A 288,358-nucleotide genomic window follows, 5' to 3' on the forward strand; every position below is an offset into this window, starting at 1 on the left:
TGGAAAAAGCCTCTGCACTACCAAACAGAACCAAAATCATGTTGTCAATGAGAGTTCAAATGGATTAGAGGTGAGAAAACTACTTGCTTGACAGCTCAACTGTTGAAAGACCAACAAGTTAATCAGAGCTTGTCTTTGTTAATAATATAAATAAATACCAGTTTAAGAAACAGCTTTATCCAAATTGGTACACTTTAAAAGTTCAGGATTTCCTTCTATGCTGCAATAGCAAGACACACGTACCTACACACATATAAAACTTGTTATCCAGCACACACCCAATTTGGAAATTCTTTTTCCAATCAGTTTCTGAATCCTGCTGACAAGATGATCTATAAGGAACCATTGCACCAGGAAGATGTAACACTTTACAATCAACATTCGGTCAAGGTTTGTACAGGGTCGTGCAGTTCCCCGCAGTAAGATAAGCTACATGTGAGAATTTGTGTTCATGCTTTCTCAAAAGAGATTTCAGACACTGTTTAATAGGCTATTAAAATAATATGGCACTTTCAATAAATACTTTAAAGCTTTTTAAAGAAATCAGGATAAAAAAGCAACTGCTGTAATGAGCCTGTTTTAGCTATAATACGTGACGCTGAAGGAAAAAATCCAGAAGAGCAAACAGATATTAACAGTTAAAAGACAGTACAGCTTTTTTTCTTTCTGCAGCAATAGGAACTGGCCCCCATTCCCTGGGGAAAGGGAGCCAGCCCACCTCAAAACAAGTATTCACTCATTAACTGCTCTACGCTCCACCCCAACCCTTACATCACTTCACTTCTAAGACATAATCACATTTTCATATAAATCTCAGTGCAGAAATGTATTAAACATGAAAAATACCGATCCTGCAAACATTTACAACCACACTTAACATTAAGTGAGTGCCTAATGTCATGACACCAGAAGAGCTACCTACACCCTCAATGCTAAGCATAGGTTTGTTGCAGCATCAGGCCCAAAGGTGCCAGTGGCCACCAGGGACATTGGCTGGGTCTAAATGGGATCGTTCTGTCTGGTTTTGTCAAGGTTTTCTTAACAGAAGCACATCGAGAAACAGAAACTTTCAAACCTACACACGGAAACACAGTTACATGTGTGTACATACTAATATGCAATATACATTCAGTAACTTGAAAGAATAGGTTAAGACTTTATTCAGATAGACAAATTAAGGCAATTCTCTTAATGTCTCTTCAAGATAAAGGACCATGTCCTCATTTGTGACCTCTAGGTTTTAAAGCTATACTTTTCAAGAAATATATTTCAATTTTTTTTTTAATATTTTCTCCAATTAGCAGTTTCTTTTGCTTAATAAATTATATCTGTGCAAGGGTGCACACTGATAATTTGGCAGTGGAGAGAAGTCCAATTCATTTATATATAATACAGACTTTTTACATTTCCATTACAGGGTGATTAGTTTAGGACTGCATTTTGGCTTAACACAAAGAAAAATTTAGATCTGGCCATCCAATGGACATAACTTTGTCAGTCTAGCAAGACACAAAATTCATGTTATATTCAAAGTAAAAAAAAAGAAAAAACATTAAAAAAGAAAAGAAAAAGAAAAGAAAAAGGAAAGAAAAAGGAAAGAAAAAGGAAAGAAAAAGGAAAGAAAAAGGAAAGAAAAAGGAAAGAAAAAGGAAAGATAAAAAGATGTACTGTCCTTTCACTAAAACAGACCAAAAAAAAAAAAAACCAACATAGAATGGAAACAGCCTTCACAAATAAGAGTGAATAATGCCCAGGTACCTTATATAGGCAGTTATTCCACAACTGTATACAGTTATTTACAATGGTGCTTTATTAAACAAAACAACAAAAAAATGGTAGCACTTCCTAAAAGATTTTGGAACTTTTTTTCTTTTTTTAATTTTTTTAAAACTCCCTTGTCATAAAAGCCAACTTACATTAAAATATACTTACTACAAGACAACACAACTAACAAAATATATAATAAAACTCATACAAGTAGAAAATTCTGAGGTATTTCTGGTTTGAGGTGGTCTGTGGTCATGAAGTTTTTAATTTTTTTTTCAGTTTAAACCTCGGAAGCCACGTAACGTGTGTGTGTATGTTTTGTGTTTGGTTTTTTTTTTTTAAGTTTTTTCTTTTTTTAAACATTGCATGTTTTGCAAATTAAAAAAATATTTCAATGTTGAATCAGCAGCATTAGGAACATTCACTGACTAGAGCGAGTTTATGGCATAATAAGAGTAACGGTATTTTTGAATATGCACCACTTTAAGACAAAAGAGTTTCATCACAGAGTAAGGAGAAAGCAGCGTCAAAGAAACCAGTGGGAGAGGTGCTGTGGGAATCACTGCTGCTGAGCTGCCTCAGCTCCCTGCAGCCAGGCAGCTCTCAGATGCTACAGGAGCCAGCTGCCACCATTCACTCCCCCAGTCCCAAATTAATAAAGAAAAAGAATTTATATAACCAGCTTTCACCCTTTTCCTCTTTCCACCATCTGCGCCATTAGCTTGGGCTGAAAGATAATCAACCCAAGGCCAAATTCTCTCAGCTGACTCACGCTTAAAATGAGATGCAAAAATTTTCTCATCTTCCAGTATTTTACCAAAGTGCTTCTGAAATCACACTTCCCCACCTGTCCTGATTACATTGAAAGCATCCTTCCTACTACTACCTGGAACTGAAAAATAAAAGTTATAGTCCTGTTTTGTTCTTTTACCACCCAACCCCAGACTCTGGAGGAAGAAACAAGTGCCTGTCTTCCAACCACTGCCTCTTTAACTCCGCTTTCTCCATACGCTGCAGCCGTAAATACTCTGCCCAGAAATGTCCTTCCCCTCCTCTAATGGTTACCTGAGAAGTAGCTCCATAGCAAATGATGTTTCCCCAAATGCTGCCAAGTCCAACGTCACTCTCCCCACCCCTATTCTACGCTCCCCCCTTCAATTATACCATCAAGAATTAACATTCTCTGCCCAGTTACTTTTTTTTTTTCCCATGTTACAATGACACCCGTTAGATCCGTAAAAGACACATCTGCTGTTTTTTTCTGAAGCTCACTTCCAAAAAAAAAAAAATTAAAAAAAAATAAAAAAGGAACTGAACCCAAAACCAACATGGGGAAAAAATGCTTTTGAGGAAGGTGTATTCTTTACATAACAGTCTTAAGTTTCCTCCGCAGTTTGCAGCATTGCGTTTTCGAAGTTGGTAGGTGGTTTTCCTTTATGTCACAGATGCTCCGCTCAGAAGACAAACTGATAAAGAGAAACCCAGAAAACTGAATAAAATAAAAACAACTGAAGTGAGTTTGTTGAGGTTCTGAGGTACCTGCACCTTTTCTGCATTCATTAGTCGGCACCTGAATGCTTGCTGAAATGTCCATTTTTTTTAATACAGTAGAGCAATGTGCTGGTAAAATTGATCCAATCAAAAAAAAATATAATAATAATAATAACAATAATAATAAAAAGTCAAGATAAAATAGCAGCTGCATTCATGGGTTTGTTGAATTTTTGTGATTTTGTTTTTTTTGTACTTTTTTTTTCCTTTAAACTCTTTTCCTTGTCGGTTTTTTTTTTTTTGTTTGTTTGTTTGTTTTTAAATCCGCTGAGTCTGGAAAGACAAAAGTGAACCAGGACCCAGCACTCAGATACTAGACTCTTTGGGTGGCAAGTCCACGTTGGTGACGGACGTCACGATGGAGACGAGGCAGTCCGAGGTAGTGCCGTTGACGGATTTGCGGATCTGCGCGATGCGCTCCTCGACGCAGCCGGCCGAGAGCCGCGCCTCCGCGTCGTGGTCCCAGCACTCTTCGATGGTCACGCAGAGCTGCGCCAGGCCCTGCGGACACAACGGCCAGAAAACACCTTCAGTCACCTGCCCTACCACGAGAACCACGCAGAATTCATAAAGTGTCACCTGCCCTACCGTGAGCATCATGCAGAATCCATAAACAACGTCACCTGCCCTACCGTGAGCATCACGCAGAATTCATAAGCAACGTCACCTGCCCTACCACGAGCATCCTGCAGAATTCATAAACAGTGTCACCTGTCCTACCACGAGAACCACGCAGAATTCATAAACAGTGTCACCTGCTCTACCGTGAGCGTCATGCAGAATTCATAAATAACGTCACCTGCCCTACCATGAGCATCACACAGAATTCATAAGCAATGTCACCTGCCCTACCATGAGCATCATGGAGAATTCATGAGCAAGGTCACCTGCCCTATTGTAAGGATCATGTAGAATTCATGAGCAATGTCACTGTCCTATCGTGATGATCCTCCAGAATTCATAAGCAATGTCACCTGCCCTATCATGAGCATCATGCAGAATTTATAAGCAATGTCACTGTCCTATCATGATGATCTGCAGAATCCATAAGCAACATCACCTGCCCTATCGTGAGCATCCTGCAGAATTCATGAGCAATGTCACCTGTCCTATTGTGAGCATCACACAGAATTCATAAGCAATGTCACCTGCCCTATCATGAGGATCACACAGAATTCATAAGCAATGTCACCTGTCCTATCGTGATGATCTGCAGAATTCATGAGCAATGTCACCTGCCCTACCATGAGCATCATGCAGAATTCATAAGCAATGTCACTTGCCCTATCATGAGGGTCATGAGCAATGTCACCTGCCCTATCATGAGGGTCATGAGCAATGTCACCTGCCCTATTGTGAGCATCATGCAGAATTCATGAGCAATGTCACCTGCCCTATCATGAGGATCACACAGAATTCATAAGCAATGTCACCTGCCCTATCATGAGGATCACACAGAATTCATAAGCAATGTCACCTGTCCTATCGTGATGATTGCAGAATTCATGAGCAATGTCACCTGCCCTACCATGAGCATCATGCAGAATTCATAAGCAATGTCACCTGCCCTATCATGAGGATCTAAGCAATGTCACCTGTCCTATCATGAGGATCACACAGAATTCATAAGCAATGTCACCTGTCCTATCATGAGGATCACACAGAATGCATAAGCAATGTCACCTGCCCTATCATGAGCATCACACAAAATTCCTAAGCAGATAGTTGGAACAGATTGACAGTGGCAATGTTACATGCAGAAAGCTCTTTCCACAAGAATTGACATCAAACTGTACTTAAGTCAACTTTACAGTACAAAACTTGTCAAACTTAAGGACGAATGTGAAAATATTAACAGGTGAAAGATCAGGCTTTCAACTCTACCATGAGGATCATGCAGGATTCATAAGCAGATAGTTTGAACAGATTGACAATGGCATTGTGCAGACTTATGGCATAGAATTGAGGCCAAAAATGTTACTTATATATAATTATATAGCTCCTAGCTAGCTTGAGCCCTTTTCCTACCCTGATATGCAGAAAGACAAAACACATTCCAAAGGCTCCTGTCCTACCTTGCGTTTTCTTGAGAACCAAGGACAAGCTACCCTCCCAAGACACTTTTTCATAAACGAAGTACAGCTGTTACCAATGGGAGGCTCCAGAAAAGGTTGGACCAAGAGGAGGAACTACCTCATCACCTGTGTTTCTAATTGGAGATTCTTGTAAATTATGCTAATCAGCTAAACTTATAAAGATATATTTGCCCTGTGTGGGGTGGGCATTTTTCCACATCTGCCCCTGGAGGCCTCCAATCAAAGAACAGTTTTTATATTACTTCCTATGCTAATATTGTCTCAAAAGCATGTTGTTTTATTTCTATATCTTTAAGGCATCATGGGCACCACCTTGTCAGTGGGTGGAGAGATCCACTCAACACAGCCAATGCTCTAAAAAACCCCTACAATTATTTTTTCCACTGTATGCCAATTACCATGAGATAAGCTTCAAAAATTACTTTAAATATGTGTTTTCATGGTTCTTTTTAAGCATCTGCTTTCTAAGGCTTGGTCGCATTCCGGCCCAAAAGTGCTTTTTTTAATATCAAAATAAATCCCAAGATTCAGCAGGTGAAGCTTTAAAAGACAACAAATATTAAGATTCCCATGATGAAACTGTGAGAGTGGCAGCACTGTATCAGTTCCTATGAAACCATTTGCTTTGTTTGCAATCACTTCCTCAATATCCCCAAAAAAACTGAATTCAATGGCGTTTGAAGAACACAGCTCTTATTTGAACCCTCATTTGAAGTGGAACACTTTTTTTTACAATCTGCAGCTCTCCCTAACTTCTGGGAAATGAGTTAGTACACCTGAGTCTAGCAAAATCTGTAGCAGTTTGGGAAAAACAGAGGCATTTGACTTCTTACTGAAGCCCAGTGAGATGTCATCATCTCTTATCTTCCTGATCTAAGGAAAATCAGCTCTTTTATTAAAAACGTGAGCCTGAAATGAACTACCTCTGGGAAACCCACACTGCATTTTGCTTCATTGTCTGCTTGCTTTCACATCTAATTAATTTTTCCTCCATAAACTGCTCCAAGTCTTGCATGGTATCTAGCTTGTGAGGAGTCTGTCTCCAATGGTATGGATGGTTTTCTTTTTCCTAATGAAAGGACTTTATTTTCCATTCTTTCACCATACTAAAGGAGCCCTGCTAAAGCACCACACACTCCACATTCAGCACTAGCTGATTATTCAGCTTGTTTAGTCTCTAAAAACAAGAGATAAAAAGAAAAGGGAGCACAAAGATGTTGAGCAAGCCCTCATTCCCCAGAGCTGACTCTGGCTAACACTGGGAATGCATAACCAATCCCTCATTCTCATCACACAGGAAAATATTTTCCACTGTTAAACCAGGAGGGACGTACGGGATGTTTTAGCCAGTGATCCTTGAACACGGGGCGCATCTTCTTGTGAACCACCACTTCTTGCAGGTCCTCCAGGGATGGGTGCTGACCTATTTCTTCTTCAAAAGGCAGCATGTATTCATCCACTGGACCTGCAGGGCACACAGAGAATCAGGTTAGGGCAGGAATGGCCTCAGCAGAGCCACGGTGTCCCCATGCATGAGTGAGCTGCAGCTCTGGAGCAACCTCAACCTACAGCAACAAAGGCTGACGTTCACATGTCACTGCAGACAAATGTGATTTACATTCCTCCTGCACAATGGTTTCTGCTGTCCCTGCTGCTTGTCTGCCCGTGCATTTTCCACCTCGCTGAGTTACAAATCCAAACCCTCAGCCAGGCCTCCAGATCTCACCCTTTCCTTGAGGAAGTTTGCCAGGTAATCCATGATTTATTTAATATAAAGAGCAGATCAGCTCATCCTCCCTACATTTTAACACAACAATTCAACACACAATAACCTAGAGAAAGATTTCAGCATGAGCATAATTTCATTTTAGCACTGACTAACAAGGTCAAGTATATACAACACATAATTTCTTGCTTTGTGATCTGGTTTGTTCATAGGTTTGACTCAGCCCTGAACCACTGGAGCCAGATGCACTTGTCCCAAGTACTGGCTCCTAAGTGGAAAATGATTTCTGAGTGCTTTACTTATACCAGTTATGGCTGTGAACTGCCCAGGGCCACGGGAATGAGACAACTGTTATGAGTATCAGTGCAGATGCTGGATGATAGCAGCAACTTGTGCTTATTGAAACATCATTTGGCTTTTGGCAATGTGTAGATGCTCTCTCACAAAGAGCAGCCCAGCTTAACTGATGGGCTTCTCAGGGTGCTCCATGGCACCACTTACGGTTTCTCAGTACCAAAAAATTACTTCTTTTCAGCGCAGAGATACCTCAAAAGGGTCATTCCAGATTAAAATAAAAGAGCTGACCACTTCATCTGCTCATGAATTGTGACACCAACAGCACAATGTTTACTGTAAAGAATGAAATCACTGAAGTGGCTTATCATTATTCTTGTTCACTCAGTGGCAGTCACTATACCAAACTGAAAGACTTGCTCCAATCAGGTTCACTTATGACTTTCCTTTTCCTCCAAGAGGAACCCAGGCTGTGGAGAGCTGCAAGCTAAATGTGCTGTTTACACAGCATCACTTCTGAGCTGAAGTGCAGATGAGGCTCAGTGTAATTTCCCATCATCCCAAAGGAAGCTTTCCCTCTGACTCAGTGGTGCTGTGTGCGGCACCTGAGCTATCTCAGCTGCCTGGGCTGGCAGGAGATCATAAACATGACAGGAAAAACAAAAGTGGATATTTGGGGCACCTCAACAGAGAAGGGCAATTCCTATTTGAATGATTTGTGTACCATTGTTTTACCCTACTGTGCTCCCAGCTCTCTGCTCCTCCAGAATTTTACCTCATTAGACTGAACATTTCTGTTACCACACACTTATGGGAGACATTTTAATTATAATCACACTCCTCAGTCCCACTGTAATGCTAACAAAAACATTTCAAGTCTAGGCAAGATGCTGTTGTTTAATGAACTTGATTTTCAGTTCAGAGCACCCATATTTATACAAGAAGAAAAAAGTTGGAGGAAGCAGCCTTGGAGCTATTACAATGATGTGACTGCTTCCCTGCCCTGGACATGGCAAGGGTCACTAAAGGACAGATGTGCTGATTGGACAGAAAAGATGGCCCACTTCACAGCATCATTTTAGGAGGACAAAAAAGGAGAAAAGAGACACCATGAAGTTCAAACTTTTAGATCCTTTGGAAGAAAGTGAGACCCTCCAAAGCTGTAAATGAAACAACAAACCTAGCCCACTGCTGAGAGAGGGCTTGACCAGCAGAAGATCAATAACTAATGACTTATGACAGCAGGGAAATGGTCTTGTTGACCCAGGAAGCTCCTTCCAGCACTGTGTTCCTGCTATAAGGTGCTTTCCATTCAGGCTACCCCACTGCCCTGCATAAGGCAGGTGACAGCCAAGCTGGCTGTGTGGCTCTTCTCAGGGGCCCAAGGCATGCCCTGGTCACAGGCAGAAATGGGGAGTGCCACTGAGAGCAGCACAGGGCAGGCTCAGGAGGAAAGGATACCCATCCTGTAGGGATCACCTTCTCCCTCTGAATTCTCAGCAATTTGCAAGGTAACCAACATAGTAAAAAGTACTTTGAGGTTGGAGCACTTACAAAGGTTATAATATACAGAGAGCAACACTTTATGTTAAAAAACAAAGGAAAAACAGGTTGGCTGCTTTTAATAAAAATATACCATTGATCCTTTTTTTTTTTTCTTTAAACAGAGATAGATAAATTCTCTGGCCAACTAAACCACATTGAAACAGAACCCTCCCTAGGGAATAAGTCTTTATTCTTACCATCAACTGCTCTACACCTGGAGACTAGCTCCCACAACACCAGTCCCATTGCATACATGTCTATCCTCAGGAAGGCGTCTCGTTGGAAGTTGATTGCTCCCTCCAACACTTCAGGAGCCATGTACCTCCTTGTTCCCACCTGGAGAGAAAAACCACAGCTCAAGCCACGTTGCATTTGGGCCCCTCAGCCTCCCCTGGGTGGAGGTGAGTGACAGCTGGTTTCATTAGCCTGGAGGCCACTGCTGCTAAAGGAGCACCTTGCTCAAAAAACAAGCACAGGGGAGCTGTTTCTTCTGACACTGATTCTCATTAAGATCACTCCAGTCCAGATAAGCAACATAAAGGAGGGAGCCAAAGTGCAAGGCTACATGTGTGATACTCATTCAGTGCACACTGTTGCTCTGGCAGAACACCCTGCATGAAATTATGTCATTGGAGACACACAGAAGACCCTGAGGTCAAGTCTGGCTTGAAAAGTTCAGTCCTCTTTCATCCAAAATAAAAACTCTCAACAAAAAAACTCCAAATCCAAACAAACAACTCCTCAAATAAAAACAGAATCAAAAAAACAGAAAAGGGAAAAAATTATATATCCTGAAATGGTAGAAAAAGGTGTTGTTTTTACAGCCCTAGATAAAACAAGTCTCCTGCATTCACAGAATAATAAAACATGAACTCTGGCTTGCCATGGTTTGGAAAAGATCTGCTCTTGTTTTGAGGGAATAGGCCCGTAGTGCCTCCATTGTTATGGTTAGTATAGCTTATAAGGTAGGAGAGTAAACAGGACAGCAAAGAAAAAAGCAGCTTTCTTGAGAATTTAAACACTTTTAATAATTTTCTTTAAGGAAATTCTCATCTCTTTTTGCTGAGGCAGTGGGGGTAGAGTGAAACCATGGAATGATATGCAAAATTCTGGAAAAGTTAAAAAAAGGTGACAAAAATGAGCAAAGCTGAGTAAGGGTAACCCAGAAGAGTGTTCATTCCTTCTGAGATAAAGGTAAAAAAGGGAAACTACACTGGAGATGGGAATTCAGAAAGCACTGGAGGCACAAGGAGAGGATGATGGACTTGCTGTCCTGGCATGGGAGCAGAATAAGGGACTGCTTGCTGCAACAAAAAGGCAGAAAATTATGAACCCATAAAATTGTAGTATATTGTTTACACAGTGCACAGCCAGCTGTGCCAAAGGTCACCCAAGCAGCCAGGCAGGCTGAATTCTTAAAATTAAATCAATAATTTTTGGATTATTAATACTAGTATTGTGGTATCAGTGTTAATATTTAGGAGCTTTAATATTTATGTTATGGCCTAGAGAAGTGCTGGGTGCAGCAGACTCAAACTAAACACTTCTAACATTCAGCTGGGCTGTCTTGCCTTGCTTTGGTCAAGAAAGGCTGGGCCAGATGATCCTTGAGTCCCTCCCAACATGGTATTCTGTGATTCTATGGATATTTATACCAAAACAATAGAGACAATGTGTCTGAAGGAGGAAGCCACCTGACCCCAGAGCTGGAGGGACCTCACCTACACAGCAATCAGAAAGTTTGAGCACCTTCCCCACTCAACTCAGGTTACAGCAGCTCCCAGAATTTATGTCATGGAAAAAATACATATCTCAAAGAGAATTAAATGCATCTACACAAACCAGCCCTCACTCCAGAGAAACTATGGCAAGGCCAACTTTTTTAAAAGTTAAAGGTAATGATTACCTGTCCATGAGTGTCCCCTGGAGGTTTTCCAGGTTCAAACCGTACAGCCAGTCCAAAATCAGCTAGCACAGCTGTCAGGTCATTCTTCAGCAAGACATTTTTACTCTTGAAGTCCCTATGGACAAGGCAAGAAGTAAGGGAAGGGTTTATCATGGCATGTGTGTAAATCACACTGCAGCACACACATTGTCTATAGGCTCAGCAGCTCCCAGTAAATCAACTCCTTTCTTCCCCAGAGTCTCAGCATGGCCAGTGCTGCAAACTTGGCTGCTCCTCACTGCCCTTGTCCCCAGAACATGACCAAGCAGCCCTGAGCTGACCAGCACAGTCAGCCAAACTCCACAGTGAATTAATCCCAAAATAAAATCTGGTCTGAAGGGGCTCTTTTAATTACAGCAAGCTGTATAGAAGGGACCATTTCTTTCTCCAAGCACCAGCTCTGGACCCCCAGCTTCTGGGCCCTTCCCATTCCCAAGAACAAAACCAAGGCAGGTTAAGGGAGTTCATTACTCTTTATCCTGGTAAGGATGTTTGCTCCTATCTACAAAATCAGATCTTTCTGGAAATCAGCAGATGCTGGTGAGACTCTCCCCACTCTGACTACATGCTTCAACAGACTTTTGCCACAGTCATCCATCAGCCTTCTGCTGTAATTGCTGGATTGATCTTCCCTGGAGAATTCAGAGGGTTGGGAAGCAGGCAGGGAAGGGGGTGAGGCCACACAGACACGCTGTCAGGGTCAGAGCAGGCAGCTGACAGGCAGGTGTAAGAATTTGCAGTAGAGATGGTGGCTCTGTGCTTGAAGGGGACATTTGTGTCCGTGCTGTGCTGCAGCAGGATCATTTCAGGGCAGCTCAGGTAAATCTGCAGGGGCTGGGAAGGATTGGGGGTGGAGGAAGATCACACTGAGACGCCAAACCAGTCGAGCCCTGTTCCCTGGGCTTCCTGCATTTTCATCTGAAAAGGAATGTTTGGCAATCTAATTAAATTACAGACCTTAGACAGCAGATGGCAATTGTCCTGTATGCTCAGCATTATAACTTCCCTATCATCAATTCACTCGGTGACACTGCTGATTGCAGGACATTGCAGGCCTGCACAAAATAATTAATGAGGGCAGATACAATTGTTCTGCACTAGAGAGACCTGTCAAAAATCTTTGTGAAGAGAGAAACTGCTGGACCATAGAGAAGGGGCTGCTCCCTGCAGCCTCACATGCCAGAGCATCAGCTCAAAGCACTGCAAGCAAAAATCACCCAGCCCCTGATTCTGAGCTTAAAATATCAGAAGAGAGGATTTATCCTCTCTAAGCTGAACACAGTGTGATGGGCATTTCTGGCTTGAGGATTAAGATGGGGGAAGTGGGTGTGAAGTTGGAGGGCACTGTGCAGCCAGTGAACCCCAGCAGAAACCAGCTTCCATCAGCTCTAGGGACTGAGTACAGCTTTGCAGAGCCTCTCAAACATTGGAACCCCTCCATTACACAGAAAAACTGCATTTCCCTCTATCTGGCATCCCAGGGACTGCCTGCTTCCATGCCATGGCAGTTTCCCCACAGGCTTAGGAAACAGCCATCATCTAATGACATGGATAAACGCCTTTGCTCGTTCAGCTTTAGGGGATTATGCCCTCAGGATGGTACAGATTGTGCATGAGATTTTTACAAAGCAGTGGCTCGATGAGGACCACACAGAAATTATCAGACAATCTGCCTGAACCATGTGGTTCCAAGGTGAAACGATGTAAACCAGCATTACTGTGTGAGCGTGTGCTGCTACTCCTCATCTGCAGCACCCTTCAGGCATGCAACAGTTAACTCCTACATCTTGATACACCATGCAGGGATTTCCCTTTGCAATTCCATTTTTCCCCCCATTTCCATACATTTCCCCATTTTTCCATGCTTTCCTTCCTTCCTTTCACAAACCACCTTGAACTGGCAAGTCTGAGCTGCAATGCAAATGTACCCAGGCTAGGGAGAGGGACTTAATCCAAGCCATGCCAAGTAGATTTCCCATATGCATTAGACCGTCCTAAAATGGTCACTGCCAAAGAAAAGTGCCGTGAAAGGAAGAATTTTTAATTTTTTTTTCCATATAGCACTTCAAACTAGGGAATACAGAACAAGCAGACTATGAGTAATGGGTGAGTTAATTCGATTGAGACGCTGGAGATTTTATTTGCAGCTTCCACGTGGGGGCACTTTTGCACCAACAAGTGATTCCATAACCTTAATCCTCCTTGTGGTGCCGGGGGCCAGAGAGGAGTTGGCTGAACCCCTGCCCAGCAGTGACTGGGGAGTCCCACCTGGCAACCCCAGCATCTCCATCCATGTGCACCGTGGGAAGCCATTCAAAAACAGCCCCCACGCCCCCCTCCCCAGATTTAAAATGCATTTAGTGTTTTCTTTCAAAAATAAAATTAAAAGGATAATCCGAGGGAAATCCCTTGTGTCCTGAAACCCCTCCTCCACTAGGTATGTGCTAAATTCACACAAATGCTGCATTCTACAGCTTTTATCACCAGCTAAATGGACAGGGACACTAATGAGCACGATCTGTTGCTTTAAAGCCTTTCTATAGCCTTCCTCTGTTCCCCACCCTCAGGAATTTTCATCTATAAACCACTGCCTTTATTCTACAGGGACAAATGTCAGGGACACAGGGGTCAGCTCCAGGAGCAGCACAAAGGCAGCTGCAGGTTCTTTCAAAAGTCCCCAGCTCTCCAAAACTTTCAGGTTTGGGGAGGTGGGGTGTTTTGGGGGACCGGGATACCCCTGCAAAAACAGGGATTATCTTGCCATACATGAAGCCAGGCCTGCTAGATCAGGTACAAATTGCTGCAGCAGGACGTGGGGTTTAAGTCCCTCCTAGATGAAATGCAGTGGGTGGTGGGGGGAGTATGGCCACGGATTACAGCCTGTAAATCCCTTCTGGAAATCTCCCCCATCCTGCCCTGCCACAGCAAAGCACTCAGAAGAGATGCTTTAATCTAGGGCAAGCAGTGTGGGACTCTGGAGAAGGGCTGAAGCATGAGGATGGTTTAACCCAGCTGCTTTCTTGCTGTCCCCTCTGCACTGCCACTCAGGGGGGTTGAAGAGAGTGCCAGGAGGTCCCAGGGCAGGGTGGCACCTGCTGTGGTGTCTCTTATAAGCATCTTGGTACAATTTGGGCCTTATAAAACTACTGGGAAAAGTAACTAGGAGCCATTTTCTGCATTTCCACTGTTTCTCCATTTTTTACCTAATGATCAAAGGCTCTGTGGAAAGACACAGTGGAGTTATCAGTCCAAATCAGGGAAAAATAGGGTCCAGCTCCTGGTACAGCCATTGTGACCGTGTTCACAGGGGTCTCAGGTTGAGGGAAGAGATGAGGATCTGACTCCATGTTTCAGAAGGCTTGATTTATTATTATATATATTACATTAAAACTATACTAAAAGAATAGAAGAAAGGATTTCCTCAGCAGGCTAGCTAAGAATAGAAAAAGAAGGAATGATAACAAAGGCTTGGGTCTCCGGGCTCTCTGTCTGAGCCAGCTGACTGTGATTTGTCATTAATTAGAAACAACCAACATGGGGCAATCACAGATGCACCTGTTGCATTCCACAGCAGCAGATAATCAATGTTTACATTTTGTTCCTGAGGCCTTTCAGCTTCTCAGGAGGAAAATCCTAAGGAAAGGATTTTTCATAAAAGATGTCTGTGACATAGGCATAGAAATACACAGATCATAATGTGATGATATTACCAAGCCAAGTCCTTTCAAAGAGTGGCTCTGCAGCAGCAGAATTCCATTTCCACCACAAGGGAAGAGTTGATGGAAGAGGGAAACCCCTACTCTTTGGACATTCACCATCAACCATTACCAACTGTGCTATTCCACAGACAAGACACTTATTTGCCCCTCAGCATTTTATACATGGTTGAAAAAAATTCTTGTCCTAGCACAGGATTTGATGGGTTGAAAAGCCTTTACTTCCTAAAAGCACAACTTCCTCCTCCATTCAACAGCATCACTTCAAAGACCGTGTCAACAAAAGAGGCCTTACCTGTGTGCTATGGCAGGTTTGTGTCCTTCACCTTTGCACCAGGGGACATCTTCATGAAGGTAGGACAAGCCACGGGCCATTGTTTCTGCAACATGGCAGAGCTCATTCCAGCTGATGATGTTGCCCTTCAGGTAATCTGTCAGAGAACCCTGCAGAACAGGACATTGGCAGTTCTTAATCACAGACCCCTCTATGTGACAGATGTGCCAACTCATCAGTTTAGAGAGTGCTTGAAAAATCTGAGCCTTGATTTAATGGGGGGGGGAATCTCTAATGAAAACAAAAATAAAAAATAAAAATCAGAAATGTCCGTGAGTTTTCAGCCCTTGACAGCACAGACCTCCTGATGTCTACTTACCTGCCAGGGAAAGGGAGGGAGGTAAGGAAGGGAAAAAAAAATCATCTTTAACCAAAGCAATTCATCCAACCTCAGCAAGGGGAAAGCCTTCCATGCAAGATGAGGCATTGTATCAGCTGGCTGTGCAATGATTGACTCAAGAAGACCTTGGATTTACCATGGGGATAACACTGCTGGCTCAACCCCAGATCTGCACGTTTGTTTTAAGTGTTAGTCATGGTTTATAACTAAAGCAATCCATGAAGGGGGAGATGTGCCCCAAGCCTCAAAGCAAACATGGAGCCCATCTGCAAGGGGCAAGCTGGATCTGTGAAATCTCCCATGAAGCTCATCTATGCACATCAAGAGATGGTGACCACTACAGATGTGAGCTGTGGCCTTTTGTGCCTCTCTCCCTTCCTAAATTCCACTTTTATTAATCCTTTATTTGTGTAGGAAAGCTCAGAAAACTAAAGGAAGGGCATTTGAATCACGGGAGCAGGAACACTTTGCTATCACAGAATCATGGCCCACCAGGAACACACTGGGGGAATGACAGAGATTATAATCCTGCTGTACCTCCCTCTCTGCCTTCCCAAAATGTACATGCAATGATACATTACCTTGTCATGGAAAGCTGTGATCAGCCAGAGCTCTGTCTCCAGGTTTGTCCCCCTTTTCTCTGCTGCGATAAATTGCAAAAGGTTTTCATGCTTCATGCCAGGAGTGTTGAAAATCTCCCTCTCACTCTGCCAAGATTGCTTATCCTGAAGCGGGGAGAAAGGCACCATCAAAGATCACGCTTCCCTTTAAAGCAAACAGCTCCTTCAGTGCAGTCAGAGCTGCTCACACTACTCTAAAAATCATGCTCCTGTGTTAGGATGTGATGCATCCCTGCAAAAAAAGGCTGTTTTCCCTAAAGAAGAAAGACAAGTTGCTGTCCTCAGTCTCCCCTCTCCAAAATTATCCTCAGCTGTTCCTAGAGGACATGTGTGGGGAGTGGAGAGGAAGCCAAACTCAACCTTACTGAGAAATAATATTTTTCAAGATTTCCTAAGGATACTTGCAAGAAGAAAGCCTGAGCAAACAGCACCCAGGATCAGCCTTGCAGTGTAATTGCTGCAATTGCAAAATCTAATCTAGGCTCTATTGAATATTTACTAGTAGGTCACAGCTGGCTTGGACAGAAGATGTGCAGATCTCTTTTGACAACAAATATGAGGTGAAAAAGTAACGAAGGAGACAGCAGAGGAGCACAAAGATGTTTTCTGTAATTTTTGTTTCACTTGACATTTGATTGCTTAACTCTTTTCATCTGCAGTTCCTAGAGAACCAAGTCAGGAGCGTTCAAAGGTTTCCTAGAGCAGAAGACAGGAGCTGACAGAAACACTGCAGCACAATCAGCTCTCACAGCACCAGGGCTCTGCCTTTGGAGGCTGTAAATGCTCACTAGGTTTGGATCCAGATTTACAACCCACCCAGGCAGGACACAAAGCCAGGGCTCTGGCCCTTTGTGTGCACTCTGGGCACTGCAGCTGCACCCTTGAACAACACAGGAATTGCAGGGAAGTTAACATAGCCTGTAGATTTCAGAATGTGCTTGTTTTTGCCCTTCTTGCAACAAGCACTACTACAGGAAGCATTTGGCAATGAGATAACACGGGGAGAAGTGTAGGAAGGAAGGGTCCTTGAACTTTTTCCCCCAGCAGAAGAGCCCAAATGCATCTTTGTTATGGTCTCAAAAACCATAATCTCTACAGGCACTTAGAGCATCTCAGCACTGGTGGGGAAGCCCCTGGCAAGTAGGAACCTAATGCAGTGTCCCTGTTACCTGAATGGGGAAGATTTTCACTGCTACATAGTCATTCATCAGCTGAGCCTTCCACACGCAGCCAAAGCGTCCCCTTGCCTTGATCTCCAAGAGCTGCAGGGGCTTTAGGCCAACCAGGGGAGAAGGGGGTGGTGGGCCAGGATCCTGCACAAGAGAAAAAAACATGGTCACCAGCTGAAGCTGGGCTGTAAAATAAAGGGAGGGGAGGAATCGAGATACTGCACATGAGGAAAGAAGTGTGAAGAAATAACATTTATTTAATAGAAATTATTTAGGCACACTGTTTGCAGCAAGAACAGCCTGAAATTCCCTGTCTTGCTTGAGTAGGGTTTTGGTGTAGAACACAAAAAACAATCTACAACTCCAAGTGTCATTTTGTGACACTACAGCCTGACATACTCTGGGGGAAACCTGAATTCTCCTGTGTTTTCAAAGCCAAAGTTATTTTGGGTGTAAAGCACTGATGTCCTCAAAGCTACCTCCTGCCAAAAGTGGGAACCTTTAGATCTTTGTGACCCATCTAAAAGCTCCCAGTGCTCTTCCCTACATTAGCATGTTCCATGCCATCCCAGCCATGAGCAGTGAACAGTTCTGTCAGCATCACACAGATCACATCTGTTTGAACTCTGCATTTGTCCAGGAGAACAGTGTGACCCTGTGGGGTTGGAGCTCTGTCCCACCTGCTTTCAGATGGGAAAGGTTCACAGTATTATAGAATGGATTGGGTTGGAAGGGAGCCTTAAATGTCACCCAGTTCCAACCCTCCTGCTATGGGCAGGGACAGCTTCCACTAGGCCAGGTTGCCCAGAGCCCCATCCAATCCAGCCTTGAGCACTGCCAGGGATGGGGCAGCCACAGCTTCTCTGGACACCCTGTGCCAGGGCCTCACCACCTTCACAGGGAAGAATTTTTTCCTAATACCTAATCTAAACCTGTTCTCTTTCAATCTAAACCCATTCCCACTTGTCCTGTCACCACATGCTCTTTTAAAAAGTCCCCCTTTGGGCTCCCTTCAGGTACTGGATGGCTGCAATTAGACCATCCCAAAGCCTCCTGCACCCATTCTCTCAGGGTTCATAAAAACTGAGCTTCATCAGGGAAAGCACCTTCCCTCCTCTCATAGAGCTGGCAGGAACTTTATCATCTCTTAGATCTCTGAGGCTCTACAAAGTTGGCTGAAATCAAGCAATGGGTTTGAGAGTTTGGGAGGAAGGGCAGCCACCAAGCAGGGCTGTCTAATTCCCTCCCTCAGCTATCTCAGACATGGTGGTAAGCCCACCTAAACTCATCAGTCTGACACTTCCATGGAGGCCAACTGTGCTACCAACTTCAAAAAGCAGAGAAATGTTGGAACCCAGGAAATTCCTCTAGCTGCCCTGGATGGCTCCAGCCCCTGCCTGGAGGGCTCAGAGACCTTGGCACAGAGCCCAGGACCCCTGTGCCTTTGATTTAGCCCTTGGAAAAAACAATTACCAACCTTTATATGAAGAATTACAAGTCAAAAAAGTTTAAGTAGAATGATAGTGAATTTACCACAGGGTGAAAAACAGATTTTTGAGGTTTTTAAAATGGGGGCTCAGGGTCCCAAGATGGAGGAATTTGGGCGTGCCTTGTCCTTTTTCCTTCTTCTTCTTGGCCTCCGTCTTCTGGGTGATGTTGGCATTTTTAGATTGGTTTAGAGTAGTGTTGTCATTACATTGCAAGGGTTCCATATTGCTGGAGTTTTGTACCTCCTTGATGTTTCTTGTAGGCAGCTCCTCCAGGCACTGCCTCTTCCTTATTCTCACAGCAGCCAACTGACTCCAGTTCCCCCTCAGCCAAACCATCCACTCTTTTATAACACTCTTCTTATAGGCTACAGGTGTGGCCTGTTAACATCAGGCCTGCTCCTAATCTTTAATAATAAACCCAGCTGCAACTCTTTGGGGGGTAAGATTACTTTCTATACTACCTTTATTTACTTATATTCTATCCCCCTACAGAGTAGAAACTCACTGTGTAACATAGGTGATAGGTATTGGGAAGTTATTGTAAATAATGTACACATAGTTTTTAGTATAAAAAGATAACACCAGTGTGCCTCAACCTGACCTGCCAGACAGGCCTCGGCTGGTCGGAGAAAGAATTTTATAGATAAGAAACAATAAACAACCTTGAGAACAAGAACTGAAGAGTTCTGACTCCTTAGACTGCCAGGTTGGGAAAAGAGACTTTCTAACGCATCTCGGGGTCACTCTGAGCAGCAGAGACTCCGAGAAGAAGAAAAGTTAGGCCACCTGAAAGGAGTTTTGCAAGGCCCAAACCAAGGGGGGAGACTCCCTGACCTCAATGATGTCCACGTGGCCGTAGGGAGGCTTGCGGTGCCGGTACATCCAGAAGGCCAGCAGGATGGCCATGGACAGCACGGCGATGGGCAGCAGCGAGTACACCAGGATGTTCAGCAGCGACGGCGTCGGAGGCGGCGGCTCGTAGATGACTGTGGGAGAAAAACAGGGTAAGAGAGGGAAAAGGAGCTTCAGGAATGCAGCAGCACTGTCAGCTGCACATCCAGAGGCGACCAAACACAATGTGTCCCTCCAATCCACAGCTGATATCTCACACTCCCATGATGGTAGCCACAAGGTTCAAAATCATCTTTACAGTCTGATTCATACTGATAGACAAACCTTTTTCCTCTGTGTTTATGGTCTTTAGTCATATTTACACTGGGAGTCAGCAAAGTAAGGCTTCCAATGCTGCATGGACCACCTTTGGTGTTGGATGGGATGGCTGGCCAAGCTCTGTCTCCACAGATGAAAAATATCCCCCATGGTAATTGTAAAGGGGTATGACTAGGTGCTGAAAACATAACTAAGGTAAAAATACACCAAGAATCCACATCTTTATACACAAGGTGATAGGGAGTGACATCTGGAGTTTTGTCTTTGTTTTGTTCAAGCCCAAAAATGCCAAATTTGATGCAAAAATCCATTTTTACAGAATGAAGAATTTCAAGTTCTTGGGGTTCAAAGGATGCTTCAGGAAGGAATTTGGTCCAAACACCCCATCCATCAGAGGGATTTATAACGAATGGTGAAAGATGTGGAGGAATGGTTTTCAGTATTGGCCAAGTGTCTACTGGCAAACTGACCAAAGAAGTTGAAAATGTTCAGGACTTGAATTAGTTAAAAAAAAGGTATCTAAGCCTGATGCATTGGCTAAGGTTACCCAAATGTTGGTTTTTGGCTGACCAATGGGCAAAAGCACATTGCTGAGGGCAAACAAAACAAAAAGACATAAACATGCCATCATTCAACTCTGTGTTCACAGTTCTTGTATGCAAAGCAACAGCATTCACAAGGTTCCATGGTTTTCTCTTCCCCATAGAAGTAATGTTACTAATGGAGTTACAATGACCTAAACCACACTTTGCAAGCTGAGCCTCCATCTGACCTTTATTTAAGCTAGGTATTTCTTGTTGGGATACATAAAAGCAGAACATTTCCTCCTCTTAACCCTTCTAAATGTATTAAGACAGCACGAAATCCCTTGCAGCATTGCTTTACCTTTCACAGTGATTGACAAGTTGTCAGTTTTTAGTAAAATGCTGCTGGAGCCACAATCAAATGCACTATTCCCACAGTAGTTCTTGTTCCAAATTACATCAGTGCAGTTGAGACACAAACAATGGGAATACTAAATGGAGCCATGTTGCTATGTTGGAGACAGGGAAGGAAAAAATAGCAAGACTTGCCAAATTAAACAAAAAGCTGTGAGAGAAAGAATATTTGCTACTAGGTTGCTACGGGTACGTTAATAACAGGAGATAATATAACCCATGTAAACAATTAAAAACTTATCAGGACAGCCCAGGAAAATCTGATAAAGGTCTATTGGAACATCTCAGTAAATGTAGATAGCTCAAACCAACCTAAGGAAAAGATTCACCTGTTTTAATAGTTTTTATTGAATGATACTTTAAATATTATACATCTAAAAGAATTGTTGTTTTCCTATTAGCCTCTGAAGAAGGTCCTGCTATTACTTTTCTTCCTTGATGCATATCCACAGACTCTGAAAACTGACACACACCCTTTCCCTTTCAATCCCCAGACCCACAAAACAGAATCAAATGCAAAAATCCCAGATGCTCAAGGTATCTGGAAACTCATGACCTGTGAATTTAATGAGGAAGGTGTTAAACAACTTTTAAGAGTTTGAGGCTCAATCCATGCTTTGTAAATCACTCTGCCCTCTTCCCCTTGTGTTGGATTTTGTTTTGTAACATCCCACAGTGAGCTGTCCACCATAAAGGAAACCTAACCTTACTGATGGTATCCAAAGTGTTGGTACAGTCTTAGCCATAGAGTGAAACAAGCAATTCTTAAAGAACTGTAGCAAAAGGATTTCTGACTTCATAACCAAAACACCCAACAACTCAATGTTGATTATGAAGATGAATCAGGGGAGGTTTAGGACAAATATTAGGAGAAAGTTCTTCACACCCACAGGGTGGTTGGGCACTGGAACAGGGTCCCCATGGAAGTGGTGACAGCACCAAGCTCAGAGCTCAAGGAGCTTTTGGACAACACTCCCAGGCACAGGGTGTGGATCTTGGGGATTTCCTATGCAGGGCCAGGAGTTGGACTCGATGATCCTTGTGAGTTCGTCCAAACTCAGGACATTCAATGTTTCTGTTAAAGTCCTTGGAAAATAGTCAAGAAGAAGAGCCCCCAACTCTCCGTGCTCCCAGTCACTCACCTTCTGGGCCGGTGACTTCAGGCAAGTGGGTAAATTTCTCATTGCAATAATTGCCCTCGCAGCAGCAGAAAAACACCTGAGGGTTTTCTTCTGTGGCTACACACTCCTGCCTGCACCAGGGAGGGACAGACATGGAATGAAGGGGAGAGAAAAACATTGTCAGCCAACTCCTGCCTTTGGGAGCCAACCTGCCCCAGATTGTCCTCTCCACACACCTTTTCCTGCAGCTGCACTGCACAGATCAGCAGTCTCCACTTATGGAGAACAACTTGGCACTCAAACACCCCAGTGGATAGCAAAGACCCTTGAAAAGACTGCAAAGGAAACAAATGCTTCCATATGTACTGAGGGCATTAGATGGTGAGTAATAAATAACAGCCGCTGCTGCTAACAGAATGAGAAGGAGAAAAACGACAGAGAGACGCCTCAGTCCCTGAGCAGTGACTTTCCCACAGCCCATATGAACGCTGCCAGAGCAGAGAAGTATTTGATGATGCAATTAAAGATTGTGCCATAAAGCACACATGATGAGGGCTGAGCTAAGGCCGCTCCCACAGCCTTGAGCATCACCAGCCCTGCACACTCGAAGGGCACCAGAAGCTGCAGCCACAGCCCTGCTGCAGCAGGAGAGAGCTGCAGGTCTGAGGGCATGCAGTGACAGCTCAAAGTAATGGCTTTAAACTGAAAGAGGGTCTCTCTTTCAGTTCAAAGCCATTAGGGTTGGATATTGTACCTAATATCCAACCTCAAATCCTCAGGTTTAGGTTGGATATTAGGTATAAATTCTTTACTGTGAGGGTAGTGAGGCACTGGAACGGGTTGTCCAGAGGAAGCTGTGGATGCCTCATCCCTGGAAGTCTTACAAGGTTAGGCTGGATGGGACTTGGATCATCCTCAGTCCTGTGGAATGTATCCCTTCCCATGGCAGGGGGCTAGAATTAGATGATCTTTACAAGTCCCTTCCAACCCAAACCATTTGAGGCTCCTATGGTTCTCATTTCATTTATATAGTTTTTAAGTTTAATTTTCAAGTGCTGTCTCCTTCATAAAAAGCTTATTTCTGCATAAAAACCTTTAAGAAAATCAGGTTGCAGCTCTCATTTTCTGCCTTTGCCTCTTATCCAGGTACTGCTACAGCCTTCCCAGCACTGAGATTTCCTTCCACATTGTGCAAGGCCTTAGGGGACTTCCATGGATCAAACCAACTCCACTTCCCCACATCCTCCCTCTCCCCACAGATCAATGCCAAAAGAGATGTGCAGTGATTTTTTGCAGTACTTTACCTGTCATTTCTTTCTGTTTCTTCAATGCTGCTTCCCTTCCCTGCCACCTTTTGCTGTGCTGTGCTCTGGTTTTAGTTATTACGCTTGCAGAGCTGCTCTCCACAGAGAACTGTATCAAACTATTTCCTGAAGCCCAGCTAAATTATATGCATAACTTCCTTCCCTCGACCACTTGGAGGAAGTAGCAAAACAATCATAAGCGTTTGACATTATTACTCATTTCTGAACCCATGCCAAGCCTCCCTTTCTGTGTTATCACTGACATACTGCTACGAGAAGAATGGAAAGGGCTCCCTTCAATCCTAGCCCTGGATAGTTTTCAGTGCTTTTCTCCCTTTGTGGGGTTAAAAAATGGCTATAGCCAAACTGTCTCCTCCAAGGTCTCAGCTGGAAAGCACTTGGTTTGTTTTTCAGGCTCTCATTTTTTTCAGCTTCAAAGCAAAAAAGCAGCCATTTGACTTATTCAAATGAACAAAGATGTTTCAACAAGTTAAACAGCGTTTCCAGATGCTTTTTTGTGAAATCAGATAACAAGCCCTTTGGATTTAACAGCATCAGTGTTGGAGCCTTCAATAGAAAACACATCCTTTGCTAAATCTGTTGGTTAAAAAAATCAAGTTAATGAGTGAAAACAGCCTGCTCCACATCTGCAGTTCATTATCCCTGACTCTGAGTGAAGCCATCCAGGTATGTATGACATGTTACACTTAGCAAATATTACAGCTGAGGCAGAGGGAGAGAATGACACATTTTTCTGAGGCAGGGAGGGCACGTTTCAGAGAGGTTCACGTGCTCTGCAGGGGAATGTGAGCATGACCTCTCCAGCAGGGCTGTGTAAATAAAGGAGAGCGCACAAGTCGATTTTTAAACACTATTTTTTTCCTATAACCTTAAATGTACATGTGCCACGTTCTTGTTTCCTCAAGATAAAGAACAGAGTAAGGAGCTGTCACCCTCGACGTCCCAACCCTTGCACTCCAAAATTTTTCCACATTCTGGTGACAAAGGAGGCAGCACTTGGCACATCCCAGCACGTGCTGCTCCAAAAGCAGCTGCAGCAGCCAGAACAGGACCGTGCCCTGCATCCAGGGACACAAAATACAGGTGTATCTGCCAAGGATGCTTCCAGAAACTCGGCATTCAAAGGTGCCAGAGACACAAAGGGCACCAGCACAGCACAACTGATCGAAAAATCATCTTCTTAGCCATTTCTGCCACCTTGGGATGCAAAACTGCCTGCATGGAAGTCTGCCAAGGGCACTCAAGGGAAGACAAAAAATGAAAAGGACTGCATTTAAAGAGGGTTTGTTCCTTTATGTAATTAAAGCTAACCTTTATTCCAAATGTTGCTTTTGATATTTGTACTGTTTTTTAATTCTCAGAAGGGCTTTTAGCTTTGCCCTGGAGCTTGTGGCTTTGAAAAGTCAGGCAATGGAATACTGGATGCTCAATTCCAGGGCTGCAAAAGGCTGGTGAGGAGCCCTGGAAACTTTTTACCATTGTAACAGAGCAACACATTATGACAGAGTTTAAGAAACACTACATCCCTGCAGAGACACTCAGTGACAATACAAGTGTCACTGGATATGAGAGCAGGCACTGAAAGGAGAAATCTGTTTACAGTAAACACTTCTGCTTGCAAGTAGGAAACTCCAGTGACCTTCTATTCTCAGAAGAATCGGCATTAAGATGACTAATGGGCCAAGGAGGATTGATTTATTGGGAAAGAATAAAAATTTAACTATATATAGAGCCTGGCTACTCAATTGGCAAGGGAATAGGTGTGGTAGGAAAGTAACTCTGGAGCTAATAATAGAACAAAGATGAGGAACAACTTACAGCCGAGATAAGCCAAGACAGCAGGCACAAAAGCAGGGGAAGTGTACAGCACCAAAGGGAGAAAACACTGCAGCCATGGCACAAATCTAGCTCCAGCTTAACCCCAGCTTAGCAGCTGATCTTCCTAAAACTTTCAGAATTAGACACTACAAAGATGCACAACTAAGAATTGCACAAAGGTGAGATCGACCCACATCGGTGTTATATCAAGGGAAATCCTTGAATTTTATGTTGCTAATCCTTATTGAAAGGGCTGGGCTTGGCTTGTTGTTTGGTTATTGGTTTGGGTTTTTTTTAACAAAAACCCTGAGCTCAGAGCTACTCAACATTGTCCTTTTCAACCACAAAACTTCATAGGGCTGTTTTCTTTAGCTGTAATTCTTTTCCCCTTTGTAGAAGTGCATCAAGGGAAGTGAGAAAAGACTAGTTAATTTTCCCAGCTATTTAATGAGGCTGGAGCCTTCACACTACAAAACCTCACTCCTTTTCAGCTTGCTACAAGCAGTGACACACAAACTCACATTGCTTTTGCTCCCCACTCTTTCTCCTGGCCCTCCTCTTCACTCAGCCAAAGAACAGTGGAACTTTTTGCAACATCACAAACGTCAGAATATCTCAACCCCTAACCACCCCCAGATATCTGTGCTTTTCTAGACAGCTCCAAATGATTCCAAGTTTTCACTTCTATCACCAAATGCTCCTGGAAGAACATATTGCTCTTCATTTGACGGTACAGGACAGGTTTTTCAAAGAATGCCAGAATTATCAAAGCTTTGCTAGGGGAAAAAAACAAACAAAACAAAACACAACACAAAACCCCTGAAAAAAGTGATTTCTGCAGCTTCTATTTAGAAAGTCAAAGCAGATAAGTGACAATTCCGAGAGCTGCTTTTGCCAATTAACTTGGACTTGCCTTCTTTCCCTCTACGCAAAAAATCACGAGCTTTAACACTTAGAGGGTTGATTAAACCTGCATTTGGATGAACCAGCTGGGCAATTACCTGTCATAGCAGTTGAAGTCATCCAGCCAGCAGCCTTTCTTCACCAGCTCGATGGAGCCCGAGTTGTTTCTCCAGGAGGCGTAGCAGTGCAGCCGCTTGTCCTTCTCCCCCTCGCAGCGCTCCACGCCGCTCTGGTTGGTCTTCTCCAGCTCCCAGTTGGCATTGTAGTAGATGCACTCCCTCGTCTCTGCCTCCCCGTGGCCTGGCCCTGAAAAATCAAGCCCCAGGAACATTCAGGTAAAGTCAGAAATAGGGAATTGTATGGCTCTGTTTTAGGTGATGCATTCCCTTGGAGCTGAGCGGCTCAGCGGTGAGAGCTTCAGCACAGCGTGCAGATTATTCTTCTCCTCCAGGGTGAGGTGGGAGATGGAGAGGTCAGGTTTGCCTAAGGTCATGGCAAAGTCAGGAGCCAAGCTGAGACCTTCCCAGATCTCCTCTGGACAATGCTTCAACCCTAGGACTCTAAAACAGGGGATGCACAAGGCAATGCATGCCCAGGAATGTTTAACCACAGAAACCTTGTTTAGCAAAGACAACCTGCCAGGGTGCTACTTGATGCTTGCTGGGATGTCATGCAGTGGAGTTACTCTCCATCTGCACCACTACTTTGGGAAACACCACCTAAAAATACCCAGTTTCTTCCATGGATGTAACTGAGAACAGGGAATATTCATCCTGCAGAGGTGGGCCAGACCAGTGGCCATTCCTCACTTAGATCCTGGTTCAGGCTGACTTGGGTAAGACCCCATATGATAAATGCCATGGTTTTAACTGCATTTGACACAGCTCATGGTGCCTCTCCACCCAAGCAAGACCTTCAGCAACAGAAAATTCTGTTCCCCAAACAACACTGGCCACCCCAAATGGATGCTTGGCCACCACAAAGGAGTCTCCATAGCCTGTGGGTCTTCCCTCCTTTAGAGCCTTGTACCAAAGGACTGTGGAGCTCCTACTGCCCCCAAGGAAACAATTCCCCCATAGCCACTATGTGGCAGAACTGAAATAGAACTGCAGACTAAAACTGCAGACATCCACTAAAACCAGAGTCAAATAAGGGAACACTGATATTTGCAGGTGACCTGTTCTGTCCTAAACCTTAGAAATCCTCTCTTCATCTGGAAATACTCTGCTTTGTGGCATTTTGAGGATTAGTTTAAAAGAAAATGAGGAATGAAACAAACACATGTCTTGTAAGCATACAAACACAAAAGACATCCTGAGCCCTGTACCATGATGATTCTGTAAATCCTGAAATGCCCTGCAGCCATCTCTCCTTGGGATTACCCAACCTAAGGTAAGGTCAGGCCTGGCCATTATTTTGATGGATTGCAATCATGGAAAATGTAGGTGTCTCAATAAAATGTGTTGACAGCTGGGTAGAAAGCACAAATAGGTCCCACAGGATGGTGAAACAAAAGTGCCGTGCTCCCAAAATAGCCAGACCTCTGTGAAGCCTAGAACTAAATTTCTAGCTAGAAAACCACAGTTCTGAATAAACTAGGGGTGGTGGGTCTAACCTGCTCCCAGTCCCAACACCTGGACTCAGCAATGCGCAATTTTCATGGCACAGAGCAAACTCATCACACTAGGAAGATCTCTTTGCAAGCTGCTGAGGTGTTCTATCCTTCAATAACACTTTTTAGGAAGACTGCTTGATCTGCATCATGGGAGAGACTGCAAGGGAATAAGGGTATGAGAATGTCATAAAGCTGACTCCTGAAACTGGAAATTATATTCAAAGCACACACGAACAAGAGCTCAATTTCAATAGCACCTGCAGGTTTTATCAGCTCTTGCAAAGCTCCATCAGAGTTTTCCTCTGACAAGTTGCTTACAATAATGAAAACAACCTACCAATATCCCTCAACACAGAACAATGTCAATATTGACACTCCTTGTTAAAGCCTTGATATTTGTTCTCTTGATACTTACACCGTGCTTCTTTAGGGCAGATTAAGCATTTTTGCTAAATACTGGTTAAATCAGCAGGAAAGCAAAAGAGCTTTCTCTTGTGTGTGGGGGTGGAGGGCAATATTTTTTTTACTTATAAAGGAAATAATAAATATCTTAACTGCATAGAATCATAGAATGGTTTGGGTTGGAAAGGATTTTTAAAGGTCATCTAGTCTGATATCCCTGCAATGAGCAGGGACATCTTCAACTAGACCAGGTTGCTCAAAGACCCATCCAACCTGACCTTGAATACTTCTAGAGCCACCACCTCTGTGGACAGCCTGGGCTAGAGTTTCACCACCCTCATTATAAGAAATCATATGGCTTCTAGCTGGTACCTAAAACCTAATCCTCACTTATCACCTTCTGCTCCGCTCCTGGAAATACACTTTGTAATATCATTTTTATCATCCCAAACTGAATATCGCTTTTGATCAAGACAGAAATTTCCTCTCCCTCCCCAACTCCGTCTCCCAGCAAGCTGGAAGGTTTAATGAACAATTCCACTGGAAAGCAGCCCCAAAATCTAATCCTAGCTCAGCCACCATCATCTGCAACCTCAGGCAATATTGTGTAGCCTCTGTCTTCCCCACCATAAATGACAGCCAATGCGATGCACAGAGCCGCGGTGAGATTTGATATTTCCACTGTGCTTTGGAAAGGGAATGTGGAAAAGATGTGAAGCAGGAGCTGTATCAGCTCTGGGACCAGCAAACCAAGGCTGCTAAATCCTGTGTTGAGCCCAGGCTCCCTTCCCCCAAGACAGTTGTCTTTTCTGGAACAAGTTTCAGCTGAAGAGTAAGAGCTGCTTGCAAACACGCAAACCCGACTCTGCAAACAGCGGCCGCGCCAGGAAAAAGGCCTTTCCCAGTTTTCCCCCCGCTGTTAAAGTTTAGATGATTTGAATAAAAGCATGCATAAAGTTTGAGATGACTAAATAGATGTATGCTTTCTTTATAACAGCTCCTAAGGATGCTTGCATTAAGGAGACACTTTAAAAACCTGTGTGTTTGTTACCTGCTCTCAGATCTCTTTAAAAGCCATTTGGTAGGATCCTCGCCCCGCTGGGTGCTCACGACTGCAAGAAACCCTTCTGTTTGTACCCAAGATGGTCTCAGCAGGAAGGGGCACGGCTCCAGGTCTGGGTATTAATTTACCTGCTGCTTTAGCTCATCAAGAAACACTCACACCTTGCTCTGTAATGGATCACGCAGAGACCAAAGTTTGCGGCTAACTGCCTGCTCTGCACTCACTGCGGTAAAACCCTCGCTCAACAGAGGGAGGGGGAGTCAAAAGAGGGGCTTGTCCCTTTGAGAGAGAAAGGTGGTGACTAAGACAAGGAAATCTGAGCTTTGCTCATCCATCCCCAGCTGTGTAAATTTTTCTGCCTCCTCTTTCCCCACTGAGCAATGGATAGGCCCAAGGCTACCATAGGTCTGTAAAAAACACTGAGTTGGACATTAGGTAATGGTTTTAAATGAAAAAAATATATAGATTTGATATAAGGATGAAATATTTTTCTCAATGAGGGTGATAAAACACTGGAACAGGTTGCCCAGGGAGGTGGTAGATGATTCATCTCTGGAAACATTCATGGTCAGGTTGGACAGGGCTCTGAGCAACCTGGTGTTGTAGATATCTCAGCTGCAGGGAAGTTGGCCTAGATGCCCTTTAAAGGTCCCTGCCAGCCCAAACTGTTCTGTGATTCTGGCAAGTGACAAAGGCATGGATAACCATGTCCTGCTTCTCATTTCAAGTTGCAAGAAGAATCAGAGGGTTTTCCCCCAAATATATGTGCAGGAAGCACTTGTCTCCCTCCACCGGACACAGCTGATGCATCAGCACAACAAGGATTTGACTGGGCTCCTAGCAGTACAACCTGGTTCAAGAGAACTGTTGTACCAAACCTGAGCATCTGATAGGAGTGACACCACTCATTTTGGCCAAAAGGGCCTTTCCTGAAACAAAAGTCTTTCAGTCATAAACCACAGCTTGAGACAGATTAAAGGGGTTGTGTCCCTACCATCCTGCTCTCCCCCTCCTTACTCTTCATCTCTCTCATAGCAGCCTTGGTACATAGGAAAGCTCTTGAGTGCCTTCATTTGGTGGAACTGCCTGGTAACATCCTCCTCATGTGGGATGGCAAATAAACACCCCAGAGAACTGCTCAACTTTTGGCAAAAAATCAATGGGACTTGGGTGCAACGAGATATAAAACCTTTGCTAAGCAAGTGTTTGAAGATCGCTGTTGGAACCTGGTCTCATTCATTGGGTCCCCATTCCTCTCCTGCCTAAGCCTATTCCACCAGCCACGATGCAAAATTTGGGGGGGAAAAGTTGCAAAGCAGAAGCATGTATGTGGGGCAGGGGCATGGACATGGGGCAGGAGCACAGCGACCCCAGCACTGCATCCCATTCTCAGCCCCAGCTCTCTCCATGGAAAAGAGCCTCGTGCCAGCAGCCAGGCAAAAACAATCAACTTTTTAATATCACCATCCACAAATAGTCATTTAAGCAATCAAGCCTGAAGTTCTGTTTGAAATCAAAGTCTAAGGAAGAATCAGGCTTTGCAGGAGCAGATGGGTTTCTGGCATCCCACTGCATCCACCCAGCGCTTCGGGGATGACGCAGCGCAGCTCGTCCCTGAACAAAAGCTGCACAGAAATACCTTTACACAAAATACCAAGCCCAAATAACTCCCATACATCACACAGGCAGAGGGAGGTACCCACCATCACCCACTTTTGGGGTGGAAATCAACTTTTTGACCTCAGTCCTGAGGAGCTGTCATTATGCTGATTCCCCTGGGTCAGTTTGCTGCTCCAAATGACTGCAGCATCACTGGGTTTCTGCCAAGCAAGACCCCCAGCACCCATCTGAGGCACATAATGATGGGAAGAGCAGTCGAAGCACCACGTGACATGGGAAGACCTCTCGCCTCTACTTGGGAGTTACAAGGCACAGAGGGAGCTCATTAAAAAAAGATCCTCGTGAACTGAAGGACTTCAGCCTGCTGAGACATGGGACCTTGCTGCTGATCTGAGACTAAACCCTGCTCTCCTAATTTGGAGTCGCTGACAGATCACTGAGGCTGTGTCATTATCCAACAGCTTCTAAATTATAGCCAAGATCCAGTGTAGCAACTTCCAGGTCTAGGTGTTAGCAGTTGCCAGGCTCCTAACTCATAATTAGATACATAGGGAATATCTTCCCCAAGGCTGAAGGCTGCTATAAATCTCAGCTCTTTATCTCTGCCTGTCCCCTTTTGAAAACCTAAAATGAAAGTATATAGGAAAAGATGGGATGTGTCAAAATAGTCTGCATAAACACTGAGTGATTTACCAGACAGTCTGTTTGCCTGACTGTCAAAACCACAGGGCTTTCTATATGAAGCAGTGTATGCAAGTGAAGTTATTTGCAAACACTTTGTTATGTCCCTATATAGCTATTTGTGCATGTAATTTTATAATATAAAACGGCAGAGATTGTGCACTGAATTGGGGTAATTGCCCTCTAATTTGGAGGGTAATTGCATGCAGCAATTAAGCAACTGCGGATGCATTCTTGCACGTGTCATTATGGAAGTCGGGCCCTTTGTTTGAGGTTTGGGTTTGCTTTCAAGAGCTCTCCCTCAAACCATGGCAGGGATGAGCAGAGCTGGGGAATCAGGAGCTGCTGGGAGCTCATCTTGCAGGGCAGCATCTGCTGGGATGAGCCACTCACCCCTTCCCTTCAGGGGATGCTGAACCAGCTGCCTCCAAACCCACAGCTGCATTTTGGCACAGCCTTCAGTGGGGGACCACGATCTCGGCATGTGTGGAGCATCTCAGAGGCACTGGTGGGGAGGGAGAGGCAGGGAAAGAGGGCTGCTGCCTCCCTCTGCCAGACACCTGCCCAGAAACCACGTGCAGGGCTGCAAATGAAAGAATTTCAAATAGTTGTTGCTAGAAATTCAAAATCAAGCCAGATTGAAGGAGGCTTGCAACAGGGAATGTTTGGAGAGAGACCACCCAGTTGCATCTCTCCAAAACGAATGTGAGATTTCTAAGCCTTGCTCCAGCACTTATTCCCCAAGCAGGGTGATTTCATTCCTGCTGTACTTACATAATAGGGGCTAAATACATTTTTAGGCAAAGCATCAAACTCGTGATGACATCTGTGGTTAAGCACGTAACTGCACATGAGGATTTGGAGACTTGTTGCTTTTATCCTCCTGTTCTTTCACTAAAGCCTTTAAACAGCAGAGCAGAAACAAGTCCCTGTGACTCTGCAGAGCCTCTTTCTCCAGCCAAAACTTCACCCACCTTTGGGGACCTCAATGGCAGAGATGCCCCATCCAACCAGCTGGAGGCAGGGATGGTTAATTAAAAGGATTTATTCCTGCAAAATGTTTTGGTTCTTAAGCCAGATCAGGTAAATCTGGGCACAGGCAGCACTGAGGAAGCAAAGGTGTAATGCCAAGGGAAGATATTACTTGGAATTTTGTTTTCTGTCAATAGATTTGGCTTATCCCACAGAAAAGAGCTCCAAGTTTTCGAGTCAATCAATGGCTGTTAATCTATTATCTCAGCATATATTGCCATGGAAACCTGCAATGATGCCATTGACAACTACTCTCGAAAGGACAGGAGGCTTTAAGACATTTTCTTTTAAAATTAAAAAAGGAACTTTAATATTAAGAAATACATCCTCCCTGCTCACCAGGGATGACAACTCAGGGCTTCTATATTCACACCATGACTCACACTTCACAGCTTCCACGGACATCTGTGTAGCAACCCCTCCCCAAATATATCTCTTTTTTAACTTGGGTTTTATGTCAGTAAACGATAACAAGAAAATTATTCCATAGAATTAGATCTTCATTAGAATTTTCCCCCCCAAACAGACTGCAAAACCTGTTTTATAAAATGTAAGGAGTGTGTTTTAGGAGTTATTGATACCAGCTCAGGGAAAGGGTGGTTTTATTGGTTTCATTTCAATGGTTTCATTTTTCTGAATAATTTCCCTGGTATTTTAAGTCAAACAGGATGGGAAGGAGAAGGACCTGCAGAAGGACATGGAGCATCCCAGCTCCTCACAAAGCCACAAAACCAGGCAGACCCTGCAGAGGGAGGATGGAGCTGAGTGAAACGACAGCAATACTCAGCCGAGTGAAATATTGAGTGTCCGCACACACATGCATGCACACAGAGCTGATGAGAGCAATCTCCTGGCCCAGAGGGGAGGATCACTCAGGAAAAGGTTCAGTAAATCATTCCTCTGGCCAGGCAGAGCGATCCAAGGAGGTTTGGCCAGGTTGCTGGCTGGCCTGGTGTGCAGCAGGACAGAAACGTTGCCAGCAGTTAATCAATTTTTGGAAGCAGAGCATTTTTGACTTGAACTCAGAGGGTCACTTCTATATTTTATTTAAAGAAGAGATCATTTTAGTTATCCATTAGAAAAATCCTGTTTTGTATCATTTCAGTTAAGGACAAAGCCAAAAATGTAATTACATTTCTCCCTTCACATCACTAACTGTATCTGTCTCCCCCAAAAAGGTTTTAGTTCTTTAATAAAACCATCAGGGAGATCAATCAAAAGCATTTAATGCCGTGGTGCTTTTGCAGTTCATGTTTAAATGCACTTTGGGTCACAAACGAGGCAATTTGGACATCAGAGCTCAAACCAGATTAGTAATAACACACAAAAAAGGCCTAATTCCTAATTTATTTTTCTTTTTTCTTTTTGCACAGATACATACTCCTCCTCAGCTACACCCAAGAGAATGAAATCAAACTCCAGGCAGGCCTGACAAGCACGAAGTGACAGATCCAAAAAGGGCAGTGCTGCTGCCTGTGCATGGCACGGGGTGCAGGAGAAGCTGCAGATCCCATCCAAACCCCCAGAGCTGCTCCCTGTCCATGTGTGACCAGCCCTGAGGATGCCACCCCAGGCAGCATCTCTGGAGTGATGCTCCTCCATCCCCTGTTCACTAGAAGACACCTCCAGGCCTCCTTTGCACAGCCTTGCTCCACTGAGGAATTCCATAAAGGAGAGGTTGTGTTTCCTCCCCCAGACCACGAGTTTCCAAACAGGCATAAAGGTATTAAATTTTTTTTTTTCCTTGAGTTTGAGGTGTGCATTTATAAAAGCATTAAGCAGATAATTTATGTGGCTTGTAACAGCAGTGACTACTCTTTGGCATGAAAAATGGCCCCTTGTGGGCTGAGCACTCTGCACACACAAGCTACCAGCAAAGTGTCTCAGCAGCCAAACTTTGCAGCCTCTGAAACAGAAAATATTAGAGCTTAATTGCAAGATTAAGGTATTTCCAACTGCACTCCTGAAAATCAAATAGAGGGCAAGTCTTGACCAGATTCCACAAATCACTAAGTAAAATATGCAGCAAGTTCTGAAATGACATTTAGAGCACAATCATTTGTTCTCTCCATTCTCCTTGGGAGCCAGCATGGGGTCTGCAAAGAGCATGGGAGGAGAAGTGAAATCACAAACGTTCATAAATATTTTCCCCACACACAGTAAAGTTTTGAAAAGCTTTCAAAGCAAGCCTGGAAAATGAATTTCCTTCCAGGCAGAGGAATGAGGGTATGGGAGCATCTCCTGGTGGAGTGCAGAGGTTTAAGGAACAGCAATAATCATGTGGTGATGCCTTTCCCAGCTTTGTCACGTGCATCTGCTCCATCCCACTGTCCCCACCATCCTGTGACACTGCCACCAGCAGAAATGCTTTGCAGAGCTCCTGATTTTTAAGGTCTTCTCCAGGGAGAGAGTGATGTGTGTCCAACACAGCACAGCACACCTGGCAAGCCACAGAGAGCTTTGGTACCACAACAGCAGCACCTCAATTCATAATCTACACAGGGTCCTCTGAGATTTATCAGCAGGGACATTTCAAATATGCTTTAAAATGTGCTGAGTCTACTAAGATTGGGCCCCAAGTGCTTTTCTATTGATTCTGCTTGACATTTCCAAATACCACAATTCCAAATTTAATTCACTGGTAATTGGAAAAACTGTAATGCATGTAAATGGACAAGAAGATGTGGGAAGTCCAAAAGGTCAAGCATCAGGAAAACGTGTCCCCAAGAACTAAATGATGCTTGTTTGTGTTCCTGTCACCCTCTTCTACTTGAATAATCAAAGCTTGGAGCTGAGCAGTTTTCTCAGCGGGATGGAGGAAGAAAGGCAATAAAAACCACAACCACTCTAAACCATGGAACCGGTTCAAAAATCCCTGTTTAAAACTCCATCACTGACCAGAATCCAAACACACCATAGAGATGACTCACTTCATCAGCAGATTACATGAGCAAGTGGGAAACTCAAAGAAGAACTAATTTGAAAATGCTCTCAGTAGACAGAATAAGATTATCTCTACCTAGAAATCAGGTTTCTAAGATTTCTGCTACATCACAGCTTCTCCTTGCCAGCCAGCTGAAGGGGAGGCAGTGACAGAGACAAAATCTTATAGATGTCCAAGTTCAAACCTCAGATCCAGCTTGATGATGCATGGTTGTTGGCAGGTGCCAACTGGGGCATCATCTTTACTGGCCTGAGAACACCAAACTTCTCCTTCAGAGGAACCAAGGGCTTCAGTGACAGGAAATGGTGCAGGAGCATGCAGGGGATGCTTGCCCAGCTCTCTGCAAAGAGCCCTGAGCTGCAGCAAAGCTTGAGGGTTCACTGTGTTGATGGGAAATCTTTGCCCCTTTTGGGCAAAGACCATTCATATGCTTTACAAAATACACTATGACAGAAATCCCCATCTTTCTTCATGTTCTAGAGAATAAACATGCACATTTTAGCTGCCACTCTGACCTGCATTCCCCCCCCAGCATCTGAGCAATCACTGATGGTCAGACACCTTGGTGTTTTTCATCTCAAAGGGTAAGAGCCGATGGAAGTGCAGAGCACAAAAAAATCACAATTTATAGCAGTCTTACACTGATGAAGGACAAGCATCCATTCCCACAACCCAAACAGAGATTCCTCCAACCAGCCCACAGCAGCACATGTGACAATACTTGATAACTCCTTGGTGCAAGCAACATCTTTTGCATCACACTCTAGACCTTCAGACCATCCAAGGTTTGCAGAAGAAACCACTGATTTTTAAAATGCTCTTTTCCCAGTTTACACTGGTATTTGAAGAGTTAACAAGCCAGCAGAAGCCAGCCCTAAAGGAGAAGGGAGGCAGGAAAAAAGCAAGTTTCTGGCCCTTGCAATCACAAACTAGCCTTAAGCCCTCCAAAAGGAAGTGAAGACATTCCTAAAATTCCTTGAGGATGAGAAGCAAGTTGCCAGCTAAACCAGAAGTCCATTTCTCCACTCTTTATCCTTTTAATGGCAAATCCCACATGAGCAATTTCAAGAGCCTCTTTTACAATGGAATTTTCTCCCAAGTGGCTACAGCACATCTAGGACTTGTCTCATGTTTACAGAAATGCACCTTTCTCCTCTGGGTCTAGTGAAAAAAGCTGCTGTCAAACGACCTGAGGAAGGAATGCAGCACAACCCAATAGCATCATGCAATTTCCAGTGATTGTTTCTCTTACAATAATGAAAGGCACGCTAGAAATGTCTGGATAACTGCAGTGATTCTCCAAAGACAAGTTATAAAAGAGATGCTGAAGAGATTTTATGTAAAGGGGCATGGGGGGAAATAAAGTCACTTATTAGCTTTTATTTTGATTACATGCATTAAGCAGCATCTAGATCCCACTTTGAAACAAAAATGGTTTTGAGCAGATTGTCCCAGGAAGTTGAAATCCTGCCTGTTTCACAGGTGGGAAGCAATAAAATAACTGCGTGCTGTGGGACAGGTCTTTTCCTTCCTGGTTTTCTCACAGCAGAGGAAGACTAAAACACTAAAACACTAAATAACAGCATGCACATGGAGTGAAAGAATGACTCACCCTCCATCCACATCCAAGCTTTCTGCATGACCTGAGCTCAACAGCTCCAGCCCCAAAACTGGGTACATTCCCTTCCAGTTCAACTTTCTATTTGGATGCCATTTAGTTCCCATGGTCACCAGACCCCAATATTACATTAAAGAGCATAAAGTAATATTCTAAGTTTCAGCACAGAACTCTCAATTTCCTGACCCTGGGCAGGTGGGATCTCCACTAACACTATCTCTGATGCTGCTCCCACATATTTAGATGCTGATGTCTGTAAATGAGGACATGAGGGTGCCCTTGTCTGGGCACTTTCAGAAACACCATAAATATTTAGAGGGATTTTTCACTGGAAATACAATAAGAATCCAAGAGAAGACTCCAGGGAGATCTTTCTGCAGCCTTCTAGTGTACAAAGGAGGTTTACAAGAAAAGTGGGAGAAGACTTCTTATCAAGGCCTGCAGTCATAGGACAAGGAGAAATAGTTTTAAAATTAAAGATGTTGAGTATAAATTAGGTAGAAATTCTTTCCTGTGTGGGTGGTAAGGCACTGCAGAGAAATTGTGGATGCCCCATCCCTGAAGGTGTTCAAGACCACTTTGGATGGAGTGTGGAACAACCTGGTCAATGGGGTTGGAATAAAAGGATCTTTAAAGGTCCCTTCCAACCCAAATATTTCAAATTCTCCTCCATAACCTATTACAAGATCATTTTTAGGCTGCAGCCAAACCCTTCCCTTTTGCCTCAAGATGCAATAATCGCTTATTTTGGTCGACATGTTTGAGTTGAGAGATGGGAGAGGTGCCTGCAGGAATGTACACACAGAGGACTGGAAGCTGTAGAGACATGAGCAAACTACAGCCCTGAACACATCTTTTCACTGCCTCCCCTTGCTCAGATTTACCTGGGAACACAGGAATGCAAACTTTTCCCACCTCTCTAATAAAAAAGTATTTTCTGTGACATTACTGAACACCCCTACTAATCAGCAGGAACAGAAATGGAAGACATGCCACCAGTAAATTCCATTTTTCACTAAAGAAAAGAGAAAGTTCCAAGGCAATGTGAGAAGCTTCACAGTGACAGCAGCCAGTTGAGCAATAAAACCACTAATCTCCCCACTAGGTTGGGGCACATGGATCCCAGGGATCTTCAGCCAATTTCCCTGAACTTTGGTAAGGCGTTGCAGCCATCTGGGAAGAGCAAACAAAACTTTTGATAACTTTTTGGAAGGTGCAGGACCATCTGTTTCCACACCAACAATCAGGTGAACACACCTGCCCCAGGCAAGGCAGCAGCACAGATAAAGGAACCCCTCCACCTTTATATCTTTCTTTGGGAACAAAGGAAAGACCAGAGGAAAGTGTCAGCCCAAGCTGCTGGTATGTATTTTCCATGGGCATCATGTCACAGTTCAAGCTTTTCAATATAAATACTTTAGTACAGGATTCACTTTCTTTAATACAATAAGCCCAGGAAAACATAACCTGCTGTTCTGGCTATAGCCTGGGAGCTCTGGTGAGCACTAAGAGATGCACTTTTCTTTGTGCTGGATGAAAACCAGAGGATAAATCTGCTGATCAACCTCCTCCATCTCTATAAGGCTTTGCAAGAGTGAGGCAACTGCTGAAGAGTGAAACAAGTAATGAAGGATGGAACAAGTGATAAACAAGTGACATAGGGTGAACCATTCACAGCTGGTGGGATCAGGCTCAAAGCACACCTGGAGAAGGCAATTCCTCACCCAAAGGGCAGCTGATGTGGGGAACCCCTTCTCAGAAGATTCCCTATATTGTTTTAAGAAGAACCATGTGCCCTTTGTTGTTCTGCTGTTCCTCCCCTGTCGCCTCTCAGCAAAAGGTGGAGTCAGACCACCAGGCTGGCTGGGTTTTTGTTCTGGCCTAGCCTGGCCACTGTCCAGTTCCTACACTAAATATCATCAACCTACAAACATCATTTAAAAATAATTCAAATGCTGAAAGGCCCAAGCAGCTACTGACCAACCAAATGCACTATGTCACTGACTGCAACTTTGCTCCTGATTTCCATCCCCACCCATCCAGCCAGCCTGCATTTCTTTTCATGTTGGGATTTGAGAAACCCAATCCCCCTGAACAACTGCCCTGAGCCCAGAAGTGCCATTTGGAGCTGACAGCTGCTGAGAGAAGAACACAAAGCCCTCTTCCTGCCAGAGTCCTTCCCTGATACCCTTGCAACCATTTCCCAATAGACAGAGATTTTGCACAGGCTTTTTATCTCTTTGCTGGTATTTTCCATCTTAACAAGTTTTTAATGTTTCATGTAGCAAGGATGCCCCTGCCATTTAAAGAGGGAAGCATGCAGTAGTAATTATTCATTAAAAACACATCATAAGTGACCTTTACACTGAAGCAGAGGAAGCCACGTGCCTGCCTGGCTGTATTCTGGCAGGGCCAGGAGTTTCAAAGGGAGCAAATATTTTCATGCAGGATAGCCAGCCTAAGCTATCTTGAAAAGATGCCTCATTCTTGAGAAAACAAAAACTGTTTGAAACATCTCAGACTAAGTATCCTCGAGTCAATATACAGTTTGAAAAATCTAAGTGGAAAGGAGAAGTCACCATAGTGCTTGGTCCAAGCTGGCATCTCAGCATAGTGAAAAATTAACATTTTGTCTTCCTTGCTATACAAAATACAATTACTAGACAGGGCAACTAATGGGGACTAGCTGTCTCACCATGAAATATGAAGAATATTGGTGTTTCTACTGCAAAGTAATTCTACAGATTGAATGAAAATCCAAGGCACACCTACAAGCTTTGCAGCAAGAGCTGGAGCCCTTTGTTTGCAGCAGCTGTTTTAGTGGGATATGCAGGTTAGTTTTGCTCATACAAGCCACATATCCCTAATACAGCAAAAAAATAAACCCAGGTTTTGCAGAAGGAGGTGATGTAACTCTTTTATTCCTGGAAGGGGATGAGTCCCATCTTTGAGCTGTATTTCAGGCATGCATGTAGGAAGCAGAGCATCATACAAGCAAGTGAGAAGCAGAGCCAACACACACACAGAATCCAGGCACCAGAATCATTTGCAAAGCAAAACTAACGTACATCACTTTATGCATGATTACATTTTCAAAAGCAAGAAGTGTTAGGAAATATTTTTGAAGACAGTCAGTAATGTTTGGCAGGAATCGCTGACTCAAGCCCTTGATCCGGCATTTAGCTGATGACTGGAAAACAGCCCTGGCTGTGTTTATTCTTTAGACAAAGTCCAGCTAAAAATGCATCCAGGCTTTAATAATCTGTGTAACAATGACCTCAAAACCCCAAATACAACACTGCATTGCATGCAGGTTTCCCAACAGGATAGAGCATTGTCAGGGCTCACACCCAGCTCTCTGCTTTGGATGCACAGTCTCCCAACACGGCGTTTTCATCTTTAGACCACTCCTGGAAGTAATGCACTATTTCATTTCCATTTGCATTTCAATATGGCCCCAAGGGCTTTACATACATCTGGTCCTCACTGTGTTAAGATTCTTCCCAAACACCATATTGCCTAAAGATGGTGAGACAAAGGATGTGCTGCATTTTGAGCAACCTCACGCGCGGGCTCTCGGCCAGAACAGTGAACAGAGCATCCTGCATCCTACCCTGTTTCATTCTGCAGGTCTCCATGCCAGCTCTGCTTTACAAACAGCAGCAAATGTCACCATCCCAGTTATCTCAGGTGGGGAGAGCCAGAGGAGGAGGCACAGCTCCAAGCTCAAGGTTATACATCGAGTCGGGAACGAGCCACCAGGAATATTTGACTCATCCATGTCAGAAGATCCCAAACTTTCCATGTTACCTAAACAACAAGAGCCTGAGGGAAGGCACTATAACAGGTCTGCTGTGCACAGCTTGGGAACTACAGATCTCACACACAGGCTGGGAGCTTTTTATCCATCATCTTGTTGTAAATGTTTCCCTCTTTTCCCCCACACAGCCCAAGCCAGCAGCAGTTTTGCTCCCATCACGCATGTCACCTTCAGTGGGAGAGGACTTCATATATTTTTAAGACATTCATACTTTTGTACAGCATTATTATTTAGGATCTGTGAGCTCTTCCAGAGGGTGAAATCCTGCTTTTTTTTCCTAGACTGAGGAGTATTTTTATCCATGCTTTCGGTGTCTCCCGCCCCAGCGCTGGCCCTAGTTCCCCTGGCACACCCACCATCCTGGGGCTGAGCACAGGCAGGCATGATAAATGAGACCAAGTGCCTCAGACCAGCCACGAGGCTGATTAACCCTCTCTTCTCCTCAGAGAGCTCAGGTTGGACACACCAATTTTGCTTGTGCCATGCAGGGGACTGGCAGTGGGGAGATTGTCCCTCCTGCCCAGAACAGGGTCAGCATCTGGCTGCTGGTAAGCAGAGAATGCAGACACAGGAGGATCCTCAGACCCATTTTAAAACAGCTCAAAATAGGGTGCTGCCTCTCAGTCGAGCCAGCAGCGCCAGCCTTGCCAAGATGCTGAAGCTCTCACTCCTCACATGGGTGTTCACTCCTCCCCAAGCACCCAGCCCTTCCCAGGCTCCAGCTGCTGAGCATCCTTTGGGCACAGGTGTCTCCAGCAAGGAGCAGAACACTCTCACCTCTCCCTCTGGAAAATAAATATATAATTTTTTTTCGAAGCAAGGACACATATCAAAGAGCACAGGATGCAGCACAGTGACTCATGCAAGCAGCAAAGTAGAAACTTGGCTGCATCCCTGCCCGCACAGGGCATTCTGCATCTCTTCCTATAATTAGTCCTTCAAATGCTAGAGGGGAAAGGAACAAATTCAAAGAGGTTTTACTTCCCAATTATTCACATATTTCCAAATCAAATGGTTGTCTGTCAGAGAGCAACATGCCATTGCCCTAGGATATCAAAATGCAAACTGAAAAGTCTCTCCAGGAACAGGATTTGCTTTCATTACATTTATATCACCTAATTCATTTTAAGATTATATATAATTAGTCTCTCCCTCCCTTCCCCACCCCAATCCAATATACTCTCCCAAGCAATTTCAGAACATGCCACACATGCCAATGGCACTTTTAAGGCAGCAGTCTCTTGCCTTTCAAACAATACATGGAATTTTAATTTCTTTTTTTTAGTATTTTCTTTCTTTGAATTGCCAAATCTTTCAGGTGTGCATCAGTATTTTTATTTTTTTTTCTTTTTGAAGGAAACACCTCTAAGGAACTTTTTATCTTTCCTCCTTTGCCTTCTGACAGAGATTTCAGTCTGCCATCCCTAATGTTTCACAGCCATTTTCCATCACCATCAGACTCTGTGTGCTACCTTCATTTGAATATCTCCATTTTCATTTTAAATCCTCCTGATTCCAGCAGGTAAACCTGCAGTAAGGTTTAACTGAGAGAAAGCCAAAGTGCCTGGATCACTTCCCCACCAACACATTATTACAGCATTGCTCCCAGCAAGGATGCAATTTCCTTGAATCATGGAATGGTTTGGACTGGAAGGGACCTTAAAAATGTTCTCATTCCAATACCCTGAAATGGGCAGAGACATCTTTCACTAGAGAAGATTGTTAGAGCCCAGTTCAGCCTGGCCTTGAGTACTTCCAGGGGTGTGAAATAGAAAAAAGTGAGAGCGAGCCCCCTGATCCTGTAAAAACTGCCAGCACACACATGAGGAAAGTCTGGAGACAGGCAAGGGTATCCTGGCCAGCTGTGAATAGAAAATAATTATTTCATTATTGTTAATCTCCTAATAGGGAAGGAGGGGGATCTTTCCCCGTGAGGGAGAGAGAGAGATGGTGTTTGCTGCTGCTTCCTGCTCTGCTGAGATTTCCCTGAATTTAGGGGGAAAATCACATCAACCATCAACCATTTCAGCACAGATGATGTTGGGGGCTGGATGAAAAGCATCCCATTTCTACCAGAGGTGAAACAGCACATTATCAAATACAAGGAGTGTCACTGCTGTCATCCCAAACCACTTGTTGGGTTTAAATGAGATGAAATCCAGTGTTCCCCTATGGCAAGAAGATGCCACAGGGGTGTGATGTGTCCAGGATCCCACAGCATTTTACTGCTTTGCACTTTCAGCCACAGCCCTGTACCTCTTCTCTTCACTCTTTTGAAACAATGGATTTTTGATTTCTTAAGCAACAAAGCAGGAAAATCAGTTTTGAGAGCTTCTTCCATTTGCAAAAGCCAATTTATACAAAAACCCAAAAAGCCAAGGGGTATTTCACCCAGTTTCCACACAAGCCCTTGACCCTGGGAGGCTGGAACTTGGACCAGCTGTTTGGCACCAGGGCTTTGAGCACCTCTAAATGACCAAGAGAAAAACACCAGAGCTGTTAACTCGGTTAACTCAGAGCCCTAAAGGTAACACCAGAGTGAAGATGAGCTCATTTTATCACAATAAAGGTGAGGACAACCTCAAAGGAAGGAGCTGCTCTGTGCTGAAATAGGGACCAGCACCAGCAGGCAGAGTTGTCTGGATGTATAAACACCCAAAGCAAAAAAAGCATCACAACCCCCCAAGAAAAGACAAGGCAAGAAAGAAAATAAAAGAAATAAAAATAAAAATAAAAACATCATTATTTAACTCTATCAAGGAGAAAATGTGGCATCCTGCCCTGCTGCCAAACAGAGGGCCCAGGAGTCTAAAATAACAACAGCTCTGAGCGTGAGGACACTGGGGACAATGAGCCTGCCTGGCTGCAAAGGCAGGGAGAGGATGAGGAGGCAGCCTGGTGTGGAAACTTGTGCTGTGTGAAGGCCCCCTGAATGCACCTCAATCCCTGTGAGCTGGGAACTCCTCTCCCTGCCCCAGAGTCTGCCCAAGGGGGTCAGGGATGGGCATTCCTGGATTGGCATTGTCCACATGGGCAGACAAGAACCAAGAGAGGAGGGGGTGATGGAGGGGTGAGGCAGCCCAGCTTAGGCACATTAAAAGGGGAAAGTACAGTGATAGCTTACACCCAGCATAGATTTAGGTGGGGTTTTTAGCCTAATGAGTTCCCAGAACCACTTGGAAAAATTCCTCATCTCCTCACACAACCCTCAGTGCAAGCAAGTCCTGCAGAGCCACCTGTGACAGAGCTGCCTAACTCAGAGCAGGCTCAGGCCAGCACCCCAGTATATGCTGCTTTGCAAGGAATTTTGATTAATCTTGCTGCTTTTTAAACACTAATCAAGATCAGGAGCACCAGCTCCCATTTCTGTTTTTTCAACTGTTTTTACTTATTCTCCAACACTAAAACCACTTGTTCCCCTCACTGCAATTCCCCACTAAGTCCCAGCATCTTATTTCCAGATTTAGTCAAGTTTTTTAACAAGCTGCACACCTTTAACTGGGAAGCAAAAATGCTGTTTGTTATCCCTCCCTCCTGGCTGATCCTCAGGTGTGACTGACGTATCATCTGCAAGGGATTTTCCACATCATGGGCTCCCTCTTACAGCTGCAGCTGCCTGCAATGGGTTTGTGGCTTGTGCACACATGGAGCTGTTCCAGCAGAGCAGCTCAGGCTCCTGTTCCTTCTCAATACCCACAGGAGAGTGTGTTTATCCTGGAATAACACTGCTTTGTTTCAATTTAGCCTCGTGGATATGCTGCAGTGAAATAAATCAGATTAAAAATTAATCTCCACTCCAGATTAGGAATATCTAGATGGATGCAGCCATTTGGGAGCAGCTATTTCACATTAAATCCATATCGTGTTTTAATTTCAACAGCTCATCTCACCACATCTGCAGCAGCCACTTCCTGAAAGCTGCAGTGCTGAAAAGCAGGGGAGCTGCTGCAGACAGCTCCTCCATTCAGGAATTAGTAATACTTTAAACCAGGTAGGCAAACAGGGGCTGTGTGAGCCAGAGCATTACAACAATGGTCCAAAGAGCTCTGCCCAGGGCAGCATCCAAGGAGCTGCTGGCAGCAGCACCAGGCAGGTTTGTGCCACTGGAGGAAAGCCTCACGGGGATGGGGTTTCACTGGTGATTTCCCACTGTTGGGGTCTCCAGCTGGTCAGAGTGACCCCGAGAAAAGTTCAAAAGTCTCTTTTCTCAGCCCAGCGCTTGAAGGAGGAGTCAGAGCTCCTCATTTCTCGGTCTCAAGGTTCTTTATTGTATCTTAGCTATAAAATTCTTTCTCCTGTCCAGCCGAGGTCCACTCAGCAAGACAGTCAGAGGCACTCTGCCTGCCCCAGGGCAGTGTTATCTTTTTATACTAAAAACTACGTGTACAATATTTACAATCACTTCCCAATACCCATCACCTATGTTAGACAGTGAGCTGCTACTCTAAACCAATCTGTAGGTGCCACCATCACAGCAGAAGATGGAGGCCAAGAAGAAGAAGGAGAAAGGCTGGACATGCCCAGATTCCTCCATCTTGCCTCCTGAACCCCCACACCAAAAACCCTAAAATCTACTTTTCCACCCTGTGATAACTTCACTATTATTCTACTTAAACTGTCGTGGCTTGCAGATCTTCATACAAGGCTGGTAACTTGCTCCACGGGTCATAATCAAACCCACAGGCATCTTGGGCTCTGTGCCAGGGTCTCTGAGCCCCCTGGCAGCGGTCTTGGCTGCTCAGGACAGCCAGAAGGATGTCCTGGGTCAACAACTCAAAGAGCACAACACTCAGCACAAGGACACCTCCACTGCAGCTTTTGTTTTAGCACCACAATTTGCTGGTTTGCATCCAAATTCCCATATTCCTGACCCTTCTGCAGAGCATTGCATTGCTCATCATCAAGGAGAGTTTGCAAACCAGAAAGCCACTGCCCTGATTTTATCTGTACTGGAAATCCCTCATGCAGCTCTGGGAGTGCCCTCTGTGTCTCCCTGTGCTGGATCTGGGTCTTCACTTCTAACAAAGATCACCATGAAGGCAAAACGTGCTGAGACCTGCTGCAGAACAGGAATTAAAAGTCCTCAGGAATGCTGACTATCTGCTCCCCACAAAATCTTTGCTGCAAAAAGGCTTCAGACAAGAAAGATCAAAGCACACGTGGAAGTCCCCAGTGACCTGAGCAACTCCAGGAGGAGCTCCCAAGTGCCTCAGCAGATATTTCCCTTGGATTCTGGAAGCAGGGCTGAGTCAATATCATGTGCTTTTGGGAAATCCCTCCTCGCAAAGCATCTGCCTTAAGGGGTGGCAAGGGCAGAGCTCATTGCAGCAACTTTCTCTTGTTTTTTATCACACAGGGAAGTCCAATGAAACTGCAAGATGTTTTCTGGGGCACAACAGGAATCCCAAACTCAGGGCATCCTCAGTAAGAGATTAAGGAATGACCCTTTTGGGGTTTTTTTCTTTTCCTAGAGGAATCATCTCCATCAGCCAAATGTGCATTTACAGGTATTTTCTTCAGTGTTCATCTCACTATCCTAGGATGGAAGATTCCTTCATTATCACATCATGAAAGATTTCTATCCCCTGATTCTTATTTACATCTTCCACTTAGAGAGGAAGGACACAACTTCTTCCCACACTATTTTCTCATGCTGGACTGGCAAGAGAGCTCAAGCAGATGGTTTTCAACTCAAATTCCAAGATGCATTAGGTTTCTTAGTCTCATTCCTTCAGCAGAGCTTTCTGCCACATCATGGGCATCCCTTCAGGACTTGGAATTGATTTACCCATTATCATTTTGCTCCTCATCCAACTGTGCTGTTTCCAGCTCTACTGACTGCTAAGCAATCTTTAAGGCTTAAGCAACCTCTTATCTTGGACTGGATTTTAAGCACCCAGCACAAAAAAGACAGGTTGTGGGTATCGGAAGATCAAGTTCCTCTGTCCATGCTATGTAGAAGGCTAAATTAGTGCAGCACAGTCCTCTTAAACAACCTTAACACCTACAAAATCTCAAGCCCATCACACTAAACTTCTGCTGGGTAATGCCTTTTGTCATCCCAACTCTTCCCTGAATGGTCAACCTGTGGCTGAGTATCCCACAGCAAATTCCAAGCACACAGATACATCATAAATCCTGCTGAAGATAGCATCTCCCTAGCCCTGTTTGACCAGGGCAACGGAGTAGGTTTGACTAGTTGCAGTTTAGTCCTGTTTTTAGAATGTGCTTTTTGAAAAGAAAGTGAGAAATACACATCCCACCCTCCAAAAATGAGATCTTTTGGACAGTAAAGCTCAGGGCTCATTAGAAACGAGCTTCCCTTAATCACAAAGCATTCCTCCCAGCTGGCCCTGTAAAATGTCACGGTTAATCCAGCCTCATTGCAAGTGGGTATTTTGTGATAATGCATCAGGTGCAAAGCAGTAATTTCCCTGTGATGAGGCAGAGTTAGGAGGGGCTGCAGCTGCAGCAGAGCAGACCAGGATTTCTTTCCAGTCCATCCCCCTCTGGGGAAGAGGGACACAAGCCACCGATCTCCCACATGGGCATTTCACGGGGCAAAGATCATTCCTTGACTGTTGGACAGGAATGGGCAGACCGTGGTGTGCCACTGCTCCTGCAGGAGGGATTTCCCAGAGCTGCCTCGTGTGGCACAGATCTGAGCCCACCTCTGCCCTCTCCCCCGGGTGAACCACACCCCACGCTCCTGTGTGAATGAGGTAAGATAATGGCACAGAAAGGGAGATGAATAGCTGTATTTTATGTATTATGTGCATTTTTCCTCGACCAAAACAAACCACCTCCATTGTTACTGGCGGGATGAGTGTGTGTGCTTTACATTCCCCGCTGAACAATTGCTCTGTTTCAAGAGGATGGGAGATTCAGAAGGTGAAAGAGATGTGGTCCTCATGAAAGAGATACTGTCCTTGAAGCACTGATTGCAATGATGTGTGCTCATGAGAAAACACCTCCCTTAAAAGCAGGATTCCAGCTATAATATACAGTGATAGAACAGGATTTCCATTATAGGGTCAGAGCCCATCTGAGGGTGACACCTCTGTAACTAAAGGCAGAGATTTTCATATCAGTTTATGTAGGCAGAATCAAGCCTCTGTTTGAAGGATTTCCCTCCAAAAGCAAAAGATCTGCCAGGTTTCTGGATGCCTTTAATTACTGCAGCATCTCTGTTCCAAAGCCAAACTGCTCACCCTTTTACCCTAACACACAACAGAGATTTTCCTTTGTTAACATTAAAACATTCATGCCCATAAGTGTCCATTCTCCATTTCATTTATAGCACGGTTAAATTGAGACTCACTGGCCAAACAAAATCAGCAGCCCAGTGTTCAAAGCATGGCCAATCTCCCTGTGTAGTGTGAAATACAGGCAGATTACAAGCAGGTTTTTTAAATGCAATCTCCTTCAACTTCCTTTTTTTTTTTTTTTTTTTTTTTCTTTTTTCCCCCATGGAATTAAATCCCTGTGGCAAGTACTGTTAGAAACAAGTCACATTCAGCAATCAAGGGCTGGGTGATGCTCACCCTCAGTCCCTAACACAGCTGGCCAGGTTTGCCCACCCCAGCTGTGGCAGCTCTGCCAGTGGTGTTCAGGGTGTCTGTCCCACAGCATAAATCACAGAACAAAGAGATTCTCCACTGATTTTTCCTTCCACCGGTATTTTTCACCTTTTTTATTGTTTTTTTTTTTTTTTTTTTTTTTTTTAACAGGATGGTGTCAATATAAAGCACCAAGTCTTTATCAGAAGATGCTCATTCTGTATTTACAAAGGAACACAGACTGAGCCACAGCAGCCATGGGAGGAATTAATGCAATGGCAGCTCACATCTATCCATACCAGGGCCAAAATAAGCCCAAATAGAAGCAGCACATCTGCTCCCACTATCCTCAGTGTATTCTTCAAACAATGGGAAGAAAAGCCTGGAGAAGCACTGACCCTCACTTCATTCAAAGAGTGCCCCTGCTCAATTCATGAAAGTTTGCCTTTCCTTTTCAAGTGAAAAGGCCAGAAGAATACTTGGGAAACCAAAAGATTGCTTGGGAAAAAAAAAATCATTTTAATTGAGGGAGGCTTCAAACCATCAAACCCCATAAACTTGTGTTAAAAGATTTACAGCAAACTAGTGTGCTGGAGATTTTATTTTTTTTTCCTGGGTTTTTAATAGGGAAAAGCAAATCCAGTTTTTTAACCAATTTTCCACAAGGAGATTTACAACACTAATGTGCTGAAGCATAAACTGATACAGTGACAAACCCCCTTTCTCCTTGAATGTGCTAATAAGGTTGATCCTTTCTCCAAAGCTTTGTTCTTGGGAGGTTTCTGCAATGAGTTCACTTCTTTCACCAGCAGAGCCCTGCTCATGTGGAAATCATCGGGCTGAATGCATTCACTGCTTCATCTGGCCCTCAGCATCAGGTCTCAATTGGGATTTGGGGTGGTGGGCAAAGGACTGGACAGCAATGCAAAAAGAAAAAAAAAAAAGGAAAAAAAAGAGATAAAGAAAAAGAAAAAAAGAGGGAGGGTTGCTTTCACAATGCAAAGTGAAGAGCATCATTTAAAATGAGCTCTCTGGGAGTGGGAGCAACTATCACAGGGCATGGCAGTCCTGGAGTGCAGCTTCCCAGCACCTTTGTGTCAATGAGCAGCAGCATCCACCTGCAGAGTCACCCCAGCTGGCCAGGAGCCCCATCCCATGGCACCCATCTATCAAGGAAGCAATGACCCCACACTATGAGAGTTTAACAACAGAAACACTAAACTCAGGTTACCTGCAGGGGTAAAAGGTCCTAAAGCAGAAGGTTCAGCCAAATTTAAGAAATCCCACCCCACTGAGACACACAGGGGAGTGGTTTGACTTTTCAAGAGCAGTGAACTGATCAAAGGAAGACAGAGAATTCTCAGGGTCAATACCCATTTTGCCCATTAACAGCAAACCAGGCACCTTGCTCAAAGAGAGAGTTTTGGTGGCACAGAGTGACTCCTGTAAAAATCCAGGCTGAGATCCTTCTCCCCAGCCTCCACCTCTGTGCAGCAGCAGATTGTCACACTGAGGAGCAGCCTCAAAGGTGCTCCACCCTGCAGCTCCACCAAACTCATCTCAGCAACCTCCAGGTTTTTGCTTTTCCAGGTATCCTCAAGCAAAGCCAGCAGCCTCCTCCAACTCATGTTGCAAAAAGCTGCCAAGAAGTCCTGCTCCAAGGCCACCAGTGGATGCAAACAAAGGTCAACAGGGACTTTGGCTCTTCTAACACCCCAGGACAGCATCACTTTGAAGACAGATGAAGTTTAAAAACAAACAAAATCCCTGCAACTCACAGCTGCTCTCCTCTATCGGGGCCCTGGCCAAGGAAGGATTCCTCCTGCAATATTTTTAGCTGAACACGTGCTGCATTTATTTCTTGAAGACAAGAAATCTCCTCAAGGCTGTGGCAATGAACACATGTGACAAGACATTTAACTCTTTCCCACTAAAGAGACAAATGTGAGGGTAAGGGCACTACCAACATGGGACAACAGGGATTTTCTTTAATATCCCACAAGTTTCGAAACCTTTTTTTCTACTCCAAACCAAGAGTACCCCAAACCATCTCCAAACCCCTTTTACTCATCTGAGTGCCCAAGGAGGAAAATGTATATTATACAGTACTTTCCAAGGACTTCACAAGTAGGATCACTGCCATATGAGCAGGACCAACACCTGCTAAAAAATTATCATATGCATGGAGCTGTGATTGCTCAAGGCACCTGAAAATATTTCCAGTGTTGAAAATTAGGCCCAAGGCACCTGAAAATATTTCCAGTGTTGAAAATTAAGCTGCTCAGGGATGGAGAACAGAGGCTCTGCACCACCCACCCCATTGTTAACCCTGTAAGCTGCTCTAAGGTGCAAGAAGGGTCCTTGGGAAGGGATTAAACTCCATTTAAAACCCCACTCCCTAACCAGACTCCTCTATCCAAACTGGATACTATGCCCTAGAAATGGTCCTTGGGAAGGGACTAAACCCCATTTAAACCCCCCTGCCCAGCCAGACACCTCTGGCTGGTACCCAAACTAGATACAGTCATTGGAAAGGGACTAAATCCTATTTAAACCCCCCTTCCCAACCATATTCCTCAATCCAAGCTGGCCACTATGGCACCCTGCTCTTGCTGCTGACTGCTGGTTAGAGCAGTATTTATGGCCCAGGTCTTCCTCCATAAAATAAACATAAACGACTTAGCAGCACAAACACGGGCTGGACACGCAAGGCAGAGTATAAATAACCTGCTTACCCTTAAAACCTTTTTCCAGCTCACCTATGCCAAGTGTTTGTGCAGAATCCCTGTCCCAATTTAGAAACCAAATGTATTTTGGAGAGGAGCTGACACCGAGCGTCCTCCGCCTCCAGGCCACGCCGGCGCCGCTGCGAGCAGGGAGCCAGATCCACCCAGATCATGGTTTCACCTTCCCAGCAGGAAAATGCTGCAGGGCAAGGGATGAAATGGAGATGGATGGGGAGTTTTCTGTTTAGACATGACTTCTCCTTCCTTTTAAACAGGGCCTCAGAGCAGGCTGGAGAGGCAAAGCCCAGCCGGAGGTGCTGGGATGCGCAGAAGGGGCAGTGCCAAGCTGCTGGCAGCACCCAGGTGAGCTGGCCAAGAGGGATTTCAGGCTTGGCCCTGAAGGCTATGGTGTGCGTGCCAGCTGCCTCTCAAGCCCATCATGGGTTCAGATGTAAGCAAGGTTCTTAAGGACAGGAGTTCTGCTAATCTGGGCTCATCTCGCCCAGTGCCACCCTGCTGAACTCCAGGCATCGACTCCTTGGCACCACAGGGCAAGCCTCACCCTCACCTCTTAGCAGGGGCCTTTCAATCTTTTATTTTGTCAGAACCCAAAAAATTCCTCTGACTGTCCTAAACAACTCAAGACCCTGACAAAAAGCTCAAAGACCTTAGCACAGAGTCAAAAAAACCTTTGCCTTCAATCTTAGCCCATAGAAACCATTATCAACTTTGTGCAAAGAGTTACAAGCCACAAAAGTTTGAATAAAATGACAGTGAATTTATCACTGAGTAAAAAAGCAAAATTTTAAAGTTTTCTAGAACGAGAGTTCAAGAAGCAAAATAGAAGAATCTAAACATGTCCAGTCTTTCTCCTTCTTCTTCTTGTCCTCCATCTTCTGCTGTAATTGTAGCACTTTTAAATTAGTTTAGAGTAGAAACAAACTGTCTAACATAAGTAATAAATATTAAAAATTTATTGTAAATAATGTGCCTGTAGTTTTAATATAAAAAAATAACACTGCCCTAAAAGCAGTCAGTGTGCCTCAACCCAACCTGCTAAACAGACCTCAGCAAGTCAAAGAAAAAATGTTATAGATAAGAAAATAATAACCTTAAGAACAAAAGCCAAAAAATCCTGTCTTCTTCTTCAGCCTCAAAGCTAAGAAAAAGAGACTTTCTGACACCTCAAAGTTAACTCAACACCAAAAACCTCATCACCTTTCCGCTGTTAGAAGCTGAAAGCAGCAGTCTCTGGCCAGATGTCACAGAAAGAACAGTTCATGGAGTACAGCTGCAGCACCCACCTTCTCCCCACGTGGCATTTTGGCTGTGAAACGTGGCTCCTGCTCATCTGAGTCAGGAACAGCTCGCCCATGGGCTGGCACTGGGCTCCATCACAGAGCCAGCCCAGCTCATCCCCTCCCTGCACCACCCCAGGGACACAGGCAGGGCTGATGGAGGGGCAGCACATCCTGGCCTGCCTGCATTTTCATCTCTGGTGGCAAAGGTGCAAGGCCAAACTCAAAGTTTACAAGCTGGAGCTGTGTTTACTCATGCAATAAGAGATGCAGGGGGCGAGATTATCGCAAGATAATCACTCCCTTGATTTGTTATAAAGCAAAGCCAGCTGCTTCTAATTCCTGCATGGTACCAGCTGCTTTCCAGGAACCCACCAGCACAGGAAAAGTTTCAATTGCTTTCCTGCTCAACTGTTCCATTCCAAACTTTAGAAAATAGTCACACTGCAAACAGTCCTGCATCCATATCCCAAAAGCACTCGGTGCTTAAACATGAAAAAACCACCCAGCCATACAAAAACTACCCATTCAAGATTCATCTGTGCTCAATTAAAGAACAGAGGAGCAGCTGATGAAAACATTTACAAGCTATTATTAAATTTTACCAGGTGGGGAAGCCAAGAGGAATCCAGATATTCAAATTTTTGCCAGGATTGATTTTTATTTCAGGTACACAAATAAAAAAAAAGCAGTTGTAGAAGGTTGTTTTGCCTCAACAGAATTGGTACGTGCAGCTATCAATAACCATTGCAAGAAATAAAATATTTGCAAGGAATAAAATACTTGCATAATCAAAAATTCAATGGAAGTCATCTTTCCTGGTACTGCGTGTAAAGCACAGGGCACATGGCCTGGCAGTAATTATTCAAATGGCAAAGTACTCTGGAACTCAAAATCCAGGGGGACAAATGGGAACAACAATGGTAAAAATGATGAAAATGGGGACAACCCAGATGGGTCCAGCCTCATCCCCACCTCTCACAATATGGGCATCAGTGGGGAAACCACTGAACCTGCTGCATTCTTTCTCAGTGAAGGAGAATTGGCAGTTCCCCAGAAAGAGCAAATCCCCATTTGCCTCAGAGCAGCCCTCAGGGACCAGCTGTGATGCCCAGGGTACCATGTCCCCAGAGCACTCACGGGGCTGACTGTGAGTTCCCCAACTCTCTGGGGAACTCCTGCTGGGCATCACTGCTCCCCTTTGAGCCTTGGGACAGTTCCAGCAGCTTTTTGTGGCTGTGGATTCACCCAGGAGGCCAAATGAGACTTGTGTGAAAGGGACCCTGCACTGCAGAGCTGCTGTGGCAGGGAGCAGCCATGCCAGCATCCCTGCTCGTGTTTCCCTAGCAACTCCAGCTCCTGCTTCCCTGCACACATCCCCTTCCTCTCTCCAAAGTGGGACAAGACTGTCTCCATCATTCAGCCACACAAACCAGGGATAAGGGGAGTTCAGTGAGCCCTGTGTCCATTCAGTGCAAATATTGATGGAGGACGCATTGGCATTAAATCCTCTCTCTGCACGTGCACTAAACCTCCCCTAGAAACACAGGAGGAAGAGAAAAACTATCTCAGCATCCCACCCAAAGCCTCTGAGCAATTGGTAAAAAAAGGATGAAGATGGGAGATCAAACTCCAGCACTGGCAAACCTGGATGTGCCTGGGCAGGTATCACCTAAACCCAACAATCACACAGGGGGTCCAACATCCTTTAAAAAACAGATCTAGGGCTCTGACCTGGCCAGATATCAAGGTACTTTAGTATAATAAATATATAATAATAAATAAAAAATAATACTTTATTTGTTTTATGGCTGAGGCCTACAACATCTTTGCCAAGCTGGAGAACAAAGCACAGCCAAGGTAGGCACCCCAGACTCCCACCCATCCACCATGCCCTTCCTCTCATTTAACACCAACTCTTCATCAGTCAAACCAGCTCCTGACACTGCTTTTTTGCCTCTCCCTATCATGAAAATCACACTTGGAGTTCAGGCATGAATGCCCAAACTCAATTGTGGGCATTAACCAGGCTCCATCCATTCAGACCTATCCCACAAGAGAGGAATTTGCTTGAAAAGCAGATATTTAATCACATTCTGCTTCCCCCAGCATTGTGGCTGAACCATCCCTGGCTGAAGTAGCCAGAGCAATAAAAGCTCAAGTACAGGCACAGTGATATCAGTGAAAAAAATACCAGATGGGTGGATGGTCTCACCCAAAATACTCCTGTCTGACCAATAAGGGTTTTTGATATAGTTTTGGAATGTAATTGGTCCTTCACAAAAGCACTGACCTGTTTATTTTCTCATGTCACATGTGCAGCTGGAGGTTTGTGACAATTCTGTTAGACAAATTCTCAGGGAAAGTGGCAGCTCAGGGCTTAATCCTAACCTAGCCAAGTAAGCACCTAAGCAGTTGTTTAAACTGAAACTAAAATATGCTCAGGCTGGTCTAGTGGGAAGTGTCTCTGTCCATGGCAGGGGTGTTGGAAGTAGATGTTCTTTTAGATCCCTTCCAACCCAAACCATTCTGTGATTCTATGAAGGCACACACTTAAAAAAACCAAACAAACAACAACAAAAACAGAGCAAGAAATGCTACAGGGGAGAGGAGGCTCCCAGTTTTCTCATAAGAAGATATATCAGATTGCAGCTAAATATAAACCCACACCACAGGAACACACCTTCATCTCCAATGAAGCCAAAACTAATCTTTAACTCCCTTGGATTAAAAGAAAAAAAAATACACCCCAAAAGCCCATCTCTCAATAAATTACTTGACCTCTGGTTATTGCTCCTGCTTTTAGAGAAGGAGAGGATCAAGTTAAATCATTTTGATTAGCTGGCATTAAAAGAAATGTGATTCCCACTGTGAGGCTGGGCCATTCAGTGCTCTGTGCTTTGCTGACCAAAAAGCCTTGAGATGTGCTTGACAGACAGACCACACCCAAAACTCAGATGTTTTAGGCTAAAAACCACATGTGATAGAATCCTGTGGCAGAGGAGAAGCTGACAATGAGGCACCTTTGGGTGGAGCTTCTCAGTCTATCTCCTCAATTGCACAAAATCCATTACAACCAGGGACGAAGTCAAAATGCTGTGAATAAACAAAGGTGGGGAAGGCAGCAGCTGTACAAGTTTGCAGGATTGCAGCAGCTCTGGGTGCCCCAGCAGGCAGAGGTTTGCTGGAAGGTTTCTGGAGGGGTGGCCCCTGGGGCAATGGGGCTTTGCACCCCAAAACCCCAGATGGGAGAAAACACCTGGCCAAGATGATGGCAGAGCAAAGCTCTCACAAGCCAGCAGCAGGAACACACAAGCTTCAAAACCTCAATCTGTTGAGAAGGCACCAGTGTCAAAAGGCTGAGCAGGAAAACAGAGGGGGCAGAGGTCGCAGACATTTCATGAAAAATCCTTTCCTTAGGATTTTTTTCTCCTGAGAAGCTGAAAGGCCTCAGGAACAAAATGTAAGCATTGATTATCTGCTGCTGTGGAATGCAACAGGTGCATCTGTGATTGGTCTCATGTGGTTGTTTCTAATTAATGGCCAATCACAGTCAGCTGGCTCAGACAGAGAGCCTGAGACACAAACCTTTGTTATCATTCCTGCTTTTCTATTCTTAGCCAGCCTTCTGGTGAAATCCTTTCTTCCATTCTTTTAGTATGGTTTTAATATAACATATATCATAAAATAATAAATCAGCCTTCTGAAACATGGAGTCAGATCCTCGTCTCTTCCCTCATCCTCAGACCCCCGTGAACAGGGTCACAGGCAGAGATGCAATGCCATCACCAAACATCTCCTTTAGGAAACACCTGGGATAAGAAGAGCTCTTGGAAAGAAAGCTCAAGATACAGCAAAGGAATTAGGCCTTTTTTTGGAAAAATAGCTAAAACCTGGAACATTTGTTTTCATCAGGATATAAAAATGTGGATGACAAAGAGCATGTCACTGCTCCCTTCCATTTACACACATCCTCCCCAAAGGCTGCCTAACATCTGGTTAATGTCATTAAAAACAACCAATCCAGAACACTCAGACCACATGCTTTAGCCCACCTCTTCTATAAGCAAAGGCCTGTTAGAAATTAATACATGCTGCAACAAGAATAACAAGATGTGCTCCATTGAACAGGGGCCAAAACTGGGACATAGGACGGCTTCAGCCAAAATTTCATGTTCTTGGAGTGAACTGAGCAGCTTCAACGGCAGAATAAATGAAAAGAGAGGGAAGTTTTGCTCTAGAAAAACCAACATGCTCAACTCTACCCTGCACCCAGCTGCCTCACTGTAGACACTGCAACTCCAGCTGCAAGGGATGGCAGGCAAAGCAAATTTAAATTGAATTAAAACACTAATGCACCATAACTAGCACTGGCAGTGAATATATGTTTATTTTATATTCATGTATTCTATTTATGGGTGCGTGTGTGTATACGTGATATTTAAAAAATTCAATAGTAAACCTTTCACTGGCCACAAATCTTTTTTTTTTTTTTCCTTCCACGAAAATGAAGCATTGCCTGGATTAGCTGGCCACAAATCTCTGCAAAGTTTTTATATGTTTCCTTCCTTAAGAACAAAGTGTGGTGCAGGTTTGGAGATGAGCTCCATTGGATGCAGCACAGCTCCATCACAGTGAATCCAGGGAACTCTCTGCATCAGCCTGGTCAGGTTATATGGGAATATAATTAATCAGGTGGCACATCCCACATAAATAACTTATGAGGAGCCTTATGAGGAGAGATGGTAGCCAAAAGGTATCTTAATTCACTCTAATAACGGATTGGGAAGGAAATACAAACACCTGGATGAAGCATCCACCTTTGCACCTCAGCTAAGAGCAATCTGTGCATCTGCCTGGCAAATATTCTTTTGTTTTTCTCTTACCCCCTCAGTCCTTTTGAGGGGTGGAGGGCGGCATTTGCAGTAGTTTTGTGGTAGTATCCAAATGGGTGAAGGCAGAATTTCTGGGCAAGATGGGCATTCTGCAATGAGCTGTTGGGATCACACTCCCTTGTCCACCAAGGGTGACTCTACAGCACAGCCAAAATCAGGAGAGATGTCAGCTACCAGGCAGGCAAAGGAGAAGAGTTTATGAGGAATTTCCAGGAGCAGCAGGTCAGCTGTTGAAAGGCAGAATAATCTATAAATCACTCCTACAAAATTAATTGAATTAATGGAATGGCTTTTGAGCACAGTCATCTGACAGTTCCCTCAAAACAGAATATTACACCTTCAAATATTCTCAGCAGTGCACATTAAACAAATTTGAAGTAATTTATTTTATACTCATCAGGGACAGGGCATCGGGGACATCCGCTCAGAATCACAGAATTGTTAAGATTGGGAAGGACCTCAAAAATCAGCCATGTCCAGCCATGAACCCAGTCTAAGATCAGTCCAGCCACCAACCCAGCACTGCCAGGTCCACCTATGAGCTGCATCCCCAGGCACCACATCTACACCTTCCCTTCCTATGGAGCCTCTCCCTTTTCCCCTCTGTGCTATGAGTGCAGAACTCCTTCATATCTCCTTCCTTTCCCCCTGCAAACTTCTGCTTTGGAGCTGCCACCACGAAGCCACTGAAGCTTCCACCCACCAATGAGGTCACCAATAAGCCTTGAGATGTGCAAACATCTCAACCTTGAGATGTGCATGCACACACCTTGATACACACACCATACCCTGGGTTTTTGTACCTCTTCTGCCCTGCCAACAAAGCCAACTCCTTGCGTTGTTGTTTTTCTTCTGTGGAGAAGATGAAGAGAAACCACCTTGAGGTGGCACATCACTCCTACAGCCCCTCATGAAGGGGCACAGAGCATTTCAGTAGATTCACTAAATCTTCAGCTATTCCGTGCAGCAGCTCCAGATTATTTGGTATTTTATGTGACAGAGCAGGGGACGCCCTGGCATTGCTCCCACTCTTCGAGCATAACTAACCTCCAAGACTGCTCACACTGTCAGGAGGCTGATTACATGAAATAAAACACTGCTTTTGACTATTAATTAATATTGACTTCACTGCTTGACCTCCGAACATGCTGAAATTTATAGGATCGCTCTCCAGGTTTATTAGGGCACTATTAATAATCTGAGGACTATTTGGAGTCAGGCACCTTAAGGAACTCAAAAGAGCTCTTTGGTATGATGCATAGACATCATCTCAGGCTACTTTTGGCTTGGAAAAGGCATTTGGCTAATTTTCAATTTGTCAAGCGAGCCCCTGACGAGTTGGAAACGTATCACAGAGCGGATCTTTGGGAATCTCCAGCGAGCTTTTTCCCAGCCCTGGCTGGCCACAGCAGCGTGGCACAGGGATATTACAGCAAGCAGGATAATAACCAGATGGAGCAGAGCTCTCATCTAGGCTATTTTGGTAGATCCACTGCAGATGAACACCATACAAAAGCCAATTAACTCCAACATATCTGACATGTAAAATAGTCACACTCTGGAAATTCTACGTGTTTCTTCTTTTTTTTTCTCCTTCCACATTTTTTGCCCCAATACTGGGCCTCCTTAATGTACAACAGTCTGAATGAAACATAAAATTAGCCTTTAAAAGAATTCAAAGCAAGCATTCAGGGGTGGAACATTTTAAAGTCTACGGAAAAGTGGAAAGGGTTAACAACTTCTCTTAAAAACTTGGGTTTCTACAAAAAAAGCAAAAAACAAACCCAACCCAAACCACAAATCAAAACCACAACCCACCTTGCTATTTTCAAGCTTTTGCTTGAAAACTAGAAAGCATCTTATTTTCTTGCATGTGTCATGTATGAAATTGTTAAGGACTATATTTTTGGGTAGTTTATTCAGTGACAGGGTAGAGACTTATGACAGCCTCCAGAAATCTTACTTCTAAGCCATCTCATTCTTTACAAAAGCCAACATGTTTCTTAGAAGGACCAAATATGTGACTATGAATCTCCAAACATTACAAAGAGTAAATTTAGTCAGCATGCTTTCTTCAAAAAAATAAATAAGCAAAGGATGTGCTGAGGGAACTAGTAGCATCCAGCACTTTATCTTCTAAATCTATTTGTGACTCAGGGATGCTTAAAAGCAGTGGTCCAAGGCCTGTGAGCTGTTAAAAGCACTTTAAATCCTTTAGCCTGCTTTGAAAAATCTCCACGTCTTTGCCACATGTGGATATTTTGCACTGCAGAGCCAGGAATCAATGCAAGCATTTAAACTTCCTTTTGTCAGGAACGACTTAAATGGGGGAGCAGGGAGGCTTGTAAACAAAAACTGCTGACACCTCCTGCCTTACTGCAGGAGAACCATGATACAGCATTAATTGAAGGAGCACCTTCAATCTGTCAAGTCCAACAACACCCACAGGGGCTGTTCCTGGTTGATGCTGCAGCCGTGCCATTAAATCGGGAATTTTTCATGATACCTCAACCACTGTGACAGCACTCGGGTGTCGCAGACAACTTTTATGAAAAATCCTTTTTCCTTAGGACTTTCTTCTCCTGAGAAGCTGAAAGGCCTCAGGAACAAAATGTAAACATTGATTATCTGCTGCTGTGGAATGCAACAGGTGCATCTGTGATTGGCTCATGTTGGATGTTTCTAATTAATGGCCAATTACAGTCAGCTGGCTCGGACACAGAGCCCTGAGCCACAAACCTTTGTTATCATTCTTTCAGATTCTATTCTTAGCCAGCCTTCTGATGAGAACCTTTTCTTCTATTCTTTTAGGACAGTTTTAATGTAATATATATCATAAAATAATAAATCAAGCCTTCTGAAACATGGAGTCAGATCCTCGCCTCTTCCCCAGTCCAAGAACCCCTGTGAACACGGTCACACTCGGGTCATCTTGGAAAGATGGAAGGAGCAGCACAGCTGCTGAGCCTGGGCTTGATCATCAGTGACTGAGAGGCTCCTGGGAGTCTCAGTCCACTCAAAGGTTTCTTGCAGATTGGCTGATTGTCACCTCACTAGCAGATTGTCACCTCTGAAGGGCCTGCACAGACCCTCCAGGCCAAGGAAAATTGATTTTTCCCCATGGAAATGGGTTTTTCCCCACTGAAATATGTTTTCTCCCACTGAAACAGGTCCTCTGTTCCATGAGAGTGGATGTTCTCCTCCATATCCTCACACCCACATTTGTGTTGGTTCCACCATGGTGTTACAGATGGATAATGAGATTATTGGCTCTCGCAATTAAAAGATAACTATTATGTGAATATAAAGAGAAGCTTTGGTGATGTATGGTTATGTTATTGTGGTTTAGATGTCCTCTGTTCTCCCCACAGTTCCCTTTCCCCCCTGTATTGCTGCCATCACACAGCCTGGGCTGTCCAGGACAGGTACAAGAAGCTGCACAGGTGTCCCTTGCATGGGGCAGCTGGGAATGGAAAAGCTTGGTGCTTAGGGGATGGGCATGGCAACACCTGACCTCCAATCCAGTTAAAGAAAGCAGTTTGCACTGATAAATGGCAAAGAAGAGCTGACTGACAGACTTTGGGAAGGGCCAGGGCTGGCTGATGCAACCCCAGGGGTATAAAAGCCTGAGCATCCATCCTGAAGATGAACTGGCCATGGGGCAGTTCCCAGTGCTGCAGCTTTTTCCTTATGTAGCCCTTGTTGTATTTTTGTCAAGGTTTAATAAACCTTTTTAAATTTTCAAAGTGAGCAGTTGCAGTGGGACAGCTCAGTTTGCTCACCAGGCACAGAGAGGAGCAGGAACCCAACACCTCATCCCAACACAAAATCCAAACCACTGCTTTCCAGCACTGCAGAGCCATCACAGCCAAAGTGATCAGTCCTGCACAGAGTGTGCTGAGATGACACCAAATAGCTACATAAAAACTGATGAAGGTCTGGGCCACCATATCAGCATGACTGCCCCTGCAGAGCTCAGACCTGGAGGCTACACTGGTCACCAATAAACTTCATTGGTGTGAATGAACAATGATGCCAAAATACAAGCCAAAAATTAAATGTAATTTAAATGGCTGAACTGCTTAAAATCATTTTTACCATGAGCAATCAAGCCTTCCAGCTGCCTCCATGTTAAAACAGGAGAGAAACAGGAAAGAGTAAGCAGCTGTTTGATTTTTCATCTCCTCCCGTTCATTGCCACCTCTGCTCAGGAGACCTCCATTACACTGGATTTAAATGCCGAGTTAGAGAAGGGCATCTCCTCCTTCAGTGGAGAAAACTGAAAAACATGCCACAAAATAAAGACTAGCTAATTTAGAACTAAGTTTACGACTAGCCAGCTCCAAACTGCTAGAAAGAGGCAGCCAGAAGAAAGGCAAGATCCAGCACAAAACCTGTTATCTCAAGGATGTTCTCTGATGGGGAAAACCAGAAACGAGTGGGGTCTAAGCCCATCAGATACAGCTAAAGCAACCATCAAGCAGCTCATCATCATTAACACCTCACTAATGAAAAGAGTGTTTTTACCTTTCCTCTCAACCCTCCATTCTTCTCCATTCCTTTAGGCCATGGCATTTTGCAGCAGGAGCTCCTGCTTGGCATTAGAATTCATTCTCCCTGCTGGCTCATTTTTGGTAAAAACCTGTTGGCATGACCACTTGAATGTGACAGACATTTGCACTCTTCACTCTTGCAACTCAAGGCACAAGACCTCTCAGAACTCTCTCTCTGAGCAAAATTACTGTTTTTTTCTTAATTACACCGGTGGCTGATGCAACCTCTGACAGAGAAAAGGTTGAACATTTAATTTGGCAAGGTTCAGTGCCAATCTGCATTAGGGCACAATGATTTAACCTCTACCTCGGTGTTAGTGTGCCTGCATCATTCTCCCAATATCACATAATATCCCTGCCCTACCTGTTTCCCTGGGATCCCTATGGCAGCTCCGCCTGAGTTCTCCAGGACCAGCAGCTCTCAGGGAGTCCCAGGGACTCTGTGCAACCCTGTCACAGCAACAGGTATTCTTCCTCACCACCAATATACTATTCTAGATGTCAAAATCAAGACTTTCATTACTTAGAAGGCTAATTACACCTCTAATTAGACTGTACACACCAATATGCTCCTTTGTACAGAGCTGTGGTTTTGAGGTGCAATCTCACACTCCAAAGTTCAAACAGAGGAAGTATCCAGCGATGCTTTTGCTGCTGAAATGACCCCACAAACCCCTATCCATAATTTCCATGCACAGACACATAAGAAAACATAAGAAGTACACAACAATAAATAAAGTAGCAATAGAGAAAAGATCTTTTCACTGGGGATGATGCATCTTGTTCTTTGCATACTGAACTCACTTGAAATCCTTCAATCCAACCTGAACTTATGCAACCTCATCTCCTAAGACACTTTATACTCATCTAGGATTATCACAGTGGCAATTTATCCTGCACATAACCAGGAGACAATTTCATAAGGCACATGCTGGGTGAGTACATAACTGCTGCTTAAACTATTAAGTTTATTTGTGTGTTTATTTTTCTTATAATTATTCATTCATGCCTGTTATTTATTATTAATAAACCATTAATAATGCATTAGTTTTTAATTATTATTTCTAATTTTTGAGTACCCTGCAAACACTGATACATCACTTCCAGCCTCCCAGTGCAGCTGGAAAGTGTTTTCTGTGCTTACAGGCATGGAGGTGGGGGCACTGGCAGACAAAGTGATTTAGGGAGAACCCAAGGAAAAATGAGCAAGAGGGGATCAACCCAAGCATTTCTACATGTCCAGCATGTCTGAGGACTGCTCCATCCATCCTCTCATCAACAGGATGTAGCAAAAGTGGCCACCAATTATGGCTATAACATCTATAAAACCAATGTGGGCATGGGGTCCTCTAAGAGGAACAAGTTTATTTTTCATGCCCCTTTTTTTCTGGCTTAGCAGAGCAGCTGAAACGTGAATTTTCTCAAGTCCCATACTTTGTTCTGCCTGTCATTCAAAGGAGCAGTGTGGTTTCAGCCTCTCACCATTGATGCACAACCTTCCAAGCTGCACCAGGAGATGTGAATCCCTTCTGGGGTGGTGAAACTTGGGGGAATTGCCCCACCTTAAGCAGAAGGTTTTCAGCTCCTACCTATGAGCATTAGGTGCTTAGAGAAAAAATAAAAAGTCTTATGATGCCAGATTTTAACTTACAATACCTCAGTACAGTTTAAAACAAAAAAATCAATGTAAAATATAAAATGTGGAGGCTTAGTGTCATAATTAAGAAAAAGAAGGCTTTGGCCCCAGAAACAACAGTAACTTCTGAACACCCTGATGTGGTGAATCCATGAACTGTGCAAGCCAGGAACGAACCAAAGTCCACACAGGAAGGCAATCATTGCCAGCAGCCCCCAAAGGGCTCTGGCTGTTTGTTTCTCATGTGGCACCTCCTGCTCTCAACATCTCCTCGGTCGCTATCTCTCGTTTATTAGAGGACAACACTTCCCTATCAGCTCTGGTTCCACAAACAAGCCAGGGCCACCCCAAGCAGAGGGAGCTCCCAGGGACCAGGCAGCAAAAAGGCTTGCTTGGCTCAGGCTGCTTAAAGCTGGATGATTTAACTCTGACAGAGCTGGGATTGTAATAGGGCGATTTGTCAAAAAAAACCAACCAAAGCAAACCAAACCAAAGCAAACCAAACCAAAACAAACCAAAACAAAAAAACCACCACCAAAACAAAACAAAAACCACAAACAAACAAAAACAACAATAAACCCCCCCACATAAATAGCATTTTATCACAGAGATGACAGCGTCCCTCTGGATACAAAGTTCTTGTTGCCAGCAAAGGCAAGGAGCCCTTGGTGATGCCAGGAGCCCCTGGTGGGGTGGTTGGTCCCTCTGCACCCCCTCCTGTCCTCCAGACCTTCACACCAGGAAAGGGGAGAAAGGACAGAACCACAAGCTGATGGTATCTACCTGCTTCAAACCATCTCTAAGGCAAAGGGGTGAAAAAAAGCAACTTTCAGCATTTTAAATGGGTTATACCAAAGCAGAGCTGCTCAGCACGGGCAAAGCAGAGTGAGACTTCATGCTTTACTCTGCTAAGAGAGGGGGTGAGAGGATAAGCCAGGTGAGGGCTGGGTTTGAGGAATCACCCACCCCTCAGCACTGCCAGGGACATCCAGCCCAGACCCTGTGCCATTCCTGGGGCTGAGCCACCCCACTGTCCTGGCACAGACACATTTGGCCAAGCAGTCACCAATTTCCAGCTACCAACGCACTGCCCTCACCCAAAGCCTGTGTTTGCACAAATAAACACAGCAGCACCCCTGGAACAGCTCCCCCAGCCCCACCAGGGAGAAAACAGCCCAGGAAAGGGGTCAGACCTGGTCGGGAAGGAGGTGTCCCCATGTCCACTTCTTTACAGGCTCTCCACAGTGTCCCTTGCGAGCTCCCAGCTCGGGCTGGCGTTTGATCTCTGACCGGGCTGAGCAAACAGCGCCGTGCAGAACAAACTGTTCCCTTCTCCAGAGGGGAAATCCAGCCCTGCACGTCTGGGTTCCATTGGGAACCTCACAGAGGATCCTGCCCCACCAGGACCTGGGGGTCACAACCTTCACTTGAGTCCAAGAAAGGGCTCTGGTGACCTTCCCTGCTCCAATTCCCCTAATGGCATTTCCAGCCAGCAGCTCCCACTCTATTCCATTCCCTCCTGAGGGTCTCACTCAGAGAAAAAGGCAGAAGAAACTCGAGTGATGCCAGAAGCAGGTGTAAAATCACACCCAAAACCCACCTGACTCCCAACCCAGCACCACTTCACTGGGGATCCTCCTGAGCATCCTTTTTTACTCAGGGAGTAAAATAACTTTTCTTAACCTAGATCCATGATATTTGTTAATTGTGAAGGTCAATCATCACATTACTCATCTATCACACGTGCAACACCACACTTCAAACACAGCATTTCCAGACCAGAGAAAAGGATGTTGCCCCACCAGGACCTGGGGGTCACAACCTTCACTTGAGTTTAACAAAGGGCTCTGGTGACCTTCCCTGCTCAAATTCCCCTAATGGCATTTCCAGCCAGCATCTCCCGCCCTATTCCATTCCCTCCAGAGGTCTCACTCTGATCCAGACACCTGAAGAATTTAAGGAGGGGGAGGAAAGCATCCCTGGGTCTCTCAAGCCACCCTGCATTTTGCAGCATCTTACATTTCACAGTGGGAGATCAAAGCAGCCCTGACATCACAACAGCACAAAAGAAACTTCATGTTTCACTTCATGTTTCATCCTCCTGCTTGGAGCTCTCTGTGTCCTGCTCCAAAAGCAGAAATTACAAAATCCCAACTTAAACCTCTATAAAAGAAATATCAGCAATTCAAATGAGGCTGATTTTTTTTTGTCCTTTTACTCTAGCCACATAAATCAGATAGTGAAAAATAAGACCATGCCACAAAAGACCAATCATAAAAATAGCCCTATTAATTTTCCTCTAAACAGTTCAAATAAATAGAGTGGCATTCCTGCATTTTGAGACTATTCAATTACAGAAGGAAAAGAAAAAATGACCCAGCAATACAATGCAGTTATAGCATTTGAACAGCTATGAAACCAGAAAGGAGATTGATTTATTTTTTTTTTATTAACACTGCATTACCCACATTGCAGGATGGTCAACACAATTAGCAGGAAGCTTCAAAAAAAAAGGGGGGGTGGAAAGGAAGCCCCCAAAATATTTAAGAGACCAAATGTCACGGTGTATGGCTTTTCTGAGGCTCATTGGGGAAGATCTGAGTTTATTCTGATGAACAAAAACTGCTAAATCATATCAGGACACAGCACAGGGGATCATAAACATCTGATTCTATTGTCCTGCCACACAAGCAATCATTGACTCATCACCATCACTACTAAAATCCACTGCTGCCATCATCAGCAGATCAGTTGATCCCTTATATCCTGCTCTTTTTTTTTTTTTTTTTTTTGCAGTGCTAATTCATCAGGTTGAAAGTTTTAAGGAAATCTTACCCACTTGAGTAAATCATTAACTGTACCACTTAAACATTGTATTGCTTTAGCATAAATGTTTCTCACTGAGTTTGCAAACAAACTATCATAAGGAGAGGGAAAAGCAAAAAATTTTCTTAATTTCTACTTTTCTCACCTGGTTTTAGCATTTCATAACTCATTGAAATACTCAAGCTTCAGACTAAAATTTAGCAAATTCAAAAAAGGAAATTTTGTGGTTGTTTTATTGGTTTTAAATAGACCCCAAACTCTCCTCATCCTCTTTCCTTCCCACAAACCTGGCAGGCTCTCCCTAGAAAGCTTTTCAGTGGAGCTGAAAGAACTGGACAGAGGAAACTCAGGTTTTCCCTGTTCCAATTCAGTCTTTATTGAAAAAGCATCTCTAAGTGTTCTGATAAAAACTCATTTAATTCAATAGTAACTGCCATTTAATACATGCTTCTATACAGCACTTAAAGGTGCTTTTTACTCGCCTCTTTAATATATACATAAAGAGAAAAAGAGATAAAAGTCTTCTTTTAAAAAAGTCTGATTAAAAATCAGTTATCTAGGCACTGAGGGTAAAAATGTATTTCTGAACCATTGATTTTGAGTGTTTTCTTCTTGTTTGCACAGCCTCAGCTGCTAGAGTAATCCAAGAAATCGTCACCCTCCCCTGGATAGGAAGAGCCTCAGGAGCAGGTTTGGGGTTGTGGGTGCTCTTTGGGGTACCCAGCCAGCAGCTCAGCCCCAGGGATGATGGGGGACAAGGGAGCAGTGGCAGCCCCATCCCTTTTGCTGCAGAGGGATCATTCCCAATTCTGAGCTTGGGAGTCCAAACCCACCAGGATCTGGAGCTGTCCTGAGAAGCCCTGGAGCTGGGACACCCATCCATGTGTGTGTGAGAAACAGCCACTCACTTTTCACAGATTTGAAAGGTTTATTAAACCTTAACAAAAATATAACAGAAGACTGAATAGAGAAAATGTTACAGCTCAGGCAGCAAACCTGAGCAAAGCTCACCCGCACAATGGAGGTTTTGCCTTTTAACCCTTTAGCCCCTCCCAAAATTCTGTCCATCCACTCCTTCTTCGCTGTGCAGTGGTGGAGATCACTGCCCAAAATCCTGATTGGAGGTCAGCTGTCACCACAGTGACAAAGCCAAACCTCCCAAATGTCCCAGCTGTCCCTTGATAACAACTCAGGGGATAAAAAAAACTTTTCTTAACCTATATCCATGATATTTATCTGTTAATTGTGAGAGTCAATCACCACATTAGTCATCTATCACATGTGCAATGCCCCACTTCAAACACAGCATTCCCAGACCAGAGAAAAAGGATGTTGCCCCATCAGGACTTGGGGGTCAAAGCGTTCACTTGAGTTTAAGAAAGGGCTCTGGTGACCTTCAAATTCCCCCAATGGCATTTCCAGCCAGCAGCTCCTGCTCTATTCCATTCCCTCCAGAGACTCACTCAGAGTAAAAGGCAGAGGAAACTCGAGTGATGCCAGAAGCAGGTGTAAAATCACGCCCCAAACCTATCTGACTCCCAACCCAGCACCACTTCAGCGGGGATCCTCAGACTTTTCTTAACCTATATCCATGATATTTGTCTGTTAATTGTGAGAGTCAATCATCACATTACTCATCTATCACATGTGCAACACCCCAGTTCAAACACAGCATTCCCACACCAGAGAAAAGGATGTTGCCCCGACAGGACTTGGGGGTCACAACCTTCACTTGAGTTTAAGAAAGGGCTCTGGTGACCTTCAAATTCCCCCAATGGCATTTCCAGCCCGTAGCTCCCACCCTATTCCCTCCAGAGGGTCTCACTCTCACTCGGAGAAAAAGGCAGAAGAAATTCAAGTGATGCCAGAAGCAGGTGTAAAATCACACCCAAAACCCCAGCACCACTTCACCAGGGATCCTCCAGAGCACTCTTTTTTACTCAGGGAGTAAAAAAACCTTTTTTTTACCTATATCCATGATATTTTTTAATTGTGAGGATCAATCATCGTATTACTCGTCTGTCATATGTGCAACACCCCAGTTCAAACACAGCATTTCCAAACCAGAGAAAAAGCAGAAGAAACTCGAGTGATGCCAGAAACATCACTAAAAATCACACCCAAACCCCACCTGACTCCCAACCCAGCACCACTTCACCGGGGATCCTCAGAACATTCTTTTTAACACGGGAGTAAAAAAACTTTTCTTAACCTATATCCATGATATCTGTTAATTGTGAGAGCCAATCATCACATTACTCATCTATCATATGTGCAACTCCCCACTTCAAACACAGCATTTCCACACCAGAGAAAAACGCAGAAGAAACTCAAGTCATGACAGACACAGGTGTAAAATCACACCCCAAACCTATCTGACCAGCACCACTGCACCGGGGATCCTCCAGAGCATCCTCACGTGCTTCCCAAGGCTCGAGGGACCATAGCTGCCCTCGGCATCCCCAGCCACCCTCTCTGCAGGCAGCCATTCACAAAATCAGAGCCCAACAAAAGACACACACACACACAGAGACATCCACACACACCTCTAACCAGAGAAAGACCATCTTACTCACTGCTCTCTCCTTCCCACGCTACCTCCGAGCACTCATCTGCTGAAGCAATGCGCTGCTTGGCCGGCAGCCAGCTGGAAGCCAAAAGGGGCTTTTCCTTTCCTGCCGCTCAACCTCATTCAGGCACTTCTTGCTTGTACACAAGGCTATTTATAGCTGCTGGCGAGCACCCAGGAGCAACCCAACCGCAGAGCTCCAGCGGTTCCAGCAACAACAACAAAAAAAAAAAAAAAAAAATAAATAGGGAGAGAGAAAAAAGAAGAGCCCGAAAATAAATGAGAAAAAAAAAATAATAATAATAACAGCAAGAAAATAAATTGAAGTGGAGCCGGCTCGCTGTGCTGCTCCTGTGGGTACTGAAGTGGGTGAGAGTGGTGTAAGGGAGAGGGAGAAGCTTGGATGGGCTGGTCTGAGTTAAAAATAAACCCAGCCAAAAAAGCCACGGCAGGGAAGCGTGACCTTTACTACTACTACAGGAGGGAAGCACGCTGCACCCTGCCTGCCTGCCCAGGGAGGGCTGCTCCACAACTTCCAAGGAAAAATGTGGGGGGAGAAAGGGAGATGGAGAGAAAAAAAAATACCTGCAGCAAAAAAAAAAAAAAAAAACCAGATACTGAATTAAAAAAAAATGCAGTTTATTTCCTTCAGAAATGATTCATTTTTCTCACCTCCAAAAAGAAAAACTCTCATTCCTTTGCACACCTCTTTGGAGGAAGTGACTGAAATATGGTTTTGTTAGAGGAGAGAGTGACTCTGAAATATGGTGTTGTGACAGGACAGAGGAAGAACTAGCTTTGTTTCTTGCAGATTTTGATGATAATGACAATTATAGTATTAATAAAAATTATATTTTTAATATAGTAATTAAATATAATAATTAAAAATTAATAAAAATATATAAATATCTATAAATATAAATATTTACATATAAGTATAAATAAGTATACTTATATAAGCATATATAATAACATATATTTTTATTTATACTTATATATACTTATATAAGTATATATAAGTATAAATAAAAATAATAAAATATATAATATAGATGCAATATATACTATACATTGTAACATATACTATATATATCCTTTATATAGTATATAAATATATATATAGTATATATATCCTATATATAACAAAATATCCTTTCTTATTGTTATTGTTGTGGTTGATGCTGTTATTGTTGTTGTTATTATTATTACTGCTATTACTATTATAACCATTATTATTGCTTTGGAAGGGAAAGGCAGTAGAGAGGCTGCAGTTTCACTCTGAGGCAGAGCAGCTTCTCCTGGGGTTTTGTTCCTTTCTGTTGTGACATCCCTGGAGACAGAACATGCATTGTATACAGAACACTCAAAATTTCTTTGATTTTGGGGAAGAGAGGCAGGAACTGGCAATTGTGTGTGCTGAGCAAGTGTGTGCACATGAGAACAATTAAACACATTATAAACTGGCGATTTAAAAAACACATCACACCTCAATAAGGGTGGAAAATGGGGGAACAACCCTGCAGGTCAGCAAACATCAGACCCCCTTCTCTTCCCTCCCACTCCCCCATTTTTTCCTCCCCCAGATGAAAACACTTTGATTTTGCCAAGACAGGTGTTTCAGATACAGCTTGAAAACTAATTAAATCATATCTGCAGCTTGAAAACTATTTAATCCTTTATTCCCTATTATAATGGATAATTACAATGCATGATAGGAAACAACTTGTCAGGTTTTCTGTTCTAAATCCTCGCATTTCATGGAAAATAAAATGGGGGGAAATGGTTAGGGGACCTTCCCATTCTTCTGCAGGCCACCAAGGGAGGCTGCTAAAAGGGTGGATTCTTTTGGATATGACATAAACAGAAATTAGTTATTGCAAACAGCTTGGAGAATGAAAGATTTTTGGGGTGATTCTTGTTCATATGAGTGTATGGTCAAGGGGCTACCATGAGAGTTGAACCCTCGTGCAAACAAACAGCAAATTAAAACATCTGTAATTAGAATAACAAGCAGGGTAGGGTTCGACATTTGAGATGGACAATAGAGATGCTCCTCTCCAACACCTTTTCCTATTCCAGAGTCACACAAAGCCAACAATCCAATGCCACCAGGAAGGTGGAAAAACACTCACATCCATCAGCAAAGGCCTCCAGAACCCACCTGCACCCCCCTCAATTTCTCTTAAATGCTCTGGCATCTTTACTCCCACAATGAGGTAAAAAACCGTGATTGTGCTCAAAGTTTCTGTAACCCCTTTGTAAAAAAATTAAGTTTTGCTCTGCCCTTAAAAAAAAGAGAACTGAATGGATCAAAATCTATTTGATCTAAATTCTCAAAACCATGATTCAAGAGATGAGGATTTTGAAGGTATTGATGCACAAACTGTCTATGAAGGGTCTAGGGAAGCAGCAAATAAAAACAAGTCTATTGATCTATTCCCAAAATTATTAATAGATGCTCCCCAAGATCTGTAAATCCTTAGTAAAAATGTGGATGGGCCCAAAAAACCACATTGGATGAAACCAATGAGGCACTAAAAAACAAAGTCATTCCAAGAGATTTATATAATGTTGTGATGTGATTTGCACTCAACAGAAAGCAGCACGCAACAAAACCACCATGGATGGCCATTTTCCACCAAAAACTGAACTAATTCCAGTCTTTTTGCTTCACTTTTGCCTTCTCTCCCACCTGGTTGCTATTCTGTAAAACTTCATGTCCTTGATGCAGCTCCATGTTGTTGTAACACCCCATTTGGGGGAAGGCACAAAGAACCAAGGGCAAGCAATCCTGCTCATCACTCCTTTTGATTTACGTCTTGGGTTTGCTTTTTTAATTTATTTTAGAAACAGACTTTTCTAAGGAACCCAAAAGAGACAAGACCCTTCCAAACTCCCCAGCTCCCCACTAAGTCCCCATGGGCCTCCTCTCCAAACTTCTGCCACTTCCTCCAACGCCCCCGAGCAGCACTGAAAACCAACTGCTGCCACTTAAAACAACCAGAAGTACAGTCAAGGTTGTTTTCTTCCCAAAGAAACTCTCTGCTGCTCAGGAAAACCTCCAGAACCTTGCATGGCTGGCAGCAGGGAGAGGGATGACACAAGCAATTAGCATCACAGACAAAGATCTTCAGCAGGTTCTGGTGCCAAATGCTCTTATCAGAGAGTCCCCAAGCAAGACATCCTCGCCCAGAGATTGATTGAGGCCCTGTGCACCCCTTTTAATGAGGTTAATTAAAAGCTGTGTTACCAGCAGGAGGACTGAAGGGTGTGAAAATAACTCAAAAGGGCCATCTTTCCTCTTCCCTTCCCTTATACAGCCTGGTTTTCCCCTTTCCACATGGGGATGACCAAAGGTCCCACATCCAACAGTGCTTTTAGATCACACTTCATCCCAGCAAAACATCCCCCACCACCAAGGCATCCAAACTCCTCCTAAAGCAGCCCTAACCATCCAAATCACAGCCTCCCAACCCAAAAAAGGGTCAATACATCACCCAAGTTCACAAGTGATGATTTGTCACCAACAGGATGAATATGTAAATATTCATTTACGTGAATATTTGAGGAGGGGGAAGCAGAAAGAAAAGAGGAGAAATGGGTTTTAAATCAACACAATTAATGGGTTTGGTATTTGTTCATATATTAGATTAGTAGACTCGGAGGCAATTAAGCGTCCTTGATATGAGGATACCCCGTGGCAAAGCTTACCCAGCTATTCCTGCCATTTAAGAGCTTGGGATGGAAGGGAGGGAGGAAATTCCTCTATTTTTTATTAGTTTCTTTTATTATTTTGTGGTAGAAAAAGATATTTCCAAAGTTTGCACAACTCGTTAAGACACTAATTTCAAACTAATTCTTTGCATTTATCACTTTCCCTTAGAAAATGGAATTTTAAGTAACTAAGAAGAAACTAATAGCTGTGTATGAAAGAATATTAGAGAGAAATTAAACTCTCTGCCTTATTTTGCCTACACTGATTTATTTCCTGTTTTTCACCCCAACCCAAACCAATACTCTTCTAACAATATTTAGTGAAACCTATAATTGAAAGAAGTGTTTCTTCAAGCATTAAATCATCTGAGGACACTTGAACTGACCTTTCATATATATCAGAGCCTATAAGAAAAAAAATTCTCATCCCTCCACATACTACTGGCTTCGTTTTCATCACTATTGTCAGTATCTCATGGACCTTTCTACCCATGTGACAAAAACCCCTTCCAAAGGCACTGGAGCATGGCTTTGGGGATGGATTTGAAATATAGCTGAGGTTATCTCCCAGCTTTGATCACTTGAGCACAGCTTTCTCTCCAATTTGGTATTGCTTAATCCCCACCAAAATCCTAAAGCTGTTTTTCACCCAAACACTCATTTCCTACTCTTTCTGTAATTAAGGTTGTAATGGAACAGCCTGGCAGCACTTAATGCTGTTTTATTAGTGCTGTAATGACTCAAGTTACAAGATAGTGAGCGATTTTCATATTTTTGCAAATGAGGGTGAGGGTTCCCCCGCCACTGCTGCAGGGTTTCTTGTTTCCCATATTCCCATTCAATGGATCATTTAGATTCCAGGGCAACAAAGGCATTCCTAAGGAAGGCACAGCCCTACAGACTTGCCAATTGAACTACATAGTCTGGGCACAGAGAAAGAATTTTTCAAAACTAATTATATCACAGCCTTCATTTTTTCTGGTGTCCAGTTAGGTCCTGACTCTTTAACAGAGCCCCAGCTCTTTATCCACTGAATATAAACCCCTTTAAATTGATATCTCTGTTTTTCAGGCACTGACAATACTTGCAAGACACTGACCCAGCATCTTGTTGTTATGCTGAGAGCTACTCAGTGGCATTTCTTCTGGTCAGTAGTAACAATATTTTCTTTAAGGAAACTTTGAAGTGGTTTCAGGCAAGTTACAAGACATATTAAAAATGACACGCCATCTGCTTCCCAATGTGATGTTTTGCATTGTGTAACTAAACCAATTTAAGAACTGAAGTCTATTTGACATCTAATTAGTGTGTTTGGTAGCCTGATCACTTGTAGATGTTCTGGAGGGAAAGAAGCACTCTAACAATCTTGATCTTTTTTTTAAAAAAAAGACAACAATTAAAAATAATTAGTCACAGAACTGCTTTTCCTTCCTAAATATTTTCTTTTTTTCCCATTTAGGAATCAAGACATATGTTTCTGCCACGCTACCCTCTATTTTTGGTAGAATGTAAATCTAACCATCCTTTTTTTGGGCACCATAACCAAGGAGCTTTATCAGTCCTGGAAAAGGAAGAGAAACATTCCCTGGGTTGCAGAATGAAAGGATCAATCAGCACCCAGCACCACATGGTGCCATGCCAGGTCATCCCTTTGCTTGCTTAAGTTATTGGCATTCCCCAGGAAATGCGTGGCCACCTCAGGAGTGATTTATCCTGGCAGGGGAGGACCAGGGGATGGAAGTGGTAGGCACAATCCAAACAGAAACAAAACAGCTCATACCAGAGCATTTAAAATTCAAAGTCTACGCTCCAGCTCCCAGGCTGCTGCAGCTTCCTCACAGGCCACTCCAGCACAAGGGGGAAGACTGCAATAGTAAAATATCAAAGCAGGCCAAATTCAAAATCAGAATGTGCTGAGATGTGCCCACCACAGATGGGGATGTTCAGATTCATTTATCCATTGGGAAGGCATAGGGAGAAATATTTAAAGAGCATTTTACAAGGGACAGCCTGTATGGTGGTCACACCAAGGAGAAATGATGCTTTTTCATGCATGAGTGAATGATGAAACACACAGAACATCTCCAGAAGTGTGTCAAACATGCCTTGCAGAAATTAAAGAAGACAGTTTCCAGTGCTGCAGACTCACTGCATGCTCCAGATGCAGACACACGCCTGAAGACCAGAGAGAAAATTGGATTCCAGCATCAGCCATGAGCAGCAGCACTGCAGAAGCACAGGGCATTTCTCCACACACCATCCCTCCAAAACAAAATCCAGAAGGTTTAACCCATGGCAGTTGTGCCAGGTACACTCATACCCCGATGGATCAGCTGGGGAAGTCAATGCCAACATCTCAAGCCTTTCCCAGGAGCAGCCACGTCCATCCCACCTCTCCTTGGAGACAACCCCATCTGCAGCAGTCTTTGCCCACAACCCACATCTTCTGCAAGACCCAAACCTGCTCGGAACTATTTTGAACAGGGAGGGAAGATAAATGAGTGAGAATTACAATCAGGCATGGGTAACAGTTGGAGGGAGGTTCAGATCAGGTCACTCCCAGAGGATGTTGTTCCTGGAACAACAGCTTTGTAACCTTCATCACCTCCTACAATGAAATACCACCACTCTTCTGGCCCGTCTTGTTTTCCAAGTTTTATTTTCTATTGTTCTGTACTAAGCAACAGCCTGCCCTTATCAGCACTGCCCCGGTGCCACTTGTTTTCCTGTTACCTTCCCTTGTATCACTCCAGCTTTTCAGCCCTGCCTGGACATGCATTTGGAAGCTGTGATGAGTTTGGTAGCCTGATCTAATTACCGCCTTCCCAAAACGAGTCAGAAAGAAGAAAGAAGGGGAGGAAAAAAAGACCATTTCAGCTAGTTAAACATGCTGCTAACCAAAAAAAAAAAAAGACTTGGAAGGAGACGGGGGAATTTGCTAACTTTCACTCAGTGGCAGAGCAGGGCTGCTTTCAATGTGCCATATTGACTTACCGCTGCTGGAGGCACAATAAAGGCAGCCCTTGGAGTCAATGCGGGCTCCCGCGGCTCTGTGTAAACTCCGCTTAAAATGTATTTCAAGGAACTTGATCTATTGACATGGCAACTGTGAAAACTTGAGGCCATTTGAAATTTAAATAGCATTTCTACCCCTCTGTAAATGCCAGCCGTGCGGGGTGGGCCCCACGGCCCTTGTGTGGAAAATGCTTTCACTGGAAGACATCTCCCCCAACAGAATGCCTCCAGACACAACTGCTCTCCTCAAAAGCAGCCAGCACAACTGATGGGGACCCTTTTTTGATGCAAATTCATATTATTCTGTTGGGGAACAGCAGGTGTTCAGCCATGCTTTCCTTTAGAAAAATTAGAACCTTGCTTGCCCCCCCTCCTTCTTGCACTTGGCTCTGGTTAGCTCTCACCTCAGCACACACTCGGGTGCCTCCTGCACTGGGAAGTGCAAATCAGCACTACTGAGGAATGGGACTGTGTGTGCTCCCAATCTGTAAACATCACTTTCATCAAACATGGCAAAACCCTGCAGAAGAGCACTCCAAGCCTTCCCACTGAGGTGAGCACACGTCCTCTTCCCAATGGCGTGGCCATCGAGGCCCAGTGTGACACAGCGTGAGGTGAAAATACAAGGGAAGCACTCCACAATCAATATTTGGTTTGACTTATGGAGCTGGGCTACCAGGGGCCTTACCAGCCATTATGCTCTATGAGTAACTCACTCCAGCTTTAGGAAGGAGAAGGAAGTCCTTGCTGAGTATCACAAAGTCATTGTGGTCCTTATAAAATTGCCTGCCCATGCAGAGAGCACAAAGTAGCTCCAGGAAGGTGCCAGGGGATGCTTATGTTATGGAATTAAAGTGGTATCCAAAGGTCTGAAACAGGACAAATCTCTCAAAGTCATAGGGAACCATCAAAAAATGTGTTGATGCTGTGCTTCAAGACATGGTGGGCCTGGCAATGCTGGGGTAATGGTTGGACTCGATGATCCTGAGGGTATTTTCCAGCCTTTCCTCCTGATTCCATGAAGGGTTCCTGCCCTTGCCCCATCTCTGCTCTGCCACCTTGTCATTTGCAATTTAATTTGAGAAGAAACAATGGAAAGGGAGAGCAATAGAGATAAGAACAGAAATCCACCAGACAGCAGATAATGTGATCTTACACAGGCACCACCTAAAATTCATCGGGGTTGGAAAGATCCCTTATCATCCTGTGGAATTTTATCTCCAGGATTCTCTGAATTATCTGAGTATATCTAAAGGGCCTTTTTCCTATTGTGTGTGAATACCAACCCTCTGTAGGGTCCTTGGGATCCTAAAGAACGATTAGAAGAAAGAAAAGCATCTTCATGGAGCCATTTGAGGAGCACAGGAAAGAGCTGCTGTGGGCACCCACAGCAGAACCAGATAAATGGATGTTTAAGGGCAGAATCATCCAAGTGACATGACAAAGTACCATGTTCACCTAAGTGACTGAGGATGGAGCTTGAAAGATGAGGAAAAGGAATTTAAAAACAGATTGTGTGATATTGGGGATAGAGGACAGGTTGAAGGGGAAAAGGAAAGGCTGGGAAATGTTCAAAGAAGTGAGGGGTGGCTGGAGTGTTTGTGGGTGGAGAAGAAAGGCCAAAGGAACCTTGCCAAATGACAAGAGCCTTGACATCAGAGAGTACATACCATTTGTCCATCACTACAACTTACTTTAAAAACTAAAAATTAAGAAAAAACAACAAAAAGGGTAGAAATTTATGCCTGACATCTTCTACTCAAGCTTCAAACCTGTTATTTGCAGTTGAAGGCACCTATTAAAAAAGTTACACAACCAATATTTCATCTGACCACTTAGAAAATACTGCCACTTCTGTCTGCTTCAATAACAAATAAGAGTGATAAACCAAAGTGAACTTATTTCAGCTCTTCAAAGTCAAAACAAATCAGGAAACCTGTGGGAATATTAGGCTAACCTAAAATTCCTAATTTGAGACCTGTTTAGTTAAGCACAGTGCTAAGACAGACATCTGAAGTTATAAAATCACAAGACACCTCCAGCAAATTTGCCACTTTTTATTGGCAATAATGATCACTGTCTCTATTACAGGCTCCAGTTAGGACTCTATTATGCTGGGCTCTTTATAAAATACAATCCACACCATTAAAAATCTACCTGGCTCTCTTACAGCAGTTGGATGATACAAAGAAGAATAGCTAATAAAGATTTGAAAGAAGGTTTTAAAGTCTTCTCTATATTTCTTTTTGTGGAATATTTTAATCAAACAGACCATTACTCAGTGGTTACAGCTGCAATGCTTTTTTTATATTTTTATATAAGTATATATAGAGACATACACATGCACATATAGATATATATAAATTTTTTCCTTCATTTTTAAAAAGCTCAGGCAGGTTCTCTTTGGAGCAGAGGATGTAAATAGACAAGCAGAGCCCACAGAAGCAGTCCCAGCAGTTTAGCAGAAATGCACAACACAGCGTGAGGAATTCATCCACCAAGAGCTGCTCACAGCACTGACACTGAAGTGACAATCAAACATTCAGTAGTGAAAGCTGAGATGTTCTTCCTTTATTCTCAGCCACAGAGTCATGATGTAAACTAACTGGTTTTAAACTACACCAAACTTTTAGCTCTTATTTTCCACCAAGCAATCAATTTCCACTCATCCACAGCTCCTCTTGAAACTATTCTTATTGCAGCAAGTCCATCTCTGTAATGGTACAGCACTTTCTCAAATGAGAAAAAAAAAAGGCAAAAACACTAAGTAAAAAAAATTTTTTGAGGACATACAAAGGGTTATGCTGCTAATAAATACTCTTTGAGATGAATGGACAAACAGCATTTCCAGTAATACCCTGGTCTGCCAGGAGGATGGCTTCTCCTGTGACCAGCATGCATGCAAAGGCTGCAGGATGAAACCTAGATTGCCAAAGAGAAACCTGGGAAATAAATGCAATATTGAAAGAAGGGGCTTTACAATAACTGCAAGAAAACGTGGGAAAAATACTGGTGTTCCCATCATTTCATATGCCTGGCTAAATATCCTTTAACAAATTAAAAGGGACACGCTGAATCAAAGTCAATGTCAAAGCACAATGCCTGACATTTGTTTTTCAAAAATTAGTTATTGGCAGCATCTAAAATGCACTGTCACACCAGAATTACAGCCATACAATTCACTTTTTAGCTGCTAAGAAAGAAGGATAACAAAATGTATTGGCCAGTCACACCATGGTTGATATTAACAACATTCCCGACATCTGAAGTTGCTTCATTCTGCCTTTGGCAGAAGTTTGGGGTTTCATTCTTAAAGTTGTATAATAGATACTTTTGATTTGTGACTGAATGGAAGATTATAATCAACCTTGGGACATTCACTCACTCATGGAATAAAGCCACTCATTCCACTATAAATATTTATAATTTTCCCCACATTTGTTAGTATAATTAAAGAGAACGAAATTCAATGCAACAGTTGGGGGAGGGAGGGAAGTAAAACCTGTTATTTACAGTGTCCTCTAAAATTAAATGTATAGACATTAATTGCTTATTACACACACTGTTATTCAACCAGCACCACGCAGAGAAAACCGAGCCAAAGAGAGGAGTCTGCTGCTTGGAAACACCCTGCAATAATTTGTCCCAACCGGTCATTCAGACAGGAACAGGCACAGGGCATCTTGTTCACTTCCATCTGTGCCAATCCAAGAGGCCAGGGCAGCAGCACGGTGTCGTTTCACACCGCCGTGAGTGGCTCTGCAGTGTCAGGTGCCACCAGCCCGATTTAGGAGTGTTTTGTACCTCTGCATCCCAAGATAAATGCAGTTGGCCCCGTTATCACTGTATGTAAACCACCTACGAGCACCTGGCAGAAACACAAGGGCACAGAGGTGGGGAAGTGAGGGTTGCTCCAGCTCCATCCTTGCTGCTGCTCCTCTTGGTGGGAAATAAAATAAAGAAACCAAAAAATGCGTCCATCACTGGGTACCAAATTTGCAAAGGTAAACAAACACCTTGCCACAAGCCCAGAAATTCAAAGTTTACACTGCAGCCCCCAAGGAGAAGCTCTGGTTTTCTAAAGGGTCAAATATTTTCACTTAGAGGTTTTTAAAGCTCCTCTTCAGTGAGAAGAAGGGAGATTTTATTCTGGTTCCATCGCCTATTCATTCCCTCCTTTAATAATACATGGTTCTGTTAAAAAGGGCAGAGCACTATTTTTAGACTATCCCATAACATATAAGAAAGCATCAGCTAGGGAATATTTCTTTTTTTTTTTAAGCCTGGTACTGCAAAGGTTTGGGAGCCTGGAAAAATGGGGCACAGGTAGGAGTTGGTCTCAGGTTGCAGGAGAAGATTGGCAGGTTAGGTGAGAAAACACAGAAAATGTGTCTAAGCTTTCTTCAGCTCTCCTCAAACCTGAGATGTGCCAACAGAAAAGCAGGGAGAGAAAGAAAGAAAACAAAACCACTGAAGTGCTATTGCTTGGAAACCACCTTAATGAAAGCCACTGCAGAGTGTAAGATACTGAACATACCCTGACAGGGAAAACAGGCAAAGAGAATCCACACAGCCACTTCTACCTGCCCTCAGCTACAGAAATAGCTGGATAATAACAATTTCACAGCTCGAGACGTCTGCAGGATCCAACACCTCTCTGAGCCTAAAGACAGAAGGAAAACCCTTGTGGAAGCATCAGCTTTGAGGCAGGAAGATCCTTCTTTACTGCTACTGCAAAGGACAAAGAGCTTATTGGAATTAAGGGATGTCTTAGTCCCTTCTCAATGAAATACTGGCTCTTTTTATTTGCCTTGTTATAAATAGGCTTAGATTTCTTTTCTTTCTCTCCTCTCTTTTCAACACGGGAACACAGTGCAGAGTTAGTTTCTAAAGGATGGAGCCTATGAAGAAAAGAAAAAAAGAGGAGGAAGGGGAAGGGGAAAAAAGAAGAGATGGAGGGGAAAAAAAGGGGGAAAAAATTAAATGGGAAAAAAGAAAAAGTATTTTTGTCTTTTAGCAGTGAAACTGAACTCCTGCCTCGGGATTTGATAAGCAAGGCTGAGTTCAACTGATAAAGCCCTGACTCTGGGCACAAATGTAGGACATTCAGACACCAGGCTCTACAGCAGGATCACATCCTAAGCAATACACGTGGAAAAGGTCACTGATCCAACCTTTACTCATTAAATCCTTCCCAGAGCCCAGCAGAGTTTGCTTTCTGGATATAATGGCATCCCTCAAAAACGTGTGACACCTGAGCCTTAAAGCAGATCTCTCAACCCAAAAAACAAATGCCAAGCCAGAGGCAGCTACATTTGTCAAGGAACGTTTTGCTGATATAAACCCAAACGCATTTTAAACCTGCTCTGTTGGATAACTGTGTCCATCCAGCACTCCAGGCCTACCTGGATGTATTCTTGTACCATCACACAGAATGTCACTTGTTTCTTGATCACAAAAAGAGTGAGAAGCTAAAAAACAGTCACAGACTGCTTTAAGCTGGAGATTATCTCATCTTTAGAAAGCCCAGTGGCAAATGGGTAAATCAAACAAGGGAAATAAAAACAAACCAAAACCAACCCATGCCTAAAATTCTTCTCTAGCCCAAATATCTCAAAAAACCACCAACCTACTGTGCACTGTTCACACAGCCAAGCTATCATGAGATTTGTATCCTAATCCCACCTTTATTCTTTTCAGGCCATCCATTATTTTTTAAAGAAATATCATTCAATGGGCCCAGGCTTTATAAAGCATGAGGAGAAGGTTATCACTCACTTCCAGTAAAGCTATGAAGTGACTCAACCATGTGCTACCTGTTTGGACCACCAAAGCTCTGTGACTGGGCATCCTGCCCTGTCAGCTGGGGCATTTGGAGGTGTCAGTGCAGTGTCTCTTCCAAGAGCTTGCACAGGTATCTGGTGAGCCTCCAGCCCAGAAAAGCTCTTTTTAATGAGCTTTTATGAGCAACACCAGTATGTATGAATGAAAAAAAGAGGGTGCTGTGGTCAGCCTAAGCTGGGAGTCCAGCTAACCACCAAATCCATGCACAAGGGTGACAGTCAGGGACAGGAGCTCAGCCTCCTGAATTTTTCTGCATCCTCTGCCCCCTCCTCCAGCGCCAGCTGCTGCAGCACAGGGGACGGGAATAGCCCCCCATTAATCACTGCTCGCTCCACAGAGAACAAATCCTGCCATGAGAGGCTCCTCTGCAGCCAAGAGAGCCCCAGGGTGCCCGTGCTCACCTGCTGGGGAGCGGCAGGAGGGAGCTGTGCCCTCTCCCCCTCTCCCAGAGCAGCAAGGGTTCCGTACCCTCGATCCGCTTAAGGGCCACCGGGGCTGCTCACCCCCGGGCAGGCTTAGAGAGCCTCAGCAGGAATACGTGCAAAATCCTCATCAGCTGATCAAAAGCTTTGCTTACTACCAGCCCTTACGTAACCGGCAGCATCCTAATTATCCAGCTACACGTAATGAATTTGCCTTGGCTTCACACACTTTCACTGGATACAAAATAAGGAGCGGAGCGACCGACCCCGTGGCGCTCCACTGGAGGGGTTGGGGAGGGGGAAATGATGGGTGAAACCATCCAAAGTTTGCAACTGAAATGTTAACCTAGATCAGGACCAGCAAAACCCGAGTATTCCCAGAGGAAAGCCCCATTTACTGCTTGGTATGGGGTTTTCCAGTGCTTTTTGCTCAGCCAGAGATGGAGAAGCAACAGAACAGCTGCAGCAGAGGAGTAGATGGGGCTTTTTTTTTTTTTTTCCCTATTGCACTGTAAGTAATCTCTGCTTTCATCAGCAAGAATGCTTGCAATGACTGCAGAATGCACCCAAATTTTCTCTGTTGGGTCCCTCTACCCTGACTTAACATCTACATTAAACCTATTTTCTACCCTCAGTTTTCAGCTTTGGTTGTTGTGTTAGGCTTGTTGGTTTTTTTTTTTAACTGAAGCTCACTGTACTCCATCTGAGCCTTGCACGTAATGAAGTAAACAGCACCACAATGCATTCCTCAGCACAAGCTGAAGCACTAAATAGCTGCTTGGAGTCTGAGGCCGAAGCAGCTGGGTGTTGGATTACAAACGCTAAACAAATGCCAAGGCATGGCCGTAATATGTGCGATACATCGATGACCTACTGTGCTTAAATAACTCCTTGGAAAGCACGCTGGCCGCTCAAAATGGCTTTTTACACCTGAGAGAGAGAGAGGAGAGAAAGCAATTTGTGCTGATCATGCAGATTTGAAAAGCACAAGGGAAAATTTTAGCAGGTGTAAAAGTTCCCCCTGGTGAGAGGGGGGCAGAGGGAAAATGCAGCCCAGGGAGGGACAGCATTTCATGCTCCTGAAACGTTTCCAAAGGGTGAAATCCCTCCCCAGCGACGCCAAGAGCCAGGCTTTCACTCAGCACAGCCAGGCAGAGGATTTCCGAGGTCGATCACAGCAATTTGAGCCCCCTCAGGTCCTTGTTTTCCTGCCTGGAGCAGAGCAGGGCTTTCCAAAGCACGTGGAGTCCCCAGCAAAAATCCCCAGCCACGGTGCACATGGCATTTTGAAGCAGTGCAGCAGCATAGCACAGTCCCAGCATAGCACACTTTACCCAAGTCAAGCTCTCCTGGGAGTTTCCTGAGTGCCTTTGGGTTCCAGACAAGGAATGCAGGGTCTCTACGAAATGAGGTGCTTTCATTCAAACAGCCAAATAAACAAAGATAAAGCAGCGAAAGAGTAAAATTTCCCCAAAAAATTTATTTTTATCACAAGGTAAGGACTGCACGATAGCTCTACCCCAGAGAGGCAAAGCAGGAGGGTTCTCACCCACAGGGAGGTCACCTCACCATGTCACCACGAACAAACACTGTGTGTGTCTTATCTCCAGCAGATTTCACAGCACAGGAAGAAGATGAAATTTCTTGCCTTGCCAGCACAACACGCCTACTTGGATGCTGTCACAGCCCCCCATCACCTGGCCCTCCCCAAAATCAGAGTATGGCCTAGTTTGAAGATGTTGCTGAAAGCCACGTGGTGTTAGACCATGAGCAGCACTTCAAAACCTGAGTTTGATGCTGCAGAGGCAGCTGTGGGAGTCTGCCCCTCACAGCTGCCATTCTGCCACAAGAAATGAGCTGCCAGCTCTCCCAGTATCCCACTCCTGCTAAAGTGCATCAAAATGGAAGCAAGCCTTTGGCCAAGCCTGCAAGGACCTGTAGCACTTCCAAGGTTTTCTGTGGAGGGGCAGAGGGGCTGGCATCCACCTCTTCTTTTAGTTTTAGATGCTATGTTCAGTGCAGACAGGAACCTCTCAAACTGCAAAGAGTATTTCAAAGTGGTTCTAAGGACTCAGAACTTCTCAGAACATCCCATCAGCAGCAGATGGGGTGCAGCCAGCAGCACTTCCCCAGCTCTGTCACCCTCTTGGTCAGCTGGTTGGAGGAAGCTCCAGACTCTACAACACAACACTTTAAAGCATTTGGAGATTTTCCCTTTAGGATAACCTGGGGAAAAGGTCCCCCTTTATGTTCAAATATCACAGAAATCCTGGAATGGTTTGGGTTGGAAGGGACCTTAAAGATGATTTATTTCCAATCCCCCCTGCCATGGGTAGGGATACCCTTCCATTAAATCAGGCTGCTCAGATCCCCATCCAGCTTTGCCTTCTCTGGGCAACCTGTTCCAGTGCCTTGTCACCCACACAGTGAAGAATTTCTTCCCAATATCCAATCTAAACCTACTCTCTTTCAGTTTGAATCCATCCCCTCTTCTCCCATCATTACATGTCCAAAGACCCTCTCCAGATTTCTTGCAGGCCACCTTCAGATACTGAAGGTCATGCCAGAGCCTTCCCCAGGCTGAACAATCCCAAATATCAGAATTCCCTCAAAGAGGAGATATTCCATCCCTTCAATCATCTTTGTGTCCCTAAATAGCTGAACACCCCTGAGAGCATGATTAAATCTGGATTCATTCAGCAGATCACCCCAGCAGTGGTGGCAAGGCTGTGTCTGGGCTTTGCTGATCCTGGGCAGAGCAGCTGCCTCCAGCTGAACCTGACAGCAGAAAACAAAGCAAGTGCAGCAAGAAAACAAGAACAGAATTCCTCACTGTGTGTGCCTGATTGAAAACCTGATGGATTAAGAGGCGACTCAAACAGGGAAGGAGAAATATTTAGGGACTCAAAAAGGACATACGCTTCACAAACAAGAATTTGGCTCCCTCCTTTTTATTTGATGATAATATTCTTCCCAGTGAAAGATGTGAGAATGTAATATAGATGAATGTAATATACCTAAAAACTAACAAACATCCTAGCCCAAAGAAAAAATACCATCTCATACATTTAATCCCTAGCAAAAAGAAGATAAAACTCCACAGGAGATGCTGCTGGGAGAATTTTTGACAATACATCCAAGAGAAGAGAAACTCAGAAACCTGTGTGGCTGTCCTGTGCTCAGCCCCCATCCAGCCCCCAGCCCTGCCCCAGATGCTGGGCAGAGGAGGAGGATGGAGAGCCCTCAGTGCACAACCGTGCCCTAATTAAGGGTTCAGATAAACTCTTGGGAAGGCACAAGATCTCCAAGACACTGGACTGGGCCTGAGACCATTAGACTGAGGCAGATGTGGAGAGACCACGAGGGGAAACAGAGATGCTCACGAGTGCCAGGATGGATTAGGATCAGCACGGCTGTGCCTGTCCCCAGTGGACCCCTCTGCTCCCCTCTGGGTGTTCTGCTGAGTTATCCCAATCACTGCAAACTTTTCCTCTTTTCCCTCTGCTGCTGGGCCACCAGTTGAGCACAGCAGAGCAAGAGTCACCTCACCAGAGGGGTGGAAAAACAAGGAAAACTCTGCTGTCAGAGGAAAAGCAGCTCTCTGTGATGGTGGTCACAAGGGTTTTCAGGTGAAGAGGCGAGAATGTTGACTTCATGTTCAGAAGGCTTGATTTATTATTTTATGATATATATACTACATTATAACTATAGTAAAAGGGAATAGAAAGAGAAGTTCTCAGCAGGTTAGCTAAGCTAAGAATAGCAAAGAAAAGAATGAATAACAAAGGAGGTCTCTCCGACTCTGTCCCAGAGAGAGCTCAGTCCTTGATTGGCCATTAATTACACACATCTAACATGGGCCAATCACAGGTGCACCTGTTGCATTCCACAGCAGCAGATAACCATTGTTATTGTTTACATTCTTTTTCTGGAGCCTCAGTTTCCCAGAAGGGAAAACCTTAAAGAAAAAAATTTTATGAAAAGATGTCTGCGACAGTTCTCCCCACTCAGTCCCCTCACACACGCCATTGTCTCGGGTCACTAAGTGCCTGATGGAGGCACAAGAACCAGCCATGGAGAAGGAAATCACTGCCCTTTCATTCTGCAGACTTACGGCCCTCTCCTGGTGCTGTAAGCTCAAATTTTAATTAAAAAATGCAGGATTGTGCTTATAGCAGAATAAATAGAGGGGGGGAAATCACTATGGCGAAATGCTGTTTCTTTTTTAGGGACCCACTATGCGCATGAAACCCTGGCTGGTTTTGCCAACAGCTGGTCCACAACCTGCACAGTATTTCTAGAAGTGTTTCCAGTCCAATCTACTCAATTTAGCTGGAATAACTCACTCATTTCATAACAGCAGCTGGAGAGGTTTGAGCACTGCTGCTTTTAAAGAGGAGAAAATGTCTGGATGATTTTTAGGAATGCAAACAAAACCAAAAAAAAAAGGAAAGAAAAAAAAAAAGAAAGATGCAAATCTTGATTCAGCTGTGATTTCACATTAGATGGCACTCTCAAATGTGATTCTATCAGGACAGCAGCAGCTTTTCCACACAGGGATTTGTACTCCAAGTACAAAATTTCTTAGAAGGAAAATCCTGACTGCCTCTCCTAAATACACACAAAGGGTATGGGAGAACCACCATGTGCACCCTCCTGAAGCATGCAATCCTCCCTGCTGCCCTGGGATGACTGCCCTGAAGATCCCCAATGTTCTTCACCTTCCTGCTGCTTGATTTGTGGAAGCAGACAAACTTCACAACAGCTGTGTTTGCAAGCTACAGGCTTCATTCAAAGATGCACATTTCACCTAAATCAAAATGGATTTCTACTCTGGAAAATTTCCACTCTGTCTCATGCTCCCCACAGCCCTTTGGCCCATCCTGATGTCCATTTGTGTCAGGGTCTCTTGCTGGTCAGAGTGACCCCAAGATGTGTTAGAAAGTTTTTTTTGCCAGCCCAGCAGTTGAAGGAGGAGTCAGAGCTCTTCAGTTCTCGGTCTCAAGGTTGTTTATTGTATCTTAGCTATAAAATCCTTTCTCCTGACCTGCTGAGGTCCGTCCAGCAGGACAGTCAGAGGCACTCTGCCTGCCCCTGAGGTGGTGTTATCTTTTTATACTAAAAACTATGTGTACAATATTTACAATCACTTTCCAATACCTATCACCTGTGTTAGACAGTGAGCTTCTACTCTAAACCAATCTGTAAGTGCCACCATCACAGCAGAAGATGGAGGCCAAGGAGAAGAAGGAGAAAGGCTGGACATGCCCAGATTCCTCCATCTTGCCCCCTGAACCTCCATACCAAAAACCCCAAAAATCTATTTTTCACCCCATGATAACTTCACTATTATTCTACCTAAACTGTCGTGGCTTGCAGATCTTCATATAAGGTTGGTAATTTCCTCCATGGGTCATAATCAAACCCACAGGCATCTTGGGCTCTGTGCCAGGGTCTCTGAGCCCCCTGGCAGGGGTCTTGGCCCTCCTGGACAGCCAGAGGGATGTTCTGGGTTCCCACACATCTGGTGGGGATGGCTGTGTGGGTGTCCCTAAGGCCACAGCAGTGCCATGGAGAGCAGCTCCTGTCCCACAGCCTGCCTGGTGTGGGCCCACAGACCACACAGAGCCAATGTCTGGGTTACAGTGTGGTTTAAAGGGCACCCAGGATGATCAGGAATGTTGGATGAGATGGAACTGTAGAAGGGATGTGGGCAGAAAGTGCAATAGCAGAGCACCTGTGGCTGTAGAGCTCCCCTCCCTGAGTCCTCATGGGATGGGGACCATCAGATTTTTCTTCTGGCTGCACCCAGCAGAGAGCACAATGAGAAATGCAACCCCAGCACACCCAGGGGGGTGTAGATGGGACAGGGGAGCAGCCAGCTCACCCAGCTGCTGGGTTCTGGGAAATGCAATGAACTGAGGAGTCTCTGCCTTTCCTCCTGGAGACACCGCACGTGCCAATGAAAACTGAGAAAAACACGATCTTTCAGCAGCTCCTGCTCCCAATGGCAGGCATTCCATTGCCTCAAACATCTCTGCACCTGCTCTGCCAGCCCAAGCACCAGGAGCTGGAACAAGGGCAGGGCACCCAACAGCTCCCACGCCAAGGTGGGGCCGCTGGGATGTGCTGCCTGCTGATGGCACAATCCAAAATGTACATGAAAGCTGGATGGCAGGCTCAGAAACCCTCACCCTGGCACAAACTCCACAGAAAGTTGCCTCAAAGCCAATGCTGTTACACAAAGACCAAAAAAACCCAAGCAGAGCTGCAGTTGCAAAGTCCTACCCAGGCTTAAAAATACTAGACCCCATTGAAAAAATAAAAATATTAAAGTATGGAGAGGTGGTTTATTTTCTGTAACCTCTGCTGAATGTTTCCTAGGGGAGGGGCTGCTGGAGCACAGGCAGGATGCTCTGGTATCTCCTTCCTCCTGGAAGCACACTGCAAACTTGGCTCCTCCACAATGGAGGGCTAGAAAGGGAGCAAGAATCTATTGGTCCCACTTACAAGGGAACATGCAGCTCATCATCCATAAAGCCTCAGCAGATGGATCATTAGGGAGGTTTCTGTTTGACAGAATGGATGCACAAGTTTAAGTACACAGCAGCATCCCAACACGCTCCAAGTGAGGCACCAAACATGTCAAGGATCAAACAAACTTAAGAGACCCATGGAAAAATAAATCTTCACCACAGAGTGAAAACCCCCTCATTTTACATGACTGTAATTCAACCTGAACATTAATATGTTGTAAGGGTCTAAAGCAGCTCGGAAGCAGCCCAGCCACTTCCATTTCAAACCTCCTCTTTTCAAATAAGCAACATGTCAGGTGGCATCAGGTCAGCCTCAAATGGGATTTCTCTTCCCCTGCTCTGACTGCCAGCCACTTACCCAGCTTACCTGGAAGGACATGTGCTACAGATCAGCTGAGGTGAAGCCTGGAAGGACTCAGGTTATGTTATTTGCAGATGGAAGGTTTGCACACACACACAGGCACCTCCATGTTTTGCAGAAAATATTATTATTTTTTTGCTTGAAAAATATCTATGTCAGCCACTGCAACCACTTGAGGAGGAGAAGTTGCAATGTGCTCTGGAGAGGCAAGAACCAAGAAACCACTGCTGGGTTTTGGAGCAATATCCTTGTTACAGAAACTCTTCGCAACTGGGTTTTGTCTTTTCTTGGCCAAAGCAGGGGCAAGATTTCCAAAGTTTGTACTTTTACTGACAAATGTGGGGAATTAGTTCATCAGTCACTTCCAGAAATTCTGTCTCTTGCACCAAAATCTGATCTGCATCAGCCCCAGCATCCAGGCCTGGCTAAATGCCACCACAGCTCACAAGAGGGTTCAGCCTCATGCCTTTACAGAGAAGGAAAATTTAGGTAGCTACATCTCATAAAAAGATACCAGCCTGAAACTCTTACATAACTTTCAAGCTGCTTTTCCCCCTGTATTTCCAGGGGATTTCCAGGTCTGGTACCCACAAATGCCCCACTGCCCCTGCATGTTCTCAGCTACACATCTGACAAGAAACATCAACATCTCCAGGGGACATTTAAATGGGCATCAGTGCTGAGAATGCTCAGGAACACCTCCCTGTTACTTTATAATCACTGATTCACACCCCAGGGAACCTGCAGTGACCCCCTGGCATGTCCACACCCCAGTGTGTGCCCCCATCATAGTGCCTGAGTGTCCCTTGTCCAGCCCCAGGGGGTGAAAGCCAACATTTCAACAGGACGGGTTTGGCAGAGGGATAAACAGATGGGTACAAGATGTACACACCATAAAATAATAGAATAGAATAGTTTGAATAATAGAAGAATAGAATAGAATGGAATGGAATGGAATGGAATAGAATAGAATAGAATAGAATAGAATAGAATAGAATAGAATAGAATAGAATAGAATAGAATAGAATAGAATAGAATAGAATAGGTTTGGGTTGGAAAGGACCTCAAAAATCATGTAGTTCCAGCCTCCCCCTTCCCCTGAACCAGGTTGCTCTAAATCACATCCAGCCTGGCCTTGGACATTTCCAGGGGTGGGATCCATGGAGAACCACAGCTTCTCTGGGAAACCTGTGCCAGGGCCTCACCACCCTCACAGTGAAGAATTTGTTCCTAATATCTAACCTAAATTCCCCTTCTTTTAATTTAAAGCCAATGTCCAATCCCTCCATGCCCTCCCCACAAGTCCCTCTCCAGCTGCCCTCCAGCCCCTTGAGGTACCATAAGATCACACCAAAGTCTTCTCTTTTCCAGGCTGAACAATCCCAGCTCTCTCAGCCTTTCCCCATAGGAGAAGTGCTCCATCCTTACATGTTAAGTGCTCCATTTGTCAATGTTAAGTCATGTGATATCAAGATCCGGAGGCAGAAGAGGACAAACAAAAAAATAATGGAGGCACTGAGAGGCTGCCTTGTCTCTCTTCCTGCAAATCTTCCCGTTGCTCCACTCCTTCCTCTCTAAATCGTGTCAATGCTCCATGTTCCCCTTCCTTCTCCTCCCTGGGAACTGGACCCTCTGAAGCTCCAAAACTGTGATAACCCAAACAAAACCAACCAAACAAAAACACAAACAGAAACCAACACTTCCTCCCCCGCCAAATAAACCCCAACAAACAACAAAGCAAAGAAAAACATCCTTCACAGAACTATTCCTTTTATACCTTATCTTTTTAAGCAAACTTAGTACACCACCAAACCCAAGTATTATTTTAAACACTTTTTTTCTGGTGCTACATCAGCTCTGACAAGAGAAAGGAACTGCTGCTTTTCCTTTTCAGATCCATCTGTGGTAAATAAATAGCAGAAAGCCAGAAACAAGCTATGAGGGTTTTCTTGCTTTGTTTTGGTTTTGGGGCTTTTTTTTAAGTGCCATGGAAGAAGAAACACCTAAACAAAACCATTACATTCATGGTGCTGACCACAACATTTTAAGCCCATGAAACCTCAATAAATATTTTTACAATGAAGCCTGCAAGAAGAGATAATACATCAGACATTTATAGGACTTTTATTTCTCTATAAATGTATCATGAAAGTTGAAAACACTGAATTATTATTTCCATTCTAACTTTGAAAAAATTAGAGAAGAAAGGAAAAAAAGATGCCAGAATATTTTACTAAGAGGAGGCTTTTGTGAAAGACCTCTCTCAGGAGCTCCCATCAACTCATCCTTGCTGCTTCTTTGAAGCCACATCAACAACGATAATTTAATTTACAGTCCAGATAAAAGACATTTCCAAAAACACAAGGGGAGGGAGAAGGGGGTTAGTAGGGCATTCCCAGTTTAATTCAGTCCAGCTACCTGCTGCCTGTTTGGGATCTATCTCCTGACAGCTCATCCTCCACCAAGCAAGAGCTGCAGGAGATAACAGTGTCCCAGATACCCAGGGGATGGGGGAGGCAGGAGTGTCACACCAGAGGACTCTGCAATGTCTATAAATTGCAGCCAAAATGGATCTAATCACAGCAGGCACTGCAAAAAAAAAAAAAAAAATGTGACAAGTGTGATCCTGGTGGGAAGGGGAGATGAGCCTGGGACAGGGGATGCTCCAGCCAGAGGGATTGATTCAGATCCCCTCCAGGGAGACAAGGAAGGGGAACAGAAATAAGGAAAAAGCATTGTAAGCATGTAAGCATCCACCCACAAACATTTACTGAGGAGACAGATAAATAAAAAGCTTTTATCAGACATGATTTAAGGGAGAATGGACCAATTGCAAACTGTCACCAGAATTATCTCCCAATGGGAGAGCCAGAAGATCCCCAAATGGTTTGGGGTTGAAAGGAACATTACAGATCATCTCATCCCCAAATGGTTTGGGTTGAAAGGAACCTTATAGATCATCTCATCCCCAAATGGTTTGGGTTGAAAGGACCCTTGTAGATCATCCCATCCCCAAATGGTTTGGGTTGAAAGGAACCTTATAGATCATCTCATCCCCAAATGGTTTGGGTTGAAAGGACCCTTATAGATCATCTCATCCCCAAATGGTTTGGGTTGAAAGGAACCTTATAGATCATCCCATTCCAATCCCCTGCCATGGCTGGGACACCTCCCTGGTTGCTCCAAGCCCTGTCCAACCTGGCTTTGGACACTTCCAGGGATCCAGGAGCAGCCCCAGCTGCTCTGGGCAATGGAGAGGATTTCAGTCTCAGTGGGGAAAAGAGCAGGGACAGGTTTCTCCAGTTCCACGTTTCTCCAGTTCCAGGTAGGTTCCTCCAGCTGTGAGGAGCAACAGGCACTTGGGGAGGGGAAGGGAAGAGTTCATTGCAAACACAGAAGGATTGACAGGATCATCACAGCAGGATGATCTCTGCAGTGATGGAGAGAGGGTCCCTGCCCACAGCCCCCATCCCTCCTCTCCTCCACTGAACTGTGAAGATTCACTTCAGGACACCCTTCCCTACAGATAAAAATCTGTAAAGATATCTAACCTGTGCCAGAGTCTGGCTTTGCTGCCCAGCACTGCTGATGAGCTCAGCAGCAGTGTCCATAAAAATACCCTGGCAAAATCCCTGCACACACACAAGCAAAAAAATCCACCAGGCTCAGCTGCTTTTGTTCTGGTAAGCGAGGAAACAATTACTGAAGCTGGAACAGACAACTTCTTGTAAAGAGAAAAGAGAGGTGGAGAGGACACAAACAAAAAGCAAAATAATGAGAGAAGGAGGCAAGTTGCATGAGAAGTGATAAAAGAAAAAGGTCAATAAAGGCTCACAAACCAAGCTCATGTGTCATTTGCTGCTGGCCATGTTTCCCATTAGGAGAAACCTGCTGTAAACAGTGTTTCCCCCTGTAAACCCTGCATCTGAGCCCTGGGCAAACCAGGATGGACACAGGTGTGAAAAGGAGGTGACCAACATGAGGCAGGGACAAGTCCAACACCTTAAAAGAGGTAATGCCTGACCCTGCAGTGCCAAGAGAGCAGGGTGGTACCAAAAAACAACAAAAACACCCATTGTTTGAAGAAAGCAAGCAATGACAAGCAAACACTGCCTCTCTCCAGCTGACAAGAGCCAACCTGTCCCTGCAGATATGGTGGCATCAGCTCCTGCCCTGCTCTTCCTTCCCAGGATTTCTCACTACCCCATGAGGAGCTGGATTTTTGCTGCTACATCCCTCAGGGTCATTTAAAAGATGTAAAACATTGCTTTTCGTTTAAAGAAAAATATTTTCTACCCTCAAGGAACAGGAAGAAAAGAAATACAGAAAAGCACAAAAACATGATTAACGTGCATTCTTGCACCTGAAACCCCAGAAAACAAAAAACAACCTCATTATATTTGTTGCTGTCTGCTTTCAAGTCCCAATAACTAAAGCCAAGTCTGCAGGTTTTACTGGAGGGAGGGAGGGAGGGAGGGAACAGAACAATGAACTCATCACTTCTACCACGCTGGAAACAATCTGCTCCTCGGACCTGTCTGTCCAGCGTGGTGATGGAAGGGGGTGAGCAGCAGTATTTCACACTCCCAGACCCATGGTCTACATCCATAATCAGCTCTCCAGCACCTCCACACGCTCCAGGAGAAGATCCAAGCAGATTTATGGGAGGCTGATTCTGGATTACTAGTCCCCAAGGAAATTTTCCTCCCAACACCCACAAGTCAGAGGTTGATTTATACCCAACCTATAATAGACTGTATTCCTCAGAGACAACTCCTTGTCTTCAACCCCTCTGCCATTGCTGAAATGGGAGATTTGGCTTGGTTTAACAGTTGTGGAGTTTATAAATACCAAGAGCAGCACTCAATTTAGGCTGGAGATAGTTAAACTGCCTTAGACCAACAGGATGCCACGCAGCAAGGAGCAGCAATGAGATGATGGCACATTCATAACCTAAAGTTTTCATTAAAATCTGGCAGCCTGAGGAAGCTCACCCCTCCAGAGCAGAACCATTCAGTTCTCCTCATTACCCAAAGAGCAAATCTTTGCACCAACCAGGGAGTGCAGGGCAGAGCTCCTGAAGAGCACAGGGATCCATTAGGCAGCAACTGGGAAATTACCAGCCAGGGGGTTGTAAATGAGGTGGTGCACAGCCCATTCCTGATTCCACCTCAGCATGCATCACACAGCGAGCAGGGAGCCCCTGAAGCAGATTCAGGGGAAAATAGGGCTCCTGAATAGAAGCTGCTAGATACCAAAGTCCCTGGATAGAGCTTTCTCCATCTGCCAGCACAACACAGTCTCTTTCCCAGTTTTTGCTTGTTTTTAAAGGTGTAATTTGTTATCTGAGCAGTGCCATGGACTGACTGCAAAACTACTCAGTGTTTGTCACATCATCCTTCCAAACAGAGGGGATGGAAGCCACCAAATTCTGGAGTCTCCAAAACCTTGAGAAGGAAGCTCTGCTGAAGCACAGATCTCACTACAATAGCTGACCAAAGTCAGATCCAACTGCAAGTAACAGGACTCCTGAATAGACGTTGCTAGATACCAAAATCCTTGGATAGAGCTAACAGCACAACACAGTCTCTTTTCCAGTTTTTGCTTGGTTTTTAAAGGTGTAATTTTTTATCTGAGCAGAGCCACAGCACAAACACGGACTGACTGCAAAACTACTCAGTGTTTGTCACATCCTTCCAAACAGAGGGCATGGAAGCCTCCAAATTCTAGACTCAAAACCTTGAGAAGGAAGCTCTGCTGAAGCACAGATCTCACTACAATAGCTGGCCAAAGTCAGATCTGACTGCCAGTAACTGGGAAAGATCCATTTATCTATCCAACTAGAAAAATATCTGCTGGTTAAAGAAACAGCAGTCAAACAAAGAAATGGCAAGCGTTGGCTATGTTTTACAATGCACAAGTCAGAGCCACAAAAATACGTTCCTGGGAGTGCCAACATCCCAATGAAAACAAATCCCAGAACACAAAAAAAGGGATAAAAGCACAATACAAACCTCTTTCTTTCCCCTACAATTCTGCCCCGTGATCGTGTGCCACAGAAACAAATCTGGCTTGGGTAGGAGGCTTTTTTCCCACCAAAAAAACAATTAAAACCCTTTTGTTTGTGTTTAAAGCAAAAGCAATGCCAACCACTAATAAATTTTGGTTTTGTGGAGTTTTATGGTTTTTTTTTTTTATTGTTTAGGAGCACAAGCCAAACTGAGTGGTTGCTGTTTCCAGAATGTCTCCTCACACGTCTCAATGCAAGATGAGGAGGTTGAACATCCTGCTCTCATAACCCTTGTCACAATCAGAAGCTTTCAGGGAAAGAAACACTCCAAAAAAGAGGAAAACCGGCAACTTTTCATTTTTCAGACCCTTTTCCTTCATGGGGTTCACGGAGCAGGAAAAGAAAGGGAAGCCATAACAGGAATGCAGAAAGAGTTGTGTACATTTAAGAAAAGAAAGCACCAAGATTGATTAGAGTGTTCCTCTGCTTTAATAAAGAGCCTAATGATGTCCAAATTATAGCAAAGCTCAATTGTGTAACCAAGGAGCCAAGATTTCATCCTTGATAAGGACATGGGTTTCTGTCTCGCAGGAGAAGCCTGCAGTTCTCTAACAAAGATGACCTTTTATATTGTACCCTTCAAGGCCGCAATTAGCTGGAGAAATACTGGACTAACTTGGCAACATGAGTTTTTATACACTGTGCTAATTTTTAGCAGAAACTTGCCAAGACCATTACCATCATCTAACAAGACCAAAAAAAAATATAAATATCAACCCCACTGCTCTCCAGATCCAAATTACTTTCCACAATTCAATGCAGTTTTAATTAAGGTGATTAAATTACAGTAAAAAATGATTAAGATGATATCCCACAGCAAACCTCTAAAGGTATAACACCTTAATCCAGAAAAACCTGGCATGCACATACTCGTGATAAAGTATTCATGAAAAGCTGGAATTTTACACATGAACCAATTCTACATCACTCAAACAATACCTTGGGAGATATTTGTCACAAGTAAAAAAACAGTGACATCCATCAACAGAGCACAGGTTTTTCTGAGACTACACAGAAAGAAATCTACACAGGAAAAAAATTGAAAAGGCTACAATTACTTTGACAATGTTTCTACAGCTCAGAGGAATTTGGGGGTTGAAATAAGTGGTTTCCTTCTCCTTCACAGGGCTCCCAAAATCAATTTTTTATATAATTCTTTTTTTTTTTATCAGAAGTCAGATAAGATAAGAAGTGCATGTGAAATCAGGTCACTGCAATAATCATGCACATGGTACATTTCCACTATTGCCTATTAACTACGAGGTTTAAATGAATGAAGCAAAGTCTCAGATCCATATTTCACCAGTAGAAATTATTAATATAAACATAGCACAGCTCTGGCTTTAGCCTTACCATCCAACTGGGCCTATTCTCTTTTGGAGAGGGGTAAATGGTATTAAACGAACAGACAGGGTTCAAAAGGTTCATGGAGGCATGGATTCCATTAAAACCTGGGAAAGGATCCTGTGATGGGAGCCCTGGACATCAGGGAGCTGCTTGTGGTGCTTCAGCACTGGGTAAATTCTAACCTGTGATCTTCAAGGAATGGTAGCTTCAGCATGCCTCTTAAAAATGCTGTGATGAAAAGAAGTGAAAACCAGTAATTTCCAGGTGCAATCTTCTGGAAACCCTCCACGGGGGCAGTGACAGAAGATGGTGGGAGAGTTCTGCGAAGAGGAGGCTGCAACCCCAAATTGTGTTAAATTTGTGGCTGAATACACAAGAAGGTACCAGGTAAGGAAATTTACCTCACTCTGCCACAAGGACTGACCCATACCAAGGGGCTCTGCAGGGTTAACTGCATCAGAATAAAGCCACAAGAAATAGATCCATTCCCAAAATGCAGGTCCATTCCCAAAATGCGGATCCATTCCCAAAATGCAGGTCCATTCCCAAAGCGCAGATCCATTCCCAAAGCACAGATCCATTCCCAAAATGTAGATCCATTCCCAAAATGTAGATTCATTCCCAAAGCGCAGATCCATTCCCAAAGCACAGATCCATTCCCAAAATGCAGATCCATTCCCAAAATGCAGATCCATTCCCAAAATGCAGATCCATTCCCAAAGTGTGGATCCATTCCCAAAGTGTGGATCCATTCCCAAAGTGCTGCTACACTTTGCATCTGAGACTTCTTTGTGTCTCTTCTCTCAGTCAAGAGACCTCCTAGCTCTCAAGATGGGCAGGGGAGTGGAAATCAGTAAAAAGTAAAAGGAAAGAGGAAAAGAAATCTGCATGTTGCATTGAGTGGCCATACTAGGGAGCTGCTAACACCTGAATCACATGTTCAGGACACAAATGTCACAAAGAACAAGTGCAATAGAGAAGCTTAATGATTTTATTTCTTTTCATTTTGGTTTGTTTAATTAATACAGCTCTGAATGGCCCAGTCACCAGACAGCTGTAACAGATCTGATGAGGGCTGAGCCCCAGCCCAGGTGAGAGGTTTAACTTTATATTTTGCTGAATTAGACGAAGAAAAGTATAAATTGAAAAAAGATAAAATCCCAACATAAATCCTCCACCAAGGCTGCTATGAAATAACTCTTTTGTTTAATTATTATGAGTCGGATAGGCAAACACTGGATCCCGATGGACAGAGAGCAGCTGTTCCTATAACAGAAAGACATTCATCTCCCCTCCTCGGGACCCTGAAATCCTATCAACAATGCCTGGAAAATGACTCTCAGCTCCCCCCTCTCCCACTTTTTTTGCCTTTCATATCCAGGCCTATTTTTAGCCAACTTTATTTTGTTGCGCCACACTCCAAAGCTGTGCATGTTAGCTCATTCCAAAATAATTTCCATGTACAAAAAGCTTTGGGGATGTCATTGGAGGAGCTCTGGGTGCAGGAGAAGGGCACGTCCCTCGCCCAGGGTCTCTTCTTTCACCAGGGATTCATTGAGAAGGAGTCCACAGACACAGTTACCCAGACAGATACACTTGCATCTCATTTACCTCTGAGGCTCACAGTTACCTTGGAGGGTTTCTTTTTAGCTGCTACATAATAAGCAGTCGATCCCTACACGATTGCACGGGAAAGGAAATTCTATTACCAATTAAGAAAAGGAAAAAAAAAATTTCTGGTGTTTGCTTTTAGCAACACTAACTCTGTCCCATTAGATGACAGCAGAAGCCATGTATCTAGAGGAAACTTTCTACAGCAATAAAAATTAGCTGTTAAAGACTTCCACAGTTATCTAAGGCACAATATAAATGTTAAAATACATAAAATACCCTCCAGGAACGGGCACATGCAGCCAATCTGCAGCAAATGTGAACAGGCAGAGTGTCAGGGCATCAGAGACAGCAGCCCTGGGGACAGCACATTCAGTGTCTGGGTGCTTTTTCCTTTCCTTTCCTTTTTTTTTTTTTTTTTTTTTTTCTTTTTAGCATCCAGCAAAATCCAGGCTGAACGGGCTTTGTGCCACCAAGCTGCACCCAGGAGAGGGAACACCCAGGGACAGCAAGTGTGCTCATCAGAAGGCTCCATCGGGCATTGCTGGTCCTTATCACAGAGCCAAAGAAGGCTGGAAATTGGGACTGGAGGGACACTGCGTTGTTTCAAACACTGTAAAAGGTGATTAAAACCTACACGGGAATTTCTTGTTATTACTGAGCCCTTCCACAGGGCCCAGATTCATGGTTTCACTTTACAAAGATGCTCCAGGAGCTTGAGGAAGATCCTACGGCAGTAAAATAACAGCGATGAGATCAAAATGCTAATTTCCATGAGTTTTGAGTTGTTGGAGGGATTCTTTGGCTTTTTCTGAGTTTGCTGTTTTGAGGGGGGAGGAAGTTATGATTTATGTTTTGGTTTTGGTTTTTTTTAAACATTTTTCTTTGAAATATTTCAAAGGAAGCCCAGGAGCAGCGATGAGACAGCTCAGTGGCGGGGCACACCCCATGGCAGCATCCCCACCTGAGCTTCCATTCAGAGATGGTGCTGCCATGACTCCAGAACCCTCACCAGACCCAGGCACTCAATTCCACATCTCTGGCAGCAACCAGAGCCAGCATCCCAAGAAGGCAGCACCAAGCATCAAAAAGCACCATCCCATCCTGCTTCAGGCTGTGCTCACATAAAAAGGAATTTCATAGCAGGGAACTGTTCCAGGTGTGTCAGCACCAGTGCCTATTGCCCACCACAAAAATCTCACTTTTCTGTCGAGTGTTTTCCAGCACAACTGTAATAGGTATTTGGAAAAATGCCTTGCCCCAGGTGTAAGAATGAGCTTTAACAGAAGCTTTCCTATAAAACTAAAAGTGCCTGATAAGCTGTGGGTGCATGAGAAAGCAAAGGATTATGAGTTCAAACTTTTGTTCACCCAAGAGCTGCCCAATGGCTGCTGCTGGGCTGTAACTGGATACTCTCACCACAGAAACCCAAGGACAACTGAATTTCTCAGCCTGCAAATATACAGGGGAATTTGCATTCTTAACCCATTAATTACCCTCAGGAACTAAAGTGGCCAGAAAAATCCCACTGTTCCCCATACTGAGGAGAAATAAAACCCCAAAACCTAAAGGTTTGGAGAAAGAAGAGAGCTGGGAGCCTGGAGGTCACATTGCCATGGCTCTGTTGTCCCAAGAATGAGGACAAGGCTACTGTCGCAGACATCTTTTCTGAAAAATCCTTTCCTTAGGATTTTTCCTCCTGAGAAGCTGAGAGACCTCAGGAACAAAATGTAAACAATGGTTATGTGCTGCTGTGGAATGCAACAGGTGCATCTGTGATTGGTCTCATGTGGTTGTTTCTAATTAATGGCCAATCACAGTCAGCTGGCTCGGACAGAGAGTCCGAGCCACAAACCTTTGTTATTCATTCTTTGCTATTCTATTCTTAGCCGGCCTTCTGATGAAATCCTTTCTTCTATTCTTTTAGTATAGTTTTAATGTAATATATATCATAAAATAATAAATCAGCCTTCTGAAACGCCGAGTCAGATGCTCGTCTCTTCCCCAAACCAAGAACCCCAGTGAACACCATCACAGGCCACCACCAGGATCACCACCAATCTGCACTTTGCTGGGCAGCTGCATCCCAAGCCAACTGCAGTTTCTCTCTGCTTAGCAAGGGACTCCTGGAAATCCATGTGGCAGTGCCCAGGTCTGAAGCAAAGCCAGTGCCTTCCCACATTTGAGTGCCTACAAAACTCACTGGCTCTCGCAGAAGCAGTGCCACAGCCTCCTCAAAACTTTCTTATTGCAAAGCTCAGCTTGCTGCCTCAGAGAAAGGCCTGGACATCAACTGTGCAAAGCTCAAATCCCCTCTTTTCCCAGAAGAAGAAAGTGTCAGTAGCAAACAGAGCAACTGGAGGGGGGAGTTTGCAGACAGCTCAGCCAAACTGCAGCAACAGCCAGCAGCCCTCAGAAGCAATCCAGAGACTGCAAAACATAAGAAAAGCACTAAAAGGGCTTAAAAACCCTGCAATATTCTCATTTTCTGAAGTACTTCTTAAAAGTCACAAAAAGGAGACGAGTTTTGATTGAACATTTCTTCACTTCAGGCCCATGGCTGCATTCCTCCCTCCCCAGGAATTCAAAGCAGTCAGCAGAGGTAAATTATGTATAAGCAAAATATTCCTAAAAGCCAAATTTTAGAGGTTGCACCCATTACGCGAGGCATTTTTAAATAGCTAAATGTCGAAGAAAAGAACAGTTAGCGACCTAGATTGACCATTTGATAGATCAGGCACAAATGGAGCTAACTTTATCCCTCTCATCCACTCAAAGGCTTAGCATCTCACACCTTAGAGAAATAAATTAGGAAGAAGCATTGCATTAGCACTACTGGCACTACACAGAAAATTTCAAGTTCTGCTACCACTAAGAAAACAAGTTCTATAATGGGAAAAAGCTTTAAATAACAAAAATAAATAATTAAAGAAAAAAAAAAAAAAAAAAAACAAAACTGCAGAAGCAGTCACAGCACCTAAGACCCTACAGTGTCAGCTACTATGAAATTTTTAAAATGACAGCCTTTGCTGCTGTGGTTTGGGACTCGTTCAGCACAGGTCTGGGATTTGGGGTTGGTCCAGAAAGTGCCAGACACACACTCATTTCCCCCAGGTTTTGTTTATTTCTCTATAAAACTGACAGCAATACATTCCATTTCCAGCTTTACTGGAGGAGGATTAACTCACCCCCTCTGCTCCCAGGAGCACCTTTTTCCTCTCCCTTTGTCACACAAAAGTACTTATTAGACAGGAGAAGTCCAGTTCAAAAATCCACATCTAAATTTGCCTGAGTATCCACTTCAGTGAAAATTAATGGAGCTGAGATTGTAAAGCACTGCATCTTTTCATGTGCTTTATTCTCTTTATTTAAAGAGAAGGCATTCATACACTATACATTACTATGAGACTCAGACAGGAGAAAAAAACCCCAAATTGATACTTATGGTTTAATAAAATTACCAGAACATTCTATTTTTCCCAGCAAATTTAATTCCAGGTGGACAAAAAAGGATAATGAGGTGGTCAGAGCACCAGCCATGGACCCCAGAGGATGGGGAGCAATTTCCTTGCCCTTGACTTCAAGATCTCAGAGAAGTCACTCCCACCAAGAAATAACTGGTCAATTTTTATGTTCCCAGATTAAACACCCAGAGATACAAGTTTCACTTCCAGAAAACACTTTCAAAGCTTTATTTCAGCTCCTTAATACACCCCAAACCCATCATGAAGGCAAAATTGGTGCTCCAGGCCCGGGGTGGCTCCTGCTCTGCAGCCAGGGCTGTGCCATCCCCTGAGCAGAGCTCCCCCAAAGCCCGAAACTGAATCTGAGCTGAAACACACACCAAGGTGGAAATCGTGGAATTATTGATGAGAAACTCATCACTCACACGGGGCATTCACATCCTCCTCCAGCCAGGCACATCAGGCTGCTCCTCCCTCTGTGCTTCTCTTTGCACACCTGTATGAGCCAGTCCCTGCTCGCAGGCAGCCCAGCCTGAGAGAAAAGGATCCTTCCAAGACTGAAAATGCACAAACCGCCTCCAGCACAGCCATCAGAAGAAAAGAAATTTTTAAAAAATCACATAAAATGGACAGAGCATGCTCAGGTTCAAGCCAAATTTTACCCCAGACAGAAACATTTCTTCATGCAGATTATTCTTTCAGTACGGGTACAAAATATTGGGTGTGACCTTGGCTGAGCCACTTGGTGATGCAGCAGGGAGAGGTTGCAGACAGAATTTTCTCTCTCTTGGCCCCTCTGCTCAAGGATTTTGGGGCAGGGACCGTCTCTCTACACTTTGCAAAAAGAGGAGCTGTATTTTTCTAAGGCACCTAGACACCAGCAACAGATTTTTTTTCTTAAGTAGCACGATGGACCAATGCCACATGCAATAACCAAACCAGAGAAAAAGATTCAAATACTGGCAAAACAAGAGGCACTTGTGTGCTGGAGGGAAGCATATTATTATTTTACAGTGTACACTGACAATTGCTGCTCTTTAAGTTCGAATTGAAGCTATACCATGGTAAAGGAGGAAGATGACAGAGAGAAAAGAACATGAAACTGGTGAAAAAGACCAACAGTTATATTCAAATCTAAGCATAAAATGTGCTGGGTCTGCAGAATACACAGGCAGAAGGTTTCAGAATGTTTCATTTTTAATTTACTTCTTTGCCCCTCTGACTTCAGTGGCTCTAAGAAACCTTACAAAGAAGGCTGGGGGGAAGTGATGTATATTTTTCTAATATACCTTAAAGGAACAAATGACTAATGACATACAAAATCATTTCAGAATGAAGTAATAATGAAGAGAAGAGATTAGACATTAGCTGATCCTCAATGGTTAATGGAGGGGAAAGGGAAGGGGAAGAGTAGAGCTTATACTGGTGAATGCTTCGGCCACAAACACCTCTCTTAAACACATCCAATTTCACTGATGTGAAAATCTCCACATGAAGGAACAGGCGAAAAAGAGCTTAAGTGGGAACAGGGTGCAGAATGCCAAGTGCTACACTGAATAATTCAGATCCAGGCAGTGCTATTGGCCAGGCAGGAAAATCACACTCCCCTGCTAGCTTTAAAATCAAAGGCCAAGGAGGGATAAAAGAGAAAGACAACACCTCTTTAAAGCAGAGATTACACTCCGTGGTTCCCATTTCCCGAGTTCCCACAAGGTTTTGTTGCGGGGAGAGCGCTGGAGCGCGGGTGCTGTGGGGGTGCCAAGGCACAGCATCCCAGTGCCCACCCCAGTGCCCACCCCAGGACCTGGGAAACTCACCCACCTGCCTCGGTGACACTGCTCCTCCTGCCCATTTAGCAAGAAAATGCCAATTCTGCAGCAGGCACTGACCAACCCTGAGTGCCCGAGCTGCCTCCATGAGACTTCCCCAGCGCACAAGCACTTCTCCGGTTGCCCAGGGGCACAACCCCATCAGGGCTTTCATTTGGGTCATTTAGATCACTGCTCAGCTCTAGAAGGTTCCTACACCCTTCCCAAATTTCAGCCACCCTTCTCCAGTGCCAGCAGACAGGGCTGGACACATGGATTTCCAAGGAGACATTCAGAGCATCAGTGTCCTGCCCTGCCTGTGTCCTGCAGAGCTTGGAGCAAGGGGTGAGCAAGACATTTCCACAACTTTTAGACCACTGTCCTGATTGTGTTTGATAGAAAGGTCATTTCTGTTTACATTTCATGGGGCTTGAAAGGTGCTGCGCTCTTGAAATCCCATTTAATTCTGACTATCCTAGTGCAGCATCACAAAGTCAAGTACTTTAACACCAAATTTTAGAAATGTTTCTAAGAGCAGGTCCTGGAACATGACAGCCAAAACCCCTTCTGCTACAAGGCCCCAAAAATGGAGTAACTTTGACTTCTAGTTATTTTATTTTAAAGGTGGCATGGCTTTCTAGGAACAGGCAACTTTGCCTCTGGGCACAGCACACAAACACAGCCCTGAGAGGTGCCCAGCCGCAAAAAATCTCTGCCATCCACCTCCTTCACCCTTGATAAATAAAGATTAGCATCCCTTGGTTCCTTTTACACCTGCAGGAGGACCCACACCGTGGAGAGCACAGCAGTGGGATTCCTGGGCTGGTCCCATCATCCCATCACCAACATTTTAAAGATGATCTCCTCCATCCCAACCTGGAGACAGGGAGCCCTCCTAGGCTGATCTGCAAAGCAAGGAGTGTGTGCATGGGGAAGGGGGAGAATGGTGGGAGGGAGAGAGGAGGACAAAAACAACAACAGAACAGAAAAGAAAAAAAAAAAAAGGGGGAGTGGGGGGGGGGGGGGGAGAAAAACCAGTGAGGTTGGCCTGCTTCTTTCTTCCCTACCATCTATTCAGTGCCAGCAGGGGAGGTCCACAACTGTTGCGTCACGGGGAGCACAAAAAAGCCTGACAGGCGTGTTTTAGCTGATGGAGAGCAGAGTGGACAGGAGGCTGCTGACAGCTCCAGCTCCGCCGGGCACTGCGAGCCCTCGGCTTTGATCGGCTGCTCCTTCCCATCCCTGCTCCTTCCCATCGCATCCAGCCCGCACGGGCTGCTCAAAGGCACCGGCAAAGGCAGAAATTCCAGCCTGTAAATACTTTAATCAACTCCCCACCTCGGTTAGACCCTCACTCCGGTGCAGGGATCCAGGGTTTTTAATGCAGCAGCCGAAGGGAGGATGCAGGAGATGCTTTGAAACGGAGAGGGGGGAGCTAAACCACAGGTTGTGCAGGACCTGGAGAGGTGTTTATAAATAATGTCACTAAAAATAATGCACTGATCGCTGGCATCTCTAACACAGGATTTTCTTCTCCACAGAACTCTGACAGTGGCTATGTCGGTGGTGTAATTATCTAGATTTGATAGCGGATTAAAAAAATATATATCCGAAACACCTGTTCAAGAGTTTTGTGTTTTTAAAGGCCATTGCCATTAACCTTGGGCCACGCACTTCATTGTGTTTAATTAGCAAGCTAATGAAGCCAGTTTTATTCCCTTTCTCAAGCACAAGAGGATAAATACAAGACAGTGAAAGAGGACACCAGATCCATTCGCAGCACAGTTCATTGCTGCATGGCATTACTTAAACTTGCACCGAAATAAAAGTAATGTAATGGCTTGGAAAACATGTTAGCAATGCATTCCGCAAGACAAATCCTTTTACACCTTCTGTAGTTTCTCAAGCTCATCGATTAAAACATGATTTCTGAACATTTGGGCTGCAGAGAATTTGCAAACAAAGGGCTAAAAATCAACATAATGTTTTCCTCAACGAATCCTCAATATTCCAAAAAACTGAGCGTGACAGATTTATTTTTTTTTTAAAGAACAGCAGCCCGTGCTTGCTTTGTTACATCCAGCCAAGGTAGAGATGAGAAGCATCAACAATGGAGGTTAAGTGATTTTCGAAAAGCCCACCACTTTCACAGAGCCCTAACATGTACACACACAAAAGGCAGACTTTGAGCAAAGCCCAGTGCTCTGAATCCCAGCAACACATTCCAACTTCGGGTATCTCAGCTTGTTTTCCTTCTTTTTTTTTTTTTTTTGACTCAACAGCTTTAGGAAAAACTGGACAATAAAGATCACGTTGATAAATACTCATAAATATCACAAGAAAGGCAGAAAGGCTTTAAAAGAGAGGGAGGGATTTACAGAATGGTTCTAATGCACTGATTTAGTGATTCAAAAGGACCTTTCCATATAAACAGAATTATATTCGTTTTCTGGGGTTTCTTTATTGTATTTCCAGGGGGGGTGAGGAAAAATTCAGCATAGGTATGCCCTGTCAGATTATCTTTTTCATATCATGATACATTTAAGAAGCTTTCAGGGTGTTGTTTTTTATTAGAGCAATTGCTTTTCTCCCCTCCAACTTAGATTCCAGCCGCTCTGTGCACACAGACACAGGACCAGGTTAAATACCAAAACCAAACCAAACAAAAACCCAACGCCATACCCAAAACCAAAACCAAAAACAACAAAAATAATCCGGAAGCCATCTCTTTTATTGAATCACCCAAGATAAAAGGATTCCAAGATATATGGAAAGAAATTGACCATAAATCTCCTTTATGCACATAATAGAATTTTCCAGCCAGGAGAGCTGTTGTGATGATAGCAACGCCGAGCACCAGGAATGCTGCTGGCACACACACAGCCCCCCCCCCCCCCGCTCCCTCCTTCCAAAATACCTGCTCTGCTCAGCGCTGCTATGTAAATACAAACCCGCACATCCCCCTTCCCAACACATGCAAACAAAGCTGCGTACAAGTGTCCTGGCCATCAGATAAAAAAATCCCGAGCTGCCTTTGCTCGCTAAGAAATTAATTTTTTTAAAATTTTTTTATAGTCCGCTCCTTTTTTTTTTTTTTTTTTTTTTTTTTTTTATATATATTGCCGCTCGCTCTCACTTTTGGTGCGACTTAAAAAAAAAAAAATAAGGAAGCTGTGGCACGGCGGGTAATGGCAGAGGCAGGCGGTGGCAGCGCATATTTAATGGGCACTCGGAACAAAGGAAGCCCGGCTGCAGGAGCGCCCCGGGGCCGGCTCCGCGCCCGCTCCCCCCGCGGCCCCGCCGGGCAGCGCCTTCCCCGGGCCGGGGGATCCGCACCGGGACCCGCACCGGGACCCGCACCGGGACCCGCGGGGAAACCCCCCGGGCCCCCACCCGCGCCACGGCGATGCCAAAGCGCCGGGAACTCCGCGGCTGCCCACCGCGGGGCTGCAGCATCGCTGCCTCCCGCACCCTGAGCCCCCCGGCCCCGGCCCTGACCCTCCGCGCCCCCCCAGCCCCGGCCGGGGACGGAAGGGATGTAACGAGGCACAGCCCAGAGCCGGGCGGGGGGCTCAGCCCCGGGGGGGTCCTGGTGACCAGGCAAGAAGGGGGGAGGCAAAATTGCTGCCGCACGGCTTTCTCCTAAGGAAAACGCGGCGGTAATGAAAAAAAAAAAAAAATAAGGGAAATATAACAATAACATAAAGAATAATTAGAACAAGAAGGGCAAGTGGGGAGTGCGGGGATTTCCAGCGTGCCCGCGTGTTCAGGTGCTCGGGGGCAGCACAGCGGGGCTGAGCGCTCCCGCCGCCCCATGGAGAGCCCGGCCCGCGTCCCCTCCAACTCCCCCGGCCGCGCTCGGGCTCTGGGCGAACTTCCACCCGCGTCCCCTGGCACGACGCGCGCCCCGCGGGATGGAGATGATGAAGTTTGTAGCCCATGTCCGTAAAATAAACGGGATGATTATTACAAAATAAACACCCTCCTCCGCCCGCAGAGCCTCCTCCGGAGGGATGCTCCCCAGGCACCCCCCGCCGCACACACCCCCTTTTCCCCAACTTTCCTCCCGCTCCCCACGGAGCAGCCAGCCCCCACAGGTTCCTTCCCTGCTAACCCTATGGGACCGCAGCGCCCCGAGGTGGAAAAGGGGAACCGGGGGGGTCCCTTTGGGATGGAGGGGGGTCCCCCACACCCTCCCCGAGTTACACAAGCGCAGCCCGGCAGGAGCGGAGCGCACACATGGCCACTACCTGAGAGAGCCCGCAGCATTCCGGAGCGAGCCCGGGTCTCCTCCCGCTGCTCCCAACTTGTGCCCCCCTCCCGCATCATCCTCGGCTTGTCCCCCACGCCCCCGTCCCAGGAGTGAATGCCCATTTTTGCAAAGTTTCCTCGAGATCGCGCCGTGTTTACATTGCCATGAATTCCCACAGGCTGCCTGGAGGGAACAAAAAGCAGCACGGGAAGGCTCGTCCTGCGAGCAGGGAGAAAACGGAGAGGGAGGGAGTGAAAATAAAAAGGAAAAAAAAATTAATAATAACAACAATAAAGGAAATGAAGGCGATGCAGGAGTGGGGGGATTCCCCAGCTCGGGTGCTGTGCTTCGGAGGGTGGCTGCAAAGAACCGCACGGCCCATTCAATTCTGCATTTGGGGACGCGACCGAGAGCCCGAGCGGGAGGTAAACACGCCGAGAGGCTCTTACCTGCACAGAAAGTTCCCCAGAGCACGGCGAAAGTCAGCCACGAAGCAAACATAGTCCTTTACTTTTTTTTTTTTTTTTTCCTCCTCGCGTGCACCTCTACCCCAAGGGAAACAAAAATAAAAATAAAAAAGATCGAGCGCGTGAAAAGAGAGGGGGGAGAGAAGCGCGGCTCTGCCTTCCCTCTCGCTCTCAAAAAGAAAAAAAGAAGAAAAAAAAATCTTGGGGGTAGGGGGTGGGAAAAAAAAAAAAAGAAAAATAAAAAAAAAACAACAACAAGAAAATCGGATTTAATTCCTCCGCAGTTGCAAAATTTATCCAGTGGAGACGAACAGACCCGGACGGTTCGACCTGCTCCTGCCCGGCCCCACCGTTCGCTCCCAGCTTTCCAAGAGTTTCTTTCCCTGGGCTTTTGTGCTGGGAGCGCGGCGTGCACCACACACCGACTCCCCCTCCTCCTCCTCCCCTTCCCCCTCCTCCTCCTCCTCCTCCTCCTCCTCCTCCTCCCAACCCAGCCCCTCCGGCTCCCCCAGCAGCGCGGGGCGAGCGCGCACACGCCCCCCCCCCTTCCCGCGCAGTTCCCGCGCAGTTCCCGCGCAGCCGCGCGCGGGTTGCGCGCTCCCCCCGTTCCCCCGCGCACACGCGCGCATCCCCCCCCCCCCCCCCTTCTTCCTCCTCCTCCTCCTCCCCGCGCAACCCACGCCGGCAGCGAACGGGGCGGCGGCGGCGGCAGCGGGACCGTGCGCGGTTCGTACGGACCCCGCATCGCGGGAGGCTGCGGAGCGGCAGGCAAGGGCCGGCGGAGGGGGCGCGGGGTCCGGAGGAGGAGGAGGAGGAGGAGGAAGAGGCGGCGGGGGGCCGCAGCATCGCGGGGCGGCGGGCGCGGGGGCGCGGCGGGAGGTGCCATGTGCGGGATGGGGAGGAGGGAGAGGGAAATTAATAAAAAAAGCAAAACCCACAACGTGGAGGAGGAAGGGAAAGGGAGGTTTGATGGGGGTTTGGGGTTTTGTTGTTGTTGTTGTTTTGGGGTTTTGTTTTAATAATAATAAAAAAAAAAAAAAAAACCTGAACCGCGTCCAAAATGGCTTCTAAAAAAAGGGAGAAGCCAGCGCGGAGCCAGCGGGGAAACCCGGATGTTGGATACAAAGGGGCTGGAGGGGGCGGTGCGGCGCGGGGGCTCCGCGGGCTGAGCGGGGAGCGGCGCTGCCCGGCACGGCCGCGCCCGCGGGAGCCCCGGCTCGACAGGGGCTGGGCACCGGGGATGGGCAGGGGGCTGCAGCGGGGCTGTGTGGGTGTAGGGCAGGGAAGGGGGCAGAGGAGATCAGTGTGGACATGGGCAGGTTTAGGGGCAGGGGGTTGCAGAGGGTGTGTGTGGATATGGGGCAGGTTTAGGGGCAGGGGGTTGCCAAAGGTGTGTGTGGATATGGGCAGGTTTAGGGGCAGGGGGCTGCAGGGGGTGTGTGTGGGTATGGGCAGATTTAGAGGCATAAGGGGGCGGAGGAGATGAGTGTGGATATGGGCAAGTTTAGGGGCAGGGGCACGGGGAGGGGGTGCATGGATATGGTCAGGTTTAGGGGCAGGGGGCTGCAGAGGGTGTCTATGGATATGGGCAGATTTAGGGGAGGGGGAATGCCAAGGGTGTGTGTGGACATGGGCATATTTAGGGCAGGGGGCTGCAGGGGGTGTGTATGGGTATGGGCAGGTTTAGGGGCATAAGGGGGCAGAGGAGATCAGTGTGGATATGGGCAAGTTTAGGGGCAGGGGGCTGCAGAGTATGTCCGTGGATATGGATAGGTTTAGGGGCAGGGGGCTGCCAAAGGTGTGTGTGGATATGGGCAGGTTTAGGGGCAGGGTGTGTGTTTATATGGGCAGGTTTAGGGGCAGGGGGCTGCAGAGGGTGTCCGTGGATATGGGCACGTTTAAGGGCATAAGGGAGGCAAAGGAAATCAGTGTGAATATGGGCAGGGGGCTGCAGAGGGTGTCCGTGGATATGGGCCGGTTTAGGGGCGGGGGGAGAGTGTGTGTGGAGATGGGCAGGTTTAGGGGCATGGGAAGGGTGTCAGATATGGACAGGATTACAGGCAGGGGGCTGGAGAGGGGAGGTTTAGGGGCATAAGGGGGCAGAGGAGATCAGTGTGAATATGGACAGGTTTAGGAGCAGGGGGCTGTCGAGGGTGTGCATAGATATGTCAGGTTTAGGCTGTGGAGGGTGTCCGTGGATATGGGCAGGTTTAGGGGCATAAGGGAGCAGAGGAAATCAGTGTGGATATGGGCAGGTTTAGGGACATAAGGGGGCAGAGGAGATGAGTGTGGACATGGGTAGGTTTAAGGGCAGGGGGCTGCGGTTGGTATGTGTGGATATGGGGCAGGGGGCTGCAGAGGGTGTCCATGGACAGGGGCAGGGGGCTGCAGAGGAGAGATTTAGGGGCAGAGGGTGGGAATGCAGATTTAGGAGCATAAAGAGGCAAAAAGGTGTGTGTGGAGAGGGGCAGAAGGTGGGAGTGCAGATTTAGGAGCATGGGGTGCACAAGAGTGTGTGTGGATAGGGGCAGAGCACTGCCAGGGGGAGGTTTGGGAGTGGGTGTAGGGGCAGGAGCTGGAGGGAGTGGTTTAGGGGAAAAGTCTGCAGAGGGTGTGTATGGATAGGGGCAGGTTTAGGAACAGAGGGTTGTGGGGGGATGGAGGTTTAGGGGCTGAAGGTGGCTGAGGGGATGTGTGCATCACAGCAGTTTTAGGGACAGGGGCTGGAAGTGGAGATTTGGGGGTGGAGATTTAGGGCCGGAAGGTGACAGAGAGTGTGTGTGGATAGGGGCAGGTTTAGGGACGTGGGGGTGGCAGGAAGAGACTATGGGGCAGGAGGGGGAAATGCAAATAGTTCAGGGAACGGTGGAGCAGGCTGGTGGGAGAAATTTGGGGGCAGAAGATTTAGGGACAGGGCAAGGTGGAGGATAGGTGTGGATAGGGGCAGGTTTGAAGACAGGGTGCTGTGGGGGAAGGTTTAGGGGAAAAGAGAGATTTAGGGACAGAACTTGGTAGTGTGGATAGAAGCAGGTTTTGGGACAAGGGACTGCAGGGGGAGGTTCAGGAGAAGGGGGGAGTTTTAGGGGCAGGGAGGACAGGAAGGGAGGTTTAGGGGTAGGGAGGCAGTTGTAGGGAGTGTCTGGAGAGGAAGGTTTAGGGGAACAGGGTGGTGGAAGGTGTGTCGATGGAGCAGGTTATGGGGCAGGGATGGCTTAGGGGGTTATGGGGCAGGGGTTGCAGTGCAAATAGGGCAGGGAGTGGTGGAGGGAGCTGGGGAGTGAGATTTAGGGACGTGGATCAGGCCAGGGGGTGGCAGAGAGTGTGTGTGGATAGGAACAGGGGGCTGTGGTGAGGTTTAGGGGCAGGAGGCTGCAGGGGATGGGTTTAGGGGCAGGGGGTGGCAGGGCAAAGGCTTTAGGGACAGGGAATGACTGGGGGCATCAGGAGCAGGGAGTGGGGAGAGTGCAAACGGGCAGGGGGTGCAGAGGGGGCTGGGGGGGAGGTTTTAAGGGCAGGGGGGGATTGGGGTCAGGGAATGGTGGAGGGCAGAGCTGTGGATGGGGTGGAGGGTGGGGTAGCATGGGGCAAAGCCATCTCATTGTCTTGGAGAAATTCTCTGGCCCCTTGCCTTCCCAGTGGAGAGGGCAGCACAGCCCCCACCAGGGCCAGGAATAAACAGTGTCCTTGCAGAATAAACAATCCCCCACTTCCAGGCAGTGGGAATGTGTGCTCCCTGCTCGTGTCCTGGAGCCCCCTGCACCCCAAGATCCAGCAGGAGCAATGGCTCAGTGTCCAGGGTGCCCAGGGCAGAAGGGACACCTCAGCAGAATCAATTTTTAGTCCTTTTCAGGGTTAATAAGGTTTTCTCCATTGTTAGGATTACAGGAATTGAGCGCTTTCCACAATTTTATTTTAATTCTAACTCAATAATATGGCTATAGGAAGCAGCAAAGGAATCTTAAGGGGAAGGAGGAGGAAGGGGGAGATGCTGAAGTCGGGTCATTCTCAAGACTTTGGGTCTGTGAGGTCCACTGACTCATCAGAGAGAGGAATGTGGCAGGGATGGATGCTGTGCACAGCAGTGAATCCCAGGTCAGCTCCCTCAAATTCACCCAATGGGGACTAAGGCTGAAAATATTCCTAAACTCATTTTCTTTTTCCTCTGGAGGGAGATAAGAGTAAACATGAATCATTCTTCTAAAAGTTTGGAAAGCATTTTGTTCCAAGAAGAAATATGTAATTTTTTTTTCCTTCTTCTTCTTCTTCCAGTAACAAGTTCACAGAAAACTTCAGGAGGCTTTTACAAAGGCTTGTAAGCACTTTGAAGCTGGAGACTGTTTTTATATACGTACAGCACTTGCGTAACAAGGTCTCACCAGTGAATGGGATGCCAGGGTGAGGTTGCAATAAAGTGATTAATAGTATCATTCATGGTATCATACCTCATTCATAGGTTTCCTGTAAGTTAAGAGGAATACATTGGCAGGAGCACAGTGGTTGTGACTTTAAACACGATACTCTTGGGGGGAAAAGTTACAGCTAACACATGCACTGAAGGGCAGTGCAATTAGTACAGCGATGTGAAAGGCTCAAGAAAATAATTTTTAGAGCAAAAGCCCGCAAAGATCAAGTTCTATGGCACAGAAATAGCAAGGTGGATATTGCCACACAGCTGGTGAAACCAAGAACAGAAATAAGATTGTCAAAGGGATGGGTTAGGGGTGATCACTGTTTATTCAGAAACACACAAGTAGGGTTTGGGTTTGTTGCTTTCTAATATGCACACAGTGAGGACTGATTTTACCACCAAAATGTTTGCCACAAAAATGTTTGTAACCTGCTTGTGGTAAAAATCACTGAGAAGGCCAGGAAAAATGCAAAAGGGAATAGAAAACAGTTGTCAAATGAGAAGTAAATGTCCTGGCTGTGGGCTGCAGCAGCTCAAGATGCATTTGGAGCCTCAAGAGAAGTGACAAATAATGTGTCAATATTTCCTATAAAGCTGCTTATTTCATTTGAAAGCAAATAATGAGTCAATATTTCTGTTTATTTCATTTGGGGAATAAGTTGTTAAACAGCTACCACGTGGCTGAAGTATGGAGAAATATGTAGGGTGATAAAATATGACCCAGTGTTTCACTGCACCAGCATCCCCATGGTCAGCTAAAACAAGACATTTAGCTCGGTCCAAGAAAACATCAGCCCTGGGGAGCAGGCGGGGTGAGAAACACGGGATCGCTCCCTGCCCGGGCTCAGAGCACTCCCTGGCCAGCTCTGCTCCTATTTTTAATCCTGGCTGTGCTAAGAAAAGCTCCATTGCACAGCACCTGAATGGCTGCTCTGCAGCAGGGGCTCGGCAGCGCGTCCATCACGCGCCTGTCGTCGCTTTTGAGGAAACGCGCCCAGGGCATTTCGGATGCTGTCCTGAAGCCACCCGGTGGGACAGGCACAGCCTGGCCCTCCTGCACCAGGGCAGCTCCTGCTGTGGGGCACAGGCACACTGAGCCACCCACCAGAGCTGGACCTCAGGGGATTTTTGCCCAGGGGTTTAGGACACCCTGAAGCTTCGTTTATTAAACTCCCTCTTGTCGCAGACGTCTTTTATGAAAAATCCTTTCCTTAAGATTTTTCCTCCTGAGAAGCTGAGAGGCCTCAAGAACAAAATGTAAACAATGATTATGTGCTGCTGTAGAATGCAACAAGTAGATCTGTGATTAGTCTCATAAAGTTGTTTCTAATTAATAACCAATCACAGTCAACTAGCTCAGACTCTATCTGAAACACAAACCTTTGTTGTTCATTCTTTCTTTTTCTATTCTTAGTTAGCCTTCTAATGAAATCCTTTCTTCTATTCTTTTAGTATAATTTTAATATAATATATATCATAAAATAATAAATCAAACCTTCTAAAACATAGAATCAAATCCTTGTCTCTTCCCTCATCCTCAAACCCCTGTAAACACAGTCACACCCTCCCATCTCATTTGCCGTGGTGTTTGTGAGGGTCCCCAGGATGAGGTGAGTGATGAGAATTTCAGAAGGTTATTATTTTATGATATTATGTTATGTTAAAAGAAATTACATACTAAAACTATACTAAACTATAGAGAAAGGATACATCAGCAGGCTAGAAAAGAATGATAATGAAAGCTCATAACTCACTCTTCAGAGTCCGACACAACTGATGGTGATTGGTCATTAGTTAAAACAATTCACATGTTTGGATAAAAAATCTCCAGACCACATTCCAGAGCAGCAAAATGTGGAGAACCTGAGGCTTCTCAGATTCCCAGGAGAAGAAATCCTGGTGAAGGGATTTCTCAGAAAACATCACGGTGACAGTTTGCGGCGTTTCACAGGGAGGTGTTTACCACCCAAAAAGCTAAATTTTTTTCTCATCTTGCAACACCAAAGCCCAGGAGTGAGTATTGTCACTGGAGATAATGTTACAGCCTTGGCAAGATGACACTTAAAAACTTCATCAGCCTTCCAAGAATTTCGGAAATAGTGGTGAATAAAGGCAGCAAGTGCTCAGAGCAGGCAGTGCTTGCAAGAAGTGCCCTTACCAGCAGTGCTTTCAAGAGCTGTTTTTTGTTTTCACTTATCATTAGAGCTGCACAGCTCAGACTGCTTTTAAATAATTACACTTAACAGTTAAAAAACTCTGCCGTGCTAAAATAAATTTTAGCTGAGGTGGTTTATGCTTTGCAGCCTCATATGACACTCAATCTTTCTTGTGTGACTCCTGTAACAAGTCAAATTCATGTATTTTGATACTGCGCACGTGATTAAGATACTTGGATCACTTAAGCCTGCAGAAAACTGCAGTGCTCGCATGTCATTTATCTTAAAATCCTATTGTAGCACTCATGAAGTGTAATTTCTTCAGTGAATGGAAATTTATACTGACAGAGGTGTTATAAAGCATGGAAAATACTGGGAGGAGAGGACCCAGAATTTTCTTTATCTCTTCAAGTGTTCACTAACGGGGATTTATTTTTCAGCTCAGCGTTGGTTCATTGCAGGTTACAGAGCCCTGGTGCAATTAAAGGGACCCATTTCCAGACTTCTTAAGCAATATTCACATTGCTTGCAACAGGTGGGAACTGTGTGCTGTGGACTCAAGGCAGCAAACTGGTTCACAGGCTTCACTTTTCACGTTGGTCCCTAAAGCCACTTGCAGAAAATCACCCCCAGCCTAAAGAAACTCCTGGGATCCCAGCCTCTACCTCCCCGTTTTAAAATGCATGGGTAGGAAAAACCAATTTATATTCATAACCTTGAGTAAATAAATTGTCACTTTAACTACACATTTTATTGTAATTAAGTGTTTCTCCATAATAACCAACCCACACCACGGAGCTGTCTCTTAATATAACAGTAAGGCAAGTTCTCAGCTGCGAGCAGAATTAGGGAGCTTTTAAAAGCCCAGACCAGTTGATACAGCAGGGTGATGTTGCACAGTTCTCAACATGTGGAGAAAAGGTGGGTTTGCTAAAGAGCCTTGTCCTTATTTTCCGCAAATGCTGTTCCTGTGTGGTCAACAAAATCAAATCTTACTGGCCAAATATCCCAGTAGGGTTTTTGCCCAGTATCAGCCTGGGTAATATCCTCTGCTCCCAGTGGATTTGCCTAACTCCAAAGGGAACACAACTGAGGCAAATTTAGACCTTCCCCAGCTTTCTAAGGACTCGCTGCTGTCACCTCTCCATAATGCAGCTACAATTAACTTTGCTGGAATTTCTATATTTGAAGCAGCTTGAAATAAGAGCCTGAACTTCCAGACGTGGATGCAGATAGTCTTTGCTGCTGTCTGTGTGAGCCCTTGGGCTTCACTCTAAAAAAGCCCACCCTTGTTGACAAATTTGCCCTTTGCAGTCTGGCTTCAGTGCAGCTAGCAAAAATAGCAAGTGATGCAGCAGACAGAATGGGCCCTAAACTATATTTTTTGATAGCTTTTCTTAGCTCCAGACTAAAGAGCAAGGCATCAGATGTTGACAAATTAGCAGGGAATATACGGAGCAAAGGGATTTGTTGCTGAAATGCCCACAATCCAGCAGTTTTGCTGTCCCCCAGAATTTGAATTTTTTCCTTGGTTTTCAGCTCTGTTTTGATTAGAGTGTAAATACCAGCCCCTGGCACATGTCAGCTGGCATCAGAGCCACGTGCCAAAGCGTTGTTCAGGTTGGAGCTTTAGTGTCATTTTACTCATCCATGGATTTTGTTAGGACTTCTGGGGCATAGCTCATTATTTTTACCACTGTAACCAGCAGTTGTTGTATAATTATTCCTCTTTAAATCCAGGAGAGATTGTCTGGCCTTCTGGGTGGGGAACTTAATTGCATGAAGGCTCTGGAGGATGGTTGGTGCTATGTAGTGGCTGTGCTATTGGCACATTACCTGTCCCCAAAAAGGAGAATCCAGGCTCTAATCCATACCCCCAAGTCATGCCAGCTTGCTGGGCACCAAAGCACACCCACACTCAACTTGGAGACTCCTGTGCTCAGACAAGGAGGATAAGGGACAGCACATGACTAATTCTTCAATGACAGTGCATGTTTAATTGGTAAAGAACTGCATTTTCTATCCTTTTTTTTACCCCAGGTCACAGTGCCAAAGGACTGCTTGATGTTTGAGGTTCCTTTCAGGTATTTTCTTCATTGAGATGCACTGTTCTTAAGGCTACTGTAGTTGCCAGCTTTGTCTTATGCCCTCAAGCACTACTCTGCCTTTTAGTGTTGAGAAACCAATATTCAAATTCCCCTGGAACACCAGGCTGTGCTGCTTTCACAGCTCACAGAGGGCCTTCCCTTAACATCAGGTACAAAATCCCTGGCTGCTCTAAAGCCAGTGACCAGGAGTCAGGAAAAGCACAGAAAAGCACAGTTTAGAGATATATATATATATATATAGAGAGAGAGAGAGATAAGCAAACTACAATCCTAAACTTTAGGCATGTCAGGCTTTTAAGCTCTCTGCCTCAGATTCCCTGTAAAATACAAATAACAGCATTGATGAGGTGTCGTTCATAAAAAAAGTAAATATTTCTAACTTCCTAGAGTGTGTTTTGCAGGCAGTTGAAGTCAGTGCAGGTTAAATTCAGTGGAAGGTATTTCTGCCAGCTGATGGTACGTGACCATTCAAACAGTTTACCAAGTGCCAGGGCAGCAAAATTCCTTCTCTTTAAGCTGCCTGGTTGCCTGACAGGAAAATGTGCTCTCAAATTGGTGTAGTAACACTGGAATCACTTCTTGGTGACAGCCCTGTTGACTGACAGCCTCCAGTAATGGCAATCTATTAATCTCTTGCTCTGTGGCCATAAAGCATTCTGTCCTCCTTCCATTAAAAGCCGAAGGTAAATAAATGCAGGTCCATCATTTTGCTGGCATTCTTGCTGTCTACAAAGCCTCTGCGTGAGAGGGACAAGCAGAAAGGCTGAAGAAAATGTCCCCATCGTTGGCAGGAGGCCAGCCAAGGTGTGACACTCCAGGTGTGTGTGGGGCTGCTGGGGTGCCCTGGTCGTTCCACTTTGCTGCTGACACCGCCTGGGGCAGGGCGAGGTGTGAATCCTGCTCTGGGCTTGGAGAGTGTTTGAGCCAGGCCAGGGCAGCCTGAAGTGCTTTGTGCCTTTGGGTGTTTGCCAGCAGAACCTCTGGGGTTTTGCAGCACCTGAAAAAGAGCCTGGGAATAGAGCAACCCTTGAGCCTGCAGGGTGAGGAGAGCCCTTGGGCTGCCCCTCAACCTTTTCTGCTTAAGTCACCACCCCCTGTGAAAGAGGATGGGAGTTATTCACCCACATAGCGTTCAGGTGTTGGTGTTTTACCTGGAAATGCAATGCAGGTCTTTTAAAGCACATATGGTGGCTACAGCAGCCTAGAGCCAAAGCCTGTCATCTCTCCCTCCCTCGCCTTCCTCTCTCCCCAGGTGCTCAGTTGGCAGAAGAATATCTTTCAAATTCCTCTGTTTTATTTAAAAAGCTCGACTCAGGCTTTTTAAGCTGGTTGCAATTAAGATTTAACAACAGGAAAGTTCTTGCAGAGGTGCCATGTCCCTTTGAAAATGGCTTTGCTGAAGAAAATCATCCATATCCCCGCTGCTGCCAGCTGGACTGCACTGCAGGGTTAACTTTCACTGTTACCTGTGGCCTTGTGCCTCCTGACACTCTCAAGGCATGTGTGGAAGGACCAATAAAATATGTCCTGGAGTGTTTGGTGTATTTTTAGAGTTTGTCCCAGATTATTGGCCTTTGTCCCAGATTTCAGTGGTTAGGGTATAAGAATGCCCGGTGGGGCTGAGTGCTTCCTGCCTTGCTCTCAGGAAGGCTTTAATCAGGAAAAATACCCTCTCAGAGAAGGCAAATAATTAAGTTTTTGTGGCAAATCCTCTATTGCCATTAGCAGGAGATGATAAACACTCAAGACCACAGTATAAATAGAGCAAGGCAGATGCACCAAGATTGAAAGTGCAACATTATTGTGTTACATGGTATTGAGTAATGAATTGGATGTTATAACAAGGTAGTTTTCCTTTTTTTCTTTATTGAAAGCAGAGGTGGCTTTTACACTGTGTAAAGTGCCTGTCTTGTGTGGAAATGCTGGTGTAACCCTCCTGGACAAGGCTCATCCCACATCCTGGCAGTGTGCAGGCAGGGAGATAATGTTGGAAGGGATCTTCACATATCATCCCATCCATTTTATCATCCCATCCTCCTCCCTCTGGCAGTGGTTCATTGACCTATGGCATTTCTGGTAAATGCTCTTCCAGCCTCTTCCTGCCGTGCTCCAGCCTCCCAGGGCATTAAGAGTTTCACCTGCAGAACTTCTTTCCTCCTGTGTAACCTCAGCCTTTCCTGACATAATTTGGTCCTTACTGACCACATGGGGAACAATTCCTCCTTTTCTCTCTTCTTCAGCTTTTTCACATTGGAAGATTGTGTCTTCATCCTGCCAAAACCAAACCATCCAATTCTTTTGTCCCTTCTTTGTATTTCTGGTTGTGCAGCATGGCCCTCACTCCATCCCTTGGCTGCTTACCCAAATCTCAGGGGCTAAATTTCCTTGCTGAAGCCCTGGACTCCCCATGCCAACATCTCTGTCATCCTCTCCTCAGCTCTGGGGAGTTCCTCTGGATCCATCCATCCCTCCCAGTTGCATTGCAGGGGTCTCTGGGGTGCTGAAGAGCTCTCTGATGGACTCATCCAAGCCATTTCTGGCTTTCATGTTCTTCCACCTTGGTCTTGCCTCTTTACCTGCCTACCAACTTTTTCTTGCCAGGCTGTGTCACTGCACTTTCTGCATAGGATATTCCATGGGTCATAACAAATATGAAGGGGAAAAACCATTCTGTTAAGATCCCAGTAACTGGTCCATCAGTTTTGTAGGGAGGTGAGAGTGACACATTGCCAGTACAGATGCAGAAAAAGTCCTGCTACACCCAGTCATGCCTATGAGAACTTGCTTTCCTTCCCAGGATTCAGCTCTTGGACATTTTGGCACGTTATCAGTGATAAATGTATTCACTAGTGAGAGCAGACAGCCCTGCAGGTTGTGATGCCAGGGTATTATTATGGGTTCTTGGCATCAGCACTGCCTCTCTGTGGATTTCAGACGAATGAAACAGAAATATTTTTATAGCCAGACTCAAGTTTTTATCTATTTGTAGGTGTCTTGGTGCTCCCTAAATAGGGATTAGGTCCTTTGGAAGGAAGAATGCATTTTATGTATTGACTTTCCTGGGCCTTTATGCATGCAGTCCTCTCTTGCTCCCAAAAGCCATTGATATTGTCCTTTATTTTTGCCACTCATTTGTGTTGAGAAACAGGCACTGGCAGCTGGGAAATTATCAGTAATGTAGGATGCAAACAATCTGTTTTCTATTCTTGTGGCCTATCCGTGCTGTGGGATGGTGCACAGACCCTTAATTATTCACCTGCATTTGTTCAAATGCTTGCAAGTGGCTACTAATACCAGGTGAGAAAGGAATTCAATAAAAATGGATGGAGAAATAAGATTTTTTTAAGAAAAACAAGGATAGTTTGAGGCAAGGATGAGGAGGGTGAAGGACATATGGCAGAGGTACTGGTTGGGGTATTCTGCTATGCTGGGCTCCAGCTCAAGATTCTGCAGAATTTCTGATAGGCTTTGCTTTACTTATCTCTTAAGTCCAGATCAGAATGGGAACAACAAGACTTTATCCACAGTAGTAATTAAAATGTTGCACTCCCTGGCAGGGGGAGTTAAAATCAATTTCTCAAATGCAAGATGAAGAGCAATTGGCCAGGCTTCTGCCATGGGGGAAAAGATGCAGGACTGTGATGCTTGGGAGCACAGCACAAACCCAGTGCTGCAGAAATCCAGGAGCTCTCCTGGGATCCCTGTTCTGAGGGGCACATTGCAGAAGACATGGGACAACCTCTCCATTTCACTTGGCAATGGTCCTGGCTCAAGGACAATTTCCACATCTCTAAGCTTATGGCTTAGCTGGGAAAAGCCCAAAGAGGTGCCTGAAGAGTGGCTGGAGGTGTAGAACATTTGCCATTGAGGTAAAGCTGAGAGAGAGAAGTGTGTGGCCTGAAGAGGAGACTGAGCTGAGACAAAACAAGTTACCAAATACTTGCAAGGCTGATGCAAAGAGGAGTGGCACAATGTGCCCTTGTACCTTCTGCAAACAGGGGAATGATGGGCTTCAGCTGCAGCAGGAGCAGCACAGGTAAAAGAGCAGGAAAAATTCCCAGTGTTTTGGATAGTTCAGCTCAGGGATATTCCCACAGGCTCTCCTGGCACTGCAGGAAGTTGTTAGACAAAGCTCTTGCAGGGATGGTTGAGGTGTTGTTGGTTGTACTGTGATCCCCTTAAAGGGATTTATCCATCTGGGTTTTTTTCCTATTTCTTCCAGTTGCCACTGAAATCATTGGAATTCAGTTCTTCAGCGTTTGGGAAGTCCTGCCACAATAGCAATCCCCTGTTTGTAATCAAGAGGATTGCAAGAGCAATCAAATGCATATTGAGCTGATGTGCAGCTCCCAGGATTGTGGGGGCACAGAATCAAGCTGAGAAGTGCCTGTGCTATAACTGGTTATTCTAAAGGATAGAAAATCCAGCTTTTCTTTCACAGGGAGATGCTCACGTGAGGAACATCACAGGTTATATTTAGTGTTACAGAGGCACAAGGGAAATCTCATTAGAGCCCAACAACAGTGATCAGTTATAAAGGGAACAGGAGCAATTTGTAAGCCCTCAAAGAAATAGTGTGTCTGTGTTCTGCCCTGTCCTCACTGTCAGCTTTCCTGAGAGAAGGGTCTGTGCCTGCCTGCTCACTTAGCCCTGATTCATCACGTTTTATTTGCTGGGAGATTTCAACAATGAGCAGCAATACTCCTGCTCCTATTTTAAACACATGGAAACTGCAGAACAGAGAAATAAAATGACTTGCGCAGAGTCACAGAGCAATTTCATGGCAGGGCACAGACCAAAGTCCAGCTCCCTTGCTCCCAAACCCATGTGCCAGCCTTTCTTTTCACTGATCCTTATTTTAATCACCTTCCAATAAATTCTCTTGGCTCCTTCCTGTTGACTTCCATGGGAGTAATGCCAGGTATCAAACGAAGTTACCCAGAATATCAATGCAAAAGAAGGCAGTATTAGATGCAAAGAAAGAACTGATGGAAGGGGAAAAGCAAATTTTACAAAAAAAGAATATGAAGGAATAAGTTCTAATGCCAGTTCCATAATATCATCCCCCTTTTAATTTGTGCCTGATCAAAATTAAAAAAAAATAGATTGCTAATATTAATAAGTGAAATGAATCTTGAATTTTATAATAGCGGAGGAAATGAAAGGACCAAAGTAATATTGTGTTGTTAACTGAGATTTTAATAATGATTCTGTCCTCAGTTGGTGCATTTATTCCACAGAAAGTAAATCATTAATGAAGAGGAGGGGGAAACAGTTTTGTGGTGATGGATTTTTGAAAGAAAAGTTAATTTTGCCTAACTTGTAGAAACTCTGAAGTATGTTGGATCACTAAACCTAAATACCAACACATCAAAAACAGTTTGTAGAGGGGGAATTCAGCCAAGGGGCTGTCGGTGCCTGGGGTAGGATGGAGAGATGTCCAAGGCTCCATCCCAGGAGAGCTGGGGTGAGCGAAGAGGTGGATTAGAGATGTTTGGGCTCATCCTGAGGGTGGACTCGAACCCCTCTCAGTTCTCTGAGGATATTTGACTTCCCAGGTGAAGAACAAAGCCCTCCAAGGCTGATGTGGCCACTGCCCACCACCACCTTCAACCACAGCCAAGCAGTCCCCAAAAAAGGGCTCCCTGGAGCAGCAGCCTGTCACCGCCATATTTTCTGAAAAATCCCTTCGCCAGGATTTCTTCTCCCTGAAAGCTGACAAGCCTCAGAAAAGAATGAAAACAATAATTATCTGATTGCTTCTCCTGTGTTTGCTGCTTTGGAATGTGGTTTGGAAATCATTTACCAACAGGTGAATGTTTGATTGGTTTCATGTGAATTATTTTTACTTAATGACCAATCACCATCAGCTGTGTTGGACTCTGAGGTGTCAGTCATGAGCTTTTATTATCATTCTTGTTAAGCCTTCTGTCTGTATCCTTTCTCTAGCATAGTTTTAGTATAGCATTTATATCATATCACATGATATTATATAATATTATATTATATAATATTATATTATATTATATTACATTACGTTACGTTACATTACATTACATTACATTACATTACATTACATTATATTATATTATATTATATTATATTATATTATATTATATTATATTATATTATATTATATTATATTATATTATATTATATTATATTATATTATATTATATTATATTATATTATATTATATTATATTATATGGTATGGTATGATATGGTATGATATGATATGATATGATATGATATGATATTATATTATATATTATATGATATTATATGATATTATATTATATTATATTATATTATATTATATTATATTATATTATATTATATTATATTATATTATATTAGCCTTCTGAGAACATGGAGTCACATTCCTCATCTCTCACCTCATCCTGGGGACCCTCAAAAACTCAACAGCAGCCCATTTCACACTGAGCCCCCTGGTTTGGAATGTCAGACACAGGGAAGTTCATGGTCACAAAATAGGGGGAAGATAAACATCTCCGTAGCTGAGCTTTGCTGCCTAAGAAAAAGCAAATAGAGAACATCCATCCCTGTGTGTGTGTGAAGGAGATGGGGGAAAATGCACAATTCCCCAGATTCCTTAATGAGCACAGCACCCCGACGATGAATGTAGAAATTTGCAAATTAAACCACATTTCTGTATCTAAATTATCAAATCAATAAAGAGATGTAAACATTAAACAACATTATATGAGAGCCTGGAGTGTCACCACAAAAAATTAAGACTATGTAATTAAAAGTACAATGCAATTTATTTTTATATTGTTCTTCATTCAAATCAACAAATCTTATTACTTACCCAAAAATGTAAAGCAGGCTGCAAACTAATTCAAAAGATGAAGACAAAGTGGTTATTGCAAAACCTATGTTTCTTGTTCCCTTGCATCTGGCAACAGTCATGATTTAATATTTTAACTACTGTAATAGGTTATACTGCCGAAGAAAAGTGCATTAATTACTATGGGAAACCTAAAGAAATCTAATTAAGAACAATAAAATCACTCTTATTGACTGGGAGAAATAAAACTACGCAAAGGGAAATGAGGGATGAAAAAACTGACAACACACAAATACTAATAAATGTCTGCACAGGGTAGGAAACACACTTGTGCTGTTACTGGGGGTGTGGATTTGAATTCTGGCTGGAGATCACAGTTTGGCTGCAGCTCTCCTCTCACCCACTGGAAGCACCTTCTAATTAGCTGCAGCTCAGGGAGCTGGGTTTGCTCTGAATGCAGCCCAACATGTCCGAGCAGAGTCAGCCCCACTGGCTGTGCCTGAAAAAGCACACCAGTGTAGGAGATGGAGCTGCATTTCTGGGTGTAGTGAGAAGAGATGGAATCATTATCTCAATGGGTGCCAGCCTTCCTGCAGACTCAGAGAGGACACCCGTGAGGAAGCAGCCCTGAGTCCCAAATTCTCAACGTGCCCTGCCTGGGGACACCACAGGGAGAAATCGCCACCGGCAAATCAGGATCCATCTTTCAACCAGCCACAGCCCTTTGAAGTCATGTCAAAGGATCCTTTCTGTGTGAAATATCCAACGCCTTGTGTGCTCAGCCCCAATGAAGCCATCTGCTGTCTTCACCATAAGGAAGGTACAGCCCCATCCGTGCATCCACAGGCTCCCCAGGGATGCAGGGCTGCTTTGGGAGCAGGTTCATCTTGCATCCTGCCAAACGTGTTAGGAGGTGTTTGTCTGTGCTTTCCAGATGTGAAACTCGATGGGACTGTCTGCTTTTGTCATTGTGAGGATTGGATTCTAGGATTGTGATTTTGAGATTTGATTTATCATGGTCTCGAGCATTCTTGTGATGGCAAAACTTAATTTCTGCCCACCTTGACTGCTCTCATTCCTGAATCTCACCAATGTCAGAATGTCTCTGGATGTTAAGAAAGGAGAGGATGCCATAGGGTCAACATCTACACTAAACACTTAAACAAAAAACATGTGTTTTAATTACTCCAGCTGATATTAGTAGTATTAATGCCTTTTCAAACCAGAAGTAACCCTTTGATCATATATATTTATTTCACACATAAAATGGACTGCAGCAGTTCTCTGGTTCTGGATTCAGTAGCTTGTACATCATTAATATCTGCAATTATGATAAATTAGTAGAATTAACTTTGCACAGTCCTTCCAGAATTGCAAATCTTCATCAAAGGCAAGAGGAATTGTCTGAGGAATAAGGATTTCTCCATTCAATGGGTGCACACTGTGTCAGAGAGGAAGAAACAGAGTGAAATCTTTGCGAGAGATGATGCTATTATGGATGTGTACTTGCACAGAAAGCCAGAGAAAGGGCACTGCAGCACCTCAGCTATATTTTGGAGCTACCACTGACACCCAAAGTTGCACAGTTTTGTGCTCAAAGGTAAACGCGTTCTCCTTTCCCAACCTTCGCCCACAGGAAACAAGGTTGCAAAGCAAAAAGCATAGACAGGGGTTGTTAGAGGGAGTTTTGATTGACTGGGGGTTATTTTGCAACACAGAAACATCTGAGCAGCAATGCCTTTTGATTAGCAACGAGTTTTTATGTTGAACCTTGCAAGACACACAAGGATTACTCAGGAAGAGTGTCGCACAGACCATGTGCAATTATCTACGCAAGGGCTGCAGAAACAGCCTTTAGATGTAAAACAGGAATAAGCAAAGCTTAAATTCACTCTTTGAGAGGAAGATAGAAGGGGTTTTGATGTGGTAGCATCTGAAGGCCATTGTGTTAGGACTTGCCATGCTGTACATGCTCTACTAATCCAGGATCCTTAGTCATCAGGACTTTGTGTAGTCTGTGGAGCTCTGCACTGCCAGACACCCAGGGCTGTGCAATCTCAGCTCACACAGTGCTGTGCCTCTGGCCCATGCTTGGAACTGGGGTCTTGGGGTCTTAGGGGCACACAGGGGCTGTGAGCTGTTGCTCAGGAATGGAATGTTTCAGCTACCTGAGTTTTAGACTGCCTCTCTGCTGTGGCATCCTTTAGTCCAGCTGTAAATCTCTGTGCACTGTGGGGTACAGGGAGAGCTGCACCACCAAATGCCTGACGTGCACCACGAGCACCAGGGCAGGGGAAGGTCTTGAGGGTGGTTGTGGGATGAGGCTCAACTCATTTCAGGTACTTACAGAGTAGACTTCTAAGTGGGAGCTGCCGCTCTGGGCTTTCCAGGCAGAAATAGGAAGGTTTATTAAGGAGAAATAGGTGGTTTTATTATGCCATTCATCTGCCCTGTTTTAAGCATCTCCTTTAAGAAGAGATGAATCACTGTGGACTCCATCAACAGTATTGACTGGCTCTCCACTGACTCACAAGGGAGCCACAGGTGAGCTGCCCAAGAGCAGATTTCTGCTTTATTGGGGTGAACCTGCCGAGAGCTTCGTGCCCGTGGTGTAGGGCTTGGCTGCTCTGAGCAGCTCAAACTGTGGCATTTCAGTCAATAACTGCTTCAGCAAGCTCAGTGTTTTTGGAGAAATGACACCCCTCAGGAGGAGTTTGCAATGTTAAGTAGATAAAAGGAACAGCAGGTGGGAAACAGAGGTGGCCTGTTTTCAGTAGGAAATGAAGTCTGTGCTTCCTGCTCCTGCACCACATGCCTCAAAACCTGTGTCTCTTTTATAGCAGGTTTTCATATCTTCAAGGAGAGATTAGTTCAGGTGTGAACTCATCATAGTGATGATTAGTTCATGATGACTGCTGTCATCTCCCTCCAAACTGAAGGGGTCCTGTTGTAGCCATATCTCATTCCCCGTGGCTATTGCTGCTCCTTATCCTCAGAGCATCAGCTGCCTCTGAGGAAGTCTTGGGCCATCAGGAAATAAAGTGTCTGGGTCACCAAGCAAGCCTGTGCCTAAAAGAGAGGGAAAAAAAACCCATCAGACTGTAGGAGCAAGAAGCAGAAAGGCAGCCCACACGTGTAAGAGTGGCAGCCTCTACAGTGTGGTGTGTGTCCACACGTCGCTGCAGAAGCCATCTCCCTTCGGCTGTGATCGCTCTCGACTGTTTGCAGTCTGTGTGCCGTGACGTGCATGGAATATTACTACAGAAATGTGCATTCTTGTTAATAGGTATGGTTTAGGATGATTGTTAGCAGAGCATAAGGCCTTATTGATTGAAAGTGGCATATGGCAAGGATGTATAATGATTCACTTTGGCTGCTAGTTCGAAATCCTATTCACGGGTGGAAAAAAAAACCCCGCTCTCCTTTGCAGTCAGGCTTCATTCTTTCTGCAGCGTGTTTTTCAAACTGGGCTATTTTACAAGTGATCCCTAGGAGAGATTTCCTGCTCTCCTGGGTGTGTGCTCAAAGCTCTTTTCAGTCTTGCAAGGGCAGGTCACAAGAACAAAAGCTGAAGTTATCATATGCCTCCCTTTGAGCGAAAGGTTGTTGCAGTTCTCTCTCTAAGATTCTTTTTCTGGGTATTTTGTGTTTAGGAAAGGTGGTGGACTTGAAAGTCTGATCACAATCAATACCAGGGATAGCTAAAAAGCTGGTTTCCAGCAGCATTGCTTGGTGCCTGGTGGGAAAGGGTGTAAATCCTCACCTGCAGCAACAGCCTTGTGGGAATAGTTTTGGTATTTTTTCCAACTGCAATTTTGAAAGACAAAGATGCCAGTGCCCCAGCAAGCTGCAGGAAAAGTGAGCTCTTCTCTGGATCCAGCTACTCTTCACCGGGGGAAAAAAATGCATGTTCCTACATGGCATTAGCAAACACAGAGTAATTAACCTGAGGTAAAATCCCAGTGAAGGCAAAGCAGACAAAGTATTAATAAATGTGAACTGACAGAGATAAGCCCGGAGGACCTCATCTATCTTCCCCATGTGCTAGCAGGTCCAAGTGAAGCTGAAGTTGTCTCACCTGGTTTCCTTGTGCAGACTGACAAGGTAAGCACAGACCTTGCACTGGGTAGAGGTGGCACCTTGTGAGCGTTGAGTGCCCCCACCTCCCATCACTGGTGCTTCTGAGGGATCTGTTGAACCACAAGAGAGAGTTGTCCTGAAAGATGACAGCTCAGAGTGGCACTGTCCTGGTGCTCTAGAGCAAACATGGCTGGAAGTGATCCCAATGCTGACCCCAGCACCTCCTCAGCCATCCCTGCTAGGTCAGTGCAGGTCAGGGTTTGGCCAGGTTGGCTGGGCATTGGAGGAGAAGGTGGTGCCAGCAACTCAGAGCTATCTGGCAACCTCCACTGAACAGGGAAAAGCTGCAGGGACTGATCCTAACCCAAATGGATCAGCTCATACAGGAAGATAACTTACTGACAGAGGAAAAGTGTGTGATCTGTGCCATTCCTACAGGCCTGCAAACCTCCTGACCTTTATCTGGCTGATGTGCAGTGAGATCTGGACACTTTTATTGGCAACAGCACTGAGAGCAATCCAAAGGACATTCACTTCACTACTGGAGGCACAGCTCTTGTGTTTCCCCACCAGCAAATAAAGAGCAGAGCCTTCATATATGTCTTTTCTGGGAACTGATGCTTTCTAGGAATTGCTTACAAAGAATTAAGTAATCTATTTGATTGTCATCCAGAAGTCTTGGGCTTGCTAAATGATCTTGCACAATTCTTTTTATCCAGGAAGATACTCCTTCAAGATGGTCTCAAGGATTTGCCTGTGGTAGGCAAAACAGGGCTCCCTTGAATAAACTAGCTCTGAACAGGAAAATAAATGGAATGCCTTTCATTATACCTGTCACCAGTTTATTTACTCTGTGTCCTCTTTCTGCCATAAAAGTCTTGAGTGATTTCAGCACAGTGAAACATCTGCACTCATTTTCAGAAAATAACAACAACTGCCAATGTATGAAATCACTATTTTCTCAGAACTCCTATTGTTCAGTGTCCGGCCCTTATTGTTCCTCATCTCCTGTGAGTGGTTTACAATCAAATCCGCTTTATTTACAGTGGAAAGCAAAATATGTCAGAGCAAGACAATTGACTATAAGCCTTCAGTCAATAACAGCTCATTTTTGTGCATGCTAAAGTGCAGTCATTTCTTGTGCTCATTGAAACCAGTGGCAAAATTCCCACTTGGAGGTGTCAGTCCAGTCCTTTGCCAGGTGCTGGGCTCCTGCTAAGCCTAAGCTGGTACACCTCACCATGCACCTTCTAAACCTGGATCCAGCACACACAGACCACATTTCCATAGGCTCCATGAGCCACCCTGCACAATTAAAGACTTGTATCAAACAATACTTTAGCATTGTTCAACTGGTTTGCTGCTTAGGGACTTTTGTAAGATACTGAGCTGTCAGCACACAAATCATCTCTATCCCACAGTGTCTCAGTCTTTACTTTTGGTTTGTGGCCAACATCAACTCCCACTGAAGGCCTTTCTTATACAGTTTTCCAGTGAATGCTTTCCATGGGGTCATCACATCTCAGAGATAAACACTGAAAAGCTGAAGCATGCTATTAAGCTTCTTAAAACATTAGAAAGACAATCATTTTGACAGAAGAGATGTTAATCACACTTCTGTGAAAGCTTTTCATCTTCAAAGCATTTAACCAACATTAATTACATGTAATTGGCTTTTCCAATGTACATCATGCAAAGCACACCTTTCATGTCACTTGCTGCTATCTCGCCCAGGATTTCTGAGACAAAGCTGTTCCTCTTCAGTGCAGCACAGCTTCCTGAAGCCACCTGAGGCCTCATCTTGCAACTCCCAAAGGGCAGCATTTAAAACAGCAGTTGCACGGAATATAAACACCTCAGCTGAATGGTGAGATCTGGGAAAAAAAAATGAAGCCATCCCACTCAGGTGCCTGCAAAGCCGTGTCTCCATTTCCCTGACAGAATCATCTGAGGATCAATGCTGTCCCCATGTCTGGGGAGGTCCCTGCCTGCACCAGGCCCATCCAGGCCCCGCAGCCACTCTGGTGTCTGCCCCAAATATCCAGGATGCCCCAGGCAGAGCAAGGTGCTCTCTGGACTCCAGCAGCACTGCATCTGGCAGGCTAGAGGGAAAAGAGAAGGAATCTCATTTCCCATGGATGTCTTGTCTTCAATCACCTACTCAAGAAGTTGAGAATTTGGGTCCATTCCTTTCATCTGTCAGGGGATGTCTGAAACCCCCATCCCCACCACCCTGCCTTGCTTTACATCCATGACCTTTTCATCAAAACAACTGCTGCATTCAGCCACAAACAACTTGAAAAACTGTAGATTTTGATTCTAATTTACAGTGTGTGTGAGACAAAAAAACCCCAACTGTCTTGCCCAGTGAACTGTCAGGATTCAACTAGAAAATCCAAGTTCTGTGTGTCCTTGGAAGAGATGGCTAGTATTCAAGCTCCCTGTAGCTCAGGGCTGAAAGAAAAGGATTTTGGAAGCATAAGTCAAAAAACCATAGATTTCACCAAAAAGGATTAATGAAAAAAAAAACCAAGAAAAAAAAAAAATGTTTACAGGGATTGGTTCACAGAGAATTTATTCTGGCTATGAGCACTGGTTGGAAGATAAGGTTCACAACAGGTGAGAAACTAAACCCAAGCACTATCTGGGATCAACAGCACCACTCAGGTCAGGAGATAGGTGAAGGTCCTGATGAGTGTCTTCCCTCTCTTTGGCTGCCTTTCAGAAGGCAATATTGAAGGTGATGTTATACTTGTTTTCATATTGAGTGTGGAGCCATTTACAAGCTAATTAGCTCCATCACTGTTTATATATGTAGCTAATAGAGCTAAAAAATATGCTGTAAGTTCAATGGCTCATGAAGGTATGAAAGCTCCACCTGGCAGCCTGGCATTCCTGCATTCCCTTGAAGCAAATAAATGTGCTTTCCCAAAAGTTCAGGACTTTCCTCACTTTTATTCTTAGCTCTCAACTTTTATTCTTAACCCTAGAATAAAGCCCAGAGAATAAAATCCTAGAATAAAACCCTACACAGCCCAGAGAATGAGTTTCCCATGGAGTTGTTTGGGTCTGGGATAATAAGTTACAAGAATTTTGAACTGTCTTGCACATTGAAAGGCTCTTCATCCCTCATGAGCATCTGCTAGAGAAAGGGAATCCTGCCTGGTATGGTCAGGATAGGCAGAAAATCAGCTGTGCTGAGGATTCAAAATGCCCAGGGACCTGGCTTCAGATCCCAGAGAGGGAGATTTTTAAAAAAACATTGAAGTGGCAGGTTCCAGTGCAAGTCCTAGCTGTGCTCCTGAATCAACAAAATCCTCTAAAATCCCACAGAGCATCACCTGTGGCTGTTTATTTTTCAGACTTCTTCAGCACCTCATTCTCAAGATTATAGCTCAGTTATTGGCCACACAGCCCTGTCAGACTGCTCCTACCCTGGGAGTTAAGTAAATGGTTAAGTGTGTTATTGGTTCAGAGCTAGGACACTCTCCACCTTGCTGGATTGAGCCCTGTAATCTGTTCATACTTCCTTTTCAACTCCTGCGAGTAACCCCAAGCAGGCTGGCAACACTAAGTGCAAAGTTGCAGGAGATGGCTGTGGCAATTTCTGAATGACAAGAGCATTTAAAAGAAATGTCAAGAGTCTGTGGGCTGCGAGCTTTTATGTTTCAAGGAGAAACAAGAACAAAGGAGGGACAATAAATCAAACAGCAACAGCTTAGCATGCTCCATCTCTGAGAGTTAACCTCTTGAAAGCCACGGCCCCGACACAGCCAGGGCCACAATCCTTTGATGGAGTCCATTATTTTGTACAAAGTGATGGGAGCAGCAGGGTGGGCTCCTCCATGCATGCCCAGGGGCCATGCACACTGTGCTTTGCTTGACATGTGCTATGCATTTATGGGTTAACATCAAACATGAGCTGATTTATAATTTTTAATCAAAAAAGGATTATAACCTAATAAATCCTAATAACGTATTCTGTCTGGAGGTTATGTGGTGTAGTCATATAATACACTGGTAGCTTTGCTCTCCTGAGCCTGGAAGATGGTGTAAAGTTTTTGATTTGTCTGTAAACTGTTCCTTGGAAATGCTTAAATGGATCAAGACCCTCCAAGCACCGTGGTGCAAATGATGATCCCCTTGGGTGGAGCCTTTCCTGCTCTCACAGGGTTTGGAGCACTTGAATGAGATACCCTTGGAAGCTTGCAGCATCTCTGTGAGAGGAGTATCTCCTCTCACTTTCAGAGGCCAAGTATTTATGGCTAAGTGCTAATTATTGGCAGTTAGCTGGTTGAACCTAAGCATTAAACATATCAAACACATCACTGAAGTTAGCCAGAGCCCTAAGGAGTCCTCCAGCCTCCAGAGGGTGAGGGCTGGTTTGTAAGGGCACAGCATGTTTTGAAGTTTAAAAATTATGACCACACTAAGAAAGACTTAACCCTCCCTACTGGATTTCCTGGGTTTCGGTTCTCCCACCCAGATAGACAGGTATTATCCTGGGGAATCTGTGAGTAAGCCAGACCTGTCAATTATCAGAGGGGATTTCTGAGCCTTCTGTTCCCAAAGAATGATCATCTTCCCTCCCATCCATACTCTGCCTCCCAGCAAAAGGCTGTCCTGGAAGAACATTTACTTCCCATGAGGCCTAATTAACATTACAAGACTAATGGAGACTAAGCATAAAGAATTTTTAAAAAGTCCTTTGACTGCAGAGCCATTTTTAAAGCTGCTCCCCCCTTCTCTTTGTTTTCACACAATAGCTAAACCACCACAGTGGGGATAGGGCAGGGGTCAAGAGGTCCAAGGTATTTTCAAGTTAGTTTTTACCATCTTGCTGTTACCTCATGCTCTTCCGATATGTTTGCACCCATCTGCTGCTTTTTTAAGCCTCCTCCTAAAGCTGCCTTCAGCCAAGGATGTTCTCTTTGTGTGAGAGCAAGTGCATGTCCTGATAAACCTCCATGAGTGGTCAGGGGAGAGACCTCAACAGAAACCTTCAGTCTTGCCACATCTTCACCCCTGCTGGAGGATAAAGTCACCTGGAGCCTGATCCCAGCCCATGGAAACTCCAAAGGCCTTTGGAGCTATTCCTTTGGCACTGGTTTGCTAATTAAGGAAGGATTTCCAAGCCGATCAGATAAAGAAATCCATCAGGATCAACCAAGTCTATGCCAGTGGAATTGCTCTCACTCAGGTGTCACAGAATCGGGTTGGGAAAAGACCTCTGAGACCATTGACTACAACTTTTGCCTGACCACCACTGTGTCAACACCCCCAAGGCACTGAGTGCCCTGTCCAGCCATTCCCTGAACAGCCCCAGGGATGTCACTCCACTTCCCTGGGCAGCCCATCCCAATGTTTAACAACCCTCACCAAGAAGGAATTTCTCCTCAAATCCAACCTGAATCTCCCCTGGTGCAGCTTGATGCTGTGTCCTCTCACCCTGTCAAAAATGAGAATGTGGAGAAGGTGTCCTGTGCCAGGAGGAGAGAATATTTCTCAGAGGTGATCCACTCACAACCCTTTGGTTTGGAATCTTTTTCCAATACAGATGCAGTCTTGCAGATATATATCTGGAAAAGGCAACTTTATGAGATTTTTTTTCCACTAGGCTACAGTTGAAGCTTCTACTTTCTCCAGGGTTCAGCTAAAACCAGCCTGGGCTGACAGTCCTCAATTGCAATCTTTTGTGAAATTCAACTAACAGTGCTTTCCAACAGGCCTTGGACATGGAATTCATACACCTTCATCCTAATTTTACCAAAGCATCCTAAAATACTGTTCCTGCCACACTCTCTGTGTAAAGAGGACACATAGAGCTCCTCTCTCTCTCCGTGGCTCAGAGGAAATGGTTGCCTTCAGTTTTTATTGTACCAGCATTGCCTGTATTCCTCTAATAAAAGCATCTGCCTGGTATTTTCAAAGTCTTCTTTTGGGAAATAACAGCTGTGCTTTCAGTGTTTCACTGAAATTCAGGATGGGAAGGAGTGTCTCTCTCCCCACCTAGGCCCAGGCATCCTCACCATTTCTTCCCTTGCACTGTTTGAAAACATCTCCTGCCCTTCACTTTTTAATGGTTCTGGTACCAAAGCAATAAGCACAGCTCACAGTGCTGCTCCTGCCAGCCCAGGAGCCAGCCAGGCTGTGCACAGATGAGGATGTTAGATCTGAACCCATTTCCTGGGAAAGGGGGATGCCTGTGTGAACAAACAAAAGCTCAGCCAAGTTCTCAAACCAGAAATTTTTCTGAAAATCTCTGAGTGAGGTTTATCCAAAATTGCACGAAACTCCAGATTTCCAAGAACAGGACTTTCTGGAGCTGGCAGAATCCGCCCCAAGTTCCTCCAATTTAAAGACTGCTGCAGTTAGAAATTAAATTTTTAAAAAATCTTAGTTTAAAGCAAAGTCCAACTGCAAACAAGGAAACGAAAAGCAGAGAAATGTGCCTAATTCAGACAAAGTGCTATAGAAAGCAGCCTTGTTCATTGCAGCCATTCCCCTTCACCAGCATCTTCCTGAAATATAAAAACTGGAGTTTGGAGAGCAGGTAATTCACAGATCCAACTCAGTTTTTAATTCTGCTTTGCTCTCAGCACATCTTGACCCTAACCCTGGTCCAAAAGGATGGATGGATGGATGTTACTAATGGCTGCATTCAACAGGCAGAGCTCTAATCTCCTCTCCCCTCCAGCCTGTCTGTGCTGTATCTGCCGCATCTGACTGTGCCCTTAATAGGCAGCTGGATGAGCCCATCTATTACCACCACAACCCTGAAACCCACGGGCTTTCCAGCCTAAAATGGGGAGCTGCCACAGCTTGGATTGCAGAGAGCAAAGGCTGTTTTGGTGGAGCTGCAATAGATCTTTTCTCTGAGGGTGAGATATCAATGGAGCCGTGCCACACACACACCTATGGCTGCTGTCACCCAGAATGCACAGGCAGCATTTTGGGGAGCTGGAGATGCACTCCTGGGGTGCAAAACAATTCCTGCATTCCTGCTGGGAGAGACACAGAGAGCGGGGAATTCTCAGGGAGGTTCTTTATCTGTGAATGTCCCTGCAAGAACTCGTGCTGCAGTTTTGGGTTTACAAAGCCTGAGAGTCTATTGCAGGTCGTAAGGAGTTGTTGCCATTTTTTTATGAAGGCAAAACACTCATTAAGGACTTCTTTAATTGCACATAAGCCCTGATCTTATGCTCCAATTTTATAAAATGTGTTCATCTCTCATTGCCTCAACCCATCGGAGGTTACAGAATTGTCCCCAGTTTTTTAAGACCTGATTTTTCAGTCGTGTTTTAGAGTGTCCTGGGACTGTGATGAAAAATGAGCCTTTAGCCTTGCTCATAAAGAAGTGATAATAATTAGAAAATCTCCTGGCCTGTGCAGATTTTATAACTCCATAGATACCACAGTATTAACATTCTGTTTGTCCACCTGTTAGAAGAAACAGATCTGAAGAGTCATAACTCTAAAACAGTGGGTGACAATTTAATGAAAAATTGAGCTCTGCATTTAATTTCCTTTTAAGTTCAGTTGAGCATTCTGTGAGATCAAAGGGGCTTTGTGGCTTGCAAATGATCTATGATATCAGAGAAACAGATTATAACCCAGGCACAGTTTGGTATTTAAGTAAGTATCTGCTTTTAATACCCGTGTTTAAAGTAGGCTAATGGAACTAAAGCACAAGGATAATTTCCTATGATACAACTCTATAATCCAGTTTAATATATCAGTTGAGCACTAAAAGCATATTTTGAATTTATTTCAGTGCTTTGCCCCCCCTGTGGAAAGTATTCTGAGACACCATAAAACATTTTTAACACAACAAAAGGTCCTGCCTTGGTTTGTAAGGTTTTGGAGCAGGGACTGCATTTATGCACTTGTAGAATATGTGGAGAAGTGAATCTCAGCGGGTTCAGTATATGAAGAATAGATAAACAACAGCAAAACTGCATGTCAGTGAGGAATTACTTTTAGTGCGGGTTCTGGAATTCTGCTTAGAAGGATTCTGTCTTCCCCCTTTATGTTCATGCTACATAATTGTGGGCAGTGGGCTTGAAAAAAAGATAATAAAAAGAAAGAAAGCTATTTAATGGTTAAAAGTGCTTCTGTTTTATTTGGGTTCTTTGTTTTTGTTTTTTGCCTTTTTTAAACAAATCCCTGCAGCAGCAGATATTCCATATTTTCCTTTTCAGAAAAGCTCCAAATTACACCTAGCCAGGGGTTTCCCTCCATGACTTAGAGAAGATGCTGCTACAGCCTCTCTTCCGCTGCTTGAACTCTTCTTCCTCTTTACTACCTTAAATTTATGGACAATTCACTCTTGTTTGCTCTCCTGATGGTGTTGTCCTTCAGGCTATCAGGTCCATTCCCCCTTGATGTTTACCCTCCTGATGGGCCTGTGTGCCATCATTATGTACATCTGTCTTTCCCAGGCAGGAGTCGTCACACCTTGCAGAGCAGTTTGATGTTCCCCTGGTCAGTGGTCCTTCTATCTCCACCTGAATCCATCAGATTTGAACACCAGGGATGAGAATTGTGCACACTGTTCCACAGGAGGCTGCACCAGCCATGTACAGAGGCATTAATGCAGCTGCAGCTTGGCTAGAAATGTCTCCTGATGCATCACAGTCTTGTGTGAGCTTGGCATGATGTGGTGGGATGTTGGTAGCTCAGACATCTCACGATGAACCCATGGATCTGGGTCTGCCATCTCAGCAAATCCACAGGATCTTTGATTGTGTCAGGAATTAAAGCAAAGTGCATCCTGGGTTTACAGTTTCACCCCCTTTCTGCTGTTTTAATCTGTGAGGTCATCCAGACATTGCTGTAGGATATCTGGAGCCCCTTCAGGACTGATAATGCCTCTCAGCTTGGTGTCACCAGCACATTTCTGTCCCTCCCTTCCACCTTTGGTGCCAAGATCTCTCTGTATCTTTTGTCCCTTAAAGAAGTCTCTGTTCCACTCAACTGATTCATATCTTTCCAAGCCAATTCCTTGCCCTTCTCATAGTCTACTGCTTATTCCAGTTTTTACCAACTAATTCAGCATTTCTTATGTGCTCTTGCATAAAAAATGAGAAATTTAGGTGGATGGAGAATGATGATGAAAACTCCAGCCAAACTAGCACCAAATTTGAAGTTAGATCCATTTTACTAATGCTCAAAAGGACTAGTCTGCTGCACATCTTTGGTCTGGAATATCTCTTGTCCTTTCTGTAAAAACAGCAACAAACCCCCTCGTCTCCCTGATTAGAGGCACATTGGAGATTTTGATTTCCTTCTCACTGATTTGTAGAGGTGATCGTTTTGCTTCTCTTGTGATTAAAGCAGCTCTTTGATGTGGCTCAGGCAAGGCTGTCATGGCCAGTTTGGGATGCTGTTGATGGTGTGTAGTTCTGCTACTTGCAAGGAACAGGGTTGGTATTTTCAAACCAATTCAGAGAATATGTGAAAAATCAACAGGACCTGAAACTTGGTTCCTCTGCTTTGAAAGTCCAAGTTTACAGCCATAATGCTTTCACATTCCAAATTCTGTTTTTCATATCCCCAGATGAAGGAGGAGGCATCTAATTAATCAAAAAAATGCATGATTTGGTTGTTAAAATAGGTATGGGGTAAATGGAGGTAGGGATATCCAGGACACTTGGGGCAAATCAGTACCATATAAAATCTACTTGTGCTCCTCTGCAGCAGCAAGTGGGAGAAGTTTGACCATTTCTGATGGCACTGGACAGATATCTCCAGGGAGCTGAACATGCTTCTTGTGTCTACCTGAAAGAATTTGCCTTGAGGAGCATTATTGCACAAGTGGATACAAACCTACTGCAAAACAAAGAATGAAGTTTTGGAAGAAGCTGAAGAATAATGATTTGAGGTCTGCAGAACAATGGGAAGAGATGGGTCCTGGGATTAGGTCAAGAAGGAGAACAAAGACCCCACACTGTGTCCCAAAGTCTTCTTTAACATCATTGACCCTACTGACTCATTTTTAACTGAGTTCCCTGTTCTGAAGCTGGACAGACTGAGGTCAGCAGCTTTGCTTGGACAGGAAGAGCAGGAGAAGCACAAGGAAGTGTCTTAAGATAAATGAAAATATGGAAGTATCTAAGCTTGGCCATCAGTTGTAGAAGAATAGGATAGGTGCTTCAGTTTTCACCTCATTAACCCAGTTGTTCCACTGGATAAACAACTCTGCCTTGCAGTTAATCTTCAAATAAATATGCTCTTAAAATCCAGTGGGTATTTATCTAATATAGGATAACTGTCTTACTGAAGCTAAATGAAATGCTTTTGGATAAACTCAATTTGGCCTCCTGTTGAAATGGTTTTCTGAATGAGATGGAGAGGAAATGTTTAACTCTTGTTTGGAGTAAGGCTGGTGGCACTCACTGGTGGCCAAATACTCAAATAGTTTGTTCATGTTCACTGTGGGTTTTAACCCTTCACAGGGATGGTCAGTCCCTCCTTAAATCTCTTGAGACCTTGACCACTACAACACCTGGTGGAACTGAACTTCACAAACTCGCCACATTTTCCATGGTGACATTTAATCCTGAATTTCCTGCCTTCTACTCTTTTATTTTGCACTATGCAAAATAAACCCTGAACATGAGCTCCCTTCCCTTTGGAACCCTCACAATCCTCCAGCCCAGCAGGATTTCTGGCTCCTTCCTGATCCTCCCAGCTCTCCCATCACTGCCTGATGCCTTCCCAGTGGGCCCAGCAGCCCCTCTGCCTGCAGGCTCAGCCACTTTCACACCTCCTGGCTTCCTCTCACCACTCCCCCTCTTTCCCTTGCCACAGGCCTGACAGCAGGAGCTTTTATCACAGCCCTTCTATTTAGCTCCCTTCCACAGTAAACACCACTTATCTTTTCAATCTCTCTCCATATAAGATTTTTTTCCCCCCCAAGTCTCAAATTATTCTTGTCATCCTTATCTGAACATCCTTTAATTCCCTTGGCAGTGACTTATAGCATTCCAGATGAGAGAGAAGCCTTGGTTTTATACCACACTGAAATTTACTCCATCCCATTTCTTACACATCCCAACCTTTTGTTTGCCTCTTTGACAGAAGCTGCACCCGAGCTGAAAACTCAAGTGAGAAGGGTGCAGTAATGCTTCAGAGATATTTCCTGTTGGTCAGTGCTGTTACTAAGATAATTCATTTTTTCTAAAGCTTTCTGCAAGGGCATTCCCGCTCTGAGCTCATATTTCCAATGCAATATTCCAGCTAGGAAGCTGGAAACCTCCTCCCATTGCTGCCAGCAGTTCAGGCCCTCCAGGGTGGAGGAGGCACCTGAAATTAGTGGCTGCAGAGGTAAACATTCACTAGCCCCCACAGAGGACAGGCATAAGTTAACAAAACTCAGGAATTTTTTCCCCTAATTAAAATCTTTGTGATTAGTAGAAGTTTTTGTAAACCTTTTGAAGTGCCTTTAAATTACCCTGCCATCTATCAATGCAGCTGTCTCATGATAGTGCTGCATCTGCAGCTGATAAGCATTCTCATATTCCTTGCTACCCCTTGTATATGGATTATTTTCCATCCAGCAGCAATGGTTTAACTGAAGGATAGCAGGGCAAGGTCTCTCACCTTGATGTGGGTTTATGTGGTGCCTAACAAAGTAAGACCTTGATCCACAGCTAAGCCCACAAAATAGGGCTGCTAATACTGACTTGTCAGGTCCTTTCACACTGTCCACTTGCCTATTTCAGTTATGACCTTCAGAAATTCTTTATTGCCTATTGTGGACACAGGAGTGATGTTAGCCATAAATTTTACCACCTTGCTTTTCCATCCTTTTCCTGTATCACTCTTTCTTCTCTTTTAGTTTGTGTCTTCTTGCCTGTCAGTCCTACATTTTGAGTTATTTTGGATGCAATTGTTCCCTTGTTGAATATATGGTGTAACATGCTATGCACCCTTCCAAAAATAAATATAAATTAATAGTGCCTTTATCACACAAACCAGCCCACTGAAGTTAAGAGAACTCCTGATGGAAAAGTGCTCAAGGTAAATAACAATAGTAGAATGTGTCCCTAAGAGTTTGTCTTAATTAAAAGTATAACTACACACATTAAAAATTTACAACTGAAAAGGTTATGAATGTGCAATGTTTAATAACAGTAATGCAAAAAGGTGATATTTAGTTTCCAGCACTCGCATGAATGCTCATCCTCTGAATTTAGAAATAACTGTGGCTGTGTGGTTTGATCTGTAATTAAGATTTAATTAATCCCTAAAGCTCAGTTCGACTTAGATTAGACTTATATTGATTTGAAATTCTTTACAGTTGCACTCCTGGTACAGCAAACTCGCCTGCTCCTCACGGTGCTGCTCACAGCATCAGCAATGCAGTGAAGGGGTCTGTCTGACCTTCAACAAGGGTGCCACCAAAAATCCTGGAAAGAAAGTGTCCACATCAAGGGAACATCATCCAGCTCCCTTTGTTCTGTGTGCCATAATGAGTGATTACTGATATCACTTCTTCCAGAACTTCCTTATTAACTCTTGGGGCTGCATGGTAGGAAACACAAACCAATGTTCATCAAAGTTGGTGAGAATTCTTTCCCCTTGATCACAAACACACAGCTATCTTCTCACAGAGGAGGCAAGATCCCCACAAAGGCACAAGGCTTTCATTGCCAGTGGTTACCAGAACTGGAGGAGATAAGGGCACACCTGTGTGAAGGTAAATTCAACTCTTTTCTGTGAGGGTGGTGAGGACCTGGCAGAGGTTTCCCAGAGAAGTTGCGATTGTGCCATTCCTAGAATTGTCCAAGGCCAGGCTGGACAGGGCTCTGAGTAACCTGGGACAGTGGAAGGTGTCCCTGCCCACCCCAGGGGAGCTGGAACTTGATGATCTTTAAGGTCTCTTCCTAAGCCCTTTATGACCCTATGACTTCCCAAGGCAAGAATAGTCCAAAAATCTTCATGCAACCTCTGTTGAAAATCTCACTGATGGAGGGTGAAATTCCCATGGGGACTCCTCACTTGATCATTACAAGACCAAGAAATCTTGAGCCTGCTTTGTGCAAATCCAACTTTTCTGGCTTGAGCAGAGCTGCAGGTGATTGTGATGGCTTTACCCAATGGCCTTGGGAGTCATTCAGAACAAACACACCAAGCTTCATATCTTGGCTATGCTAAAAAGAAATGGGGAACAATAAAATTCTTCTCCTAGACTTTACAGGAGTCATCCCACAATAAGATCAGAGAATCACAGAAAGGGACTTGTTACCCTGGCTGAGGAATTGGAGAGCAGCTCCCTCCCCAGGGTCTGCAAGAGTTTCTCATCTACCTGCTGGTTGGCCTGAGTCTCTTCTCCCATGCCTAACCTTGCTGCCTCAGACAGAGATGTGCTGAGCTGAAAGGCCACCTGAACCCTCAAAAAATCCTCACACAGATGCCTGCCCTGTGCCTAACAAGCAGCTCTTCTTATCCAGCTTCTGAATGAAACCATCTGTTAAATAACTCCCCTGATCCACATCAGCTCTACAGGGGCTCTGGAATTACGACTGCAGTGAACCAAGGCAGCCAGCCTTAAAATGCATTATTAGGAGAATTCATGGGGACTCCATCATATCCAGAGAAATTCTGCTTTCTAGAATTTTTTGGTTGAATATTTGTTTTCAGGACCTGCTGGCTACCTATTAGCAGTGTATTACCCTGAAGTGGCACTTCTGAAATAGCAAATTAATGTCCACAGGGCAGACAGCATCCTGCCCACAAGAGGATACCTGGAAAATGAGCAACATTTGTTTTCCTTGTAAGACTGCCTGGTAATGAATGGCAGCTTGTTACAGCCATTACAGACAGAGTAAAAGGGTGTTGGACTCCTGGCTGTTGCAGTGTGGTTGTTTTCCCCTGGGTGCCTCCATATTTTAAAGGAGGCATCAGAACAAGGTGGGAAAAGCCAGACTCACTATTCAGCGATGACAGCTGGTGGGTAGGTATGGTCCAAAGTCAAAATCCTGAGCTCCATCCCCCAGTGTGTAAGGAGGGGAATTTCAAAGGCACCCACCTGAGAGTGTCCTGGCTTTGAAGATGTAGTAACATTCATCTGTCACTGCAATTGCAAGTACAAAACATGGAGTAACAGTCATGATCCCTCCTGTTTAAATGTGCTGGCACCCCTGCAGGTGGAGGTGATGGCTTCCTTTCAGTTCCTAGAAATGGGAAATACTGTGTAAACAAGACCAGAGGCTGCATTGTGCAGGTTCCTGAGGTCTGAGCTCTTTGTTTCTGTTCCTAAGGAAGGGGCACATCTGCAGAAGTGAAGAACATGAAGACCACAGCATCTTCCTTAATCCTGCTGGTGATTCACACAGTGGGTCTGCCTCAGGGAGAGCAGGAGAGATGGTTCTAGGGAAATCATACAGACGATATGTACTGCCTGAGTTATAAAAGGAAAATCCTGGTTACTGTAGACAAATCAAAGCAGTGTAGCTGTAGACCAAATGCAATGTGCCATGCAGTCTGCTCCTGGAGGTACAGAGGGGAAGGTTGGTTGTGTGACAGGGCTGATCTCACCTTCCACCCCAGCCCCTTAGCCTGGGCAGGCAGAGAACTACATCCCCAATAACAGGGAAAAATTATTTTTAGATTTATTTTTTCCCTTACATGATAACCAGAAGACATGGTTATGGAGGTATCAGCACACACTGCCTTTCAAACTCTCAATCTCAAAAGCCTGTTCAGTTTGGGAGGGTGATTTAATTGTTCACAGCTCAGGTTATCTGAACTCCTGTAAGGATCAAAGCATTCAAATCTGAAGAGTTTCAGTTTGGGTTTCCTCTATTCCCACGCACTCTGAAAAGGATGCTCTTACAGGGTTTTCAGTTTATGGCTTTAGGGGTCTGTCTGAAACAAGCTGCCCTATTCACAGATATTGCATCCATGGTGGCTTTCCCTTAATGAAGTGACCTGAAGTTTGACAATTGCTGCCACTACTCACGATGGGAGAAACTGGGGTCTGAAAGGGATAATTAGCCTGCAGAGAAGAGCAGGCAGTCTAGACCTCCAGAAATCTCCAAATTTCTCTTGAAGACAATTGACAGAGCTTCCTTAAAAGCTGTCATCAAGATTAAATCCAGATTTTGGTACATCAGTTTTGATGGTGTTGAGATTGAGATCCTGTTAGCCACTGGCTCTGGAGGTGGCCTTTAAGGTCTGTACCCCTTCCTGCACCACATGATTCCTGAAAATCAGCTGACACAGACTTTAAATCCAACAGGAACCTTCCCCCTCACCAAAACCGTTCCAAACCATCAACAGAACTCCTGGTCACCTTGACAGTGTGAAAGCAGCTAAAGATCTCAATGTCACATTCCAACAGCACTCCTAAACCCTGTGCACACTTGACACAGACACTCCATCTTATTTACAGACCTTCAGGAACACACACCTGAAAATCTGGGTAACATCCTTCCAGAAAGATCCCAAAACTTCCACACCTTCCCCTTGATCCTTTGTTGTGCATTCAGTAATCCCATTCACTGGAAAGGGTTTTGCTTATACAGTAGTTCTTTTGATTATCACAATACCCTTTGTCAGTTACTCACCTGGGCTATTTTGAGGCCACTTTCCACCACAGAAGAAATCCAGCCTGGAAGAACAGCCTGGGGAGTAGCTGGATCTCCACCCACAGAGGCTTTCCTCTGAACAGATTGCCCTGAATGGACATGGATATTCACTTTCTGTCCTGTTCCAGGTGTTTTCTCTAATATTTCATATCAAGTCCCCTGCACTTGCCAGAGCAGTTCAGATCAAGAGAGAGGAATTTGTGCAGAAGAGAAGTCACAGTGTCACTTGCCAACTAAAACAGCATTCACAAAAAGAGTCAGTTCCCAAGCACTTTCATGGGCCACTATCACAAGTATCTGTGCTGACCAAAACAGGCTCAGAGGGAACAGAAAAATAAAAGGACATCATGGAAGTTCCATTTCCACTTCTGTCTCTGTGCCATTTAAGTCATCAAAACTTTCTCAAAATGTAATGAAGCTGGGAAAGCAAGGAGATAAAAAGCCATTTCTAGGAAAGGAAGACCAAAAAGCTTCCAAAATGACAAATTCCTCATTTTCTTAATTCATTTTCTCCCTGAGAATTTGGAGCTGCAGAACATGTACCCATCGGTGATGAGAGCAAAGGTAATAAACATTGCCATGTAACCTTGGCTGTTCCCTGCAAAATGCAGTTACCCAGAAGCCCAACCACCTAACATAAAAGGAAACTATCCACTTTAATTAGCAGAGCAATCAAAAGACTCTTACACAGGAAAGCATTTATCACCAAATAGAAAATGAATGATACTTTAAAATTAGAATATGCAGAATTCATAGCCAAAGGCACTCAGGGGAAAAAGAGCTTTGCACCAAACCAGACGGGGATTTTTTTTTTTGGCTTCAGTCTAATGAACTTTAACAATAGATATCAAATTCTGTCTGGCAGCACATTTTAGCAATGGATCTGATTTTTCAGAACTACTAAGCAAACCTCACCAGTTACAGGAAGAGGAGACCAGCATTTAGAAAACCCTTATTAACCTGTATTCAGATCTCAAACACAGATCCTTGGAAATCCAGTTTGTAAAAAAATATTTGCCTATAAATATAGTACAAATAAACAGCAGGGAAAATAAATTTTAATTTTTCATGTTGATGAAGATTTCTTTGTGTCCCACTTAAATGCTGTGCAGGAAGAAACCAGGCAACACCACATTTCATTATCAGGAGTTTGGGCAAAGCTTGAATTGGAAAATGACAGCAACATTCTCTTGGTCTTCCTGTACTTAAAAAACAATTGAAATGCCCAAAAATCAGGGAAGGGCTAGATAAAAATACCTTCCTATCAGCTTGGAAACTTATAGGGCTATTGAAGTATAGAGGACTGGAGCTGTTTTGAAAACAGTAGAAGATGCTGCCACTAAGAGGTCAGTCTTCCTGGAATCATTAAAAAGCAAAATGCAGAGTTTTCCACTGGTTCTATAAATCTTGTCTTGCAAAGGAGCTGAAAGCTGTGGGGACTGAGCTTTAGCTCAGCCAAAATGCAGTTCCATACCAAGGCATTTCCATAATTACTGCAAAAAGACGAGTAAGTCAGCCTGCTGCAGGCTTCCAAGTACAGATGGGATTATTTGATTGCAACATTTCAAAATGCACAAGCTTTGGTTCATATCAACACAATTCACCCATGTTGCCTTAAGTCTGCAAAGTTAGAATCCCACAAATTGCATCCAACAGGAAAGTTAGTCTAAAAGGTAAGTAAGGTCTTAATGACAGATTTACCCACAGTAGCTGTTTAGCCATTAAAGAGCATAAAGAGAACAAGACAGGGTGTGAGTCCTGTTAAACAGAAGGGAGACAGATCAGGAAGTCTGATCATATTCAGCCATATTCAGCCTATTTGTTTTTGCTGTCTTCAAAGGCTCTTTAAGAAGGTCTGTGATTTTTACAGACCCACTGGAGTTTTCATGATCTGCTGACTGTAACTTTTAGAACTATGATATACAAAAATCACTTTGTCCAGGAAACGTAAATTTGGGTCCCCAGTGTGTTGCTGCAGCTGCATATTCCTCAGTTCTGGCAGTGAGCAAGGGATATCTGTGCTTTTGGTTACTGCTGAACTCCCAATTCTTTTTTACCAACCTTTATAAGCAGGCACACACGTGGCTTAGCTGCAGCAGATTTGCTGGATCAGAAAGTGCTAATGCAGAACTGTGTAAACAAGAAATTCACAATCCAACAAGAAGGTCCTTGTCTGAACCCAGCCTCTCTTCACATCTCCACACAACCAAGCCACCCTAATTCCATCTATTTCCAGTTGGTACTTGCCTTTTGCTTTTGGTAACCAGGATGTTCTGCGCTTCAAAGACACAATAACCACCCAGATAATTCCTGAAGCTCTCTGCACTAAAGACACAAATTTGTCTGCAGAGATTTCAGAAGCACTTAAAAACCCCTGTATATTACCATGCTGTTTGTGCAAAAAGCCCTCTTAATGCTTAAGTGCCCTTGGATGCCAAACTAGCATGGCCAGCACAGAGATGAACAGGATAACCTAAATCATCCCTTGTTACATCCTGGTGGAACAATGACTTCCTCATGGCCCAGCAGAAGATGTGAAGGGCTTTGTTCAGCTTGCTTGAGAAGAGTGTCTCACCCAGTACCTGGTAGCAATCATAAGCTATGGAATAGGGAGGGTGGTGTCTGGGTAGAGCCTTGCAGAGCAGTTCTAGTGCCATCTGCCAGGAATGGCCTCAGAATTACTCAGGATGGCAAATCCACCACCATTTTTCTGTTCGTGGTTTCAATGGAGGTGGAGCTGGAGGTGGCCTTTTGGGTGGTCATAGCCTATGGCTGATTTTTATTGCTTCCAGATCTAGATTTAAATGCTCCAAGCAATAGAGCCACTACTGTAAACCATTCCATGGTGTAAGAGATTGCCTTATGAAGAAATTTTGATTTCTAGGATGGCATTTCATTTGGCCCAGACTTCACCCTCTTTAGACTCTTATGAACACAATAAATGGACATGTGGAGTAATGGGAGATGCCAGAGCTGCTTCTGAATGGTCTGGGTTGACTGTGCAGCACCACATTGGTTCTCTGGCTTGAATCAAGCCTCCAGTACCCACAGGAGCATGGAGATCTGCCCAAGCTCATTAGGCCTCCATCTCATTTAGCAATTGCAGTCACTGCTCCAGATTTGGTCGAGGCACTCTTTCCAAACTTCTACTCTGCCTTAACAATGTCTCCAAGGTTATCTGCGTAGGACAGCACAAAGGACATCCCTTTGCAGCAAAACTAAATGCAATTGTAGCTGGAATGATACCTCATTGAAAAGTGCTGCAATATCTCCATTGTGAGTTTGCAAGGGCTTGATAATGTCCTGAAATGAAGACAAGAGTCACCCATGAAAGAAATGCTGAAAATGTACAGGACATGGAAGCTGCAGTCTGACTATTTATAGCATTAAAGGAAACACTGAGCTTGTGGTGATGGTTTGCAAACATGGGAAGGAAAAGAGAAAGACCCTTTTCAGAGGGGACTGGAGGCAGCTCTGCTGCAGGCAAGGCTTGAGCTGTCCCTATACAAAGCCAGCACAGCTCCTGCAGTTCTGTGGAACTGTTGCCCAAGGAATTGGGCACCTTTTGGCAGCACCCACCCCTCAAGCTGGACCTGTGCAGAAAATGGATCACCAGTTCCAGATAACCTGTATTTACCCTGAGCCCAAAAGTTTCTTGCCAGCCTTGGTTGAAGGAACTCATCTCTGGAAAAAGGGATTTGTACCACAAGGAAATAAATGGGATTTATGAAGTCACTCCCTCTGCAGGGAGATGCAGTTGGTTGAGAGCAGTGTGGAACATATTGTTCTTTGGCTTTGGCATCCCTAGGACCATTCTGCCCATTTGGTCTCACCTCCCTCATAATACAGACTGCAGATTCTCCCTATGGGAATCACGAATCAGACTCTTGACTTTTAGCTAATTTAGTGTATTTTCTAGGAACACATCCAGACTTGATTTAAAGCTGTCAGATGATGGGGAATTTAGGTAAGTTGTTCCAGGAGCTAAAAATGCCTATGGTTATGTGTGTATGCTCATTTTTAGTTTGAATTTGAGATATTCAACTTTGAGCTACCATATTTCATAATGGATTTGATGTCTTCTGTTGGGGGGAAAACAACCCTATCCCAAATATAAGTTGTAAATATATAGCACATGGTACTAATGCTGCATGTGGTAATTCTACTCATGAGGAAAATTTACTCCACTTTGAAAGTGAAATGGGCCTCCTTGTAGTTACTGAGCCAGGAGAGATGTTGCACCCTTTACCTCACTGAGCAACAGCTTTCCCTGGTAGCCTTTAATCTGTGAGATGAAAGAGCCCTCTAATACTGTATCAGGAAATTTACCTGCACAATGTGATTAAGTCTCAAGTAAATTTCTGTTTGCTGAGTTAAACAGAATAAACCTCTTTTCCCCTCCCTCCCCTTTTATGGCTGGTGTAGAAGCTATGGGATGTTCCAAATTCCAGAAAACCCTGATTATCTTCTGTCCAAAGGGCATTTAGTTCTTTCTTTCTCAAGTCAGAATTTGCTAAAGATGTACATTTTGAGATATGCTGCCGACAGGGATTATTATTTTTTTCTACACTACATAAAATAAGGAGACATGAACAGAATGTCTATTAGGAACACATATAATATGAAAGCATAAAAATCTTCTTGTTGTTAAAGACTTTTATAAGATGCTGTAGGTTCGCAGGCTATTTACTCTGACATCTCTGCAAAAGTTGCTGAAGCTGCCAACATTAAAAAAAAAAAAAAAACCTTAGCAAAAACAGGGTCTTTAGGGATTTCTCCAGTGATAGTTCTTTATTTATGACTCCATTTAAAAAATTTAACTCAACACATTTGTTTACTTATGATGGGATTGGCTTCCCCCCCATCCCACATGCCTTTGTAGGGGAACAAAGGAGTGCCAAGAGCTAGCCCTATAGCAAGCAGCCTCTTGGGATGAGTTAGTGCTCTCTCTCCAGCATTTTTCCCACTATGCCCAGGGCAGGGAGAGAGTCACAGCCTGGCATGTAGGAAGGTAAGAGGAAATTAATCCCTCGGGCTCACCTGGGGGGCTCATACCCAGCCCTTGTGACAAGTGAGCTGGATGGGCACAAGGTCAACTTCCAGCACTGGAGGTGGTGGGGGGAGTCAAGAGGAAATTTCAACAAGGGAAAAACAGTCACAACCTGAATCCACCATAGCCAGCAAACCCTGGCCCTTACAGCTGTCTCATCACCCTCAGAATTAACACCCCTTTTTCACCCCACAATGGATGCAAATCCCTACCCGGCCATAAAGAGAGGGATGTACCTGCTCCTTGCCCCCACTCTGAAAAACCTCAGGTGATTTGGAGGGAAATAGAGACAAAATGTAGATGAGAGAGCAAAAACAAGCCAATATGGGACAGGGAATGGCAGAGATGTGCTCAGTCAGGTCACTAAAACCTGAACCCAACTTGGATTTCCGCAACAGCGATGCCATCATCATTCTGTGCTTCAAACATCCAGAAATGCCCAAACAGAGGCACCCCAAAGCCTGCTACAGAAGCTTCCTGTACCTTAAATACCCTTGCAGCTTGCAGTAGTAAACGAGGGCACATTTTTTACATTAAAGATGGAATGAAAAGGTTTTGAACGCGCTGGATTTCTGCCTGGCTGCGGGACTGGATTGTGTTAGAGAAACTTCACAGGGCTTTAAAAGGGATTGTGTAAGGGCAGCCATGCCCCTCCGAAAAACAAATGTCTCTCTGGCCTGAGTTTTGTTTCCCCATTGTCTCCCTTCAGCAGCCCAGTAATCCCAGTGCTTTGCTGTTTTGCTCTGTGCTATTCAGAAGGAAACCCCTTACACAATGGGACCCCTTTGGCACAGGCAGGACATCAGGGGTGTTGAGCTGTGAAGAGCTCTGTCAGTTGTAAGCCCGGTCAGAACCAGCACGGGGTGTGTTTTTGTCCCCAGAATTTGATTGAAACAAGGAGGGGGAAAAAGGAAGGAAAAGGGGAAAGAAAAAGAATGCAGGGGCCAGAAGAGATTGTGCAGAACTCTGAAGTCTCAATAGTTGTAGGAATGTCCCATTTCCAAGTGCCACTGGATGAGCAAAGGAAGCTGGAAATCCCAGTCCTCACTTCCACAGATGCCTCCCAGGCTTGCAAAACCCCTGGCCCCAGGGAGCAGAGGATGCTGAGCCCTTCCTGAACCTCCCACAGCCCTGGACATGCCATCAGGGACAGCACCAGCACACAATGCTCATTTTCCATCCGTCCTCTCTGAGGATGAGCTTTTGCCACGCAAGGGCTGAATGTGGAGCTCGAATGTCTCCTCGGAGCAGTGATGATTTACCATGTTGGAATAAGTCTGTAAAGTGGCTTTTACAGAGCAGCAGGCCTCCAGCCAAGGGGCGTTTTTTTTTTTTTTTTTTTGTACATACTTCCGAATGGCAGAAATTGGCATTCATCTCTCTAGGCAGGTTTCTGAAATGTATACTGTCCTTTAAATGATTCCTTAATATTTAATATCATGGTAGGATGAAGTCTGATTTTATGGTTAAAAATGTCAATTTTCACAGCTGATTGAACTTGTTTAAATGGCAAGCAGTTTGCTTGTATTGAAAACCATATAAACAAATCAACTTATTTACTGACATTAAAAGAAGAGGGTACTTTATACACCAAAGCCTTTCAGTTTTTGAAACTGAAAATGAGCTCAGATGACTAAGTTCATTTTGCAGTTTCCCCCCCAATGGCAGATTGATTGTAGTTTATAAAACAAGCCCATGTATCTGGCAGCAAAAGGAATTGCTTAAGATGCTAAGCCACCCTTTCAAAAGTCCTCAGTAATTAATTATCAGCTGCTTGCAAGTCCATTCTGTTTTCCCTTTTGTTTGTATTACTTTAATGGTGACTATAACATACATATAATGAGAAAAGCTGTGTCTTATAAACATACAAATAAATCTTAAGACTTTAAGCAGGATTAGGCAAGCTAAAAAAAAAAAAAACAACAAAACCCACCCTGAGATCCAGATGCATGGAATCACAGAATCAGCTTTGTTAATGCATTCCTAACTCTGAAGCCAATTAAAGCATTCATGGACATGAAGGAACCAGAGTTCATACTGGCACAGATTTCCTCTGCCTCTTCAGAAAAATAGTTGGAAGATCTAGTCCGATGTCTGTGGTACTAAAAAAAAAGAAAAAAGAAAAAAGAAAAAAGAAAAAAGAAAAAAGAAAAAAGAAAAAAATAAAGGTATTCAAGGGATCAGGGAATATAAAGATATCTGGATGTGGCTAGTTAGCCTCATTAATTGGTCTAAGGATTTTCCCAAAAGTTCTGGTGGATGGAGGAGTTTGAAATCTATCCATTAGAGGGCAATGCACTATCCATAGTGATGTCCTGGAGACAGAGCAGCAGCAGGAGCTTCAGGAGGGGGAAAAGAGGAGGGCAGAAGTGATAAAAAGGCAAGAGGACAAAGAGAAAATCCAAGAATGGGGGCTTGGGTGGTGCCTGGAAGATGTGCTGGATGATGTGAGCCAAAAGCAAACAAACAGAGGGTAACATGGAGCACCAGACCCCTGACAACATCTGGCTGATGGGACCTACAGGTGTGTCCCAAAGGAGGGTAATCCAAGAGGAGGCTTCTTCTCAGGACAGTTGTCATCACCAGCTGGGTGACCCTCATGCAGTATCCACAGGAATGACCAGTGTGAACTTGGGGTTCCACTGGTAACAGAGATCAGTCTTTAATGTCTAAAAGGCCTTAAAATTTTGAGCTTGCAAGTGGAACAACCATCTGCCTCTGAAAGCTGAAAAAAGTGAAAAATGTTTGTCTCTCCCAAAGTACTCCCAGGGACATGATGTTTTTAAGGAGCTTGTTTACCTTCCAGTTCTTGCCCCCAGGGCAACTATTGAATTTGCTGTCTGAGGCAACCATAAGGCTCCCCTTGAGAGTATCAATTCCCCATCACCTTCCCACAGTGCTGATGGATCTGCCTCTTTGGAGACTTTCCTGGAAGCAGCCCCAAGATGAGGAAACCAACCCAACCTGCAATGCCTGGAGATGCCCCCATCACCCATCCCAGGCTGCACACAGGTCCACAACCTGGCTCAAACCCCATCCAGGGGCCATCAGTGCTGTCTCCCCTCCCTGGCTGGAGCCTGCAGGGCTGCTCTCAGCAGGCAGCTGGGATGTGCCCTCCTTTTCAGAAGAAGAGGTTTGGCCCATGTGGACGACAGCACTTGGCAGGGAGATGGGAGGATGGATGGCAGCCTGCTGTGGTCCCGGGTCCAGGCACAGCCTCAGGAAGCACTGTCTGGGAGCTAAGGAACAGCACTGTGAGCCTTGCTCACCAACCACCTTTTTTTATTGCACAGAGCTCTGAATGATGGGGCAGAAATTGTTCAGTGAAGAGAGAGCGAAGAAGGCGCTTGGATATCACTGAGACAGCTGCTTTCAAGAGAAGAGTAATTTGTCTAATACACAATCTGTCACCCTCCATTCGTGCTGGAAAAGTGAGGAGCTGCTGGAAACTAACCACACATATGGTGACATTGCTCCATCATTAGCTTGGGTAGGAGACAAATCTCCCTGCATGGCTTTGGCATGCTGCACTGCAAACACTTATCTCTTGGGCTCGTGTTAAAGACTGGCCAAGATGGACCCTTCCTTCCACCTGCTTTCCCTCACAGGCTGTGTTGTCACCACACAGCCTCCATCAGGAGATAAATGTTTCTCCTAACTCCGAGCAACTTGTCCCTGGAAAAGTTAACTGGTTACACTGGGGAGCTGTATGCCTTGTATTTGATGGAGCAAAGCCCAGTATATACACATACATATAAATCAGCAGTTTTGGATCCCAGTGTAATTCCTCCCCAAATCAAAAAACACCACTGGAAGAGGCATCTTCTGTGGGATTTTAGTGTGTGCAGAAATCACCTTCTGGGTGGTTATGGATATTTCCTCTGCAGTGTTTTCCTAATAACTGTCTCCAAATGGAGCTCTTCCCACTCACTGGGATTTCCTCAGGCTTCATTTTGAAGGACCAAGGAGGATGAGGAGTATTTATTACACTAATAATAATAATTAAATAACTACTAATTCCATTACCATGTCTAATAATGACGATAACTGCCTGCAAATTGTTCTTTCAGGGCTCTCCCTACAGCAACAGGAATTTTATGGTGGCTCTCCCGAAGACGCCTGAGGACCGCTGCATAAATATTAATGGGAAGGGGGGGGGTCTAGATCCTCCTGACAGCATTGAAATACTCAACCCCACTGGACAGAGGCTCACGCACAGCAGTTTTGAGGTAGTATTAGCAGAGTTATTTCAGATTTACACCATGGCAAGCAGGAGCAGAGTCAGGCTCTGACCATTTAGCAGAGCCTATAAAACAGCGGCGCACCCACCTGGCTTCCCGCGAGCCTCGACACCTCCACGTCAATATTTATTTCCAGCCCTTCTGACTTTCCTCTGGCATTCAGATGTACAGCCAGCCTCTGCTAAATATTTTATTTGTGTTGCGTGTGGCTGGAGCAGGTTTGTGCTGGGTGAGGGGTGGGCTGTGTTTAAGCATACACCATCCACAAGGCCCTTCTGTGCGCGGCAGCGGCGGCAGCTGCAGTCGGTCCCAGGTGTGCACAAACACCCTCACCTCGTGTTCATCTGCCAAACACAGCAGCAAGGCTTCAAAGGGCTGTGGGATGCAGATCCCAAAAGAGAAACCCCTCCAAAAGGAGGACTAGCTGGCTCCTATCTCCTTTTGCAACCAGCAGAATTTGTTTATGGAGGTGCAAGGGCACGAAACCACTTTGGAAGAAAAATAAACTTCAGGAGTAAGTGAATGATGTTTTCTTGGAAAAAAGAACTGGGCACAATGAAGTAAAGCAACATAATCTTTCCATGCCACCAGTCTTCCCCAGCCTTGCTCCTTTCTCAAACCACAGGACTTGCTGTTTGCCTAGGAAAACCAGCTCCCAGGTCATTATTCTGATGCACAAACATGCTGCCAGCTCTACAGAGCTGGCTCAGCTGCCTGGATCGTGGATGAAATTTTATTCCAATAACACTGAGGCGGGTTTCTCTTTATGCTAATCCCCTGTGCTTCAGGGTGTCACAGTGCAGGGGAAGCAGAAAATCATGCTTTATGAGTGTGATCAGTCTGCAGACTCAGTATCACTTCCCTCCCAATCTCACCTGCCACAGTCAGCCAGAGATCATAAATACACCCCTAATGCCACGATTAGCATACGCTCTTGAAAGAAAATTGTGCTTGTAGCAAGAGTCCCCAAGGGCCAGTATCAACAGAGAGACATTACAGACAGAAACTGGAGATCAGGGCTGAGCTTTCAAGTCTGCGCTCCCTCGCTAGGCAATGGTCTCTGCAGAGATTATTCCTGCTTTTATCAGAAACAGACATTGCAAAAGGACTGCACGTGGTAACTCTGCTTTGACTTATGGTGAGACCATCTTTTTTGGTGGGGCAATAATCAATGCCAGGCTTCCAACTGAATAATTATAAAAACCCCCAAACCAACCACCCTATTATTTAGCTTAACATTTTTTGCTCTTTTCCATTAGTTTTATAAACTGCTCCTGGCAAAGGGAACCAACTCTCCTGCCAGCTCTGACGAGAGAGATTGACAGGGCTCCTGCACAAAGCAAGAAGGACAGATGAAGGAGAGGAGAAAGCAAAGGTGAGGAACAAACCTGGTCTTTGATTTGGGTGTTTGCCATCTCAAAGCAAGGTCCCATTTTGCACACCATTTTTTCTAGGAGTATCCTGGGCACCTGCTTAGGGGTTTGCAGCTGGGGTACAATGCACTGTAAACTCTCCCTAGCAGCTTTGGAGGAGTGTGGGTTTGTCTATTGCCTGCTTTAACAAGCCTTTGATCTTCCTGAGGCTCCTAATGGGATCCAATTGCGGCCATAATCATAAATAAGTGAAAAATATAAAATAGGTAACAAAAGCCGCATAAATGTGTTGCCACTTGAAGGTTTCAAATTCCTCCCTTACTCAGCGTGGTGCACCAAAATAAATGGAAACAGCAGACCTGCTGAGGAGGAATAGTGACATTTTGTGGTGCCTGATTTGTGATGCAAAGGCGATGCTGGGGGGCAGTGGGGACAAATTTTCACTTTATATTCTGCTTAAATGAGACAAAGATTACAGTTAGGAGTCAAGTACTATCAAATTATTTATTGAATTCTGTTGGGGTGGAGAAGATATTTGCTCTTTTTTCCAGAAAAAAATATTGATTTTAAGGATGGCTTTGATATCAATTAGGCTCAACATGAGAGACAGGCAGTCACTTTGTATAGGGAATTTAATTAAAAGCTCTGTACTTAGTCAGAAGAGTGTTCTAAGGATAAAATTGTTTTCCCCCTTTGGGTCAATTTTCTGTTATGTTTGTATAATGCAATTAAAGAAGGACCCATGCCAAGCAATACTCATGCCTGGTATAAAGCTCTCCATGCATAATGAGTGACTTCTTGGACTTCCAGTCCACAATAGATTAAAGAGTGTTAGCTGCATTTAGATGTGGTTATCTTTTATTTTATTGCTACAAGAACAAATTCTCACAGGTGCACACCTCTTATAAGGCCCTACAAGGACTGCTTAGGCACAAACAAGGAAATTGTGAGAAGGGTGGAATTCTACAAAACTCTTTTCTTTTGAAAAATTGGAAGTAAAAACTGACTTGATCTGAAACAGTTGAAGTTCACTGTTATAGTTACTAATGAGGGCTCATCTCAGAGCTGGTAACTAAGATTAATATTTAATATAAAATAAGGGCATATAAATGGGCAGATTTTTTGGCAAAGAGCTATAAGGAGCACAAATCTAATGTCAATTTGTTGGCCTGCAGCTGAATCAGTTACATTGGGTACATGAAGGTCTTGCGCAGAGCTGGTTTTCAGACCAAGACTCCCCATCACTCCAGTGAGTTTTGGAGCATCTGTTGTCTGGTTTTCCCTGCAAAGGGCTCAGGAAGGATCACAACAATCAACTGGCAAAACTCTGAACCAGAGCTGGCCTCAGAGGATCCTGCAGACTGCAAATGCTGCAGTCCTGTGACCTCTCTGCAGACTCCTCTTGCCACTCTGAGTATGAACAAGGGGATTGTGCCCTTGACTTACACACATGGAAGTCTGGAGCTATGGGGATAGAATCATTGAATCCCAGAATTGTTTGGGTTGGAAGAGACCTTAAAGATCACCCATTTCCAACCCCTGCCATGGCAGGGACACCTTCCACTATCCTAGGCTGCTCCAAGCCCTTCCAACCTGGCCCTGAACACTTTTAGGGATGGGATATCCACACCTTCTCTGGAAAAACCTGTTCCAATGCCTCACCACCCTCATAGGGAAGGATTTCTTCCTAATATCTAAACTAAACCTACCCTCTTTGAGTTTAAAGCCACCCCCCCTTGTCCCATTGCTACATGCACTTGTCCAAAGTCCCTCTCCAGCTCTCTTGGAGCCCCATTAGGCGCTGGAAGGGATTCTAAGGTTTCCCCAGAGCCTTCTCTTCTCCAGGATGAAAAATCCCAATTTTTTCAGCCTAACTCTATAGGAGAAGTGAACATCCAGCTCTCTGATGGACTCTTCTGGATTAGTTCCAACAGGTCCATGTCGCTCTTGTGTTGAGGGCCCCAGAGCTGAGCACAGCACTGCAGGTGGGGTCTCATGAGAGTGGAGCAAAGGAGGAGAATCACCTCCCTCGACCTGCTGGCCACCCTTCTTTTGAGGAGAGACTTGGATTTCTGGGCTGTAAGAACACATTGCCTTGATTCTGAATTTGTATGATTTTATATATGTGTGTGTGTATATATATATATGTATTTAAAAATATACAGGACTCTGATTCTACATCTATATATATGGTACTGAATGCATTTTGAATACAGCTCGTTTCCTTTTTGCATATGGTATCATTTTCTTAAAAACTATTTCCATCTTCTCTATTTTAACTCCTTATTAAAGATGCAACAACTAACACTTAAGCCTGGACAGGGGGGAAAGGGTGTCCAAAGTGCTTCTGATTTTCTGGGAAAGTCACAGTCAACCACCTTTTGTTTGCTGGAGGATACACAGCAGCTCCAGGCTGTTTCTGTTATAGGATAAGGCAGGATAGCCAGGAAAACTCAGCCCTGCTCTGAGTGAAGCTGGTGGGAGACCCTTCATCTCAGCAGAGTCAGAGCTACCTTGCAGAAGAGCTGAGAATCCCAGCCCCAACTTCAGAGGAAAAGTGCAAAGCCAGACACGCACAGGAAAGGAGCCAAAAGAAACTGGCATTGTGGAGGATGATTCCTGCCTTGTGTACTGCAGTGTTGGGTACCAGGGAAAATAAACACATCAGACAGACATGTAAACAGAGAGGAGAAGCGCAGACAGACACAGGAACACACGGGGCTGCTGCCAAACCTGCTCAAGTCAATGAGAACCCAAGGATGGATGTACCAGAGGAGTTCAGAACAGGTTCAGGTAACAGAAGGGGTAAGGGAAAAGACCCTGCTCATTAGAGTGTCTGCTCAGACAGCTCAAGCAGACACTGAGCCCCTCAGAACAATGCACAAACATCTCCTTTACCTCCCTGTGCTCTGCTGCAGTCCCCACACATCCTCCTGGAGAGGCAGAAAGCCCAAAGAGCCTCCTGCAGCCCTGGAACCCTCCCCACATGGCCTGCAGCATCCTCTGCAGATCCTCTGTGCTGGAGAGGGTTTCTCTCAGATGGAGTTTATTACACATTGCAAAGCTGGTGCATATTTGCTCTGATGCAATTATAGTTTTACAGCAAGAGGCTGCAAATCCCTCAGGAGCCTGGCTCACCAATGTGCCTGGGATTTTGGGAGCAGATAGGCAACAAAACATCTTGGGGGATGTTCACCTCTCTTGCCTTCCCCTCTGTCTCTGTCAGGAATTTTCAGCCTGTGCTGCACCAGCCCCATCCCCTCACTGCTACAGCAGCAGCAAGGCTGCTATTCAAGTAAAAAAAATGCATTTATTTGGCAATCACATGAACAGTAGGAAGGACTGGGCTGCATTAGTGTCCTCTCCAGTCACTACACTACTTGGCCTCTGCGTTCTGCATTGTTTCATCTCAGTTTGAACACCATTTCTTGCAATTATTTACAAGGCAAAAGAGATGAGAGGCTGCCTTGGTTTTTGTGGTTGTTGTGTTTGTCTTGCCTTCACTGCTAAGTCCAGCCTTTAGGAATCCCAGAACCCTGTACCAAAGCATGGAGCAGGGAGGATTGCCCTCAGTAGAGGAGGATCAGTTTAGGGAACACCCGAAATACATCTGAAAATGTCTCTTGCCTTCCCCTCTGTCTCAGTCAGGAGTTTTCAGCCTGTGCTGCACCAGCCCCATCCCCTCACTGCTGCAGCAGCAACAAGTTCCAGGACCCTTTGCCCCTGTCACAGAACGTATGGAGGCTGTGACCCCTCAGGAGGCCCCATGTTCCAAGTGATTTCTCACTTCAGTGCCATATGGATATGTCAGCACATGCAGCCTTTTTTTTTCCCTCTTCCCCTCCAATTTCCATCTGCTGAGAGAGAGCTGGACTGCAGGGCTTTGCAAGCAGTAGATGAAAATGTTAAAAAACTGGAAAAAAACCCCACAGTGTTGTTCAGGGGACGTAAAAATAATGTTGTTTGTTGGATCTGGTTTTTCTGCTGTAGACAAGGAAAATGTCTTTTCTTCTCTCCTTGTGCCCTGTTCAGTAAATCCCTCAGTCTAGCAGAAGCATTGCCTCAGGGACATGCCCAGACACACAGAATTCCTTCAGTTTTAGTGGGGCCCTTCCAAACTTGACCCTTTTGGGAGCTGAAATGTGGCTGGTTCACTGGCTTCCACTGATTTCCCCAGAACCAAAAGCCAGCCTGTTGCTCCAGCTACCCAGAACAACACCAACCTCTCAGTGATTAGTATTCTGATATTTCTTTTGGGTCCTATAATCATTATTTGGACTCACTTATTTCACAAAAAATGTGGACATCTTGGCATCAGACTTGATATGCTTTCCCATCATAACATGGATCTTGAAGCAAACTCAAGCCATGGGTTGATGACACCACTTCTGGTTTTAGGGTCAAAGTTTTGGATCTAAAAGACCACGTGGCAGAGAGATTTGGTTTGGTAGGGGCTTATTATCTGTTCAGAACTATTCAGAGATTCACCCCATATGAGGAATTGTTCTGTTAGTCTTCCCACGATTATCTCAAATCATTCCTGCAAGTTCATGGGAGATATAGGATTGTCCAGACTCAGGTCTGTAGATGTGTCTGATCTGGCCTGACACTAGACACCATGGAAATGTGATTTTAAATTTGCAGCAGCAGGGTTCCCTTTCACAAGATGCCCTTCCAACACGTTAAGTTTGAAATATTTTGTAAAAGGAGAGGTGTGGGAGCAGGGGCAGCACCTGAAGGCATTTGCAGCCAAGTGCTCTTAACCAGCCTTGGAAATGAAGGAAAGATGAGCAGATTTCTGATGACAGGCAATATGCTGGGTGATGAAAGTGTGAGATGAGCCACTGCCACCCAGACTGCACTAAAGAAAGATGCCCATTACTCCCCAGAAGGAAGAGACTCATTTACCCAATCATCACTTGCAGGTAAAACAGCAAAGGAGGTTGCACAAGACAAAACAGACCAGCACAGAAGCCCTCCCTTGTGGAATAAAGTTCAACAACACAAATGGAGCATTGTGTACCTGCTTTCAATGCATTTTAGCTGTGTCCTCTAATCAGAGATCTGGCTAAAAGGGGAAATCTCTCACTACCAGCAGTCTTGGGAGCTAGAAATTCCCCATGATGGTTGTTGGGTGTTATGGGTTAGGACTAACTGGTGGGAAGGAGCACTGTCGCAGACATCTTTTATGGAAAATCCTTTCCTTAGGATTTTTCCTCCTGAGAAGCTGAGAAGCCTCAGGAACAATATTTAAGCAATGGTTATCTGCTGCTGTGGAATGCAACAGGTGCATCTGTGATTGGCCCATATTGGATGTTTGGAATTAATGGCCAATTACAGTCAGCTGGCTAGGACAGAGAGTCGAGCCACAAACCTTTGTTATCATTCTTTGCTATTCTATTCTTAGCTAGCCTTCTGAGGAAATCCTTTCTTCTCTTCTTTTAGTATAGTTTTAATGTAATATATATCATAAAATAATAAATCAAGCCTTCTGAAACACGGAGTCAGATCCTCATCTCTTCCCCAATCAAAGAACCCCTGTGAACATCGTCACAGAGCACCAACAGTGGGACGTGCCCTACCCTTCCCACTCCTCACTGCTGAGCTCAGCTGGAGCCCTGCTGCATGGAAATGCTCCCTAACACATCCAGTCCCCATCCATTGATGGGAGAACACATCCTTTTACTTATTTCATTCATCCACACACTCAACTCCACACAACTCATCTGTCAGTGTGGGATGTCCCACATTGGAGGATAGAGCTGCTGACACTGACACAGAGGTGCTTGCAGTGCCCAGGCTGCACCTCCACATCCATTCCCCCAACACTCAGACCATTTCTGCTCCCTGAGCCTGGAGCAGCAAGATCAGAGTTACCCTCCTTGGAATAACAGGGAAACCAACACTGAGCAGAAATCCCCGTCGTGCTGTTTAAAAAGCACATTTCTAGCAGGCTCACATGCCAGCCTTGTATTGTGTTCCCTCTCTCTGCCATCCAGCAAGGAACCCTGCAGAGACAATGATGGTCCCTGTGTCTCCGATAGTGCAGCTCCGGCTGGCAGCAGGGCTGCATCCAGCACCCAGCAGAGCATCCTTCCTGCTCCCTGTACCCACCACCCGTGGAGCCTCAGCCCCCCAGCCCTGCTGCCACCCCCCTGGGGTCACAGCAGCTCCTCAGCCCTACACAGAGCTCCCTGCTCCTCATATGGCACCTCCATTTCTCTGCCCTCCAAGCCTGCAAGGATCGTGTTGGGAAAAAACAGCAGGTCCCTACCCCAGCCCACGCAAGGCAATGGGAGTTCTCCCACTAAATTAGGTCCCCAAGGCATTTGCCTCAATGGCCAATAACCTTTTAAATGAATTATTTTCCTGTGCTGGTTTCAGGAGGCCCAGCTTGTACAGTTATTTCAAAAGACACTGCTACAGGCATGATCTTAACATTTAATTACATAACATTTTAATAAGTGCTCGAGAGCATTTGGAGATGTCTCCCACCCTTTCTGATTCTGCCAGGTTTGTTTCTCCTAAAATAAATTTGAGCAAACAGTGCAAATCAGGGTCTAGTTCTTTCCAGCTACTAAGATCTCCTTAAATTTCCCCAATGAGTACAGACTCTCTGCAATAGACAGATCCTCATTCATTTTGGGAAGAAACTGGGACGGAGAGAGTGGGGGAGAAGAAAAGACAGAGAGGAAAAAAAAGGAGGCTTATGTTTCAAAGATCACTACAGGCCAAATATTCTCAGGCACCCTGGCTTTTACAGAGAAATCCTTAACAGTATAAAAATGGAAACACTTCAAAGATAAAATAAATAATTTAATAATAGTCTGCTTCTCCAAAGGGTTTTGAACAAGTTTTAGATTTGCCAGTGAATGTTTCCCTTAGGCTGTGGGCCAGTGGAAGAAAAAAAGACACAGTGTGCCTCTTCTTTCGTAAAATGTACTTTGTGTTATTTTATTTCTTGATAAGAGTCAGAAACAATTCTTTCCCCTCTCACCCTTCACAGAAAAAAAAAAAAAAAAAAAGAAGTTTGTTTGGTTTTTTTAAAGAAAAGCCAAAGATTGCACGATCCCTTACATACAACATACACTAAAATAATTGTTGAGATAGATCTAAGCCCATCCAGATTGCATATTTTCCTTTCTGGTTGTCTCATTTACAATCACCCACTGAGAAGAACATCAGAGTCTTCAGCCAGGTGTGTTTAAAGGGAAGCCATTTGAAGACCCAAGAGCCTTTTGTGTAATTAAGAGAGTATTTATAAGCAAGACTGCAGTATTTATAGGCTTGTAAGGAAAATTCACAGGAGTAAACTGTGGCATTAGTGGTTGTAGCATAGTTAAAAGGTCAAAGAGGCTGCTATTCAAGCAAAAAAATGCATTTATTTGGCAATCACATGAACAGTAGGAAGGACTGGGCTGCATTAGTGTCCTCTCCAGTCACTACACTACTTGGCCTCTGCATTCTGCATTGTTTCACCTCAGTTTAAGCACCATTTCTTGCAAATATTTACAAGGTAAAAGAGAGATGAGAGGCTGCCTTGGTTTTTGTGGCTGTTGTGTTTTTCTTATCTTTATTGATAAGTTTAGCCTTTAGGAATCCCAGAACCCTGTATCAAAGTATGGAGCAGGGAGGATTGCCCTGAGTAGAGTAGGATCAGGTTAGGGAACATCTGAAATATCTGAAAATACAGAAATGCCTGGAACCTTGTGATGTGCACCCAGTAGCACTGAAGGACCTGGCCAAGTGTCACTCTATATTATTTTTGGAAGGTCATGACAAGTGGGACTGGTTCCTGAGCACTGGAAGAAAGCAAATGTCACCAAGGTCTTCAACACAGTCCAGTCAGCCCTGCCTTGATCCTTGGGATGATGATGGAGCAAATCTCCATGGGAGCCTTTTCCAAACACTTAAAGAACAACAAGGGGGTGGATAAATATCTAATGTCAGGTGTACAGAAGATGGAACCAGATTCTTCTCAGTGGATCCTATCCAGGGACAGGATAAGAGGCAACGGGTATATATTGAAATATGTACAACTCCATTTAAATTAAATAAATACTTTTTTACAGTGAGGGTGGTCTGTTGTAATAAGACACAAAATGAATGATACTCACACGCTGAGATGTCCAAGGCAAAATCACGTTTAGTTTTGGACTTTGATATTTACAGAGTTCCAAAAGTGACCATGGATTGGAGGATGAAATTGCTACCTCTCCAACCCCACTGGTCAAACCAACAGTCCATCAATTCTCTCCTCCTCCAGAAAGGAATGCAAAACAATCATTATTTACATCAAAAGTGCATGAGAAACTGCATTACAAAAATGTAAACATCAGAAGGCTTAGAAGAACTTTGGAAGAACAGGGAGACAGTGGTCAAGCATTGAAGCAAGCTGCCAGAGACTGTGCCAGAGATGCCAAACCTCAGCTGGAACAGGTCCTGGCCAACCTGTGGCCCTTTTCTGAGTGGGCAACCTGTCCCCAGCCTTTGCAGAGCCATCCCCACCTCACTGAGGCCAGGGAGCTCTCTCTCACCAGAAGTGGACCAGCTGCTTCTGTGGTTTTGGGCGTTACAGGCTGTGGTGCAGGCTCCAACAATGATGACAATAAAACCAGTCCTTTCCAATGATTTCACCACCTCTTTATTTTAGTCTGTGGTTTTCCCATGTTATCTGAGCGCAGATGTCTGTGATTTCTTTTCATGATCCATTACCCTCTCTGTTTTAACCTCTTCCTACCCAGTAGTTTTCCTTTACCAAGGTGTGTTTAGACATTTCTATGGAGTATAAATCTTAAGCCACATTAATATACATACACTCAAATGAAAGGGTGATAATGAGGTCCATACTTAGTCCAAAAGAGAGGAAATCAGAGTAAGGGAAGCGATGAATGATGAACAAAAGGTAAAATATCTCCCTTGCACCACAATCCTTTCTTCACTTTTCCATGACTGCAGCCTTGCATTCAGCATTATGCAGATTGCCTTTGAATAAAGTTTTTGCAAATGAGTTGCTGACACAGGGCAGGAGGATCTTCCTGCAGGTATCCAGTCCCTCAGTGCTGGAGGTGTCAGAGCTGGACACTCATAGGTTTTGTAATGGCAGATTTGGGAAAGAAGAGGTTGTATTATGGCAACAGCAAGTGAGAATGCTGGCCTAAGAATTTGGGTAATGGCTTGACCCTCTTGAACTAGCACAAATCAAGGATTATTCTGTTGCCATCCAGTGAGTGATGTGGCTGTAAAACTGGTACAAGTGGACAAACAAGCTCTACATCTTCCTGACGCTGTGTCAGTAAAAAAACATTTTGACTTATTTTTTCTGTGCCACCCTGATATTTACCACCATAACTGTTTCCTTTGACTTTTTTTTTTTATTACTGGTTCACTTTAAGCTGTTCTATATAGATATACAATATTACCTTTCATGTGCAAGATCATCCTTAGGTCAACACATCATTCACCAGTGAGATGACATTTGGGCAAAATGGGGAATTTTCACTTCTCCCTTTCCTGTCTCCTGCTCCCTACCAAGCATGGGATATACATGGAGATAACATGCTGGACCTGATCCTTATCCTTGTTGCAGCCTTGGCATTGATCTGGATTTACACAGATGTAGCAGAACAGAACTGAGCTTGCTGTCTGTCTCTTTTTCATGCACACACATCACGATTTAGGATTTTGTTCTGACTTCAAAGCAAATGCAGGATGTAGATTAATATGCTTTACCTCAAAGGAAGTTGTCACCAGGCACACAAAGTGCTTCTTCTTTTGTGATAACTCATAATTTATCAAAGAAAATCAAATCAATTTGTTGGTAAAAGAAACATGTTTTTCATGAATTTAGACCACGAAGGAGGTTTCGATGACAAAGCAGGAGAAGGCTGAATTAATCAGACTTGGCATCTAACACTTAGTGGGGGAGAGCACAAAGCTCAGCTGGAACATTTACTCTCCTGGGAGCTCAGTCCCCAGATGGCAGCCTTGTCCCCTGGTGTCACTTGCCCTCTCCTCCCATCTCCCAGATCAATAACTGCAGGGGGAGGATGTAAAACCCCAGCACACCCTGGCGCCAATATCTGCTGGGGGTACAGGTCACTGGAGATGGAGCCAGCAGCTGATCCATGCAGAACAGCCCATGTCCCTGTGCTTCCAGGGCACTGTCCCCTGCCACAGGCACAAAAAATGAAGGCCGATTTCATAACATAGCCAGAAGCTGTCCCTCAAAGCTGGGCAGAGTTTTTCTCTCACCTCCCAGTGTTTCAGACTCAGGGTTTCCATTAGTGACCTCTCCATTTAGTTCAGAATCAAGGAACTTTCTGCAAACACAAAACAAACAAAAAAGCTGGGAGAAGAATAGGACGGATGATGGCATCAAATGAAAGGAAGAGCAGAGCAGCATCCTACAGCTTAAAGAGAAAGGTGATAGCTAAAATAGTCACGTCTAGCACACATCCAATCCCGGGGCTGGATCCCAAGGGACATTGTGTGCAGACAGACAATACAAAGATTGTTATGAACAAGGATTACTTCACCACCTCCTGCAGCCACTTCAGAAGACAGTTAAAGGTAAGGCTTGAAAAGTGCCTCAAAAAACTGCAGCATGTCTGAGGGCAAAAAGTGTTATATTTATAAACCAGCAGAACTGAAAGCGCTGGTGCTGGGAGGAAGATACTGAGTCTCAGTCTCAGGGCAGGTTCAGGTAGAGCTTAACTATTGCTGATGTTTTCTAACCTGTTTTCTTTTAACCTCTAGACTCTCCAGCAAGGAAGATGCTACACCTTCTCCAGGAGAGATCCAAGCAGGGATTTGTGACAGTGTTCACAGGGGTTCTTGGATGAGGGAAGAGATGAGGATCTGACTCCATGTTTCAGAAAGCTGATTTATTATTTTATGATATATATTACATTAGAACTATACTAAAAGAATAGAAGAAAGGGTTTCATCAGAAGGCTGGCTAAGAATAGAATAGCAAAGAATGATAACAAAGGTTTGTGGCTCGGCTCTCTGTCCGAGCCAGCTGACTGTGATTGGCCATTAATTCCAAACATCCAACATGGACCAATCCCAGATCCACATGTTGCATTCCACAGCAGCAGATAATCAATGCTTACATTTTGTTCCTGAGGTCTCTCAGCTTCTCAGGAGGAAAAATCCTGAGGAAAGGATTTTCCATAAAAGATGTCTGTGACAGGGATTGCCAGGAGGCAGCAGGGAGCAGACCTACCTGATTTGTTGCTAAGAAGGGTTTAGTTGTGCACAGGAAAGTTGTGCTGGGCTACCTGTCCTCAGGTCCCTCAACTCCCCAGACCATTTTATTTACTGGCACAGGTATAGCCCTCTTCTAATAAAGCCTTTTTATATTTGCAAGCAATCTCCTCACCTTTTTTAGCAACATTTTCTTGTAGTTCTACTGGATTTTCTCTGGCTTGGAGGACCAGAGCTGCACACTGCACAAAAGATGTGGGCACACCTTTAGTTCAGCATGAAATTTTTGGAAAGGTTTCATTTTTCTGTTGAGACCACCTGATAAGTAGTTGGCAACACTGGGCAGTACTGCTGGAGTCTTGATAAGCTTAAATTTAATAAATGCACACATTCTTGGGATCTCAATAATTGAAAGAGTCTGGTTACAGCAATCCAAGAAAAGAAAGGATGATTTTCCCTGCTGGCATGGTTTTATGTAATTGTATTATTACTTGTTCCTTTTTGAAACCAAGTCAAATGAAATGTGCCCTCTCATGATGCATTTTTAACATGCTGATATAATTCCTTAAGTACAATATTCATGGCACCAAAATGCTCTTCAGTATTAATTACTGTGACAGTGACACAGAGTTTTTTTGTCAAATGCCTTTGGAGCTTAGCTGGTCAAGGCTCCTTTTCATCATTTATACTCTGCTCTCTCCACAGTAACTCCTGCTAAGCTTGTGATGCAGCCTGAACCCAGCAGATGGGCCAGGTTACATCATGGGAGAGCAGAATACAAAACTCTGAATCTCCAAAGTCTGCTCTGGAGACAGACACGACGTAAGATCCTTGTCAGGGTGAGCAAAGAGGCAGAGTAGAGATCCATTCTGAATTAAGTGAAGTGAAACCACATCCTCTCAAATTTGTTCTTATTAATAAGAAGTAACAAGACCAGCTGTAATTTATACACGCTGGTTGGTCATGATTTTCTTTGTACAAGCAGCCAACATATGCTTTCAGTCTAACATCACCTAGTTCAAAGCAAACAATAAAAAAGGACAAATGTCAAAGGGCTGTGAACATCAGCTCAGCTGCCTTGTCTGCAGCACGCAGCGGCTGTGCCAAGGTTTAGTGACAGCCTCTTGCCACATAGGCAGAGATTGGAGATGCACAGGAGTGGCTTGTGGAAGGCAAGATGCTGTAATTTCAGCCAGAGCCTGGAGCAGTTTCTCTCCCCTCTCCATGATGATAATCACTACTGTGCAGTTCTTAAACTTCAGGCAGCAATAATAAGGCCAAGATCGTTTTTGTGCCAAGATCAGTTTTGTTTGTTTTTAAATGGGAGTTCAAGTCTCCTCACTGTTTTCCTTCTGCAAGATCAAGCCTGCTGATTATCTTTCACTTGTCTGGGCTTGGGACTCCAGCCATTCACTTTTTTGTTCCCCAGTGCAAGTTTCTAGTCTGTGATTATTTGTGGCAAGTCTTTCTTCAAAAACATCCACATTTACACACAGTAATAATGTTTGTATTCTTCCACCTCCTCTCTGGGCTTCATTTCAATGCTCAAGTGTTGCTTAAAGCAACAAACAACATGCAGATATGTTAAAAAAGTCTTGGGTGTTTTGTTCTCCTCCTTTCCCTGTGCTGGTGTTGATTTGCCTTGTGAAAATATTCGCCTCCTGATTTTGTCTTTCAACATGTTTAGCAGTGTCTTCCAAATTGCCCTGTGTGAAGGTGAAAAGCATAATCTCTGTGTTATTAAGGCTCAGCTCTCTCAGAGGGGTCTCTTTCCCTCAGCTGAACTAGCTGATGCTTTCAGAGGCAGGCAGCACCCTGGGGCATAGCAGCAATGAGAGAGTGAAATTTCAGCATTGATGTATCTAAGAAGTAAGTAAACAAAGCAGGGCCCAAATAACATGTCAGAACTCCATTTTCTTAGGCTTATCTTTGGCTGGGACCTCTGCAAAGCACTACTAATTCTGCAGGATAAATTACAGGCAGTTCAGGAATAGTTCCCAAGCATTTCCAATGATGCCAGGGCCATCAGTGGGAACAGTTTTAGGACAAAATCTGGGTGTTATACATGTCCACCATGCCAGGTTCAGAAGTTCCACTGAATTAATCCTTCCGAATGTAGTCAGTCATGCCAAAATGCTTTCCAGACAGAGATGAAAAAACAGGAGAAAAAATTTAAATAAAAGCCATAGCATGCTAATCTTCTGCTCCTCAATCTCCACCCACTGTTACATTCATCCACCTTAAAATTTTTGTTCCTAAAATGCTTCTAAGTGACAAGAAGCTCCTGTCAACTGCACAATCTGATTCTATATAATAAATACTAAAAGAAAAAAGCAAACCAGATTAAAATATCAACTTTGCTGGCAGCAATGACCCTTACACACCTCTTACACCTTGTGTCTTTATACCCCTTTGTGCCTTCCACCTTCTCCTCAAGAGGACAGACTAAGGAAGCACGTCTATGACTCAGAGTGTAAAAGTCAAAACCACCAAACAGCTTTTAAGCAGTGCACTCCTCTTTCCAATCTCAAATGCAAGAAGGTCATTTGCAGTCCTCAGGGTTCTGAGATTATTTATGAAGCAACAGCCACTACACTCGTTGTACCTCCTGCTCTCAATGGGACTCATCGTTCAGAGCTGTTGAGCAGTTGGGAACAATTACAGAGGATAAACTGAATGAAATATGTGATGCTGTGAATGTGTCAAGATTTCAGCCAGTGGAATTTACATACATGAATAAATATCGAATACTGTTTAGTAATGACACTCCTGCATAGCCTCTCTACTGAGCATCCTTGCAGTGTAAAAATAATTGCTACCTTTATTATCAGTTACCAGCCCGAACAGCAAGCAAGAAGCAGCTTCAAATCTGTGAGACAAAGGGGGAATTAGGAGATGTATCTCCATTAGCTTGTGCAAATAGTAAAAGCTCCCTCTCAGCCTCTTTTTTCAGCAGGGAAAGTAAGTGGACTGTAGTTTTCTCTTTGCCTAAATTTAGACTATGACGAACAGAAACATAAGCGTGTTGTGGATTAAGACAAATTTCCCCAAGATGTTTTTGTAGATGTATTAGGACCAAACAGAGGGATCCTAAAAGTCAACTGAGCAAAGCTGTTATTCGCAGAAGAGGAGAGATCTCCAGACACACAGTGATTTCACAATCCTAGCTGGGGCCTCAATGTTCAGGGAGGTTAATTTCCACCGTGACTCAAGCCCCAAATAACTCTTGTGCTCAGCCAAGCACTTCCTTGGCTTGCTGAACCTGGCTAAGAGTCCATTGGGTACAAACACAACATCTGAACGGGAATCACCCAGACACGTGCCAGGAAAGGCACCCAAACTTTCCCCAAAAATCATGTGGTTTGCAGGACAGAAAGCCTTATGTGGGGTCTCAAGATCCCATAGCTTTTCAAAGGGTAGAATTTTGCCTACAGCTCCTCATCCAAACTGAAGTGGCAATGAGCTGCTTTTCATTTTGAACTTGATCACAAATTTCCCTGACTCCTTGCATCACAAAGAGGGAAGGACATGTATAACACAACATGAATGTGTTCAGTATCCCAGGCCAGACTGCTTCCCAGCAGTGTCAGCTCAGCAACAAGGGAAATAAGGGTAACATGTAGAAGGACAAAAGTGAATCAGATTTTATGACAAAAATCACATGGTCCCAGTTCAGGGCAGTGCTGCTGTCCAGGGTAAGCTGGAGAACATTCCTGATATAAAAGCAGCCAGTCACTAGTGGCCAAGAAAGGACTTAAGCAAAATGCCCAGTGGGCTGAAGATGGCTTGAAATCAGTTTCTAAAAGAGGTGTGGCCCTTGAAAAGGCAGAGAAATAATTTGCTGTTTCTGAGTTCTTGGATAGCTCTTGACCATTTTGGAGGGAACTTTAGCCCAAGTGTAAAGTTAAACACTCATCTTTGAGCTGTCCTAAATGCAGAGCTGTGGGTTTGGTCCAAGGCTTTGCTGTGTGTTTCCTGCACAAGGAACTCCAAGTTCATGCATCCAACTGGGGATTCAGGGTGTTTTGGCAAAAATTATTCTGCCCTTCTCCCATATTATCCATCCCTGCTCTTTCACCTTCACAGGATCTTCTGTACCAGGTTTGTTTCCTATAATGAGCCTTAGCTCTTCCAGGAACTCTTTTCCCAGGAGTCTTTCCTTTTTTCTGGGAACAGGAAGGCAAAATGGGTGGATGGAAACATTTGTTCATTCCTGGTTTTCCTTCTCTTTCGCATCCCAGTGTCAGTCCTAAGGCTCTAAAAGCCACATCATGTTCTCTTAATCATCTCTTGGTAGCTGATTAATTAATCAATTGCTATTGTTTGGTGCTGCTATTAAATGCAATTAATTGCAGGAGCTGATGGAGCAGCACAGTTGGGTTTCCCTCCCTGGCTGTGTTGGTGTGTGCAGACATCTCAGGAGAGCACCAGCACCAACCTGGGCTGCACCAACCTCTGCTGAGGGGTTTCTGCCCTGGCATCAGACCTTGTGGAGGAAATAAATGGAATTTATTGCCTCCACAAAAGATTTTTCAGCCACAGGTTGGAGTTTATTGCAAAACTCACCTAAATCTGACATGACATCTACTGGCTTTGAACTGCAAAGTGAAAATCACCCATGGTGCTTCTTTGTCCATCAGATGTGTCACCTGCAGGCTTAAACATGGAAACTGTGGTTTATCTTACCTCACCTTCTATTTCAAGAGGACATCCTCCTCAAACCTCTAAACAACAATTTTCCTTTGAGCCACACTCCCTCTCTGGTTAAACAAAGTAATTTTTGTCCTTTTTCTTCCCCCAGTGAGCGTGGAGGTTAAGGACATTTATCTTCTGTTTCCACTGGTAGCTATATTGTAAAGATACAAATATTTTATAGATTCATACATGTAGTTTGCTGTGCAACCTTCAACTTCAGCAGGATGGGCTTGACCCTATTTTTGTGCCAGAGTTACAAGATGGATCAGTCTAAATTAATGAGGGTCTGGACATTTTTAAATGCCCCAATTGTGACAAAATCAGGATCAGGAGGAAAAGCACCTCTTCAGCTCCTGGGCTGGGAATACATACAGGTCCCAGGTAATTATTCAAGTCTCCAAAGGACTTCCTAGCAACCTCTGGGTCTGGAGATTTCTTTCCATTTTAATGGATGCTTGGTTGGGTAGAATCCAAAGGCAGTTTACAGAGTGAAACTTCCTACTTGCCACAAGCTATTGGCATTTTCATGTCCTGTTTATATGTCAGCTGGGTACTCAGAAGTATTGTTTAGGTTTTGAGGGAGGGGTGTGCTGTTTTAGAAGCACAGTTTTCACAGAGGAGTGCTCTGTGATTTCTGAAAATCACCTCTCTAAGGTGTTTTAATGTGCACACACACAAATAATGGCATAAACCCCACTGAAATCACTGCATTTGTAAATCTTGGCCAAGCTGTGCTTAGTAAATATTTTAATGCTATTTTATTTTCTTTTTCTTTTTTTTTTTTCTTCTGTATTCTGACACATGCAACCACCATCTATGCTAGACTACAGAGACAGACAAAGGATTTTATGGGCCACACACAGGATCTTTCACCCCTAACATTTTCTTTCATCCCAGTCTGGTCCAAAAAAGGCTTGGAACATATTTGCATGATGGTGTCTCACCCTGCTTGGAGTCTATTCTGTCACTATTCTGGCAACAAGCAGAGTTGTCAATCTGGCACTTTATACCAGCTCGGGGTGCACTTAAAAATGTGTAAACAACAGCAAGACAGAGAAACTTCCTTCAGCATCTATTTACCAGATAGAGAGGATGGGAGATGCCCTGCTCATTTCAGTGAGCAATATGCATTTTATGACCTTCTCATGATGCTTTTATGCCTATTATGATCAGTTTGGCTTTTTTATCAAATAAAGAAGAGCTAATGTAAAGAGCTAACATTCAAATAACATTTAAAACTGAGATAAAGCGACAAAGCTCTGATGGGCTGACGTTATGACTGGCATTTTGTCCTTTGTTGGGAGTGGCAAAAGGATAGAAATGCAAGGGAGAAAAAAAAAAAAAAGAAAATAATTTTCAACCTTCCATTTAATTGTGGGAGACTCTGTCAATTAGTGTCACAATTCATAATTTTACTGTGCTGCTGTTGACAACCTCCACGTGCTACGTGGTGTCTGCATGGAAGATTTGAGCCCAGAGGCTCCCTGGGTGGAGGAAATGTTTTTTAATCATAGCACTGTCATACCCTGCAGTTCTGTAGAGTGGAAGAAGTTAACCTCAGTTTGAAAGTTCATTTTTATCCCTGGTTTCCTGGACAAGTGGATATTCCTGCCTTTAAAATGGGGGTGAGGATCCCTGGCTAAGAAAGGGTAAAACATGATGACTCTAGAGATATTGATAACTCTGGAAAAAGTGATATTGATCCATGCCTTTTCCCCTCCTCCCCTGCTTTCCTAATTGAACAGTTATGAAATAAAGTGTTCTTTCCCCCTTTCTGTACTTGGAACATAGTGATTTATCAACATAGACAGTCTGAGGCCCAGCAGATAAAATGCAAAGCATGAACTGAAGTAAATAACTGAAGTTCACAGCATGAGCTAAATCACATTTTATTACCTTTAATATTTCAATTGCTTCTTAGCATGAGAAGCAGAGACCAGGATGCATCCAGGAGCTCAAAACCTCCCTCTCCTTTGCATGGCTTTAGCCATTCTCCTCCTTCTCCTGAGGAGCCATCCATCTCTGCATGGAAAAGCAGGGATCTGAATCCACCCTCCTCAGGAGCCAGCTCTGGGATGTGGCAATTTCAGGATTCTCACAGAGCAGATCATTAGGGAATCAATTTCAGGATTCCTCACAGAGCAGATCATTAGGGAATCTAAGCTGGAAATTTAATCTCCTCAGGCTGGTTCTGTAAAGGAGGGAGTCAGGACTCCCCAGAAAGGCATTCCTATCTCACAGACCCCAAATTTTTCCCCAGTGGGTGCATTTTTCTCTCTGACATTTATGGAGAGCATCAAAGGCCCTTCAGCCATCCTACCAACAAACTGACGTGCTTGGAGAGATCAAAAATCATCTTTTCTCCTGCCATTCTCCCAGTGGTTCATTAACTAATATCAGCTGTGATTTCCATTTTGAATCTGGCTGACCCTGAGGATTCTCTCAGTGTTTCAGTGCATTCTTTCCTCTCCAGCAGACCATCTCTAATGTGTTCAATCCTCTTCAATAAATCAGTGTCTCCTGCATGGGTCAATTCAGACTGAAGCCTGCAGCTGCATGCAGGCTGGATGGCAGCAGAACTTCTCACCTGGCTCTTCCATGGGCTCTCCAGAGAAGTGAAACACGTGGGAATTAAAAGCACACTGAATGAAAAACTGAGGGCTGTAGCTCATTAGCAGAGACCATGACTAATTTACTTGCTGCAGGAATTTAAGCACTGAGCAGTTTGCTCACTTTCTACTAATTCTCACTCCTGAATCGTTCATTTTCGTGTTCTACCACCATCAAGTCAATTATTCCATCCACAGATCCACAGATAAATAACCACAGGAAATGTTTATTAAACTGATTTTCACATTTTAGCAACTGGAAGAATCACTACATTGAACTTTGATACATGATTGCTGAACATTTAAAGCACTTCTACTTCAAAAGTTTCCATTTTCATGTTTAGGAATTTAGGAATTTGTTTAATTCTTATTCCTAGAAAAAACGGTTTTGGGGAAACAAATTACTTAAAATGACTGACCTTTGCATCAACAGGAAAAAAAGGAGGAAGAGGTTATAACAAAATAGATTTGGGAAAATGCTCTGTCTTACAAACCAACAACTGCAAACTTTATTTCAACTGCTGTCTCAAAAGGCTTTGCAATTTCACACACAAGTTTATTGGCACTGTCTACTGAATGAATATGAGGATGATTCTTTTAAAAGAGTTTCCTGGAAAATGCCACCTTTGGTTGATATTTTTCTTTTCCAGGAATTCTGAGAGTTTACACAAATGATTCAATGGAATTGTACACACAGAGAAGTGAACATGTTATTTTCAAACCACTCTGCAGCTACTTTCTCACCATTTTATGCTTTTTACTCAGCCATTCCGATCATCATTTCATTATCAGACAAATCCTTAAGAATTTCCTCTGGCAACTTATCCACTGCAACAACAGAATGTTTTCCTAGAGCAAGGATGAATCAACATTAGGTAAAAGCTTCAGGATTTTACAGAGGCTTTAAAAGGCTGGAGAGCACCAAGCTAAAGCACATGTGTCTTTTGAGCCTCCTGCTCCTTTCACCCACCACACTTAATGCAGTCACACTTGTTTTACATCCAATCTTCCAAGAAGAAAAGCTTGTGGGGGTGCCAAGTGTTGGTAATTCCAGCTGAAGTCATTAGGCTGAAGGATTTCAGCAATCCTGAAACTCAGGTTGTGTCTTCTTTCCTTTTGCTTCCCAGATTGCTCTAAAGGAGATCTTCACACTTGCAGCAGCCTTACGCACATCTCCCAGCACACAGACTGGCACCTGGGCACTGCTGCCATCCCTAAAGCCATGTGGGTTTCTCTTCCCTTCCATGATGACAATCACTGCTGTGATTATCACATCTCCCATCCCAAACCTGGTGTCCCTAATGCCATGTGGGTTTCTCTCCCCTTCCATGATGACAATCACTACTGTGATTATCACATCTCCCATCCCAAACCAGGTGTCCCTGAATCCAGTGCAATTGTTTGGGATGTGCCCTCACCCATCAACCCTTTGTTTTCATGGGTTTGGACAACTCATCAACAAAAGCCACATCAAAGCTCTCCATGCCATCTGCCAAAAGCAGGTCTCCATGCAGGCTGGTCCTGTGCCTGGTGCCTGTGTCTCAAGGAGGAGCAAAGGAGCAGCCCTGGAGCTGCTGGAATTGCAGCAAGGAATGGGGGCACATGGGTGTCTCCATCCTCTCCTGCCCACTGAATTGCCAGCAACAGATGAATTCTTCCCTCTGAAGGTTTCTTTCCACTCCCAGCAGTGGCACCTTTTTCTCTTCACAAAATCATTCATTATCCCAATCCTAATGTGTCTTTTCTTCCCCAGCTCACCTTCCTCCAAGGAGAAAATTATTGCAGTGGTGAACAGATTTCCCAAGCAGGGGTATAGATGAAAAGCAGCATAGAGGCTGAAAAATTGCATTATGCATTAGGCATTATGATATTTTAACAGGGCTCAGTATCACTTTGCTTCCAATCACCCAGAGATCCAGTTATTCTTCTGCACTGGGAGCCCCAGTAAATATTTGATCTGTTCAATCTGCAGTCAGCCAACCAAACAAGGACTGACTGTTCCACCAGTCTCCTCATTTCCTTATCCCATGCTCTTTGGAGGGATTCTTAAATCAACAGTGTCTCTCGCTCACTCCTTCCCTCCTTCTCTCTCAGATAATGGATCTCAGCCCTGATTTCACTGTTAAACTCCATGGCAGGATGGAAAATGCCAGCCACAGATGTTGCCTACACTTCATTATATTGTATGTGCATGACAAATTCCTCACCAAAAATGTCCAGGGTTGCATTATAACTTATCCCATAATGTAGGAGAGGAGTTAAAGCCTGGGGATGGGAGCTAAGGAATCCTCAGACACACCAATATCCCTGTGCACAAACCCTCTGAGCTGTTCCTTAGCATGCAGAAGAGTTTATACCCTTAAGTTGTGGTAGGAGTGGTAATAATTTCCCACAATACAAATTCCCCACAGTACAAATTTAGCAATTCATTCTCCTTTGAGTGGCCAAAAGAAGCTCAGCAACCATCAGATTTTATAATTAAAGAGCTGGAATAAGGCTTGAGAGAGAGGTAGGCTGATTTCTCTTCTTCAAACTTGCATATTCTCAAGAAACACTTCACTTCCCCAGACAATGCTGGCTGATGTGACTCGTGATTTTGAATGTTCCTCTTGACACACACAGCTTTTCAGAGAGCTTGAAAGCACCTGGAAAGTTAAATATCTGCCTGGCATCTGCAGGAATCCACTAGGGTAAAAATGAAGAAATTCAAAACATCTGGCCACTGGAAATGCCACAGCAGCACCACAGCCCAGCAAAGGATTAATTGTGCCATTGAATCAGGACCAGCAAAGCATCCAGGCTCCATGTGTACCCATAAATGTCCTGGGCTTGCCTGCAGGAACCCACATGGCTGCCCTGTTCCTGAGGTGTTTTTGGCTCATGATCGCTGTTCCTGTCCCTGTCAGGGGTTTGTGCACCTGGCCATGGGCAGGAAGAAGTTTAGACACAGCCACTCCGAGGCTGGAAGGAGAAAAAAGGGAAAGAGGGGTTAGCAATACAGATATAAAATGTGTCATTGCTGCTGGCTTCAGGTGATGGAGCAGTCCCTTCTTGTTACCAGCTTCCACATCTACCATCCATGGGTTTGGGAGCCCAGGGAACCCCACTGGGCATCCAGAGGTGCTGGATCAGGATGTTCTCTTTGGAATGCTCAAGCATGGCCAAGCAAGAGGTGGTGTGGTAAGAATGGCCAAGAAAGAGGTATTGAGAAAGTACATCTGGGCCCAGATCAAGGATTTTAGGTCTTTACCTTCCTCAAAAAAAAAAAAAAACAACATTCAAATTCATACTTCTGCTGTCTCTCTGTTCTCTCTCTATGAAGGAACAACCTCCAAATAAACAAATAAATAAATAAATAAATGAAGCTTCTGTTAGGTATACTTTCCATCAGGAGATAAAAAGTTAAAAAGCTGGGAGATGTTACACGTACAGCTGGTACATTCTTTTGCTGTCAGTTCTCTCCAGCAATCAATATTATGAAATGTTATGATTATTATCAAATATAATTATGTTAATTTTGAAGCTGTTATGAGCCCCATCTACTGCCGTCATTACACTTCGAATAAATTATCTGAGTTTTAAAAAATAACAAAAAAAAAGTGTTTAAGACAAAACTCCCTGCCTAGCTGTTAACTAGCAAGGAAGATTTAGGTAGGCAGACGGATCCGCTCCTTGTGGTGTTCAGCTTGATAAATCATGGCTTTCCTCCAAAGAGAGGCAGAGTTCAGTATTTCACACCATGACAGGTTCTCTCTGTACTTTGTGGGTAAGGTTGCTTGGATCAGAACCAAACTTGCAGCTATTCAGGGAAGGTGGTAGAGTTTCTGAAGAGGCATGGCTCTATGGTGGGATGGGGCTGCTTGCTGCAGGCAAGCTGAGTCCCCAGCCCCACAGTGCCAGGCATGGCATAAACACGGGGGAGAGACAAGGCTGCTACAGATAAAGGCTGTGTGGAGAAGCTGGAGGAAGAGTGTAGCTGAGGTCTTGCTGGCCAGTCCTGTGCCCCCTGCCCAGCAGGCCAGATGTTTCCCCACAAAGCTTCTCAGACCTCAAGCAGGCAAACATCGCAGTCATGGCAAGAGTGGTAGGAACATGCCAGGTTTTCTTCATGGATGCAGTTTTTGAGATCAGGACTATATTACCATGAGAAATTGCAGAGGGCAATTTTAGGACATCATCAAGAGCAAGGGCTGTTGTCCCAAAGCCGCACTTCTTCACCCCATGGGATCTGGAGCTTCATGGTGCTGTTTCTGCTGCTCTCCAGCTCACCCGGATTTCGTTTCACACTTGAAGCCTCAGCTGTGTTTTGTCAGGACGGTGGTGGAACCCAGGGGCTGCTGATGCTGATTTATGGCTCAGAGGTGCAAAAGCCAAGTGCAGACTTGCCAGGGGGTTCAGGTCTGCTTTCCCCTCTGCTTTCCCCTCTGCATTCCCTCCATCCAGGGCTCCCTGCAGCCGGCTCTGCCCTGGGCATGTGAGGCAGGAATGCCTGCACAGCCTCCTGGGGATCTGTGCTGCATCCACCTCTCATAAGCTGGATGAATCTCACAGTTTCCTGGTATTTGCATGCCAATGCAGAAAAAACACAGAGGGCAAGGCTGCTGCTGAGAGTTCGGGATTTGCAAGAATGCCAGATTCAGAGACGCTCCAAAGGGCAGACAGGGGGTGAAGGCACAAAGGTTAAACAAGCAAAAAAAACCCCAAATTTTAGCACCAAACCCTGTAAGCAGAAACCACCCAGCTAACTTCAGCTCTGAGGTGCAAGCATGAGTCTTGCTTCCCAGGATTAATAAATATACACTCTGCTATTTCAGACCGAGAACTAAATAAAGCCACTCCTGCTCCTCTCATCTCCCATGCTAACAAAATTAATGGCAGCAGGTTTTTTTTTTTTGAGCCAATCACTCATTAGCCTCTTTTCCCTGCTCCCTAAACCTCCATAAACACAAGCAGCAATCCTCTCTGAGAGACATCTCGGCTGCAGTCAGGTTTTGCTTCTCTCCGGGCCGGTGTGAGATTATAATGCTCCTCAAGGTGTTCCCTTCCTCATAATGAAGCTCCATCTGTTCTACAGATGGTAAAGATCACAAGAACCAGCACTAAATATCCCTCCCCCACTGAAGAGTTCTTACCTTATGGTAATGTTGCTCTTTGTTTTCCCTGCCTTTCCCTGGAGCACGGGGACACCTCGATAGCCCCAGCCAGGCTCTGTGCTGGGGCTCCCTCTGCACAAGGAGGGCTTCCTAAATTTTGCCCCTTGAAGGAAACCTTTTCCACTGAATTTTCAGGAAACTGCACAGTGGCTACCTTTAATGACTTTTCATCTCATCCCCTCTCCACTGCTGCTCACACCAGCCCCAGCTTGGCCCCCAGCAGACACCTCCCTTTCAAGGGCAAACTGGAATATGTCACGGTAAGGACCTGACAGGTGAGACACAAAAGGAATTCAGGAGGTCAGATCCTCAAGGATGGGAAAGAAATTTATAGGTGTTAACTGCTAGTCTCTGCCCTACACATTTCTGCGTGCCTTTGGCTCAGGAAAATAATTTTTTTTTTTTTTTGGATACCTGCATGAGCATTTGAGCCTGTAAAGAGGCCAACAGATCAGCACTCCTGGGTGTGCTACAAGTTTTGTCTTCTGGTGTAATCTTGCTGAGCACCCAGACATTGAAGTAGAGAAAATGGAGTCGTCCTTGATGATCTTGCCCCCCATACATAATCCAAATAATTAAATTCACTTAGCTAGATGAACAAGTTTTAGTTCTGAAACAGGATAACCACAGTGGATCCTTAGACAATCCTCTAAGGCAGCTGGCAATGGACTAACTTCATTTATGTGGTTTAACATTTGCCTAGCAGAAAATACTACTACTTTTCTCTTCTTGACAGGTAGATAATCCTAAGAGGTTTGACTACCACATTAACATCCAAACCACAAATGATGGGTAATCTGAAAAGCTGGATTTTCTGACACACATGCACCCTTTACATCTGCTTTCTACATCAGAGCCTGAATTAGTTCTAATGTTGTGTTTGTATTAAATATGTGGATTAATGGAGCTCAGCAAGAGTGCTGAATTAGCTCTTCCTGTCTCCAGTGGATTTGGACTGCAGCTCTCCATGCACAGACAGATGTGCTGCTCGTTACGCTTTGTGTTTTGCACTTGGAAAAACTGTGGCTCACTACAAAATCAACAGTTGCCTGCTCAAAAGAAGCGATTCCAGACCTCTCTTAGAGCTAAGTAAATTTGGAAGTGGCAGGGACAGAGTCCTACAGGGGAACATTTTGAGACTGTTGGCTCAGAGTGTGGCCCACCAACAGTGCCACCGCTCAGGGAGAACTGACCCCTTTCATGCATAGCAAAAGACCAAAGTCCTGATCTGAGAAGATTTAATGGCACTGGGAAACCCAAACAATGAAGATATTTTGCTTCAATGTCCTGGCTCTGTCCCAGCTCAGGTAATTATTCCCACTTATCTAAATTTCTTCCTCCATTTTCCCTGCCATTTAGCAATTTTCTTCCTTCCCTGTCCAAAACAGCAGTTGAACAGCCCAGCTGTCTGCTGGATGCTCACTGTCCTTTGAATCAAGTCTCCTCTGTGCAGTTTGAAAGGCACCTCGGGGCCTTAGGAATTGGGCAAAGGAGAGAAGCAATGCGCAAGTTTGTGTTTTGCTTCCTTTGCTATCAGTCTTGCAACTGTGGCACATGATCTTGGAAGCTGAGAACAGGTAAAGCACTGTTTCCCCATGTTCAGAACTCTCTGAAAATAAAGGAAAAATCACAATGAACTTTGCCATAACCAATTTCCCCTGACAAATAACTTGCTGAAATAATGGTGTTAGCAAACCTGTGACCCAGAGAGAACCCTCATGCTCATGACTGAGGTGATGGTGACACCTCTGGCTACCTGGCCGTGGTGTGGAAGTCCCACTTAGGTAGGAGCCAGAGCGACATCAAGCTCTGAACACACAGACTGGGGTACCACAGGTCTGGATTTGCTCTGGGCTGCAGATGCTGATGCTTGAATCAGGGCCATGGTCAAGGCGACAGAAATGTCATCCTGTTGAGTTGTGATTTCAGGGTTTACCTCAGAACTTCAGGTCCCTCCCCTGAAGATTCCCTCACAGATGTGTCAATCAGCTCTCCTTTTCCCTCCCTCACCCCTGCTGAGCACTGTCTGTCCATCCTGGCATTCCAGAAGGGCGTTGAGTGATTGGCAGATTCAAAGGATGCCTTTCAACTCTGGGGGACATTGGGCCATCCACGTGTCATTTGTCCCTTCAGACCTACTTCCATGTACCTGGTTGGTGGCGTCCTACCCCTTCATCCCCCTCTCCCCAGGGTTAAAGGAAGAGCAACCACACAGTTCAAGGTGTTCTGTTGGAGCTGTTGCTGGATTCAGAGGCCTGTGGGCCAGAATAAAGCTCTGGATCCAAACCCTCCATCAGAACCCACTCCTTTCCTTCACCATCGCCTTAAAGCTTCTCTGTCAGAGGTAAACCTGAGCAGTGGACCCTCTTAGGGGAGGAGGCTCCATCCCACCACTACCAGAGCTCCTGCAAGCCTGGAATTGCCTCCACGTGGTCAGCTGCAGCACCCAGCCAGCCAAAAGTGTCTGTGGGGTGAAACACCACACACCCAGCCAGCCAAAAGTGTCTCTGGGGTGAAACACCACACACCCAGCCAGCCAAAAGTGTCTCTGGGGTGAAACACCACACATCCAGCCAGCCAAAAGGGTCTGTGGGGTGAAACACCACACATCCAGCCAGCCAAAAGTGTCTCTGGGGTGAAACACCACACATCCAGCCAAAAGTGTCTGTGGGGTGAAATACCACACACCCAGCCAGCCCAAAGTGTCTCTGGGGTGAAACACCACACACCCAGCCAGCCAAAAGTGTCTCTAGGGTGAAACACCATCATTGCCACTATTGGGTTCAGCACCAAGACCAGACAAGCTCAAGCACGTCCCGTCAGGCTATATTGGTAAATCCCAATGCCATCCCCTGCTCTGAAGGCCTGGAGCTGTCTGTAGGCACAGGCACTGAGCTGAAGAGCATCTGCAGATGGGGAATGGGGAAAGGGAAAACCTGTCTTCCAAGCCTCCTGCAAAACTGAGCCTGCAGCTCCCCGTTCTATAGGTTACAACGAGTCTGAGGTGACAGCCTCTCCTTTTCCTTCTTTTAAATATAGACAAGCACACAGGATTCACAGGATCAAGCAAGAGGGGCTTTGGCTTTGCAGCCCAGCAGTTGGGAGGGACGGATCTGCATTGGTGTGACTCATTCCCTAAAAATATCTGCGTCTCTCCATTGACTGTGCAGGGAGCCCAGGGTGACCAGCTTGGTGGAGATGTGTGCTGTGGAGATGTCTGAAATTAGACCAAGTAAATCCCGTCCCCTAAGCCAGCCTGGTAGGAGGCAGTGTGGGATGGTGTAATGCAAGAGTCTACATGTGAGCTGGAAGTCTGCACTCCCACTGCCAGCTCCGGGGATCTGCTGAACGTGGTCGGCGCAGCCGAGGAAGCGATTTGTCTCACTGCAAAGCAGACTCCTACGTCTGGTCAGTGAATCACTCTCTGCACACCCACATTTCTGCAAGATGGAGCCTATCCCTGAAGTTAGAGGAGATGAATCTCACCCCTATGTCTTGTTCCTCTTTTTTGTGTCTGCTGCTGAGTTTCCAACGTGCTGCAGCACTAAATGGGTTGCTCGAGTTGGGTTTTGCTTCGCTTTTCGCCCATCTCCAACTGAACCACAATAAAAACATTTTGATGTTTATTTTTCAAATTCAATTTCCAAGCTGAAGTCGAGCTCCAAATCTTCCAACCCTTCCTCAGTTTGAGTGAAGCCCTTCAGTGTATACATACCCCAGCAGTGCACCAGGAGCTTCTTCCCCCTCCAATTTCTATGTTAAGCTTTTCAAACTCTCCATTTTTACAGAGAGCTTAACCTGGCTGGCCCTTTTGGACTGCAATTGAAATGACACACATCTTTTCAGAATTTCTTCTTTCCCATCTGGATACTACAGAACACTGCAAGGGGAAAGTTTCTGTTAGACAATTGCATGTCAGGTGCACAAATTACAGAACTAATACAGGCTGTGATTACATTTTGTGTATGAGTTTTCAAGGCATATGATAATGAATATTGATAGAAACTATTTCTCCAGTAAATGATTATTTTCTCAATAGTTGGTGTAAATAAACCCACTTGGATATGAAACAGATTTTTTGATGTCTATATCAAACAAACACAGTGATGTATTTCCACAAGAAAAGGCACACCTGCCAGTATACAACAGTAGAAATGTAAATATTTGCAACTTTTGTGATAATTAAATCCAATCCTCCAGGCCCAGCTCTCAGCATCTGAAGACAGAATTTGGGTTAGTTAGGCAACAAAGAAGGAAGAGGCACAAAAGCAGAGAGATTGAAATGAAACTTGAGGAATCAGCCTGAATCAACCTTGACAACTTCCAGGTTCTTGTAAGCAGGTGTCACAGGTGAGTTGGTCACTCAGAAAATCACTGCCTCACAGTCATTGGAGACAAACAAGTACCTAAGGCAGGATTCGCTCATCCATTTTAAATGCCTAATTATGATGAAATGAATCATTGGCTCCCTGGGCTAGACCTCCACTGACCAGAGAGAGAGCTGAGGGTGACCAGCCAAGATCCAGGCAATTAGTCTGATGTACATAAGGTATAAGAGCCCATCTTTTTATCATGCTTTTTAGATTAAATGCAAAATTTGCCCATTTTAAAATAAGGGAAGAGTCCCCAAACTTTCCTTATTTATCTATTTGAGGGACTGTGTCCCAGTCAACTTCATCTTCCACTCCCTTTTATTGCACTGTAGTCAGAGTATCTGGAGCTGCAGCCCCCTCTGAATCGCTTCACTTAGCAAGTAACTCTTGTGTAAGGATGATGTTACAGAATTGGAGAATTGTAGAGTGGTTTGGGCTGGAAAGGACCTTAAAGACCACCTGGTTTCATCCCTTTACCATGGGCAGGGACACCTTCCACTAGCCCAGGTTGCTCAGAGCCCCATACGACCTGACCTCGACAGGTAATGGATAACATCAACTTTAGGAGGATATCAAGAGAAAAATTCATAAAGGGAAGAGAAGGCAAGGCAGAGCAAGGGAGGAAAAGGAAAGGAAATTTGTGTGTAAATGCCAGTGCTTTTCTGCCAAAGTGGAAGTCTTCTTCAGGAAGCAGATGTTTTCCCTAAAGAGCTGTGTTTACTGAAACATTAAAAATAAAAAGGAGGTTTGACAGATTGTTTCTGGCCTCCTACTGTTTAGTTGCAGTCAAATCTGTCAGTAAGAAGTGGACAGGGGACTTGAGGGAATAGCTGCAGACATCCATTCTGAGGAGATCAAAGGGAGCTTCACTGATGAATTTGCTGTCCTACTGACTCATTTTTTCAGGATTTCTAGACACATGGAAGGGTGTTAAAAAGATGAAGGGGTAAAAAAAAGAACAACGTGCTGCTCTTCAAAAAATTACAAAACTTAGCCTATTACATCCTCCAAACCTGGCTTCAATATCTTTTAAAGGGAACAAATATTGGAAGAAGTGAAAAAGCTATAACAGACCTAATAGCTCTTAAACTATCGGTGCTTGTGGGTTATGGCCTTTTTAAAGCATCTAATCACCCAACTAAGCCACTGTGTGCTCTTCTCATGCTCTCAGTGTCGATTCTTTCCTCCTTTCTCTGCTGCATCTTTGCTGGATTACCTTCTATTAGATCACAATCTCTTCAAGGCAGGAATCTTCTCTTAGCGTTTGTATAAGCAGGAGAGACATCTGGCATGACTGGAGCCCTGAGGTGCTGTCATGAGACACAAGAAGGAGCAGGAGGAAAAGTGAGGTTTAAGAAGAGAAAATAAAAACCAGACAAACCAGGTTCATAAAGGTTTTTGTTTGATTACAGTGTTAAAAAGTGTCTGACTTGCTGCTCTTGCATTCTGCATGGTCACTAATTCTCTGTGCCTGATTCCTTACCCAACTGAAAGAAACATAGGAAATAAAAAGCAAAGTATTCCAGAGCAGGCTGCTGTTTTCCAAATGGATTCAAGAAGCTCAGGTGAACTTTGCATTAAACCAATTTGTCTTCATGAGCAGAGAAGTGGAGCACCAAGGTCCCAGTTTAGCACAATGCTCAGACTCGTGGTTCAATTTAAGAACCTGAGCAAGATCCTGAAGTTAATGGGATTAATCAGAGGTTGTGTACACTGGGTGATGGAAGGCATGCCTTGCTTGATATCACTGTAAAGTGTCACCAAGATGAACCTTTCTGAGGGAAAACATTTTCGTTCTCCATCAAGTTCCTTTTCTTCTAAGTGAAGGGGAAGAACAATTACTCTTGACTTTCTCAGACCCTGAAGTGCCTTTCATTAGTCATTATCTCCCTTTTAAGAAGTGCAAATGAGGCAAATAAAAGCAAAAATCCGACCCAAAAAAGACATTTTAATATCAGATGCCTGTCCCAAACCCACTCATGCCGGCAAGACTGCTCTGTGCTGTGTGCTGGCCCTGGTTCATAAGCCTGGGTACTCCTAATTCACTACAAGACCCAAATTCTCAAAAATAAGGCAGTTTATAACTCTCTTTTCTCAGTGACAGCAGTGGGGTTAAGGATCTCTAGGAGGAGCCTTCCCTACATGAGGTGCTGAAATAGCAAGTTCATCTGGTCCAGGTAAGTGGCTTAAAATTGGCCACTTTTCAGGAATATAAGTTCAATGAATAATAAAAAAAAATTCTTGTTCTGCAGCCTGATTTGGACACTTGGAAAGGGCTAAGGTGTTTTGGGGCCCTATTTGCTTTCAGTCCTGATTACAAAATTGATATTTAATGGTATTTTTTAAAACAAATGAATCCCTGAATACAAACCCAAGCTTCACTGGCGTGATTCTATTTTTCCTGCTGAATAGTGCAAAAAGGGGGAAAAGGAGAGGAGCAATGTAAGTCAAAAGGAAAATTGAGACCATTTCTCTGCTTTTATGTGGATTATTTAAGGAATATGTTGCTTTTTTTGTTAGGAGAGGAATTCCGTGACAGATTAGCCCCGGTGTCAGTGAGACAAACACATGGCTCAGTTCTAATGCTGCTTAATTGCCGATACAAAAGATATTAACTCTACTAAGGCATGAACCCAAAGCTCTGATCTTCAGGAAACTGGTAGGCAAAGCTGTGGGAGGATGAAAAAAAAAAAAATAAATCCCATCTTGTTTGCTAAATCAGTTGGTGGATGTGGTAACATAGGGACTGAACCCACCAAAAGCCATGCTGGAAATCCTACAGTCACTTTTCCTGCAGTCACTTTTCCCCAGGCTGAGCTCAAGACTGTGTGGTCTGTCCTGTGAAAAGTAGATGAGAAATCCAAAAATAAACCAGCTGACAGTAAGTTGTGATCAGCAAATCATACATATGTAAATTGTCTGTGACCCTGAGAAGAGCTGCCTCCGCAATATGATAAGGTCTGAAGCCTGACTGAAATTTTTCATAAAGGGCATTATTTTGGAGGTGATCCTTAAACAAGCAAAGCAGGCAGATCATCAGTCTCTTTCCTCAATAGGCAGATAAATAGGTTACTGGTGAGAGGGACTTTGGCCAAATGAATTTATTTTGAATTCAGACACTGAATTTTTTGTATCTCGGAGCCCTCTTTAATGGCAGTGGAGTGGGGCACAATTATATAATTATTATTGTACTAAAATGCACAGGAATTTCCTTGTGCTATTGCCACTGCCTTGCAATCTAGGTGATAAAAGCCTCTCACAATGCAATATTAATAATATCAGAGTATGCTGGATGCTGTACAGTGTCACTGTCCTTCATTGTGTTCTTTTAGCCTCAGCGAGATGATGGAGCAGAATGACACAACCCATCCCCATGGCTAATGCATTTTGGCCATTAGTATTTTTACTTTTTAATAAAGAAAATTGAAACAACAGAAAGACTCAGAGTTTGTTCCCACATTTCTCAGCTACCAGAAACTTTTGGTTTTTTTTTCAAGAAGTTTGAGGGTTTTATATTCACTGAAAGCCAACATTTCTGTTTTGCTGTGAACAAGACCAGGAGCTGGAAGGGCTTCCCCTCTGCTCCACGTATGAACCATGCTCATGCAGTTTGGAGGAGGAGGAGGAAATCTGGGTCTTCAAAGATCTTCTGTGTGATATGGTGCCTCCTCACTCAACAATATTCAGATCAGACCCATCTTCCTAATTTGTCTTTCCCCTGACTTCTATTGCTTCAAATCTCAGAGTCAACCACTTCCTTGCTGTTTTCCCAACTGCTGACCATCTGAGAGGCTGCAGATGTTTCAGCAGCAGCATGCTCCCTTGGAAGAACGATCACTACAAGCTCCAAGGCTGCCCTTGCTGTGTCTGTGCCAAGATCCTCTCAGCAGCTGTGGATTTCACCTATTTCCATTCAAATATCCCATCTATACAACGGGATGGGCCAGTTTGGATGGAAAAGACTGACTCACAAAGGTCCGTCTGTCACCTTCAGGGTCATCTGGGAAGCCAGAGAAAGCCCATTCCTCCCATCCTTCTGTGTGCCACCACTTTAATTGTCTCCTTGCCCAGCAGCTGGGCCTCATCTGCCTTGCTGCCATCCCTAGAACTAAATTGTATTTCACCTCTCATCCCTTGTGCCCCAAACTGCCTTAAGACTCCTCCCAAAGAGCCTCACATTCCATCTCCCTCATGTGGGGCAGATGCAGAAATATCATCCCTTTCCACCATCAGCCTCAAACCTTCTCAGTGTTGACTTATTGCTCTGAAAAGAGGGAATATCTTTGACCTGCCTGAGCCATTCTAACTGTTACATCTTTTTTTTTTCCTGACCCACCTTAACTATTACCCTCAAAAACCCCAGTGGGGGAGAAGGTGGAAGATGACTGCGAGGGAACTGCACTGGGTGCAGAGGAAGAAGGACATCTCCATGTCCTCACTCACAGCCCTGCTCTGCAAATGCTCTTTTGTGTGAGCTCTCTCTCCCACCCCAGCACGGTGGGTGTTTCTGCACACTGTCCCTCTGAGTGTTTGCACGTTGTGCTAAGTAAGCCATCCTTCCTAAATTAGCCCTGTAGCTTTTCCCCACCCTGTCTCCAGGTACATCTTCTTCCTTCCCATTTCTTTCTCCCACCTACAAGGAGAGAACATTCCTGATTTAGTGCTTTCCAGGCTTCTGCCTGTGGGGGTGTGTGTAGGGCTCGCAAATGGAAAGGACAACTCCAAGACACAAGTATTCCTCTGTTTTTGGGCCAAGGCTGACAGAGGAGGAGGAAGGAGGGTTGCTTTCAGGTTCAGCTGAGGCCAAGCAGCTCTCAATTAATCTCCTGTTCACGACAAGGGCTGCAGCATCTGTTGGATACACAGAGCTTCCCTTGGCTTTCCAGAGAAATGGGCTGTCCTGAGTCCCTTCTGTGCTCTGCCTTAGCTCCAAGCAGGCTTGCTTGCCCTCACAAGGCACAGACCAAGAACAAATGACCTTATAAACCCCAACCACCCTTGAAATGGTTGCATGCTCCAAAAAGACTCTCTTCAGCTGTGCCCAGCATGCAAAGAGAGACCTGGGAATGCCATTGGTGCTGCATCCAGCCACCAGTGACCACCCCAGACACACCTGCACAGAACTGTGCCCCTCTGTTCTCCACCCCAGACACACCTGCACAGAACTGTGCCCCTCTGTTCTCCACCCCAGATACACCTGCACAGGACCGAGCACCTCTGTTCTCCACCCCAGATACACATGCACAGAATTGTGCCCCTCTATTCTCCACCCCACACACACCTGCACAGAACTGTGCCCCTCTGTTCTCCACCCCACATACACCTGCATAGAACTGAGCACCTCTGTTCTCCACCCCACACACACCTGCACAGAACTGAGCACCTCTGTTCTCCACCCCAGACACACCTGCACAGAACTGTGCCCCTCTGTTCTCCACCCCAGACACACCTGCACAGAACTGAGCACCTCTGTTCTCCACCCCAGACACACCTGCACAGAACTGAGCACCTCTGTTCTCCACCCCAGATACACATGCACAGAACTGAGCACCTCTGTTCTCCACCCCACACACACCTGCACAGAACTGTGCCCCTCTGTTCTCCACCCCACATACACCTGCATAGAACTGAGCACCTCTGTTCTCCACCCCACACACACCTGCACAGAACTGAGCACCTCTGTTCTCCACCCCAGACACACCTGCACAGAACTGAGCACCTCTGTTCTCCACCCCAGACACACCTGCACAGAACTGAGCACCTCTGTTCTCCATCCCAGACACACCTGTACAGAACTGAGCACCTCTGTTCTCCACCCCAATATTCACAAATTAACTCACACATGCAGATCAGCTCCTCACCAGTGTCCATGACCACACACTGCACTAAATGTTACCCAGATCTGCTCAATGTTCTGGCTACTATTTAATTCCATTTTTTATAAGCTCTACAAAAATGTACATGAGAAGTCAGACTATGCACAGGTTATAGAACTTCCTCTGGCAACCTCAGCCCAAGACTTAGCTGATGCTCTACAGAATCAGTTCCAGGCACCTTCAGAGTAAGACCTGCCTTCAGACAGGACTTAGATTCACAGTCTATGAATTTATACAGGCAATGAAAAGGAAAAACTCTAAAATAACCTGCCCACTGTAAAAAGACTTGAAGAAATTTCCAATGAAAGCATTTCCAGGTGGAACATAGCTTGGAATCTGTTTTTATAACAACTAGCACTGGGGTAGTAGACATTTAACACCCACAGGAATTTAAAGGAGTTGTTTTATCTGCTGGAAGAAAACTGTGCTATTCCACTAGTGTGATCAAACAGACTGAAATTTATAGAATGAGGGAAGAAAGCTATTTGAATTGGATCAAAATCACCTAAAAGTTCAAAAGGGTTGGATGCGCAAGACATATAGGAACAGGACATGCAAAGGTCTGAGTTTTGATGCTTTGTGTCATTGATGTGAAACTGGAATCTTGACATAAGTCCTTTTTCAATCTAACATTTTGGTCACAATTGTATCTGTAGCTGGTGCCTATAATCCAGTAATGTATTCAAGTAATGTTAGTGCAAGAAGATTTTTAAAAAAACACTCAATCACTAAAGCTCCATTGTCACTAGACAAATCTCCAAAATCCTTATCAAATTCAGTGCCTATTATACAGCATATGTGAGAATATTACAGCTTCTTTCCCCCTGGCTTCAGGTAACTACCCAGACTTTAAATCTGAGACTCATTTATTTATTACCTCTAGGTAGACATATTAAGCTCATTTCTATTCTCATTAACAAACAGTGGTTTTCCTGTACATTACTTCAACGGCCAACTATTTTTATAATTAGCTGCAAATTTTAGCTCAAAGTCCTGTATTAAGCTGTTTTAACAAATTCAGGCCCTTGGTTTTGATCCAAGTGAAAATCCAGTGAAATTGGTGGAATGGCTTGCAAGGACTTCAAGGGGTTTTGGTGCAGCTCCTACGAACATGCCATAATTTGTTCTTAGAAATGTGGTTATTACTAATCTCATCCATGGATAAGCAATACTGTTTTAACAGAAGCTAATACTGCCTACTACTAATCTAAACCAATGCTTTTCATTAAAATGTTCTGCTTTCCATTTCCTATAACTCCACAAATTTTTGGCTGTATAAGAGAAGGTTTTCCACATGGAGTATTTGCCTCAGGTGGTTTCTTTTCAATCTAATCAAAAGCAGTCCAGGGTTTTCTAAGAACACTCTTGGGGGAAAAGGGTGGGTGAAAGTCCAGCTTACTATTATTAAATATCACTATATATATATATTTTTTTTTCCCCAAAACTTCCCATCATCTTTTGTATTAGGATGAGAGACAATACTTGGGAGGAAGGGTGTCATTTTTCATAGCATCTTTTACACCCCATCATTCACTGTGACTTTGCAATGTAGTATTGTTTCTTGATACGTTGTTCCAATCTCTGTCTAGAGGAGAGTAGATTTTGGGAGAGAGAGAATATTTTTACTTCACACTATGCTCATTCAGCTGCCACTTTGTATTTTGGTCTAGGTGGATCATAGAGCTGGCAAACACTGTGATCCTCATGCCCTGGAGGGACAGCAGAGGCAAGAAAAGCCATCTTCCTGAAAAGCCTGTGAGTCCTCTGATCCCCTTCCCTTCCCAGAATGGTCTGCATGTTTTAAGAAACACTCACTTTCTTACGATTTTGCCAAGTGTTTTTTCTACCAAAAACCGAGGCTGTCATTCCTCTGACTGCGCTCATCTGCCAGAAAGCAAAATCTCTAGAGAGATGGATTTGACATCACTAAATAACACATCTAAAATCATATTTTGGTAGCAATTTATTGTTCTCTGGACATCAGTGGATGGATATGGATACTTCTTTCCATAGAATTTCAGGGTAACTTGGCTAGGGTTCCTTTCCTGTATCAGATTTTCACATCAGTAGGCTTGGCCCTGAATATATGTTGTCCTTTATGATATGGTGGCTGAATAGAGAGAAAATTTTGGAAGGCAGGCACACTCAAACAAAAGGAGACACCTCCATGTTCACCTGGCATGAGCAGGAGGCACATGGAAAACAAGGAGTGGCCAAAAGATGACATTTCACTTCTTCTCCTGAATAAAGCAGAGAAAAACCAGGACCTTGCACAGACACTGTGCCACAGGGCTAAGATGGAGATTCAGGTTTTATAGGACAGTGGGAACCCTGGTATCACTCCAGCTAAAGTGAATCCAGTGTCTGAACAACCTTGTTGGAAATCCAGTTGTGCGTTCATTGCACCACAGCCTCAGGAGCAGTGTTCAAATGCGAAGGATCACTAAAGTCCAGTGGGATCTTTGCAATTCATATTTTTATTTTCTGCTGGCAAATGATCACTGCAAATCTTGAAGGAGGAGGAATTCTCTGCTGCCCCAACCATCATTCCACCTCCATAGGCTCCACATCCACCAGTGAGCCCTCGTTGAGCTGGCAGCCCAACTGGCACAATGCATGGCTGCTATTACACCAATCCATTACTTTGCAAGGCACACAGTGAGTGTACAGCTCTAAAGAAAGCCAAACTATTCCCTGCTGTGTGGTGCTGGATATGTCAAAAGCAAGGGGAAAAAAAGGGAAAATAAAAAGAAGAAAAGAAAAAAGAAAGGTAAGAGTATTCCACTACAAGCACAAAAATGTTTACTGTTGTTGCTGCTGCACAGCTCTGCACCCAATGTGAGACAATTCCTCTCTCATTAAGTCATGATGAATGATAGACATGGCCAGAGGCTAAAACTGGTTCTTAGATCAAGTGTTGTGAGAAATGCCTCTCTACCACCAGGCAGGTGAGATCATTTCTTTTTCCCATTATACCAGTTTCTTCTCTCTGTTCCTGAGTAACACAGCATGATTTGATAGTTTCTGCCTCTAAACTATTGACGTATATTTGCTTTGAGAGGGGCCTCCTAAAGCGTGAAGAATGGGCCAGAGAGCTCCTAACTACTCACAAAGAGTGTGGCTGTTAGGCTGGAGCCTTTGTAGTACTTAACTCTTTGCCAGGTGTTATAGAATTAGGGGACTCCAACTGGTCTTGTAGGATTTTCTCCAGTAGAAGGGAGAAAACAGCTTTTCCTGCATTCCCATTCCATCAGCTGCAGCCTCTCTTGAGCTCTAGATGTTCTTTATCTGCCTCTACCTCTTCAGACCTTGTGCTTGCATATTCCCAGCTGAAAAACCACCTGCAGCAGTGCTGCAAAGGATCCTTCAGAGAGGACAGCAACAGCTTCTTCATTGAAGGAGCCACTCAGGAGGATTTGGTGGACTGATGCTGAGAAGAACAGGATTTTGTTTCTGGTGCTATTTCCAGGTGATTTTGACCATAAGCAAACTGTTCCTTCCCGGCACTTCTCTCTCTCAATGCCTTGATCACTGGGGCCCTGGCTCTGCAGATTTCCTCATATATCAGGTTTCTGTGTGCAATATTAATCAGAGCTGCGTATTTTTGGAGGATTGAGGCCTGAAGACTGCAAAGGAATGTCTTTACAATTAATCAGAAGAGGGATAAGGAGGAAGCCACATTGTTGATCCCCTAATCACCAGTGCTTGTACTCTTCCTTGCTAGTGGCGTTCAGATTTTAAAAATTACAAACACTAAGAATTTTAAATTTTTGATTCTTAGCTGAAAACTTACAAAGGAATAAAATTTCTGCTTGTTAATAAAGTGCACATGAGATTTGACCTTTTTTGGAGACAAGGAAAGAGAGAGAGTTATGCAAATCTGTGTTTGTAAACCTTGGGTGCTTGACCTGGACATGTTAGAATGGATTGCACATCAGTGACAAAACAGAGCTGGAGGTGAAAGGGAAATTCTAAACCTTGTGTTATTTGAAGAAAACAACAGTTCAATTAAAAAATACCTTGCAATCCCTTGGAGAGAAATGTGAGTTGCAGAATTTGGGTCTGGATCTCAGATTCTCCAAGAGTTCCAGGATATTTATTCCTGTCGAGAGTTTTGGCTTGGATTGTTGGCGGGAAGAGTCAGCCATGAATTTTGGATCTAACTGAAGACTATACTATCATAAGTTCCAAAGAACTGGATGTTCTCATCTAGGAATTCATTTTTTTTTCCTTTAAAAAGTGATTCACTCAGCATGACTCAGGGCATGTCTGCATGGATGGACGAATAGCAACTTCCCACTCATCCCACCAGCCAGCTCCTCTCCAGGGGTCATGTATGGCCACCTTGGCATGGGGCTGCATGTGGGTTAGTAGAAGTACTACCAAACACACAGATGCCTCAAGTAAATGCTGTGAAATAAAGAGCATTTGCCTCCTTTTAGATCTGACCTTAATATTCAGAAAATAGAGAATTTTCTTTTAGATATTTAACAAGAAAAAGAAATTAATCTGAGATATCTGTGTGTATGCACACATGTTCTCAGATACACACAAAAAATCCCTTTGATATACCCTTTGGCTCTGATCCTATAAAATTCTTGTCCATTTGAATGGAATCCTACATGTAAGTGCTTTGCTGTGTCAGGGCCATTGCCAGGAGAGTGGAAAGCATTTCCTATCTTATTCTAATTGCACAGCAAAAGGGATTGTAATTAATATCTGCATTGCATTTCAGCATATTCAACCTGCAATACAAACAAAGCCATGTAGAAAGTTCCTATATGTTTTGTTTTGGTTTATTTTTCAGAGTGCTTTACCTATTAGAAGTTTACTAAGTCTCTTGTTAACACCAGAAAGGTCAGAAATAAAGATAGAAGCAATGTATGTGCAGAAGACAGCACCGCTCATAACTGGAGCTTCACAGTTTCAAATAGAAACTTTTCAGTTTAAGAGTAGAGGATCCATCACCTAAGAAAAAATAGATCTTGCAAACAAACACATAAAGGTCTTCATCTCTAATTCCAGTGTGCACAAGGTATACCAGAGGTGGTGACTGAGTGTCCTAAAGTAAACAGCAAAAGTCTCTGTGACTTGAAATAAAGCCATTGCATTCTCCTAGCCAGACATTTCAAAAGTATTTCATTTCCCAAAGCAATACTTGTGAATCCCATAGACCATCTATTAAGGCACAAACATACAAACAATTTTTAGTTATTTACAAAAGGATCTAGGTAGCTCAAATCCTGCTTCAAATGAGACCTAAATACTTGAAATTCATCAGAAGTCCCAAACAGGTTGTGTATACACCAAGATTGTGTTTTCCTGGGTCTGTCTAAGGGCACTAATCCTCAAAGCTTGCTGGCTGCATGGGTGTGGTCCCCAGGTATCACCAGACATTCCTGGTTTAGTACATGATGGCTGTCTCTAATTTTGCTGGAGGTACAGAGATGTGATCAGGGCTGCAGCAAAGATGGTGACGCGGTGTGGTGGCTTCTCTCTGTCAGCGTTTGTGGTGCTAAATTTTCTAGCAATTACATTCTCATCCTCAGTGGGATGCCTTGGATGCTTCCCAAGGATTGAGGAGAGAAGTGACTGGTGGTCAAGGGAAAAGTCCTGGGCTTGTGGTCCCTGCTGCAGACCTTTCCACTGTTCCTCCCTTGATGAGCTGAGGAATATGACATGGGATTGCCAGGAAGCCAGGCCTGGAGCCCAGCTCTGATTTCCCCCAGCCCAGAGCCCTTACAGTCAGACTAAAGTTAGATTTTTCCTTCCCCTCTGGCCAGCCCTGTGAGTCTGCCAGTCCTGGCTGTTCTGCAGCCCCAGGAGAGCAGTGAAGGCAGAGGTTGTCCCAGCATTGTTAGGTGTGGTGGTGTACACAGGGGTCTGAGGATGAGGGAAATGACAAGACTCCATGTTTCAGAAGGCTTGATTTATTATTTTATGATGTATATTATATTAAAACTATACTAAAAGAATAGAAGAAAGGATTTCATCAGAAGGCTAGAATAGAAGGAATGATAACAAAGGCTTGTGACTGATCAGAGAGTCTGAGTCAGCTGACTGTGATTGGCCATTATTTAGAAACAACCAACATGAGACCAATCACAGATGCACCTGTTGCATTCCACAGCAGCAGATAACCATGGTTTACGTTTTGTTCCTGAGGCCTCTCAACTTCTCAAGAGAAAAAATCCTAAGGAAAGGATTTTTCATAAAACATGTCTGTGACAGGCACTGACTGGGGTGGACAGAAGGGATCCATGTGTTTCCTGCTGGGCTGACCAGTCTGTTCCTCCTGCCTGGATGTGTTAAAGCTGGCTGGAGGCACCCAGGACTGAGGTGTTTTAGGAGAACTGAGCAATATCACCTCCATTCTTCCCCAGGATGAGGCAGCTGCAATTCCAATGAAACAGCATCATTAATAAACATCAAGCAGCGAAGTTTGGCCAGTGTCTTTCCAGTCTCATATTAAGAGTGGACAGGAGAAACCCCTCTGGTTCCTGTGTGCTCCCCATGCAGGAACAGCTCAGGCAATAGATGCACTGTCAGGGAAGAACTGCACACATCAGGGAAGCGGCCATGCCCAGATTAGACTTACCTCTTTTACCACTCAAAATCAGGGAGCAGAGTCTTTGATTCCCGGATTCCAAGTGCCCCTGAACTTAAAGGGGAATTTGGTTTTCCCCTTTAATTCCCAATCAGGGCAATAATGTCTGCCAGGTTGCATGAAAGGACCAAAGTTCTCAGAACTCAGCCTAAACTGGTCAACCTCAATGGTAATTATGCACCATCAAGCATCTTCAAGGTGAGAGAACACCAGGTCCTAATGGGCTTTTTAGCAGAGAAATTTTGTCTGGTAGATTCAACATGTGAAGGTTCAATTTATTTAGACCAGAAAAATGCCCATGTTCCTTTCCTAAAAGTCAAGTAATGCAAAAATTTAGTAGAATACCACAAAAAAGGAAGATTCTCCATGGATGGTGTTATCCCAGACAAAATGAGATTTTTTTCAGGAAGAGAATACTTAGCTGGATGTACCACTAGGATATACCACTGGTAGAGTAACCATGGAATTTTTAGTTTTGTTTTCATGAGCTGTTCTAAAGGTTTTCTGGCCTTAAAAATGAATAAAATTTGTTCTCAGGTTCTATAGCCATTCAAAGTTCAATGATCTTGTGAAAATCAGGCAAATTTTATTTGATTATGTTTAGATTTTAGGTGTCTGCCAGTGAAAACAAACATTTGGAAACATTGGTCCTACATAGAAGCAAACCTCTGTGCATTCCTAGATTGGAAGGTCATGATTTGTGCAGGGTGGGTAATATTAGAAGGTAATACCTTTTAATATTAATTTCCATTCTAAATTGTAGCATGGGCAAATTTTTCCACGTTTCCTGAAGACCACTATTTGAAAGCTATTTTTGAGTATTTCATTTCAGAAAATACATTCTCAATTGTTTCACAACAAAACTGCTATTTATAGGTTTATTCGGTTCCTTTCACATTATTTCTTGACAACTCATTAGTTGCTGTGGTTTATTCCTGTCATATAATGGGGTCACAGCAGCATTATCAAAGTGTGTATTTTTGTTCTTAGAGCCTGAGAAGCAGTTGTGATTTAATATTGATTGAGGCATCCTATTTAGCAGCCCATCCTCTCAGAGTTGTAATGAAATAGCTTTGTGCTTCGAACGAGGAGAAAAGATGAGATTTCTGTGTACTCTCAGAATTGTGACTGTTTTCAGTTTCTTGGAAGAGATTTCTGAGTATCACAATAAGTGGTACAGAAAAGGCATGTTTTTCATAACCAATTGAAGGGCATAAATTGTGCTTCTCTCTTCTGAGTGTTCCGGTGGAGCTGTTCTGTTTTCCCCATGGAATTTGACCAGGACAGTCCAAGCATGGGAGATGGCTCACCCCAGTGCAAAGAAAGACAAAAAATTACTGAGGATATGCCCCTGTGGGTGCCAGGCTCCACACTGTAGGCATGGTTGGATTTTGGTATGGTTCTGCCCAACAATCTCACCACCGCAATTCAGCCAGCCCTGTTTTGACCACTCTGTATAGAAATACAGACAAACACCTGGGTGGGGAATTTCTGAAGATTTCTGGACATTCAGATCATTTAGCTGATGCCTACCCTTCAATTACCAGGTCAAATGAAATCCTCATCTCCTCAAATCCTTCCTTTAATTCAAGCTTCATTCCTGTTTCACATGATAACTATGACTTTTTATTTTCAGGAGGGGCAGAATTCCACCATTGAACTGAAATCCATCAAAGACATTTCTCTGGGGTAATTAGTATGGTTCCTGAAACTGGATCTGATTTGAAACCTGGACAATCACTTACTTGAGTGGGAGATATGAGATGCAGAATTTGGGCTTGGCCGACATCAGGGTGATTATTTTGGAGCTGATTAGCTCTGATCCTCCCAAAGGCTTAGCATCCTGTAGTCCATGATTCTGCTTTGATTCTACCTTAATTCACATCCATCTTGAGGAACATTAACTCAAATAATATCATCACAGTTCCCATACTGGCCATGAGCAGAAAGAGAGTGAATTTGTGGACCCTTAACCTTACCCAGCAGGTAAGGTTATATAATAACCTTATATATTATAACTGGTCTCCATATTGTGTTGTAAGCAGCATGCATAACAACATACACTGAGAACACTAAAAGTATGCTGCTATTGAGAAAATACAGCACTTTTTAGGATTCACCCTTCCCCACAAAAATAATAAAAAAAGAAACTAAAAGGAAAAGGACAAGAATTGGCAACAGAATGAAAATAAAGATTAAGTGTTTATCTTCAGAATGCGTATGTTTTAGGTAGTTCCAATGTGACCTTCTACTCAGACCTGACCTATGAAGAACACAGCTAAATTATGTATAATGGTTTTGTGATGAAATGCAATGCCAATTATAGGAGTGAGATGAGGCCATAAACATACTGCACATAAAAATCAGAGAAGGAACTTAAATCCCAGTCCCAGAACCAAAAGATTAGTGCTCTAACCACTGACTGTAGTCAAAGCTTCTTTCTGGAAATGAAGGTTACATTTCTTCTTGTATTCCTGCTGTGTGGCCATGAGAGTAATTTAAATGCTTTCAATAATATGGAGGTTAGAGTTTTCATCCTTTTTCTTTAGGAAGTCTTCTACTTTTAGTGCAATATTTTTCAATCAAAATTCAGGCAATTTACTTGTAAGGCTAAAAATGGATAATGACTTTTTGGTCAATTGCTTTTGACTGTCAATATGAAGCCTGCATTACCATTCCACAATATCATTAAACAATCAATAGCAATTAGTGTCTAGTCAAGCCTGGTGTTTTAATCATTTAAATCAAAATGCCCATAATTGTTATTGTATGTAAATATTTGAAGATGTTTATAGTGGAGATGAATTTTACCCATCTTGCCAAGAGAATTAGATTTACAGAGAGCAAAGGGAGTCTTTAAACCTCATTTCTGCTCTTGCTGAGACTGGGACAAAAAGGTTTGGGACCTTTCCATGTCTTGGGTCTATCAAGGGCCTTGTAAGTTTGCTGGTGAGTGACCACTGAGTTCTGGGGCTGTCAGAGCTTTGCTTTGCCTAATTTCACAGAGGCTCAGGAAACCCAGAGACTGCACAGTGCATTTGAGCCACGGGCTGAATTTATTCTCCATGTCACAGATTAGCACAGGCTTTTTGTACACAGGAGAGCTCCTGGCTCACAGAAGACATTATGGATTATTTTGGGCTGAAATATCTCCAGGGCACCACACAAGGACCTGGAACTCAGGGCACTGGATCTGGAGTGCTCGGTATCTCAGCTTACACAGGGGTATTTTCTGTAATCATTCTGCAGAACATGTGACAGGATTTCACATTTAGGGACATTTTGCTGATAGTGCTTTGTGCTTGTAGCAGTGATCCTTAAGCAAATGACAGAGCAGCTCTCCCCACTGCTGGCTTTAGCCAGAGTTGTCTCAGCTGAGCACAGGGAGTTGCATCCAGGGCTGCTGTAAAACTCAACAAAATCAGGCAGAGAATGAATTTGTCGTATTGAACAGGCCAAGAATCTTTCCAAGTAGCAGCATGTGAATTGCTTTTTAATGGGGTGGACTAAAGCCTCACAAACCACAGCTCAGGGGTCAGCTGTCTGCCCCCCAACCTGCCACATCTATGTTTATAAATCCACATTTATTTGAGCACTTCCAGGAATGGTGACTCTACCACTTCCCTGAGCAGTCTGTTCTAATGTTTTGCGACAGCAAAGAAATTTTTTTCTAATATCCAATTTAAACCTCCCCTGCACAACTTAAGGCTCTTCTCTCTCATCTTATTCCTTGTTCCTTGGGAGAAGAGACAGATCCCCACCTGGATACAGCCTTCTTCCAGGTAGTTGCAGAGTGATGAGATCCCCCCTGAGTCTCCTCCAGGCAAAACAACTCCAGCTCCCCCAGCTGCTTCTCCTCAGCCTTCTTCTCCAGACCCATCACCAGCTCCATCACCTTTCTCTGGACTCACTCCAGTGCCTCAACGTTTTTGTTGTCATGAGCGGCCCAAAAATATGAGGAACAAGTTCATCCAGCCTGATCCATCACCCATTCTCCTGGACAGAACAGCTTCCAGTGATGTAGGGATGATTTTCCATAGTCAGACACCATTCGAGCTCATGGGTCCCATTTTGGAATCTTTATGGGAAACAACAGCAGGAGAAGGTGTTTGGAGTTGTGTTATTAATAGTTTCAGATGATTAAAAAGTCATTAAAAGGGTATTAACTGGATAAATATAAGTTTGGAAGAAAGCTACAAGATTCATAATGTTCACGATTTGGGTGTAGCAGGACGCATTAACAACTGCAGCATTTGATTAACAGGGTGATTTATATTGAAAGGATTTTAGGAAACACAGAATGGTCTATGAAATCTGCTGCAAATATGACAACTGCAATCATTAGAAGGCCCAAGAGATAGGCAAGAAAATCAGGAAACAGAAGAGAAAGCAACATAGGGAAAGCATGGATCATCCCAGCCTGTTGCTGGGGCTGCCATGCAGCCAGGGCTGTCCCATGGTGAACCAGGTTGCTACCACAGGCAGTGCCTTCATTTTCCAGTGGTACAAGCAATAGAGATTAACAAAATGCTGCAGGAACATTAAAAACAACCCCATGTCCTGCACATCTGTTCAGAATATGGAAATACAGAATCTCTTTTCTTTAGATTCAGGTCCTGGAAGTCTAACTATTTTAACCCTTCTTCTTGGCATTCTAAGCCACCAGTAGCAGTTTATTGTCCTAGTTACTAATCGAGGCTCCAGCCTGGGAAAGGCTGGCATGTATGTTTAACAATAGGCTCGGGTAGTCCCAATTAAGTCCATGTGTTCAGGGGGCAAAGTCCTTGCAGGATCAGGGCCTTAAACCTCCTGGACTTTTTGTCCATGTCAGAGCTCTACCTCAAATAAAGAACAGGAGTTTCTTTGTTCTTACCTGGGTAAATGATAAGGCAAAGCCCAGAAAACAATTTGCACACATAACAAGAAAGTGTTCAGCTCCATAGTGGACATTTTTTATTGTTTGACATTTCAGTTCAGCGGAGTCTCCATGGCTCAGATGTCCCTGATGTCACATGGATACCTTCTAGGAGGACTCTCTGCTGCAATCTGAGCATCCCTCTGTTAGACACAGCATTTCTGGGAGTAATTTAGTCCTGGCTGCCTGAGAAGCCCAGTTTTGTTCTTCTGGGATGTCTGAAAAAATTATTCCCTGTATGGTATGAATAACAAGTGACTACTTGAAAGCATAAAATTGCTGACCAGAAGGGAATCTCTGCACAATTGGGATTCCCAGTTCTCCCATTACACACAATTCCTCCTGGCTGTGGTAGTTCATGAACAATCAGGTTTCAAATGTTATTTTCCTCAGATTATTTTCTTGTGTAAACCATCAAACTGCAGCCTGAAATAGGTTCAGCAGAACCAATGCAAAATATCAAAGCTAGCCTCCTACACCCTCAAAGTGTTAAGTGCAGAGCCTGCCTTTGGAATCTGAGCCCAATTTCCAAAATACCACACCAAAGGAAGATGCAGCACCAGGATACAATGCCCCCAAACAGAGAGGTTCAGAAAATGAAACAGAAAAAGCCATTTTACATTTCAATAAAAACAGGTTTTGTGTTCAAAACACCTCTCAGAAACTTAACATAGCTACAATTACGACCTTTATTCATTGAATATCATGATTATATTATGCTTAGTGACTAAATTAACAGTAGCATTCATGAGATTCCTGGACCAAAGAGAAATAAAGACCTGGTTAAAACATTTCACCTCCCAGTGCTGCTAACACTTTTGCCACTTCATTTTTGCTCTCTCCTTCCCCATCTCTCCTTCTATTTCTCTGCAGCATGTGCAGTATCTCTTTACCATTTTGGCATCTGGGGGTATCAGAAATGAGCCTGAAAGTCTGGTGAATATCTCCCAGAATTAGTTTCCTAATAGACGTTTCAGCTGAAATTTTTCATCTGGTTCCAGTCAGCATACAGGTTTTTTTAAAAGACAAGCCAGCAGTACTGGACAATCAGTTCTCAAAGCTAAAGGCTCTCCAATAACATAGCAACAGAGGAAGAATTTTAATAGAACCCACAGGAATTTAGAGACTACATTTTTTTGCTTATATCCTTTTTTGCCTCTCTCTTTTTTGTGTGTGTCTGTGTGTAAAGACAGACAGGTTTTCCCTTTTGGTGAACTCAAGCAACAGGCAATTTCCATTCATCTCTTGAGTTCAGCTATTCAGACTAATGGCCCAGATGCACATACATTGCTTGATTTTTCAGTGAAGTCACTGCCCAGTTTCAAGGCTGTCCATGGAGTACCAGCAGTGCTATCACACTAAATTTTGGGACACCCTACCTTAAAAACCAGCAGTGCAGCAGGACTGACGTGTGCAGCCACAACCAATTTCCCAGGTCACTCCACTAAAGGGTTTTGTCATTCCTACAAGTGAGCAGCTCCCATGTGAGTGATGTCAGGATCCCTAAAGGAGCTGCTTCCACAGAAACACAAGGGGAGGAGGGAGACATGAAGATCCCTTAAATCAGAGGGGGGATTAAAAGATGCAATGAAAGATTTTCAACAATTTTCTAATATAAAACAGCTCCGCAAAATGAGAAAAGTGGTTGTGGGAAGCAGTCAGAAATCTGCTCTTTATCCCATCTCAGCGCTGCTAAATGGTGAGAAACTTGGCAGAGGGCCCACACTTTTACTTATCTTCTAAGTCTAAAATCATGCTGCTTTATTCTCCCTTCTTATTTCTGCGCTAGGCGTTGTGCATAGAAGGGAAAACACTGCCTTAGGTTTGAATTCAGCAGCAGAGACTGTGGCATTTGGGTATTTTATTCCACCAAAATGAGCTTTTCTTCCAAGGTGAAGTGTACAATGTAACATTACTTAATTGCCCACACTGCTTGGTGGATGCTGACACGCACTGTAGAAATGTTAACTGTTTTACATTTCAATGCGTTCCCTCTCCCAGCCCTGCTTTGCTGGGATGGATCTGGCCAGCTGCCAGATAGGAAGCTTATTTTTCACTGGTGATCATAACTCTGGCTGGTTGTAGCAAATAGCGTAACTGGCGGCGTTGGGAGGTTTATACGGGGAGCCCCGCTGCGCTGCCTTAATTGGGATCACTCTGCGAGCGATGGAGTAAAAAGGCATTAAGTTAAGATAAATGAACTGCTTATTGGAAACTACGAGCGTCAAGTTCACAGATAGGGAGAGGGAAAGCTCCTCTCCCTGCCCCTCCTTCCATCAGAGCAGCTCCCGGCCTGCATTCCTCTCCTCCAGCCTAGCAATGCTGCTTTACAGCCCTGGCCGAGATTAGATGCATTTGTCTGCCCTAAAGACTGGATGGCATCCTGGGGCTGACTCAATTTTCCCTTGTTCTCTGTGCCCTGTAGCCCTGATGGAGTCAAACTGTGGGAGCTTTTCTCTGGGCACACATCTGAGGGTGTTCGGTTGTCCCATGGAAGTGAATGGAGTTGGTCCTCCAAAAACGTTGGTGAGTCTTTAGCTGCTTCCCAAATCTTGGTCCAAGAAAAATCACTGAGATCCCTCCTGCATTCAACTGGGTGAAGATTCAGGCTGAGGAACTCTTCTGCCCAGGTCTAGATCTGCAGAGGGTGCTTGATTGTCCCATGGAAGGGAACGAAGTGTGGTCACTTGTAGGAAAGCCTTCTGGTGCTGCACCTTTCCTTGGAGCCGATGTTCCTGCAGAGGGGAGCAAATTCCTGTGAGAAACAGGGTGGATGATTTGCACCTATATTGCTGGAGATGTGACTTAGCTGCCCTAGTGTGACGGTGTTCACAGGGGTCCCAGGATGAGGGAAGAGATGAGGATCTGACTCCATGTTTCAGAAGGTTTGATTTGTTATTTTATTATACATATTATATTAAAACTGTACTAAAATAATAGAAGAAAGGATTTCATCAGAAGGTTAGCTAAGAATAGAAAAAGAAGGAATGATAACAAAAGTTTGTGGCTCAGACTCTCTGTCTGAGCCAGCAGACTGTGATTGGCCATTAATTAGAAACAACCACATGAGACCAATCACAGATGCACCTGTTGCATTCCACAGCAGCAGATAATCAATGTTTGCATTTTGTTCCTGAGGCCTCCCAGCTTCTCTGGAGAAAAAAGCCTAAGGAAAGGATTTTTCATAAAAGATATCTGTGACACCCTTGTTTATGTAAACCCTAGTTTATGCACCTACAAGATAGTTTTAATTGCAAGCTCAGAGAGAGTTTGAGTTTGAAGCAGTTCAGGGCATCCTTTCTAGCCAAGTGAAGAGGGAAAGAGAATTCAGCTCCTCCAGGAAGTGCCCACGGAGTCCTTGCATTGTTTGAACTTTTTTCACCATCAAAAAGAGAAAGCTCTGTCCCAGATGCTTAATTTACAGAAAGAAGCCTCCTTTACAGCCTTGCTCTCCAGGGGCCTCTCCCATTGCAGGGCAGGGGACTCAAAGCACAAAGCACAAGCCACAGGCCCACGGGAAGAAGGCAATAAACATTTACATTTTGTGGCTCTGAGACAGTGTCAAGCTCGAGGTTCCTGCAGCCAAGACTAAATCTTGTCCCTCTGTTGAGGATGCTGACTCCAGAGAAATGCAATACACATCCCACGAATCCTTCCTGCTGCCATCCCATTGTCTTCTTAGGTCCAGGCAAATTGAATCCAGGGATCTGTCCAGTTTTCAGGGGGAACTTAGGAAAGACACATTTACACAATCCTACAGAGACCAAAATTTCACATCAATGCATTGATCCAGCAACCAGTGCCCACAGGAGGTGCTGAGAGCTCTGAGAAGGACCAGCTGAGCTGCACTGTGCAAAGAGACAGGCTCTACTTGCAATGAGTCAATGTTTCCAAATGGTCAGAATTAGGTTAAAAAAAAATAAAAACTGAAGAATCTTCAAGGTGCTGATTTAACCCAGGGTCATTCAATTCAATTCAGGTCCCTCTCACCCTTCTATCAAGCTGATCTGAACCTGCACTTGACAGAATCCACACCAACACAGGAGGTGACATCAGAAACCTTGACTCATCACCCATGCAGATCATTGTCTCCCCCTGGAGCTAGGAAACAAGGAAATTAGGAAATCCTGCTGACATTACTACTGCAGCAGCACCCTGCTTTGTCCTCAGATATGAACCATTAGGACAAAAGGATGGAAGACCTGATTCAGATGATTTGGTCTGATCACAAATTCCTTAGGCTTCTTTCTGTAAACTAAGCATTTGGGACAGAGCTTTCTTTTTTTGATGGTGAAACAAGTTCAAACAATGCAAGGACTCTGTGGGCACTTCCTGGAGGAGCTGAATTCTCTTTCCCTCTTCACTTGGCTAGAAAGGATGCCCTGAACTGCTTCAAACTCAAACTCTCTCTGAGCTTGCCACAAAAACTGTCTTGTAGGTGCATAAACTAGGGCAGCTAAGTCACATCTCCAGCAATATGGGTGCAAACCATTCCCCCTGTGTCTCACAGGAATTTGCTCCCCTCTGCAGGAACATCAGCTCCAAAGAAAGGTGCAGCACCAGAAGGCTTCCCTACAAGTGACCACTCTCCTTTCACTTCCATGGGACAATCAAACACCTTCTGCAGAGCCAGACCTAGGCAGAAGAGTTCCTCAGCCTGAATCTTCAACCCAGTTTAATGCAGGAGAGATTCCAGTGATTTTCCTTGGACCAAGATTTGGGAAGTAGCTAAAGACTCACCAATGTTTTTGGAGGACAAATAGTGTGCAAATCACCCACTGCTGCACCAATAGCTCAGTGCTTTGCAGGGTGCCTCTGCTGGCCACACTTCAGTAGGAAATGAACCCATTCTTCATGCAAGACAAAGGTCTGACATTATCCTTCAATTTTAAAAATACTTAGGGAGCAGGCAAGAGAGTGGTTTAAATAATGGTAAGTATTCTGTTTCACCTTTTAAGTGTAATATTTTGATGTGTTCTCTATGTTCAAGGAGGATGACTGAGACCTGGGTGATCCAGCCCCCATGCAGCCTCCTCTGCCTCATTTCCTGGAGGCCAGGGTAGACATCACTCCATTCAAAGCCCTCACAGCCATAAACTGGTGTTTCACTCATGCTATTGTCCTTTGAGACTTGATGGCAATCCAGCAATAGCTTGTTTACAGCCAGACCCACCAGCAATCTGAGTGATCTGATGAGTGCTGCTCCTCCTCATATAAATACCTACAGCTCAGTGCTGCTCCACCTTCCAGAGCTCATCATCAATGTCCTCCCTGCTCACAGGATTTGGATGTAACATCAAGTTTGATCCCATCATTGCAGCCAAGATATTTTCTGAAAAATCCTGTCCTTGGGATTTTTCCTCCTGAGAAGCTGTGAGGCCTCAGGAACAAAACGTAGACAATGATTATTTGCTGCTTTAGAATGCAACAGGTGGATCTGTGATTGGTTTCATAGAGTTGCTTCTAATTAATGACCCATCACAGTCAGCTGGCTCAGACTCTCTGTCCAAGACACAAACCTTTGTTATTCATTCTTTCTTTTTCTATTCATAGCTAGCCTTCTGATGGAATCCTTTCCTTTGTTCTTTTAGTGTAGTTTTAATGTAATATATATCATAAAATAATAAATCAAAACTTCTGAAACATAGAGTCACATTCTTGTCTCTTCCCTCATTCTAAGACCCCTGTGAACACTGTCACACATCATAGCCAAGAAGTCTGCCAGGCTTTGGTCAAGTGATGTTGATCCACATTGTGTAGAGCTGCCCACGGGCTCACCCCACCTCAGGCTGTGTCTGAAGACTCTTAAAGGAGGAATTCCCTGGATTTGGCCATGCTGAGCCAAGGATTTATGCTGGTGAAATGAAGGTCTTAAGAAGAGACAAAAAGGCCAGCTGTTTGCACTTTAGAGCTTTTTTAAGTAGATGGGGATGCCTCTTCATTGCCTCCACTGCTATTAGAGGAGCAGGGTTTTGCTGACATTCTTTGGTGAATAGATGAAATCATATCAATTTGGTACTTGGCCCACCTTGCTGCTTCCTGATCCTGAAAAAAATAACCTTACAAAGCCCAAACACTGATCTGCCATGATGGCAGCAGTTGTATTTCCTTCTTTTAGCTGGATTTTGCACTTGGACACGATGGCAGAGAATGAGACCGTGAATAAAGATTTTTTTTTTCCCTCCTCTTTTTTCACTGAAGAAATCAGCTCCCATATCCACAGTGGGTGGGTATGGATGGATAGAGGGTGTTCTCTCTAGCACCCACAGCAGGGACCAGACACCCTCCAGTGCCACTACCCTGGGATTCCCACTGCTGTTGGGAATTACAGTGCCAGGATAGGAACAGCTGAACTCCATCCTCCAGCCCAGGAGAGAGAGAGACCTGGGAGATGCTCCCAGTCACATCCACCTTCTGCAAGGGGCGATGCAGAGCTGGAAGTTGTGCTGGTGCTGCCATGAGCAGCAGAGCAGGGAGGAGGAGGCAGGGAAGAAGAACCTGCGTGTCATCACTGCCTTCTTCAGCTTGGATGGCAGGTGACAAACTGCACAGTGACATCCCCTGCACTGTCTTGACAACCCATCAGCAAGCTGCAAACAGCAAAATGTGACATTGTAAGGGGCCTGGCATAAGGGCTTAGGCAAAATGCAGGTAGGCTGGAGGAAAGCCAGAAGTTCCCATGTAAACATGACAAGGGTGTTATGTCCAAAAGGCTCAGAGATCTCCATTTTGGCCAAATAAGAGACGCCAATTGTTTTTTTCCGTTTCAAGGACAGTAATGTCACAGCAATATTTATCCAGGATACATCAGCACCCTCAGTTCAATGTCTGTGAGGGGACTCTGACCCATCCACACAATCCCTCAGCCTTCCCCTATTTGCTCCTCAGCCCTGTGCATGGCACAGTGCCCTCCGGTGTGTGATCCCACAGATCCCACCATGGTCTGCATCCCTCACATCCCCCCATATACCCAACAGTTCAACATCACCTCCCCCCTCCTCCCTGAGCCACAAACTGCTCCACAAACCTCACCCACCAGGCCTGCACTGGGATTCACCAGGAGAGAGGGATGCTCAGCTGCTCCCCATGGGTACCTTGGTCTCATCCTACCACAGCCTCTAATCCCTGCCATGCAGCTGGGACCAAGCTGACTGGCCCAGCCATGCCACCCATGGGGTTTCTTGAAGGCATCACATTGTAGATTCATGCCATGAGTTTAGGAACCTACCTCCATCAGCAGGGGGATATAATGGTGCTTCAGGGAGGACACGCTTTGAGTTTATGAGATCTGGAGACACTGAAATCTCCCCAGCAAAGAGAAGTGGCAGACAGTGAGGAAGGGCTAGCAAAGAGATTTGTTGCACCAAATCCCATGTGCTTCAGGCATGGGAATGGAGTACTTGTGGCCCCTCCACAAGCCTCAATTCCATCTCACACAGCTCAGGAACACAATATTTCTTGGCATTGATAGGGATTGACGTTCATTTCTGGTCCATCAAACAAGTCTGAAAAGCTGATCCAGCCCTTGGAAAAGTTTTCTAATTCCTGCTTCAAAACACTAAATAGAAAGCACCTGCCCTGCCCAAAACACCCCATGCTGCCAGTAAATCCTTCCAGTGCAGATATGAGCTCCAGGCACCATCTCTGGGTAATTTTCTGCTCCCTGCACAAAACTAGTCCAGAGATGCTTCTGTGGAGTAGTTTTCCTCGTGCCTCTCCGTCGAGGTTTGATCTGGTTGTTTACTGAGCTCTGTACAATGTTGGTTATTTAAGGAATTCACAAGATAGAGGTGAACACTTCCAGCCTGGCTGTGCTTTGAGTTACCAGGACAATCATTTAACATGTCCCAGGCTCCATGGGGCTATTTGCCAATTTAAAGGGCTCCAGCAGGCTCCTGTTAACCTCCCTGTATACTAAAGTGAAGTAATTTTTATCCTTGGTTCCTAAATTTCCACAGAAGTTCTTCAGTCATGCCCAGAGCCAGGCAACCTGCTGGCTGGGAGCAGCATCAGAAAGTCAGCTTCTTTTCCTGTTTGTGCCTTTGCCACTAATAGATGCTGATCTTTCCCAAATCTGCACCTACTCACGCTTAATATACAAACCTGTGCTGGCATCAGGATTGCTCACACATTGATCATCACAGCTATGAATAAGAAGAGGATCCTGGCTCTTCATCTGCTCCTCCTGCTGCTGGGACCATGCATCCTATCCCATCCTTTAACTGCATAAACTGAGTCACAAAATTGTACAATGGTTTGGGTTGGAAGAGACCTTAAAGACCACTCACTTTCAACCCCCCTGCCATGGTCAGGGACAGCTCCCAATAGACGAAATTTCTCAGAGCAATCCAAACCCATTGCTGTCACGTGCTGACAGAATGGTTCCCAAGTCTTCTATAAGGTTATTTTCTGAGAGGCCCCTGTAACCCCGCTGAATTAAATCTTAAATTTATATGGTGAAGACATCCCATGGATTGCCACCCAAACTAGTCTAATTTTTTGCTGCTTGGGGTCCCCAGGGATGTGGGATTTCACACAGACCACATGCCTCAGTCCCACAAAGGAAATTTCTTGCCCATAACTTTATATGGCTTTTATGATCTAGCAAGGGTGGGGAGACACCTAAATTTTGCCCACGCAAGAGCTCCTTCCTGCTTACATGATGAAGGAAAAAGATCAGGGAGCACAGTCACTGTCAGATCCATTTGGGGCTAAAATCAAAAGCTGGACCTCGGTGGTCTATTCACTTTCCTTCTACTTTTCCAAGTGAGCCAATTTTCTATAGCTTCACTTCTCAACCCATTCAAAGCAAGGTCCATCACAGCAGTGAAGACAGGCTGAGGAAATATCCAGCACAGCTGTCACCAAGGTGGCAGTGTCCTCCAGGCAGTGACAGGCAGGTGTCCTGTACATGACGAGAGGTGGACTCAGGTGTGTGCACAGGGACAAGGGGAGCCCTGGGTGCATTTTGGTTTTTGGTCACCCTTAGGTGGTTCTCCAGAAATTTGGGGATCTCACATGGTAGAAATTCCAGAGTCATCCACACAGCCCACAGCTTCCCCAAGGAATAAGAATGTATAGGAGAAGGAAAAGGGAAACGAGCTGGCCATGCTCGCCCATGGGCCACGGCAGGAGCAGCACCATGGAAAAAAACACAAATTCTGGAGCATCAGTGTTTTATGTGAGTGATTCTAAACAACATCCATGACAGCAGTGAAGACAGGCTGAGGAAGTATCCAGCACAGCTGTCACCAAGGTGGCAGTGTCCTCCAGGCAGTGACAGGCAGGTGTCCTGTACGTGAAGAGAGCCAAACACAAGTGTGTGCACAGGGACAAGGGGAGCCCTGGGTGCATTTTGGTCACCCTTGGGTGAATCTCCAGCACTTTTGGGATCTGACATGGTAGAACTTCCAGAGTGACCCACACAGCCCACAGCTTTCCCAAGGAATAAGAATATATGGGAGAAGGGAAAGGGAAATGAGCTGGCCATGCTCGCCCATGGGCCACGGCAGGAGCAGCACCATGGAACAAACACAAATTCTGGAGCATCAGTGTTTTGTGTGAGTGAGGGGATGGCGGTGTCATGGATACTTCCAGCTCTGCCTTCCTGCACATCTAGCTGCAATCAGTATGTCACAAGAATCCGGAGACAGTTGAAAAAATTACAAAAACATGGTGTGGTTTTTTTCTTTTTCCTTTCTACGAGCCACCTGCTCCCAGTCAATGTGGAGCACAACACTTTGTGTAGAAAATCCAATAAACAAAACTGTAAAGCATCTGTCCTGCAACTGGATCCCAGCCCATGGCAAGGAGTGAATCTGAGCCGTGGCAAACAGCTGGGAATAGCATTTCATTCTTGTACTGTGCCTCACAGCCTGTACACAGCTTCCAATTAAAATCAAAAAATATGGGGGGAAAGAGAAAGGTAAAGGAATTCTGCACCATGGGAGGCTCAGGAAGTAAAAGAGGGTGTTTGCCACAGTTTTATCATGACCTCATACTACAGGTGAGCAGCCTAGCTCTCTGCTCCTATTAATTTAAAATGTAAAATTTCTGAGGGGTTTTAGGCTATTAGGAGAAAAAACCTATAGGTGAACTTCACCTACATGATAAAGCATCATCCTCAGCAGACAGAAAGCCTTGACTTAGTCTTTCAAGAAGAGTTCTGAGTCCTGGTAGGCCAGGAGCTCAGCTTACAGCATTCAGGGCTAGATTTAGGGAGTTGCCATGTCAACACACCTCCACCGTTAGCAAGAACACCTCAGAGACTGGGATGTGAACTAGAAGCCCTATTTTTAAGTCTCCATATTCAAATTCAGCTCAACACAAACCTCGGACTAAATTTCCCCTGTAACTGGAGAAATGCTTTCTGCTTCACCCAAGGTGAAATTTGTTCCATGACCACCTTGGGCCAATAAAGTAAAAAAAAAAATGTCCTTTCTGCTGAGCAGTGGCTGGAACATCTTTCTTCCTTAGAAGAATATCAGCCTATGGAAAAGTAAATTCACTCGGATATAACATTTCCAAGGTGGTGATTCTTCTCCCTCGCTCTCAAAATGGGGGAAAGCTCTTTGCCAGTATGTAATTTCTTTCCTAATCACATTGCAGTGTCACATACCAGTGAGCTAAGGGCTCCCACAGCAGTGTTATTCTCCAGCATATGTGACTTTGTATAACATGTGCTCCACTCTGCAGTCATCAGCAGCAGAGAGCAGGGGCATACTTCTTCCTCTATGACATTATTAGGCATTAAGAGCACTACATGGCAGTGCATTTCAGCTTCTTTATTTTCTCCCAGTAAAAGCAGCTTGGCCACCTGGTGTGCTGCACACACAGTTAAATTCCAAATGTAATGTATTTTGTAGCGAAAGAGATTAGAAAGCTGCTGTAATGAATCTCATTACCAGTGTCTTTATATCCTCATCTAGTTGGAAGCAGAGATCATCCAGACCTAGGTGCTGTACATATTTAAAAGAATATCATCTACCCCTCAGCCCTGTCATTACAAGACAAATTGTTTCCTTTGGCCTGATGTTCCAGCCATGTTTTTCTCAGTTTTAAAATATGTTAGCAGCCAGATTTTCTCAACAACTGAAGGCCATATTTCTAAGTGCTCAGCACCCACAACTGGGCTAGATTGTTTTACAAGTGTTTGATTCCCATTTAGACACCTAAAATAAGAGCCAGATTTTTGGATACGCTCAAAAGCCTCTAAGATCTTCCAAAAATGTGGACCTAGAGTTACTTCAGTAAGTTGCCAAATTACTGGAAATTAAAGTAGACAGCATCTCATCATGTTACTCTCTGCAATGATAAACAAGCAAATTTACTCTTGTATCCATTTCAAAGGCCCATCCCCCCTTTTAAAGGCAGCTATTTGCTGGTCTTATTCAAAGCAGGACAACATTTACAACTGTGATTTCTGTGTTTAAAAAAATCCATATTTTCATATGACTCTTCATATGTTCTCAGAAGACGAGAAATATATAATTTAAGCTATATTTGATCAACATTTCCTAAGCAGTTCATCGCATACAGAGGGATATGGCCAGGAAAATTCAACCTAGAAAATGAATATTGGGAACATAACTTCAGCTGGTGGGTTTGAGGGCAGAGGCCTTTGCTTGCTTCAAAGCTGAATGCACACATCCTTCCCTGGACCCCACCTGGGTTATGGCAGACAGGTCTCTCTCTTCCTGACTTTCAAGTATATGGCTGCAGAAATATGTGTAATTACATCACTTTTTCATGCTGGATTTGCTTCATAAGACTGCAACTGAAACGCAAAGACCATCCCTCCCTTTCCATCCCACCCCCTGCTCTTCCCTGACCTTGCATTTCAAGAATAGATGTGGGCCAAAACTGATTTTCCTCCCTCCGAAATGTTTCCAAAATTCCAAGAATTTTCATATGAGCCTGACAGAAAGCCTCCAGACTGAAAATTATGGAGAGATTCAATCACCAAGGAGTAGTTATGCAGGAGAATTCTTTAACCAGCTCCAGCCAGGGTGAGGATTGCTCTGAGCTAAGCCTCAAATTCTGCTGGAGCTGCTCCTCTTCTGCACAAGTAACTTAATGTTTATTAGGCAAGCAAATAAGATTTACAGGCTATCATCTGGGTGGTTGTAATAAACAGAACATTTCAGTTTCAGTGAGACACATTCCCTTCTTCCTTGGATGAACCTTCACATTTGCTGATTTATAAGCATTGAGATTTTTAGATCAGCCAACTTCTGACTCGTGCTTCTATTTATCTATTTATTTACATAGGCTTGTCTGATATGACTGTTCTTGCATGTGCTGTACCACATCTCAATACAGATTAACTCCTTCATCTATTCCAAACACTTCAGTGCAAATGCACAAATTGCAGAAGAGCATTTGAACTTATCCACAGTGGATTTTCTGACTGGATGGGAAGATACTGTAAACATCCTTTGTAAACAAGTTTTGCACGTTCTAGAGGTAAGTAATATATTTCAGTGTGAAAATATAGCAGATTTGGATGATAAAACTTGTCCTATAATCAAAACTCTGAAAAAAGACCTGGTTTTAGTTCCCTGATCTGATGATACAGATTTTCTGTATGACCTTGGGCCAATTGTTTAATGTTGGTTCCTCTGATGAAGATAAAGTCACCTCTTTCCTCCCACTCTGTCTGATGGTATGGTGTGGTCTCTTCCTATTTGTTACCATGCCAAAAAATTAAATTTAGGACTTCGGCTCCACAGTGTTTAATAACAAAAATATTTTAAGGAGAGCAAAGGGCCCAGGCAAATGTGCATGCACCATTAAGAAAATCTCAGTCATTTCAGGTGACAGATTCAGTGCCAAACAGTCACAATGCTCACACACATATTCTAAAGAGAGCTTTCAGGTTTCCTCAATAGCCTGTTCTACCAAGGCTGGTTCTGGAGCACCACCCTGCAAACACCCTGGAGGCAAAGATATGCTTTGCAGATTATTTAGAGTCAGAAAATAGGGAGGAGATCTGCTGGAAGATGCAAGGAGAAAGCCAGGCGAGTGCAAATGCCATTATTTACAGATAAACACAGAGCACATTTTATTTTTGAATCCATGAGGCTTGGTGGGCACAAGTTCCAGTCCCTGCTGCTATCCTTCATCTCTTGCTCCAGTCTATCAGCATTGTAAGTCAGAGTATCTGGATGTGAAGCACTCCCCGTCTGAATGGGGCAGTCATCTCCAGACACCACACAGAGCATGTGAAATGTCCAGAGATTACACACTGCCGGAGTGAGAGATTCCTTGATGCAATTAAAGCCTGGAGAACACATAAATCCCAGATTTAAATGATTCCATCCAGAGAGCCACCACACACAGCCCCTTCCACCAACAGGGTGGGCTCAGCACCCCTGAAACCAGCCCCGAATCTGATGGAGAAGATGGTGTTGGACAATGGAGATGGAGGTTTCCAGGGTGCAGCCTTTCCTAATGGTCTGTGCTTGAGGAGACAGTGATGGGTTGTTCTGACAGGTGAGGCAAACCTGGTGAAACAGCCCAGGGAAGCAGAGATGAAACAGCAGCATCTGAATAAAACCCATGTCAGGGAGGCGGTCATGCTGATATAATATCAGCAATGAGAGGGGGAATGTAAGAAAAAGTACATGGTAAATTAAGCACCAAGGCTGTTAAAGGTCCAGTTATTTTCCAGCCAGTTGCCTTCTGATTGTTCGTTAAAGTACAATATCCAGCCCTGAAAAACAGCCAGTGAAAGTTCACTCATTTTTCCTGTTGGCAAGAGGTCACAGGATCTGCAGACAACCTGCCTCCCCGGATCTTGACTCACTGCAGCACTGTGGTTGGCCATTAATATTCATATAGAAGCTAATGGTGCAGATTGGGTGTTTGCATTTGTCCTTCCTGGTGTTTCCTACACTTGAATGTGGGCAGCCCTCCCATTTTTCATGGGGCAGGCACATAACTTGGTGCTGTGCTCAAGCCCTCCCAGAGACAAGGTGGGAACTCCTATTTTCCATTTAAAAAACCAAACCAAATAAAATCATGCATTCCTCAGAGCTGAGAACTGAAGCATGTCGTCCACATCAAAAACATTAGAGGACAAGGGAGAAGAATTGATTTCTGTTTGGTAGAAATCTTATGATTTTTAAGCCAGGCTCCTGATCGTGGCAGTGCTGAGCGTGATGTTTTTAGCAATTTCTGAGTCATCAATCCTGGTTCTCCCGGCAGGAGAGGAAAGGAGATGCACAAACAGCAGTGTCCTTAAACACCATGTTTACAGAAAAATGAAAGGAAAAAGAGGGTCTGGGGTGGCTTAGGGGGATGGTCATAGAGGCAGACATCTCTTCCTCAGTGCTTAACCCTTCAACGCCTGGGGAGCCCCAGGATTAGCAGGGTATTGACTCCCCATGGAAGCAGGGTATTGACTCTGCAGGAAGGGAGATGTCCACTCCAGCAGGCACATCAGGGCACTGCTGAGCCTCTTGTGCTGCCCACATCTGGCACAGGGACTGGCCAAAATCCTGGCACTCAAAACCTTGCCAGGCTGAGTGCAACCCGGGGCCTTATAGGGACGGCTAAATTCCCTGACTCCACTCCCATCCATAAACTTGTGACCGTAGCAAAGGTGACTCTCCTGAGCATGCCAAACTCCTGAGACTCCCACCTTGCTCTGTGGGAGCTGCCAGAGGTGCTAATGCTTCACAGCTGGATGCTCAGAGAGGTGCTGAGAGTGCAAGATGCTCCCCATGCAGGAGGGGAGTGCAGGATGCTCCCCATCCTTCTGGACCCACAGTGTGATGGTGTTCACAGAGGTCCCAGGATGAGGGAAGAGATGAGAATCTTGACTCCATGTTTCAGAAGTCTGATTTATTATTTTATTATATATGTTATATTAAAAGAAAATTATATACTAAAACTGTACTAAAAGAATAGAGAGAAAACGATTTCATCAGAAGGCTAGCAAGGAAAAGGAAAGGAATGAATAATAAAATCTCACAGCCTCAACACAGGTGGCTGTCATTGGCCATCAATTTAAAACAACTTCACACGCTGCGTAAACAATTCTCCAAATCACATTCCAAAGCAGCAAAACATGGAGAAGCTGAGAAAAGCCAAGAAAAGGTCCTAATGAAAGGATTTTTTTCAGAAAACATGTCTGTGACACCCACAGCTGGGCTCCCTCCTGGAAGGGACCCGCCATGGCTGCAGCCATCACCCTGTCCCTTTTTCAGTGGCACCACGGAAGGGCTGTGGCATCCTCCCTGCCTCAGGGATGGAGGGAAAGGCCACCACTGAAGGGCTGTGGCATCCTCCCTGCTGCAGGGATGGAGGGGAAGACCATCACTGAAACTGAGGCTGTGACATCCTCCCTGCCTCAGGGATGGAGGGAAGGAGGGAAAGACCATCACTGAAGGGCTGTGACACCCTCCCTGCCGCAGGGATGGAGGGAAAGACCATCACTGAAGGGCTGTGACATCCTCCCTGCCTCAGGGATGGAGGGAAAGACCATCACTGAAGGGCTGTGACACCGTCCCTGCCGCAGGGATGGAGGGGTGGAAGCCCCACTCCCGCATCCCGCCGCGTGGGCACGGCCAGACGGGCTCTTCCCTCATTCTGCAGATCCCGCTCCATCTCCGAGGACGCTGAGGGGGAGAAACAAGCAGCTAGAGATGCCGGCTGGCTGGAGGCAGGCTGCCGGTGCCCCGTGCTGGCCTTGCAAAGCGGGGCAGCGCGTTCCCCGATGGTGCCTGGCAGCGCATCCCCAGCCCCTGCCCGCCGCTCTCGCACGGGGAGCTCCCGGGGCACGGAGCCGCTCCCGGGTTGGCGTTGATTCATCTGCCGAGCAGCGCTGCGGGGCTGCGGGAGCTGGCAGGAAGCTCCCACACTGATTTTTGTCAAGAGAGCCGGGCAATAATGGAAACGACACCTCGCCGTGTTTGCAAACAAACACTGCCTCCTTTCCTGTTTAACACCATCTGCCACCCAACCCAATTTCCCTGCCCCCATCCCTTCCCCAAAAAAATGACAGCCAGAGACAACTCCAAAAAGCAGCTGCTAAGCCGAAGCGTGCTCTTTTGTCTCAGTTTTGAGAGGTGCTGGCAAGGCGGCTGCGGTCCCACGCACAGCGCGCACCTCGCCGCACGCTCGCGGCTGAGGAGACGGCTGACGACTGCCATGAGAGCTCATTTATCTCCTTTTGCAGACACAGACTAGTTCAGTGTGGGTTTGGTTTTGGGCTCTTCCACTTTTGGGCCTTCCTGACCTCTCTGCTCTGTGGTAGGAGCCTTGCTGCACGCTCATGGCTGAGCAGCCGACTGCCATAGGAGCTTATTTATTTCTTTTCTGCAGACACAAACTAGTCCAATGTGGGTTTGGTTTTGGGCTCTCCCACTGTCGGAACTCAGCACATCCCTCTGGGTGTCCAGAGTTGCCAGGGGGCTCAGAGACCCTGGCACACAGCCCAGAACACCTGTGGGTTTGATTATGACCCATGGAGGAAATTACCAGCTTTGTATGAGGACCTGAAAGAAGTCACAGAAGTTTAAATTATGTAATAATAAAATTATCATCGAGTGAAAAGGTAGATTTTAGGATTTTTGGAATGGGGGTTTTGGGGACAAGATGGAGGGACTTGGGCGTGTCCAGGTCTTCTTCTTCTTCTTCTTCTTCTTCTTCTTCTTCTTCTTCTTCTTCTTCTCTACCTCTATCTTCTGCAGTGATGCTGGCACTTTGGGATTGGTTTAGAATAGAAGTGCACTGTCTAACATAGGTGATAGGTATTGGAAAGTGATTGTAAGTATGTTATATGTAGTTTGTAGTATAAAAAGACAACACCACCCCAAGGGCGGTCAGAGTGCCTGTGGCTGCCCTGCTGAGCAGATCTCGGCTGGGCAGAAAGAAAATTTTATAGGTAAGATTTAATAAACTACTTCAAGACCGAAAACTGAAGAGCTCTGACTTGTTCTTCGGACGTGCGGGCCAAAACAGAGACTTTTCTCATATCTCGGGGCAGTAATTAACAACTAAGCTCATGAGATCCCACTTTTGGGCCTTCCTGACCTCTCTGCTCTGTGGTAGGAGCTGGTGTGGACATGGAGATGGAAGGAAGAAGAGGCTACACTTCACTCCCCATCTCCATCAGCAGATGTTTTTCCCTTCTCGGGTCCTTGTATCTTTCCCTACGAGCATTTGTAGGCTCCAGAGCTGGGCTGATCGGGTTGGGACAAGTATCTGGCACCCACGCAATCACAAACACTTCCCCAGGGCTGCTGAACTGACTGATGTGCCTCCAGGGAGCAGATAAAAGTCTTCAAGACTAGCCCAGCTTTTCTGATATGCTCTCCTTGAAACAAAGAAAAGGGAGTAAAAGGAAATAACTTCATATTACCGGGTATTTGGGTAAACACGTTTACCCAAAAAGGATCAAGCTCCTCAGGGCTTCAACCAAGGTGGGGGGGAAAAAGTGATTCCTTGAGCAAAGAGACTGTTTGGTTGAAACAAACCAAACACTGCTCACAGCACTGCAGGTGGGAACCTGCTGCCTTATTCAGCACAGAGCTGCAGAAAAGAGACAATGAGGGTGCTGCATTCCATAGTGGCTGGTTAAGATATTAACACTTCTGTGACATCTATCATCTATTGCATTAACAACCAAGATGGTTAGCTAGAGTTAATACACTGCATTAAAAATCAGAGCCTCTTTCATGTCATTTATTTCATACCTGTTCCCCATGGCACCCATGTCCTCTCCTTCACATGGCAGAGACATGGCAGGGGAGGCCACTGAGGTCACCATGAACATCCTTGTTCTGCAGGTGTATGTGTCCCACAATACAAATTTTTAAATCACAAGAGATCAATCCTACATCCCTTGAGCAGGCCAGTGATGCTGGGGAGGGGCAGAAGGGGAGGGTTCTTGCAAGAAACCACCCTGATGGATTTCTCATCACCTTTGAAAATACTTTAGACAAAAATATACTCAATGCTTTTAGTATAATTCTTGGTCGCTGAGTGTAAAACAGTGTGCACTGTGCATAGAACATGTTTTGTGTCCAAGCTACCAATTCCTGTACTGGGGAAGAGATTCCTTCTCTTTTTTGGGTGACTCCATCTCTGCAATACCAGTGGTTGGTGGAGGGAGGAGGTCTGCATTATCCTTCACCTTACAGACAATTTCCTTTCTTAGGTGCACAGGCCAGGCTGCCTTTTTTTCCAAAGAATCCTTTCACTAGGCTGTGATCTGCCAGAAAAATTAAGTACTTCCCATCTAGAGAGTGACGAAGATGTTTTATTCACAGCACAACAACTTAGCTTTCTTTTATCAGCTAATTTAGTCTTTTCTGCCCTAGTCACTGACCTAAGGATGAAGCCAACTGTCCACCCTCCAGTAGCCTTCACTTTATGTACCAAAATGTCACAGGATGAGCCACTGATGATCTTTAAGATGTTCCAAATGGAAAGAACTTGCCATGACCTCATGGCTTTTTAGATTTCTCATGATCCTCTCTGGCTTTTTTCCCTGGTACCAAGCCACCTCAGGTTTTCATGTGATGACTCTAAAGGAATTTAAGTATTTGTGAGCAACTGTTATAATAGGTTTTTTGTAACTATGCTTTGTAAGTTAGTTGCCTCTGAGGTGGGTGGCCTGTTAAAGGTAAATCCTCTCCCTGCCCACCAGGCACTCCAGGTACTGCACTCTGGATCTTACAACACTTCCAGTTTTACAAGAGAACAGACACTTGGTTATGAAGTCATGCTGCCCTCAGTTGCCGAAATATCTTCTCTTCCACTTGAGGCCACCACTACTCCTGCTGTAAAACACAAGCTCTCTTTCACTGAGGTTTCATTTGCTCTTTGATGCTCTCTGAGGTTTCTCATTGCCTGTTTTGTTCTCCTGGTGATCAGATCCTCGCTGCTCATCTATCCCTATCTGCAGAGACAGCTGCTGTGCACCCACCCCACTGAGTTTTCCAGCCCCTTGTCCTGCTCTGACAGCTCATGTCTGAGGGACAGGAAGGTCTTTTCCTCCAGAGACTTGATTCCATGTGGTTTTCTGCTCAATTGCTGCAGAAAAACTTTTTTTTCCTGTTTCAAATACAGGAATTCAGAGTGCAATCCAGGCAGACAAGAACACCTGTGAATGATGCCCTCCTCCACCATCCCTCCTCAATCCTCCCTCCAAGGGCATGGGGAGCTCACCCTACCAGGAGCTATTTCAGCATGAGCCCATCCTCTCCATAAATCCTTGTTATTCTCCTTTCCACATGTCCTAACCCTTTATTTGCACCTGCATGTGTTTTCACAAAGAAATAGTATATCTACAGCATTTAATTGACATTCTCCTTTTAATTCTTTCAAACAATATCTGTTTGTCAGGTTTGGGGCTTGGCCTAGGTATTTAGGACAAATCCATATTTTATCTCTGTGTTTGTGTTTCAGAGAAACAAATCATGAGTTTGTCACCAGAAAGAGTCCTCCAAAGCAAGCCCACACATCAGTGTGGCACTCAGCAGTGGGTTCATCTCTTTTTCCTTTGGAATATAAATTCATTGATGAGTGTTGGATGTGCTTCTGTGGAAACTGACAGGCAGTTCAACTCTACATTTATGCCGTAAAGAACATCACTGCCTTTTAGAAAGCAGATATTTCTTGCATCTTCCTCCTCCTCCTCAAAATCAAACCCTCCCCCTGCTCCCTTCCTTTACCTCTGGATGAAAAAGTGGATTTCAGAGGCTGTTTTTGAAAGCTGCCACTGCCTTTTTTTGTCTGCACATCCCATCATGAGGCATAAATGACTCTGGGCTAGCTCACATGCAAATTTTTGCTACAAAACAAGCTGCTCTTTCATTGAGTTTCTCCATTTTATGGTTGGTCAGCTCAGTTGATTTGGGTATTTATAAATACCCATCTTTTCAGCCTTTCAGTTTCCTCCACTGCTGCTGCCCACAGCGCTGCTCTGGGCCAGGTGAAGTTCTTCTCCACCAGCAATCAGAGATGGTTTATGGCTCTCATAATGATGAAATTCCATCTGTCTCACAGCAGATCCCTCAGGAGGCTGCTAATCAAACAACATTCAATTAGCCCCTCCAGCTCTGCCACATATTCAACCACATCATCTCCTCATCCTATGAAACTCAAAGGAGACAACCAAATTGCTTGGCTGCGGTGCACAACTCTCTGTTACATCTTCTGCAGCTTTCCCAACCATTTATCTCCTCTCTTCTGAGGTTGTAACAAACTCCTCAAAGGTGAGGTTTAATTGCTACAGAAATCAATTTTGCTTGGTGCCTGTTGGTTCTTATCTATAATCTGTTCTAAAAGAAAATAGCAGCCCTACTATCCACTATATTGCTTGCAGTCCTCGTTTTCTTCCTTAAGGACTTCCACTTTTCCATGAAGTTTTCAGTTCCAGGTTTTTTTCTTTTTTTTTTTTTTAAAGGTCTTCTCAGGCCACAGCAAACTGTTCACTCAAACTGGGAACCTGTTGCTTTGCTTAACCTGTTGCTTTGTTTTGTTTAACTGCTTTATGAACTTCTGCTCATAAAACTGGGGGAAATAGGGCTGGATACCAAAAGCACCAAGCAGTTCTTCTTAAACCCTTTTTATCTTCATTAACATAACCTTCACTGTTGTCTCCAGAGATCTATCACAGTGATTTTAGTAAGGAGACTCTGAATGGGTGGAGGTAGAATTTAGTCCTTTAGCAGCATTGGGGCAGAGGGACATTGATTTTGGGGAACTGCAGCCATCTGCCTGAGTAATGGACAGATGACGTGTTATTTAGGATGCCAATTGAATGTCTTCTAGGGTCATTTGGTTTGAATTAGCAAAAAAAGACATTCGTCTGAATTGCAGTAATTGATGAGGGCTGAAAAGCCACGATAAGATCTGGACTTAAAGGATATATCCTAGGCTTTCCCCACAGCTGTGCTGGGTTTCAACAGGACTTTTTCAAGCCTGTTAAGTGAACACAATGGAGCCAACACAATGGAGAGATATGTCCTACCCACACATCCAGAAAAAACCCTACCAAAAATTGGCTAATAACAGACTTTGCATGCAAACTTTTGAATAGAGTTTGTCCAAGCCTGGAGAAAAAGGTCAGAACATCCCCAGACACTTGGGGCTATCTTTTATCTTACAGAAACCTGTTCACCCATCACTGGTCTCAGGGAACGACCTTCCATAACCTACATGCTGGATTTGGTTTGGAAGCAATGTCCCTTGAAAGGAGCTTCACAAGCATCTTTCCTGTCTTGCATGAGGTAGCTGCAGTGGTGTGGCTCTGGCTGGCAGCAGGGGGTGGGCAAATTGGATTGCATGTCACAAAAAACACTTGATCTTCAGCAGGGGCTTAGCTTGTGTTGCACATCATTATCAATAACAGGAAATATCAGGAAATATTCAGAACTGTGCGCCTTGTTTAGACAGCACACAGCCCAGACTGCTCTTAAAGGTTTGGAGAGTAGAGTGTGGAGTTCCACACCAAAAGAGTTCTTTTTTGGTACAGTCTCTGTTTTTAATGGCAGGCAAGGATGGACAGATCTAATGAAGTGTACAAGTGGGATCAGGCAGAGCAGGGTCCATCCCACTGCCCTGCTGATGGTTTTTATGTTCTTGATCAGTGACATCCTTTCTCTGTGGCCCAGACTGCCATGGAAAACACAGACATGACATTTCCCTCCTCTAATGCCTTCCTTTCATGTTCAGCTTAAGGTACATCAGGCAATGGTCTACTTCTTACCTTGTTTTTGCTGTGCTGCCATCATTGCAGAGCCTTGTCTCACTTCTGCTGTCTAGACATGACCATAGTGCAAATATTAAGCAGCATTGACAGCTGAAACCCTGCTTCCATCTTATTTCCTTAGATGTCAGCAAATAATGTCATGGCATCGGGGATGATACACCGCACCCTGACATTACAGAAGTGGCACAACTCACTGAAACCAAGGCACGGCACAAATTCCAGGCATGCACAAATCCACTCCTGAACCTCTCTGCAGCTGGCAGGGAGACACAGGAGTAGATCCTGCGAAGCACATCACACTTTGCAGGAGTTTCACATCTTCCAACAGATGAACCAGCCAAACCTGCAGCTTGCTCGGGCTTTGCCTTCATCATTAGACTGAGAATAGCACTACACGTCAGGTTGTTGGACAGAAGGAGATATGAACCTTTATTTTTAAGTCATCATTTCCATCTGAGTCTTGTGTAGCTCACTAGGTAGGTAAGAGCCATTGTCACTTGGCTTCCATTGTGATTTTACAGGAGACTTTGCCACCTCCAGAGAGGCTTGATGTCTGCTGGGGAATGGCAGGGCAGGGCTTACAGAGCCTGGTGCATCCACACTGAGGTGCTGACAGCTAAGCTGCTCTCAGTGCTACCAAGAGCTACACAAAAACAGACTCAGAGCTCAGTAACTCCTCTTTCAAACCTGACTTGCCCTTTGCCCAGGTCCTCTCTGGTGTGCATGCATCCACAGGGGTGAGGAGCCAGGTTCTCAGCATCCTCACCTCCTCCCAGGCAGACTGTGCTGCTGCCAGCAGTGCTATCCCCCCTGCTGCTGAGGCCATTTTTCTTCTGCAGATCAATAGAGAACTTCAGCTCTGCCTCATCCCAACTGCACTAAACAAGTGGCACTTCAATACCACAATGACAGCTTCCTAAAATACTCCAAGACAGAGAGTCAGGGAAAGCCCCATGGGTTAGACTGGAGTGGGGCAGAGGAATGACACTCATCCAAAACACTAAACTTTCCTCAAGGCTGACCTGCCCCTGCCCCAAAAATGAAGAGTTTTCCTCTGCCAGAGGGTTGTAGCCTTTGCCATGTGCAAGGTGCAAGCAAGCAGTCAAGGCAGGGTTTGGTTTCTTGTCACCTCAAAAGCTGAAGGTAAGTCCTTGTGCACACAGCAAGCAGGAAAGAAGCCTTTCAGACAGCCTTGCATCTGGAAACCCTCTGCCAAACACAGACTTTCTGTCACAGAGAGCTCCTCCTTGAAAAGAAATGTGACCATGACCATTTTGGAGCAATCTGACCTTTTTCATGGAGATATATGCCTCCCTGTCAATGGCTCATAAATGGATGAACAGCTCAGCTCTTTTTAATAGAGTTAGGCACAGGGTAATAATAGACTTGTGCAGCTCTCTCTCTTTGCTTAATTCATCTTTCTACAAATCATTAACATTGTTGGAATAACTGCTATCATTAGCTTGGATTCCTCCTCGCAGCATTGCGGTGAGCAGCTCGTGGGAAATGGGGTTTCCCGCTCCTGTTTGCACAACAGGGACTCAGGGCAGGGCCTTTCATTCTCCTGTCAAAGGAGGAAAGGTCCTGGATAAAGCAGGCTGAACTCCCTTCCTCCTCCAGCAAAGAGCAGATCACAGGGAAAAGAGGACACAGAGCGTGGGCTTCAGCTGAGGCTCTCAGCACAGAGGTTGCAGCCTGAACCCAGCACAGGTAAAAGCCATGCAAGCCTCCTCTACACCTTATAACCCATGCAAATTATCCTGTGGACACAAGCAAATGATGCCTTCCTCCCCCCACAGTTCCTGTGAGGATGATAATCAACAACCAGTAATGGTAAAATTTTTTTGCTTGCTCTTATTTTTTCAGAATTTCTGAGCCAAGACCCAAGTGCCTACAGACTTCAGGGCACAGCATGGCCACGACAGTGATGTCCCTGCACAGCATCTATCAAGTTTAATGCCAGGTTGATATTCCCTTTGAAGTGTTGGCAGCTGCTGGAAGCTGAGCAGATCCTCGCTGCTGTGTGGCCTGGTGAATCCAGAGCTGGTCTGAGCTGAATTCACTGTGGCCAAAGCCTGGTGCTGGATCAAAGCAGCCTGTTCCTGGCACTGCTCTGGGCAGCCTGCCTGCCTGCACGGTGGAGGGAGCTCTGCTTGTTGCTGCTGCCAGCCACAGGGACATCATGGGGAAGGAAGAAAAACCTCTGGGTGCACTTCTTGGTGTGCGCTTTGGTTGATCAGCAAAACAACCCAAAGCCCAATCCTGTGGTCCATCAGCCCCCAAATTATTAAATAAGTCCACAGCAGTGGATGTGTCTCAGCCCTCAAGAGCTCTGGGCCTGATCCCGCGGTCGGAATCTGCACATGTATCTGATTAGCATTGTGGGATCATCCTTTAATTAAATTTACTGTGTTTGGTTTATGAGCACAGCGGCCTGGACTTGATGACAGCAGTGCACAGGATGGGGTCCGTGGCTATTTATGTGTGTTGGGGCACGATGCACGCTCTCCTTCCATGTGCACAGCCCTAAATGACATCCCTGGGATTGCACATGTGCAACCGAGAGCAGCAGTTGTCCTGGGCTCGCCAGCGTTGTGTGACTCTTCCAGTAATCTGAAATGGTCATTTCCTAGCAGTCTGTTTGTTTCTGTGTCAAGGGAAATAATCTAATTTGAGCACTGTAAAATTTACAATTATTGTGCAACAACTTTAACGAAGTGGAGTGGAGGGGGGGATATCAGGAGAACACTGGGATAAATTGATGTGGTGTGAAGGTGAAAGCAAGGCAAAGCTTCTCCCCAGAAACCAAAATCTACCACTCCCTTAACAGTGCTGCCGTCTGCAATTAATGAAAGCTCATGAATGAGCCCAGTCCTCCCATATACATACCAGGAGCAGAGTTATGCAGAGATGGGAGACCTGTAAAGCACATGGTTTAAAGGCATCCATATCCTCACAAAGTGAGCTGAGCTGGAGTTTGCTGCTCTGACACAACTTTTTCCAGTAAATTGCCTGGGGCAAATTATGTGTGCTATCAAACCTGCTCAGACCACTGGGAATCACAGTGTCCTGGGCCAGGTTTGTGCACATTGTGTTCTCTCTTAAAACATCTCCTTGGTGAGTCCTGTCTCTCCTGCATTCAGCCTATTCCAGTACTATAAATTTCCAGTCCAGTGGTTCCAGTTTGGTGATGGTGCAGAATTGAGGCTGTGTTTTGGGATTGATCCAGAGAGCAGAACCCACCAAGCCATTAGCACTGACTGATGCAAGGCACAGTCCTTGAACAAGGGATTGTAGGGGCTTCCCTGGCAGCAGGGTAAATGAATATCCTCCAGATATTTCTTGCAGGGAGGCACCCAATGACATAGACAAAATTTTGACTTTGTGGTCATAAAGTTCTACTCTGCTCATTGTTTCATGTGCAAGAAGCCAGGCAGCCCTGTTGTATTTACTTGAAGGAGAGAAACTGCTGTGGAGGTGGCAGCACGGCCCAAAAGGCCTGCTGTGCTCCTTTGGGGTGGAAAGCCAACCTGCAGATCCCTCTCGTATGGGGTAACACACCTCAGTGAGCAGTCCTTGTGACAAGCAGCTGGGATGAGAAGAGAATGGACTCCTGTGTCCTTGGCAAGATGGAAAAATCTCAGTGTCAGGGGGCTCAACTGGTTCTTCTCTCTGCTGCTGTGTCTACTGAAAGGGCAGCAGAGGGGGTGGCTTGCACCAGTCTCTCCAGAGCTTTGAGGGAGCCAATACTGTGGCACTTGGTTCTATTTTCCTCTGAGAATGAGTTTTGCTGGCTGTGTTTCCAAGAAGAGAGGAGCTCTGCATTCTTTTTCATCATTAAACCACAGTTGCACATGTACCACAAGGGCAAAGACCATGAGGACCAACCAAGAGACCCCACGGTAAGTTCTCTGGGTTTCATTGCTATTGGCAGGATGGTGAAGGAGAGAATGGGGCTGCCTGCACAGGACTTTGAATGGTTCTGCTCATGTTTTCCCCAGAACACTGTGCTCATACTCCTGGGAAGAATCTTTCTGTTCTGACATTACATATCTTGCAAACAACTTGACCAAGTGCATCTTTCTCTAACCATGCAAGTCAATCCCTCTCCGATGCCTGTGCTCATCGTGGCCATTATCCAGTTCCTCCTGTCCCCCTCTGGTGTCAGAAAAAGGGGAATCACATCTCAACCACAGCTGGGGTTTGTGCCTTGTTTGAGGCACTCCCCAAGAGGGCATTTCATGTTTCTGTCTGGGCTACTTTATTTCCATCCCAAAAGCCGCACTCCAGCTAATGCTCAGTGAGCCCTAAAGGGAAATTCTTCAGGAGAAGGTAAGAGCCAATAAGCAGAGTGGTTAATGAGCTTGTCACAGGCAGCAGTGCTGGGTTACCACTATCAGCACTGCATAGAACCAAGCAAATGCTTCTCCAGCATCTCCATCACCTCTCTGCCCCAGGGCCAGGAGCACTGAGAGCAGGCAGGACCAAAGGGAAAATTACATCTCAGGAGCACTGAGAACAGGCAGGACCAAAGGGGAAATCACATCTCATAAACCAGAGGCAAGCTAGATCATTGAAATGGGTGTCCCTAATGCTCAGGGGCAGAAGTAGGAGAAAAACCCCAGGACAAGTTACACCTCCCTCTGCAAGGTCAAGCCATTCACCTTGGTGCTCGTGTGGTCCCTTCCAAAGCTTCTGGAATGAAGAAAACAAGCCTCAAAGAACAGGAAAATGTGTCTGTAAAAGAGAAAAATCAGCTTTTGGAGTAGGAGGAGGTGGAGAACCAGGAACAGCTCCTCCTTTCCTCTTTTGGGCAGTCCTGGTTAAGGTAACACTATTCCCTTAATAGTAGCAGGTGAGCGAGGACTGTACAGCATTTAACAGTTATTTCATAGCTCAAAGGATAAATTCAGAGTTCTGCAGGAGAATGGTACTTGGCAACATGTGTAACTCAGCAGTGGCACGCTGCACCAATGATGGCATCCTGACCAAGGCTGAGAGCTCAGAAGGATGCAGAAAAGGGAAAAGCCATTTGGAAAGACCTCAGACCATCCAGATGTGCCACAGACTTGATTAAGGCACAGAATTTGGAATTGAGTGGCAGCAGAAGGGGAGGACAAACCTGTCAGGGCACTTGGCAATGTCTAAATAAGGAAACTGAGTTGTGAACATAGTGGGGGGAAAAGGAATCTTCTGGCTGCCAAGGGTTCTTCAGCTGTCCCCTCCAATACCTGGTGGTGGCCACTGGCTGCTGTCCTACGCTGGTAGAGCCTCTTTTCACCATCATTTCCCCATGGGGTCAGTGCGTGATAAACCCTAATGATAAGACAGAAGACAGTGCCATTGGAGGTGGGTATAAAGGGCCATGAACCAGAGGCCAAATGTCACTTTTAAGAAGCCTGGAAATCAGGTCTGGTCTATGGGTTCATGTTTTCATAACACTGTAGTGTTACAGCACTGAGACAAATCATCTGTCAGCCCCAAGAAGTGCATGATGTTGAGATTAAATAGATACGGGAACAGGAGGCTCTTGACATTTGCAATATGCATTTCCACAAAGAAAACAAACACAAAAAGAAAGGAGAATACAAAATACATAGCAATTATCTCACCAGCTCCAAGTGCTGGGGGAAAATGAAAGGGAAAATTTCCACCCAAGCTACTTTAGAGTGTGATAAAAATGCAAAATTCACACAAGGCTCTTTTTCCTCACTTCAGAACCCACAGGGTCTCTTGACCCAGGTCAGCATTCCTCTGCTTTATGCACTCAACCTCATCATTCACCTGGTGATTACAGCACCAGCATGAGCTGTGAGAGCTTCTGCTGCAGCAGTATGAGCAGATACACCATATACCTTCATCTTCTCTCATTTGCTTCCCTTGATAAGTAAATATAACCCAGGAAATTGTCACTGCTCAAGAGGTGTGAGGTGATGGATCTTGACCTTTTAATGACATTAAAGTGCAACAGGACTAAATCAAGGGCCCCATCAGTACCATGCTAATTTCAACACATTATTCTTTTTAGGCCTTCAATCTACTTCCCCACGGAAATGATAAATTGTGGAAGCATGTAGGAGATGGACTTGAGGCAAGGAACAAGGACAGGACAAATCACACTAATTTAATTTACTTGCTTAATTACATTTCATATCTCATTTATTTGAGATATACAGATGAGCAAAATTCATATGGACACAGATATTGAAAAGCCAAAAATAAAGCCACGATAAGTTTCATCTTTGAGCTGTGCAGAAAATGAAAGTGAGAAAAGGAGAGAGAGATTGTGTTAGCGAGCAGATGCTGCAAGGGGACAGGGAATATACAGTTTGTTCTTTCTGTGATGTCTCTGACCTCATCTTTCCCTTTTCCACACTATTCCATAAGTATTTCTGTCTTCTTGGTTCTATCATTACATTTTCCCTTGTTTTTGTTTTGCTCTGGAATCCAGCCTTCTTTAAGAGGATGTTTCCTGGGCTATATTCTTCTGGTATTCATTGAAATACTTCTAGTGGATGACCTAAAGGGGTTATAAATGACTTTGAGTTACTCCATCTACAACTCAAACCCACCAGAAGCAGAGTTTCTCTGACTTATAAATGTAATCCTAAGAAACAGTTCCAACAAGCAGGATTTCCTAATTTTAATTCCTGAAGTGAATGGTGTAAAAATCCCCAGGGATCTGCCAGTTCTGTGCCACCCAGAGCTTCAAATCCTAATTTTATTGCTGTGTTGTATTTCGAGAGCAGCTGGGAACAGTTGAAAATCTGGGTCTCTATCTTCTCACATCCAAATCTGTCTTTAAATCTCACTTCTTCAAACAATCTCTCCTTACTTTTTTCAGCACTGACAAGTTCCAGGTGCCCCCATACTCTTCTCCAATGTCTGCTTATCATCTTAAGCGTTGCTCTTACTTTGGAAATGGACTAATCCACATTTACAGCCACACAGAGCAATAAACAAGACCATAAAATTATGTTTTTCAAACTATCAGCCAGTGGCCAGATGTGAAGCTTCACAGATGCAGATTGGCACATTATTTCAGCTCCATGAAGTCCTGCACTCTTGCAGAACCACAAAATTGTCACCTGGAGGAGTCTCCAGTGCTCGTGGCTGTTGAGAAGAGCCTGAATGAAGCCGTGCCAGGTTCACCCAGGGTCACAAGCCTGAACAAGCAGAGCACATCATGCCTAAAACCTCAGAACCTTCTGTCCCTGCTCTGCCAGCAGTGATGCAAAGCCTCCCCTGTTTGACAAGAGAGGTACAACCTTCCTGCTTTCCATTGCCCCCTCCTGACTTTCACACATCACATCTCCATGTTCTCTTCATTCCCACATCAGCATTCATATCTGATCTACCAAAAAAAAAAAAACCACCAAAAAAACCAACAAACCTTTAGATAATTTAGTCTAATCTGGTGCACATTTTAGTCTAATTATGAATGTAAGAGAGTTCAGATGCGTGGACATGAGCTGTGAGGTGTCAGTGGCTCCAGCACAGAGCACAGGCCTTGGCCTATTTTATTTGTAAGCAAAGATGTGAGGATTATGTCTTTAGTCATTGTGGGTTTTGCTTCTCTGCATCTCAACCCATCCCACCCAAAATTCCTCATCCACAGTGTCCCAGCTCTCAGCAATGCCTCACACTGTGATAAGTCACACTTGATGTTGCCTCAAAATTCAGGAAGCAAAAGTAGCGCATTATTACCAAATTACTGAAGAACAGATGTCAACAAATGAAAGAATTAACTCATAACAATCATCTCAGATCACAGTTGTCAATATGTGATCACAGTTCTAAAGGAAGTGAGCAACAAACTCATCTAAAACCATCAGTTTTGGCCTGGGCTAGCACTGTTTGCTCCATGACCACTTTACAGCCATCTGAGAGATCTGTGTCCAGGCCTGGTGGGAGCAGCCTGGCTGTGTGCAGAGCAGCAGACACTCGTGTTCTGCACTTCAGCTCATCCTAAACCACCCAGCTGCAGGGTCAGATAATCACACTCATTTTCTCTACACTGCCTGTAAAAGAAGCCATTTGTGGCACCTTCAGTGCCCACCTCTGTCTCTGCTCTGACCATCATGCCAACACTCAGGCCAGGCAAATTGCCTGAAATATGGGATTGGTGTCCTCAAGTACATTCTGTAACAAATACCCTAGTATTTATCTTCAGGTAGGACTGTGTTGGGAAATTATTTGGCATTTCCCCAGCAGGCTCTTGAACACACAGAATTCACAGATGTATCAAATTTACCTTTTTCCTGTCCAGGTCTAGCACCATTAAACACACTGAGGAGACTTTCAGTACCATCCAAAAGGAAACCATATCCTTAAAAATGGTCCTCACACAGTTTAATCTGAATCAGACACATGCTGGACTGTATAAATATCATCTTTATGCCTCATTCCTATAAAAACAATAAGGATTGAGAGCTTTGTTGTTTGCCTAGGAGGCAAAGCTGGTGCCAGGCAGCACCAGGCAGGCTGCCAGGCAGGAGGTGGACATGGTTACAGAAACAGTCTTTTCTAGATCTGGCCTCTGAAAATAGTGAAAAAGGCTTCTGTGAGTGAAGGAGGTTTTCACATAGGTTGCACATGAAAGGCAGGCAAATGCAAAGGAAGGCTGAATGCTGCACTAATCTCACAGCTTGGGTAAGCTACAGGGGCAAATTCAACGACTCTTTGGTTAAAATGAGGGGAATCACATTAATTTCCAACTCTAATTATGCCTCCTCCCTAACCTCACTTACAGAAGAGTTTGATTTTTCAACAGAAATTTCAGTATTCTGCAAGTTCTTCAGAAACTTGTCATTTTTCATCTAGAAGTGCTGCAGTGTTTCCTGAAGCTGTTGTTGATTTATTCCATGCTTCTATTGCTATCATCATTACCTACAGACTAGCGGGATTACATCCTGTGTGACAAATGTGAGCTATCTTTTGGGAACCCTTGTTTGCAGCACAAAAGGACAGCACAGCAGGGACTTGGGCCTTAGGGGGCAGTGGATGAAGTGGTCTGTAATTTCCACAGCTCTCTCTGGTTTTTACTCTTCTGACATTGTCCTTTTTTGTGTTTGGCTATTTGAAAGCAAGAGGCATTTTTCATGTTAAGTAATAAAAGTTTTGGGAGACCTCTAAAATTGTTTTTCTTCCCACTACATCCCTTGCACCCATGTGGGAACCCTGACCTGCTGTATCTCTGAACATCAGAGATGTTCTCTGCGTCTTTACATGCAGCACTTGGTGAAAGGGTGGTCAGAGATGCTGCTGCTCCCTGGGTAAAGCTCATAGTCAGGCACAGAAGTGCTTCACCCCATTTTAGAGATATTTAGAAACAGGTATTTTATTTTACAGAAATATTGGCCACAAATGGTCAGGTCATACTTGCCAGTAAGCACTTAGGAACTATATTCTTGTGCTCTGGCAGAACATAAAGCCAACGAAGCTACACTTACAACATTTCCTTCCTATCATACATATTTCAGGCATAGTTAAAAAAAAAAGAAAAGGTCATCAAAACACAGCCAAGCTGTAAAATCTGACCATCTGCAGGGTGGTTGGTGGAAAACCATTTTTACTTTGCCACGAGAGGCATTTTTCCAAAGCTGTCTTACATCTACCACCAAAGACCACTAGCTTATTTACTAGTCCAACATCTGTCAAGAAATAATTAGGTTGTTAAAGGGAGATTGTTAGTTACTGGCATTAGGTGTCCATTAACATTAATTGAACTCCTCAGAATTATTTAGGAGCAAAGTCTGGCCCCATTGAAGTTAATGGGAGCCTTTCAATTAACTCTTGACTGACTTGATGGATGGCAGATAGAAAAGTGATGGGTTTCTTTTCAAGCCATAGATCCATGAATGGCAACATCTGCTGCAGGGACATTGTCTCAGGGAGCCTGGGTACTGAGGGAGGGTTTGAAACCACCCATCCACTTTGGGTACTCAGTAAAATCTCATCCACCCCTGAAAAAGTACTCACCTGACATATTTCTTCTCTGCTTGAACTGGAAATACGCACTGGGGCATGGAGGTGCTTGTTTCTAAGTCATCCTACACATTCCCCACACTCATATCAGCACAGAGTTCTAAAGATTTAGTTTTTAAATCCACCAGCCTGAATCCAGGGCAGTCCTTGGGGAATATGCATCAGAGTGTTTGGAGGATGGTTCAGGGTGTAAGTCAGAGCAGTCTGCAAGGTGCCTTAGCTCTGCCTGGCCTTCATCAAGATGTTCTCCAATCTGAGCTGATGTGATTCTGGCCTGACAAAATTTTCTGGTCTGCTAACAGAAGTTTCTGTGGTGATTTTGGGACACCAGGATCAACTCTGATGCAACAGTGGGGCAGAGGGAAATGTGGCTCTCACGCAGCTGAATTTCAGCCCAGCACCCACAGTCCTAAAGCTGAGAACAAGGATGCCTTCACAGCCACATGTGTCTGAAAGAGAGAAATGAAATCATTGGTGGGTAATTCGCATTGCTGATATTTGTACCATTAAGGATCCAGGAAGAAGTGAAACAAGGCTGTGCCTTGTATTCACTGATTGGAGATGATTATGTTTCTGCTGATATTTCAGTGTAATAATTTGCCCTCACCATGTAGTCCACAGGGACAGGTTTGATTTGATCTTCTGGTTGAGAAGTGAGAGTCTAACCTGGATGTCACCTGCAGCATAGAACAATAGACTTTCCAAATGGAAGACATTTGTTCTGCACTAATTTATGAATACAGATTTCTGGACTTCACTGCTGGGTTAGGAGTTAAACTTTTAGTTATCAGATCCCTTGTGTGATATAAACTATCATTATGAGATACATTTTCTTTCCATTATGCTGTAATAAAACCCTCCTGCTTATAATATAAATATATACATTTCCTCTGAGGCATCCTATTTGCTAAAGAACATCATGGAAATCTAATCTCCTTTTAATCAATAAAACACCAAATGATGTTTCTATTTAATGCAAACTTTGCTTCTTACCATGTAATGAACCTGTTTCTATTAAGAACACAGCCATTAATGGAATAAGTAATGCATTACTACTATTCCACTGCTACAGTCAGATTTCTCCTAGTATTTCCATTATAAACTCAACTATTTAAGAGTCTGCAATTTTCTGAGCTGGTTTGCCTATAAAATCCTTTTATACTGCTTGAGGGCTTGGGGCTTGGGGGTTTGGCTAGTTATTGTCATGTGCAGGGTCTCTCTCTTGTTCAGCCACAGATTCCCTATGTGACCCTGGACAAGTCATTTAACCTTTAGAACTTTACTCAGTCCAAATGGAAAAGGGTCTAAAAAAGAGAGAGAGATGCCTCAGAGGCAAGAGAGATCCAAGTTTAACTACATTTGAAAGAATGGCCCTAGGGAATGATAATGGACTGGAGAGACTTTTGCTTTTGGGACATGAGTGCAATTTATTGTACGCCAGTAATGAAAAGAAAATGGAAGCACGGCATTTTGCCAAGAATAAAAACTATGGGTGACTGCTCAAACCATTTCTGATGGATGCCTATCAGAAGAGATAAACAGCTGTAATTTGGGACAGAAAATACTTATGACCCAATCTTTGCTTTTGCAAAGGTGCTCTTTATTCCTGCTTTTGTCAAGCTATTGCTGAAGGAAGTTCCAAGACCTTTTTCTTCATAAGATGCTCACCCAGAATATTTTTTATCCTTATTGGGTTGTGCTAGATCTCAGTCATATTGTTTCTATTATCTGATAAATGACAGGGCTTTCAAGAAAAAGGACAAGAAACATGTATTAGGAAGCTCCAAAACATGTATTCACTGGAGCAGAAGTTGAAAGGAATTTGAAGATTAACAAACACTTTGATGAGCAGAGAGCAGAATAAAACGAGGGGACAGACATTTCACAGCTGAATTTCATGCTCACCCCTCATGAATTCTGTTTCCTCCCATGCAAGCAGATTAGTGGATCCCCCACCAGGGCAGGGAGAACGTGGCTCCAGTGTGAAAGGTCTGTCCCTTGCATGCAGTGCTGACCTCACATTGCAGTTTAAGGCAGCAGTGGCAGGACAGTTTGAATTTAAAGCTGGTTTAGCAGCTCCAGCTCAAAATAAAAGGGAGGATGAAGCTCTACATGCTAACTAGATCTAATGTCCAAATCACCTTCCTTTTGTCCTTGCTCCAGCCTGAGTGAAGAGGAAGAACTTCTTGACTGTGCTGGTGACTGTGCACTGGAGCAGATTGCCCAGAGTGGTTGTGGAGATATTCTCCCTCTCACTGGAGATATTCTAGAACTGACTGGATGCAGTCCTGTACAATGAGCTCTGGGAAGAGCCTCACTGAGCAGGGATGTTGGACTCAATGACCCACTGTGGCCTCTTCCAACCTCACCCATTTTGTGATTCTGTGAAGGACTTGTGGGGTCCCTTGTAGGGACTTGTATATGTGTGTGAAACAGCCTTAATGTGCGAGGAATTCTGGCTGCAGGAGAACTGGAAAGGCCATCCTTGACAGCTCTTTCTTCCTCCCTTGGCTTGGAGAACTGAGACTGAATAAAGTCAAGTACTGGCTTGGGAGCATCACAAGAGGGGACACTACAGCTTTGAACCCCCTAGACAGCTTGGGCACCAGCCTGGAGATTAATCAGAGTATATTTGCTGGCACTTACTGCCATCTTCAGTTTCCAGCCAAAGCTAAGGCATGGATGGCCTGGCACTGTGGCCTGGCAGTCTGGGGGTGGGACAATGATTCCCTGTCATATTCTTCCAAACTATTGTGGTAGTTGCCTCTACATGTGTATAGATATTGTTTTCCTCCATCATACTCTGTTCAGGTCTCTGTGTTTTACTTCACAGGTGTGAGTGTAAGTTTCTAGACTAGGGAGTGAATTCCTACTCTGATTGCCTGACTCAGGAACCACAGAAAAGACCTGTCTCTAAATATGCAGGAGAAATAGCAATAGTTTCTGTCTCCTCTTGACAACTGGGGGAATATGAAGCATGAACAACATTTAAGATCATTGGAGGTCCCCACAGCAGAGTCAGAAACCAATGTTAGTTCTCCTAATCCCGACAGAGAGCCTTAATCATGAGATGGGTCAGGTATGATACATGATGTGCAACAGGTTTTGGTATAAAAAGATGACTGAGGTGTTTCCTGCACCTGAAGCTCCAGGAGGATGGTCTGAGGAAGGACCAGCCCATCCACAGTGTCCAGTTACCAGCTGTGACTGGTGGAGGGGGCGAGGAGAAAAGAGCAAAGGAGGAAGCTGGCAGAGAGAGCCATCACATCCACAGGCTTTAACCTAGCACAGGTAGCATTTTATTTCACATTTATTTTCTTGCCATGCTAAGGGAGGGGAAAATAGACACGCTTATTTCTCCTGCTCATTTTCCTGGACCATCTGGTGCTGAAGCAGAGATGACATATCGCTGCGAAGAAGGGGAAGATGTCACAGCTTTCACTAATAGCTGTGGGAGGAAAATAATTATTTTAAAAGTATGTGGGCTGTACAAACCGTACTTGTTAAGTCAAACTACCAGGAAACTTATTTCAGACACAAAACATTTGATATTAAGTAATCAGTAATGTTAGAGATCAGCAATCCCAGCCAGGAATGTCAGGCTCAGTTCTGCTGTAGGCACAGCCCTAACTCAGGCCCCACTTCACTGAAGCCCATGCAGAACCTTTTGGGGTTTCTGTTTTGAGTAAGAATGAGAAATTATAGACAAGCCTGTGCCACAGATTACTCTCAGCATGTATATCAGGGATTGCAATCAGGTAGGGAGAGGAGGTGAAGCCAATAATGTGACATGTATCACCTTCTAGGCAATGACAAGAACATATTGATTTGCTCCCCTTTAGCTCTAGTTCCTCCTGTATTTTTTCTCTAAAGCCCTTAGGGTGTCTATGTGCACTTGCAGTTCTAGATAATTTTATAATTTGTAATTATTAAACCTTGAAGCACTAGAGATGTGAAGAGAAATGAAGTACTTGTCCTACATAGGGATACTCAGAAACATCAGTCTCACTGGACAGAAACAAGGTAAATTTGCAATTGTCATTCAGCAGCTTTTTAAGGGGTATTTTGGAAATATCTTGAAAACTTTCTGATTCAGATGAGAAACTTGCAAGATATGTGGAATGATAATTTAAAATAGGGCTTTTTTAAAATCAAATGGAACAATTTGACTCATGAGTAGTCTTCTTTTTTTGGAATGAAGTGAACATTTCCTCTTCCTCCCCCCAAACAAATCTGTTTCACTGAAATGTTGGCGTTTGAAAAATGTTGATAAACTGTAGTTACAATGAGAGCTAGTCAGAGAATGGAAACAGATTTGGTAAATGAGTGTAAACAAAACAGCTTGAATTTGATTCCTGGTATTTTGTGCAATTGCTTTGCTTGTTCTTTGTAAACAAGTAGAGCTAGGACTTTAGGCATTCAAAAAAAAAGAAAAAAGAAACAAAAAAACCCCAAATACAATGCCCAGAATGTTTCCAAATTTGTGCCAGGCTGAACTAATAATATTCAGCATTCAATAAAACACAATGCAGCATCCTATTTTCCTGTTTGGGGTATTCTTTTAGTCAGATAGGAGCCAGTCACCCATTGGAAGTAGTGGATGTGCAGAAGGAACAGCTTAAAAACCAAACACCTGATCATTGCTGTCTGAAAAAATTATTGAGTGTTGAGTAGCAAATGTTCATGAAGACATGTGGTTCATGTCTAGACAAAAGCAAGATGATATAGATATTTATGGAAATAGAGAAATATGCCCCACTCTACAGTACATCATCTCCTTACTCTATAAAAAAAGATCATCTTGGAGCATTCTGGACAGTCCTATGAATCTAGCTACATTACAAATGTAAGTTTTCCAGTGTTGTCAAGCCAGAAATATTTATCAATATTAGTTCAAAGGTATGTTTTCTAACAAAGTGAGTACCTAATCCACAGGACTTTGCTAAAAGTTCTGGAGAGAAGGTCACAGATAAGACCTCCAGAGGCTTTTGTTGGGAACACTGCACTTGGTTCTTTTTCAAAGGGAGATGCCATATCCAATTGGAAATAAAAGATGTCTATTGGAAACTTAATGCAATTTTATTGGAGCTAAATTCAATCTCTCCCTTTTTGATGCAGTAATGGGTCAGCACACAGAACTCAAGGGTGCAGCCTCAGACAAGTAATGCTGCTGTGGTCAGAGGTGCCACTGGCAGAAGAGTGCTTCATAAACAAGAAATACCTAAAAAATGTTTAGAATACTTAAAAGAATAGTGCTCTTCTCAGTCACTACAGACCTGCAAACACTCACCAGCAAGGTTTTCCTCAGCCATCACCACTAGCCCGAGGTTCAAACAGAAAATCCATGCCCTAGGTAAAGAAATCACTTCTCTAATGTTATTTTTCCCTCCTTCCTCAAATGGGTTACACAGCAAGCTCTCTGCTTCGGGTGATTAAAGCAGACCATGCATGAGGGAGTGGGAGACACACACAGAGTCAGACCCTCCATTTATATAATCCACATTGACTCCAGTGGGGTGCCCCAAATTTACAGCAGGAAAGGCTCTGCCTACAGACTCCCAGGGGATTGATTGGGAGCCTACAACGAGCCATTTCCAGGGAGTAAGGCATTTTTGTGAGAATGATTCTTCCTATGTCTTGACTATGAAACAGAAACTAACAGAGGCAGAGGTTACACTGTGATATTTATGATACCCAAAAGGGAACACAGTGTTTTTGAAATGCTTGATAACCCAATTTACATGTTTATTCTGCAAAACAGCCATTTATTTACAGGCAAAAAAACACCTATACTTTAAAAGCATTTTTTAAAAAGGGAATTATTTTGAAATTGCAAAATGAGAAGATATTTTTCAGCTGTTTTTCTCTCTTCTTTCTCTTGTCTTGGTCGCTGGCAAGAAATACAGCAAGGTAACACTTGAAATGGTAGAGATCATTCATAACATCTCCATCCACTTTCCACGCCTGCCTTGGCATCCTGGCTTGTGTCACAACTATCACAAGTTTATTTATAGTTCAGGGGCATTGTGGGAGGTCAAGCAAGGAGGAAGAAATTCTGATTAAACCACTAGGGAGTCCAGAGAGGAATCTTGTTGTGGTAGGGGTGTTCTTGGAGTTGTTTGGGTTTTGTGGTTTTGGGTTACCTTTTATTTTAATGCTTTAATGCTTTCATTTACAAAGCAACATGCATTGGAAGTTATTCCTTCTTTTGATTTCTCCATGTTCTTCCTCTGTGGAGGAACATGGAGAAATCAAAAGAAGGAATAACTTCTGCTGTTTTGGCAGAGGAGGAACATGGAGAAATCAAAAGAAGGAATAACATCACTGCTTTTTGGCAGTGATGGTTTAGAAAAGAGTGAGTGCTGAAGACTCTTCTCAGTGAGGACACAACAGGTCAAAAAAAGGTTTCTATGCTGGTGGCTCTTGGTGAGTTGGCAGAGATGGTCCTCTGTGGACTCAGACTCAAGAAGAGATGGTAACCTCCTCCCAGGAGTGGTCTGTGCTGGCCAAAAGCTGCAAAAAATTGCAATTACAGAAGCAATGAGCTGCCCTGAGCTGGGAGAATTCATGGGCAGGCTTTTCCTCGCTGCTGTCCTCGTGGATGAAAGAAGGAGTGGTTCTAAAATTCCAACTCCCTGCTCTCTACACACCATCACCAAGGAAGGAGCCAGGTCTAAATTCCCTGCAGGACTGAGTTGTTTGCTTCTTCTCTTTCTCCTTCAGGGCATTTCCTTCCCTCCAGAGGGTGCTTGAGGGCTCTGTAGAGGGATGGAGAAAGCACAGGTCATAACATGGTATAGAAGAAAATTGAAGATAGAGGGTTGCAGTGCACCTCAAAGGACTCTTGGGGTATTAGTGGGCACATCCTGGGGAAAAGAGGCCCCCCTGCCACCCTTTGTGCAGCAGAGCTCTCTCTGCAAGCTGGAATCAGGGGTATCAAGGACTCCCTTGAGCAAATACAGGATAATAATTCCAAAGTTTTGCATGAAAGGGGTACTCAGGGTGCTACACCTTCAGCAAGGCAGTAACACAGTGGTGGCAGGTCAGAGAGTTAATGCAGCAGCTTTTAGCTGGGATTCACTTGGTATATGCAGATAGAGATGAGACTCAGTTTTCCATCTCATGCTGCCTCTAACACATGACAGGGTCAACAGGCTGCTGTAGAGATCAAGAGGAGAGATCAGCCTTCCGAAAATTCAATATTAATTATTGAATATTTATGTTTACCAGGGGGAATGAGTGAGCAGAGTTTCTCTCCAAGGCTGTGTATGAATCTTTGTATTTCAGGAACAATATAAATCAGGCCTTTTTATTTGTCATTTGTGTGAGATGAAAATTAACATCACAAGCATTATTAATAAGGCATGAATGACAGAAAGGAGAGGAAGCAGAGCAGCTCATTCCCTATAAGTTTCTCTTTCTGTATATTAAGTAGATTTATCATGTGTTAATTCCCTGCTCTACTCACTTCTTTTCCTTTCTTTCTGGCAAATTAGGGTTTCAATAGCATTCACATGCCCCTGATTAATAGACCTGCCCCTCAGCCATCAAATTATATCCTTTAACAAATATTAACAAATTCATCCTCGTTACAAACAAAGGCACCAGGTCTGCTCTCTGGGGTGGCAGATGGAGGCAGATGGAGGTCTCAGGGGTGGGTTAAGGCACAGAATAACAACACACCAGCACTAAAACAGAGGCTAAAGGATTGGTACAAAGGATGTGCTGAGGAAGAGTGTGTGGACAAGACCTATCCATCACAGGGGTCCTTCTGGCCTTCAGAATCCACTTAATAGAAGTTAACTCTCCTTGTCTTCAGGCCATACATCTCCACCTGTTTCATAAAGGGAATTATTGTCCTCAGTCTAACAGGTGAGGAAAGTGAGAAGCTGAGAAATTAGGGCCCCAGGCTCAGGAATACTCAGGTGTTTGACTTTAACAGAATTTCACTTAATACTGCAAGTCTGTCAGGTGTGTTGGGTCAAGAGCTCAACACTCAGATTTACAGCCCATTTGCTCAGTCTGAGCACAGAGGCAATGTGGAGGGTGGTTTTTGTCCACCTTGGTCCTTCTGGGTGAGCAGAGAGTGGGCACACAGATCCCAGTGCTCACAGAAAATACCCAGAGATGAGGACAGGCATTATCTGCCTACCCAGACAGAGACCTCAACATGTGGCACAGGCACTAAGGGGTGCAGATGAAACTCCTCCAGCAGCCACCAAAGCTGCTATAACAGGGAAGGAAAAATTCCAGGTGGCTGTGGGCTGCAGTCACCCCTTTCAGGGCTCAGCACCAAAATCTGCCCTTGGACAAAACACATCTTGGCAAAAACATCACTGCTGGTGAGATTTTAGTTTCCTTAAAATGGACTGAAGAAATTATGCTCATTCAACAGTCATTTTCAAATGTTTTGCTTTAAAAGGCCACTTTGTTCTGTCTTCTCCACAAGAAAAATCCACTGTCTTTTTCCCTACCAAAAATCCACACAGCCAGTCTACCACCAAAATAGATTTCTGGCTATTTTCCTCCCACTCCCTTCAAAATTCCAGACCAGGTTTGTGTCCAAGGGGTAGATGTGTCTCCAGCTATGAAGACAAAATGCCCCTGACTGCTGAAAAATCCTCTCTCATGCTCTTCAAGCTATTTACTGTGCAATATTTATATATTACGATATTACACCTAATCATAATTAACAATGATACTTAGCAGCATCTATATGGCTCTTCACACCTTTAAAGTGCTGTGCAAACACTCATTAATTAATCTTTGCTTCAGGGATCCCGTGCAGCAGTGTCTTCCACAGGGCACCACCAGCCAGTCCCCAGGAATGGAGCTGCCAGATCCTGCCTGGAGCTGGGGGGTGGAAATTCCTCCTGCAGGGAGGATTCAGCTCTGCACTTCTGGGAGGCAAGGAGAGCTGCCTTGCTGCCCCCAGAGGAGGTGTGAAATGGCACAAACGAGAAGAGAAGAGAAGAGAAGAGAAGAGAAGAGAAGAGAAGAGAAGAGAAGAGAAGAGAAGAGAAGAGAAGAGAAGAGAAGAGAAGAGAAGAGAAGAGAAGAGAAGAGAAGAGAAGAACAAATGGTGGTGGCCTCTCGGGTTGCTATTGATAATTGCTGCCCTGAGATGTGCAGGGTGTCTCTGCTTCGGCCCCGCAACTGAAGAACGAGTCTGGACTCTTCACTTTTCGGTCTTCAGGTTGTTTATTAATTCTTATCTATAAAATTTTCTTTCTGCCCAGTGGAGATCTGCTCAGCAAGGCAGCCACAGGCACTCTGTATTGTTGTTTTATACTACAAACTACGTATAACATATTTACACTTAATTCCCATTACCTATCACCTATGTTAGACAGAGCACATACCTCTAAACCAATCCCAAAGTGCCAACATCACTGCAGAAAATGGAGAACAAGAAGAAGAAGAAGGACTAGACACGCCCAAGTTCCTCCATCTTGTCCCCATAACCCCCATACCAAAATCCTAAAATCTACATTTTCACCCTGTGAATATTTTATTATTACACCATTCAAACCTGTGTGACTTTCAGGTCCTCATACAAAGTTGGCAACTCGCTCCAGGGGTCAAAATCAAATCCCCAGGTGTTCTGGGCAGCATGCCAGGGTCTCTGAGCCCTCCAGTGGGGTCCTGGCAACTCTGGACACCCAAAGGGACGTGCAGAGTTCCGACAGTGGCCAACTGCTTTTACACCCCCGGGCTGGTGCTGGTCCTGAGTGAGGAGCTGAAACCACTTAGTAAAGGGCAGTGCCATTTTTTGGGGCATCCCAAATCCTGTGTGCTGGTGAGGCCAAGGTGCCCCCACAGCTGGCCCAGAGCTGGGGGGTTCAGGAGAATGAAGGAGGTGATGGTGGGACATGCAGGGTGTGGTGAAGGTCACCAGAGCAGGACCTGCTGCAGGAGCACCTCTGCCCCTTCCAGGTCTCCTTCACCCACCACTCCCCCCCTGCCCCTCCTTGGAGGGGAATTCTCTCCAGTTTGCATTAACAGCAGGTGCTTTTGTTTTTGGCATCTTGTGCAGTCCTTTCAATGCTGGTATCTCTGCCTGGATGAAATGTGCCTTTTCTCAGCTTTTCACTGCCTTGCTCTGAAATCTCTGCTCCCATCCCTCCACAGAGCTCAGTAACAGCTTGCTTCGTCTTCCTACTGTCAGCACTCTGCTTTGACCCTTTAATCAGGGGACTTGGCTTTTATCTGGAAGACATATGCCTTAGGTGTCTTGTATAAGGTGCCACACAAAGCAAATTCAGCCAGGCCTGCCAATAACACATCATCTAACCAGATGGGGATAAACAGACTTGAATTCATTTGCTCCTTTTTCTCTACTCAGTAGCACCAGAGAAAAGGCTGTTACTAGCTTTATGTAATGTCTCTGGGTACAGAGTTTTTGTGCTTTGCATTTGAGGAGAGCTTAGGTCAGCCTCACAGCTTCTTTCCATTAGGGATGCTTGGCATTAATAAAATGAGAACCCTTTTGCCACTTGTGCTGTGACATTGGAGGTACCAAATATGAATGATGTCATGGAGGGGTGGAGGGCTTTTGCTTTTTTATTTTTTTGTTTCTTTAAGCTCAGGGAAATCTCAGTGGTGCTTTTTGTGCAATTTGGATAAAATAAGGAGGAAGTGTGAGGCGCCCTAGGCAGAGATATATGGTTTGTGTTGAATTGTCAATGGAGAAGTGACCAAGCTAATTTTTTTTTCCTTTGGTGACCTCAGCAAGATTGGTATCTAGATCTCATCAACTGAAGTGAAAGAGTTATTATTACAGACCCTGGAGCAGAGCTGACATACTTGCAATGAATGAAGCTGTTTCTAGCTTAGGGAATTCAAGTGGCCAGGCCAGGGACATGATCTGTACAGTAGGATCAGAGACACCAGCATTCAGACTCACAAAATGGGCTTCAGCCAGTCAAAAGAACAAAGAAACACTTCTAAAAACAGTTTTCTTCTGAAAGTACTAACTGGAATATTCAAAAGCAGTATCATTATCTGCTTCCTGCCCCCCCCCCCCCAACCTCATCCTGTCCCCAAATAAATGTTAAAGATATTATCTTTCCTTTGGCCTTTTCCATTAAAATCATCAATTTTTCTGCTTAGGAAATTTCAAAAATGGCAGAACATCCTTAAAACATCTTTTCGAAGCCACCAGATTTCAGGGGACATATTCCTCCTGTAGCAAGGCCAGCCTATTCCCTGGATTGCACTCCTTGCCATTGTTGCAGCTGAATTACAGCTGTGAGTCAGAGGCAGTGACACACTGTGACAGTCCTTGGCCATGGGACAGTACCCCTCTGGGAGGGTGGCAGGGCTTGGTATTCATTACTGGACATGGTTGATCCAGGAGGAGACACCAGCCCCCACATCACCACCCTGGAACCTGCACAAACAGCGTCGGTGTTCGTGAGGAGCTCGCATTTTAAATAAAGCAAAGTGTGTGCTCATTTACTGATTGGGATTACAGACACACAGAGATTAGGGCCCTGAGCAGGCACCCCCTGAAGGCAACAGGAGGGGAGAAAAATTGCCATCAGCTTAAGTGAGCATATGGCCAGTGACTCTGAGAGTCAAGGTCATGTGGAAACACGCAGCAGGGCTGATATTTCACACCCCAGGTGAATGCATTAACCCTGCTTGGAAACAGCATCTCTGTGCACAACCCTCAGCCTGAATCCAAGCAGAAGCAAGGCTGTGATCACACTGCCTGCCAGCTCCTACCAAAATTGACGGAGTGGAAGAGGTCTCAAAGAGCATGAAGCTTTTGGAGCTTAATTAAAAGCAGCATCTGGGCAAATTAAGGGAGAGAGACTGAAATCAGTGCCTCTGCAGACAAAGAGGCAGGCAGCACCTTGCTGCTGCACATCTGCCTCTGCCCAGCCAGGGCTCTGCGAGGACCTGGAGACATGACAGGGACAGCTCCATCCACCTCCTCTGTCACCACCCAGGAAATAATTTGGTTTCAGTTGAGATCATGCAACTGCACATGCATCTGAAGGTATGGAATCCCATTCAATGGATATTTTATTATGTATTCGTTGGGGAAAAACTGTGCATAAATAAAAAATGGAAGGTGGTCTGTATAAGTAGCATTTCTACCTGTTTCAAATATCCTAGGCACTCAGAGGCAAAAATATAAAAAAAAAAAAAAAGCCAAGCAGGTCATTCTTCTTTACAGAAGTTTTTGGTTTTGTCCACTCAGATCTTGGTTCCATAACAGTCTTTTTAGATATGCCACAGCACAGCTCAACCTTGGGCCTCCTTAATCTGATACAGCAGAGTGGTGAAAATAGGCATGGCCAGATGTTCAAATACCTCACTCCAGCAGCAAGAGAAGTGAACAGAGCAAGAGGTCAAGGGCCAGGAGAAGAGAAATGGGAGAAAGGCCACAACTTCCAGTTAAAAAAGTACCCAAGCTCAGAAAGGGCATGGAAGCAAAATAATGAAGTCAAGGACCTCACGTGCCTCTGCTGCAGCTGGAGAGAGCTTAAGCCTGAAAGTCGGATTTGGATCTGTCACAATAACCCTGTGGATTTCAGATTGATTGAATTATAACTCACAGGTGCTCCTTGTTCCATGCATTTCTTCCTTCTTGCCCCCACAACAGGCTTGAAACTCCAGCACACAAGACAGATCAAAAAGGTTGTTTCTTGCATTCTCCTTAACAGCACCACCAGGTCTCTGTCATATTTACAAACACATATTTTAGCACAAAGGGCCCTATGGAGGAAACCCAACTGCTGTCAGTGGGCTGTTTTGATGGACTCAGTAAACAAGATATTTTGGTGACAGGTAATCTTCATAGTGAACTGATTAATTCCAGAACACAGGAACAATGGCCTTTTTCATTTGCTGAATAATGCATGGATGGCACTGCCACTGGTAAGCAGCAGGGTTCCTGGTTAGCAATAGAAATTCACACACCCATGCTATTTTAATAAGCTATCACTTTTAAAGAAGTCTATTTACGTTACTCATCTTCAACATTTGCACAAACATGTCAACTGGGGAAGTGTGTGGGGGGAGGTAGGAGGGAAAAATGAGGTCATATTCATATACACTTTCTTAGCTCTTTAATTTATATAAGCTTGAAAATTAAGCAAAAAAAACACCTTAATTCCAAGGGAGTGAGAGCACCGTGACCACTACCTGAAATCTGGATAGAATAAACAAAGTGCAAATAGAACACAGCAGAAGAGAAAAGCCAGGTCAAGGATTGCATGGAGAGCTGGGCATGGCTTGCTCCAGAGTTTGTGAAGTGGAACCATCCTGGATTTTGGCCAGCACCACTGTACCACTGGTCTCTTTGGAGCCACCTGAGATGCAGCCTTGTCACTGTCTCCCTATGAACCAGCCAAGAGCTCCCAGAGGAGCCAGACCTAGCAGCTGTCCTGGCCACTCTGCTGTAAAACTCTGGGGTGTATTACAGTCAGGAGCTCAGGGCTGTTCCACTTGTGTTATGAATTGCAGGCAGCAAAAGGAATCATCTCTTAATTATGAGATCAAGGGTCAGATTGGCTCTTAAATTTAAGTGTATTGTAAGCTAGATGCTTAATGTCTTTTGTAGCCAATGGAGATCTAGTCAAAGCTCATCATCTGTAGAAGTCCATTGTTCTTGATTCTACATAATATTGGTCAGGAGTTAAAATATTTTGCCTAAAAGAGGCATCTGGTACCATTAGACATTCTGGGATGTCCTGGCTTGCTCCCAGCTACTGCTCCATAGGGGTGCAGTTTTCCATAGATTTTGGGTAATGCTTGCTAGCCCCAGGGAGATATCTTGGATAAAAGAGGGCATTTAAAACGACATCAGATGCCTATGTTTAGACAAATGCATGACATCCCTGACCTTCACCGACTATAATGGGAATTTGGACAGCTGGACATCTAAATCTGTGGGCTGAATCCCACCCAAAAATGTCAAAGTCTCCTCGTTTTCAGCAGAGCAGCTATTAGAGGTCAGATTTTCAAGAAAGCAGCTCCTATTTTGGCATCCGTTCAGCCGCGAAATTCGCGAGCGTGATCAAAGCAAGGCTGAGTCCCTCTGAACGAGACAGGGCTGAGCAGGGAGGTCCATCTGCTCCCCCTCTCCTCGTGCCCCAACTACTCAGTTCAAGCCTAGTGTGAGGACAGGTCTGCAGAGCTGGAAGGCCCAGCAGACCCAGGAGTACAATGTGGATCTACATGTGCACAGCATGGAGCACACAGCCACACGTGGTCCCACGCGACGCTGAAACCAGCAGAGCACTCCCCAGCCAACAGCACTGATGGAAATATAATTGCTCCTTTTCCCCATGTCATTGCATCCCTTATCTATTTCCCTCAGAAATAAAGTGCTTTTAAACTGGTCTACCCCAAGCATTTCATCTCATATGTGGCTTTCATTTTATTTCATCATTTTGGGTCTTGATGCTGGTCCAGCTTCATCCCCAGTGACCTCACACCTAAGGCTTCATTTGCATGGTAAGTATTGCTATCATAACATTCATTCCTTTAAATCATACTCCAAAATTTTGCTGCTTCTTAGCTGCCTGGAAGGATATTTCTCCCCCTTTTTGGGGCATGTATCTCTGGAAAGTTGCAGGAAGAGATTTCCTACCATTTGGAGAGTGAGGCTTGTTCCCAAAAGAACATAATAATGGTGTAAATGTGTTTTTCAGGGCATGACTATTTTACTACATAACGGCTCACTGATTTATATAATTCTATTAGAAGCTTTGAGCCTTTATTTATTTTATTTCTTTTGGCTTTGCAAATAGAAAAATAGGGGGGAAAATTACCCAAATCTTTGCTGTGGGAGACTTTGGAATGTATTAATGTACATCAGGGTTGAGGAGTGCCCAGCTATGAGAGGAAGGAGTTGGGGCCCAGGGGCGGCCCCGGCACCACATTGTGAAATGTGTTTTTTCAGTCTCTCTGGGGACCAGTAATTGCACACCTCAGAAAAGCTTTAAGGTAACCAATGTAGAGGGTAATGGCTGCATGAGGAGATCAACTGGCAGAACACATTGAACTAATTTTCTTCCAACCTCCCCCAAATTTTTCTTTAAAATCCTTCCCATTCTGTTTGTGGAGAAGCATGAGAAACTTTCCTGAGGTTTTCTGAGAAACAAGGGAGGGAGGAGGAGGAGAAATGGTGGTCAGCTAGAGAACCTTTTCTTCCTTTGTGGCTTTCTCATCTCCCTCAGCCCAACCATAATTCAACTTTCTGTTGCACCCACTGTGCTGGTCACTAATGAGAACATGCAAACAGGCATCTTCCCTCTGCAGCGATTCTATTCCAAAATTACAAGACCAGGGAGAATTGTTAGCACAAACGTGGTAAGAAATGAGGACTTTTAAAAAGTTATTCACCAACACTTCCAGGCAGCTTTTTAACACCTGCAGACAGTAGGGCGTTTGCTCCTCTCCAACAAAATTTTTAAGGAACTGATTTTGTCGGCGCCGGTTTTGGTCATTTGCTGCGAAACACCACAGAAGCGTGGCCTGGTTTTCAGCAATTTGTCTTCTAATACTCCAACCTCACTTAACCTGGCTCACTTTTTTTGAATATCTTTTGAGCTCCCACACAGTCTATAATGGGATTTTCCTCATAGCTCCCTGCAGAATGCTACTCTGCAGTGCTTTGGAGGAGCGAAGGAAGCGCGAGCGGAAAAGGAAGCTATTTTGAGCACAAAGCCTCTAGGCAGATGTAGCTTGTGGAACTATCACATGCAGCCTGAGTTATTGGAGCAAATCAATACTAATTATTTTAAGGCTGAGGCCTTATGCTGGGGCTTCTCAGAGTGCTCTTGGTGATCTTTGATTGCTTCTTTTGTAAATCTGTGGTGTGAGCTGTTATCGCGGTGTGCAGAGCAAGGGAGCTCTGAGGAAAGGGAAAGGGAAAGTCCCACTGTTTAGTCTCATCATGCTCCCCAGCACCCTTCTACAACCTCAGTCTGCAGCAGGGTGTGCAAACCCCAGTGAGGGATGGATTTCATGCTTTCAGTCCTCTGCAGGATGGGAGGTTTCCAAAATGTCCCTTCCTTCAAGGATAGGACCGTGATCAGACCTTTGCTTTAGGAGAAAATATTCCTTCAAAGCACCTTCAAGCAGCCCCACCACAAATGAGAAGAGAAAGGAGTTTGAGATCCACAAACTGAACACTCGTGAAACCTCAAAGCAGGAAGACTGAATGTTCCTGAATCAGTGCAGCTTCTCCACACTCTTCCATCAAGGAAGGGGCTTCATCCCCTTCACAAAAGCAGCATTCCCTTGGTCATTTCCGTACTCATTTATAGGACACAGCTCGCGCAGTTTGCAACCATAACTCAAGACCACGGTCCTATTAATGGTCCAAACTCTCCCTCCAATCAACACAGCTGTTTATTGGGTCTCCACTGATACTGAAGATGAATTTTCAAGGGAAAATTGCTCTTATCTGGCAACCAGATACCTAAAACTCTCAATCCAGTGGCTGCTCAGCCGAAATCCAAGACCTATCCTGTGGTGAAGACTGTTGTTTCATGTTTCACTGCTGCCCAGGACATCCCAAACAGGATCATACCACAGAATTGATCTGCAGCAGCCATCCCAGAGTATTTTTCATTACCTCCAGAAGCTCCTGTGTTCCTCCTGCTGCCTGCTGATCTTGAAGAAAGAGGAGCTAAGAGGCAGAAGTCCTGTGCAGAGCCATTCCTGTGAGGGCCCTGGTTTTAACAGGATGAAGGAATGCAGCTGCATCCCAGCACCGTGCTCAAGTAATCATGAGTACAGCAAAGCTGCTTTGATGCATGACATGGGGCTGGGAAGGGCAAGGGTAGCCAGAAGGTCGACCATAAAAATCAGTGCAGTGGTATCCACCACTATTTAGTTTCTCCATTTTACAGAGGGGGTTATAATGTTTTTCTTTTTTAAAGGCTCTTCCCTGCATTGATTTTATTTTCTGTGATTCAGTGGCTGAACCAGGAAACATAAAATGAATTATCTGTTTCCTTCCATGAGGTTTTTTTCATGTTTATTATTTTTAGAAGAAAAAAAAGTAAATTATATTTCCAATGAAAATACTGATTTGATATGTGAAGTTTTGGTTTAGCAAACAGCAAGGTACAAGACTGCAATATATTCAAAAATATTTTTCTTACATTTTTGGGGATGAAAATCCTTGAAAATGTGGTGTGATTTTGCCAGGTTTCAGTTTAACCAAAAATTACTTGTTTATAGTGAGTGAACTACTGGCTGAGAACTTGCTTCACGTAGCTCCATTCTCCACTAACCCCTTTTTGTCTTTTTAGATTTGAAATTCTTCAGGGAAGAGACTGACTTCCCTTTCACACAGGGGAGAGCACTTTGAAGATAAAAATTGTTAGAGCAGTGCTAAGTATTGTGTAGCCTCGGAAGAATGTGTTATCAGCTTACAAAGCCCCTTTGAAAAGTAGCATACACTCAAAGACACTGACATCTGTCTGTAAAAAGGAAAAAAAAAAAAAAACAAAAAAGAAAAAAAAGAGAAAAGTGTAGGTGGGGTTTACTGTCTGCTATATAACTTTCTCTTAGACCTTGACTGCATGGAACATACTGCCAGTGAGGCAGAGTTTTTCACAGTAACAACTACTCCTGATGAAACTGTTTTTAAGGATTCTGTAGCTGCACAGGGATGCCAAAGGTTTCTGCATTCAGATCCACAAAAACCTCCCTGGGTCACAGCAGACCGGCCCAGACTGCACAAAGACGTGACTCAGCTGATCAAGGCTTATTAACCAACAGCAGATCTTCAGGTGAGCCCACCTCCTCTGAGGAATTGTATTCTAGAAAGGTTTTACTCATTGTCTCAGTGAGTGTCACTGTAGCAAACAGAGGCATCAGCACAAACAGAGCTTTGGAGATGTGTGTGTGAGACCCATGCATTCTGCGTTCTCTTTATAAGGGAAAAATAACTTGTAGCTTCTCCCTCCCTGCTAGGCTATCTTTGTGAAAGGCTGCAGGGAACTCCAGGAATGATGCTTGGTGTTTCTTCAGTCATTTTATCATTCTCCTGCATTCTGGCTATGGGAGACATTCACTGATGGGAGAACTGAAATTATTTACCCATCTTTAGAAGGAGTTACCCTTCCTGCCTCCACTCTGCCACTTCTTTGTCTATACCACAGCCAGGTCTACAGACCCATGCACCCAGGCTGCTCCACTTCTAGTCCTGTCAGTGCTGGTTTCCAAAGGAAAAATCCTGCCTGCACATTCAAAGCAGGAAAGAACATCCTATCAAAAGAGAGACAAGCAATCAGTGCTTACAAGCTGTGTCCATGGGCACGCACTCAAGTGTTGCTGCTCATCCAGCAGCCTCCACAGCCCAGCACCAAGGCTCCTCTGTGGAGACACCCTGAGCCAGCTGGGGCAGAGAGGCTGAGCAGCTGGGGACTGCCCTGAAGGGCTAGACAACTGTTTAAGGTCCTACAGATGCTTTAGCCCCTGAGGGATTGGAGGGTGGATGGTGTTTGAGCTGATGAGATCAGAGACCTGCTGTCCATGGATCCAGTTGGTGATTTCAGACCCAGTTGGTGCCTTGTGGTGCAGGAGGGGCTGTGTGGGGCACCCAGCTCTGCTCCCAGCCCTGGGGGCAGCCCTTGGAGCTGGTGACATGCTCCACTGTGACAGTGTTCACAGGGGATCTTGGATTGGGGAAGAGATGAGGATCTGACTCCATGTTTCGGACGGCTTGATTTATTATTTTATGATATATATTACATTAAAACTATACTAAAAGAATAGAAGAAAAGGTTTCATCAGAAGGCTGGCTAAGAATAGAATTGCAAAGAATGATAACAAAGGCTTGTGGCTTGACTCTCTGTCTAAGCCAGCTGGGCTGTGATTGGCCATTAATTAGAAACAACCACATGAGACCAATCTCAGATCCACTTGTTGCATTCCACAGCAGCAGATAACCATTGTTTACATTTTGTTCCTGAGGTCTCTCAGCTTCTCAAGAGGAAAAATCCTAAGGAAAGGATTTTCCATAAAAGATGTCTGCGATGCTCCACCACATAGCAGAATCTCACTTAGCTGAACCAAGGAGTGAGTCTGAAGGACAAAAGCCCCACAGAGGAAACAGAATCCCTCCTTTCCCTTAAAGTCCAAGGCAGACTCTGCCAATTCATCTTCCAGAGCTGCTTGGGAGCACGGGGCAGTCTGACCTTGCAGATCAGGCACAGGACTGGGAGCCATGGGAGGGCTTGGAAAGACACTACAGACAACTGGAAATTTTCTTCAGAGACCCCTTAACTTCCCCATGCCTCTGGATCACTGTCCTGCACCTCACATGGGTGCATGAAGTCCAGCTGCTTCTCCTGCTCTCGAGACACTTGTGCATCTGCAAAGGCGCCATTTGAACTAATTAAACTGGAGATCCCTTCTACAGCTGTCACAGAACTGCATCCTCTTCTAATTGTTGCAGGAAGGCTCTTGCAACAATTAGGCTCACAATCTATGCCTTCTATTGACCCCAGCTGCCTCCCCACCTCTGAAAAGCTCAGAGTGGTATGAACTCATCCACATGCAGGAATGTAGGAAAATTACCCATGAAATAAGGGCAAACACCTCAAGCCACAAGCTCTCATCTAGAGCATAAACAGTTAATAAGTAATTATTAATTTTGTTTGTTTGTTTGTTTGTTTAGTGTCAAGACTTCCATTAAAAGCAAACCCATGTCTTGGGGCAAGATAAGAGTCAAACTTGGTCTGTGAAAAAGTTCATTAAGGCAACTTGTGTCCTGAGGACAACATCATTTATAAATTTTGGTCTCAAAAGATTGAGCACTATCCCTACTGGGCATGTCTACCCTCTAGAACCTGGTACCCTTTTCTAAACCGGGAGCAGTAATTTGTCTAATCCCAGCTCAGATTTAACTGGTGATGTGCCACAGACAAGAGACGCCTTTGCAGCCTCTCAGAGTCACTCCCATCTTGCCTTTTTGTGGCAGGAGCTTTCAGAGCCACCACAGGGCCCATTTATTGACATTAGGTTCTCAGAGTATCCCTCAGAGATGATAGCTAAGCTTCCAACAGCTCTCTCAGTCACCTTCTGAACTTGGGGCTTTAAATTCTTCTTCCCAACAATATATAATTTTTATGGGCTGCTTCCCAACAGAAGACCCCAAAGCACTTCACACAAGGTCAGCAGCAGCATCTCATTTCACCAAAGGAAAATTGCAGCACAGAGAAGGTGGAAACCCCAGAGCGCATCACCAGAGTCCCACATAAATGTAGGAAACTGTGGGACATAATTCTGCCTTGATGGTTTGGGCCACCCATGCTGGTGCCCCACAAGGAGAACACAGGTTCAAGGTTACTGCAAGATGTCCCCATGCCCCAGAAGACATTTCCAGGAGGTCTTAAATGTTCTTTGGGATATATAAGCACACATTAGGGCTTTTCCCTCTTTGTTCAGATCCTATTGCTGCACCACACTGACTCCATGTGGTGTTGGCTGAGGGAAAACTATCCAGGAGAATGTGGGATTGCTGGGATGTGTTCAGAGGGAAAAAATAGGTGGGCAACGATGTTCACATCACACTAATTTCTTTACATGTTCATGGCACTTACTGAGCCTTTCCAATTACATGTATTCTGATATTCATTTAAATGAGGGGGAAAACATCACATTTTTGTAAAATTCACTCTTAACTCCTGTAGAGAGGCAAGGTGGGAGTTGTGACACTGAAAATGAAGGGCTGCTTCTACTTTATTTATGAAACCCTAACCTCTTGTATCTTCATCCCAAATAACTTTTGACCCAAATAGGCACCTCACACCAGTAAGAAAGAGAGAAAACCTTCCCAAAGCTTAGAGGTTCCTTGAGGTTTCATAAAAATAGGCAGCCAGGTACATGAGAGACCTCCAAGCAGAAGGAAGAATGGAGACCCCAAGGAGTGTTAGATGTGAGAGGAGCCAAATAGAGACACACACACAAACGAGCACATGCAGCTCAGCTCAGCCCCAGATAATGGATAGCTCTTTGTCCCTGTGCCAGAGAACCCAAACATCAGACAAGCCCTGGAAATGAGGCTGCTTTGATCCTGAATCGATGATTGCCTGTGGAATTTGCCTTCCTAAGGCTGGAACAGAGAAGTCAGATGAATGTGGGGAGGCAGGGCAGCAGCAAGGACCTCCCAAAATTCTGCCCGTGGCCTCCCACCCCTCAGTGGCTCACCTTGGCATTTGCTTGCCATGTTCTCTCTGCAAACACTGCTGCCTTTAAGCTGTGACTGTGGATTAAAACAGAAATCGTGGTGGGGAGTCCTGGAAGGGCGGAGCTTTCCCACAGTGACGCCTCCAGACCATCTAACAGCATCCCTTGGAGATGCTAATGAAACAAATCCTGTTAAGGGGTAATCCCAAGGGCTCCAGAGTTCCTAGGATCTTGATGCCCATCGCTTTGTCCAAGGGGAAAATCAGCTTTTCTCCCAGAAGCTCACAGAAGAGTGTGTTACACCGACCAGGAGGAGTTCCTCAAGGATGGACCCCTGTGCTTGCTCTTGATGCATCCTGTGCCTCAGAACATAAGGAGGTGGAGATGAACCAACATGGGCCCAGCCACAGAAACTCTTCTAGACTTGCCACAGATTTACTTAGATGAGAGTGCTAAAGAGCCTTAAACCCTCCTTTCCCCCTCTTTGGCACCACTGCCTGCTCCCATGGACCTGAGCTGTTCCCATCTCACCTTGGAGCTGTGTCCATCCCCAAACCCAGACTGAGCTGCAGGAATGCAGGGGAGCCAAAGACCTGTAGTGCTTTTTTGTAGCCCCTTCCAATCTCTATGCTGGGAGCTCAAAATATGGCCAATATGCCCCCTCATACTTCCTTTGTCTGTAAAGCACCAGGGACTTGCAGAGCACTGAGCATACTCACAAAAAGGTATTTTGTGGTAGCCCTGAGAAGCCAACCAGGTACTGGTCTGTTGGACTCTGTGTTGTGGAAATCTCTACTGATAGCTTCTGCTGCAGGGAGCTGTGACAGCCTTGAATGTGATTCCAAACCCACCTCTCTGCATTTATCCAGCAGGTGGGCAGTGCTGCCCCCAGATTACAATTCTTAATTTAGAGAGTTTCTTCTGACATTTTGGCTACTACGGCCTGATGCTCACAAGCTGTGCTCAGAGAGGGTGAAATTCAGCTCCTCCAATCACACCCAGTTTCTCTCTCACACTTTCTTTTCTTCCCTTCCTGATTCATTTAAAATAATCTATGAAAAATGTCACTGGTTTCCAGGAAAAGCAAGGGTCTGACCAAGGCAAAAGTCAACTCCTTAATTTAAAACAGTTGAGGGGGGGATAACCCATTGAAGCTGCTCAGCAAATGCACAAACAGTTTGTAATTACAGGAGCAGGCTGGGAAAACAGGACCTACCTAGGGAATATTCTTATTAAATAAAGCAGAATTCTGTCACCTTCTTAATCATGAAATATTGATGAAACTGTAAGCAGCCCCTCTGAGGTTTTAGCCTTTGCCCTCTCCTTGTGTATGTATATGTGTCCACACAAAGACAAAGGGGAAAAAAACACTCTCAAAGCCTGCCCCTGGAGCTGCAGAATTCTAACCAAGCCGCTCTGTGCCAGTGGATTTTGCTGAGCTTGCACGGGCATATGGATCGGAGAAATAAAAATTCTTCACTCGGCACAACCAGAAACTCCTTTTAGACTGAATGAGTAATGAAGGGGTGATTAAACAGAGCTGAGGAAGAAAGGACACATTAAAGGGAGGACCGTCCCATGAATCAGCAGAGGAAGGGCCAATCTTCCTTACTTTGATCCACTCTTCATATTTTGGAAGCAGTGCAGAGCTGTGGAACTCCAGGTACCCTGGAGTACCAAACCTTCCCCTGCTTTATGAAGATATGCTTGTACCTCCAGGGCTTGTTCCTGGCAAAACAAGCAACAGGATCTGTCCTCACAAGCCAAAGGCCAAGCAGAGCAGCATTTGGGCTGCTGGAGCTCTGAGCACTCATGACCTTCTGTTGAAGATTGCCATGCAAGATGTTTTCCATTACCATCTGTATGGCAGATTATCTTTGTCAAGTGGGCAGTTTGCCTTATCTCTCTCTTTGATTGACCACATTCACACCTCCCTCGGGAGGGGATATCTGCTGATAACAGACTATTGAATGTCACTGCACGGCTGATAAGAGCTGTAACACCCCACTGTGAGATGCTCTGCCCAGTGGGAGGAGCCAAGCATTCCTACCCAGATATAATCCAGAGGTTTTGAGACACCAGCACGGCTTCTCCACTGGATTCCCCACAGGAACAGCAGCTGCCTCTCCTTCCACTGGATCTTCAGAGGAAGAATACATCCTTCTCTACAGGATCCCTGCTCCAGCAGAACCACCCCTGACACTGCAGGAGGGCTGCAGCCACAATTCCAAAGGGACTGCTGCCAACAGCCTGACCCACAGGGTGTCAGGTTGGGTTCTGACTCTGGCACTGTTGTTCTAGTGTACTGCATTGGTTATTTTATCCTTTTTTTTTTTTTTCTTTTCCCTATTAAAGAACTGTTATTTCTTGCTCCCATATTTTTGCCCGAGAGCCCCTTAATTTATAATTTATAGCAATTCAGAGGGGTGGGGAGGGTTTACATTCTCCATTTCAGGGGAGGCTCCTGCCTTCCTTAGCAGACTCCTGTCTTTCCAAACCAAGACACCTTCCTTGGGAAGTCAGGGAGTCCCAGAGAAAGCAGCACCCAAGACACCCCAGCCTGTGAACTCCAGCTGAATGGACTCAACATCCACCAAGAGCCACATCTGGGGACATCTGGAGCTGGGACAAGCCCCCACTGGCCCTTGATCTTAGAAGGTACCTGAGATGCTACAGCTTGAAGGTTCACACCATCCATCTCTGGGGTACCAGAAGCTCATCAGCCACCCAGCAGAGAGCAAATCAGCTCCAGGCAGCACCACACCTCTCACACCATTTATCTCATGCCTTGGCACTGCCAGCTGCAGCCATCAATTTTCTGGGGGGGCCTCAGCAACAGGAGCCCAGAAAAGCCCTGAGGGGGAAGAGCCAGGGACTATGAATAATGTGGGTGAAAACAAGAAGTGTAGGGAAGAAAAATCACAGGCAAATTTTCATCCCTTCACACTCCTCTGTGCAGTGGGAAGGGACAGAAACTCTTCTCAAACCAAAATAACTATGCTCCATTCCACTTCTGTGACTCAACTGCATGGTCCTAACTGAGACAAATAAATAAAGAAAAATGGGAGCACACCAGAAAGAGAGACACAGACATTAGGAAGCACAGGCAAGAACTGGGAGGCCAGATCATCACCAGTAAGGGATCCCAAAATGCCGACACTTGTCTGAGCCTGAGTTTTATTATCACTTTTGCAAGGGTATATGAACAGGGCTGAGGAATAAAAAATAGATTGGAAAGAAGGACTGGCCACAAGGATAGGGCAGGGACAGCAACATGAGGGTATTGGGACTTCCCTGACAAGGAAATATCACAGTTGGGAGTAACTGGAAAAGGGAACTGGGGCCAGGCTGGCTGGAAAGCAGGGGCAGGAAGGATCAAAGCACCAGAGGAGAAAGGAGGACAAAGAGGGGGAGGCTGCAATGGCTCGGAGAGGGAGAGATGCATCAAGCAGCAGGGGAGCCCTCTCCCTGCCCACTGCGGTAATGGGGTCTTTGTTCTGCTCCTTTCATGTCCGCACACATCCCGGCCCGTGAACGGCCGACAGGGGCTGAATCAATCATCCCGCTCCCAGAGGAGGGCAGGGCATGATTGATTTGCTCTCCCTGATGGTTGGCTCTGAAAGGACACGCTCTCATTACAGTTTGTTTCTGGGTACCGTTCTTTACTCCCCGTCTGAATGCTGCAAAATCTCCCACCTCCACCACAGGATGATTTGGCACCAGTTCCCTCCCAAATCCCTGCAAAAGCTATTAAAAAAACCCTAAAAAATACATTAATAAAACTCCAAAAACAACAAGACACGTCCCCCAAATTTAAAACATAAAGCTGAGGCTGCGGCCATGGGTGATTTTAGCGATCATCTGCTCCAAATTCCAGTCATGCTTGTCACACTCCCACAGCCTCTCTCTAATTGTCAGGCACAGCCCTTTGTATTCCTAATCACCCCTGAAAAGGCCTGGCTCGGGGCTCTGGTGGGCACCCCAGGGTGGCTGCACGGGGCAAGGCAGCCCTGCTCTGCTCTGGCATGCTGCAGGCTGCCAGCTGCTCCAGGAGGATGCTCAGGGGACAGAGGTGGCCCCTGGTGACCAGAGTGAGGTGGAAACACTCTGGTCTCTATCCCAAGGTCTCTTTCCCAAGGGACATGGAGGCAGGTGGCTCTTGGATGCACATTGAGGAGCAGAGAGGGGGTGGTGGCACCCAGCTCAGGTCCATCTGTGTCACCAAGGGTGAAGCCAGTCCTTCTGGCTGAGCTTATGTTGTACTTTCTGCAGTGGGCAGTGCTGCTGATGAGTCAGACATACACCTGTGGGAAAGGACTGTCGCAGACATCTTTTCATGAAAAATCCTTTCCTTAGTATTTTTCCTCCTGAGAAGCTGAGAGACTTCAGGAACAAAACGTAAACATTGATTATCTGCTGCTGTGGAATGCAACAGGTGGATTTGTGATTGGCCCATGTTGGATGTTTGCAATTAATGGCCAATCACAGTCAGCTGGCTCAGACTCTCTGTCCGAGACAGAAGCTTTGTTATCATTCTTTCCTATTCTATTCTTGGCTTGCCTTCTGATGAAACGTTTTCTTCTATTCTTTTAGTACAGTTTTAATGTAATATATATCATAAAATAATAAATAGAGCCTTTTGAAACATGGAGTCAGATCCTCATCTCTTCCCTCATCCAAGAACCCCTGTGAACATTGTCACAAAGGACAATCAATTTCAAGGAGGTTTTCCCCCCTCTTCAGTGCAGCTTAAGCATCCCACCAATTCCAGACATGGGTGGAGGCAATACTATTAGCTACCAGGGCCATTGCAATTTTAAGCAGTTTATCTGCAGGATTTAACTATTCACCATTTTAAATCCTCCCCACTTAGATATTCCCATATCCTTCAGACACTTTAAATCAAATCATCCACCACTATACTATGTTCTCATTGAAGTGTTCCTCATAGAAACATGGAAAAAAATTCAACTGCAGAAGAGCCCTTAAGATCATGGAGCATGAATGATGCTGCTCTCCAATCCATCCCCTTGCTCACTGAAATGCATCCAATGAGGTGCAACTCAGCTATGTAAAGGGAACTGAGTGTTGTGGAGAATCTGGCAATTCACAGCCAAACAAATTGCTTCAAAAAAAGTCCTGCACAAACCCAAATCTTCTGCCTGGATTGTCTGGAGGAGAGAAGGAGTTTCAGAGGGAGGAGGCTTTCAGGATCTGCTCATCTGAGAAGTGTCTGAGAAAACCAAAGTGTCTGAGTTACAGGAGCAGCAAAACAAGGCAATCATAGTGAGATTGAAGCATGTTAGAAACATGAGACACTAGACAGAGATTCTGGTAGTGATGTTCTTCTGAGCAGGTCCTTACAACAACCCTGCTCTCTTTCTGGGCTGAGAAGTCATGAGAATAACCTGGTTTGCCATACCAGGTCTGTGCTGTTGCAATCTAGTTCAAGTACCCAGCACAAAGCACTCCCTGGTTTCAGCACCCAATGGGTTAAACGAGTGTTAGCACAGTCCAGGCTTCCACAGGCAGTTTGCAGCTTAGCTGTTAATTTGGGAATGTCTCAACTTCACCTCCAAGTTTTGAAACTTTGCCATGCCTTTTCATTAGCTGTGTTTTCCTTCTGGAAACTACCACATATCTGTATCACTAGATCTTTACAACAAAGCCCAAAGGGTTTTGTACTCTTCTGTGAGTGTTCCTAACTGTTCCCAGCTCACTTTACTCGTAAAAGCTGCTTCTGCTGCTCTTATAGGCAATACATTTTCCAGATTCTTTCCACCTTCCTCCTTTTTACTAGAGATGGCTCCAACATGAGAACAGACTAAGCTGAAGCAGGGGAAATGTTGCAGCCATGTTGGCCCAGTGGTTTTATAGCAGAAATTTCTTTGGAAATCAGCACAGAGTTCTGCATAGACAACAGCGACTGTTTGTGTATCTGTTTAACTCCAGCCTTGCTTCTCGCAGCAGCATCCAGTGGATGTCATAAATCTCAAGAAGTAAAATTCCTACTTTCACAGAGAAAAAAAAAGAAATAAAAAGGAAAAAAAAAAAAAAAGAAGAAAAAGAAGAACAGAGATGATGTAATGGTATAATACTAATGAAGAAATTATTCTGATTTCATCTTGTACCCTATGACAAGGTGCAGCAAGGGCCAGGTGTTCCCTGAAGGGTGTCCCTAAGACCAAAGGAGACACAGCAAGACACCAGCTTCAACACAGCTTTGAAGAACCATCCTAAACACAACTCTGAAGTCACTGCTTCCAGACAAAGATTTTCAGTCACCTTTAGCAGAGCTTTGCTCCCTCTTTCTCTGTCTGCTTTGTCCTGGCTCCAGTAGAGCTGCCCAGGTTTGTACCAGTTCAGATCATGGCTATCCAGTCCTAGATCTTCTGGGATTTTTGCTGCTCTAGAAACCACACATAACACCAGAGAATTGTTCCTGCTGCACTAGGTTCTATACAAACATGAAGTAAGAGATATTATCTGAAGAGGCTCACTAAAAGAAAAGGCCCCTCACTACACATTGGGGGTCTGGGGTGTGTCCAGAAGAGGGAATGGAGCTGGGGAAGGTTCTGGAGCACTGATCTGATGAGGAGCATCTGAGGGAGCTGGAGGGGCTCACCCTGGAGAAAAGGAGGTTCAGGGAGGGACCTTCTCGCTCTCTTACAATCCCCTGACAGGAGGGTGCAGCCAGGTAGGAATTGTTCTCTTCTCCCAAGTGAGAAGCAATAGGACAACAGGAAATGTCCATGAGTTGCACCAGGGGAGATTTAGATTGGATAGTAGGGAAAATTTCTTTCCTGAAAGGGTTGTCAGGCGTTGGAAAGGCTGCCCAGTGAAGTGGTAGAATCACCATCCCTGGGGGTATTTAAAAGCCATGTAGATGTGGCACTTGGGGACATTGTTTAGTGGTAAATTTTTTAGTGGTACTGTGTCAACAATTGGTGGCACAGTAAAACCTCCCTTGGGCTGCACTGAAGGAACCAGGAATCAGGAAAAAAGAGTCTCATGCATTACATGATGACCTTGGAGTCCTTTTCCAACCTTAAGGATTCTAAGATTCCAGGACTGTAAATGAAGCAGGCAATGACACCCCAGTGACAGGGAGATGTCTGATGGAATGTGGCAGTGTTGCAGGTTGGCTGCCTGAACTCCACACTCTGTTTCTGCTTTTACAGCTCTGCTTAGGGCTGTATCTCCACCCTAATGCACTAAATCCTTTTGTGGTAAAGCTCACCCAATTCAAGAACACAAGTAACCTCAAAATCCCCATTTGGGAAGCCTCTGTTCCTTGGGGAGCCAGTGACAGTTCAATGATGTTGCTCTAAATTCTCCTCTGGGCAAACCAATCACTGCCATGAAATTGTTACCTTCTTTCCTGCCTGTTCCCTATTTGACACTTTTCACAGTGACAGCCATCAGCCTGTGTATAATATAATCAAAAAGCTGATTCTGGCTTCAAGCCATTCCAGAAAAAAAAATTTCCACAGCACCCCACATTAAAATGCAGCCCCTGTTCTGCACCTTCCTGCTCCTTCCCCCCACTCCATGTTTTTTGGGTTTAGGGGTTTTGGGTTTGTTTTTGATTTTTTTTTTTTGGTACTATCACATTATCCCATGTTCACAATTGTAAAACCACATTATAAAAGCAGCAGATATTGAACTAATTTTATCACAGGGCTAGTAATAAAGTTTAACACCAACTATAATATTGTTGTACACCAGATATATTGCAACAGAACTGTAATATCCTGTTAAATTCATTTTCCATCCAACACCACAAGATCTGTTGAAAGATGTTAGGGGTGAAAGGTTTGTAGATTTTTAATTTTCCTCTTTTTTTTGGGCTTTATTTTTGCAAGGCACTATAAACGTTTAAATTTCATAAAAATATACATCACAAGTTCAGCAGTAATAGTTGTAGTGACACATCTAAAGCCTTCATTGTCTGAAAAGTAATGTATGGCTAGCAGCTACCCTGCAAAGCAAAATACATCATTAGAACCAGCTTATAGAAAGGAAGAGGTACTTTTAACATGGTCCCCATTACTGCAGCATCTTTTCCCCTCCTAATGCTTTATATATTTATTCTTCGGCCCCCCAGGGAATTGGATGCAATTATCCTTTTCTTCTTGGGCAGAGAAATGGGTAAAATGTTAAGCAGCTTGCCCCAGGTGACACAAAAAGTTTTATGGTACTTCGTGGGTCTGAATCAGCATCCCTGGCACAGCAGCTGGGCTCCCATGGGAGGAGAGCACGGGTGACTAAAAATCCTTCTTCCTGCCATCAGCCCTGTCTGAGAATGCTGGCCACTTTCTGCTGCCTCCAAGGAAGGCCTCAGCCACCTATAGGAACGCACAGGATTAATTAAAAGCATTCTTTTAAACCAATTAACTCACACTGGTAGAAACCCTTGTGTAGATACTCTCAGTGGATTTAAACCTATTTTTTTTAAATTCAGTTTAACTTGAGGCTCTGCATTTGCCAGCTGTGTCCTCAGCATCTTCTGCATCTCTTCAACTGCTTCTGTTTTTAAACTAATTTTAATTAAGTGCACGCACTCTGTGTGGTCAAATCCCCAAGGAGCTGTAGGAAGGCAGGCAGAGATACTAGGAAAAAGGAGTGCAAGTTGGTTCAAGGCAATCCCTGGTTCTGCAGCCCAGCTCTTGGCAGCTGTTTTAAGGTCAGTATATTTGGGCAGTGAGACCCCAGCCCTGTCCTGATGAATTTATGGTCTGCATTGTGATGGTGTTCACAGGGGTCTTAGGACGAGGAAAGAGACGAGGATCTGACTCCATGTTTCAGAAGGCTGATTTATTATTTTATGATATATATTACATTAAAACTATACTAAAAAGAATGGAAGAGAAGGTTTCATCAGAAGGCTAGCAAGAATAGAATAGCAAAGAATGATAACAAAGGCTTGTGGCTCAGCTCTCTGTCCAAGCCAGCTGACTGTGATTGGCCATTAATTAGAAACAACCACATGAGACCAATCACAGATGCACCTGTTGCATTCCACTGCAGCAGATAATCAATGTTTACATTTTGTTCCTGAGGCCTTTCAGCTTCTCAGGAGGAAAAATCCTAAGGAAAGGATTTTTCATAAAAGATGTTTGCGACACTCCATAGAAATTAATCCACTCCTTCAAGACTGCATTTGTCCAAAATAAAAGGAAGACAGAAAATACAAATGGTGGTGAGCAGCTTGCTGCAGAATACCAGCAAAAGGCAGGAGACCTGATGTGTCCCAGTGCTCAGGGTGCTGCTCTGAGCTTCCCCCAGAGCAGGGCCAGAGGTGACCTGGGGACAACACTCAAGGCTGGGCTTTCCAGGGTGATCCAGCATGGAAACCAAAATATGCAAGTATGCCTGGCATGGAGTCAGCCCCAGAGGCACAGTATTTATGGGAGCTGTCCATGTCTCTAAACAAGCTGAAAACCACAGAGGGATGGAGAACTGTACGTTTCATTGACCATTCTCTGATCTAAACACACGCTCTACACATTGAGCAAGATACCTAAGGAAATATTTTTAAATGTGTTCTGACCTCATTAAGAAAAAATTGGAGGACAAAATATCACTTACCCATCAACCTTTCCTCTTTTTAAAAGACCATTCAGTGTTGAGGTTTTTTTAAATTTGCTAATGTACGTGCCAAAGAGACAGTGGACTGAAGTGTAGGAGGCTCCAGTCCTTCCTGAGGTCTAACTCCCTTTTTTCCATCTCCCTCTAACTAGCTGAATACTCCCAGAGATTTTTTTTTTTTTTGTGGATTTTAAGCCCCCCAAATCTACAATTCAGCATAGATTCAGGTATGGCCATCCTGGTTAGCACAAAACAGCAATGATAACACAGCCCTTTTCAGATAGGATCTTCCTACAGTTACCAAGCATTTTCTTAAGACTTCATCCTCAAAATGTCTTCAAAAATAACTTCTCCTGCAGTATTGGGCCATTTGTGCTGTGATTGTGATTAACTTGAATAGCCACAGGGAATAGTCTCCAGGACAGCATTGTGTGCATGTGTATATAAGCATCAAAGCCACAATCAGTGGCCAATATGTCCTGCTGCCTAAAATAATTTTGCATTTCTAGCAGGAATTGTAGCCTTCACAGGAGCTTCTTTTTAGGTCATTGAGGCTGTAAAGGGGAAAAAAAAGTCACTTGACATCCCCTGTGAGAGGCTTTGCATTGTTAATTTATTGCCCCAGAAATGAAGAAATTTGTCACAGAGCAATATAAAAGGGGTAAGGGCAGTATTTAACTGGAAGAAAGAGGAGAATCAGGAAAAAAGAGCCACATGCATTACAAGAAAACCAGATACCAAGGAGGTTTTCAGAGACCAGGTGGCAATGTATTAGTGGCAGAATTTCTCATGGCTGTTTTCCAGCAGCAGCTTGGGAATATGAGAGAGTCTGTTAGATGGGAAAACATCAACCACACAGGAGCTTCATTGGGAGTGGAGAGCAGGAAGGCAGCAAGGGTGAGTGGTGAAGGCAGATGCTGAGTGCTTGTAAGAGGCCTCTGGGTGGGAGATGGAGGACCAGCAGCCTCCAAAGAGATGTGACAAGAGTCAGGATGTCAGGGAAAGCCTCCCCAGTGAAGGGATTTCCTGCCTTCTTGCGTCCCAAAGCACTTTGTAATGCAGTGACAACTGAATGTGAAAGGGACCTTCCTGAACTGCCACAGGTTTGTGTGTGTTCTGCAGAGGTGGAAATACCATCATAAAGGGGACATGGCTAGAAATAAATCCATTTTAAGCATCATCATACTGTTGTGTTTTGGCAATAAACCCCATTATTTTCTTTCCTTTTTCTCTGTGTTTAATCTTCTACTAGTATCTTTCTTTACTTAACCTGTCTTAAACTACCCTTGATTTGCACATATTTAAATGAGAAAGACCTTTTACATTACTCCCTACAGAGGAGCAGCAGTGATTTACTCCTGCTAAAATTTTTGATCATACCCATAAAGGAAAAGTCAATCCAGCTTGAGGATGGCTGTGTGTTATCCTTTAGTGCAGCCCAAGGGAGGTTTTAAAAAAAGGAATATGAGCGTGTGAAGCCAAGGCACAGAATTTAAGGCCAGAAGAGACTGATAAAATCAGTTTATCTACTAAATAGCATAGATTTCTAGAAAGGTTCCAAAGTAAAATCTCTTAGGACTACAAAAGACATCTGTAATGGAGCTGGAAAGTGAACCCAAACACACAAGTCCTACTGCAGCAGGTGACCTGCAAGGCCACAGGTCAATTCCCCTGGGTGGAAGCAAGTCAGGCATTTTCTTTATATCTCATTGAGGGACCATTTGCTTTTCCTGTGTCTCACATGACTGACCTGGGACCATGGCCTCAAGCAGGCAGCAGAACAAATCACAGAGCACAAATAGCTTGGAAAACTTGTGCAGGTGGCTAATGAAAAGCTCAGCTGAAAACTCTTCTCTGTAAGAAGATACTGAGGGCAACTTATGCTGAAAGCAGAATCATCACTTCTGATGGCATATCCCGTTTCTTCCTCAATGCAGAAAACAATGCAAACCTATTATCTGTGTGGTTAAATTCATGCTGTTCTCTTCTGGATTCTTTATTTATAAGGTTTCACATTGTACTGCCACCAGACAAGTAAATGTTGGGGTTTTTCAAAATAATATTTACTTCCCTATTCTTTAGTTAGCAGAAGACAGTTTCTAAGTTGCCTTGACAGTATGTTCTCTTCTCCCTCCTTCAGCTGCGAACTCATGTTCTGCCCCTTTGCTTCTTCCAACCCATCGTTTCCATCTGATTTTTTGCTTTTCATCAGTTTGTGTGGATGGTGCCTTAACCTGAGGGGCCCCTCAGTTCTGCTTTAAATGGCTTCTGAGTGGCTTTTGAAAGTCAAATCATCTGGCCACGCACATGAGCAGGAGAGCCTTAGCAATAAGGCAAGAGTGAACTGTGACAAATAAGGAAGAAAACCCTTTATCCATGTAAGGTCCTGCTATTCCAGATCCTACACATCCAGTGTACGGGCTCCAGACCCAGCCACGGAGCAGAGGCACCTGGGCCCCACTCAGACTCTGTGCTGAGTTTTCTACACCGAGATCCCACTGGGAGAATGCAGAACTTAATTTATCTTCCATGTTTACCAAGCTGTCTTTTGGGGACACCCGTAATGATTCTGTTTTTATCTTGTACCAGAGGAGGACAAAGGCGCAGTGACGTGAAGGAAGATACATTAGCTGTCAGAAGACAGGTAACACATCTTGCTAACATACTCTGTTCCATTTTCCCCCCAATAGCCTGAAGCAGTGTTTTCCTTTTAAAAATATCCTATCAGCTCTGACAGATGGATTAAGGCTTAAAAGCATCAATATTTTGGGAAAGTAGTACCTGCTAGCAGGCTAGATATGGGTTTGTCATTCAAGAGGTTTTATATTTCTTATTAGGTCCCTTTCCTGAAAAGCAGCAACCATTTATTTTAAACTTTACTTACTGGTAGGGGTTGGGAGGGGGTTAATTTTTTTTTTTTTTGAGGTGAGGGAGTAGGACTTGTTTTGATTTCTTCAGTGGACACATCATCTGTCAGCAGTGGGGAAGAGTGGGAGTGCTTTTCCTTGCTTATCCTGAAAGGTGACCACTAAAAAACTGCCATTGCTCTTGCTCAAAGTGGATTACCAGAAAGTTGTTGCAAGAGAACTGACTCAAAAAAAAAATAAAATCCCATAAACAGATTTAAAGACTTCTCATAACTTTTATTCCTCTCACAGCAAAGGCTGAATCAGTGCTGTTGTTCATATTCCCCACCTTACTTCTGACAGGCTGTTTTGCTTATCTGGCATTCTGGCTCGGATGGATCCCACCTGATAGCAGTCAAAGACACTGAAGTTAGGACTGTCGTTATCTGGGCACCAGCTACAGTCACAGAGAAGAGAGAGACACCTCAGGAGAGGGATTCACATCTGAGCAGGGTGAATCATTCTCTCAAGATGCCAGCATTTCTCCGTTCCTCAAGATGCTGCTGGCACAAACAGCAGTAAGTCAGTACAATGAGGCTTCTAATTTTGGAGCCTTGGTGGAGCGCCTGAAGTTTGATGAGTGAGTCGAGACTGTGGTGAATCTCCCTCTCATCATATCTGCAGCCCGATGGAAAGGAAGATATCAAAGATATTCACCCCTTTGTCACACAGGACTCTTGTGAAGGGAGATGAGAGCAGAGAATTCACAAAGGAGAAGAGGAATAAAGAGTAGAGAGATGTGGAGGTTTCCGAGGGGAAGTGAGGAAATGCATCCCATTTTTGCCTTCTGGCTTTGTGAGCTGAGTTACATGGCTTCTTGTCTATGCCACCTCCACAGCCAGAAGGCTGCTCAAATTCAGGATTTGATTCTGGCCCAAAGCTCAGGCAGGAGCATAGCTGGGGATTTGCACATGGTTTCCATCTGCTCCCCAACTACTCCTCTCCAATAATTTGTGCAGATGAATGGCTGCTGTTCTGGGAAGGAAAGGGTTGGGGTGGCAAGTGACTTCAGCCCAAAGAATCAGAGTGGCTTATTATATTCACTAGAAGGATAGAGAAACCCAGCAACCTCAGTGCAATTCCAGAGAAAAAATTAATTTCAGGAAATTCTTTGATGTGCAATATTTTCTTATGCCTAAGTACTATGTGCAAGGAGTTAAAAGAAATTGAATGCTTTTTGGCTCAAAACAGCAGTAGGAGGTGGAAAAGCAGAGTCAAGTTAGGAGCCCAGCAGTGAAGAGATCAGCAGGGTGGTGTCATCTGAAGACCCTGACTCCAGGATGCCCTGGCAGCACTCTTGCATTAGTGTTCTTCCAGTCTTGAGAAACCAACAGGGCAATGAGATCCCTCAGACACTTCCACCCTGTGACCCCAAATCCAAACCCATCTACAGGAGGGCACAGCAGACCCAGGAAATCCATCCCCAGTGGAAGGACTGAATAAAGGGTCCTCCCCAGGGATCAGCTGTCGAGTTGCTGCTCTCTGCAGCTCTGCAGCTCTGTCTGGAGCAGTTTCAGCTCTGCCCCTTCCTCAGAGATGCTCCAGCACTGTCTCAAAATTCTTCCTACTGTGCTGAGCCCCAAAGAAATATCAGGGGGTTGCCATCAACAAGGCACTTGGCAGAAATCTCTTGTGATGGTGTTCAATTTTCCCAACTCAGTCACTCTGGGATGTGGCTATGCAGGCACTGCTGGTGCAGCTCTGCTCTCTGTCCACAGTCCAAGGGGCACAGTGGCTTCCCAAAGTCCTGTTTTCCCACTATTCTGAATGCAGAAGTTCATTTTATCAGGTCCAGAATGCCCAGATCTGGCACCCATTTGAAATGCACGTGAGTAAAGAACAACTCACACTCTCCTTCTTTCTCACTGATTTTGGCAGAGGGGTCCTTGTGGGCATCAGGTTGATCCATTCAGGGTCTGTGAGAGCCATGAAGCATCTGAGTGTGGTCTGAAGACAGTCACATCAGCTGCCTCCAGGCAGAGGCAATCCCTGAGAACATTCAGCCCACTGAAGACAGAAATCACCTGCCATTGTCCATAAAGAAACCTCAGAGCAACTTCACTGTGGTGGGACAGGATGCAAGGAGGGTGCAGGTGCCATGGTGACACACTCCATGTTTTGGGTGACACAACAGGGCATGTTACTGTGGGTTAAACCTTCATTTCTCACCTCCCCTTATGCAGCTCTTTTGAATCAGAGTTCCAGAGCCACGTCCTGAAAAAGAAAATCCAGTGTCCAGACTGAACGCGGGAGGCAGGAAAGCATCCTGAAGCCCATGTTCAGAATAGGAGGACTTGGAAATCCTGGAGTAGAGTTGCTCCAGGGAGTGCTCCCAAGAGTCTCGTTTTGCATGTCTCCAACCCTGCAGGTGACAATAATAATCAGTGTTTCTTGGTGAGAAACTCAGGGAAACCAGCATTTACAGAGAGTCTGAGAAACTCCCACTCCCACTGGAGAGCATTCCCATGGGTAACCAGTGAGCAGCCTGGGTCTCCTGGAGAATGAAGTTCACAGCCTGGCCCTGAGAACCATTTTAAGCCTCTAAAATGTCCTCTGCAAATCATCCTCAATCATTCCTCTGCTCACAGGCACCACGCTGCGAGTTCTGCCCTGCACCTAATGGCTTCCCTGTTGATGTTCCTGAATTAAAAATAATGTGTGTGATGCACTGTGTCATGTCCATGTCCACGTGTGCAATAACAGAGCCATACAGACACCATAATAGACAGTTTGCTCAACACACTGTAATAAGATCAGATAGTTTCAGTGCCTTGTTGGGGGCTGTTTTTCACCCAAGTGACATGCTTATCCGTTTTGGTATATAAACTTCTACAAGGTCATCTAGGATGTTGTGTTTTACCTTGATTGATAGCACAGTGCAAGGAACTGTGACTGATCCATGCAATCGTGCCTCAACCCATTTTTCTCCAGATCTCCAAGGGCTGAAATCCCTCATTTAAAAAAACAAAGAACTACAAACAAAAAATCACCAAACATCAAAACAAACAAAATACAGAGGCTACCCTGATCCAAAAGTCTAGAGCAGTCAAAGCTGAAGTGCCCATCCTGTCTGTTAATAACTTTCAGAAGTTTTTACTGCAAGATTTGGAATGTGACAGTAAAATTCTGCAACATGCACACGGTGTGGGAGGAATAGAAATTACATTCAGAGTTTGAGTCTGGAAATTTGTGCCTGAACAGGGAAAAGCAAGGGATGTGTTTAATCAGCAGGCTCAAGCATCCCCTTCTTGTAAGACAGAAAAAGACAGCACTTTAACTTGATAACTCCTTGGAAATAGCAAGCGAGGAACATGGATGGGACGTCAGCAATGCTCCTGGGGAGAAGAAACACAAGATGGAGTTAGAATTAACACATCCTTTACACTGTGCATTGCAGAGCAGTTTGTTTGGTGGTTTCCCTGCCTGCCCTGTGGCTGGGTTACCAGTGTCCCATCCCAGTGCCCTGCAGAGCAGTCTTTTATATTCCATGTGTCTGATTCCCCAGGGAGGCTGGGGCATTCAGCTGAACGTGGGGTTCCTCAGTAGGAGCAGTTAGATCCTCCTCAAACTCTTGGAAATACAGCAGCATTGTATGGGAAGGAAAAAGGAAACTGAAACACTGAAAAGGGGAAACCTTTGTTAAATATCCTTCAGCAAAGCCAGGAGCTGCAGCCAGTTGTCTGCCCAGTGGCAGAGGTCATTCAGGCAAGGTTGGGTTTTTGTCCTGCCAGGTTACTGCAACAAAAACCAAGGAGAAATGCACATCTGGGTTTTCTCTTACATCCAAACTAAGAGGAACTAGAACTAGGAAATTCACTCCCTCCAAGTGGATATTAGGGCAGGATTGAACTCTTCCCAAAGAGTAAATCCCCCTCACCAACCACCAGCCCTTCTCCTTCCCTTCAGTGCTGGGATTCTCCCAAGTCTTGGGGACCAGGACCCAGATGTTTTGCCTGATTCCCAAGCATCACTGTGGTTTTATAGAAAAAGTTTAGACACCCATCCTGTCAGAGCTCCCTGGAAGTGGCAAACACTTTCCCAAGCTGATACCAGTGCAGTCACCAGTGGCATGGAAGAATGGATGCATCTCTTGGATTCTGGGCAGTGCATTCAACCCACCTTCATAACAGGGTTTTGCCAGGTGGACATCAGCTCTGGATCAGTCAGAAAACTGAGGCTGACACTCCTGTAAGTGTTAATCTTCATCTGCAGACCTCTTCAGTGAGATTCTGAAAATATTCATGCCTCATCCACATCAGACAAAGCTCTGTGTCTGCTCTCCATTGCCCTCTTTAGGTTAGCAAATGTTGGAGGATTTGTGCAGCTCCAAGCAGCTGTAACAGGCACAGCGACAAAAATACAAACCTACAAACCTGTAGATAGCAGAACTTTTCTTCTGCCACTAGGAATGCAGTCATTCCAACAATGTTTTCCATAGCACAAGTGTTCTGGAAAGTTCCCAGCACAGCAGAGCTGGGAGTAGACTTGGAGTTTAAAGGCCACAGGAATCAATCTGAACATCTCACACAGCCTTACTGTGACAGACCCAGAAACATGCCCCAGGCTTCCTGCATCAAACGCTCACACCTTGTGATTGAGCCAGAGCTCTTTTTCTCAAAAGGCACCCAAACCTTCATTAATGTCATTAATTAACTTCATTTCAAAAGGGACTGCTACTCCCTTTGACTGATCTTATGCTAACTGTTAATTCTAGGCTACAAATGGTTACTCAACTTCCTCCTCATACAAACAGGGGCTCCCCAGGAAGGATGTCTTTCAACTGGGATTCAGCATGCTATCAAAGCAAAGGAGAAATTTCTGTCTCTCTCTCACACAGGGAGAAATGAAGTTCTGACTGCAGCAGTGTCACTCACTGAGATGACAGGTTAGGATAACTGTGTACGACTGCAGACTGCAAGATGGTAAAGTATGTGCAAGCCACCTTCCAAATCCCAGGATGTATTTTACTGTTTTCCCCTGAGGAAAAAAAAAAATCTTTTTTTCCCCATGTAAAACCCAGAAATACTGACTTTGGGTACCATGTTCTGATCTCACTCTTCTGAAATTACTTCAGTGTGGCTTTTATAGTTTTGGGTCAGCACCAGCAGAGCCCCACAGCCAGACCTTAGTTTTTTAAACCATTTTATTTTATTTTACTGGTTTGAATCTTTTTTGAAGGAGTCACGTGAGTACCTTGCATCTTCAAATCACCATGACTGTGCCCACCCTCACAATCCTGTGCAAAGATGGACAGTTAATTAAACATGTGTTTAATTTATAAATGTTATCCCTTCTGGGGAGCAGAGTACAACTCCAGCTAAAAGGCAGTGCTGTGTTTATTTTACTTCTTCATTGGCTGTTCCCAACCTGCAGTGGTTTATGGATATAAATAATGTTTTAGAGTAGGGAACGGTTGTGGTGGAAACTAAGCCCAACTTTTGAATAAGCCATGAAGAAAGAGTAACTTGAATCATGCAATGATTTCTAGGAAGCTGAAACAATTAATTCTTTCATGGGTAGAATATAAGCCAAAAAATAAAGCTTCCGCGTCCCATGGTGACAGCAAAATTTAAAAGTATGGTATTAAAGAAGGCAGAATTCCCCACTAGTATATGAAAACAATGTTCTCATTTAGGCCAGCAGAAATCTGGACTAGTTCCATTTGGATCATTGAGTTTGCTCTGGATTTACCCCAGGGTACATGAGAACAGAAGACAACCCTCCCAGGTTTTCTACCAGGGCCAGATTCCAAGAATCTGATATCCATACAGCTCCAAAGTAGGACCTCTTCTTCACCAGTGTGCATACAAATATTTGTGCTCCCTACTGTCCTCCACTTTTGAGAGGGCTCCTTTCTAAAAGCCACCCCACTCTAGCTCAGTTCCTGCAATGTTCCCAGCTGCTTGGGAAAGCTCAAATCTAATCCTGAATAATTGCAAGTATTTGTCATAGGGAAAAAATAATATCTGAAGACATGTGCACCTAGGTTGTTGTGGGAGACTGCGCTCCAGACAGCAAAACATCCTTGGTAAAATTTGCACAATGTCTGAGTAAGGATGTTTATAATTTAAAACACAACTATTTTTAAAAAGAGAGATGTTAAAACAGACAGAGTTTCCCAAAGCTGTACAAGAAATGTAACCTGTTAGTAACTCTACTACTAACTCAACTACTCATGAGTCTATGAGAGCAAGTGATGTTTGCATGTCCCACACCTGACACAGGGAATGGAACCCACCTAGAAGGTTTCTCAGACAGGCACCATCCTTCCACACTGCCCCAGAGGAGGATCAGTCTCTAATCTGAGTGCCAAAGGGTTGGATTAACAAAGAGTTGTAGGAAAATCACAGAGCAATCTCTACGTTTTACAACAGTGCTGGTGACATCCCTTGAGAGTTTCAGGAAATGATGGCAAGATCCCAGGGACCAGGCAAAAGGGTGTGTCTAAAAGATAACTAAATTTGTTATTTGGATTAATAATAGGGAGGTCATGAAGTTGCTTTCTGTTATTTTTGAGTAAAGCTTAATTTTCTTCCTACCTAAACTGTCCTCACTCCATTTACACCCTTTTTCAGCAGAACACTTGCAAGCTTAAATTTAAATATGAGTACGAACCCAATCAACATATCTCCTCTGGCTGCTAAGAGAAGCCCCCAGGCTATTTAAAAAATCAGACTGTATTCACAGAGAATTTGTGCTGTTGACTCAGACACTGCCAGAGCACATTTCCTAAGGGCTGCAGTGCAGCCATCACATTTGGCTTCAGCTGGACTCAAGGAGGAGTTTTGTGCTGGTACCATGGGGATCCTGAGCAGAGCTGGGGGAGGAAGCCAGGTAAGCAAACTCAGACCTGGCTGGCACACTTTGCCCCCACAAAGGGAGCCTTGGTTAGATTCATGCTACAAAGCCAACCCTACAAAACTGCTGCTCAAAATTCAGCCTAATGTTTGTCCTACATTCCCACAGGTATCCCCATAGCAGTGGTTTATATTACTGCAAGAAAAGTATTTTAAACATTTTAATGGCCTGCTTTATGCCCATCCTTGCCTTCAGTGGGTGCAGATAATTGCTGGTGCAATTTTGTAGCCCCAGTTATTTGCAGTTTTGGTGCGTGTCACTGACGTGTCTAACTAGCTGATAAGATACGTGGGTGCAATCAGATGCTGTAATTAGAAGTTTAAATGACACGAACTGCACCCACACATAACTGCTAGAGCAAAATTGTATCCATAACATCTTGGAAGTAACAAAGAGAGAGGAAGGACTTAAAAATTTGTCCCTGCAAATGTTAATTTGCATGGCAATGGAGCTCAAACCTATTTGGCAAATGCACTTTCATTACACAAGATTTAAGCCAATTGATTCTAAACAATCTGAGAGTGTTCAGACACTCAGCGTTAGACACAGCATCTTAAAAATTACACTAGTCTGCTGAACTAGGGCAAGGAACTTTTCTCTTGAGTTAGGGAACACGTAATTCATGTCTTTGTTACTGCCCTAGCCGTGGTTGGAGTAAGCAAGAGCTTTGCTTGCAATGACAGATTTTTATAGTGATTTCTCAAGGCTGCAGCACAGAGTAAGTGTGTTTCATATTTCATGATAAGCAAATGGTGTGCAACAAATAAGAAGGTTCTTGCTTTGGAGTTTCTCTTGACACCGTAATCATTTAATATACAATTACATATTACAGCCTACTGCAAGGCAGGAATTTTAAACTGACACCTCTTTGTAGGCATTATGCAAAGTTTTGGGAACCTCAGAGGAGTTTTCAATCGTTTTATTGAGAAGACACAAATGCATTTTGATGCTAAATTAGAATCGTTGGTGTTTCTCTTATTTTTCTGCTGTTTTAGCCCCAAGGCCCTGTTTAACTATCCCTGTGCACTACAGTGTGTGCCACACAACTGGAAATATTTCTTCAGGCTGTTTGTTATTTCTCCCTCTCTTCTGGCCAAGGGAGACTAAGAGAAAAACTGAAACAACTGAGACTGAACAGGCCTAAAGGAAAGCTCAACAGGTGGGAGTATAGAGGGGTAAAATAGACAAAAGTGCTGAGAGACCACATCCTTTCATCTCTGCCCTGGCATTTTGGGCAGCCTTTCCCCTTGCTGGGAGAGGGAAGCACGAGGCAGAGAAACACAGCATGGGTTTCTTGCTGTGCCTTAGGGTGATCCACCTCCCCCAACTTGGAAGTGGTGTTTGGCCTGCTGAGGATATGAGAGCAGTTTTCAGACAAGAAACATCATTTTACCTCTTGAGGAGAGCCAAAATGCAGAGGTGTCTACTCTGAGCTATACCCAGTCTCTCCAGAGTCATGTTTCCCTTTAGCCAACCTGTGCCTACTTCTTCAGCTGGGATATTCCCACTCCCAAGCATCACAAAAGTTTCAAATCTTCAGAAGGTGCCCATCCTGAGTTGAGGAAGATTTCTTTCATCAGACCCATCAAACATCATACTCCTCAGCTTGGGAGCCCTTCCTGTGTGTTCCAAAGCAGCACAGACCATGGCAGCTCCTTGCTGTGTCCAGCTTGGTTCCCCACCTCCTGTCTTCAAATGCTTCGCTTCAAAGTGTTTCAAATGCTTTGCAGATGACCCTAGAGGAAACAAGCCAGAATCTCAGCTGTCCCAGAAGCAATCTCTGGAGAGCAAACACCTTCAGCTGTTAATGTTATCTCAGGAAATCTGTGCTTTAGCAGTGAAGGTCCCATTTCAGGTCCTGTTGACAGACAGATTGATACTGATAATCTCTCCTAGCAAAATATAGTAGCGATCACCTTCTTGAGGCCCCAGGAGCCTGAGAGAAGAGGCATCAGGTGTTATTTAAAGCACCATCATGTCCTGGATAATTAGAAAGATGCTCTGGTAGATTTAAATTGTTTTTCTCCTATTTTTTTTTTCTCTGATAGACTTTTCTCCAATTATCACACACTGGCTGTCCATAGACTGCCTATTTCACACCATCTGAATCAAATGTCTGCTCTCCCTTAGGTGTACAGGGTTTCCATATGCCCTGGTTGCTTCCACTGCCATCTCTTCTCTTGACCCTGCAGAGCTGTTGGCTGTGTTATCCAAACCATCCTCTCAGCCCATCAAACCTCCCAGCTAACAGAGCAGGGGGATCCAAGCAGAGATTACAAAATGGCAGGGTCCTGGAGCAGCCTTGGTGATGAGCAGCACTCACCCACAGCCTTGGATTTCCAGGATACAGAGTAAAGCAGAGCCCAGGTTGCTGATGGATAACCCAAAAATGGGGTGAAATGTTCTCACCAAAGCAAAACTGTTAAGGTGAAACTATTAGATAACACCAGCTGTGTTTGTCAAAGAGCTGCAGAGCTCTTGGCCCAGCTTGCCATGGACATCTGGCCACACAGTGCTGCCTGGATAATGCCAGTCCTCACCTCCATCCTCTGGGACATGGGAGAGGGCAGAAGAGCCATCATCCATACATGAGGTTTGGCTGTGGTAATAAGGAGGCCACCGCAGCCATGAATAATCTGTTTTCCACAGTTTCCACAACCCATACGGTGTGAAAAGCTGGACAAGGGTTTGTAAATGAATTGAGCCCAAGAGTAATTACACATTCCTGCAGATTACTTGGTGCTGTAATTGCACTTAGTATTTACCATGTGACCTAAGCCAGAAATAATCATGTATTTACTTTATATTTATATTGTAACGTGCCATGTACTGTAATTATACTGCCACTCCATGGTACTTAACACATCATTGAACGTTCCACAATTATCATGTTAGTAAATAGCACTTACCGAGATTTGTGGCCTGTAATTTCAAGCATTACCTGCTAAAGATTTATTGTGGGAATGTCAAAAAAATGTTTCTTGACAATGTCATTTAATGCAAAAAATGTCAGGTACTAGAACCAATAGGAATCAGTTTTTAAAATTTCAAAATTTGAAAATACAAAAGGAAATCTAGATTTGAAATTACAGGCTTTTACGGCAAAGTAATAATCACTTCCATGAAGAATTATCCAAATTCTTCTGCTTGAAGTTCCAGAATATTGTAAGTGCAAACTGTCAAACTTATGTGATTAAATGAAAGAATTAAATCCACCTTGAGACTCTTAAAGAAAAATGTTTTGGAAGACGTTAATATCCACTCGACCTCTCTTTTAATTCTGATTAAATCTCTAAGTGGCTAAAAGTAAATCTTGGATTTTCTGAATGGGTTTATGCTTTCATATACATTTGGTCATAGAGGTATTCACTGCTATTTCAGTAGAGTTACTCATGTGAATAAAGTCAAGCATGTGCTTTGCCTTTGCTTTGGTGTTCTAAAATCTATGTATAAAAGTCTTCAGATGTTGGTGAAGGTAGGATCATTTAAAAAGAAATTATTTAGAAGAGAATAAAATTTTCATGATTCCTCCTTCAGTGGGACTTGTCCATACTGTAACATGTATGGGTACCTGGATATGACTTAACTCTTGCAAAAAAAAATTTTAAAAATTAAAAATCAATAAAGATCCAAGATTTCCAGCTTATGTCAATGCCCATATTAAAAACATGACAAAATCTTTAAAGAAACCACCCCAAGCTTGCTCCTTCCTTCCTTCCTTCCTTCCTTCCTTCCTTCCTTCCTTCCTTCCTTCCTTCCTTCCTTCCTTCCTTCCTTCCTTCCTTCCTTCCTTCCTTCCTTCCTTCCTTCCTTCCTTCCTTCCTTCCTTCCTTCCTTCCTTCCTTCCTTCTTCTGTGTTGATGACAAGCCCCATAAAATGGTATCTAATGTAGAGATCCATACCTGGAATTAGGAATACCATCCCTTGCTCCTCAGGTTCAAGAGCACGGCCAAGCCATTGTGTGCAAACTGAAGGAATGAAATCCTGGCTGCACACATGGTTAGCAGTTCTTCTGCTGAACCCTCTGAAGACTAGGTTATTCCCCCAAAACCTCAGCTCTTACTTCAGCCTTGATCTGCCCAATATATACAAATGAGCTTGACTTTAAACACTGATAGTACCATTTACCTCATTAACTAGAGCCAGATGAATAATTCATAATGCATATTTTATCCAATGAATCTTCACTTCTTTTTTGTGTTTGTGAATTGTCTGCAAATAGATTCTTGATTGGACTCTTCATCTAAAATTATTTGCAGATTTTTTCGGTGAATCATAATCAGTCTGCAGATCATTTGTGAGCTGTACACAGCGAGCAGTCACAGTTTGCAGCTCATGCTGTGTGGGTTCACTGTGGGAACGTCAAGGTAACACTCCTGTTCCCTCCCTGGAAAGCCTTATGCAACCAACCAACAGCAGGATGAATTTCAAACAGCACATACCAGCGTAAAACTTGGGAATTCACACCCTTGCTGAGTGTTGTTGTCAAATTCAGAATCTCCCCTCTGCCAAGGGTCAAACATTGCTGCAGAAAGGTAAATATCAAAGCTGCCCATGCACCTGTAGCAAATCTGAGGGCTTGGAAACACAAACAAAGTTCCTGGAGGGTGACAAGTTTCAGCCTAACAACTAGTCCATGATAGTTGCCCCTGTGAATGATCTCAGGCTGAGAAAACCCAGATTAATTGAGCCTCTCCTCAAAGGAAGTTAAACTACCAAATCACTTTGCTCTCACTGCAGGCTAAGAGATCTCCTGTGGATGCAAATTAGTGATCACAGGGTGAATTCTTCCTGTGGCTGAGGCTGGAAGGGTTTTTTTCCACCTAGCTAGTCTATGTGCTCTGGAGAAGATCTCAAGCCTGGCAAAGTGTCTTCTGCAGGGGTAATGAAATTACTTGAGAAGGGCTCAGGTCCACTGTGTGCAGTAAAGCTGCTGGGGCAGTTTTGTCAAGATTTCACCACCAATGCTGCACTGGCTTCTACAATAATAGACAAGGAGCCAGCCTGCTTTTGACCACCATACCTCCCACCACTGCTTTTACTGTATCTAAGTGTGTGGTGTGAGAAGAAGCAGAAATTTCCTTTCCCACTTTTCCCACCCAGTTCAGCAGAGTTCCCTGAGAAAATCCTTCAAACCTTCTCGACCCCATGGCAACCTAAGTTTATGGTTTGCCATAAACCACAGGCTTACATGCTTTGCAGAGTGGATTTGGTTTGCCGAATTAGGATTTGATTCTAAGTTGGGAGATTTTGTCTGATTAAATCAATCTTTACTGAAATCTACCATAATATCTCTGCAATAACCAGAAGCATGCCAGCCCGAAACTGACATGCTGTAGCCCAGGGCTTCGTTCAATATGGAAAGATTAATACAATTTGAAAAAAAACCCTCTCTGCTATCGTAAATCAGTCCCCAAAGTGGTCAGATGTGGACTAGACTTTCAAATGCATCATTTTGCAGTGAAAGAAGCAGCAATGAATATGCAGAAGAGGACGGGAGCTGTCAGGAGCGTGCAGATGAAACCACGTGGTCGGTCGCCCCTTTGACCCATGTATCAGATTTTGAAGGGAAAAGTCTCATTTTAAGCACTGTCTCAGAATACAAAGCAACTCTGTCTACCACCACTCCACGTTCTGCTGAACAAAGACAGGGGTTTTGCAGGAGGAAGATCACAAACTCTGAGAGGATCTCCCAGGCTCAACATTTGTTCAAACACGAGGAAGAAAGATAAGTTGAAAAAAAATTTTAACGAGTATCAGGCCGCATGCAGCTCCAAAGGGACTATGGGGGACCAGAATTTTATGCTTTTAAGAGGAGTAGATGCTGTGATTATCATCAGCCAAGACAATGTGTACAGCTTCCCAGCTTTGCCATGCCTGTCAATTTTGGCACAATAGTTTGACATGAAAAGTGCAAATGGAAAACGATGGCCGTGAACAACTTCAGGGCAAGGGAGGTCCAGTGGTGAAGTGATGTATTTTCTTGATGCCTGAGGAAATATTTGGTCCTGACAGGTGGATCATTAGCTGCATTGCACAAGGCTGTAGGAAAAGAGAATTATGGGGGTAGCATGGGAACTTATTCCTGGCCTTGATCTGCCATCAGATTTTAAGAAAATTCTCCTGGAGCTAAACACAGAACCTGCACTGAGCTTCTCAAAATAACTTTCTCTGTGTTCTGGCCCAGGGTTGCTTACACATATTTAAAAGATGAGGAAATTGTAGGTACTGAATTGATGATTCCTCTGTTGGTAAACTGCCTTGGATATCTGCTCCAACTTGTGAAAACACAGCTAAAAAGTTAGTCTGTGATCCAGAATATGGTCAGCAATTAGACCCACATGGTGTGTGGGATCAACAGGCTGCATTTCACCCCTGAGACAAGGAGCTAAACATGAGCTCTCAGTTTGCAGGGGGTTTCAGTGAATGAAGAACTAGATGAACCCATTTCCTACAAATCCAGTGACATATTTAACATAATCTCATTCAAACCTCAAGTCATATGAGCAAACATCATGAGCCCTTTCTGGTTTCCAAGCCTGCCTGAAAACAACACCATGTAAATAGTCCTGAATCCAGGATCTGCAGTGCCATGGGAATGACCGGGGCACTCACAGCCCTTCCTCCAGGCAGGAAACTGCAGGAATGAACCAGCCACTGGAGGGGACAAGGGGTACACATGTCCCACCAACAATTTTGGGTAACACTGAGCCACTTGCTCTCACCCATAAATTCTTTCCTGCGGCACACAGTCTGATGTAATGAACGCTTTACATGAGCCACGAGCTTAGAGCTCTCGCTCTGTGCATGTGCCATTGATTAGAGTGGTTGCAGATGGTTTTATTTTAGGTAATCAAGCTTGCTGAGCTTTGCCAGCGTCAGAACAAAGGCATAGTTTCCCCACTCACTAACCAAATTTGCGGCCAAGACACTTGAATTGATACGAACTCTGATGGATGGTGAGAAAGCAGGGAGGGGGGAGAGAGCAGCTTGCCCAGGTGGCTCAGACCTCTGCACACCACATTTTACATCCACCTTAGAGGAATCACATTCCCTTTTACTCCTAAAGAATGGGAAGGGGAGAAGCACCTTATTTTTTAACAACCCATGTGCTGCCCTGCTGTATCAACACAATACACTGAGCTGCAGAAAACAAAGGAGAAAACAGCCACAAAAACCCACACAAACACTAAAGCCTCTGGAGACAGAGTTCCTCCTTTGAGATGTCCCCTCTGAAGTCTCCAACCCCTACTGCAGAGTTCTGCTTCACATGCCATTTGACCAGTGCTCCCCTGCCATCCCCACTCAGCTGGAAAATCTCTGCAGGCTCCATCCCTGGGGAAGAAGGCAAGGGAAAAGTTATATGATGCTACAGAGTCACTCCAATGAAATTGCTGTTGCATGAAAGCTTTTAAAGCTCCCTGTTATTTAACCATTCATGCTGGTCCCCAAAGAGCCCAGTTTTATGGGCTACTTACTAAATATCAGTCTCAGGGAAGCAAGTGGAAGGGTATGAAGTAGCATGAAATGTCTGGTTGGTTGAGTTTTGGGGGTCTCTAGGATGTGCAGGGCCTTGTGCAGTCAAAATGCCCCCTCTTAGCCCCTTCCCATATGCAAGGGAATGGATAGAAACAATGGAAGCATATACAGAAAAAGTAAATGCATCTGGTTCCCAAGTTGTTGCTGGCTGAGACAACAGAAAGGGCTGTGATCTCCCAAATAGTCACTCTGTGGCCTTTGTCTAAAGCTGCGCATTGTACCTATAGGACAAGGGAGCTAAATGTAAAGAGAGATGGGGGAAAAGAAAAAAAGAAAGAAAAATGAGGGGGAAATATTGTAAGAGAGAAATCAATAGAAAGCATTTAGCAGCTGGGGTGACATAGACAAAGTGCATTTAGAACCACAGACGTGCATCTTCAGGGATGTGGAGAGGAGAGGGTTGTTTTATTCTGAGCTTTGCTTCTTCATATTTTTCAGATTAACAGTTTGCAGTTCTCTGCTGAGCTGTAAGGTCTCAGAGGCACTGCCTGCTGGAAGGTTTTGATCAGTGTAAGCCAGGGCATTTCCAGCAGACAGGTTTATTAACTGATTTACTGACCACATGCATTTTGCACAGCTAAAACTATTCAGCTGGGGTCTTTCTTTTCCCTTTCTTCACACCCACACCTCCCCATTACTAATCATAGAATAGTACAATCAGAGAACCATAGAATTATTCAGGTTGGAATCTAAGCTCGTTGAGTGCAACTCCATACTGACAAATCCATCACTAAACCATGCCCCTAAATGCCACACCTACATACATATCTTTTAAATACTTCCAGTGATGGCCTTGGGCAGCCTGTTCCGGTGCTTGACAACCCTCTGAGTGAGGGTTTTTTCTTATTATTCAATCTAAACTTCCCTTGGTGCAATTTGTGATGGTTTCCACTTGTATTACTGTACTTTGGAGAAGAGAACCTCCTCGTCCTCCTGGCTACACCCTCCTTTCAGGAAGGTCCCCCCTGAACCTCTTTTTCTCCAGGCTGAGAGCTGCTCCCCCAGCTACTCCCCATCTGACCTGTGCTTTGGAGCTTTGCCCAGCTCCCTTGCCCTTCTCTGAACACATCCCAGCCCCTCAAGACCCTTCTTGTCATGAGAGACACAAAATGAATCACAGCATTTGAGGTGGGGCCTCACCAGCGCTGAGTACAGGGAGACACCTCCCTGGTCCCTGGTCCCACTGGCCACACTACCTTTGATACCAGCCAGGTGCCATTGGCTTTCTGCCCACCTGGGCACAGCTGGATCCTCTTCAGCTGCTTCCCAACAGGAAGGTCCTTTCTTCCCCCAGGTCCTTTCCCACTGGGGACTTTCCCACTCTTACATTGGATCAGATGACACAGAGCCACCAAAAGTCCTCCTGTGGCCCCTGTCAGGGCTGCAGTTTGAGCTGTCTCTGGGGAGTGTCTTTTACGGTAAAGAAAGGACCCACCCTCCATTTCAACAACCATATATGTGAGGTACCACCTCAGCTATTTGAGCATCAGTTATTTTTTTAATAATGTGCAACACACAGAGTGAAAACAGCATGCCATGTAAAGATTACCCTACCAAAACCCCTACCTATTACATAGACTTAATATGGCTCAAGAGAAAAAGGGTTTCTATAAAGCACACTTGCCAGGTTTAATGATGAATTTACTCATTTGAAGGAGTTGTTTTATGTTCTTTGCGCTAGAACACTTAAAAAAAAAAGATGAAGAAGAAATGAAAGCTTTCAAAGAAACACTTTGGAAAAAAAACAGTTGAACATTTGAGCAAAAATACTTCAAAATTTTGCATCTGTTCTCCAGATAGTCAAGCTATGGGTATTTTTCTCCTCATTATTTTGGGTTTTTTGGGAATTAGCACTTTTAAGTTCATAACATTTCTTTATCTGTTATTTTTTAATTGTGTGTTGAAGTACAAAATTTCCTTGGTAAAGCATCACAGATTTTAGGGAATCTTATCTAAACTGATGAACATATATACCCTCAAGAGGTCATAGGAGATGTTGGGGCCACTAACACTCACTCACATGAAACTCAAAGACAAGGAAAACAAAGCCACTCCCTCCTTAAAGGTACCACAGTGAGGATTAATTGGCTGAGCATCACCCATGCTGCTTTGGCTCCTGAGCCACCCCTTCCCAGGGACAGGTGGACATGCAGAGCAGGTCCTACAGTGACACCTTGCCATAGAGTTCACCAAATAATTCCACAAAACTAGTGAAACCAGTTTTCCCACAAAATTCTCATCTCTGGAGGAATTTTTCTGGTGTCTGTGGAGAGCCATCCTAACACTGAAACCTTTCTATAGGGAAGGCATTAACAGAGTTTGTCTTCTGTACTGTCTATTTTAGTGAAAATTCTAGGAATGAAATGTCTTGAGACTTGTGACAAATTTGGTTGAAATAGGCCAGGAGGTTTAGAAGGCAGCAAGGGGATACTTATACAGGCATAGAAATCATGTAACTCTTAGTTCCCATCAAATAAGTCTTATTTCCCAAGGAAAATAGTCTAGAAATACATGTCTTGTCCTTCCTCACATGCCCAGAGATACTTGTTGAAAGGTCAGTGACCATTAATTTCATGTTTATGTTTTTGTTTCCATAGGCAGAAACAAGTGTCCTCTTCTTACACTGGCATCTCCATGGCCTAACAGAAGAAAATTCTTGGCCTCACTAGAAGAAGAAAAATTGAGGTTTACAATATTGGCTGTCTAAGTTTGCAAACAGACACAACATCTATACACCAAACTGTGAGGCAACCACTAATTTTCATGGTGCAGCCTTTTACCTTTTTGTGAAATTGTTTTGCCCAAATCAGTTTATAAATGTTTTATCTGTCAGCACAGATCTTAAAAATTAAAAAAAAAAAAAATTAAAAAAAAGTGGACCTTGCTAAATCATGACACAAAGACTCCTTTCAGAGGCTTGTTAAAGAATGAGACCTGTGTGTAAAGTGATATCCTCATTGTGAGTATGTAATGGGATCTCCTCTGCAGTCAAACCACTTTCCTCTTAAAGGGACTTACTCAGAGGTAGGAAAAGTCTTTCACCAATTATTGAACCATCCAAAACCAACTCAGAAGAGCAGCACTTGTCAGTACCTGACAGCTGTCCAGTTACCTTCTTTGCAAATCCACCCAGAGAGGTTTTCAGCCATGCTCCTGCTGAACAGAAAATCCTGTTAACAAAACGTCCTGCTCCAGATTAGTCAGGGCTCTCCATCCCAACAACAGCACAGCCTAACAGGACCATGAGGATCAGCTTATTCCCTCTTCCTTCCAGGTTGTTAAGCCCAGGACAGACCTGAGACACCTCAGCAACCAGGGTGCCTCTGTACATGTTGTACCTGTTCTGTAGATAAAAAAGGAACTTCAATTTCTAGTGCTGTCAATGCAGTGACTTTTAATCAGTAAATTCCCTTTCTAAGACAGGCAAGAAAAAAAAAAAACCCAGCTACTCATCTGAAAAAAATATCAAATGCATTTTCAGCCAGAAGACATAAATATAACCAGAAAGCCATTTGGAAATGCTTTCATCTGACAACTGACATGCTTAGATCATCTGCAGCCCACCCTGTGCTTTTCTCACTAGAGAAATTAAACACTAGAACTGCTGCTGCTTTGAATACTCCCCTTAAATATTTTCTGGCACAGACTTTTCCAAAGGCAGCAGTGGAAGTCTCTCCTGTTTAGGACAGACAAATTTTTTTCTCTTTTACATGAGGCACAACACAGTAGATAGTCTGGGACATGGGTAGAAACAGGTTAAGATTTAAGATTTATGGAAAACTGTACTTGAGAGGGTCTCATACTCTTCTCCTGCATGGGGATGTTTGGTGCCACTTCCCTTATCACTTCCCCTGATCCATCTCTGATCAGATGCTGTCTATTTTTTAATCCTCAATTAAGCCCAAAATCCAATTTTTGGGATATTTGGAAAGATTTTTCTTCCAGTGACATCTCTGTCCACATGTCCATGCCACTCTGGACTCTGCATCTGAGTTCTGTAAATGTTGGGTCCTGCCCAGAAACGTTGCAAGGCTCTTCCTGCATCCAGCACCTCGGGCTGTCCACATCTCCCCTTGCTCAGCAAACTCCATTTGGGCTGGTGGAACATGATCTTAAACAAACCCATCTTTGAAGCCTGTGCAGAAACCCCTCCCTCCTGCAGGGGTTACGGGCACCAGGGAATAACATTCCCTCTTGAGACTGTTTTGGCTTCTTGCTCAAGGTGTAATTTGACATATCCAAACTGAAATGTTTGATGAGGGGGTTCACTCTGTCACTTGTCAATTCAAGCCCCCATACAAAGCATGAGAAGTTCTCAGCAACTTCCAGGAAAACCATGAGCGGCGAGCAGGCGGCTTCAGCTGGCGGGGGCTAAATCCCAAAATTCTCTTGTTTTTCTTGGTTCACCAGAGGACAACTCAACAGCCAGGGCATGGTGCAATGTTGAGTCATATCTACACACAGCAGCTGACTGAGGCATATATGCAGCTTTGCTCCAAATCTCTGCAAATCCATGCAAAGTCCAAATCCATGCAAAGGTCCTGCTGCTAAGAGTTATCTGGAGCCTGGGTGATCTTAGGCAGCCAGGAGTGCTTATCAGAGCCACAAATCTTACAGAACAGAGACAGGACAGGTATACTGGGGGCTGGTGCTTCCACTGCAGAGAGCAGAACAACTTTTCCACAACAGAAGCACTTGCTATAGAAATTAGCCCTACAAATAGGGCTGAAAATCAGCAATCCTTCATGAATACTTCTTTCAGGATTGAAACATTTGTTGAAAGATGGACCCCAGCCAGAAACAAGCATTTGGTGAGTGCCTAAATTAAGTTAACATTTGCAGCCATGATAGACTTGGTCTAAAACACCAGGATGCAATCAGTCAATTGAATTACAGCATCTTAAAGTGGCAAGGTAAAAACTAATTGCTCCTTGTTGTGAGCTAAGCTCAGTAGTGGATGTCTCAGTGACAAGGGGTAAAGCTAAACTGCAGGTCCTGTAAGAGAAATAGGGAAAGAAAATAGACATGGGGACATGGGTAGCTGCAGAATTTTGGTTGACAGGTAGGAACTCTACAAGCCCACTGTTACTTTTCGTGTTCCTGTGTGCTATATCCTTATATATATCCTTATATATGTATATATCCTTAATATCCTTATATATGTTATGGAAATCCATGTGGTCCCTTCATTTAGCAGTCCTTCCATTTCACTGCCAAGAGCCTCAGTGCTGGTGGAGCTGCTCAGTTACGGAGATGTCCTGTCCTTGGTGCTGGTGTAGATGGGTCATGGTTGTACCACCCAATAAACCAAGCTCTAGGGTGACCAGCCCTCCAGCAAAAGCCATGTGGGCAGAGAACACAAATGTAACTAAAACATCCCCCAAAAAAACCAACAACCTAACCCATATCCAAATTTATTCAAGGAAATTACCTAATTCAGGAAGACATTATTCCAGGTCAGGAGCTTTTTTCCTCTCATGGTGAGCAGATGGGCAGCATGAACATCAGAGTGCACACGCTGGCTGTGGAAATGCAATTGTGAGCCTGAGACACTTCCAGCCACTTTGTGTCACTGTAATGGACAGAACTGCAGGGCTGCACAAGCCACACCAGTTTCCCTATGCAATGGAAATGGTGTGGCCACATCAGCTGTAATTTAGGTGCCTAAGTAATTGTGACCATCTGGGCTGTCTTAGCTGCTTGTGTCTGATCCTGGCTGCCACTGCAGAGTGGGTCTATCTCTGCCTAATCCATGAGGACATCTCAGCTGCCCAGTGGCACTCCAAGTGGCTTGAAAAGTTGCCTGAATATTGTATTTAGGATACTGAACCATGTGCAGGGTGATCACTGGTGGAGCCCTAAAAGCTACAGCCAAACAAGCACATCAGCAGCTGAAATAGAGGAATAGTTTCATTACTATTAGCTCTATTCTCCTCAGTCTGTCAGCATGATAGTATTTTTTTGGTAGGTTTTTCCTATAAATACTTTATTTCACAAGTCTGGCAAACAAATAGTACAAAGAGCTGACTGGGTGTTACCACATCCGTCACAACCCCCTAAGGACTGAGGAAAGAATCCCATGGAGCCAAAGGTGAGCAGTTTGGGAAGACATCTATAGAAAAGACATCTGCAACTGCAGTCCAAGCTTGCCCCAGCCAGACTTGCTTAAGCAGACATCAGGCCACCTCAAAGTCAGACAGGATTATCTTATTTCAGTTTGCTTTCCCATGGTTATGAATGAACAAGAACAGTTTTTCAGTAGTCATACTCCTTTTTCCTTTTAATGAAAGTTGAGAGACAGATTTAACCATACGACTCCAGGATCTGGAAACTTCAAAAGTGTGTAAATAAGTTAAGAAAGTGGCTGTGTTGAATTTGATGTCTCAGTCTCGGACTAGCTCTTCATATAAAAAAAAAAAAAAAAACCTTTGTATTCAGGGGTTACATGAGAACTGAACCAAACAGTGTCACCAGGAGAGTTCAGGCCCATGGGTGACCAAAAATATCCTTGCCTCATGCCTGAAGATGCTCAGAGTCCATCAGTTAAATGCACAGTTTATCTGGTCTTGCATGCCAAGACTGCATGACAATTTGGTCTTAGCAGACATTGGTCAGGAGAAAATCTCACAGGAAAACTTGCTATCTTTCACCAGAGCTCCTTGGCACACCCTTCTGCTTTCTTTCATGGAGTTGTCCCCTATTTCTGGACTATTTCTTCAAGAGGACATATGACCAACAAGCTACAAAGAGGGGAGGAACCAAGCACTGGAGACAAGAGCTGTGAGAGGGATGTTTGGGTCTTGGCCATGAACTTCATCACAAGTATCAGAGTAAGGCAGCTCCAAATGCCAAGATTCATGGCTCTCTGGGATGACTGTGATCCTCCCTATCAGTGCTCTGGGGACAACTCAGGGCTACTGGAAGCCACAGCAGGTGATGGAGTAAACCAGAGATGGTTCATGTTGTGTGTTTTACATAAAAAAGGATTGGGAAAGCCACAAAGAGCCAGGAGAGCTGGGCAGTGAAGGCTGAGGTTCACATGAGAGGCTTTCACAGCTCACCGTGCCAGTTCCACTGCAAAACCTCCTGGTGCTTAAATGGTGAAGTTCACACTCCCTCTCTGGAGGGGACAGAAGGTAATGGTACTCAGCTGTGACTAGGACTATGCCAAATACCATTTGCTTATCCGAGATGAGCACAGATGGTCATATTTCCCTCTGTTTATTTTTGCTGAATGGCCTTTTCAGCCTGCCTAGTCTGTGACCTTCTCCTAAAAATGGGAAGATACATTTTTTCTGGGATGCTGGGTTTCCTCTTTCTTATACAGGCAAACTAAAGGCTCTACTGGTATCAGCTGTGAGGACATAAATGGACCAAAAAAAGTCTTTATACTTTCAGATAATTCCTTGCACAATGCAATTTTTGGAGTAAAAATTCATCCAGGTACCCATGTGAAGATTGTGCAATCAGGTACTTCTCAAGTCCAGGTTGTGCAGACTCTGAATAAGAGGATTCATGAGTTGGTGCACTGTGCTTTAATACCTGGCACTTCTCATCTTCAAAGTAAAAACCTAATAAAAAAAGACATTTGAATCAGTGTATTTAATACAAAGTGGAGTAAATCACTAAACAATATTTTAATGTGACAAAGGTAATAAAAAAGAATTAATAATAATCAAACAGCACCTGCCATTTTGGCTACTGATTAAAAGGCAATCCTGAGGGTATGTGGCCCCCAAAGAGCATCCAGACTATAGGGAACAGGGCTGGTGAAGTCTAAGCATCATGAAAGCTCAGCACTCCAACCCCAGCAATACCACAGTGCACTGCACACTGCCTGGAGTTAAGTTGCCCCTTTAATTTTTAGCCGGTTTAATAAATCACTGGTTTTGGCATGGCAAAACCAATATTAAAAAGCGTGTCCAATGTATCAGTTATTGAATATTTTGAGATCTTTTGTGCTGGGTCACTCATACTCACATAACAAGAGGCACAGCAGATCGACATTCATGTATTGTACAAAGTAATAAATGTGAAGAGTGAGAAGGACCTGGCCTGGACAGCTACTCTCTGAGATTTCCTCAGGAGCTCAGGTGAGAAATTCACAGAATCATAAAATGGTTTGGGTTGGAAGAGACCTTGACGATGAGCTTGGTCTCCATGTGTGTGATCAGCTTGTGTCCCCATGGGCAGGGACAACTTCCACTACCCCAGATTGCTCAGAGCCCCATCCAGCCCGGCCTTGGACACATCCAGGACATCTCCCACAGCTGCCCTGGGCTACCTGTGCCAGGGCCTCAGCACCCTCACAGGAAGGAAGCAGGAATGGTAAATTGCTTCCCTTGCCTCAGAGAAGCTGAGTGCCCCAATGACCTCCCCACCTCTTGTCAAAAGATGAAGTCATGACACTGCAAATCCCAAAGGACACCACCTGTGGGCTTCCATATCCTCCTCAAAATATTTTTACACAAAACCCATTCAAAGTCCTCTGTCTTCAACAATAATAGACCTAGTATTTAGCAGGAAAAAAATCCCTGAAAGGCTCGTTCTCTCTGACAGCTTTTTAGAAGATCTTTCATTCAGTGTAAATATGTTACATCCAGGATGGCCCTGAGTGCATACAGTGAGCCAAATATTTAATATATTTTATTGATAAGAGGTCTGGTGTTGATGATGACTATTTAAGCCAATACCCTGCAAGGCCAAACTCTATGCTGGTTATGTTTAGAATTACAATTTGCAGAATTCTTGGGCATCATGATGCATTTAATTTTTTTTTATGTTTAAGCCAAGGTATTTCTGCATCATGCAGCACCCACCCAACCACCCATGTGGAGATGTTGCCTTTACAAAGCAAATTTTGCTCTGCTGGGAGCACTCTGAGCTCCATAAATAATGACACATGAAGTTCAGGCACCAGGAGCTGCCATGAGGCTCAGTAACTACAGTGTCACTCTGGTAGCAAACACAGCTTACATTATTGCTTACTGATTATCAACTAATACTGATAATTAGCTGATAATTAAATAATAATTATTGCTTACAGATAATTAGCAAACATGCGCTGTTAGTGCATGGCAGACATGTATCTCTTTGAAATGTGCTCCTCGTTTGGTGCCCAGAACAAGCTGGTGATGAGATACAATCAGGCTGGATTAACCATTTGATGTGCATCCCTCTTTAGTGGAAAGGAGAAAGAAAAAGTATTTATTGGTGGCAGTGAATGCCTCAGGCAGCCTTCACACAAGCAGGTGAATGATTTTATTTTGAGGGAGACATTTTGATCTTTTTGGTGAGCCACTCAAATTGCTACCAAAGGACATAAAAGCACTGCTCTCTTTGGCCACAAGCATCCTCTGAAAGACCCAGCTGAGATGGATGACAGCACTGGACAGAAAGCTATTGGCCACTTTAGCAGTGAGCCCCACAAATATTAACCCTATATAAATAAATAAGGTCTTGACTTCACAGAGACTGATCATTGGAAATGGAGACAAAATTGCTCATTCTACAAACCTCTGCTTAAAAAAAAAACACATGGTAAGAGAAGAATTTGAAAAAGATTAATGGACATTGTCACAACCTTCTCTAATGACAAACAAGGCTGTCAGGGCAGGTCTCTGGCCCAGATCACTCACAGGCTTGGGCTGGGAAAACAAATGCTCCCCTGTCATGGCACTG

The 288,358-nt window shown here is 44.4% G+C and overlaps 1 protein-coding gene across 2 annotated transcripts; it reads right to left on the reverse strand.

Annotated features, from left to right (window-relative positions):
- Positions 1-1,792: 1,792 nt before the first annotated feature.
- On the reverse strand, positions 1,793-108,046 carry ACVR2B (activin A receptor type 2B). 2 transcript variants are annotated; one of them, XM_063178544.1, is made up of 11 exons: positions 107,619-108,046; positions 25,967-26,174; positions 21,844-21,953; positions 19,428-19,579; positions 17,104-17,247; positions 15,896-16,039; positions 14,936-15,084; positions 10,886-11,000; positions 9,177-9,315; positions 6,749-6,879; positions 1,793-3,819 (listed from the first exon to the last, which is right to left on the reverse strand). In XM_063178544.1, the coding sequence occupies exons 1-11, from the start codon at positions 107,668-107,670 to the stop codon at positions 3,625-3,627; spliced, it is 1,539 nt and encodes a 512-aa protein (XP_063034614.1). In that variant the 5' UTR covers positions 107,671-108,046; the 3' UTR covers positions 1,793-3,624. The 2 variants fall into 2 exon arrangements, with proteins under 2 accessions (XP_063034614.1, XP_063034694.1); XM_063178624.1 differs by lacking the exon at positions 107,619-108,046 and adding an exon at positions 64,524-64,651.
- Between the last annotated feature and the right edge of the window lie 180,312 nt (positions 108,047-288,358).

Source organism: Melospiza melodia, chromosome 1, assembly GCF_035770615.1.
Source record: "Melospiza melodia melodia isolate bMelMel2 chromosome 1, bMelMel2.pri, whole genome shotgun sequence".
NCBI lineage: Eukaryota > Metazoa > Chordata > Aves > Passeriformes > Passerellidae > Melospiza > Melospiza melodia.

Bases quoted from the DNA above. Each gene is read 5' to 3' on its own strand.
- ACVR2B (XM_063178544.1), bottom strand. From the start codon at position 107,670: ATGTTTGCTTCGTGGCTGACTTTCGCCGTGCTCTGGGGAACTTTCTGT. The intron at 15,085-15,895 runs GTAATGTATCAT...CCTGTTCTGCAG, and splicing joins TCACAGCTTTCCATGACAAG to GGTTCTCTGACAGATTACCT. The intron at 3,820-6,748 runs GTACGTCCCTCC...TTGTGTCCGCAG, and splicing joins ATCACTGGCTAAAACATCCC to GGCCTGGCGCAGCTCTGCGT.